Genomic DNA, 206191 nt, shown 5'->3' on the forward strand with positions numbered 1-206191 from the left:
TTTTGAAATAGTTTGAGGATAATGGGTATTAGTTCTTTTTTGAATGTTCGATAAAACTCCCCCGTGAAGCCATTTGGACCTGGGCTTTTGTTTGCTGGGAGAGTCTTGATTACATGTTCAATTTCCTTAGTTGTTATTGGTCTGTTCAAGTTTTCTATCTCTTCCCAGTCCAGGATTGGAAGACTGTGTTTCTAGAAATTGGTCCATTTCGCATAGATTGTCACATTTGTGTCCATATAATTGTTCATAGTATTTGTTAATGATACTTTGTATTTCTGTGGTGTCAGTTGTTAGTTCTCCTCTTTCATTTCTGAATTTGTGTATTTGGGTTCTCTCTCTTTGTTTCTTGGTGAGTCTAGCTAAGGGTCCATCAATTTTGTTCATCTTTTCAAAGAACCAGCTCTTTGTTTCATTGATCCTTTGAATTGTTTTTTTTTTTTTTTTGTTTTTTGTTTTTTGGTCTCTATGTCATTTATTTCAGCTCTGATATTTACTATTTTCTTCCTTCTACTTGCTCTGGGGTTATTTTGTTTGTTTGCTGTCTAGTTCTTTAAGTTGTGATTTTAGATAGTCTATTAGAAACTTTTCTTTTTTCTTGAGGTAGGCCTGTCAGAACTGCTTTTGCTGCATGCCATAGAGTTTGTGTTGTTGTGTGTTCATTTTCACTGGTTTCCAAGAAGTTTTTAACTTCTTCCTTGATCTCCTTGGTAACCCATTCATTGTTCAATAGCATGCTTATTTGGCCTCCATATGTTCAAATGTCTTTGCATGTTATTGTTGTAGTTGATTTCTAGTTTCATGCCATTGTGATCTGAGAAGATGGCTTGATATGATTTCAATCTTCTTGAACTTGTAGAGACTTAGTTTGTGTCCTAACTTGTGGTCTATCTTTGAGAATGACTCATGTGCACTTGAGAAGAATGTGAATTCTGTGGTTTGGGGGTGTAATTCTCTGTAGATATCTATTAAATCCATTTGGTCTAGTGCTTCATTTATAATCTCTGTTTCCTTGCTAATTTTTTGTCTAGAGAATATATCCAGTAATGTCAGCGGGGAGTTGAAGTCCCCTGCTATGATTGTATTGCTGTTGATTTCTCCTTTGAAGTCCTCCAGAAGATCTTTAATATATTTTGTTGCTCCTATATTGGGCACATATATGCTTACCAAGGTTATATCTTTCTGATGGATAGATCCGTTCAATATTATGTAGTGGCCTTTTTTGTCTCTAGTTATGGCCTTCATTTTGAAATCTATTTTATCAGATATGAGTATTGCTACCCCAGCTTTTTTTTTTTTTGCTTTCCGTTTTTTTGGAAGATTTTTTTTTATCCCTTCACTTTCAACCTATGTGAGTCTTTTGTTGTGAGGTGGGTCTCTTGTAAACTACATATATATGAGTCATGCTTTCTTATCCAATCAGCTACTCTGTGTCTTTTTATTGGAGCATTCAATCCATTTACATTTTAGGTGATTATTTATATGTACTTATTTATTGCTATTTTTGTTTAGTGTGGTTCTATTTTTCTTCCTATTCCTTCTACTAATAACAGTCCTTATAACATTTTTTGCAGTGCTGGTTTGGTGCTAATGTATTCCCTTAGCCTTATTTTTTTTTTGTCTGCAAAGCTCTTTATTTGACCTTTTTTTTTTTTTTTTTTTTAATCCTCACTCGAGGACACTTTTGCATTTATCTTCAGATAGAGCAAGAAGGAGAAAGGGAGGAAGAGAGAGAGAGAAACATCGATGTGAAAGAGACATTTCGAGTGGTTGCCACCCACACGACCCCAACTGGGGCCGGGGACAAACTGCAAACGAGGTACATGCCCTTAGCAGGAACTGAACTCGGGACTCTCCAGTCCGCAGGCCAACGGTCTAACCACTGAGCCAAACTGGCTAGGGTTGACCTTCTATTTTGAATGATCGCCTTGCTGGGTAGAGCAGTCTTGGATTCAGATCCTTGTTTTTCATGGCCTTGATTACTTACTTCATGCCATTCCCTCTGGCCTGTAGTGTTTCTGTTGAGTAGTCAGCTGATAGCCTTATGGGGGTTCCTTTGTAGCTAACCTTTTGCTTATCTCTTGCTGCCTTTAGGATCCTCTTTTTGTCTTTAATTTTTGGCATTTTAATTACTATGTGTCTTGGTGTGGGCCTCTTTGGGTTCTTGTTACTTGGGGCTCTCTGTGCTTCTTGAACTTGAATGCCTGCTTCCTTCACCAAATTAGGGAAGTTTTCTGTCACTATTTCTTCAAATATATTCTCTAACCCTTGCTCATGTTATTCTTCTTCAGGGAATCCTATGATGCGAATATTATTACGTTTTCAGTTGTTCCACAGTTCTCGTAAGCTGTCTTCCTGTTTTTTCCTTTTGGTTTTCTGATTGGTTGATTTTTTTTCTATCCTGTCTTCTGATTCACCGATCCAGTCCTCAGCTTCCTCTACTCTGCTGGTTAGTCCTTCCAGTGTGTTCTTTATTTCTGCTATGTTATTCTTCCTTTCTTCTTGGTGGTTTTTCATTTCCAATTGGTTGATTTTCAATGTTTCTACGTCTTTACTCATGGTGTTGATGTCCTTATTCATGCTGTTGAGCTTCCTCAAGATCATGGCTCTGGATTCTAGCTCTGTTAACTTGCTTAACTGCATTTCATGTATCTCATCTTCAGTAGAGGTCTCTTGTTCTTTTATTTGGGATTTGTTTCTTTGTTTAACCATTTTGGCTATTTCAGTGGATTTTGAGCCTGCCAAATTTTTCCTGTGGGTGTTGGTGTTCTGCTGTTTGTGGCTCCCTCTACTGGGTTTGGATGAGTATGGGAGGACCCACGTTAAACACCACTGTCAAGTCTTACTTTCCTGGGTAGAGTTGCAAGCCCAGGAATGGTTCAGTTATCCTCTAGCTTTTTGCCTGGAGGCTATTAGTCAGGGTTACTTGAAGAGCCTTGGCTTCTCAGTTGAATGAAAAACTCCCTCAGGTGTTCAGAGTAAGGAGATTTCCCAAGGGTGGGACAGATGCTGGTTGTTAATGAGCCTCGATTTGCATTTCAATGGCCCACCGGGTGGAGTTGAATCTCCATGGGAGGGATCGCCGCCTCTCCCCAGAGCCCTGGGAAGGAGTAAGATGACCACTGTCCTGCGCGGCCACAACTCAGCCAAAGCTCTGAGCGCCCTCCAAATCTCGAGTGTCCCCAAACTGTTCCAGTTCAGTCCACCCTCCCTGTGCCTGAGCCCATGGTGAGTGGCTGTGGCTACTTTAGTGCTTTGTCCTAGCCCTCTTGCTGTGGAGTGGGCTTGGGAGTTAAATCCTAAGGGCACTGCTCCCAGCTAAGACCCCTGCTGTCCATGGGCCTCCAGGCCCCCTCTCGCGCCTTCACAATCCTACCAGGATCAATTCAGTGTCACTGGTTATATGGTTTTTGCTAGCTGTTTTTTTGTTGCTTTTCCCCAACGATTTGTCTTTATTTTAGTTGTAATTCCAGTTTGGTCCTGGGAGGTGGTCTGTGTAGCTTCCATTCACTCCGCCGCCATTTTGGAATCTAACCTTTTGTTTTCTCACAAGATTGTTGTGAGGATTAAATGAGATACTACATGTAAAACCCTTTGAATACTTGGAAAGCTTAAACAAGCTGTGTGATGCTGAATATGTTAGTCTCTCTGGATCTTTCTTCCTTTATAAATATATACTCCTGAATATGGTAACCTTATTAACATGTGGTAAAGTGAGGTTGTGCTCAATAGCTATTTGCGGAAGGAACTTACGAGCTGCCCACCCACTGTTTGCCCCTACTTTCTGTCCTTTTGTATAAATAAATGTTGTAATTGTGAAATTAGTCTGTAGTCTGCATTTTTATACTGTTTGATAGTATACCCTTATATGATATATGTTAGTTCATATGTCAGTCATATTGTTGATGGTTGCTTTGGTAGTTTCCTTTTTTAATCCTCACCCGAGGATATTTTTCAATTTATCTTCAGACAGAGTGGAGGGAGAGAGAGAGAAACATTGATGCGAGAGGTACACATTGATTGGTTGCCTCCTGCACGAGCCCGTCCAGGGCCAGGGATGAACTGCAACCAAGGTACATGCCCTTGGCTGGAATCAAACCCACAACTCATTGGTCCACAGGCCAATGCTGTACCACTGAGCCAAACTGGCCAGGGCTACTTTGGTTGTTTTCAATTTGGGGGTTATTTCAGTGCTTCTGGAGCACTTTTGTATAAAAGTATTTGTGTGCAGGTAGGCACATTTTTCCAGGATATATACTTAATAATGGAATTGCTGGGTAATTTGATATGCCAATTTCAGCTTTTTAAAAATGTCAAATACTTTCTCAAACTAATTGTGTCAGTTTGCAATCTTCCCATCATCAATGTATAAATTACCTTGGTTCTTTATTCTTTGGTTGTATGTGAATATTTATAATTATTTCTATTTTATGAGGTGTAATGGCATCTCATTGTGGTCTCCTTAGGTTTTTTATTGTACACAAACATAAGTAGAAATAAGTACAAACATCTTGAGTGTATAGCTTTTGAGTTTTCACAATCTAGATCCCTGGTACTATCACCCAAATTAAGAAATAGAATATTATCAATGTCCTTTCTCATGCCCACTTCCAGTCACCTTCCCACATCCCTGCCCCCACCCCAGGGATAACCTGTTCTGACATCTAACATCATAATCTAGTTTTTGAACTTTATATATATGAAATCCTATAGTGTATGCTCTTTTGTGACTAGTGCCTTCCCCTTAATATTCTGTTTCAACGTCATCAGTGTGGCTGTATTTACTGGAAACTCATCTACATTTATGGCCTTGTCTATCTTCCATTGTTGGAAAATGCCACATCTCCATTCTGATGTTGGTGTGTGTGTGACTTCCATCCTTTGTTTATTACGAAGAGTGTTGCTGTGAACATTCCATTTAGTAATCTTATATGTGCGTTTCTGTTAGATATCCCTGGGTGGAATTGCTGGGCTATAGAGTGTGTATGTTTCATTTTAGAGATAGTGACAGAGTCTTTCCCAAAGTGGTTGCACCGATATATGCTTCCGTCAGCTTGTATGAGAGTTCCAGTTGTCACACATCCTCACCAACACTTGATATAATCAAGCCTTTTCATTTAAATCATTCTGGTAAATGTGTGGTGCTATCTAATTTGGTTAAATTGAAATTTCCTGATGACTAATGAGGTGGAGCACCTGCTCATATTGTTGTTTACTGGAAACAACAATATTCTTTGTAAAGTGTCTGCTTGAGTCAATGGAATAACATTGAGTAGTCTGACTTTCTTGTAGTCAAGATGGTATCTTTGGATAAACAGAAGCTCTTAATTTTAATATAGTCAAATTTATCCATTTTTTATGGTTACTGTATTGTATTTCCTTTTTGTTGTATCTTTAAAGATGTTATTCTTGCCCTGGCCGGTTTGGCTCAGCGGTTAGAGCATCGGCCTGAGGTCCTGAGAGACCCGGGTTCAGTTCCCGCTAAGGGCACGTACCTCAGTTGCAGTTTGTCCCCGGCCCTGGTCAGTTGTGCGGGTGGCAACCACTCGATGTGTCCCTTTCACGTCGATGTTTCTCTCTCTCTCTCTCTGTTCCTCTCTCTCCCTCCCACTCTACCTGAACAAAAAATGGAAAAATGTCCTCGGGTGAGGATAAAAAATAAATAAATAAATAAATAAAGATGTTATTCTTTGTACTTTTATCTTTTGTTTGTTTGTTTTCAGGTATTTGGATAGTCTATGGCCCCAGCACAATTTAATGAAAATATATTTTCCTCATAATTTGATGACATTTCTTTCATAAATGATATGATCATATATGCATATTTTTGCTGAGCTTTTCTGTTCCATTGGACTATTTTTCTGGTTCTGAAGGAAACCATGCTGTATTAAATATAGCTTTAATAATTTTCTATATTTAAGTGAGGTCTCCCACTTTATTTTTATATTTTGTTAAGTGCCTTGTCTTTGGGTATCTTGGTTTTCATACATATTTTAGAATCAGCTTGTGAAGGTTCATAAACAAACTCGCTGGGATTTTTATTGAGATTGTAGTTAATCTGGAGATCAATTTCAGGAACACTGCTATTTTTCCATTATGGAATCTTCCAGTCCATGAATAGGCTATATCTTTTTGTTTATTTAAGTCTTCTTCAGATTCGTTATAGTTTTCAATGTGGAGATCTTGCATTCTTTTGTTAAATTTGTTCATTTTAATTTAAAAAATTTTAAATTACAGCTGACATTCAATATTATATTAGTTTCAGGTGTACATCATAGTAGTTTGACATTTATATAATGTATGAAGTAACCTCTTGATAAGTCTAGCACCCCCCGGCAACGTACAAAGTTATCACAATATTACTGACGATATTCCCTGTGCTGTACTTTACATCCCCCAGTGTACTTTGTGATGGCCAATCTGTTTTGTCTCAATCCCTTTATTTTTTCACCCATCCCCGAGACCCCTCCCACCTGGCAACCATAAATTTGTTCACTGTGTTGCCCTGGCCGGTTTGGCTCAGCGGTTAGAGCATCGGCCTGCGGTCCAGAGAGACGTGGGTTTGGTACCCTCTAAGGGCGTGTATCTCGGTTGCAGTTTGTCCCCGGCCCTGGTTGATCATGTGGGTGGCGTCCACTCGATGTGTCCCTTTCACATCGATGTTTCTCTCTCTCTCTCTCTCTTCCTCTCTCTCCTTCCCACTCTATCTGATCAAAAAATGGAGAAATGTCCTCAGGTGAGGATAAAAAAAAAATTTGTTCACTGTGTCTATGAGTTTGTTTCTATTTTGTTTGTTTACTTGTTTTGTTTCTTAGATTCCTCATGTAAGTAAAATCATATGTTATTTGTTTTTGTCTTATTTCTCTTAGCATAATAATACTCTCTAGGTCCATTCATGTCACCAATGGCAGGATTTTTTTCCCCATTGGATATATGTACTGTATTTTCTTTATACATTCATCTATCAAATGGATACTTAGACTGCTTCCAAATTGTAGATAGTTCTGCAATGAGCATAGGGATGCAGATATCTTTTCAAACCAGTGTTTTAGATTTCTTAGAACCTCATACTGTTTCCATAGTGGTTGCAACAATTTGCAATCCCGCCATACCCTTGCCAACACCTTTTGTTTGTTAATGTATTGCTGACAGCCACTCTGACAGGCATGAGGTGATATCTTATTACAGTTTTGATCACATTGCTCTGATAATTAGTGATGTTCAACATATCTTTTGGCCACCTGTACACTCTCTCTAGAGAAATATCTATTCAGGTATTCTGCCCATTATGTTCAATTTATTCCTAAATATTTGATTTTTTTTTTTTTTTTATCCTCACCCAAGGACATTTTTCCATTTTCCATTTCAGGTAGAGTGGGAGGGAGAGAGAGGAACAGAGAGAGAGAGAGAAACGTCGACGTGAAAGGCTGCCACCCGCACAACTGACCAGGGCCGGGTGACATCGAGTGGCTGCCACCCGCACAACTGACCAGGGCCGGGGACAAACTGCAACCGAGGTACGCGCCCTTAGCGGGAACCGAACCCAGGTCTCTCAGGACCGCAGGCCGATGCTCTAACCGCTGAGCCAAACCGGCCAGGGCAAAATATTTGATTTTCTTATGCTAGCTTGCAAGTACAATTCCCGGTCAGGACACACACATAGGTTTTGGGTTTGATCACTGGTCAGAGTGCAACTGATTGATGTTCTCTCTCACATCTCTCTCTCTCTCTCTGTCTTCCTTCCCCTCTCTCTAAAATCAATAAGCACGTCTTCAGGTGAGGATTTTTTTTAAAAAACATATTCTTGGAGAGGATTAAAAAAAAAAAAAAAACAAGCCAGACCCAATAGAGTACGTGTTGAATACTTTGAAATGACTTTTGAAATTTTACTATTGAAAATTTCAGGCACAGGGACCTCCTGCCAAGACGTCTGAGTAGGTAATTGCGAAAACTCACATCTTCCCACAGCCGTGTCAAAATTACAACTAAACTATAAAACAACCATCATTCAGTCACAGCTGGAATGTAGCTGAACAGAAGTCGTGTAACTAAGGATATACAGAAGGAGCCACATCAAGACTGACAGGAACGGCGGAGATGCAGAACCAGTGGGTCCCACACCCATGTGGGTAGTAAAGAAATGGGTAAGATATCCCATCTGTAGAGGTCCCTCCAAGGAGAGAGGAGTCCCAACCCCACACCAGGACTCTCACCTCAGGGTTCCAGCACTGGCAAGGGAAGTTCCCATAACTCCTGGCTGTGAACACTAGCAAGGATTGGGTTGAGTGAGATGGAGGGCCCACACACACACTTACTTGTACTTAGTCTGAGCTCCAACGTTTGGGCAGCAGCTCAAAATATTACAGGGACATATGGGGAGGAACTACATTGTCTGGGTTTGGGACTGGCTGGAAGGGCAGCTTTCTCCCAGAGAGAAGTGCTGGCAGAGGCCATTTTTCTTTTTGCTGCAACGTCCCCCCACGGAGCTGGCAGAGGGGCGTCAAAAATGAGTCTCCATCAACCTGGCTATCACTGTTGGCCCCACCTTGTTGATTCCCTGAGACCCCACCCCACTCCACACTTGAGCCCATCTAAGTCACTTCCAGAGTTGTTTCCATGCTACATCCTATCATGGCTCATGCTGCAGACTTTACTAAATTCTCTCAAATGTTCCAACCCCTAAATAATTAGCATCTGTTCTCAGCTTGCCCCATATAGCTCATTACGTGGTCCCAGGCCCAGCACTAGGGGCAGCCAGCCTTAGTTCACAGCTTAGCCTTTTATGGGCACCTCCAAGCCCAACACAAGTAGCAGCCATCTGTAGATTGCTTTGTAGTTCATGTTGGTTGACTCTGGGCAGGGCACAGGTGTTGGCTGATCTTAGCCTGCACCTCCTGGGAGGCCCCAAAGCTAGCCCATCCAATGGAGAGCCTTAGTCCATACCAGAGTACCACCCAAATGTTTCCAGAAGCAACACATTCAAGGGGCAAGCAAGCCTATTGAGAACCAGCAGCCCACTGAAGCCAGTTCCGCTCTGTGGGGTTTGCCCTGCACAACAGCTCCTTTGCTGCAGTCACAGCAAGTCCTCACAACCAGTAGGCTTGGGGATGCATCCTTCCCAATTACATGACAATGGCAATCAAGGTTCAAGTGCAACAGGAGGGTGCACACAGCCACACACTGGGCACACCTGGAATCCTAGCCGGGGAAGTCAGGAAGACTGTGCTACTAGCCCACAGAGAAAACCTACTACATAAGGCCACTCTACCAAGACCGAGAGATATACCAGCTCTACCTACATAGAAATAAACATGAAAAGGCAGCCAAAATGAGATAAAGAAACATGTTCCAAATGAAAACAAAAAACAAACAAACAAACAAAAAACCCACAATACAGAACAAAACACCAGAAAAAGAACTAAACAAAATGGAGACAAGCAATATACCAGATGCAAAGTTTGAATCACTGTCAATAAGGATACTCAGTAAACTTAGGAAAAGAGTAGATGAACTTAGTGAGAACTTTACCACAAAGATACAAAACATAAAAATTGAGATAAATAAGAAAAAAATGTTTAAGTCAGAAATGAATACAATAACTGAAATGAAGAATACATTACGAGGAATCAACAGTAGAGTAGATGAAGCAGAGGATCAAATTAGCAATTTGGAAGATAAGGAAACAGAAAACACAATTAGGACAGTAAAAAGAAAACCCAAAAATGAAGATAGTTTTATGAGCTTTTGGTACAACATCAAGCATAACATTTGCATCATTGGGGTGCCCCCTCCCAAAAAAGAAGAAAGAGAGCAAGGAATTGTCAACCTATTTGGAAAAAAATAATGACGAAAAAATTTCCCTAACCTGGTGAAGAAAGTAGACATACAAGTCCAAGAAGCACAGAGACATCATAATTAAAATGCAAAATGTTTGCAAATTAAAACAACAATGAGGTATCACCTCACACCTGTCAGAATGGCCGCCATCAACAAATCATCAAACAACAAGTGTTGGCGAGGGTGTGGAGAAAAGGGGACTCTAGTACACTGCTGGTGGGACTGCAGACTGGTGCAGCCACTGTGGAAAACAATATGGTGTTACCTCAAAAAATTAAAAATTGAACTTCCATTTGACCCAGTGATCCCACTTCTAGGAATTTACCCTAAGAAGCCTGAAACACCAATCAGGAAGAATATATGTACCCCCATGTTCATAGCAGCACTATTTACAATAGCTAAGATCTGGAAACAGCCCAAGTGTCCATCAGTAGACGAATGGATAAAAAAGCAGTGGTACATACACACAATGGAGTACTATGCAGCTGTAAGAAAGAAAGACCTCTTATCCTTTGAGACGACATGGAGGGACCTGGAAAGTATTATCCTAAGTGAAATAAGCCAAGCAGAAAAAGACATATACCACATGATCTCACTTATATACAGAATATAATGAACATAACAGTCTGAGGAATACGGTAGACCCAGAAACATGGAAGTAGGGCCAGACTGACATCCCTCAGACGAGGGGGTGGGGGGGTGGGAAGAGATAAACCACATAACTTATATGCATGTATGCATGACCAATGGACATGGACAACTAAGCTGGGGATGGGGCGGGGGTAGGGTGGGGAGAAGGGTGTCAATGGGGTAAAAAAGGAAAAACATCTGTAACAAAAAAATAAATTAAAAAATTTAAAAATAATAAATAAAAAAATGCAAAATGTTAAATACAAGGAGGCAATGTTAAAGGCATCAAGAGAAAGACAGTTATATACAAGAGAGCTTTTGTAAGATTGTCAGTTGATTTCTGAACAGAAACATTTCAGACCATAAAGCACTGGTGTGCCCTGACCGGTTTGGCTCAGCGGTTAAAGCGTCAGCCTGTGGTCCGGAGAGACCCGGGTTTGGTTCTTGCTAAGGGCATGTACCTCGGTTGCAGTTTGTCCCCGGCCCTTGTTGGTCGTGCAGGTGGCAGCCACTCAATGTGTCCTTTCACGTCGATGTTTCTCTCTCTCTCTCCCTCCCAATCTATCTGTACAAAAAAATGGAAAAATGTCCTCAGGTGAGGATAAAAAAAAAAAAGCATTGGTGTGAAATATTCAGAGTGATGAAAAATAAGTCCTACAACCAAGACTATTCCACCCAGCAAGGCAATCATTTAAAATTGGAGGTAAAATAAAGAGCTTTCCAGAGAAGAAGAAGCTAAAGGAGTTCATTATTACCAAACCAGTATTACAAGAAATGTTAAACGGTCTTCATTAAGAAGAAAAAGAAGAAAGAAAGATAAATATAGTTATAAAGAATAAAATGATGCCTGGTCAGTGTGGCTCAGTGGACTGAACGTCATCCCATGGACTGAGGTCCTGATTTGATTCCTGGGTCAGGGCACATGCCCAGGTTGTGGGCACAATTCCCAGTAGGGGGCATGCAGGAGGCAGCCAATCGATGTAGTTCTCTCACCTTGATGTTTCTATCTCTCCCTTCCTCTCTCTAAAAAATCAATAAAAACATTTTTTTAAAAAGAAACTGAAGAACCTATACAAAAAAGAAAAAAAATGGCAATAAATTCATACCTATCAATAATAACTTTAGATGTAAATGGATTAAATGATTTAATCAAAAGACATAGGGTACCTGCATGAATAAGAAAACAAGACCTATGCATATGCTGTTTACAAGAGACCACCTCAACAAAAGATACAGACTGAGACTAAAGAGATGGAAGAAATTATATTATAAAAATGGGGAAAGAGCTGGTTAACAATACTAGTATCAGATGACATACATTTTTTAAAATATGTTTTTATTGATTTTAGAGGGAGAGAGAGATAGCTAGAAATATTGATGAGAGAGAAACATCAATCAGCTGCCTCCTGCATGTTCCCTGCAGGGGATTGAACCCACAACCCAGACATGTGCCCAGACTGGGAATTGAACCAGGACCTCTCAGTCCATGGGACAATGCTCAATCCAGTGAGCCACACCAGCTGGATGACAACGTACATTTTTTTTAAAAGACTATAATAAGAGATAAAGAAGAATATTACATAATGATAAAGGGATTAATCTCAGGAGCACCTAAATATATAAAGCAAATCTTTTTTTTTTAATCCTCTCTCGAGGACATTTTTCCTTTTTTGTTGTTGTTGTTGTTGTTCAGGTAGAGTGGGAGGGAGAGAGAGGAACAGAGAGAGAGAGAGAAACATTGATGTGAAAGGGACACACCGAGTGGCTGCCACCCGCACAACCAACCAGGGCCGGGGACAAACTGCAACCGAGGTACGGGCCCTTAGCGGGAACCGAACCCGGGTCTCTCAGGACCGCAGGCCGACGCTCTAACCGCTGAGCCAAACCGGCCAGGGCTCCATTTTTTGTTCAGATAGAGTGGGAGAGAGAAAAAGAGAAAACCATTGACGTGGAAAGGACACTTCGAGTGGCTGCCACCCACATGACCCCAACCCGGGCCAGGGGCAAACTGCAACCGAGGTGCGTGCCCTTAGCGGGAACTGAACCCAGGTCTCTCTGGACCGCAGACCGACGCTCTAATTGCTGAGCAAAACCGGCCAGGGCCAATTTGCATTCTTTTCAAGTGCACTTGACATATTTACCAAAATTGGTCATATTCTGGGAAAATAAAGACTGTACAGTTTTCAACAAGTAAATTATTTAGAGTATATTTACTCACAAAATGGAACAAAGCTAAAAGTCTAACAGCCACCAGAAAATACCCAACTGCCTGGATATTAAACACTGTGCTTTTAAAGTATTCATGCATATGGGTACTTTTTCTTATAGCCAAAGAAAAAGAATTAAAAAAAATCTATAGCTGCCCAGCTGGTGTGGCTCAGTAGTTGAGCATCGACCATGCACCAAAAGGTCGCTGGTTCGATTCCTGGTCAGGACACATGCCCAGGTTGTGGGCGCGATCCCCAGTGGAGGACATGAAGGAGGCGGCCAATTGATATTCTCTCTCATTGATGTTTCTATCTCTCTCTTCCTCTCCCTTCCTTTCTCTCTAAAATCAATAAAGAAGAAATATTTATAAAAATATATAGCCTTCTTATAGAAAAAAAAAAGGCTAAAAATTGAGTGTTTAAACTTTCAGCTCAAAATCTAGGAAAGGAAGAGTAAATCAAACCTAATAATAAAAATAAGAGAAAGACCAGTGAAACAGAAAGCAATGATACCATTGAGAAAACTCAACAAAATTGAAACTTGCTTCTTTACAAAGATTAATAACATTGATAAATCCCTAATAAAGCCAAGCAACAAGAGATCCTATAGACAATAAGAGGATAAAAAAAGGTGTGTCTATAGATCCTACAGATACCAACAAGAAAAGAGAATATTATGAGCAAACTTAATAAATGTGAAAATTTGGATGAAATGTACACATTTCTCAGTAAGTGCAACTTACCAAAGCTGTCGTAATAGCAACTGCTCCATTACATATTAGAGAAATCTGTCAGTAAAAATCCCCAAAAAGAAAACTAAAGCCCAGATGACTTCATTGATGACTTCCAAACATTTAAGGAAAAAATGGCACCAATCTTTTTTTTTCAATTCTCACCTGAGGATATTTTTCTGTTTATCTTCAGACAGAGTGGGGGGGGGGGGGGGTTGGAGAAAAGGAGAGAAATGCAGAGAGAGAGAAACATTGACATGAGAGAGACACATCGACTAGTTGCCTCCTGCACGAACCGCAACCAAGGTACGTGCCTATGGCTGGAATCGAACCCTTGACTCATTGGTCTGCTGGCTGACATTCTAATGCTGAGCCAAACCAGCCAGGGCAAAATGACACCAATTTTAAACAAACTATTTATATGGTCAACATAACCTTATATCAAAATCTGAGAAGAAAGAATGGGGAATCACAGCCCAATCTCTCTCATGAACAAAGCCGCAAAATCCTGAAGATAGTAGTAATATATAAAAAAATGATAATACATCATATCCAAGAGCAGTTTATTTGAAAAGCATAAAGAATATCTGACACTTGAAAAATCTGACAATGTAACTTATCTTATTAATTAAAAAAGAGAGAGAAAAAAATCACCTGATTCCCTTAACAGATGCAGAAAAATCATTTGACAAAATTCAACATCATGTTAAAAACTGAGGAAACCAGAAACTGAAGGGAATGCCACCATTAACTGGCCAAGGCATATCTTTTTATTATTGTTAATCCTCAACCAAGGATATTGTTCCATTGTTTTTTTGTTTGTTTGTTTTTTAGAGATAGTGGAAGGGAGGCAGGGAGGGGAAAGAGAGAGAGAGAGACATTGATGTGAGAGAGACACATAGACTGGTTGCCTCCCACACGACCCTGACTGGGTCCAGGAATCAAACCTGCAACTCAGATACATACCCTTGACCAGAATCAAACTCGAAACCCTTCTGTTCCTGGGCCAATGCTCTAACCACTGAGCAACTGGCCAGAACTGGATAAAGCATATTTCAAAATGCTGCTCCCAAAATAAAAATTAATGCTAAAATACTGAATGCATTCCCTGTAGGACTGTGAAAAAGAGAAGTCTCACCACTTCTATTCCACTCGTGGTGTGAGCCAGTGCAGTGGGGCAAGAAAAAGAAATAAAAGTCTAAGTACTGAAAAGAAGGAAATTAAACTCATTATTCACAGATTGTGTACCATTTTTACCTTTCATACTGTATTTTTGCTGTACCCTTTCTATGTGTAGAGACGTTCAGACACACCGCCACTCAGCACTGTGCAACCGTTGCCGACAGTGTTCAGCGCAGTGACGAGCTGTGCAGGAGCGCGGCCCAGGGGCAGCAGGCTGATACTACACCATCTTGTATAAGGGTCTTGAACATCTGCAGATTTGGGTGTTTGTAGGCGGTCCTGGAACCGATCCACCCTAAATACCAAGGGATGACTGTACAGCAGTATGTTTCTGGATTAGAAGACTGTATTAGTCGATGTAAATTATCTCATAAACTTTGTAGATTCAATGTAATACCACTGAAAAAACTTTTTCATGAAACTGGCAAGTTGCTTCTAATATTCTTGTAGAAGTGCAAAGGTCTTTGAACAGCCAAGGCACTCTCGAAGGACAACAAAGGTAAGGGATTCACACTGTCAGATAGCATCTATTACAAAGTTATTGTAACGCAGAGACATGGTTATTGGTATTCAAACAGATAAATTGTCCAAGAAATCGAAATAGAATACAGAAAAAGACACATATATACAGTCACCTGATATATGACAAAGGTATAACTTCTCTACAGTGGGGAAGGATAGCTTTCAATAGATGGTGTTGGGTCAGCTGGCTATCCACATGGGAAAAAAATCAAACTAAATATTTATTCCAGATAGGTGCAGACACAAATGTGTAAAATAAACTATTAACTCTTTCAGAAGAAAACATAATATATTTGTAATCTTGGAATGGGCATAGATTTTTTAAAATAGGGAACAAAAAGCACTAACTATAAATAAAAAATAATAAAATGGACTATATTAAGACCTAGTCATCAAAAGATACCAGTAAATTAACCCACAGACTGGATATATATGTTCATCAAATATATTCAATATATCTTTTTAATCTAAAATCACTAACAAAAAACACAATAGAAAAATGGACAAAAACATGGACACTTCACAAAAGACAATAACCAAGTGGCCAGTAGAAATAAGAAAATGTGCTCAAATATGTACACCCACCAAACGGCTAAAATGAAAACATGAAAGTAGTAGTGGATGTGAGAAGCTGGAACTCTCTATACTGATGGCAGGGGTAAAAACTGGTGCAACTATTTTGAAAACCCATTTAGCAGTATCCACTAATGTTTAACTTGACTCCTTAAGGTCCAATTTTACTTCTAGTATAAACCCAACAGAAATGCACATTTATGTGCACCAAAAGGCATCTACTGAAAAGTTCATAGTAGCAGCATTTGTAACAGCCCCGACTGGAAACGGGGACAGTGTGAGCCAGCGAAGTCACACAATAGAAATCTATAGAACAAAATAAATAGATGAACTATAGCTATAGCCCTGGCTGGTTTGGCTTAGTGGTTAGAGCATTGGCCCTTGGACAGAAGGGTCCTGGGTTCAATTCCCAGTCGAGGGCACGTACCTGGGTTGCAAGTTCGATCCCCAGCCCCTGTTGGGGCATGTGTGGGAGGCAAGCAACTGATGGGTCTCTCACATGGATGTTTCTCTCTCTCTTTCTCCCTGCCCCCTTCCACTCTCTAAAATTCAATGGAAAAAGGTATCCTCAGGTGAAGGTTAAAAAATTAAAATTAAAAATCCAACTGCCTGCCCAGCTGGTGTGGCTCAGTGATTGAGCATCGACCCATGCACCAAAAAGTCGCCAATTTGATTCCCAGTCAAGGCACACACCCCGGTTGTGGGCCGATCCCCAGTGGGGGGCATGCAGGAGGCGGCCAATAAATGTTCTCTCTCATCCATGTTTCTATCTCTCTCTCCCTTTCTCTTCTTCTCTCTGTAAAAATCAATAAAGAAAATTTTATTTTTAAATCAAACTGCCCTTTAAGCCAGCAAAGCCATTTCTGGGACTTTATCCTAAGAATCCTGACACACCAATCAGAAAGAATATATGCACCCCTATGTTCACAGCAGCACTATTTATATTTATATATTTTTTATTCCTCATCTGAGTATATTTTTCCATTTATCATTAGATAGAGTGGGAGGGAGGGAAGAGAGAGAGACAGAGAGAAACATCAATGTGATAGGACCACATCAACTGGTTGCCTCCCACATGACTCGACCAGGGCAGGGGATGAACTGCAACTGAGGTATGTGCCCTTGACTGGAATCGAACCTATGACTCATTGGTCTGTGGGCCAACGCTCTAACCGCTGAACCAAACTAGCCAGGGCGCAGCACTATTTATAACAGCTAAGATCTGGACACAGGCCAGTGCCCTTCAGTAGATGAGTGGATTGAAAAAAAAAGGAAAAGGAAAGCTGTGGTACATTTACACAATGGAATACTCTGCAGCTATAAAAAAAAAAAAAAGAAGAAGAAGAAGAAGGATCTCTTACCCTTTGCAACTGCATGAATGGACCCAGAGATCATTATGCTAAGTAAAATAAGCCAGTTAGAAAAAGACACGTATCATATGATCTCACTTATACATGGAATCTAATGAACAACATAAACTGACGAACAAAATAGGTCCAGAGACATGATACATGGACCAGATTGACAGGTCTCAGAGGCCAGGAGGGTTGGAGGGGCCGGAAGAGATTAACCAAAGAACTTACATGCATATGTGCATAGCCCATGGACACAGACTTCAGTGTGGTGAAGGCTTGGAGTGGGGCGCGGGCTTGGTGGAGGGTGGATGTGGGGGAAACAGGGGACATCTGTAATACTGTCACCAATAAATTTTTTAAAGAAAATTAAAAGATACTTTAAAAGAAATGAAAATGTGACATAATAACTCAAAATCTATGGAACACAGTGAAAGCAGTCCTAAGAAGAAAATTCATAGCATTACAGGCCTACCTCAAGAAACTGGAGAAATCTCAAATCAACTATGTAATCTCATACTTAAAGGAGCTAAAACAAGAACACCAAACAGAGTACAAAGAGAGAAGAAAGGAAATAATAAAGATAAGACCATAAACAAAATAGAATTAAAAAAAAAAAAACAACAGTACAGAAAAATCAATGAGACCAAGAGCTGGTCCTTTTAAAAGATAAAAAGGGTTGACAAACCTTTAACCAAACTCATCAAGAAAAAAAAAGAGAGGACCCAAATAAATAAAATCAAGACAAAAGAGAAGTAACAAATGACATTACAGATATACAAAAGATTTTAAGAAAATACTATAAAAAATGACAAAATAAACAATCTGTACAAAACGAGTAAATTCCAAGAAACACATAATCTTCCTATACTAAATCAGAAAGAATTTAAAAATATGAACACATGTATTACAACTAATGAAATTGAAGCAGCAATAAAAATAAAAATAAAAAACAAGCAAATAAAAGTACTGGACCAGATGGTTTCACAGGTAAATTTTACTAAATATAACAACAACAACAAAAATATTAATTCTTATTCTTCTCAAACTATTCCAAAATAGTCAAAAAGAGAAAAGGTTTTTCAAGCTCATTTTACAAGGCCAGCATTATCCTGATTCCAAAACCAGGTAAAGACTCTACAAAGAAAGAATATCATAGGCCAGTACCCTGATGAACATTGACTCAAAAATCCTCAACAAAATATTAGCAAGCCAAATCCTGCAATACGTTAAAAAGGTCATACACCACAAACAAGTGGGATTTATTCCTAGGGTACAAGATTGGTATGATATCTGCAAATGAATTAATGTGATACACCATGTAAACAAAATGAAAGATAAAAAGTATCATATCAGTAGATGCAGAAAAGGCTTTCAACAAAATCCAGCATGCTTTCAAAATAAAAATTCTCAGCCCTTGGCCCATGTGGCTCAGCAGTGGAGCGTTGGCCCACGGACCAATGAGTCACAGGCTCGATTCCAGCCAAGGGCAGGTATCTCAGTTGTGGTTCGTCCCCGGCCCTGGGAGGGATCATGCAGGAGGCAACCAGTCTATGTGTCCCTCTCATGTCACTGTTTCTCTCTCCCCCTTTCTCTCCCTCTATCTCCCTCACACTCTGTCTGAAGATAAATGGAAAAATATCCTCTGGTGAAGATTTAAAAAATAATAATAAAATAAAAACTCTCAGCAAAGTGGAAATAGAGAAAACATACGTCAACATAATAAAGGCCATATATGACAAACTCATGGCTAACACCATACTCAATGAGAAAAAACAAAACACATTTTCCTTAAGATCAGGAACAAGACAAGATGTCCACTTTCAGCACTTTTATTCAGCACAGTACTGGAAGTCCTAACCACAGCAAGGAGACAACACGCTTTCACTATTACTTTCTCTCTCAGGTTTTGATATGTAAATTTATTTATTGTCACTCAACTTTTTTTATTCCTCACTCGATATTTTTCCATTGATTTCTAGAGAGAGTAGGAGGGAAGGAGAGGATAAGGAAGGGAGGAAGGAAAGGAGAGAGAGAGAGAGAAACGTCAATGTGGGAGAGACACATCGATTGTTTGCCTCCCACACAACCCTGACTGGGGCCGGGGACAGAACCCACCACCCTTCAATCTTTAGACCAACAATCTAACCTTTGAGGCAAAGGGCTCAATCACCCAAAATGTGTGCTCTTAATTTGCTCATGATTACACAAAATAAGAGAGTAAAAAGTTCTAGGAGTACACCCTTCAACAAAAGCAAGCATTGCGTTGGAAAAAGTAAATGGAATAAATTATTTTTCTGTGGGAAAATAATTGTTAACTTACTGTGGGACCTGACTGAACACACAGCAACAAGAGGAGTACATGATGGAGAAAGAACACACTGAGTTTTTAATGAGCAATCAGCTGTTGCCATGGCTGTGGGTTAATCCCTCACACACCTGGAGCAACTGGCTGCTACCAAGGTAGCTGTGGAGACCTCATCTTCCGAAATTTCGTGATTGAATGTTTTGGAAGTGCCCTGGAAGACTGGGAGACAGAGGTTTGCCTTGGTTGGGCCTTGCTAAGCAGAAGATCTTCTTCCGGTAACAGCTATCAGAGAGTTTAAAAGGATAAAACTTTTTTTTTTCTTTGTCCATTTATGGAGCCAGTCATTTAAGTATCAGGCAACTAGCTGACTTCAGGGATAACACACAAGGGTACACAGAGGAATACACACTTTGAAAAAACTATGTGGAAAAATCAAATGAATGGCTTCAGCCCTCAAAAAGCAATTCAGCAGTACATGGGAAGTGGAATAACCATATTTTCAGAGTTAACACATATAATACACAGAATGTCTAGCTAGCAAGAAAAAATACTATAAAACATGCCAAGAAACAGTCATAGAAAAAATAATTTGACAGAAACTGTCCCTGAGGAAGCCTAGACATTGGAATTTCTACTAAAAAAAAATTAAATCAACTGTCTTAAATATGCTCAGTGAGCTAAATAAAACCATAGACAAAGAACTAAAGGAAGTCAGGTTAAGAGGTATGGACAAAATAAGAACATATTACAAAGATTTTAAAATAAACATAAAACTCCAGAAATTCTGGAGGTCAAAATTACAATAATGAAAGTAAAAAGAAATTAACAGGTGTCAACAGCAGCTTGAAACTAAGAGAAGCAAGGATCAGAAAATTTGAAGAGACAAGAAATTATCTAATCTAAGAAACAAAGAATGAAGAAAAATGAAGAGAGCCTAAGGGACTGTGGGACACAATAAACATCATAGTAATCCCAGAAGGAGAGAGAGCGAGAGAGAGAGAGAGAGAGAGAGAGAGAGAGAGAGAGAGATATTTGAAGGAAAGACCAAAAAGTTCTCAAATCAGATAAGAGGTATGAAGCTATACATCAGTGGTTCTCAACCTTCCTTATGCCACAACCCTTTAATACAGTTCCTCATGTTGTGGTGACCCCCAACCATAAAAATATTTTTGTTGCTACTTCATAACTATAATTTTGCTGCTCTTATGTTTTAGGCGACCCCTGTGAAAGGGTTGTTCGACCCCCAAAGGGGGGGTTGAGAACTGCTGCTATACATGAAAGGGTTAATAACGTTACAAAGGGTAAAGGCAAAAGCTTGCAAAAGGTGGAAATTGAAAAATGTGTTGTTTGCATGACCGTTGCTCAGCCTTCTGTTGAGTACAGATTATCCAATTATCCGGATTATCTGCAAGGCCAGGAACTACCCAGCAGATGCAGGACGAGATACCAGACCAGTCCATCTGCAAAGTGGAAAGTGGGCCGTGCAGAGTACGTCAGCAGGAACTACCAGAAGCTGGAAGTAGAGTATATAACCTACACCCCAACTGTTGTTCGAAGCTGACTCCTTTTTCGGGCTCAGCCCACCTGCCCCCAGACGCTTGCAATGAAGTTGCTTTGCTCTACATTGGCCTTGCATTGTGGATGTGATCTCCGGCCAGCTCAGACCTTTTAATACATCCAAGTAACTCAAGGAATTTCAGGCAGGATAAATTCAAGATCTATTGTGAGAGACATTATAGTCCAATTGTAAAAACCAAAAATCAAAGAAATTTGGAAGCAGCAAGAGAAAAAAAGACTTATCACATACAAGGGATTCAACAGTACTAACTTCTGTATTTTCATTAGAAACCATGGAGAAATCCCACTAAAGGCAGTGGGGTACCAGTTTTCAAATGATCTCTTAAAAATTCTGTAAAATATATAATAAATTATTTTAACTATTTAACTGTACAATACTGTGGAATTGAATACTTTCACAATGTTGTAAAACCACCACTGCTACCTATTTCCAGGACTTTTCTATTCCCCCAAACATAAATAAAACACCCCGATTTCTGCCTCACCCAGCACCTGCCACCTTCCTTCCTCTCTCCGAAATGTGACCGCTCTAAACGCCTCCTGTGAGTGGATTCCCAGCATCTGCTCTTTGGCAATGGGCACATTTCACCCAGCATAATGTCTTCAGTTTTCATTCATGGTGTAGTATGTGTCTGAACTTTTTCCTTCTAATGCTGAATAACGATCCTTTGTATATATAGACCACATCTGGTTTATCTGTGGATCTTTCAGTGAATATCTGGGTTGTTTCTGCCTGTTGGCTACTGTGAATGCTGCTGGTACAAACACAGACACACATACCTGTTCACACATCTGGCTCAAACCCCTTTGTGTCCGCGCAGACTGCACTGCTGGAGTGCCACACGGACAGCTTGGAACTGGCCCAGGGAGTGAAGTGAGCGTCCCTGTGGTGCGCCATGGCCCCCAGGGCCCCGGGGCTCTCCCCTTGAAATTCCAACACTGGACAACTGTAAGTCAACAAAGGGTTCCCTGCTCAAGGGCAAACACCCTGAGAGATCCTCACGTGGAAACATCCGAGGACGGGTGTACAGAAGCAAACGGAAGGGGAGGTCAGAGGACGCAGGCAGGCAGAGTCCAGGTACCGCACACGCCCTCTGCAGCCCTAGGAGCCGATGGGTCTGCACGACTTCAGGGGAACGAGAGGGCAGACACAACACAAAGGCCACGTCGTCCAGCAGCCACCATCACCAGGCAGGAGACAAGCCCCAGAAGCAGCCCCTGCCCTCACCGTCCCGGCAGAGGCCCTAGCAGACACAGCCCTGAGGACTGAGGGCAGAAACAGTTCTGCTTGAGCTGCCAAGACCCGGTGAGCGGCAGACACAGAGGGAGGCTGCTGAGGCCTGGCGCCTGCAGTTACTGGGAGGACAGACCACACACAGGGACCGGCCTCTCCCCGGCCACCCCGCCCCACCGTCCGTGACTCCCAGGGGGGCACCCGGGCGGCAGGAGCACAGTCTCCTGGCAGCTCTGTACCGGAGGCAGCGCTGCAATCTCGGAGCAGTGAACCCCGTCACCCACCACGCTTCCCAGGTGGGGCCCTGAGGGTCCGGGCATTTCCCAGGAGTAGGAGACACAGCCCGGAGAGTCCAAGAAGCCGGCCAGCGCCAAGACAGAAATGACAGGACAGCACTACCTACTGGAAACGCAGGGAGACCCCGCTGTCCAACCTCCTAACACTGAATGACGTCAGGTAAACGCGGCAGGAGAGGTCCCTGGTCTTTTCTCTCGAAGTCACAACCATCTGCACAGCGAAAGTTTAAGCCCGGATTCCCCGCTGCACACACAGGCCTGCTGAGCCCCGCGCTGCCGCAGCTGCAGGCGGCGGGGACGAGCGGGCCTGCAGGCCTGGAGCCCGGGAGCTGAGATGCTCGGTGAGCTCTCCTGCCGGAGGGGTACCACATGCTGCCACGGAACCCCGAGGGGCAGAGCGGAAGCACAGTGGCAGCCGTCTGGCAGCTGCCATTGCCAGGCAGAGAAGCCAAGCCAAGGAAGCCGGCTACTGCCCCCACCTTCCCGGAGCGGGCAGCGTCCCCGCGAGCAGGGGCAGTGAGTCCAAGGTTATGTTATTGGCACATTATCTGCAGATCTGAGAAAGAAGCGACACCAGCACACACACACACACACACACCCCCCCCAAGGCAGGACAGCTGCCCCAGGACACTGCAGAGCCAGAGCGGCAGCGCCTGGGGTCTGCCTCACTGTTCCTGGGCGGAAAAAGCCACAGAAGCTTCTGTGTCATGTCCTCGCCCAGCTGGGCTCTCCCCGCTCACCCTGCCCCAACCATGCAGCTGATCACTGGTAAGGAATGTGCTGGGATTTCCTGGTCCAGAAACCCATAGCCCCACGCATCCCGCCTTGGGGATGGTGCCCCGAGAACAAAGGCGACCTAGGCACAGAGAAGATGTCCGCCTCCCAGACAATAAAAGTAAAAGGTCTGAGCGGCGGGAGGTCACATCCACATGCAAGGCCAGTGTAGAGCAAAATGGCTTTACTGCATGTGCCTGGGTGCAGGTGGGCTGACTCCTCGAAGAGTTCAGCAGCGAAGTCCCTTTGTTCGCTGGGTTTTATAGTTACAAACTACAGAAGGTAAAAAAACTACATTAAAAGAAACAAAAAACAAAAACCACATTCTCTTGGCACCGCATAATTGGTTTCAGGGTTGACACTAGTGTCTCCGAGGTAAGGAGTCTGCTCCATCATTACTCTCCTTCTTTATGGTCCCTTCGAGTTTCCCTGAGGCCACCATTAACCCCTTATCTTTATGGTTCCTCTGGGTGTCAGTCCCAGGTTTTTTAGAAAACTGCTCGGGTGTTTACATGTAGGAATAGCTGGTCAGAATGGAGTTTAATTTTGTTAAAACATTATTAACCCTTTCAAAAAGGACTATTCTACCAAAAGCCAGAGCAGTAAATGGTTTATAAAGGCAACTTACAGAATAACAAATTAAATGACCAAGACACATTGAAGAGGCATGTTAGTATGTAAATTAAATTAGTTATCACTTTGAAATCAAAGAATTTAACAGGGTTAAAGATAATAGTCACTTTTAGGGAAAGGGGATAATTTTTGCACTGTTGGAAAGATGAACTGTTAGTCTTAGTCCAAAGAAATCAGACACTTCTATTAAGAAAAAGAAAACAGCCCTGGCCAGTTTGGCTCAGCGGTTAGAGCGTCGGCCTGTGGTCCGGAGAGACCCGGGTTCGGTTCCCGCTAAGGGCACGTGCTTTGGTTGCAGTTTGTCCCCGGCCCTGGTTGGTTGTGTGGGTGGCAGCCACTCGATGTGTCTCTTCACGTCGATGTTTCTCTCTCTCTCTCCCTTCCTCTCTTTCCCTCCCACTCTATCTGTACAAAAAATGGAAAAATATCCATTTTTTGATAAAAAAATGGTGAGGATAAAAAAAAGAAAAAAAAAAGAAAAAGAAAACACAGTTCAATCCATCAATCTCATATACAGAAGCATGTTACAGAAAATGTTTTAAAAACTCCAGTAGGTGATCATGCCTTCCTCAAACCCAACATACTTGATCATCAGACCATGTTCTCCAGTGACAAAAATGTGTATAAAAAGTGGCAAAGTGGTTGAAAAAAGGATGCCATATCCAAATCGTGGACTCTCTGTAGCTGATTGAAAGCTATTGCTGAGTGTAAAATACACGAACGTATGTATAGAATATAATCCCATTTCCAGTCAATGGAAGCACAGATTCCTGTGTGCACATATTCAAGTGTATGTGAGTAAAAAATATGATGTCGATTAGCATTGCTGATCTGTTGACAAACTACTGTGGCTAAAGTTTCTATGAGAGTGAAGAAAGTACAAAATTAAAGAAATAAAACATATAAAAGTCACACTGATATAAAGTTGTATGTGTGCCTGTTTAATGAGTGTGTTTAAATGTGTTTTTTAATTAAAAGAGAGGCAATTGTTTGGTCTATTTGTCCCCCTTGATTCTAAAGACATGGGCATGAAAATAAACCAATAAACAAAATGAAATATATTACTTGTGTAATTTGCTTCTATAGAGAGATGTTTTTTCCCCCCACTGTATTAAATTTAGTTTTCTCCCAGTATTATTTTATGGTATTTTAAGAAAATTCTTAGAAGGCGTATTCTTCTCAATTATTTATCTGGTGTCCAGTAGGGTGTCACTCGTGGACAAAGACATTTTGACGTACAACATATAATATACAATATACAATAATTGTAGGGCTTATCTGTAGTGCGAATAATTTATGATCAGTTCTCATTTATGTGAGACTTGTTCACTGTAAGATAATACATAATGTCACTCAGTATAAATACTGAAATTTGATTTCTGAATGAAGTTATTCCCACATGGAGTGCATATATTTTGTCTCCTTCTAGGAATTTTAAAAAATAACTTCCAGTAAAGAGTTTTCCAGTCACTGCTTTTATCAGTTTTTCTCTCCAAAATGAGATTCTGGTGCACACTAAGACTTGACCTATTATTTCTCTCATGTGTAAATCTGGTGTACAGGCCACACCAGCGGTACACAGAGGGCACATCAATGGGGGAAAGCTAGGGAACAATTTTGACTGAAGGCCTGTGTTAAGGGTTTTCTACCACACACAGAAAATTCACCTCTATCAATTAAGAGAAATAGTTTCATAAAACAGAATAAAAAGTCTATTAATCTTCTCTTGCCTTTTAAAATAAAGTAAAAAGCTTAGAAATGAAAACAATTCATAGTAAAAATGTTAACTGCAGAACATTTGAAGCAGTTGTACTGTGAATACAAGAGAACTATGATATGATTGGCATAAGAAGACATGGCTAACTCACAGCACGTTTCCTAGTAATGGCTATAACACTGCACATGCCTCCATCTATGCTGACCATCCTGTTCAACTCCTAGTTGAACTCCTAGCCCTCCTAGTCTGGCTGGTGTGGCTCAGTGGTTGAGCGTCGACACTGCACCAAGAGGTCCCAGGTTCGATATCTAGTCAGGACACATGCCCAGATTGTGGGCCACATCCTTAGTGGGGTGTGGGGGGGGCATGCAGGTGGCGGCCAATCGATGTTCTCTCTCATTAATGTTTCTATTTCTCTCTCCTCACTTCTTCTCTCTCTCAAATCAATAAAGGGAAAAAAATGAGGAAAAAAAAAAAAAGATTTAGCCTTCCTAGTCCATTTATAATCTCCCAATCTTCCATTACTCATTCCTTAAGCAACTCCTAAGTACCTTTTGAAATATATGGAAACACGCACACACACACAGTCTTCCCTTCTCAGAGATTAAAACTGTTGTAAAGTTTGGCTCAGTTGGCTGGAGCATCATCCATACACCAAAAGGTGGTGGGTTCAATTCCTGGGCAGGGCACATGCAGGAGGCAACCGACTGATATATTTTTTTTCTCTCTCTCTCCCTTCCTCTTTCTAAAATCGATTTTTTAAATAATCATTAAAAACATATCCTCATGTGAGGATCAAAAAGAAATACTAAAGGATGTTCTTTAGTCAGAAAAAAAAGTGATTCTAGAAGAAATTAGAAGACAAGAAGGCATAAAAAGGTAATGAAAAGGTAAATATGTGGATTAACATAAATGAATATTGATTCTGAAACAATGATTTGCCACATCGGCTACATGCAGAATTCAATACATAACATTTACACCATATAAGAAAAAGATAATACATGGAATTTGACATAGTACATTTTAAGGCAGAAAGCATCACCGGAGATTAAAAAGGGACTTTCATAATGATTAAGTCTCAAATTAACCAGGAAAAGTAAAACAATTCTAAATCTAAATGTTTGTAAAAACAAAGATTCAAAATATATAAAGCCAAAATTGGTAGATCTAAGAGACAAATTCATGATTATTCTGAAGGATTGTAAGACACTTCAGTATCTGATGAAGGAATAGAAATATTCTTCCAAATGTGCAGCTACATTGTATCTTTTAAGAAAACATGCTCAAATGCAAGACCATTGTTTCATAGTAACCTAGCATGTAACAACTATGTAAAGAAAGTATCAACAAAATTGGAAGGTAAGAATTCTAGGTCTTGACATCCATTTTCTTTCTTTTATTCTTGATTTTGAGAGAGGAAAGGAAAAAACATTGATGTTAGAACAGAACATTGATTGGCTGCCTCCTGCACGCCCCCTACTGAGTACTGAGCCTGCAACGCCGACAAGTGCCGTCGCAGTGCACTGGACGACACTCAACCAGCTAAGCCACACTGGCCGGGGCAGAACCCGTTTTCTTAAATTGTCTGTACTTTTGCCTTGACTTTGGTGTCATTAGGGAGCTCAGTCATTTAAAAATACCTTTGGTCAATACTAAGCATTTTTGTTAGGCATGAAAAACTCAACAGCCCTGATTTCATAAAGCTGCTTATCCAAAATGTGGAACAAGACGATGGCTGCTGCCTCCTTGCACACTTACTATTATCTGCAGGATCTTGACAATGTTGGAATCTGTCAAAAAACCAAGGAAAGTCATTACACATTGCTGACACACTTTCTACAAAGCTTCTTCTCAGATGTGTGACCCAAAATCAGCTGTGTGATCCAGACACTTACACCTCTGACCAGAGGACAGTTGGCTTTGGTTACTTCCTGCTCCCAGTTAAGCTGCAGCCTCTGGTTGTGGTACTGGGCACTCTACGTCCTCTCGGTCAAATTCCTGATACATGCTGAGTTGTGTCTTCTAGTTGAAAGCTTTCCTAGAGTCACTGCATTTATAGGGCTTTTTGGTATGGGTTTTCTGGTGTTTAATAAGATTCGATCTGATGGTGAAGGCCTTTTCACATTCAGCACATATGTATGGTTTCTCTCCTGTGTGAGTTCGCTGATGCTCATGGAGTTGTGACTTCTTAATGAAGGCTTTCCCACAGTCTCTGCACTCATAGGGTTTCTCTCCGGTATGAATTCTCCAGTGTCGATTTAAATGGGACTTTTGGGTGAAGGACTTCCCGCATTCAGTACAGACATAGGGTTTCTCTCCTGAATGAATCCTTTGATGCATGATGAGCGTTGACTTTCTTGCGAAGGCTTTCCCACAGTCACTGCACGTGTGCTGTCTTTCTCCAGTATGCGCCTGCTGGTGGACGTGGAGGCCTGACTTCCGGGAGAAGGCTTTCCCACAGTCACTGCATGCGTAGGCTTTCTCTCCAGCGTGAATCTTCTGGTGCGTAAAGAGGTTTGATCTGTCGGTGAAAGCCTTTCCGCATTTGGCACATCTGTCCGTGTGAATTTGTTGATGGACATGGAGTTGTGATTTCTTAGTAAAAGACTTTCCACAGTCAGGGCATTCATAAGGTTTCTCCCCGGTATGAATTCTCTCGTGTGTGATAAAATGTGACTTGTGGAAGAAGGCCTTCCCACAGTCAGGACACACACAGGGCCTCTCCCCTCCATGAATTCTCTGATGCACGCTCAGTGCTGACTTCTGAATGAAGGCTTTCCCGCAGTCACCGCACTCATGACGTCTCTCTCCAGTGTGGCACTTCTGATGCATTCTGAGTCGTGACTTCCAGGTGAATGATTTCCCGCAGCTGCTGCATGTATAGGGTCTCTCTCCAGTATGAATTTTCTGGTGTATAATGAGATTTGTCTTGTGGGTGAAGACCTTCCCACATTCTAAACAGATAAAGGGATTCTCTCCAGTGTGCGTTCGCTGATGTACAAGGAGTTGTGACTTCTTTATAAAAGACTTCCCACAATCACTGCATTTGTAAGGTTTCTCTCCAGTATGAATTCTCTCATGCATAATAAAATGTGACTTCCGGATAAAGGATTTCCCACATTCAGGACATACATATGATTTTTCTCCTGTATGAATTTTCTGATGCATATTTAGTGTTGATTTCCTTGTGAAGGCTTTCCCACATTCAATACATTCAAAGTGTTTCTCTCCAATATGATTTTTTTTATGTATACTGCGGTTTGAATTCTGAGAGATGCTTCTCCCATGTTCAGTGTATTTATGGGGTTTTTCTCCAGAATGAATTCCTTGGCATCTGACGACATCTGACTTCTGAATATAGGCTTTTCCATATTCAGTGCATTTATAGTCATTTCCCTCAGTAGGACTTTTCTCATGGTTTGACTTGAGGGAAATGTCCTTCCCATATCCAGTGCATATATAGGATTTCTCTCCTGTATAAACCTTCTGAGGTATAGCAAATTGAGAATTCTGAATAGAGACTGTCCCACATTTGCTGCATTCATTCTGTTTGTCTTCAGTATAAATATTACCATGTGCAAAGAGGTGTGACTTCTGGTTGACAATGTTTACACAGTCAGAAAATCCACGAAGGTTCTTCCCCGTATGAATTTCTTGATGTTGAATAAGATCTTGCTTACAACTCAGACATTTCTTACATTGATTACATTCACAAGCATTCATTTCTGTATAAGAATTTATATGAGTAAAATTATTTCCATATCCAATAATCTTATCAAGATTTTCTTTTACATTGTTTCTATTATAATTGCATAAGTTTATAATAGGCTTCACACTTTTCCAAGTGAGTTATAGTTACAGGGTCTTTTTCTTGAAGGAATGAAGTTTGGATTTACAATGTCCTTGTGTTCGCAGTCCTTCTCATCAGCCAGTGTCTCTTTGTTGATAAAGGCAATATGGCTCACACGTTGGTCCTGGTTTTCCTCACGACCCCCTGTCTGATCATTATCTCGCCACAATTCTAAAATGAAATATGGGTCATCTCTTGTGAAGAGATCAATTCTCTCAAACTTGATTGAAACTTTTTCTGACATTCCCTGTTGTACAGTTTTAAAACCAACATCCCGATCTGCAAAAGAACAAAAAATAAATAAAACACACAAAGAACAGTTAACAGAGCATAAAAGTAATAAAATAGTTGATTCTGAGTGAACACAGGAAATGAGAGTTGTATATAAATACAATACATAAATATACATAAAATACACATAAATATGCAGTGACCTGGTTATATGTAATATAATAATATATAGCAATAAAATGAGCACTTATATTACATTTACTGTATGATAAATAACAGTATTTGATGTACGAGGAGTCATTCTAAGTTATGTATTAACTCATTTAAACATCATCACAACCATTTGCTGTTGGCATTATTATTGTCCCTGTTTTATAGAGGAGTAAAATGAACCAAGAAGAGTGAAGTAATTTGCTCAAATCAGATGTTCAGTAATCGGGGAAGATGAGATTCAAAGTGGAGCATCAGCTGTAGGTACAGAGCAGAACTACACAGTAAGATGCCAGAAGAACAAAATGACAAACCTTGTGGCTAGAGAGGAGTATTTCTGAGTCTAGACTGTTATTATCTTGATCTGTATATCCTTACTAATCTTCCTGCTTTCTCTTTTCCCATTAATCACTGTTCCCTAAATACCAATGTATTTATGTATAGTAAAACTACTATCACCGCAGTCATCCTAAGCCATACAGTAAACAGATGTCTATGATTTAATTCTTTATCCCTGGGTGGGGTACAGAGATGTATGCATCTAACGGGAAGCATATAATAGCAGAAAGTCATCAGAAGCAGAGACTAAAAGCTGTCCATCAAATTCTGTTCCCTTCATTCAACAATACAGAGCTTGTAGCTGCCTTGAAACAGCAGGTCATTTGTCACTGAGTGAAGCCAAATAATTCAGTTCTCATCAATTAAATGAGATTAAAATTTACATTTGTTGTGACAAGACCAATATCTTAAGCAACTGGGTGTGTCTGCCACAACTTTTTTTCTACTGACTTATTCCAGACTGGTATCACCCAGTTCTATGCAGCTGGCAATGCCCTAGGCAGAGGTCAGAAAGACACAACCCCCAGGCTAAACCCAGGGGGCCTCTACCCAAAAGCCAAAATTAGATTTTATATATATATATATATATATATATATATATATATATATATATATTTTTTTTATCCTCACCCGAGGATATTTTTCCATTTTTTGTACAGATAGAGTGGGAGGGAGAGAGAGGAAGGGGGAGAGAGAGAGAAACATCGACGTGAAGGGACACATCGAGTGGCTGCCACCCGCACGACCAACCAGGGCCGGGGACAAACTGCAACCGAAGTACGTGCCCTTAGCGGGAACCGAACCCGGGTCTCTCCGGACCGCAGGCCGACGCTCTAACTGCTGAGCCAAACTGGCCAGGGCTAGATTTTATATTTTTGAATGGTTGAAAAAATCAAGAGAAAAATAATACTTCATGAAATAAAAATTATACAAAAATCAAATAAATTGTGTCTCTAAAGTTTTTATGAAACACAGTCACGCCCATTCATTGATGCATTTGTAGCTGCTTTGGGGCTATAACTGCAGAACTGAGTAGTTATGACAGCAAGCATATGTCTCACAAAACCAAAAGTACTCACTTCTGGGCCTGTCAGTCCCTAATCCAGGGACTGAGGAGACAGTAACTCTCAGGAAACTGTCCCGAGTGGCTCCCGGAAGCAGAGCAGGTGATCCGTGCTGGTGCTGGCCAGTGTCTTACTGACAGGAACGTGGCTTCACTCTAATACACCATCCTTGCCCAGAATAGGAATCACTAGTATTCCAAATTCTGTAATCAATTCTCAGTAAATATTTTTGTGAAAACTAGATTATACTATTATCTTATTCTACTGGAGTTCTTGAATATACTGTCTAACCTTATATTTATTTTATTCTGTTTCTAAGGCATATCCCTAACTCCCAATGTATTCTTGAACTGCTATATTACATTTTTAATCACATATATTAATGGCATCTAATACATTGAACACTGGATTTCTAAACATACATTTTGATCTTCTGTGCCCTCTTACTTTAGCTTAAAAACCTATTGCTATGTATGAGATTATTTCCATCACTACCAACAGTGTTCAATGTAAACAGTGGCTCCCGTGGTAAAAGTTTATTACATATAATTGCTCTGTCACAACTGATTCAATTACTCACCCAATAAAATACAGAGTAAAAATTAGGTCAATGACGTGCGTGCCATCTTTCCACCAGTCACATCTATTGAGTTACTGAATCCAAAGATGTGCTCTTTTCTTTTTCCCATTAAGCCTTCTACTTCCGATCCTCTGTTTCCTATTCAAAAATCTGTTGTTCATGGGTCATTCAGGGTTTTGTGCTCTAAAAACTAATCTGACATCTCAGCACAACTCCAAGGAGGCTCTTTTTTCTTTTACCTTTAAAGAAATAGTAAAAACCAGCTGTTCTAAGCGACTCATGTGTAATTGGGATAGATGGCCCCGGAACAGTGCCCAGTGCATAAAGCCTGAATTTGTGAACTAGTCGTGTTGCTACCTCCCTTTCCCAGTTACAGTTACTGGCCCTCTCAGCTGCTCCTAGCAGAAAAAGTCAAGTCCTTCTGAAAAGAGAGGAAAATAATGTCCTCTGCCCTATCACATAAATTCAAGAACTTAATTGTACTATCCCTGCACACTAAGGACTGTAGAATGGTGCCTCCAATCTGGAAAATAATGTGGTGATACTCAGTCGAAGTATTAGTATGTCCAGTAGAAAAGCAATCTAACTACTCTTGTCTAAAAAACTCTCATTCTCTATAAGAAAGTCATTCATGAAGACATGACGAAAACAGCTGGAAGCAGGACAAGTATGTGGTGGGTCTCCACACTATGGAATGCCACGCACCAGTCACAAGTAAAAACTACTTACTGCCAAGAAAAAAAGGAAATTGACTAGAATATATAGCACAGTGACCATTACTATAAAAAACATACCAGCCCTGGCCGGTTTGGCTCAGTGGTCAGAGCATCGGCCTGCAGTCCAGAGAGACCTGGGTTCGGTTCCCACTAAGGGCACGTACCTTGGTTACAGTTTGTCTCTGGCCTTGGTTGGTCGTGCAGGAGGCAGCCACTCGATGTGTCCCTTTCACGTCGATGTTTCGCTCTCTCTCTTCCTCTCTCTCCCTCCCACTCTGTCTGAACAAAAAAATGGAAAAATGTCCTCAGGTGAAGATTAAAAAAAAACATACCAACTGCAGATGGCGGATAGGTAAACACAGTCCTCAACACCTCCTACAACCACATAAAAGTTACAACTAAACTACAGAAAAAACATCCTTCAGAACCTCCTGACATTAAGCTGAATGGAAGTCCTACAACCACGAGATTAAAGAAGAACCACATGGAGACTGGTAGGAGGGACGGAGGCCGGGCTGGGCCCACACCCACATGTGGCAGATAAAAATCAGGAGGACACCTCGGCTGGGAAGGTCCTCCCTGAGGAGTGAGAGGTCCCTGTCCCACACCAGGCGCCCCGCTCAGGGTTCCAGGGCCAGTAAGAGAATCCCCATCACTTTATGCTGTAAAGACCAGTGGGAACTGAGGCTGAGGGAGGCTGAGGCTTCTAGAGGCCCAGGCAGCTCCTCTTTAAGGGCCCGCACAAGACTTACTCAGACTCACTCCTTCTGGGCTCTAGCATGGGGGAGGCAGCTTGAAAGGCACCAGAGATATACAGGAAGAACTGAGTTGTTTGGCATTGGGAGAGAGCTGGAGGGGCAGCTTTCTCCCAGACAGACGTGCTGTCAGAGGCTTTGTTACTTTGGTGAGTCCTTCCCTCACAGGGCCAGCAGAAAGGTGTTTATCTGGGACTCCAGCAACCTGGCTCACACTGGTTGCCCTGCCCTGGTGATTCCCTGAGGCCCTGCCCCACCCAACTTTCAGGCCCACCCAAGCTGTTTCCAGTGGTTTTACCATAGGATTGGCCTGTCTTGGATCCTGCTTCAGAATTTCCTAAATTCTCTCAAACAAACAGTATTTGGCCTCAGTGAGCCCCATACCTCTCACTACGTGGCACCAGGCCTGGCCAACTTGGCCTTGGCTAGGTACCTCCAAGGCTAGCACAAAAAGCAGCCATCTGTAGGTTGCTTTGTAGCTTAGGCCTGATGGCCCAGGAGAGAACACAGGCAGTGACTGACCTTGGCCTGTGCTACCCAGGAGGCCCCAGAGCTAGCACACCCAGTGGAAAGCTTCAGACAATCACCATCCAACTACATCCATAAGCGACATACCCAAGAGGTAGACTCAGTGGGTACCAGAGCTCTGTGGGTGGCCCCTGCACAGCTGATCCTCCAAGGTGATCAGAGGCCAGTGGTGAGTAGGCACAGCCAATCCTTGCAGCTGATCGGCCTGAATAAATCCCTCCCACTGACATGCCAACAGCATTCAAGACTCAATTATAACAGAAGAGTATTCAGTCCACACAGGGGTGCACCTTGAGTACCCAGCTGAGGTGATTAGGGGGGCTATGCCACTGGACCCTACAGGACACCTACTACAACAGACCACCCTATGAAGCTTAGAAGATATAGCAGCTCTATCTAATACAAAGAAACAAACAGGCAGGCAGCAAAAATGAGGAGACAAAGAAACATGTCCCAAATAAAAGAACAGAACAAAACTCCAGAAAAAGAACTAAACAAAATGGAGATAAGCAATCTAACAGATGCAGAATTCAAAACACTGGTTATAAGGATGCTAATGAGCATAAAAAAGGAACAGTCAGAAATGAAGGAGGCACTAACTGAAATAAAGAATAATTTACAGAGAATCCATAGTAGAGTAGATGAAGCAGAGAAGCAAACTAGTTATTTGGAACAGAAGGAAGCAAAAAACACTCAATCAGAACAGCAAAAAGAAAAAAGAATTAAAAAAAAAATGAGGACAACTACAAGCATGTCAACATTCACATCATGGGGATGCCAGAAAAAGACAAGAGAGAGCAAAAAATTGAAAACCTATTTGAAAAAATAATGACAGAAAACATCCCTAACTTGGTGAAGGAAACACACACTCAAGTCCAGGAAGTACAGAGTCCCAAATAAGATGAACCTAAAGAGGCCCACACTAACACACATCATAATTAAAATGCAAAAGTTTCGAGATAAAAGGAGAATCTTAAAAGCAGCAAGAGAAAAGCAGTGAGTTACCTACAAGGGAGCTCCCATAAGACTGTCAGCTGATTTCTTATCAGAAACTTTGCAGGCCAGAAAGGAGTGGCAAGAAATATTCAAAATGGTGAAAAGCAAAGACCTACAACCAAGATTACTCTGTCCTGCAAAGCTATCTTTTAGAATTGGATATATAAAGAGCTTCCCAGACTCCCCCCCCAAAAAAACTAGAGTTCATTACCATCAAACCAGGATTATATGCAGTTCTGAAGGGTCTTCTTGAAGGAGAACAACAACAAAAATATAAACAAAAAATAAATACATATCAACAATTGAATCAGCCCTGACTGGTATGGCTCAGCAGTTAGACGGTCAGCCCACAGATCAGAGTCCCAGGTTCAGTTCCTGCTAAGGGCACGTACCTCATTTGCCATGCATCCCCAGCCCTGGATGGGGTCGTGTGGTGGCAACCAGCTGATGTTTCTCTCTCGCATCGATGTTTCTCTCTCTCCCCCCCCCCCCCAACCGCTCTATCTGAAGATAAACACAAAAATGTCCTCGGGTGAAAACGAATGAATGAATGAAGAAAGAAAGAAAGAAATAAAGGAAGAAAGAAAGAAAGAAAGAAAGAAAGAAAGAAAGAAAGAAAGAAAGAAAGAGAGAGAGAGAGAGAGAGAAAGAAAGAAAGAAAGAAAGAAACAATTGAATCAACAACAAAAATGATTGTTGAAACACTCAGATACAGAGAACTTTGTGTTGGCTGCCACATGGAAGGTGGGTTGGGGATACGGTTAATAAAAAGGTGAAGGACCTTGGTCAGTTTTTCTCAGTGGTTAGAGCATCGGCCCTCAGATCAGAGAGTCCCAGGTTTGGTTCCCGCTAAGGGCACGTACCTGGGTTGCGGTTTGTCCCTGGCCCTGGTTGGGGTGGCAACCAGTTAATGTGTCTCTCTCACATCGATGTTTCTCACTCTCTCTTCCTTTCTCTTTCCCTCCTGCTCTATCTGAAAATAAATGAAAAAAAAAAAAAAAAGGTGAAGAGATTAAGAAGTACAATTGGGTTGTTAGACAAGATAAACCAAAGATTTTATATGCATATTTGCATAACCAACGGACACAGATAGTAGTGTGAGAAAGGCGGGGGGTGGGGGGGCAGGAGCAGGGAGGAGGGGGTCAATGGAGGAAGGAGGAACATGTAATACTTTCAATAATAAAGATAAATTTAAGAAATAAAAATAAATAAATCAAAAGGGAAAGAACAAGGAAACTTTTAGGGGGAGATGCTAGGAAAATATATCTTGGTTATGATAGTGACATCACAGGTTTATACCTTTATCAAAACATACAGAGTTGTATAATTGAACAAGTGCATTTGACAGTATGTGAATTACACTGTAATACAATCTATTTCAAATGTCTAAACTATACATAATTATTGAATGTCTGTGGTAGGCACTGTTCTAAATGCTTAATTCTGCAATTCTCATTAGAAAAATGAATAAAAGAGAGATAGAATAAAGCTTGGCAGTTAAGATAGGCAGGCCTGGGTTTGAATCTTGGCCCCACTGCTTATTAGCTGGTGGGCCCAAGCACACTGCTTAAGCTCTGACCCTCATTCTGCTCGTCTGCAAAAGCAGAGCACTGATACCAGTAGCTCCATCACAAGACTGTTGAGGGTTACATGAGACTCAAACAGTGCTGGGCAACGAGAAAGCACTCAATGAGTGATAGAAATGACCATATGAGAACACAGAGTGGGCAACTGAGGCCAGAATGAAAAAACTGGGATCAGTCCAAAGGTGAACTTAACAACAACAACAAAAAATGCAGCTAGATATAAACCCATCCCATTGAATTAGGAATATTGAGAAACAAAATATAGGCCTAGGAAAACTTAGATTACAGGGTATTTCTAGAGTTTACAAAGGGTAATAATAATCTACTTGTACTCAAGTGTCTGGACATGTGCAAACTGGATAACAAACATTTAGTATATGATATAGTCCAGGCACTATGCTGGAGTTAAGTTTGGAAGTGAAATCAACTGGCAAATCTCAAATATTTGATAGTCACACCTGCCAACTCTACCTCTAGGTATAAAGTACTCTGGTATTTGACCCAAAGGATAACAATATTTACCAGCAAAATCTCTATTACCTAGAATCTAGGGTTTACATTCCCCTTAAGAGACCAGAGTTCTTGACATTAAAAAGACACTGACAGGTGTCATTTGAGCCATGAGCACCAGAGATGTCTATGGGATCCAAATGTAAGCAAAATTCCAAAGAAAATTTGGGATAGAGTATCTCTTTATCCCATGTATACAGTAGGTTCATACATGAGGTACCTATTGAGATAAACCAGGGACTTATAGATGGGAAGGCATTAGGACACAGACCCTTTTGAGCCTTACATTAAAACCAGCAAAACCAGCTATAATGTATGGTCATCAAACAAAAATTCCACTCTACAGTGGATGGGCAAAAAGGCAGGGTTAACAATGCTGCCTGTTCCATACCATTTGTAAGCGAAAAGCCCAACCTTTGCATTACATTAAAAATACTGTAATTTTTGGCATCTAATCTCAAATTAATTGCCAATTATTTAGGGGGTATGTCTATAAATCTTCTCCTAATTGTCAGGGGCAGTGAGCCAACAAAATAATAAATTGAAATAGAGTTTGTCAAAGTTTCTGTACTTCCTTTGAAATTCAAGATTTATTTTGCAAATGGCAAAGAAAACATAGGTCAGGAATATGTGGTACTTTTTCCAAGAAAAGGATTCAGAGCTTAAGACAATTTTATTTTTCTTCCTTTATTAATTTTTAGAGGGAGAGGGAGAGAGAGATAGAAACATCAATGAGACAGAACATTGATTGGCTGCCTCCTGCATACCCCCCACTGGGGATGGGGCCCACAATCTGGGCATGTGCCCTGACCAGGAATTGAACCCGTGACCTCTTGGTGCAGGGTCAACGCTCAACCAGTGAGCCACACCAACTGGGCAGTTTAAGATAATTTTATAGTACAAATGGAAAAAATGGGACTTAGACAGCCCTAGAGATGCCATTACTTTACATTTTCTTATTTTATATACATATATTGAATTCTGTCTTTTACATTTAAAACAATGTATTGCTGCTTTTTATTTATTTATTTTTTTGGTTAATCCTCATCTGAGGATATTTTTCCATGATTTTTAGATAGAGTAGAAGGAAGGGAGAAAGGGAGAGAGAGAGAGACATTGATGTGAGAGAGACACATTGACTTGTTGCCTCTTGCACGACCCTGATCAGGGCCGGGGATGAACTGTAACCCAGGTATGTGCCCTTGACCAGAATTGAACCCGTGACTCTTTGGTCTGTGGGCCGATGCTCTACTGCTGAGCCAAACTGGCCAGAGCAGCAGTTTTATACACCAATAGTGAAATATCAGAAATAGAAATTAAGAAAATCTCAGCCCTGGCTGGTTTTGCTCAGTGGTTAGAATGTCAGTCCGCGGTCCAGAGAAACTTGGGTTCAGTTCCTGCTAAGGGCACGTACCTTGGTTGCAGTTTGTCCCCAGCCCTGGTTGGGGTTGTGTGTGTGGCAACTAGTCAACGTGTCTCTCTCACATCAATGTTTCTCTCTCTCTCTCTTCCTCCCTCTCTCCCTCTCGCTCTATCCGAAGATGAATGCAAAAATGTCCTCGGGTGAGGATAAAAAAAAAAGAAAATCCCATTTACTATTGCAACAACAAAAAGTAAGACACTGAAGAATAAATTTAATCAAGGAGTGAAAGACCTGTACTTGGAGAACTATATAATATTGAATAAAGAAAATGAGAAACATACAAATAAAGGGAATCATATACCATGTTCATGGATTGGAAGAAGTAACATCACTAAAATGTCCATACTACCGAAAGCAATCTATAGATGCAATGCAATTCCTATTAAAATGCCAATGGCATATTTCACAGATCTAGAAATATTCCAGAAATCTATATGGAACCACAAAAGATCCCAAATACCTTCAGGCATCTTGAAAAAGAACAAAGTTGACTGGCTGATTCAGCTCAGTGGTTGAGCGTTGACCCTGCACCAAGAGGTGGCTGGTGTGATTCCTGGTCAGGGCACATGCCCAGGTTGTGGGCCTAGTCCCAGTGGGGAGCATGCAGGAGATGGCCGATGTTTTTATCTCTCTCTCCCTCTCCCTTCCTCTCTCTCCAAAATCAATAAAAAATTTAAAAAAATTCAGTGGGGGAAAAAAGGAGAAACATCTGTAACAAAAATAAATTAATTAATTTTTTTTAAAAAAAATAAAAACTAAATAAAGATATATTCAGAAAAACAAAAACAAAAAAAACCACAAAAATTTTAAATCAACTTCTTTCAATTCATATAAAATATTTTTTTAAAATTGCTTACTGTGAGATGCAAAGAAAGAACCTCAGAAGATGTTGGGGGCCTTAAGAAGAGAGGATTAACTCCAAATCTATAGGTATTGTAGATGAAGTCTGATGGCAGGTATGTGACTGGGCTTCTTACCCTCAAGAGGCCTTTTCATGTTCAGTCAGACGATTCCTTATAAAAATTCCATCAGAGCAGATTTTGAAAGTACCTATGTGGCTAATTACTATTCTTGCTGGACCTGTACAAATAACTAGGTCAAGTTTATTGAAACTAGGCTTGTTTTGCAAATAAATTAGTCTTAATTTGGTTAGTTTTAGTTAAAATGGGAATAATTTTGGAAAGAAAAATTATTGCAAAAAAATTATAATATACCTTTATGAATATTAGATTCTAGTACTGTTCACTGTCTTTTGAGGATATTTTTTTCCTACCTGTAAACTGGATATGTTTCTGAATTTTTCTAGTTTCCTTAAATATTTGGCTGCAACCCTCCAAACTAACATTTTCATTTTCCCATCTCTGACTTGGGATTATTGAAAACTAATACTGCCCTTTTCCAAGGCCATGCAAGCTGAAGTTGAACAACTTTATGTAGACTTCAGAGACATGACCACAGTTCACCTAAGTCTGTTACAAGAAGATCACCAGAGACATCCGAACTGCAGACCAGGAGAATCGATCAGACTGTCATAGTCTGATTCCACTCCATCTGAAGATGATTTGAGGCAGACGTCTAGAAATCTTGACTGCCTGCCTTCAGAACTCAAAAACTAGAATTATATTCTGCTCCAAAATTAACCTTTGTTTTGGTTTTGTTTCCTAAGAGATGCCTCTTATTAAACATGATTACCTTTTTGACCCACCTACATGGCAGGGAAAACTTGTACTTACTACACATCTGTTCTTCTTATCATTCTGCAATGACCCTTTAGAGCCCCCAAGGCCCCTTACCTCCTCCTTAGCTCAGGATGTCTTATATCCTTTGATCCCCCTTTCTATTTCTGAACTTCTCCTGTATGTAGGGTCTTTGAACCTCTCATGTATCTGGGACAACCATACATATGTATATATTGAATCTGGTTATTTCTCTTGCTGAAAGATCTTGATGGAAGTAAAAAGAATAAAAATGCCAGAGAAAGAAGAAAAAGCTGGACCCTAGATCCAAGTACCAACATACAGTATAGTCTTTCCTTAAAAAAAAAACACAAGCAAAGGAGACACTAATGTGGAAAGAAGCCTTCAAGTGGGAATGGCAGTTAGACAGCCAAGGGACCAATATCAATTCTATTTATGTAGTTCCCACAGCTCAGAGCGGTACATGAATGTCTTATGACCGCTACAGAGTAACAGCCTCTGACGTGTGACTGCGGTTTGGTCACAGTGCCTCCCGTGCTCAGGGCCCAGTGCTCACCCAGGCAGCTCTGATTGGAGGTCTCACCATCTAATACACATTGCTTTCCTCCTTGCTCCAGGTTGTAAACGACTTCTGGTGGGGGAACTTGACACCCTAGTAACAGGAAATGACAGAAGACTTGGTATGAGGCCATACAATGATGTGTTCCATTTACACTTCAGAAAAATTCATGGAGAATAGAGGCATATTCAAAAGAGATTACCAAGAACATAGAGCCTAATATGACAAAACTATTACACACTTCAGGTGTCTGACAGATTTAGAAATCCCATACTTTAGAAATCCCACAGAGTTCAAAAACTCTACCAAAAAACAAAGGAAAATACACACACTTAGGTACAGCCTGTTCCCGCAGAGCTGTGCTTACCCACTGAGAGCAAGTTGAAGTAGTTTTCCAACATTACATCCCTGTACAGGCTTTTCTGAGCAAGGTCCAGGTGTTGCCACTCCTCCCTGCTAAATGCTACAGTCACATCCGTGAATGACACCGGTCCCTGTGGAAACACTCCTCTGCAATGTGAAAGGTCAGGACTGCAGGACTGGACAAAACAGTTAGGGACTTACTCATGTAATTCTTTAACATAATATAATACAGAAGGTTCCCAATAAACACCTGTATTTTACATTATTCTTTGTTTTTTCCCTTTATTGATTTTAGAGAGAGGGAGAGAGAAAGATAGGAACACTAATGAAAGAGAACATCGATTGGCCTCCTCCTGCATGCCTCCCAACTTGGGATTAGGCCCACAACCTGGGCATGTGCCCTGACTAGGAATCAAACTGGCAACCTCTTGGTGCTCAGCCACTGAGCCACACCGGCCGGGCTACATTATTCTTTTGAAGGAAATAATAAATCTTATTTGAAATGTTATGCCACTCTTTCTGTGATACTGATAATATTCTGGATTTTTGTTGCTGCTGTGGTTTTGTTTTGACCTATATGTTGGTTATAAAAGAATAAGCCGTGGCCCTGGCCAGTGTGGCCAGTTGGTTGAGTGTTGATACATGCACCAAGAGGTCCTGGTTTGATTCCTGATCAGGGAACATATCAGGGTTATAGGCTCAATCCCCAGCAGGGGAGCGTGCAGGAGGCAGCAAATGGATGTTTGTCACCAATGTTTCTGTTCCTCTCCCTTCTCTCTCTCTAAAATCAATTAAAAAAAAGAATAAACTGCCGGTTTGGATCAGTGGTTAGAGCGTTGGCCCATGGTCCGGAGAAAACTGGGTTTGGTTCCCGCTGGGGGCACGTGCCTCGGTTGCAGTTAGTCCCCAGCCTCAACTGGGGTTGTGGGAGGCAGCCACTCGATGTGTCCCTTTCACGTCAATGTTTCTCTCTCTCTCTTCTTCTCTCTCCCTCCCACTCTATCTGAACAAAAATGGAAAAATGTCCTCAAGTGAGGATAGGAAAAAAAAAAAAGAATAAGCTGCCCTGGCTGGTTTGGCTCAGCAGTTAGAGCATCATCTCATGTATATGTGGAATCTATTCAACAGCATAATTGAACAAACAAAATGGAAACCGAAGCATAGATATACGGAACAGACTGAAAGCTGTGAGAGGGAGTGGGGCTGGGGGTACAGGTGAAAAGAGATGAAAGGATTAATAAAAATATATATATTCATGACCTAGAAAAGCTGTGGGACATACATTCAATGGGACACTACTCATCCCTCAGAAAGAGGGAACACTGCCATTTGTTTTTTTTTTATTTTTATCCTCACCAGAGGACATTTTTCCATTTTTTGTTCAGGTAGAGTGGGAGGGAGAGAGAGGAACAGAGAGAGAGAGAGAAACATCGATGTGAAAGGAACAACATCGAGTGGCTGCCACCCGCACGACCAACCAGGGCCGGGGACAAAATGCAACCGAGGTACATGCCCTTAGCGGGAACCGAACCTGGGTCTCTCAGGACCGCAGGCCAACGCTCTAACCGCTGAGCCAAACCGGCAGGGTTGCTCTCGTTATCTTTTTAAACAGTCTTTTGGGACACGATGTTGCTTTATACCCATTGCGAAGGGTATTTTGTTCTTTAACATTCTCCTAATTACTGATGAACTTCATCGCCTGATGAGCCTATTGGACAATTGTATATTTGTATATGTGGGCCCATTCGAGTCTTTTACATATGTTTTGGATTGTCATTTACATTATTTCTGACTTAAAGCATGTTCTATTCTGGACACGAGTCCATTATCAACCGTGTGTGTGGAAAATAGTTTTCTCCAGTCTGCGATTTGCATTTTTACTTAACATTGTGCTTGATGAGCAAAAGCTTTTAAAAAATGTTTTTATTGATTTTCTAGAAAGAGAGGAAGGGAGAGATAGAAACATCAATGTGAGAGAGAAATATGGATCAGCTGCCTCCTGCACATCCCCTCCTGGGGATCAAGCCCACAACCTAGGCATGTGCCCTGACCAGGAATTGAACTGGGACCTCTCAGTCCCTGGAATGATGCTCAACCACCGAGCCACACCAGCCTGACTTGAGTTAATTTTTGTACATGGGAACAAACATATATCTAGTTTCATTCTTTTGCATGTGACTTTCCAATTTTCCCTGCATCATTTATTGAAGAGGCTTTCTTTTCTCCATCATGTTTTTGGCTCCTTTGTGGAAAACTTTTTCCCTGTAAACATGTAGGTTCATTTCTGGGTTCTCAATTCTGTGCGATTGGTCTGTGTGTCTTTTTGCCAATACCATGCTGTTTTCATTATCATTGCTTTGTAGTGTATTTTGAGGTCAAGGAGTGTGAAACCTCTGGCTTCGTTCTTATTTCTCAGCATTGCTTTGACTATTTGGGGTCTTTTGTGGTTCTATCCATACAAATCTGATTATTTTTGTTCTATTTCTTTAAAAAGTGTCATTGCATTAAATCTGCATATTGCTTTGGGTAATATGGACATTGTAACCATGGTGATTCTTTCAATCCATGAACATGGATTATCCATTTCTTGGTGTCTATTTTAATCTCTTTTATTAATGCTTTGTAGCTTGCAGTGTATAGGGTTTTCACATTCTTTGTTAAGTTTATTCCTAGGTATTTCATTCTTTTTATTGCAAATGCAAAAGGAATTCTTTTTCATTTCTTTTCTTGAAATTTCATTGTTTGTATATATAGGAATGAAATAGATTTTTTTTTTTTTTGTAGTTCCCTCTTATTTTTTTTTTTTTCAAATCTTTATTGTTGGATGTAAAATGTATTACAGATGTTCCACATTTTTCCCCCATTGACCCCCTCCTCCCCACTCCCGCCCCCCTCCCACCTTTTCCCACACTATTATCTGTGTCCATTGGTTATGCATATAAGTTCTTTGGTTTATTTCTTCCCACCCCCCAACCCCTTTCCCTTTGAGGTTTGTCAGTCTAGCAATGAATTTGTGCTTCTTAATCCCTTCACCTTTTTCACACATTCCCCCAACTCCTCTCCCAACTGGCAACCAACAAAATGTTCTCTGTATCTATGAGAATGTTTCTGTTCTACCTGTTCATTTTGTTTGTAGATTCCATTGTTGATAGATATGTATTCATTGCCATTTTGTTTGTTCAAACATTTTATCTTTTTCTTCAAAAAGACCCTTCATCATTTCATATAATAACGGTTTGGTTGTGATGAACTCCTTTAACTTTTTCTTGTCTGGGAAAGTTTTTATATGTCCATCGATTCTAAATGACAGCTTTGCAGGATAGAGTAATTTTGGTTGTAGGTTCTTGGTTTTCATCACTCTGAATATTTCTTGCCACTCCCTTCTGGCCTGCAAAGTTTCTTTTGAGAAATCAGCTGATAGCCTAATGGGAACTCCCTTGTAGGTAACTAGCTGCCTTTCTCTTGCTGCTTTTAAGATTCTCTCTTTGTCTTGAACCTTTTGCATTTTGATGATGATGTGTCTTGGTGTGGGCCTCTTGGGGTTCATCTTGTTTGGGACTCTCTGTGCTTCCTGGACTTGTATGTCTGTTTCCTTCACCAAGTTAGGAAAGTTTTCTGCCATTATTGTTTCAAACAGATTTTCAATTTCTTGTTCTCTCTCTTCTCGTTCCGGCACCCACAAGATGCGAATGTTGGCATGCTTGAAGTTGTCCCAGAGGCCCCTTACACTATCCTCATTTTTTTGGATTCTTTTCTCTTTTTGCTGTTCTGATTGGGCGTTTTTTGCTTCCTTATATTCCAAATCGATGGTTTGCTCCTTGGATTTACATACTCTATTATTGAAGCTGTGTAAATTATTCTTTATTTCAGTTAATGCCTCCTTCAATTCTAACTGTTTATCCATGATTTCTAACTGGTCCTTTTTTATGCTCTTGAGGCCCTCCCTAAGTTCACTGAGGTTCTCACTAAGTTCATTGAGCATCCTTATAAGCAGTATTTTGAACTCAGTATCTGTTAGGTTGCTTATCTCCCTTTCACTTAGTTCTTTTATTGGGGTTTTGTTCTGTTCTTTCATTTGGGACCTGTTTCTTTGTCTCCTCATTTTGGCTGCCTCCCTGTGTTTGTTTCTGTGTATTACTTAATGAGAGGTATGGGGCTCGCTGAGACCAGATGCTGCTCGTTTGAAAGAATTTAGGAAAAACCTGAAGCAGGATCTAAGACCGGCCAATCCTATGGTTAAGCAAGTGGCAACAGCTTGGGTGGGCTTGAAAGTTGTGTGGGGCGGGGCGGGGCCTCAGGGAGTCAGCAGGGCGGGGCTACCAGTGTGAGCCAGGTTGCTGGAGTCCCAGATATGGAGACTGTCTGCCGCCCCCGGGAAGGGCTCACCAAAGGAACAAAGGCCTCTGACAGCATGTTTGTCCCCGAGGAAGCCCCCTCTCCAGCGCTCGCTCCAGTGCCAAACAGCTCAGTTCTTCCCTGTATGTCTCTGGCGCCCCTCGAGCTGCCTCCCCTCCGAGCTTAGAGGGAGAGAGTCCGATAAGTCCGTGCGCGGGCCCTTTAGGGAGCTGCCTGGGGCTCCAGCCGCTTCAGCTTCCCTGAGCCTGATTCCGCTGGTTTTTCCAGCCTGAAGTTATGGGGATTCTCTTCCTGGCACTGGAACCCTGAACAGGGCACCTGGTGTGGGACGGGGACCCCTCAGTCCTCAGGAAGGACCTTCCCAGCCGCGGGAGCCTCCCGATTTTTATCCACCAGGCTTGGGTGTGGGACCAGCCCGTCTCGCCGCAGCGAGCCGCGGCCTGCAGCCGCCACCCCTCGCACCGCCGCTTGTCCTACCGGTCTGGATGTAGCTGCTTTTTTTTTCTTAGTTCCGTAGTTGTATGACTTCCATTCAGCTTGATTTCAGGCGGTTTTGAATGATGGTTGTTCTGTAGTTTAGTTGTAACTTTGATGTGGTTGTGGGAGGACGCAATACCGAGTTTACCTACGCCGCCATCGTGACCGGAAGTCGGGAACTGAAATCTTGAATTCTCTGTCATTTAAATCACATATCCCCATGTCTTTGTTTACTTTCTGGATACCTTTTATTCTCTTTCTGGATTGCCTTGCTACCTTGGTTGTTCATGATTATTTGATGGATTTCTCCTGTATAGGCATCTATATATGAGTGGAACTCTGTTAGTAGGTTGATAAGAAGTCTTTCTATTGTTTTCCAGTAGGTGGCCCTGAATCACAAGATTTTTTGCTGTCCCTGCAGTGTGGTGGAAAATGGCCTGTGTTGCCTGGGAAGGCGGATCTCCTCTGAGCTCTGATCCTCTTGGTCTAGAAAACAAATCCCCTAGGGTAATGTGGTGGCCACTGGGATTCCAAATCCGTGAAATCCCAGTGCTGTGGGCACAGCAGCTGCAATTGTGTTGGGGTGGGGTGAGCCGGGCAAATTTGGTTGCTTCCCTTGTTGCTCTGCTTTCCTAGTAATGGTGACGGGCAGATATCTGTGGCATCACCTCCACGTCTCCACCCTACTCTGGGATTAGTCGCTGAGTGTGCCTGTGGCACAGGGAAAAAGTGTTTCTGTAGTACCAGTTTTCTAGTTTCCAGATAACGTGCTCTGCAACCCAACACTCACTGCTACAGCTTCTTCTGGGGACCACTCCAGCTCTGGGCGGGTGAGGAGAGGTGGTCAGGGTCCACGGCTTCACTGGTCTCCAATGCTGATTGCCAGACAACTTTGGCCATACCACTGTACTTTGTCCCTGCCTAGGTCAACTGGGCTCAGCTGCAGCTCCTGTTGCCCTCATACAAGAATGCTCACTGAATCTTTTTGCTCCTCCTAGCTGAAGGGAGCACAGTGGCAATCTGATTCCTCCCCACTGCAGGGTGAGCCCTGAAGTGAGTGCCTGACTGTGAGATCTGGGTTGCGGGCTGAATTTTTGGGTATTCTGTTCCTTTCCCTTTCCCCATCCCCAGTCCACTTCCACTTGCCCACCTTCAGATGTTTCACCGTGCGATCTCTTAGATGTGTTTGTGCATTGAGCAGGGAATCTTTTGCTTAATTCAAGCTGTTCAAATTGTTGAAACTTCAAGGGGTGAGACCAAGATCTCTCAAGCCGCATTCCTCTGATGTGATCCCCAACTGTTTTTTTGTTTTGCCTCATATAGTCCACACATGTAGCTAAAGCAGCCAACAACCAGCAGGTGCAGGCAAAAACAAAAAACAACAAAAAACAACAAGCCACAACACCTCAAGAAAAAGCTCTAATCAAAAAGCCAGAAAAGGGAAGCCAATTGAGACAGAAAACTTTTTTATTCCAGCTAGATACTATAAAACAAAGGTAGCTGCAATCCAGACTCCTACCCCCTTAAGGTTGTAAGTACTCCAAATCACCCCAAGCCCTGCCCACTAGAATGGTGTCAAAGAAGGCTGGGGTAGGGAGCACAGGTCTCTTTCAGCTTCTTGGTTAAATTTATTCCTAAATAATTTTTTGTTTTTCATACTAATATACATGGGATGATTCTCTTCACTTTTTTCCAGCTGTCATTAGTGTATAGAAATGCTACTAAGTTTTGTATGTTAATTTTATATCCTGCAAACAACAATGAGGTATCCCCTCATACCTGTCGGAATGGCCGCCATCAATTAATCATCAAACAAGTGTTGGGAGGGTGTGGAGAAAAGGGGACTCTAGTACATTACTGGTGGGAATGCAGATTGGTGCAGCCACCATGGAAAACAATATGGTGTTACCTCAAAAAATTAAAAATTGAATTGCCATTTGACCCAGTGATCCCACTTCTAGGAATATACCCTAAGAAGCCTGAAACACCAATCAGAAAGAATATATGTTCCCCCATGTTCATAGCAGCACTATTTACAATAGCTAAGATCTGGAAACAGCCCAAATGTCCATCAGTAGACCAATGGATAAAAAAGCTGTGGTACATATACATAATGGAGTACTATGCAGCTGTAAGAAAGGTCTCTTATCCTTTGAGACAACATGGAATCGAACCAGCAACATTTTGAGGAATTCCCATGTTTTCCTAGTAGACTGACTTCATTATCATTAGTGTCCCTCCTTTGTTCCTAGCACATTTATTTCCTGAAGTCTATTACTACTATTGGGTATTCCTATAGCCATTTCTTTCTTTTTTCTCTATAAGAATAATGTTTGCATGGTATTTTCCCCAAGTTTCATTTCAATCTACTTAAAATGTTTTTATTGATTTTTTTAGAGAGAGTAAGGCAGAGATAGAAACATCAACGAGAGAGAGAAATATCTATCGACTACCTCCTGCATGCCCCCTATTGGGGATAGAGCCTAAAACCCTAAAACCCATCTCAGCCCATGGGATGACAGTCCACTGAGCCACACCAGCTGGTTCAATCTATTTTTACCCCTTTAATTACTGAAGTATAGGGAATTTGCAGTTGTTTTTTATCTTATACTTACAAAATATCACTGATTATATTTCCTATGCTGTACTTTACATTCCCATGACTCTTCTGTAACAACCAATTGATACTTCTTAATCTCTTCACCTTTTCTGCCCATCCCCCCAAATGGCAACCATCAAAGCATTCTGTTTCTGAATCTGTTTCTGTTTTATTTCTCAGATTCCACATTTAAGTGAAATCATATGACATTTGTCTTTCTCTGATTTATTTCACTTTGGCAAGATTTAACTGAAACTTATGGCCCGGCCCCTGTGGCTCAGTTGTCTATGTGTCGTCCCATCGAGGTCATCGGTTTGATTCCTGGTCAGGGCGCATGCCCGGGTTGCAGGCTCGATCCCAGTAAGGGGCATGCAGGAGGCAGCTGATCGATGTATTTCTCTCACATCGATGTTTCTATCACTCTCCCAATTCAGAAAAACATTTAAAAAAATGAACTGCAGTTTACCGTGTAACTGAGACCATAAAAAATGAAAACATAGATAAGGCAGACAAGAGGAGAACAGTACCATATTTTGGATCTTAATCCAGTACACATTTGTTGTTCAAATTGTTCTCTTTCTGGTTGACTATGGTCCCTTTGGCCATAACTAACTGAATTAATAAATGAATTGTGGTTAAAAATACATAAAATCTATCATCTTTACTATTTTTAAGGATACAGTTTAGGAGTGTTAACTATATTCATTTTTGTGCAAATGGCTTCTAGAACCTTTTCCTCTTGAAACAACCCGTTTCTTCCACCTGCAGTTCCCCAACTCTGGACACTCTGTTTTGGACTCCTTGCCTGAGGAGTCTTGATGAGCCTGACAGAGATTTTCTGAGAGCCGCGCTGCAGTCTCGGATTTCTCTAATCACTCTTCATTCCATCCTCTTAGCTTCTCACAGGTGCCAGACCTAAGTGGTAGCCTGAAGGTTCCCTCTACCTAGGCTTGCTCCTCAACCCCCATATTCTTCATGTGTTTTCCTCAATAAATCTTGCACATCTAATTTTTTCTTGTCATCAGCAACACATAGGATTTTGTGAAGAAGTAAAATGAGATGTTTAGTTCATTGTATTTTTAATTTATTAATTAAAAAAATCCTCACCCAAGAACATTTTTGCATTTATCTTCAGATAGAGTGGGAGGGAGAGGGGGGTAAGAGAGAGAAACATTGATGTGAGAGAGATACATCAACTGGTTGCCACCCACACCACCCCAACTGGGTCCAGGGACAAACTGCAACTGAGGTAGGTGCCCTTAGTGGGAAGTGAATCCGGGACTCTCTGGTCCGCAGGCATATGCTAGTTCATTGTATTTAGAAAAAAAAAATCTTTTTAAAAAAAGGGACTTGAGGTAGACATTTGTTGTTCCACTTACTGATGCATTCATTATTCATTGGTTCTTTTTTTTTAAATCCTCATCTGGTACTTTTCTATTTATCTTCAGATAGAGTGGGAGGGAGGGGGACAGAGAAAGGGAGAGAGTGACATGACCTGAGAGAATACATCGCCTGGCTGTCCAGGGCATGACCCCGCCCAGGGCCTGGTCGAACTGTACTGAGGTACCTACCCTTGACTGGAACTGAACCCGGACTCTTTGGTCTGTGGGCTGAGGCTCTAACTGCTGAGCCAAACCAGCCAGGGCCATTGGTTTATTATTTTTTTTAAGTAAGTTTTAAAAATTTTATTTTTAAAACATTAGTTCCCAAATTTATTATCACTTTGTTTCTTGGTAAAGTAGAATTAACAGCATCTACCCTGTAAATTTTTTTGCATATCCTAGGAGACCAGGACTGTAAAAGCAGTTTGAAAGGTGCTTAGTCGGCACACACCATCTCGGAGCCTAGGCACCCTTCTCCTTTGGGGTGCCCACCAGCCTTTGGGGTCTCCAGTAACGAGCGGTGTTGGGGGAACCTGGCAGGAAACCCACTGCTTCTCTTGGGGGTAGGTTCCTCAGGTTGGTAACAGAGACAAGAACGGATTTTAGCAAAAGAAAGAAAACCGCTAGTTGGCGGCACAGCACAAGGTAAAACATGAATCTTGAGGACCAAGTTGGGCTGAATTCTGCTTCTGCCAAAACCAAGGGGTGCGGTGAGCCCCGCTGCGCGCAGGGCGTGCAGACAGCACTCTTGTATTCAGGGGATACTCAGGAAAGTGTGTGCGACATTAGAGAAGGTGAACATGAATGTCGTGGCATGTGTGCCTTTCGCTCCCGGCAAGCTCACTCCGCGCTTAGAGACCCTGGAGGGACTGTGGCTCTCTCGGAGCTCGCCGTGCCCCCCATCATCCACCCCCCCACCCCACCGTGGAGCCCGCGGGGGTGGGCGTGCCTGTATGCGGCGTGCACCATGAGCCCTGGTCACCCCGACCTCCAGCATGAACGTGGACACTGGACCTGCCCCAGCAGCAAGGAGACCGAAGGCGACTCTGTGGCTCCCGCACGTCTGCTCCCGGGGGCGCCACCTACCTCGCACGCCCCCGTGCTGTCCTCCCTGAAGTCTGGCGCCCCGCAGGGAGGAAGGGCCAGAGCCCGCCCTCTGCGAGGGAGGCCCCTCACCTGCTGGCCTCGCTGGCTCCGCGTGCCGCCTGAGGTCCCCCATTGGTTGATCCCTGTGTGCGCCCTGATAGGGGATCAAACCTGCAACCTTGGCGATATAAGGACGACCCTCTAATTGAGCTAACTTAATATAGAAGTCACTATTTCCTTTTTGTGTTTTTGAAGATTATAAATGTCAAGTTTCAATAAATGATGGGAGAATGAATTACTTCTAGCACACTTATTATCTGAAAGAAAACTTGTTTATTTTTATGTTCTAATGGAACAAAATATTCCATCAAATTACCTAGGGAAATTCAGGTAGTTACCCATTTCTTCCAGTTTCAAATAAGTTTTAAGAGACCATAGAAGGATAAACATGACACCATTTTAGTCACTTGTACCTTCCATACTTAAAGCATTCAAGGACAGAAACACACTGCAGTGCTGAGGTGACACTGTGACTCCCCACGTGGGCCTCGTGCTTGAGGGTAACTGTGGATGCTGCTGCGCAGTCTCCAGGACTTGATGAATCAGTCCCACTTCACAGTTACCCCAAAGCAGCACATTCTACGTGCACCGCAAGGAGTATACCCACTACATGCATGTAAATGTGTGTGTGTGTGAGGAGACGCATGCTAGGGGAAGCTAGCTGCACTACACTGATACAGAAAGTTAGAAGCCCGCTGTTGTTGGAAATACAGAGACATACACAGTCTTCGTGTTCAACGTCTTCATGGGGATTTCTTCCGTAATTTCTAGAATGGAAAGAAGTTAAAAAAAATAAATGTTCTATCTATTCTGCATATTAAAAAAAATGCCAGCTGCCCTACTTCCGTAGCAATATATTTGGTCTCACTGCTGAGAGGTGTGACCTTTGTCCCAGCTCCTGGGAAACCCTGGAATTTCCTCTGTGAAAGGAGTGTTCTGTTCTTCATGGTAGGATCTTAATCACACTCGATAATTTATGCAAAGATGACTCAGGGTGGAAGCTGCCACACCATAAAGACCAACCCTACGATTCAAAGTGAAAGTAAGCTCAACGATGTGGCGCTAATGCCTATGTAATAAAGCCCCCATACAAACTCCAGGGCACCGAGGGTGGGTGAGCTTTTTGGGGTGGTAACACAATGACCACACTAACACGCACTGGGGCCAGGAGGAGGCAACACGGTCCATGACTCCCTGAGGCAGGACCCTCTCACAGGTGGCCCTACACATCCATTCCTTTGCCTAGTTCTAGCTTTAATCTTCCCCCTACAATAAATGTCCTGAATGCAAAAGCTTCTGTGAGCTCTGTGAGACCTGTCTGCAAATGATTCAGCTTGAGAGGGTTCTGGGAAACCCTCTGTACTGGCAGTGGTGCCGGAAGTGCCAGGGCCTGTGCGGACCCCTGAGCTTGTAGTCGGACCCCACCTTCCTGTGGGGGGGGGGGGGGGGTTTAAATCATGGTTTAAGTTATGAAGGACAGTGCCCTCAACCTAACTAACTGGGTATTGCCCAAATGTCCCACAGCCCCTCCCTCCATACCACAACACAGCTCTTTCCTATGTACACAGACAAGGCCTGGGAGCAAAACCAAGCTGGGAGCCCAGACCTGTGGTTTCTAAATGTTAACTTCCTGGAAGAGGAAGGACAGCTACTTCCAGGTCTGGGGGAGGTAGGAGTACATGGTAAACCTAGGACAGCTCACTATGCCAGAAACAAGAGTTCTTCCCAAACTGAAGGGCTCGGGTCAAAGAATACAGGAGTCGATATGGCCAAAGATACAGAAATTGAGTACCCGAAGTATAACACAAATGCAGCTGATTAACACTGAGCATATACAAGCTCAGAGAGAGTGACAAAGAAAATGACAAGTTCTTTGCCTACTTTGGAACACTGTGCTTCTAGCCGGATCTGAATCAAAGGACAGGATCAACTTTTTCTTAAAATGTCTCCTGTTCTAGCAGGAATCCTAAATGTAAAAATACTCTCCAAGCTGCCTCCTTAACAGGTAACCCCAGGAACTAGAAATAATATGTAAAATCTAGTGGAACAAGCAAGAAGGCATCAGTGAGTTTTCAAAACTGTAAGCATTAAGTGATCCTTCTAATTCACCAAAATATCAATATTCTATGAAAGACAATTTTCAGAGAAAAAAATACAGTGAAAATGAGGCCAAAGATACCAGACTCCCTCTTCCCTTGGCGGTGGGATTGAAGACAGCAGCCCATGTTCCAGTGTGGGACCCTGGCACCTATTTCTAGGAGAAACAGAGCGAAAATACTGTGTCTGTTCTAACCTCTCTGGGGGCTAGCTGAAGGGCTTATATAAGGCACTTGTCTCTGTTTTGCTTAATTTGGAACTCACTCAGGGGTTGGTCTTGCTCCTAGGCCTTGTTTGTATACATAGGAAATATCTGTGTTATGGACGGAGGGGGTGTGGGACATTTTGGGCAATACCCAGAGTTAGTTAGAGTGAGCACACTGTCCTTCATAACTTAAACCAAGATTTAAACCCCAGCTGTGTGGAACAAAAGATTATGAATGAAATATACATAGACTGCTTCAGGCCTAGGAAAAAAAGTAGGAGAGTTTCTTTGGACAACTGGGGCATTAACAATTGCCCATGTATCCTGGGTAATTTTAGAAAGCTATATGTATGGCCAGGTCACATGTATAGACAGAAATACCCGAGGAGACCCAAACTTTCAATTCTGAAAAAGGTAAATGGCTTTTCTGACCAAATCTGGCTGCGGTCCAGGCTCGGTGCAAACGGAAGGTAAAGGTGAGGTAGGGAGCTGTGCTGAATGAGCGCCCCAGCACGGGCCAATGCTCAGACTGAAGGAGGTGAGATTTTGGTTTCAAGCTTTTAAAAAGCTCCTGGAGGTCAAGAAAATGTGTCAAACAGTAGCCGGATACAATCTAAAGGAAGGAACAGGACTTCAGGGAGTACACACAATAAGGTATACAGTCTTACCAGAAAGAAAAAGTTTGGCAAAGTCATAAAACGAATGAACGATTATAGCTTTCAAAAATCAGAAACAGCAAACTCCAGGAAGGAGGAGAACCTAATTTCCAGAGGCACCACAGCATAGTATTCAAATGTCCAGTTTTCAACAAGAACATCACAAAGCATACAGAGAAACAGGAAGGTCATGGCCCATCCAGAGGAAACATCACCTGGACAGAATCTGCCCTCATGTAAGAAGCACATACTTGAACTTACACTCCAATGCGACTCATAAATGGCAACCATGAATCAAAGAAAAGGCCGATGGACACCACAGACAAAGAATTAAAGAAATCCAAGAAGACAACGTATCAACAAATTTGGAATATCAATAAAGAAAAATTATACAAAGAACCAAATAAAGATTCTGGAGCTGAAAAGTACAACTGAAATACATTCCCAAAGGGGCTGAATAGCATGTTTGAGAAGGCAGAAAAATCAGTGATCTTGAAATAGAACATCTGAAATTGTCCAGTCAAATGGACTAACACACACATTACGGGAGGTTCAGGAGAAGAAAAGGCAGAAAGAAGATTTGAAGAAATAATGACCAAATCGTGAAAGCAGCAAAAGCAACACGACAGGGACACTCAGTAAGATTAACAGTCAGTCTCTAACCAGAAAGCACAGCAGCCCAAAGGCAGTGGGATAGCACAGTTAAAGCACTAAGAGACTGTTAACACGGAGACCTCTATGTGGCAAAACTATTCTTCAAAATTAAGGAGCAATTAAAACATTCCCAAATGAAGAAAAGCTGAGTGAGTTCATTACTACTACTAAATGTGCTCCCAAATATGGTAAAGGGAGCCCTTCCTTCTCAGTAAACCTTTTAACACTTTTATTTATGTATTGAAAAAATCTTTTTTTCTTTACTGATATATTAGAGAGAGAGAGAAAGGGAGAGGAAGAGAGAGATGAAAACATCGATGAGAGAGAACATCGACTGGCTGCCTCCTGCATGCCCCCCACTGGGGATCAGGCCCACAACCTGGGCATGTGCCCTGACTGGAACTCGAACCTGTGACCTCTTAGTGCATGGGTCGACGCTCAACCACTGAGCCACACCGGCCGGGCTAACTTTTATTTTTTAAAACAGAGCCAAACTCACCCAGGGGAAGGAAAATACCCAAGTCTAGCCCCTTATAGACTGCCTTTGTGACCTAAAGAGAGAAAAAAAATTAAAAAGCTGAGAAACACCTGTGAAGGTCACAGCACAGAGACGCATGCTCATGAAGGACTGGCACTTGCCTGACCAGGTGGCTCAGCTGGAGTGCTGTTCTGTACACCACGATGTCGCGGGTTTGAATCCCTGTCAGGGTGTGTGCGGGAGGCAGGCCACAGGTGTCTCTCTCACATTCATGCCCCCCCCACCACAAAATTCAATGAAAAAGTCCTTGAGCCCTGGCCGATTTGGCTCAGTGGTTAGAGCGTCGGCCCATGGACCAATGAGTCAATTCCAGTCAAGGGCATGTACCTCGGTTGCGATTCATCCCTGGCCCTGGTTGGGGTCGTGCGGGAAGCAGCCACTCGATGTGTCCCTTTCATGTCAATGCTTCTCTCTCTCTCCCCCTCCCATTCTACCTGAACAAAAATGGAAAAATATCCTTGGGCAAGGATTAAAAAAGTCTAAAAAAAAAAAAAGAAAAAGTCCTTGGGTAAGAATTCAAAACAAAACAAAAACAAACAGAAAAACCAGACTTAATCATAAAACCATACAAGTCCTTCCACTTCCCCTCCCTCCATGTATCACCAGGACAACATATGAGCTCCAGTATGACAACAGGGGATTAAGGCTGAAACCAGCAAAGCTGCTATTCACCCAGTTCTGTTTCCCTACGACATCAGGTTGAGCTATCAACAAAACCCCCCAAGGCATTCTAAAGGTAGAAAAATAAACAAAAAACAAAAAATCAGTAGGAAGAGAAAAAGCAAGCACCACACCACACTCAGATATGGCAGAGACTTTGCAACGATTAGACTGGGAATTTAAAATAACCAGAATTACCGTGCTAGGACTCTAATGGAAAGAGTGAACAACATGCAAGATTAGATGGGCAATATAAGCAGAGAGACAGAGACAGGAACTAAGAAAGAATTAAAAGGCAATTTTAGAAATCAAAACAGTATAACAGAAATGAAGAATGCCTTATACCAAAAAATCTTTACCTAGGCATATCATCTTCAATCTGCAGAGCAATCAAACGTAAAAGGAAAGATGATGCTTGGCAGTTCCCCACCAGTGCCAGAAGACAACACAAACCCCAACTCAGTGCAGTCAAGCTCCGGCTGCAGGGTCGCATGAACTCGGGATGGAACAGAGAGAGGTTCCCAGTTGGGATGATAAGGATGGCTACAGCTACAACAAAAAACCCCACAAAACAAAACGAGAACAAACAAGATTCTGCTGGAAGCTGTTCAGGGAACTGATGGATGACCACCTGGCTAACAGAGAAGTTGCCAGAACAGCCCTGGAAGCTGCTGTCACAGAAGTGGAAGAAGTGGAGATGTAAAAGGGAGTGAGATGGAGAGAAGACATGTCCCTGAGGACACGAGCCCGTGCATTAGACCAGCCACTGTCCTGAACCTGTTTCCTGAATTACCAGGTGGATATGTTGACTGATAACCTAGCTCTTCATTCTTCTGCAACTCACAGAGAAAATGCACATAAGCTACTTTGTAAGCTGTGGAGGAAGAGGTATAACATCAGTTATGAGGTCTTTTCACGCTGTTCTTTGACAATACTGTGATCATTTTGATTTCTGGGGACGAGAACAATTTAGAATGAGGAAACAAGCTGATATTCCTAGAAGCATGTAGAGGGTGGGGCAAAGTAGGTTTACAGTTGTTTGTGTGGAAAATAATACAATAAATAATAATACAAGAAAATAAACTCTTTCATGTACTCATAACTGTAAACATAGCTTTGCCCCACCCTGTTTTTTAAATAACATACCAGTAGAATTTTTAGATTAGTTCTAGAGCAAGAAGCAATCAACCTTTTAAATACCATTTTTTTAAAACATTATGTTATAGCAAATTTCTGAAGAGCAAAACAAAGAGAGATATTCTCTCTCACATATCATTTGCAATTGTTCTGGTGTCAAATCTACCTTCAACAAAAGAAAAATAGCATAAACACTTCACATGTCCTACAGTCCCTCACCATCCATCTGCGCCTCATTCAGAAACAGCTTCAGCTTCCTGCTGCGAAGGCCGAACATCTTGGCTGCTTCATACAGAAGACCTTCGTAGGTGAGTCCATTCTGCCCAAATGGGTTTTCAAGCAGGAGAGTGCCCACTGTTCCCATTAAACACTCTACGGAAGAAGAGCAAACTGGATTAAATCCTGAGGCTCTTGCGATCCAGCTGCTACACCCTGAAATGGGTGGGGACTGCTGGAGGCTTGGAAAGTCATGGTGGGCGGGACAGCTGCAGTGTGCAGAAACAGACAGAAACATTGCACAGAGGAAAAGGGGAAGGAGAAAAAGAAAAGCAAACAGTATAAAAAGCCCTCCAGCTTGGAAAAGAGATAATCAGTAAACAGTCTAATGTAGAGCCTGGAGGCTTCAGTAACAAATGTATACAACGAGAACGCCAAAATAACAGGAAAAATATGAGTTTTGAAAACATTTTTCAAGAAGAAAAAAATAAGGCTAAATTAAAATGTTCTGGCATTTGAACAATTCAGGTTCATTTAGCTGTAACTTTTTTTTTTTATCCTCACTCGAGGACATTTTTCAATTTTTTTGTTCAGATACAGTGGGAGGGAGAGAGAGGAAGAGAGAAATGTCGATACGAAAGGGACACATTGAGTGATTGCCACCCACATGACCCAACCAGGGCTGGGGACAAACTGCAACCGAGGTACATACCCTTAGTGGGAACTGAACCCGGGTCTCTCGGGACCGCAGACCAATGCTCTAACCGCTGAGCAAAACCAGCTAGGGTTAGCAGTAACTTTTACCTAACCAGTTTATCTCATTTCCTTACTGTGTCCGATGGACGAGGGTGTTTCCACATAGATATACCGGAGGAAACCGGCCTGTGTGCTCCTAATTTGGGGTGGGAACCTGCCCATCAAAGGAACCCTCAACCACTGACACCCCACAGCCCACCTGCCCAGGGTGTTTACAGCTTGGGGAGGCACCAACCTTGTGGGTTTGCGTTCAGGAGCTGCAGGTTGACGTACTGACAGGGAAGAGGACTAGGACTGTCGATTGGACAGGGAGCTGACCCTGCAGTCACACACAGTGTTTTCCCACTAAGACTCAGTAGGTCGGTTTGGTTTTGTATTTCTAAAAATAACAAAAAATAGTAATAAAGTATCATTCTTCCAGAGGTAGATAGTTTGGAGCTGACATAATTCACTTTTTCTTATGTAACTATTAAACTACCATATATATGATATATATATATATCTTTACAGTGATACTTTCCACTTGTTTATGAAAGGACATTGCCTTTTCTATAAGACCATATGCAGTTAGTAGAAAACATTATTGGTGCAAAATAAATGGCATAATATTCACAACCTAAAATATATGCAAACTGTTTGTCTCCCTTTAGTTTTTCCCTGTATAGTTGACTCTTGAACAACATGGATATGAACTCTGTGGGTCAATTTATATGCAGATTTTTTTCAATAAATACAGATAGCTCTTTGTTATTTGCGGGTTTTGCATCCAAGGATTGAAAACAGTATTTTCGCATTCCCAACCACAGATGGAAAATACTGTCTTCCATCCACAGTTGTTCGAGTCCGAGAAGGTGAAGGTCTGACTATATGGTCAGTAATCACATTTGTGACAGTAAGGGTGGGATGGAGGTAGGGGACGCAGTGCCCATTAAACCCACACTGCTGAAGGATCAACTGTATATTATAGCACTCTTAAAATCTCCCTCTATAACAGAATCCCAAGCTTCTGTTATGAAAAGAGGTTTATATTTAAAAGTAATTATAGTCACAAGTTATTTTACTCATGAACTATGTGGAAAATAGCAAGACACACAGAACACATGTAGTATAATTTTATTTATATAAAATTTGCCTGGCCAGTGTGGTTCAGTGGATTGAGCGTCATCCCATGGATTGAGAGGGACAGTTCGATTCCAGTCAGGGCACATGCCTGGGTTGCGGGCTTGATCCCCAGTTGGGGGCATGCAGGAGGCAGCTGATTGATGTTTCTCTCTCACCCTCCCTTCCTCTCTCTAAAAAATCAATAAAAATATATTTAAAAATTGAACATTGCTTAGTGATGTAAACCTAGGTGAATGACTGGTAATGCTGTGACTAGGAATGGGGAATGGAAGTGGTAGGAATGAAACCAGGCTGGGTGAGACCCGCAAGGAACAGGGGACCTGTCCTACCTAGTGGTTCAACGCCCATTATCAGCTTGGGCCATGTGGTCTCTCTTGACCCACACCTGTAGCTTCCTGAGAGAAAGTATTTCAAGTCTGCTAAGTGGGGCCCACGCCCACTGACTCTGGTGGCCCCAAAGAACAGTGTGGATTGGGACCTGCTCGGTGAGCACATTCCATTCAGGGCAGCTGGCTGTTCACTCCACCACTCGGGTGAGATGGCCAGAGAAATGGATCGACACTCACCCACGGGCAGTGGTTAATGTCTGACTAACTGGGAATGACCAGGGACTTGGAAAGAACAGAACTAAAAGTGGTGACAAGGAAGTCTCGGCAAAGAATGGGCGGACTGTGAATGGAGGCCCTAGAGTCAGTGGACAGTGGTCACCGTTTCATTAAATCCAGCCAGCCTTTCCTGAGCCACTCCCATCCTTGCCCGGTGGACTGACCAACAAAGGGGGCCATCCTGGGTGGGTGGGGGATCTCACACGGGCCCAGCACACGACTTCCACCCCAAAGGTGAATTTTGCTAGTCAGTACAGTGTGTCCCCCTATGGACCACAGGCCATTATCCAACTCCTCACAGAACATCACTGCCAGGGGGAGGAGGGGCTACTGAAGGCACACTGGTTACTGGGCACCTCCCTCATGAGAAGGCTGCGCCGCGCTGTTCCTGGAACAGACGTTTCCTGGGGGCTAGTCTTTGTGGCCTGCAGTGTTTCTGGCAGACCCTTCCACGGGTACAGGGTGTCTTCCTCACCACTATGGCACCACACACGGCACTGTGTCTCACTGAAGAACTCATTTTTCAGCAAATGAGATATGACAAGGGTTGTGAGTGTATTTGGGGAACTCATTGGTCATACTATGTTCTCCACCATCACAAAGCAGCTAGTCGAGAACAATGGTGGAACGCCCTTTAACAGACTCAGTTCTAGGACCACGTGGGCAGCAGCGGCTGGCAGGGTGGGTACTGTCTCTGAAGATGCCCTTTGTGCTTTAAACCAGGACATGCAGAGTATGGCTCCCGGCTGGCTGCCTGTTTATGCATATAAAGTTTTTTTAATCCTCACCCGAGGACATTTTTCCATTTTTTATTCAGATAGAGCAGGAGGGAGAGAGGGGGAGGGAGAGAGGGGGAGGGAGAGAGAGAGAGAGAGAGAGAAACATCGACGTGAAAGAAACACATCGAGTGGCTGTCACCCACATGACCCAACCAGGGGCGGGGACAAACTGCAACCTAGGTACATGCCCTTAGCAGGAACCGAACCCGGGTCTCTCCAGACCATAGGCCTACACTCTAATCGCTGAGCCAAACTGGCCAGGGCTATGCATATAGAGTTTTAATAAAACACCGTCATCCCTTTTTTACATTAAAAAACACCAAATATATTCTTATAGCTGTTTTTGCTTATTTTATATATGTGTGTATATTATTTTTAATTAATTTTTAGAGAGAGAGGAAGGGAGAGGGAGAGACAAAAACATCAACCGACTGCCTCCTGCACGCCCCCTACTGGGCAGTTGGATCCCTGGGCATGTGCCGCGGCCAGGAACAGAACCGGTGCCCTCTTGGTGCACACTCAACCACTGAGCTACATGGGCTGGGCCTTATGGCTGCTTTTGAATCTCAATGGCAGTAATAGCTCCTAGTCTAAAATATTTACTATATTTGCTTTTATTTTTTTAAATGTTTTAATTTATTTGAGAGAGAGAGATGAAGGGAGTGGAGAGAAAGAGAGAAACACTGATATGAAAGAAACACTAATCAGCTGCCTTATGCATTCCCCCTGACCAGGAATCGAACTGGCAACCTTTTGGTGCATGGGACGACACCAGCCAGGGCACCACAGTCAGTTTCTGAAAAAGTTTGCTGACCCCTGTTCTAAATCAGAGACCCAAATATGGTGCATGATAGATTAAAAACTTTGACCACATGATCAGCTACAGAACTGAGACCAGTAATAGTTATGACTGCTTTCTTATTTTGGTAAGAATATATTTGTGTATATGTTAACCAATTCTTATTTCTCCCCTCTCCTACTTTCCTACGATACAGCATAAAGCATATGAACAGAAGTTAACTTTGTATGTTGGTAAAGTTAAAGGACATTAAAGGGGAATGTGATCCAAGCTGGAAGGAAAGTCAGTGTCACCCAGAGATGGACAAGGTGACTGTCCATGCAGTTTCGGGTAACAGGGTAGCATGTTTTCAGCTGTACAAGGGATAGTTGGATACATGGTTTCTAATTCCTGATTGTCATCTCTGGAAGTTAGATATGGGTCACAGAGCCTGAATCACAAGGGGGGACTCTGCTAACTTAGCTAAGTTCCCAGAACTCTGACTGGCCTGGTTTGGGTTAGGGCTGACCAGAGAAAGGCACGCAGAATTTGAAAGGCAATTAGTTACAGTTACTATGTTCAAAAGGTAAATGTGGGCTCAGCGCCACCCAGCTTTCATGGGCTGCCACTCACAAGGTCCAAGGGCACAGCAAGCAGCCCCCACTCCTGTGCTCTTCCAACTTCCAGGCCAGGGGCATCAGCTACTCTCTTCAAAGCGTCTTCTGCAGGCCCTGACTGTTAGGGTTAGATGTGGTAGACAGGCGACTTCTAGTCTGTCCTTGCTGACCCCTACTTCACATCTCACAGTGACTTCAGGTAGGAACCCAGTCCTTCTCCTGACTTACTAATCAGTTCCCATTGGTAGATCCTGGCCAGATTTTTGTCAGACCCTCCAACTAACAGCCCTCATCCAGACCTTTACTTTCTGGTTTTCTCTCACTTCACTTTTTTTTTTTAATCCTCACCCAAGGACACCTTTTTCCATTTTTATCTTCAGATAGAGAGAGTGGGGGGGAGGAAGAGAAAGAGAAACATCGACGTGAGAGAGGCACATTGATTGGTTACCTCCGGCATGTCCCTGACCAGGGATGGGGATCGAACCATGTCCTTGACCTGACTCCAACCCGCAACTCTGTTCTGTGGGCCAATGTTTCACGGCTGAGCCACACTGGCAGGGGCCCTCACTGCACTCTTGCTTCCCCTCTTCCGCCTGTGACTGATAGGGTAGCACACGGTTTCCCATGGGGTTCTTCCCATTTACAATCCAGCAGTGAACCAGAGTTCCTATTACACGATACCCTGGACAAAATTTAATGCTGTGAAATTTTTTTAGTTTTTGCCAATCTGATGTCAAGTAATAGTAACTCATTGTGTGTTTTTTTTTAAATCCTCACCCAAGGACATTTTTCAATTTTTTGTTCAGATAGAGTGGGAGGAAGAGAGAAGGATAGAGAGAAACATCGACGTGAAAGGGACGCATCGAGTGGTCACCACCCACATGACCAACCAGGGCCGGGGACAAACTGCAACCAAGGTATGTGCCCTTAGCGGGAACTGAACCTGGGTCTCTCTGGACTGCAGGCCGACGCTCTAACCGCTGAGCCAAACCGGGCAGGGCTCATTGTGGTTTTTACTACTGAGGTTCAGCAGGTATTGCTTCATTTATTGACCATTTAGATTTTCTCTTTTAGGCTATTTAAGTTTCTGAAAATAAGCATTCAGAGTCATAAAATGAATTAGTTTCCTACAACTGCTGCCAAGAATCATAAACAAGGGGACTTGAAACAACAGAAATTTACTGTATCAGTTTTGGAGGCCGGAAGTCTGAGGTCAAGTGTCATTAGGACCTGCTCCCTCTGACGCCTTCCCTCCCCATTCCTAGCTTCTGGAGGTCCTTAGCAATCTTTGGCATTTCCTGGTTTGCAGCTGCATGATTCCAATCTGTGCCTGTCCTCACATGCTGTCTGTGTCTTCAGTGTCTTCCTATAAGGTCAGCAGTCTTACATACTGTGATAGGGCCACCGCACCTCACCTAATTGAAGCTGCAACAATCCTATTTCCAAAGGTCAGTGGTACCATGGGCAAAGATGTCAACATGTCTTTTTTCTTTTTTTGGCGGGTTGTAAGAGATCTTACATTTTAACCCACGATACTGGGAGAGAATGTACTTACAATTTTCAAAAGTATTATTTAAAGAATAAATATTTATTTATTACTTATCGCAGGCACCATGTCTAAGAAAGTCAGAGCCCCCCGGGAAGTCTCTGAGGCTCAGGACCCACATGGGTAGCAGGTGAGAGAGCAGGACTGCAGCTTTCATCTCCCAGCACATGGTGTTCTGCCCACCACACCCACAGGCTGCACACTGCGACCAACAGCACATCAACACTTTACCGACCCACCTTGGGTCAAAAGCCCTGGATATTTTCCAACTTTCTACATACCTGTTTCACCATGGAAGAGAGTCAACTCTGTATTTTTCACACCAAAAATGCTAGTAATAGCACTCTTCAGCTTTAGAAGGTCCAACCTATTATCGCCCTTTGGATTTTCCAGAAGCAACACGCCACCTAAAAAGCCACAAACGTGAGTCAGCCTGAAGAAAGGTAGACTGGACGAAAAGGGACGGGGCAGGGTGTGCAGGCTTGTCTTTCTGGCCTCTCAGGAAGGGGGAGAGAGAACCACAGAGGTGAGAAACACTGATGGGTTGCCCTCTACATGCTACCCAACTGGGGATCGAACCTGAAATTGAGGCATGTGCTCTGACCGGGACTCTAAGCCACCCCTTTTGGTGTATGGGGGTGATGCTTCAAGCGACCAAGCCACCCAGAAAGGACTGCCAGTTGTTTTTGTGTGTATTTCTTAGTAAGCTTTTTTAGTGCTTACACTAGGTGGTACACAATACATATGCAACTAGCAACACATCATTTCCTTTTCCTTCATTTGAGAACTTCTTAATTTTCTCTTCATCCTCAAAGATAGTTTTGCTTGCTATAACATTCTGGGTAGATCGCACACACCTTTCAGCATTTGAGAAATGCTGTCCTTTTAGCTTCTGGCCTTCGTGGGCTCTGATGAAGATCCAGGCGTAGTCTTAGTGTTCCTCACTCTCAGGCAGGTGCTGCACATCTCTCTGCTTTCAAGACGTTTTCTTTACTTCACGTTGTCCTGAGTTAGACTCTGTGGTCTTGATGCAGATTCTCTGGGGTTTTCCTATATGCAGTTCCCTCAGCTTCTTAATTTGTAGCTTATGAGTTTTACCAAATTTAGAAAGTTTTTGTCCATATATCTTTGAATATATTTTTTTAGTCCTGTCCTTTTTTCTTTCTCCCAAAATTCAGGAAGAATATAAAACTTCTGCTATCCCACAGATCCTTGAGGTTCTGTTCTTTTTGTTAAAAATATTTTCAGCCTGACCAGGTGACTCAGTGGGTTGGAGCATTGTCCCTATATCAACAGGTTGTGGGTTCAATTCCTGGTCAGTGAACATACCTAGGCTGTGGGTTCAATACCTGGGTTAGGGTGCATATGGGAGAAAACCAATCGATGTTTCTCTCTCTCTCTCTTCCTCTTTCTAAAAAATGAATAAACATATCCTCTGGTGAGGATTAAAACAAACAAACAAACAACTTTCATTTTGGTGTTTATAATTTACTCTCCTTTGAAAGTCCATGGTGTAATACGTACTTAACAGTATTGGGATGAGCTAGAGGAAGTTCAGTGGCATTTTCTTAGATGTCATGTTGGGGAATTATAGAACAAGAATGCACACACATCTGTAGATGGAGAGAACTTCTTTCAATGCCTTTTAAGTATTTAAATTTATTTTATTATTATTATTAAGCGTCATCTGTGATACATGTTCTTTTTCTAATTTTAGACAGAGAGGAAGAAAAAAAACATTGATCAGCAGCCTCCTCCAACTGGGGATTGAGCCGGTAACCTGGGCATGAGCCCTGACCGGGAATCGAACTGGTAATTTTTTGGTGCAAGGGTTGATTATCAACCAACTAAGCAACACCAGCCAGGGCCTCAGGATATATTTTTTATTGATTCTAGAGAGAGAGGAAGGGTGAGGGAGAGAGAGAAACATTGATAAGTTGCCTCCCGCACAACCCTGACCAAGGATGGAGACCGAACCACAACCAAGGTACAAGTACGGAATTAAACCCGAGACTCTTTGGTCCACGGGCCGACACTCTAACACTGAGAATAACTGGCCAGGGCAGTTATTATATTTTTCAGTTTTAGAATTTTCATTTGATTCTTCATGCTTCTATTTCTTTGCTAAAACTTTCTATTTTTCATTTGTTTCTATTGTGTTGTAATTATTCTGGGAAGCATTTTTATTATAGTTGTTTTATACCGTTGAATAACTTTTAACATTTTTGTTATCTTGGTGTTCACACACATTGTCTTTTTTCATTTAGTTTAAGATCTTCCTGGTTCTTGGTGTGATGAGTAATTTTCAATTAAAACTTGGCCATGTTACATTTCATGAGACTCTGGCTCTTAAAACCTCTATTTTAGCTGACCTGTTTGATATCACAATGTCAGGGGAAAGACGGCAGTGTTTCATTTGTTGCTTGGTGACAGGGTAAGTCCAGGTTCCTTATCATTGACAGTCCTTGTCACTGCTGGGGTTGGGGGACGGTGAACAGGGAGTTCCCCTTTCTCTAGGTGACCAGTGATAAGCCTTCCTGGCTACAAAGAGTTGAACTGCCTTCTTCCTGCTCCCTTCATGGCTTCAGTGATACCTAGCGTAAGGGTGCTGCGTGCATGTGGCCTCATTACCACTGGGCAAAGGTGAGGGGAAGAGACACTTTATCACTAGTACCTGGTGGGGATGGAAGTCCAGGCTCTCTTCGTGACCTACACTGACAACATTGGGCAGAGGGGCTGGCTACCCACTAGATAGGATGAATGTCCCAGCTCACTACTTGGTCTTCTCTGACACTACCATGGTGGTGGGGGCTTCAAGGCCCTCAGCCTGGCAAAAGTAGGAGTCCAGGCTCTCCACGTGGCCTTTGTCAGTGTAAGAGGTAATGAGGTCAGAGATTTCTCTCTCTCTCTCTTTTTTTTTTTGCTGGAGGAGAACAGTTCCTGTCTGTTTTCTGATGTGCTAGGTTGCTATTCTCCTGGGCCTTCATCTAGCGAGCAGGATTTTGTTGGGGTGTTTGTGACCATGCTCACTGGCATTTCCAGATTGCTGGCTTCTTTAACTCCAAGTCTGGAATATATACAAGGCAAAAGAAAAACTCCTGGAACACAGTGCTGCTTTGTTATTGGTCCCAGGGTGCCTGGCTGGTGCCTTCATCCCCCCACCTAAGAGCCTGGGAACAGAAGCCCCCTTTTTTGTTTTCTTTTGTAATGCAAGTGCCAGCTGAAGCTCTGATCACCTAGGCATCCATTTCGAAGACAGCCACCTCCAATACATACACTGCCAGCACCTGACTAGAGAAAGACACAGGCTGAGCTCCTGTACTGAGGCTCCTTTGTTTTAGGGATCTTGGTTGATTATATTTTATTATTTTTTTATTCTCACCTGAGGACATTTTTTCAGTTTTGTTCAGATAGAGTGGGAGGGAGAGAGAGAGAGAAACATCAATGTGAAAGGGACACACTGAGTGGCTGCCTCCTGCACGACCCAACCAGGGCTGGGGACAAACTGCAACCGAGGTACATGCCCTTAGCGGGAACTGAACCTGGGTCTCTCAGGACCACAGGCAGATGCTCTAACTGCTGAGCCAAACCAGCCAGGGCAGGGATCTTGGTTGATTTTATTATTATTATTTTTTTTAATCCTCACCCGAGGACATTTTTTGTTCAGATAGAGCGGGAGGGAGAGAGAGGAAGAGAGAGAGAGAGAAACATCGATGTGAAGGGACACATCGAGTGGTTGCCACCCGCACGACCAACCAGGGCCGGGGACAAACTGCAACCGAGGAACGTGCCCTCAGCGGGAACCGAACCCGGGTCTCTCTGTACCGCAGGCCGACGCTCCAACCGCTGAGCCAAACCAGCCAGGGCTTGGTTGATTTTAATAACTGACATTTGAGCTACTTGTTGTATTTTCTTCCTATATATTATATTCCTGCTCTCATTTTATTTTTTGTTAATCCTCACTCAAGGCCATTTTTCTAGTGACTTTTAAAGAATGGAAGGGAGAGAGGGAGTGAAAGAGAAACATCAATGTTAGAAAGAGAAACATCAGCCCTGGCCGGTTTGGCTCAGCGGTTAGAGCGTCCGCCTGCGGTCCTGAGAGACCCGGGTTCGGTTCCCGCTAAGGGCATGTACCTTGGTTGCAGTTTGTCCCCGGCCCTGGTTAGGTCGTGCGGGTGGCAGCCACTCGATGTGTTCCTTTCACATCGATGTATCTCTCTCTCTCTCTGTTCCTCTCTCTCCCTCCCACTCCACCTGAACAAAAAATGGAAAAATGTCCTCGGGTGAGGATAAAAAAAAAAAAAAAGAGAAACATCGATGGGTTGCCTTCTGCATGACCCTGACTGGGGCCAGGAATTGGACTTGCAACCCAGGCACATGCCCTTGACTGGGAATTGAACCCACAACCCTTTGGTCTGAGGGCCCACACTAAGCACTGAGCCAAATTGGCCAGGGCCCTGCTGCTAAGTTTTAAGTTTGCTCAGATAGCCCTGTGGGGGCGGGCACCCCCTCCAGACCCGTCTGTGGTTCCACATGTGCAAGGTGGGGGTGGGCACCCCCTCCAGACCTGCTGTGGCTCCACATGTGCAATGTGACTTCCAGGTGTAAGAGACCAGTCTTTCTTTTTTTTTTTTTTTTTTTATCCTCACCCGAGGATATTTTTTCATTTTTTGTACAGATAGAGTGGGAGGGAGAGAGAGGAAGGGAGAGAGAGAGAGAAACATCGACGTGAAGGGACACATGGAGTGGCTGCCACCCGTACGACCAACCAGGGCCGGGGACAAACTGCAACCGAAGTACGTGCCCTTAGCGGCAACTGAACCCGGGTCTCTCCGGACCGCAGGCTGACGCTCTAACCGCTGAGCCAAACTGGCCAGGGCGAGCCCAATCTTTCTTGATGGTTATTGCCGAAGGGTGTCTTAATCATAATAGGAACCCAAAGAGCTAGTCTACCAACAACACTGGTTATTGACAGACTGAGACCAGTTGAAAACAGTCTTCCCATGTTGGTGTTTATATGACTCTGCAGGAGGAACAGTGGAAGTATGTCTATTCCACTGTCCTAGAGATATAAGTCTAATTACTTTTGTGGGTTCTTTTTGATGACAATTAAAAAGAAAATTATCCGACTTTACCAATTTTTTTATAACACCTTCAAGGATATTCATCGGTTTAAGTGAGAAAACAAACTACAAACCATGGGATTTGTTCCCTTACCTCGCTCACTGCCACTGGCACAGATGCTGAGACCGATGTAGGCACAGGCAGGGCCAGGCGCGGACGGTGCTCCGGTGAGTGTGATTTCCAGGTCAGATCCCTTCAGCTGAGCATACAGGACCGTGTGACTGAGCAGCTGCAGCATCTGACGCAGTGTCAGACAGCACAGCAACTGTTTCTCTAAGAACAACTTTCTACAGCTGAGAGCATGTTCAGTTCCATCAACGAGACAGCAAGGACCACATTCTCTCTTGCCCCACTGACAAGACAGTCATTTTCAGCCCCTGCTTGTCTCTCTTATTTGCCCCACGTAAAGTAGGAACAAGGTAACGAGCAAATGACTGAATAAATGAGTGACTGACACAGATTTTCTTCAACTTCTAGTCACGTCTTGGTTATCAGATTTCTATAGTTACATCTAAAGTGTACCAACAGGAAATGAAATTTTAGTTTTTATGTATAACCTGCTACCTTAAAAGTAAACTGCTTTTCAAGTCAGTTCACGTTAAAAATAATTCCCAGAATCCACGATAATGACTTTTCCAGTTTCAGATACAACTGGCCCGCACAGCGACGTGGCCCTGGCAATGCGAGGTGCTCCCTAGGCACCTGCCCAAGGGAGCTGCAATGAGAACAGGCTGCCTCCCCTCCTGCTCTAAACGTCACCTCTCTGACCCAGTGACATCTCCAGAGCAGTACTTCAGGACTAAGTACTGAACCAATCATTACTGACGAACAATTATCAAGATATGAGTACATAAACTTGACATAAAATATAAAACTAAATTTCTTAATAGTTAAAAGGAACTCAGAACTCACTTGCATTTTTTCTTGAATAAGGATTTTATCTGATGTAGGAACTGGATATGGTTTTAAGGGAGCTTTTATGGTGGCAAAGATGAAGTCCACGTGGCTCTCAATGACGGTGCGGAGGTAACTCCCTTCAGACTGCGCTGTGTAGTAAACCGTCACTCTGTCCGTCGGAACCAGGCCGCACTGAAAGCACACACAGAAAGGGAAGCACGCTATGAATCAAAGGAGGTGCTGCTCAACAAGGCAGATAGCCCCATGCGGGGTCACTGGAGGGTGCAGCCTCCTGCCCGATCCTCTGAACTGAGTGACACAGTGAGAACCTAACCACAAATCTCTGTCCTAGACAAGAGCCCTCAAGCAGCCTGTGTACCTGCTGGAAGCAGCCTCCTCAGATACCAAACTACAGACTTCAAACACCGGCCCTAGCTTCCCAGCTCCCGAATAAGGAAGAACTACCCCTTCTGTAAATTTTTGTAAATATCTTCTCTGAGCGAGAAGCCCTTTGATGCTCACTGGCTTGACTACACCTCTACCCTTTCTCAGAAACACCCACTGTCATCTCTGATGACCTTCTGCACCAGTCAGGAGAGCTATCAGTCCAGAAGATGATTTTGTGGAAGCAGAAAAAGGAGGACAAGGGGCACAGGTTGTCTGAAAGTCCCTAGTCAGAGAAACAAAACAGCCACATTCAGCTTCGGAGTGAACAGGCAGGGAGGGGAAGGAGCCTAATTTTCTTGCAGAGTACAATCTGAATGAAATAGACATTAGTGACTAATTTTCATTAATTGATTACCATGGTTTATATTACCTATCTCTCCCATCCTCTCCAACAAACAAAACAGAACAAAACAAACAAAAATTCAAATCAGTGTCTTGCTCTCAATACAACAAACCTTTTTGCGAAGTTTCTGGATTCGATTGATGACTTCCCGAGCCACTCCTTCATCCACCATCGACTGGTCAGGAGTGATATCCAAGAGAACCAAAGCCTGTAGGAATAAATGTAGTTCATCAGCTTCTTTATTGTTCAGATTCTTGTTTGTAACCAACAGTCCCTTCATCTGGAGAGAGTTGCGGTTTTCCCTTTCTCTGCTGTGGGGTGCTGCTCAAGGGAGAGCCTGAGACCATGTTTCTTAGTATCTCAACTGGATTTTTTTGTCTATTTAATAAATAGTATCAACACGTTTAATAAAAAGCCTAAAGAGCAGTTTTTCACAATGGATCCACCATAAACAAATGGATTAAAGGCAGCCATCTGTTATTTTCTTAAACCTTGACCCCTTTTTATCCTTTGGTTTATTACTCTGATTCAAGAAATAATTTCTACAATGGACCACAGCACTTTCTTAAGTACTGAGCTAGTTTAAATTGCCACCTCCTTTCCCGGCCAGTGTGGCTTAGTGGTTGAGCATCAACCTAAGAGGTCACCGGTTTGGTTCTTGATCAGGGCCCAAGCCCAGGTTGTGGGCACGATCCCCAGTGGGGGGCGGCCAATTGATGTTCTCTCTCATCGATGTTTCTTTCTCTCTCCCTCTCCCATCAATAAAGAAAAAAAAAAAAGCCACCTTCTTGTCAACTTTGTCTACTTTTCTCTCATCTGTTCTGAAGGCTGTGATGATGATGTACTAATAACATTAAGCACCACTTTCCTTAAAGGAATCTCCGAGAAGTTAAACTCTCAAGGTACAGCAGTCAGAACTGGAAATGCATGGTGAGTCCGGGCGGGGCCACCATGCACACAATGGCACTTCCTTCATGACAGACCACTTCTGCAGGCCCTCCCTTACACTGGCTGTAGCCAAGGACTGCTCCTCTGTGTTTACAACCCTCCCTGCACCCCTTCCTCCCCTCCGGCTCCTTACCAGTCTGCCTGCATGTCGTCTATGTCTAACGTAAGCCCCTGTGCACAGGCTGGAGGAGGTTGGCCTCAGACAAGGTACTCCCACCTCCCCCTGCACCTGGCAGTGAGGCAGAGGGAGTCCAGCAAGCCCTCACTCCCACAGGGGGATCATACAACCCATCTGCCCAGAGAAGTCCCATCTGGAGTAAAAAGAGATGCTGTGCTCCATCACAATAAAACACGCTGATCCCAGATCCAAACTGCCTATACACCCTCCTCAAGGAGCACTCCCTCACCATCCCACCTCTGTCCACACTTTGGGCAGGAGCTCTTCTCCATATCCATTTCTACCAGATCATTTATTAGGCAGAATAATAACTGGCTTCCTTTCCTGTCTCCACAACTGACTGAGTCCTTGCAAGGTGAGATAACATCTTGTTCATTTCAGTATGACCCAACAGCGAGGACAATCACTCACATGCACAGCCACAAAATGTCCATTTATGCACGGCTAAAGAAACACACATGTGAAGGGCATATAACAGAGGAGTTTAATAAGCCCATCTATTTTGCCGCGAGACAAGCTGTCAACACTGTTGGGAAAGGCGTAGGTAAGTAAATACTTTCTCCTCTATGATCTTATCTTCTGGTAAAAAAATACTCTAGGGGACAGAAACATACCTGAGCATCGGAGTGTGCTTCATACTGCGCGGTCCCAGCTGTTGCCTGATCAAAGGTGTACATGAGGCGAATGTCTTCTTCATGTAGTTCATGGCCTCCCACAACAATGGTCCCTATTAGAGAGCAACTGCCACTGTTACTCAATTAGACCCTCCTCCTACTCAGTGATATGAGTATACTGTGCTACTTTTGGATACAAAATTCACAGCATTGAGCTACAGAGGCTTCAAGATATCATGTCTATTGTTGTATATAAACTCCCAGGTCCAAACACACATACCAGGAGGCCATGAATCCCACCACAGAAACAGGCTTCATGAAATAATGAAGAATGCAGTCTGTAGAGTCAGATCAAACTTGGGCCACCACTCACTAATGGCAGGACCCCTGGTTCCATTATGTGCTAAGCAGGGTGCAGGCAGGTGGGTTAAGGGAGGTGAAGAGTATGGAATCTGAGTGTCACGCCTGTCCACCCAGGCAGAGTACTGAGAACAGCCAGAGATGGCCATTTCCACCTGCAGGAAGTCTGCTATGATTACGCACAACGATGTTCTGGTCTCTGAGCCCTGGGCTGCATTCTTACTTCCTGTCACTGTGCTCTGAAAACTACTTTGCTTTCTATCAGTGCTGATCAGTCTACTTAGAAATGACACTTTAAAAACAGCAGTCTTTTGGTTTGAAATAAGATATATTTCAGAAATTTTTGATATTTTGGCTATCTGGTGAAATGACTTAGATTTGTGACTTGAAGTTTGATCAAAGGTTATGTTAATTTGATAGAGCAGATTAAATTAATTATGATTCTTAGTTGCTAGCCTCTTAGGTCAGATCTCCGGATAAATTTTATCTAACAATTTGAGGAATCTTAAGGGCATTTCCCCCAATTTCCATAATCACTCATCTGAGTTGAGTCTTTAAATCTATCTTCATGTCACCTCTGTGCTTATAATCTTCAAATTTGGAGGGAGCCCTTAACTTGAATCGAATGCTCTGTGCCCTAGGACAGCTGCAGAATGTGAAGTAGCCATAAGAAGACCAAGTATGATTCTATCAGGGTAGAGCTGGTACCTTCTGAACACATGGACAGGAGAGGAGGAAGAGAGTGGACTCCCCTTCCCAAACCTCCTCATGATGTCCTACACATTTCCTTCTGAGCATTTACTAAACTACAGTTACTTCTGTAAATTCCCATGGCTGCCTGCACAATGAGGGTAAGGATAATGTCTGTCTTACTAAACTCTGTTACCAGTGTTGCCCAAACAGAACAGCTTAAAAAAATATTTTCTGAGCGAAAAAACCCAGCCTAGCCCAATTAAGAGACCGATGTATGGACTCTAGACTTTGTAGAGAAACTGTGGTAAGTTCTGACCTAGTTATCCTTCACATAAAGGTTCACACCTCAATGCTAAATCTCCTCTCTAAAAATACTTTAATCTATTTTTCAGAATATTTTCCAGTCTTCATTCTGATGCCTCCAAAAGGAACCACGTTTTCCTCCCCTAGCGACACCTGTTAATAGAGACACTGTCCACCAGCTGTCACGAGCCCCAGGGTTCTGCCTTCTCTTTCACAAGGGCAGATTTTTTGGACTCACATTAGAAATTTTAGAATTCAATGGCAACCTAAAGGCCACCCGTCGGATCCAGTAATTTCTATCTAGAAATTTAGTCCAAAGAAATAAATTCCATCAAATATTTACACGAAGATATTCAGTGAAATGTAATATAGTATTAAAAGAATAAAAATGACGTAGGGCACCAATAATAAAAGACTAGTTAAAACAATTATCAGGTACTCATATGAAGGCAAATTATGCAGTTCTTGAAATAGTATTTTATTTTATTTACTAAATAATTTTTCTGTATTGATTTTAGAGAGGAAAGGAGAGGGAGAGAGATAAAGACATCAATGAGAGAGAAACATTGATCAGCCACCTCCTGCAGGGCCCCCATCGGGAACTGGGCCCACAACTCAGGCATGTGCCCTGACTGGGAACTGAACTGGCAACTTCTTGGTGCATGGATTGACGCTCAGCCACTGAGCCACACCAGCAGGGCTTAAGTATTTTAATATGAATACACAGACATAGTTATAATATAAATTAAAAAAAACAAAACAAAAGAGGGAATAAGAAACAAAATGTAAAACTGAATGAATAACAAAATTTAAAATTATAGTGTGTGAGCAAAAAAAATGTCGGCTGATTGAATGGAAGCTACACTACCATTCTCCTAGTATCAAACTGAAATTACAACTACAATATCAAAAAATCAGCTGGAATTACCAACTGAAGGCAGGCTGGAGAGAACCCTTATAGCAAAGGATGTAAAGAGGAGCCCACATTGAGTCTGGTAGGAAGTGTGGAGGCACAAGATGGCTGGCCAGGTTCCCAAAGGTACCAACTGAAGTTTTGGAGGGAAATCTCAGCTGCCTCAGAAGGGTTTTCCCTGAGAAGTCTGGGGTCCAAACCCCAACCTGGCACTCCAGCCCAGAGTGGTGAAACCGGGAAAGGCACCCACAAAACACCCGGCTGTGAAAAGCACCGGAGGTTCTGTTCACAGTAAGAGACGGCTGGAAACACAGCACCCTCTTGAAGGGCCAGCACATTAAATTCACCTACAGCTGCCCTGGCCGGTATGGCTCAGCTGTAAGAGTGTCGCCTGTGGACCAAAGAGTCTCGGGTTCGATTCTGGCCAAGGGCACGTACCTTGGTTGTGGTTTGTCCGCAGCCCCAGTTGGGGTTGTGTGGGTGGCAACCAGTCGATATGTCTCTCTCACATCGATGTGTCTCTCTCACGTCGATGTTACTCTCTCTCTCTTCCTCCAGCTCTATCTGAAGATGAAAGTAAAAAATATCCTTGAGTTAGGATTACAAAAACATAAAAAATTCATCTACAGCCACTCACCTTGGGCTCCAGCAGAGAGAAGGCTGAGTGGACTAGAGTTGTGTGAGGAGAATATGGGATTCGGGATTCCGGGGAAGAGCCAGGAAGGCAGATACCAGGAGCCCTGTGCTGAGTCATTTTCCCAAGCTGCAGAAGTGATCTTTCACAGGCAGAAGGGCCCCATCAAAGCAGCTTTAGTCAGGGGTGGGGTGGGGGTGGGGGGCACACAATTGCCACACCTGTTGGAATTCCTTTCACCCCACCTGCTGGGTGAAGTTTACATCTAGGAGACAACTACAACCTGAGGCTAATTAAGTGACTGAGATTAACAGCCAGCCTATAGGCAGAGACAGATCTCTGAGAGCTTTTAATCTTTACCTGCCCTGGAAGAGTAAAACCAGACCTTGGTATTCAGCTTGGTTCTGTCCATACACATCCAACCCCAGCAGAGGGAACCACAAACTTCAGATGGTTGATAACCACAGGGAGACTTTGGCAGGATCCAAAACCTGATGAGGTGAAATGTGCCTCTCGTGATAAGCAATTACACAGCAGCCTACTCACTGTGTTGGGGGTTGAGTACTACAGTCAATCAACCAGAGGGTCGAGCTCACGTGTGAAAGGGCCAATAGCCATCACAACAGGAGGCCGTACACAAAGTACACAAGCGACATTATTAGCACATACAGGTCTGGTGATCAGGGACACTGTGCCACTGGGTCCCACAGGTTATCTATGACATGAGATCACCCTACCCAAACTGGGAGTTGTAGCAGATTTACCTAACACATAGAAACAAATCCGAACAGGCAACCAAAAATGGTGAAGCAAAGAAACAAGCCACAAATGAAAGAATAAGAGAATTCTCCAGAAGGAAGGACTAAATGAAATGGAGATAAAGCAAGCTATCAGATTTAGATTTCAGAGTACTGATTATAAGGATGCTCAACAGCAAAAGAAAAGACATAGAAACAATGAAAAATGCCCAACTGGAAATCAAGAATGACATAGCATAAATAAAGAACGGCAGATTATAGGAAGCTGAGGACTGCATCAGCAAATTAGAAGACAGGGTAGGAAAAAAAAATCACTCAATCAGAGAAGCAAAGAGAAAAACCAATGGGAAAAACAGGAGAGCAGTTTAAGAGAGCTGAGGGACAGTATGAAATGTAACAACATCCACATCATACCAGACGAAGAAAGTAAGGGTTAGAGAACCTGTTTGAAGAAACAGTGGCAGAAAACTTCTCTAAGTAAAGGAAAAAGACATACAAGTTCAGGAAGTCCCAAGCAAGAAGAACCCAAAGAGGCCCATACTGACATACATAATTAACATGCCAAAAGTTAAAGCCAAAGAGAGAATCTTAAAGGCAGCAAGAGAAAAGCAACAGGTTACTTACAAAGAAGTTCCCATTAGGCTGCCAGCTGGTTTATCAACAGAAACACTACAGGCCAGAAGGGAATGGCATGAAATATTCAAAGTAATGAAAACCAAGGTTCTGAAACCAAGACTACTCTATCCAGCAAGGCTATCATTAAAAACAAGGTAAAATAGAAAGCTTCCTAGACCAAAAAAAAGAGGCTAAAGGAATTTATTACCACCAAACCAGCATTGCAAGAAATGTTCAAGGGACTGCTACCAGAGGAAATATATAGAGAGAAACATAGGCATAATGAATAAAAATGGCAATAAGTACATATCAATAACAACCTTAAATGTAAGTGTATTAAATGCTCCAATCAAAAGAAACAGGGTAGCTGAATAAGAAAACATGACTTATGTATATACTGTCCACAGGAGACTGAGCTCAGAACAAAAGACTCACACAGGATGAAAGTGAAGAGATGGAAAAAAAATTTTCTATGCAAATGGCATAAAAAAAAGCTGGGGTAGCAATACTCGTATCTGATAAAACAGACTTCAAAATGAAGGCCATAAGAGAAAAAGGCCACTACATAATATTAAAGGGATTGATCCAACAAGAGGATATAACCCTGGTAAACATGTAAATACCCAATATAGGAGCACCAAAATATATTTTAAAACTTCTGGAGGACTTCAAGGGAGAGATCGACAGGAATACAATCATAGTATATAGGGGAATTTCTTATCCTACTCACAATCTAGATAGATCTTCTAAAGCAAAAATTAACAAGGAAACAGAGATCCTAAATGACACACTAGATCAGATGGATTTAATTCATATTTACTGAGCATTTCACCCCAAAACCACAGAATTCATTCTTTTCAAGTGCACACGGGACATTCTGAAAGAAAGATCACATGTTAGGACACAAAGTAAGTCCTCACAAGTTCAAGAAGATTGAAATCATATCAAGCATCTTCTCAGACCACAATGGCATGAAACTAGAACTCAATTACAATAAAAACACTCAACAACTTTCAAACACATGTAGGCTAAATAGCATGTTATTAAACAATGAACGGGTTACCAATGAGATCAAAGAAGAAATAAATAACTTTCTGGAAACTAATGAAAATGAACACACAACAATCCAAAATCTATGGGACACAGAGAAAGCAGTCCTGAGAGGGAACTTTATAGCACCACAGGCCTACCTCAAGAAACAAGAAAAATTTCTTAAAGAAAAAAACACAAAAGTTTTGTCCTGGCCGGTTTGGCTCAGCGGTTAGACCGTCAGCCTGCGGTCCAGAGAGACCCAGGTTCAGTTCCCGCTAAGGGCATGTACTTCGGGTTGCAGTTTGTCCCTGGCTCTGGTTGGGTTGTATGGGTGGCAAACACTTGATGTGTCTCTCTCACGTCGATGTTTCTCTCTCCCTCCCTCCCTCCCACTCTATCTGAACAAAAAATGGAAAAATGTCCTCGGGTGAGGATAAAAAAAAAAAAAAGTTTTTATTGATTTTTTAGAGATAGAACCATCGATGTGAGAGAAACATCGACTGTTGCCTTCTGCATTGTCAGGACTGAGCCCATAATCTGGGCATGTGCCCTGACTAGGAATCAAACCAGGACCTTTCAGTTCATGGGACGATGTTCAATCCACTGAGCCACACTGGCTGGGCAAGAAAAATTTCTAATAAGCAATCTAACCCTACAACTTAAATAATTAGAAAGAGAAGACAAAGAGAAACCCAGTGCAAGTTGAAGAAATAATAAAAATCAGTGGAAATAGCCCTGGCCAGCTTTGCTCAGTGATTAGAGCATCGACCTGTGGACCAAAGAGTCGTGGGTTCGATTCTGATCAAGGGCATGTACCTTGGTTGCAGTTCCATCCCAGTCCTGGTCGGGGTCATGAAGGAGGCAACCAATCGATGTGTTTCTCTCACACAGAGTCTCTCTCTGTCTCTCTCCCCCCCATGCCTCCCTCCCTCCCTCACACTCTTCTGTATGAAAATAAAAAGAAAAATATCCTCGGGCGAGGATTAAAAAGATAGTAATAATTAGTAATTAAAGATAGTAATAAATGACATAGACACAAAAATAAAAGAACGAGATGAAACTAAGAGTGGTTTTTTAAAAAGTAAACAAGATTGATGAACCTTTAGCCAGACTCAAGAAGAAACAGAGAACTCAAATAAATAAAATCAGAAATGAAAGAGGTGAAATAACCAATCAGAAAGCATATATGCACCCCTATGTTCATCGCAGCACTATTTACAATTGCTAAGATCTGGAAACAGTCTAAGTAGATGAGTGGATACAAAAGCTGTGGTACATTCACACAATGGACTACTATGCAGCTGTAAGAAAGAAAATATCTTTAACCCTTTGAGATGACATGGAGGGATCTGAAGAGTATTAAGCTAAGCGAAATAAGCCAGAGAAAGACAAGTATCATATGATTTCACTTATCTGTGGAATACAATTAAGAGAATAAGCTAATGAACAAACAGATCCAGAGACACAGAAAGGAGTAGGGCTGACTCATGAAACTCAGAGGGAAGGGGGGAGGGAGGAGGGAACAGATAAACCAAAGAACTAATATGCATATATGCATAACCAATGGACACAGAAAACAATGCAGTGAAGGCAGGGGGTGATGGGAGCAGGAGGAAGGTTTCCACGGGGGGAAAAAGGATGAACATCTGTAATACTTTCAACAATAAAGATTTAAAAAAAGATATAAGGAAAAGTACAACAAAATAAAATAATAGCATGTGATCTGTTTCACATTGCAATCTATATAACTAAGAGGAAATGAATCAGAATTTTAACATAGTACACAACAGAAAACAGGTGCTGAATCTACATTAAATGAATGGGTGATGAAAAAGGGGTCATTTTTATTGCCTTAAGTTTTTCTAAATTATCAGAACTATTCCTAATAAACTTTTTTATGAACATAAGAGATTTTATTTAAGAAAAGGTTATGGCAGTCAATGTCAAGCAGAAGCCTCATCAGATGAGACTCTCACACCACTCAGGCTGACACATACCACTCTTCTGGAACTGCTCCAGCTCCCCACTGCTCAGCTGCCTGATGGACACCATCACCGGCTTGTAGGCTCCCTTCAGCCGCTTCCCTAGGATCACGTGATCTGGTTCTGCCCTTAGGCGAATACCATACTTGTTTTTATCCGTAGAGAGTGTAACTTTTCGAACATTCAATTCCTATGGTTGGTAGACAAGATTAAAAAAAAACAATAAGGAAAATGAAAATTTATGTCCACACACAAAATTGCTCACAAGTGTTGATAGCAACAACACCCAACATCCTTCACAATACACAGAAAGTGGACAACCCAAATATCCATCAACTGTGAACACAGGTAAAAAATGTGATCTATCCATACAATGGACTCTCATTAAACAACATAGAGAAGTGAAGCGCTAATTCACGCTATAATGTGAGTCAAGTGGAAGACGTCAGCTATAAAGACCATGTGTTACGTGAATCTATTTGTATGAAATGTCCGAAATAGCAGGCCCTGAGACAGAAAACAGGTTTGTGATCGACAGGGATGGTGAGATCCTGAGGGGAAACATTACATGGATGTTAAAGGATACCGGATTCAAAAAAAATTTTTTTTATCCTCACCTGAGGACACTTTTCAATATTTTGCTCAGATAGAGTGGGAGGGAGAGAGAGAGAGAGAAACATCGACGTGAAAGGGACACAATGAGTGGTTGCCACCCATATGACCCAACCAGGGCTGGAAACAAACTGCAACCGAGGTACATGCCCCTAGCGGGAACTGAACCCGAGTCTCTCCAGACTGCAGACCGACGTTCTAATCGCTAAGCCAAACCAGCCAGGGCCAGATTTCTTTATGTGGTAATAAAAATGGTGTAAAATTAGGATGATTAGTTACACAACTCCAAAAACTAATAATATAAACCAATAAACTGAATAGTATGAAAAAACTTTTCTTGTACAGATCAGTCAAGACAGTTGAGCATAACTAAACAAGTGACTCTAGAAAAAGGTTACATCTCTCAGGGGTACCTTTGCTCAAGCAATTTCTGAGCATCACAAGAGTAAAGCCAGAAGAACCAGTTAACCATAACACTTCATGCCTCCATCAAGCTAGTCAAAAATCACTAATGCACTAGAACCTGATGACAGCACAGGAAAGATGACTGAAGGGAAGCGTAGGGGAGTGTCTAGTTTTCCCATCCCACTTAAACTGTGTATGTGATCTCATTATAGTGGCTAACATATTCTGTTTTAATATATTCTAATTTCATCCATATCTGCAAGCATTAATTATGAAATTTGTAACTTTACTTTCTTTTCTTTACTGATTTTGAGAGACCGAGGAAGGGAGAGAGAGAGAAACATCGAGATAGAACATTGATTGCCCACTTCCGACATGCCCTCCACTGAGGATCAGGATCACAACCTGGGCTTGTGCCCTGGCCGGTTTGGCTCAGCGGTTAGAGCGTCGGCCTGCAGTCCGGAGAGACCCGGGTTCAGTTCCCGCTAAGGGCACGTACTTCGGTTGCAGTTTGTCCCCGGCCCTGGTTGGTCGTGCGGGTGGCAGCCACTCGATGTGTCCCTTCACGTCGATGTTTCTCTCTCTCTCTCTCCCTTCCTCTCTCTCCCTCCCACTCTATCTGTACAAAAAATGGAAAAATATCCTCGGGTGAGGATAAAAAAAAAAAGCAACAACACAACCTGGGCTTGTGCCCTGACTGGAAATGGAACAGGCAACCTCCTGGTGCATGGGTCGATGCTCAACCACTGAGCCACACAAGCTGGGCTATAACTTTACTTTTTAATATTTATCTGGAATTCTCAAGCAATTCAAAAACAATATAGGTATGAGCATTTTCTGCAATAGTAAATTTAAACATCACTAGTAAAAATAATAAAAATTAAATTTAAAATATGATATATTTGTTTTTAGAACATCATGGAATAAAGCTTTTTTGTGGGATAACTGACACTAGGTTAAACTCTTGACCCCAAATCTTCACTTTTAGCAATCTATCCAGCGTCCATGCTCTGACACAGGAACAAAGATATACACAAATCCCATGTTTATAACAAGAAACCAAAATCTCCAACAAAAGGAGAGAAATTAAATAAATGATAATACAGCCAGAAAGTAAAAATTATGCAGCTGTATAAAGAATAAAATAGATCTTTGTTTTTAAATATGGTTTTATTGATTTTTTTAGAGAGACAAGGAGGAGATAGAAACATCAATCGGCTGCCTCCTGCACACCCCTTACTGAGAATTGAGCCTGCAACCTGGGCATGTGCCCAGACCGGGAATTGAACCGGGGCCTCTCAGTCCATGGGATGCTCAATCCGCTGAGCCTCACCAGCCGGGCGATCATTATGTTTTAACATGAGATGCCCTTTAATGTGTGCATAGGTGTGTAAAATGCTAGGAACAACCCTCGTAGGAGATAGCCTGGCAAATGCCCCTAGGAGGAGTGAGACTCCAGAGAATGAATGGGATGGGAAGGGACTCGCCTTGTATCTACACTAGTGCTTGAACTGTTTACAAGCAATGTGTTCATTTGTCACTTACATAATTTGAAGGAACAAAGTTCTTTTGTTAATGATCAGAAAGTACTTTAGGGACAAGAAGCGGATGAAGGTATGAATGATCCAACTAAGGTAAGGAAATTTGTTGACGTTGAAATCATTTTTAAAGAATCATTTTTATAGTATCATTGTAAAAATTCATGACGAGTCTAAACAGAAAGTAAAATTTCACAGAGAGCTGCCCTGGCCGGTTTGGCTCAGAGGATGGAATGTCAGCCCGTGGACTGAATGGTTGCTGGTTTGATTCCCGGTCAAGGGCATGAACCTGGGGTTGCAGGTTTGATCCTCGGCCCTGGTCAGGGTTGTGCGGGATGCAACTAGTCGATGTTTCTCTCACTCCCTTCCTCCCTTCCACTCTATCTAAAAATCAATGAAAAAATATCCTCGGGTGAGGATTAAAAAAAAAAAAATTCATGGTTAGTTAAATTTACGTATATAAAGATATGCAAAATAAAAAGGATAAATTATACACTCAAAGTATAGTTCATTGAAGAATTCTAATCAAAATAATCTTCTCAAGGAAGGAAGTCTGTTTGAACTCAGACACAAATCATTTGCCTTACCTCAATGATATATTTCTCCAAGGACCTGATGTCATTGAGAGCTTCTGGATCTTGGTGGATAACCACAATTTCTTTCAAAGGATACTAGGAGGAAAAGACAAGAAAGAGTCCACTAAGCAGGTAGTGCTCAAAACTGCAGAAAAATGGAATGCTAAATGTTAATGTCAAGTTTCAAGACTAGGCTCAACTAGTACAAAGTCTCATATTCTTATTACACAAATGAATAAAAACTAATGCCACTGCTGGAAGTTCTCTATACTAAGGAAATACTCAAACACATCATTATTTAGGTCTGGGCAATGTAAAATAAATAGATCTCAAACCTTTATTGGAATCGTTTTGCGGTCTCGAATCACTCGCCCAAGTTCAATCACAGATTGCATTCTAGAGACTGCATTCTCGGTTTTCTTGTCAATCAGTTCCTCTCTGAGTAGAAGAGGGAGGGATATAAAAGACATTAGATTAAAAAGGAAAAAGTCCCAAATGGTAGGCATGCCTAAGTAAAGCAGAGGGTCAGGTTAAAGACATGATGGTGTGACAAGGCTGCCTGGTGAGGCACCTGGGGAAGGACATCATGTACTGGCCTTGGGTACAGGGCAAGAAGCAGGAGGCAAGCCTGAGTCTCCTGTTTGGTACCCAGAAGCTCCCCAAGGTGACTCCAACAAAACTGCTCACACGTGCTGTAGGACTACAGGTGGTTCCACAGACTACCCCACCCCCACCCATGCGGTAACCTGAAGAGCAGGTCAGGGGAGAGGCAGGGCACGAAGGGGTATGGGCCCTGCACCACTGCATCTCCAGCAGCTTTCCTTCCCATGGCCCATGTGAGGCTTATGTGCATTTGATTCTTACCGAACGTGGGGCAGCATGAGGTAGTGGATGCTGAGCGTGTCCTTGTCCTGGACAGAAACAGGGTCGATCAGCATCTTAAGATTCTGGTACATCAATTCAGTAAGAAAAGGTGTATACGGAGCCTATACAGGGGCAAAGGACATCATGTCATTCATATGTAACCATCATTAACTATTCTCAGAGTAGAAAACGTGTACTTAACATTTTGGAGAAAGACACGAATATATGCACAGAAGTGGACCTACGTTACTAAATATGTCCTACAAAAGAGAAAGAACCTCTTTTAAACTTGTTGAGAGGAACTTCCTGTGAAGCACAGGAGGGTATATACAGCCAGGACCCAAAGCATCCTGGAGGATTCCTGTAATCAAAATAAGTGTCACTAGCCCTGGCCGGTTTGGCTCAGTGGTTAGAGTGTTGGCCTGCGGACCAATGAGTTGTGGGTTCAATTCTGGTCAGGGGCACGTGCCTCGGTTATGGTTCATCCCTGGCCCTGGTTGGGGTCATTCAGGATGCAGCCACTCAATGTATCCCTTTCACATCAATGTTTCTCTCTCTCTCTCTTCCTCTCTCTCCCTCCCACTCTATCTGAACAAAAGTGGAAAAACTGGCCCTGGCCGGTTTGGCTCAGCGGTTAGAGCGTCGGTCTGCGGTCCGGAGAGACCCGGGTTCGGTTCCCGCTAAGGGCACGTACCTCGGTTGCAGTTTGTCCCCGGCCCTGGTTGGGTCGTGCGGGTGGCAGCCACTCGATGTGTCCCTTTCACATCAATGTTTCCCTCTCTCTCTCTTCCTCTCTCTCCCTCCTACTCTATCTGTACAAAAGTGGAAAAACTGTACTTGGGTAAGAAAAGAAAAAGTCACTAGTCTCTCTCAATAATAAAGAAATATTAATGCAACCAAGAGCTGGTTCTATGAAAAGATTAATGAAGTTGACAAACCTCTGGCTATATTCAGTAAGGAAAAAACTCAAACAAAATGAGAAATGAAAGAGAAGTTACCACAGACAGCACAGATATACAAACATACTAAAATACTATAAAGAGTATAGGCAACCAATTTTAATAACCTGAAAGAAATGGATAAGTTTCTAGAAATTTATAATCTTCCTAGACTGTATCTCAAAAAACTGGAAAATCTAAATAGATTGGTCAACAGTGAGGAAATTGAAACAACCATCAAAAACCTATTTTTTTATCCTCACCCGAGTACATTTTTACATTTATCTTCAGATAGAGGGAGGGAGAGAGGAAAGAAGAGAGAGAGAGAGACAGAGAGAGAGAGAGAGAGAGAGGGAGAGAGAGAGAGAGAGAGAGACATCAATGTGAGAGAGACACATCCAGTGGTTGTCACCCACACGACCTCAACCGGACAGGGGACAAACTGCAACCGAGTTACGTGGTCCACAGGCTGATGCTCTAACTGCTGAGCCAATCTAGCTAGGGCTCAAAAAACTAAATGCTAAAGTCCAGGACCAGATAGCTTCATTAGTGAATTGTACCAAACAGTCAAAGATTTAATACCTATCTTTCTCAAAGTCTTAAAAAAAAATTAAAGAAGAGGAAATATCCCCAAACCCATAAAGCCAACATAACCCTGATACCAAAACTTGGTACAAATAACACACAAAAAAGAAAACTACAAACCAGTATCTCTGATGAATACAGATGCAAAAATACTAAACAAAATACTAGCAAAGAGAATACATTAAAACAAAAATACAACATGACCAAGTTGGATTCATTCCACAGGCACAAGGATGGTTCAATATATGCAAATCAATCAATGTAATACACCACATTAACAAAATAAAGAATAAAAATCATATGATCTAACAACAGATGCAGAAAAAGCATTTGATAAGATACAACATCCATTTATGATGAAAACAATAAAATGGGTAGAGGAGGAAAGTACCTCAACATAATAAAGGTCACATATGACAAACCCTCAGCCAACAGCATACTCAATGGTAAAAAACTGAAAGATTTTCCTCTAAGATCAGGAACAAGACAAAGATGCCCATTCTTATCATTCTTATTCAACATAGTACTGGAAATCCAACCCAAAGCAATCAAGCAAGAGAATGAAATAAAAGGCATCCAATTTGGTAAGGAAGAAGTATCACTTTTTGCAGACGACATAATTCTTTATATAGAAAATCCTATTAGACACTATTAAAAACAATAAACAAATACAGTAAAGTTGCAAGATATAACATCAATATACAAAAATCCAATGCACTGCATTCCTATCTACTAACAATAAAATTTCAAAAGCAAAACAAAACTAAAACAAAATTCCTTTGCAACTGTAACAAAAAGAACAGAATACCTAGAGATAATCTTAAAGGATGTAAAGGACATATATACTGAAAACTGTAAGATACTATTAAGAGTTTGAAAAAGATACAATAAAATGGAAAGGTATCCCATGTTGAAATGGAAGAATCACTATAGTTACAATGAACATACTACCCAAAAGAATGCAGAGATTTAATGCAATCCCCATCAAAAATTCCCAATAGCATTTAAAAAAAAAAAATTGAACACAAAATCATCATATTTGTATTGAACCACAAAAGACCCTGAATACTCAAAACAATCCTGAGAAAAAAAAACAAAACTGAAGGTAATCACACTCTGTGACTTCAAATTATACTACAAAGCAACAATAATTAAAACAGCATGGTACTGGCAGAAAAACAGGCACAAAGGACAATAAAACAGAACTGAGGGTTAAGCCCGTAAACAAACCCACATGTATTTGGGAAAATACTTTTTGACAAAGGAGCCAAAAACAAACAATGGATAAAAGAAAACCTCTTCAATAAATGGTACTGAGGATACTAGAAAGCCACATGCAAAAGAATGAAACTAGGGTCAAGATGGCGGTGCAGGTAAATGTGGTATCGTGTCCTCCCACAACCACATCAAAATTACAACTAAACTACAGAACAACCATCATTCAAAACCGCCTAAAATCAAGCTGAATGGAAGTCCTACAACTACAGAATTAAAGAATCAACCACATCGAGACTGGTAGGAGGGGCCGAGGTACGACAGACTGGTCCTAAACCCACGTGTGGTGGATAAAATTCAGGAGGATAACTCAATCCTCCCTGAGGACTAAGGGGTCCCCATCCCACACCAGGCGTCCTGCTCAGGGTTCCAGTGCCAGGAAGAGAAGTCCCCGTAACTTCTGGCTGGAAAAACCAGCAGGAACTGAGGCTCAGGGAGGCTGAGGTGGCCAGACCTCCAGGCAGTTCCTCTTAAAGGGTCCACGCATGGACTTTTTGGACTCACTCCCTCTAAGCTTGGAGGGAAGGCAGCTCAAGGGGCGCCAGAGACATACAGGGAAGAACTGAGCTGTTTGGCATTAGAGCGAGGGCTGGAGAGGGGGCTTTCTCCGGGACAAACGTGCTGTCAGAGGCCTTTGTTCCTTTGGTGAGCACTTCCCTGGGGCAGCAGACAGCCATCATATCTGGGACTCCAGCAACCTGGCTCACACTGTTGGTCCCACCCTGGTAATTCCGTGAGGCCCCGCCCCACCCAACTTTCAGGCCCACCCAAACTGTTGCCAGTTGCTTAACCATAGGATTGGCCTGTCTTGGATCCTGCTTCAGGTTTTCCTAAATTCTTTCAAACAAGCAGCATCTGGTCTCAGATAGCCCCATACCTCTTGTTAAGTAATACACAGAAACAGACAGAGGGAGACAAAATGAGGAGACAAAGAAACAGGTCCCAAATGAAAGAACAGAGCAAAACCTAAGGAAAAGAACTAAGCGAAATGAAGATAAGCAACCTAACAGATGCTGAGTTCAAAATACTGCTTCTAAAGATGCTCAATGAACTTAGTGAGAACCTCAGAGAACTTATTGAGGGCCTCAAGAGCATAAAAAAGGACCAGTAAGAAATGAAGGATGCACAGTCAAAAATGAAGAAGGCACTAATTGAAATAAAGAATAACTGACACAGATTCAATAGTAGAGTAGGTAAAGCTAAGAAGCAAACCATTGATTTGGAATATAAGGTAATAAAAAACACCCAATGAGAACAGCCAAAAGAAAAAAGAATCCCCCAAAATGAGAACAGTGTAAGGAGCCTGTGGGACAACTTCAAGCGTGCCAACATTCGCATCTTGGGGGCGCAAGAAGGAGAAGTGAGAGAACAAGAAATCGAAAACCTAATTGAAACAATAATGGCAGAAAACTTTCCTAACTTGGTGAAGGAAACAGACATACAAGTCCAGGAAGCACAGAGAGTCCCAAACAAGATGAACCCCAAGAGGCCCACAGAAAGACACATCATCCTCAAATTGCAAAAGGTTCAAGACGAAGAGAGAATCATTTTTTTTTTTTTTTTTAATCCTCACCTGAGGACATTTTTCCATTTTTTGTTCAGATAGAGTGGGAGGAAGAGGGAGAGAGAGAGAGAAACATCGACGTGAAAGAGACACATCGAGTGGCTGCCACCCGCACAACCAACCAGGGCCGGGGACAAACTGCAACCGAGGTACATGCCCTTAGCGGGAACCGAACCTGGGTCTCTCTGGACTGCAGGCCGACGCTATAACTGCTGAGCCAAACTGGCCAGGGCCGAAGAGGGAATCTTAAAAGCAGGAAGAAAAAGGCAGCTAGTTACCTACAAGGGAGTTCCCATAAGGCTGTCAGCTGATTTCTCAAAAGAAACTTTGCAGGCCAGAAGGGAGTGGCAAGAAATATTCAGAGTGATGAAAAGCAAGAACCTACAACCAAAATTACTCTATCCTGCAAAGCTGTCATTTAGAATCAATGGCCATATAAAGACTTTCCCAGACAAGAAAATGTAAAAGAAGTTCATTACCACCAAACCGTTATTATATGAAATGTTGAAGGGTCTTTTTGGAGAAAAAGACAGAAAATATGAACAAACAAAATGGCAATGAATACATATCTATCAACAACTGAATCTATAAACAAAATGAACAGGCAGAACAGAAACATTCTCATAGATACAGAGAACATTTTGTTGGTTGCCAGATGGGAGGGGGGCTGGGAAAATGGGTGAAAAAGGTGAAGGGATTAAGAAGTACAAATTCATTGCTAGACTGACAAACCTCAAAGGGAAGGGGGTAGGGGGATGGGAAGAAATAAATCAAAGAACTTACTTTCATAACCAATGGACACAGACAACAGTGTGGGAAAAGGCGGGAGGGAGGCGGGAGTGGGGAGGAGGGGGTCAATGGGGGAAAAATGTGGAACATCTGTAATACATTCAAAAATAAAGATAAAAAAAGACTTCATTGTAAAAAAAAGAAAGAATGAAACTAGACTACTGTGTGTCTTTATATATTAAAACACAGATACTAAACTTTATGAACCTTGGTCATGAATTTGACCCACAGCAAGGGAAGTAAATGCAAAAATAAATCAATGGGACTGTATCAAACAAAAAAGCTCCTGTACAGCAAAAGACACCACGAACAAAACAACAATGAAACCAACCGAGTGGGAGAAGATATTTGCAAACAGCTCTGACAAAGGGTTAGTATCCAAAATATATAAAGAACTCACACCGCACAACACTGAACAGATAATCTGATTAAAACATGGGCAGAAAACCTGGACACTTCTCACAATAAGACATACAAACAGCCAACAGACTGAGATACCACCTCACATCTGTTAGAATGCCTATTACCAACAAGACAGGTAATAATAACAAGGGTTGGAGAGGTTGTGGAAAAAAAAAATCCTCACTGTTGATGAGAATGTAAACTAGTACAGACAATATGGAAAACAGTATGAAACTTCCTCAAAAAAGAGTTACTATATGATCTGGGAGCCCTTTTCTTGGTATGTACCCAAAACATGTGAAAACATTTATTTGCAAAGATGTATGCATCCCTAGGTTCACTGCAGCATTATTCACGGTGGCCAAGACATGAAAACAACCAAAGTGTCCTTTGATAGATGATTGGATACACTACTCAGCCATAATATGAAATACTGTCATTTGCAACAACATGGATGGATCTTGAGAGTATCATGGAAGCAAAATAAAGTCAGACACAAAAAGCTAAGAATCACATGATTTCACTCATATGTGGGATACATAACTGAAAACAACAAATGAACAAACAAATAAAAACTCATAGACACAGATGGCAGTGTGGCTGTTACTAGAGGGAAAGGGGAGGGATGAGTGATGACGTTTTGAAGGCGTCAAAGACATGGTGACAGAAGATTTGAGTGGGTGGTGGGCACACACTACAATATAGAGATGATATATCAGAAACCTATTTAATTTTATTAACAAATGTCACACCAGTAAATTAAGGGGGAAAAAAAGAGTCATTAACCATGTGATAGCAAAGTCAATATAAAAAGGACTCAACTCCCTAAAACCCAGAAACCTCATCTGCAAACTGGGGGAACACACCTGGCTCCACAGATAAGGAGGACAGATGTGAGGAACCAGGCACAAGACCTGATGCGAGCAGGTCCCCACTGCGTGTGCTGAGGAAATACACAGAAGACGTACTTCATAACCCAGTAGCAGAAATAGGATACAGGAACTAAAGCAAGTAACAATTTTACTTATATACAATTTAATTAATATTTCAATTGGTAGAAACGTTTCAAGTAAAAGACTGTTGGTAATATGTTTAGTCAGATATTAGTTCAAGAGGTTCCCTCTTAAAACAATAGGAATCCACTTAAGATAAAGCATGAAGATAAAAGCATTAAGATAAAGAAGGAAACTGTGGCAATTCAATCTAGATATAAGAACCATGACCTCAAATATACCGTCAGTGGCGAAAAGAAAAAAAATCCACATTTTTTATAGTATTAACTTTCCCCCCTTTATTTTCCATCACCATTTATGCTCCTTGTACTCTCTTCCACTTCCACCCGCCTCTCCCTCCCGCAATCACCACGAAAATCCAGCTTTGAAACTAATATGTCTTAGTCCTTACTTGACACATATAAGCTAGTAAGATTTCTGAAAAGGAACTAGAGAGGTAAGTTGTTTTAAAAGCTGATTCTATTTCTGGTGGACCAAACACGGAACAGAGGGCACGGAAGCAGCAGAGCACTGCGAACGGGCCACAGGGCTGGAGGGTTAGAACGGGGCCAAGGATCTTACCATAAGTCTGCACAGAGAAAGCAGGACACTAAACAAGGTCTCCAGGGCTATAACACAATCCTCCATTCCGTTTTCACCCTGGTGAATAAAAAAGAAACACACACCGAACTGTCAAAATCTAGTAAGAAGTTTATTAAAAAGAGGCAATCCTGCCCTGGATAGTTTGGCTCAGCGGTTAGAGTGTCACCATGCAGACTGGAGAGTCCGGGTTCGGTTCCGGCTAAGGGCATGTACTTTGGTTGTGGTTTGTCCCCAGCCCCAGTTGTGGTTGTGTGGGTGGCAACCAGTCGATGTGTCTCTCACACATCAATGTTTCTCTCTCTCTCCTTTCTGCTCTATCTGAAGATAAATTCAAAAAATGTCCTCGAGTAAGGATTAAAAAAAAAAAAAAAAGAGGCAATCCTGCCCGGCTGGTGTGGCTCTGTGGACTGAGCAGTCCCGGCTCGATCCCTAGTGGAGTGTGTGCAGGAGGCAGCTGATTAATATTTCTCTCTCACATCGGTGTTTATATTTCTCTCCCTTCCTCTCTATCTAAAAAACAGTAAAAACACATACCATACGGGACACAATATACAGAGAGGACAGAGAGAGCAAGAAGTGACCACAACCACAGACGGTCTGGGATCAGGACAGAGAGCCCTCCCACCTCTGGGTCCATGCTGATGGAGAATGGCTCTGTGACTATGAGGTGAAGACGAATCAGTGAACCTGAAGTCTGAGGGTGGGATTCCCATGCTACAGACAGAAGTAGTTGCTAACACAAAAGTTTAAAGTAGTTTTATGTAATATTTCTTTCTTTTTTTTTTAAAAAGTATATACTATTTATCTAAAAATAATTATATTAAAAAACAACCATAATCATGTTACCCAGAAACAATTACTGTAAATATTTTAATGCATGTCCACGTAGATTTTGTGTATACACAGACACACATGTATACATGTGTATATTTTAACAAAATGAATTACTGTTCTGTTATGGACTTCTGTCATCAACACACTCGAAGGCAAGCGGACGGGGCGGGCATCCCTACTGTCCTGTGCGGTCACTGTCCCCACACAACTCAGTCTCGAGGTGGAGCCGTCCTTCACGCACTCTAAATTCCAGTGGGCTCCAGGGAGTTTTGTCCATAAATGACTGATCCTCCAGAGGCAGAAGTCCCTCTGGAGATCAGTTGTAGATGACATTTGAAAGTATTTGCACAGCTTTATTTTGGCTTTTGAGAGGCCTGTTCTGTTTAGACCTGCATGGCCCTAAGAATCCCTGCAATGTGACATGTCTATAACTGTGTTTTGGAAATACGCACCATGACATTTAGAACTTAGAGGTCCCTCCCTATCCATCAAATAGTGACAGAGTTCATATGAAAAAAAAAAGAAAAAAAATTGCCTCACAAAGTAAGAGCATTTGGCTATACTCATTTTCACACACCTATACCTTCTGCTCCCCGAAGAATAGCCTGGACTCACCTTTATTTATTTGATTTAAAGATTTTTTTTTTTCTTTTTTAATACTCATGTGAGAATACTTTTTTTCCTATTTATCATCAGGTAGAGTGGGAGGGAGGGAGGGAGAGAGAGAAACATTGACGTGAGAGGGACACATTGACTGGCTGCCTCCCGGGGCTGGGGATGAACCACAACCGAGGTATGTGCGCTTAACCGGAATTGAACCCGTGACTCATTGGTCCACAGGCCCACACTCTAACCACTGATCCAAACTGGCCAGGGCAAAAATTTTTTTTCTTTATTGATTTTAGAGAGAGAGGAAGGGAGAGGGAGAGAGAGATAGAAACATCGATGAGAGAACATCGGCTGGCCGCCTCCTGCATGCCCTCCAGTGGGGATTGGGCCCACAATCTAGCCATGTCCCCTGACTGGAAATCAAACTGGCGAACTCTTGGTGTGTGGGTCGACACTCAACCACTGAACCACAGCTGCCAGGCAGCCTGAACTCACCTTTAATCTTCGGCGGTTCATTCTGACATACCAATTGGTCAGAACATCGACAAACTTGACCAGGCGAGGCACCACAGTATAGAGCCTATAAGCTAAAAGAACAATCAATCAGGCAGCAAGAATAGACTAAGCATTTGGAGTGCTTGGGGAAAGGGGCGGATACAAGAAAAGAACATGTAGCCCTGTCATCCAAGGGCTGCCATGCTTGGTAAGGAGACAGAAAGAACCAAAGCGAAATGATCACAAGGGCTCATTCACCGAGGACATACTTATCAACTGACAAATGTTTTGGGGTACACACAAACCATCCTGTGAGCCAGTGTCAGTGAGAAGAGCGGACACCCCTGACGTGGCTAGAGGCGACGCTGCCCACCCGCAGGGCTCCGGCGGTGCAATGATGCAGCGCCACAGAAGCCTGCCTTCCTTGCACTGTGCTGCTCCACACCTCACCTATGACACACGCACGAAGAGCTCGGGTTACATGTCAGGGCATAGCATAGGTCACGTTTCTCAGCCAGAGCGATTCTGTCCCACAGAGACACTGGCAATGTCTGGAGACACTATTGTCACAGGAGGATGCTCCTGGCATCTGGCAAAGGGACAGCAGTGATGCTTGCTGCTTGATATCATACAACAGACACCCCAGCCCCGCTTCATGAGACCACTGAGAAACTTAGCAAGAGCTACGAATAAGACAGAATAGGCTTTCTAAAGGTCAAATTACAAGTATACCTCATTTAAGGTACTTTATTGTACTTCGCAGATTATCAGCACCCCTTCCTAACATCATTTCCTCCCTTTGTACATGTCACGTTTTGGTGAGTCTTGCATTATTTCAAATGTTTTCATTATTATACTAGTTATGGTGATTTGTGGTTAGTGCTGATTTTACTGTTGCAATTGTTCTGGGGTACCACTAACCGTTCTCACCAAACATCACAAACTTAATTGATAAATGTGTGTTCCGACTGTTCTACTGGCTGGCCATTCCCCATCACTTTCCCTCTCCTCAGGCCTCCCTACTCCCTAGGATACAACAACACTGGAATTGGGCCAATTAATACTTATAATGGCCTCTAAGTGGTCAGTGAAAGAAGACTCGCACAGTGACTTCTGGTGAAGATGCTGTGAGGACGGCTGAAATGACAACAAAGGACTTAGAGTATGACATAGACTTAGTTGAAGCAGCAGAGGATTTGAGACTGACGCCAACTCTGAGCGTTCCACTGTGGGCAGAATGCTACCACACAGCAGCAGATGCTGCAGAGAAACCATTCTTGAAAGGAAGAGTCAACCAATGCAGCAAACCTTGTTGCCACAGACATCCCAGCCTTCAGCAACCACCACTCGATCAGTCAGCGGCCATCGAGATGCAGGAAAGAGCCCTGGCTAGGTAGCTCAGTTGGCTAGAGTGTCGTCCCGATATGCCAAGGTTGTGGGTTTGATTCCCAGTCAGGGCATATACAAGAGTCAACCAATGAGTTCACCAGTAAGTGAACAACATAATCCTCTCTAAAATCAATACATAAAAATGAAAAAAAGGAAAAGAGCTGGACCTGGCTGGTTTGGCTCAGCAGTTACAGCGTCGGCCTGCGGTCCAGAGAGACCCGGGTTCAGTTCCTGCTAAGGGCACGTACCTCGGTTGCAGTTTGTCCCCGGCCCTGGTTGGTCATGTGGGTGGCAGCCACTTGATGTGTCCCTTTCACGTCGATGGTTCTCTCTCTCTCTTCCTCTCTCTCCCTCCCACTCTGTCTGAACAAAAAATGAAAAAATGTCCTCGGGTGAGGATTAAAAAAAAAAAAAAGAGCTGTAGGAAAGAACCTCCATCGGCAAAGACTACTGAAGGTTCAGATGATGGCTAACATTTTCTAGGAGTAAAGCATTTTTAATTAAGGTATGTACACTGTTTTAGACACAATGCTGTTGTACAATTACAGTATAAACACAACTTTTACATCCACTGGGAAAGCAAACAATTCACATGGCTCCCTTCATTACGATACTCTCTTTATCGGATATTTGCTTTATTGCCGTGGCCTAGAACCGAACCCACAGTATCTCAAGGCATGCCTGTAGTCAAGGAAAGAAAGCTAAAAGTAGGGGAAGGTGAGAAGAGCCTTGAAGAATTCAGCCTAGAAAGATTTGAAGGCTCCTCTGAGGAACTCAGAGGGCAAGCAGGAAAGTTAAGGGAGTCTAACCTATCTTATTTGAGGCACAGGTATATTTTAAGGACTTTTCCATTCACTTCCCCTTTAACTGATATTCTGTCACACAAACAACACAATTTATATTAATGAAGAGAGTTCAGTGACTAAGGCTGCTGGTCTAAGCTACAAGGGTGAGCAGCTGCCAACGGCAGAGCTGCTTTCTGCTGCGGTTCACAAAGACCAGGAAGAGGTGCTGGCAGCCCCACCACCAGGCCAGTCCTTGGCTGGCTGCACATTCCCAGACTTGTGATTTCTGTGATCAGAGGCCACTCTGCAAAGAAAGAGGCCTAAGTTATTCCTAGAATTCACTGCACTTTTCTTTCTTTCTTTCTTTTTTTTTATCCTCACCCGAGGACATTTTTCCATTTTTTGTTCAGATAGAGTGGAAGGGAGAGAGAGAGAAACATCGATATGAAAGGGACACATCGAGTGGCTGCCACCCACACAACCAACCAGGGCCGGGGACAAACTGCAACCGAGGTACGTGCCCTTAGCGGGAACTGGACCCGAGTCTCTCTGGACCACAGGCTGACGCTCTAACCGCTAAGGCAAACCGGCCAGGGCTTCATTGCACTTTTCATCTTCTAAGAAGCAGTTTCCTGTGTTCAGGTTTCAACTCTGCAAAGAGATGAAACCCACATGCCATGAACACACAACCAACAACAGCAGCAGCAGCCACTGCTGAATTCACGCATAAGAGCTGCAGGCACTTCGAGGACGCTACTTTACATTCTGCTGAGAGGGAGCTACAGGCCCGCAGAGAAGGAAACCAGCAGTCTAGGTCCAGGGTCCACCTTGTCAGCTCCACGAACCCACCTCTCACACCTGGCTCTCACCTCTCAGTGGATGTGCACAAGCTGCCTAACTTCTGGCTCCATCAGATTGGGCCCCAGTCAGGGTGTACACTCTCAGGGCACAGCTGCTGACACATGCAGGGGCCCCAAACACTAACCCCAGCACTGTCCCCACTCATTTATTTCACCCAGGAGGGAAAAGTGACCATGGCTGTGAGCACGTGCTCTGGGACCCTGGTGAGCTCCCAGCTCAGGTCTGCCCCCCACACTCATTTCCACCTTCACGTCTTGTCAATTTGTCCAACAGCTTGACAGTCATGGTCCTTATTATGTATGATTAAGGGGATGGATATAGTCCTTCAGGATGACCACTAAACGTGGAAATTCCTGAACTAACTGTCCTGTTGTGTGAAGTGTGGAGGCAACTACTCCAGGAGGAGCTACATACCAGCTGAGGAGCGGAGCCCCCTGCCTGCACCAAAGGGCGGTTTTGCCCTTTAGACCATGAGCACTGCCCCTGCAGAGCCGCACCTGGCAACCACAGGTGCTGAGGGAGGCCGGGCTACCTTGCTAGGTGCACAGAGGGAAGCCCACCTGCTGTATTAGTCTCAGGTATCCTAGTTAATACTTTCTGGAACTTTCCACCCTGACTTATGGTTGTTCTATCTACAGTCTTGAGAAAACCATCATAATCTATGTTCCAACCTCTGTAATAAAACCAAATTCATTGCTGTATGTAACAAAAATATGGGGAGATGTCTACTTCATTGCTTTTCTGTATGTCCTAAACTTCTCTAGATTGAATAAGGACTACTTATTTAATAAACTGACCTGAAAAGAAATAAGAAATGAACTATTTACAAGTATTACTCACTGAGTACCTACTATCTTCCAGCTACTTTTTGTACATGATCTCTAGTTGAGCCTTATAATAACCACGTTTTTTCACAGAAAGAAACTGAGGTTCACAGATTAGAAATAGGCGGTGGAGCCACCTAGCACTGAAGCCTGTGACTCCCTGGGCCCAGTGGTGCCTGTGGAGGGATGAGGCCCCTGGACATCCCCTGAGACAATTCCCTACACCTTGTACCAGCACCTTACTACAACTAACAAGCCTTAAAATAATTACATTTGAGTGTAAAAAAGAAATAATTGTTTATCTACAGTTTTGTATCTCTTAAAATTTCCTCTATTTTTAAAATAAAAAGTTAAATATCTAAAAGGGAATCATCAAGAGACAAGTCCTTAGTCCTGGGAAGATGGCCAAAGAGAGACATACCTGCCATTTCTGTCTCGAAGAATGCAATGAGTGACTGCATGAAGGACAGGACCCAGCGGTCTGTGATGTTGGCACTTTCTTTAACTGTGTTCTCATTGTAGAGGAATTCCGTTTCTTCCTCCTAGGAATCGACAATTATTATTATTTTTTAATACTCACCCGAGGACATTTTTTCATTTTTTGTTCAGATAGAGTGGGAGGGAGGGAGAGAGAGAAACATTGACGTGAAAGGGACACATCGAGTGGCTGCCACCTGCACAACCCAGCCAGGGCCGGGGACAAACTGCAACCGAGGTACGTGCCCTTAGCGGGAACCGAACCCGGGTCTCTCTGGACTGCAGGCCGACGCTCTACCTGCTGAGCCAAACCGGCCAGGGCGGAATCAACAATTATTAAAATATCCTGCAAGCTTGGGGGAAATTAATGTAAAGAAATGAGCTGTTTAAAGCACTTAAACTGAAAGTAAGAGCCAACACTCCCTTCCCTCCTGAATCCAGACCCGCTGACAATCCATATTTATAGTTCTCAGTTGCACTTTCAGGATAAGCTCTAAACTTGGGATATTAAGTCCTCAATTAGTGAATTGTATTTTTGAGTGAAGGAGTATTTAGGAAAAAAATATTCCTCTGCACACCAGAGGATAATTATGAATTGAGAAATAGCCCAATAAGTCTAGGGGTTTAGTTACTTTAAGTCTGAGGAAGGAAAGACAATAAAACTGGCAAGCATTGGATGATTGTCTATACATTGAAAATGCGCACTAGGAATAAATCTCTCAGCTTATATTATTCATTTTACCTAGAATGCTTTATTCTTCTCCTTCTTTTTCCTTTGTAAAATCCTGACTTCAATCCTGAAGTCCTACCTCACCTGTCCCTACTCACACAGCATCACCACCAGCGGCAGGGCAGTGGCCATGGTGATCCTTGCCCTGCCCAGATGAGGCTCCAGGCTAGCAGAGGCTGCAAAATGGATCTGAGAACTGCTGGCTCAAAGAAGTGGTAGGAACAAAAGCCAGAAACAGTAGGGCCTGGGGAAGGTAACTGCCTTTCTCAAATCACAGGGAAAGCCCCCAAGGAGGCCCATGAGCAGACCTAGACAAGCCATAAGCAGAAGGAAGCAAATGTCTGGATGGCTAGAGTGTAATGTTCAAAGACTAGCTTTCCAACCCATTTCTTAGGAAAGAATAATGGTCACCAGACAGGTGATCAGAGGCCTATTGATCACAGCCGTCAACACTAACTTACTAAGCAGTGCTACTTGTGAAGGGCTGGCGGTAGAGAGGAATGAGTCCTGATGCACACAAGCACATGCGCAATAAGCCGCTGGCCTGGGAGTGGTTGTGAGGGAGGGAGGCAGCTCCCAGAGAATGCTCATGGGCAGCAGGCAACCGCTCAGAAGGCACTTCCACATACATCATGATCTTTACTTTGAATCCTAACAACCCAGTGAGAATTTCTCTCACTTACAGCGTCTCAGCCCAAAGGCATCTGTTGAGGACCTTCTCTGACCACCTATCTCCAGCAGTCTTTACCAGACATTTACTCTCAGACAGAAGCTGATTCTTCACTGGCTCCACCATGCCCTACCCCCACTGGTTCCGTGAAGAGAAAGGAATTGGCTGACTCAGTGCATATCAGATGGAACTCTTTTCCAGGTGAGGATTCTGTCTGTATAGGTGAGCCTGACCAGATGGCATAGCTCTGGTCCCATGCTCCTGTCCAGCAAGGACCCCAGGTAACGTCATCTATGGCCTCCCAAGTGTCTCTGAGCCTCTACCCATAGGGCCTGCCCAAACCCAGCTCACACAGCTGGGAAGGCAGAGCTCAACGCACAGCACCGAGCCCACACCTTCTGCAGCCTTAGGACATTCTGGATGAAGAAGCGGTATGCGTTGTACCAAGGGAGCAGCACGTCCTTCAGGACATCGCGCACACCTTCCTCCTTGAAGCGGAGGTTTTCTGCTCTCACCACAGGGGAGTTAATCAGGTACAACCTGAAAGAGAAGAATTACACACAAAAGGAACATACACATTAACCAATTATCATGTGACATTTTGATAGGGCAACACCAAAATTAGCATTTCTTTTACAAAAGGGGATAATTACGAATACTCTTTTGTGGTCTATTTAGAACTGATAAAGCTCCTACTTTCACATGTATGAGACCCAGCACATTATAAAGGGAGATGTAACCTAAATGTGGCAGTGGACCAAGCGAGAGGCATGTCCTGTGCTGGTCTCAGTACAGGCCATTGGTGCTGGGTGTAGCAGAACCAAAAGGAAGCCGCCAGGCCCTCCTCCCAGGTAAATGCAGGCACCGGGGACTCACAAGGAGCAGCGGTGTGCTCTGCCAGCACAGAGGGACTGGGTGGCTTTGAATCTGATCACTCAATGACCTCTAGATTGGGAAATGTCATTATTATTTTAAAAACCTCCTTGGGGAGTTCGGGTCAATATCTTACAAATCTTAATTCCCTCTATAGCAGAGATATATTTTGTAAAAAGCTACTTATAAACCAATCTAAAGAACATGAGTAACAGAACGAGAGATGCTTACATAAAAATGGCAAACACACACAGGGCAGAGCATGGTTTATACCTGAGAGCATCAGCACCATATTTATGGATGACTGAAAGTGGATCTGGATAATTCTTTTTTCGTTTGCTCATTTTCTGGCCATCACTTGAAAAACAAAAGATGCCAATTAGATAAGTCAATGTCACAGCTCACATATGGTGACAGATATTTCCAATTGGAACATAAATGCAAACAGAGTACAAGCCAATGTTAAGGGCAGACAACAAAGCTATTTGTTAGTATGTATTAGCTTCTTTTTATTTGTTCATTTCATTATTTTTTTAATATATATTTTTATTGATTTTTTTTCTTTAGACAAAAAGAGAGAAACATCGACGTGAAAGAAACATCAATCTTCCTGCATATCCCCTACTTGGGATCGAGCCAGCAACCCAAGAGCTACAGGAAGTGTGATTCTATTTATGTATCAGCAGAGTGTGCCCTGCCTGGGAATCGAACCAGGACCTCTCAGTCCATGGGATGACCCTCAATCTACTAAGCCACAATAGCCGGGATGTAAGCTTCTTTTTAAATACTCTGTTGAGCCCTGGCCAGTTTGACTGAGTGGTTAGAGTAGCAGTCCTCAGACCGAAGGGTCGTCGGTTCAATTCTGGTCAAGGGCACATGCCCTTGGGTTGCAGGTTTGATCCCCAGCCACATCAATGTTTCTCTCTTTCTCCCTCCCACCCTATCTAAAAAAATCAGTGGAAAAACATCCTCAGGTGAGGATTAACAAAAAAATAAATAAAAAAAATAAATAAATACTGCATTGAGTCAGTGGAGAAGCTTCAGGAGAGATGAAGAAAGAAAGATAATACAGTGTAACTGTTAAAAGTACAGACTAGGCATCTATCCCAGAGAAACGAAAATCTACAGTGACATAAAATCTGTAACCAAATCCATAGCTTCATTCACTGCCAGTAACATGGAACAGCCCAGTGTCCTTCAGCAGGTGGAGAGTCACACTCTGGGTCCCCACACCACAGGACACTGCTCAGCAGAGAAGGAAAGAAGCACAGACACACAAGCACCGAGGAACCTCCAGGGAAGAACACTGAGCAAGAAAAGCCAATCCTCAAGAGTTACAGGTAGTGTGATTCTATTTACATAACATCCTTGAAATGACACTATTTCGTACCTGGGGAACAGATCAGTGGTCTGCTAGGGCTTGGGAAGGAGGATAAAGGTAGGAGGGTGTGGGCATGGTTATAAACGGGCAATAGAGGAACCCTGTGATGTTCAGAGGGTCCAGTACCCAGACTATTCTGGTGAATGCAGGAATCTACATGCGATAAAACCAGGGACTCCTAATAGAACCAGTGGATCATATCAATGTTCCGGTTGAGATTACATAGTTTGAAAAATGTGACCACTGGGGGAAAGAAACTGGGCCAACTCACAAGTTCTTCATAACTGCATGCAAATCTACAATTCAATAACATTTTCCATTTAAGATTTAAAAACGCACAGCCTGTACAGGCAGACTGCCTGGGTCCTTGAATTTACCACTTATTTACCTTGTGACCTTGGTCACATGACTCCGTGTTTCTGTACTCAACCCTCAAATGTCAAGTCAGGGTGAGAACCAGCTTGCACAGCTCTGAAGCTCAGTGTGATGTGTAATGTTCACAGCAGGCCCATGTCACCCTCTCATAGCACATAAATGTCGAATCAGGGTGAGAACCAGCTTGCACAGCTCTGAAGCTCAGTGTGATGTGTGATGTTCACAGCAGGCCCATGTCACCCTCTCATAGCACATAAATGTCGGATCAGGGTGAGAACCAGCTTGCACAGCTCTGAAGCTCAGTGTGATGTGGAATGTTCACAGCAGGCCCATGTCACCCTCTCATAGCACATGAAGCTGGGCATCTATGCAGACACTTCAGTTTCTTATTTTTATTTATATTTTACCTTTAATAACCTGAAGAAGTAGAAAGAAGAGTAACGCCTCCCATATAATACTAGAAATTTCTAGAACCTGTACTTTCCTCCTGATAAAAAGAAGACAACACAAATCTAAATTAAAGGACCAGTGTACAGATTAAATGAGAGCTACAAGCAAAAGCACTTCATAAAATTTTAAAATGACCAATGTTATTTTATCAGTAGACGTATTCCAGGAAGCCCCCCGCCCCTGCCTGTTCCATCAGGCTTAGCTCTCCACCTAGTCCTTCTCCCTGAGACCAGGAGAGTACGGAGACGGCACACAGAAGCAGCAGAGTGCACAGGACAGGGCTGGATGAAAAGGAGCAGCAAGAAGGATAAAAAGCCGAGAAGAAACAGCAGTAGCACAGCTGGGCGTTCCTGAGCTTCCTGTTCACAAGACGGGTGGGGAACAGAAACGTGCCATCACACAGGAGTGCACCTGCCTCGCAAGGACGAGCCCATTCGCGATCACGTTCCTGAAAGGCGGCTGTCCAAAGAGAGCTGTGGCCAGCACCAGTAGAGTGTAGAACCTAGAAAGAACATCGCAGACAGTTAAAAAACAAGAAACAGAAAGAAACAGCAGCACAGGAAAACTGTTTGCTTGTGCACTGAATCTGTGGTTTAGATCTGTCACACGACTGGACAACTACTTAAAGTAAAGGTTCTTAATTCTGGTGGCATGTTAACTCAGGTCAGGATTGCTGAGAAATTACACACAGGACACTCTGCAGTCCAATCACATTACAGCTCCCGATTAGAAAAGGAATTGCTTATTTAAAGCAAATAAAGGCCTGGAGCCAGATGCTGACCTCAGCTGAGAAGAGTACCATCGGCCCCCTCAGGAAGCCAGCCGGAGAGCCACAGGGAGAGCAGGTCAGAGATGGGTGGTCTCTCAGGACCTCCCAAAAATGCAAAATGAAAATCAAAAGATACAGTATATATGTCAGCATGCTGCCTTTAGTACAGGGTCATACAGGACAGTCTTGTGACAAAAAATACCACCCACTCTCCTTCATTCAAAAGTCAAGGAAGGTTACAGGAGCGCAGAAAATGTTTTTTGTTGCTTTTTCCTGTCAGATATCACGTTCTTCTTTGCTTGCTAGTTTACTCCCTGAAAGAAATGTACTCCATTCCTGTAAGCTGTCCTGATAGTGGGGCTCGAGTCACCGCCTACCTGACTTTGCACACCAAGACCATTACAGGACATGAACTATGAGTTTGGGGACTGGACACCATGACTAACATGAACACCTGACTAGACACCCTTCCACTAAGGTACGCAGGAGAACCCTGGCAACCAGGAGAGTCAGCCCACACCTGAGGAAAAGGGAGGGAGGCAGTGTGCAAACGGGAACCCATGTGAGAACTGCTCAGGTGCCAGATGTCAACACTCCTCAGAGAAACTCCCTAGAATAGGAGTTTGTGCCTGGTAGCCATTCCTACCGGTAAACGGACTGTAAGCAGAAAACAGCACATTTAATCAGTCTGTGGAGACTACTGCAATTTGTAATAGCAAAGAAAGACACCAACAGTCTTTAAACACTCCAGTAAAAACATTACTAATAAAAGTATAATTAGAACCTGGCCAACCAAGCTCACTCACAAAAAAAAGGTAACTGGCCTTGTTAAATTAAGAGGACAAGTGTACTGTACTGCTTAAGTAAGGCTCCAGATAAAACCAATGCCCAAACCCTCTCCCCTTGATTTTTTTAATATAGATTTTTTAGAATGTAAATTTTGTAAGGCTAGCCTAACACCTGAGCACACTTCCAAGTATCCCTCTCTGCATGTACAGTGCTCCACTCATTGCCTTGTGTGCAAATACTTCTCACACGTTTGAGTAAGTGACATGAAGTAAACAAGCCATGAGCACAAACTGTTTTTATCATTTAAATTTCCAGTGAAACAAATCTCTGTATTCCCAGATGTCAGTGAAGTAATGGAAAATCTGAGAGTACAGCCCTAGGCAGAGATCCCCGCTCAGAAGATACACGTGGTCTGCTGGGCACTGAGGAGCAGAGGCAGAAGCAGGACCTGCCCAGGGACACAGCCTTCCCAGCTCAGAGCTGACACGCTGTGCTCAGTGAAGCACCTGCTGGACGAGAGCACATCAAAACGGCGCATGACAAGGCACTTACCAGCCCCTGGTTTGGTCAATGCCTTCAGCAATGAAGTCTGCAGGAAATGCATCTTCAAACTCCTTCCTACTTTCAAATGGATAATGAACTTGAGCATAGGGCATGCTGCCACTCTCAAACCAGCAGTCAAACACATCAGAGACGCGGTGCAGCGATCCCTTCCCACAGCGTGAAGGGATGGTCAGGTGGTCAATGCTAATAAACAAAAAATCAGTCATTTGTGTTCATTTAAGCACAACAGAACTTGCTGCTACATTGCAGCAGGAGGCTCCTTATGGGCATCTATGTGCAGAAATCCCGGCAGTTGTCACAGGGTTTCAGAGAGCACCAGTGCTCAACCTGGAAGGTTACATGCCAGAGTCCCCTGACACTGACTCAACAACAGCAGCCACCCCGTCTCACTAAGACATGCGTCATCAAGAATAACGTAATTAAGCAAACCGGTGCTGGATTTCTATATGCAGCTCTATGATCTGCTACAGAGACATCCTAACAGGCTAAGACCTAGCCCAGTGCTCTGAATGACAGAACTGACATGAATCAAACCCTCAGACACTATACTAACCTCTCTCTGTGGAGATCTGAGATCTTTGCTCCCGACAGTTCTTCAAGCTCTGCCATTGATCCAATGCATACTACCTGTCAAAACAAAGTTAGAGAGCAGGAGTGCCTCAGAGGCAAAGATCACACAGTTAATTTTTTTAACGTTCACGTTTAGTCTTAGAAACCACTTTGATCTTCAGGAGGGTTATCACCAACGTGGCTTACCCTCATGAAAGATGACATGTCAGTGTAAGGAGGTAAGCAGGCTTCTCTTTCCTGCTACCTACCCTCATATCAGAGGGAGGTCCAACATACAGAAGATTTTAAACAGTCACAGCCATCATCTCAACAAGTATTTCTTGAGGGTTTATTATGTTCAAATCTCTGCCAAAAATAACCAGCAGAAGTGAAAGGCCTATTATTCCAAGTCAATTGTCTCCTCCTGGCAACTGAATTTGGTTGTTTAAGCTGGAATCTTCCCAAATCAAAGCTAGAAGTAAGTTACTGTGCTGATTCAAAATAGTCCCACTGTAAGATGTTAGAATTGTGGCCAGTTAAGGGGGCTGAGAGATGGGCCCAGCTGAGGCATTCACAACAGGAAGAATCATTTCACATTGCTGCACCGGCAGGAACTGCTGTGGCTTCTCACCCAGAGGTTGTCTGCTACCTAGTGAGCACTGATGATCTCTTTCTCTGCCCTTCCTGACCTGTCCTGAAAAGCCTTCTGATTCAGTTACAATGGAAATCCACTGAGGTCCCTGTGGTTCATGATTGTTCTAATGCTCTCAGTTTTCAGTGATGGCAGAGTCCCATCATGGGAATACATCGAAAGACCTACATAAATATTTACATGGACATACATTCATTTTGTAGGTTAAAGGTCTGCAATGCTTTGGAAAAGTTTTCTCAGCCTTCCCTTTAAATCGCTGTAAGTGGAATCTCACACGCTATGACTTAGTGCAGTGCATGGAGTCTGCTCTGTTCATTGGTGACTCACAAAAAAGACAGAAGAGCGACACAATGTACCATGTAGGGTTCTCTGAGAAAAATACAAATCGAATCAAAGTAAAAGTAAATTGAAAATAAACTTAAAATCTGAAAAACAGTCTTATTTATGTCATAGTTATAGGAAGAAATAATGAGAAAAAAAGAACAAAATAATGGGAAAAAAAAGAAAAAAGATAAGAAACTATATACTTTTTTTTGTTAATCCTCACCTGAGGATATTTTTCCATTGCTTTTTACAGGTAGAGTGGAAGGGAGAGAGGGAGAGGAAGAGAGACAGAAAGAGAAACATAGATGTGAGAGACTCATCGACTGGTTGCCTCCTGCACAACCCCGACCAGGGCCAGAGATCAAACCTGCAACCCAGGTATGTGACCTTGACCAGGACTCAAACCCGGGACCCTTCAGTCCATGGGTTGATGATGCTCCAACTGCAGAGCCAGCAGAAACCGTATTCTTTTACTCCATATTCTTCTGCAAATGGAACGAGCAAAGAGCCTCAACAAAAATCCACACACAAGAACCCCGCCAGCCTCACCTCCTCGAAGTCCTCGCTGACCCACAGGGGGATGGGGGTGCCCCAGTATCTGCTTCTGGAAATTGCCCAGTCACGTGCATCTTTCAGCCAATTTCCAAATCGTTTTTCCCGCACAAACTCTGGGACCCTGGGGAAACAGGTCAGACACCCAATCACTGAAGAGCATTACCGTTTACACCTGTGAATGACATCTGCACAGGCCCTTGGCGCAATGCTCTGTGGACCAAACACTCTGGAAATGTTGAGCGTACTCTGGGAGGAGGTTTTCTGCATGAGCAGCACCAGATGGCTCTTAGTGGCTCATCTGCTAGGAATCCATCCCGTGGAGATGTGCGTTAACAGAAACTGCACAGCATCCACGCTCCCCTATCCTGCTCCAACTAGAGGACTGCACATCCTCTAACAGTCGCCATGATGCTAGCGAGCCTGGCCCACTCCTGCTTAGTTTCAGGGTCACCCACACAATAGCGCTTTCACTGTGATTCAGTAGTGCAGGCTCCCGATCACCTAGAAAACAAGAGTCTGAACAGGAATACTGGCAGCCAGCAGGTAGCTGCCTCCACAGGCTCACGTCAGGCTCCAGCAAGTTCCTTAAACGCGGCTTCTCATCTCACTGCTTCGCTGGCACCATCCCTCCTCTGCTAACCTTCACCCAGCAGAGCTCGTATTGGCCACCCCTACCCTAAGTTTCTATTGCTTCTGACTGATAAATGGCTCCTTATCCTTTGAGGTTCAGCTCTGCAGAAAAACTTCCCAAGTCAAGACTGAGTTAGGGTGCCCTAGGCTCCTGAAAACCCTGTCCCCTAGTGCTGTACTATAACGCCGGTTTATAGGCCTGCACCTCCCACAAGGCCCCTGTACTTAATATTCCATACCCAGCACATCACACATTAGAACTAAAGAGCTTCCTAGGTATAAAAATAAAAAAATAACAGCTTTTACTTGAGAAATCAGGGTCATTTTGCTAGAAAAAATAGAAAGCTATAGCCACTTCCTTTTATTGCTGTGATGCTCCCTGTTTTTCCAAAGTCAAATGCAGTTTTTAAGTTCTTATAGGAAGTAAAAATATAGTGATTACCCTCCGAACTTTGGTGAAAAACATTCTTCTGCAGTCTTATTTCATGTTTTTAACAGGCTGCACTAACACCTCTTTGCAATCAGGTATTAGCTAAGAGCTTCTGCCCAAGCAAGGCCTATCCCCGAATCCAGCCTGAACAGACATCATCAGGTCGAGGAACTCAACAAGTGTCAAAAGCAGCTTAGCCGACCTTGAACACCACGTGTCTGAATGGCAGGAGTCAACCTGTATGCACATTTCTTCAAGTGACAGCTCAGTGCAAACCCGGGTTGTTCAAGGGTCAACTCCAAGGCTGGGAACCCATAGAGAGTTGACTGTAGTTATACATGAATTCTTCACTGTGCAGATGTTGACACCCCTAACCCCTGTGTTTTTCAAGGGTCAACTGTAATTATAAAAGGCTTTTGTAGGTATATCCAAAAAAATAAATGTTTGCCCTGAAAATGACTATTATTTAAGGCTAACGAACTCTGAGAATACAGCCGGATAGTTTTCAGTCATTCCATTCTGTAAATTGAACACTAGTTTCTCATTTCCATTGGGCTTAAAAAAATAAAAATAGCCTAGCTGGTGTGGCTCAGTGGTTGAGTGCTGACCCATGCACGAAGAGGTCACGGGTTTGATTCCTGGTCAGGGTATATGCCTAGGTGTGGGCCAAACCTCCAGTGGGGGGCATGCAGGAGGTGGCCAACCGATGTTCTCTCTCACCAATGTTTCTCTCTCTCTCTCTCCCTCTCACTCCTCTCTCTCTAAAATCAATAAAGAAAATATTAAAAAATAAATAAAAAGACTACACTATATGCCTTATAATATGTTACTTTGTTACATCTTATTTAAATTGTTTTGTGTTCCTAAAAGTAAATAAAAATAGGCATTATTGCAATATATAATAAGGCGTGGGGGGTGGAAGCAGGGAGAGGTCAATGGGGGGAAAAGGGAGGACATCTGTTATACTTTCAACAATAAAGATAAAAAATAAAAGACGGTTATTACAATCATTACAGTCTGGGGAAAGCACAAACCATACTCAGTAACCACACGACAACGGGCACTATGAAGACACACATCCCGCTGCTCACCAGTAGCACAGGTCGTTGTTCCTCAGCAGCTGGTCTACCATGTGCTCGACGCGCACAAACCAGCTGGGCACCGCTTTGTAAATGAGGGGAGTGTCCGACCTGGGGAGACAGAAATGGAGGCGTGATTGGCAGACTGCGGTGCGCGGACACACGGGGTAACAACCTTTAGTGTTGTAGTGGCATCACTGCCACCCACTTGGACTTCTGCTGATATTCTTGTCTACTGCAAATTGATGTCTATGTCCTCAGTGCTGGCCATTGCCCTCCACAATGCTCAACCAGCGTGTGTATCCTCAGCACTGGTCATCGCCCTCCACAACACTGAGAAAGGCAAAAGCTAGTAAAAGAACACAAGGAAAAATATAGTTCTGCTGGTGTGTGACAGCTGTCTAAAACAGATATCACATCCAGCAAAAATGAGATGTGGGAACAGGACGTGAGGCCACTGAAGATCCCTTTCACCCACACCTTTATAGTCCTGTATGAAAACTTGTGTCCCATATATCTCAATCAGTTCCATTAGAAAATTTTAGAGATCTCTCATCCTAAAGAAATGCAGCCCAACACAAAACATATTTGTCTGTGAGATGATAGAAAATAGGCATCTATAGTATATGCATGCATGTGTACATACATATATATATACACATATGTGTTTTGCCCTGGTCCCTGGCACAGAGTTCCTGAAACTTTTGCAATTTCCTGGATGGCAGGAGTGTATTTGTTCTAATGAGATGGCTCTATATGGGCTCCTGGATGGGGACTGGTCACCAGAAAGATAATGTCATGGCAGCTTGGAATTTTCAGCCTTATCTCTATCGTCCTGAGAAGGGAGAAGGGCTGAAAATAGAGCTAATGATGGATCATGCCTTTGTGATAAAGCTTAAAATCCCAAAAGTATGAGGTTTAAGGAGTTTCCAGGTTGGTGAACACATCCACGCACCGGGAGGTGATGCACTCCACCTCTATGGGCACAAGCTCCTGTGCACAGGACCCCCTGAGACCTCTCCCTATGTATGTCTTCATCTATATCCTTGAATAAAAGTAAGCACTTTCTAGAGTTCTGTGAGCCCGTCTGGTAAATGAATCGAATCCATGGCACCCTGATCTATAGCCGGTCAGCCGGTCTGCCTGTCAGGAGACAGCCTGGTCAGTGATGGCATCTGAAGTGCAGGTGTGCGGCAGTCTTGTGGTACTAACTGTGGGACCTGCTGCTACCTCTCGGTAGACAGTGTCAGAATTAAATTAAACTGTAGGACAACCAGTTGGTGTCACAGAATTGCTTGGTGTGGGGAGAAAACCTCCACTATATTGGGGACTCAAAGGTGTCAGAAGGAAGTGTTTTATGTAAGTTGTAAAGATTACAGGACAGAGAAACACAGTGGGAAGAACTGGGTTTTCTCTTTGCAGTCCATGTCTACAGTTCTCACACAACTCCCAAGAAAAGAAGTGACTGTACACATGCAGAAAACTCCTTGGGAACAAGAAGACAATGTCCAGACTCTCACCCTGGAGAACACAAAGGAGTGGAAACCACTAGCTGATGGAACAAGCACAGACGTTAAGTGAATGCACAGACCTGCGGCTCTGGTAAGACCTGCCCTCACCTCCAGCAGAAGGGGTAACTGTGAGTGAATGTGCTGGCAACAAGCAGGCGGCCTCGCTCCTTCAGGGTCCTGATGATGTTTTTGTCAGCATCCTGTTGAAAAAGTTGAAATCTAGCTATTGAAATATTCTCCAGTACTAGGTAACACAATGTAATTGAGTATATTATGACTAAAATTTAGTATTTGGATATCTTTACCATGAATAAAAGGCACAAATGACAAATGTATTACAAAAACATTGGATCTAACTCCACACACTGTAAAGTACGTTCCATATCACTGAGTTCCTGTAGTTTCCAATCAGCAATGATCACCACAGGGTCACAGCATTGCTTCGTGAGTCACCAGTCATAGCCCCGTTTTTCTAATTCCTATGCTTGCAACAATAGCATGCTTCCTCTGAAGATACTAGAGCCCCGGAATACAGCTGCTAATACATCTACCTTTTCTGATTTTACGTGCTAAAACAAAATAAAACAAAACAGAAACAACCTCCTAGAAAAAAAAATCCCAGATGTGGAAGCTATCTGATAAAAACTGATTGATGAAAAAAGTACAATGAAATGAACACCTTTCCGTCTTACAGTTACAGACCTTCACATACTGTCCCACGAAATCTGTCACTTCCGCTGTGAAACAGCCTGAGGCATCCACAGGGCACACAGGGACAGAATCTTTCTGAATGATGTTGAAGTCCATACAGACCCGATAGTCATCCTGGGGGAAACCAGAAGAGGGGAGGGGGAAAAGAATAAAACAGTTTAAGTGTGTGTGGGGCAAGAGAGCTGTATATGAAGAGGTAGATTTATAGGAAAAATTTTCAGTATTCTGATATATAAATGTAATCCACTGTAATTATCCTCTCAACTGAAGCTTAATTCAAAGACCACGTGAAGAATAATAGAGCCTTACAGTTGGACAAGGGATTGGATCATCTAGCCCGTCCAGCCAGTCATTATTTCACAGACCTCTATATATAACAGTGTCTATCCAAGTGAGAAGAAAGATGACACATGAGGGTATTAAAACAAAATCAAATCTGACTCACAACACCAACATTATGCACATACATACACCCCCAAAGCAGAAGCACATACAATTATAAGGCATGACCTATTTAGTACTGCATGATGCCTGATGTACTCATGGATTTGCAACCTGTCAAGGGGCACCTGAGAGACCACAACACCGAACACAGCTTACCTAGATCACCCACAATGCCTCAGGAACACATCTGACTGGTGTCAGAGCAAACTCTTACATAACGCTAGGTCAGACCATGCTCTGAACATTGTCCCACTCAGCTCATTCAATCTTCACCACTGTGAAGGGGGCTGACTGTGCACTAGGTTTTATCCATATGCTCCACCCTGACCAACCAGCCCAGTAATTAGATTGTTGGCCTGCGGACCAAAGGGTCTTGGGTTCAAACCTTGTCAAGGGTATATACATGGGTTGCAGGTTCGATCCCTAGTCCTGGTTGAGTGGGAGGCAATCGATATGTCTCTCTCACATCAACATTTCTTTTTTTTTTTTTTGGCTGTAAAAATTCAAGTTTTATTTACTTATTTGTTACATTTTAAGAACTAATATTATGAACTTAACAAGCAATAACATTTTTCTACCTCTTAACTGAACAAAAATACACACAATATGGCATTTTCATTAGGCAAGACTTGCTGCTTGACATTTCACATGAGAAGGCCATGTTACCCTTCCTTGAACAAAATGACTAGTTTACTAAGGAAACCATCTTTAAAAGAAGTGTTCAATAAGCATATTGTATTTAAATAAATCCTCCAGGAGGAGAATTCATTGCCTTTACCGAGGAGAAGGCTCTGTAAAATTATTGTTAAATTTATCTGTGCAGCTCACCACGTCCTTCTTGGAAACATCACTATTTCCACATCACAGTTCCCAAAAGGCCTTTCAAGTCTCAAAATTCTGTCTCTCCTTTGGCTTGCTTCTCTCGTGACTGTACCCAGGCTTTACTGATGGTCCGCTTCATATCGTCATCCCCATCTTCATAAATCTTCTTCAGAACGTTCATCGGGCCCTCACTGGGGTCTGTTTCAGTGTCATAGGAGGGCTTTTCTTTCTCTTTGCACTCTTTCTCCACCTGAGTCAGGTAGTCCCACCGTGTGTTTTCTGCTTTCTTTCTACATAAGATAATCACTGTATCTGTCTTGACTTTTTTTGAACTGCCTTCCACAGAGATGGGTTTCAAAAGATTGTTCACAATCATGGAGTGATTCTTCCCATTTAGATTCTTTACCAGAAGATCAAATGACCTCTCTGTGAAATGCACCTGCACATTTTCTGTGGGGACCTAATGAACTCCAGTTAAGGTGATATAGATCTTCACAAACTTATCTGACTGATCCCATCCGTAATTACTGATTTTCACTGTGTAGCACGTCGTAATGGGAGAAACCACGGCAGCTGGCTTTTCGTTGTCAAGAGGTTCTGCTTTCCTTGGTGATTTCTGCTGCATCTTGTCCTTCATTTCTGTCTCAATCTTGGATTTTTCAGCGGTAAGAGCGTCCCGTATCCTCTTTCTAGTGGCTTTTCCTAGCAGCGCTCTCACCTCTTCCAGATCTTTCTGTAACTCCTCCACCGCCGAAGCCATGGTTGGGCTGGGCAGGCGAGGCACGAGCTGCAGCCCGAGTGGGGTAAGACCAGGAAGCGCCGCAGCGGAGCGAGTCGCAGCACCCGCAGCCTCAGTGCACCAGCGACCCTGCGCGACACAGCCCGCCCACCGCACGCGGCGCCTCTGGAACCCACATCAACATTTCTCTCTCTATATCCGTCCCACTCTATTTAAAATCAAAGGAAAAATATTATCCTCGGGTAAAGATTAACAAAAAAATGAAAATTAACCATTGTTCCCCTACCAAAAATCAGCACGGTCCCCGCCTGAGGAAGCTGTGGCACAAAGAAATGACTCGGCTGCAAAGTGGCACGGCTCACATTAAAAAACAAACAGCCTGGCTCCAGAGTCCAGAGTCCATATTGCCGTGTTATATTGCCCAAATCTAAAAGGGACAGTCTTAGGCTAAACAGGGAACCAACTCTGGTCTGACTCCAAGACAGGATGAAAAGCCAGTATGTTCCCACCTGGGTCTGTGTGTGACTCTCACCATGCTGAAGGGCTGCCTGGTGTGATGCAACACCTGGGTACCTGCCCATGGAGAAAGATCTCAAATGCACCTATACAACAGACAGGACAAGCCCTGAAGCCCAGCAATCTGAATGATTTAGTGGAGCATGCATAGCCCCACCTACTTTGACTAGCTAAGAGAGGTATTCCTGAATGAAGCCAGGACAGGTCACAGTCATGCAGATGTATGACTCTTCAGATATCACAAAGCATATCACCTGGCAAAATGCCATGGGAGAGGGCTATCAGAAAATCCTACCGAATGGGGTTTAAGTGTGCAGGTGAAAGCTCTGATCTTCAATAGCATTAACCTGCCTGGCATTCAGGACAGATACGAGCAGTGCTATACTAAATAACAAATAGTCACATTTTAAAGAAAAACCTAGCTTAGTCAGTGTGGCTACGCGGATTGAGCGTCATCCCATGCACCAGGAGGTCACTGCTTTGATTTGTCGCCAGGGCACATGCCCAGGTTGCAGGCTTGATCCCTCAGTAAGGGGCATGCAGGAGGCAGTTGATGAATTTCTCTCTCATCAATGTTTCTCTCTCTCTCTCTCACCCCCACTCACTTCCCCTCTCTCTGAAATAAACAACAAGAACAACAACACAGCATGCCTTTTAGAGAGACCAAACAACAATAACAACACAGCATGTCTTTCAGAGAGACCAAACATCCTTAGCCTACCATTTTGAAATATCAGCACAGAGTGGAAAAAAAAAATTGCCAAGTGCATGTTTTATAAGCTTGAAAAGAGGCTGACCCCATGGCGTAAACAAGAGTGGTGAACACACAAACACATGCATACATGCAAACACCTACACACAAGACAACTCAGTGCCCAGAAGTGTTCATTCCCCATGACATCTGTAATATTTATACTACTCACAGCACCAAAGTAAGGAGCTTGATGTACAACCCCAGTGCCTTCTTCCTCCCGCACATAGTTGTCGACAAGTACTGTGAAAGCACCATTCTCCTTACACTGGAAAAAAAATGTTAGCAGGATTAAAAGATAAAACAATACCATATTACAATATTAACTTGATAACAATTTTTGGAGCCTGAAACATTTGTAACATGCAAAATTATTTTCAGCAACAGAAATGGCAGTAATTCAGATTGGAAAGAAACATGCTATTTCTATACATTATACACAAATAATTCATCACATGTAAGTGAAATAATTATCTGAAGATTTGCAGTGAAAATGTCCAACTTTCTTAGTACAAAACTGGGCCTTTTCATTAGTTCTGGAGTGATCCCTTCCCCCTAAGCATAATTTCAGAAAATATACTCCTTGTATTATTCTGTTCCTGGCACACAGTTAACCCTTGAACAATCCAGGGCTAGGGACACCAGTCCCCACCTAGTGGAAATCTGAGTGTAACTTTGGACTCTACAGTTGGCTATTCCCATCCTTGAATTCAACCAAAACCACAAACTGAAAAACTTTATTTTCTATCTGCAGTTGGGAATGGAAAAACTGTTTTTTATCCATGATTGATAAATACAATCCAAGCCTAAGTGAACTGGCACCTTGGTCAAGGGGGTCAACTCTAGTTTCAATCACTGCATACACTTTGTTTCTTTCTCCATACAGTCCTGCTCAAGTTACTCAGTAGCGAAAGGCAAACCTTGAAGGAACTAGGATGGGGGAGGCCAAGAGCTAAAAGTTCTGTTTACAGACATTCTACTCTCAGAGGGGAAATGTTTCCAATTTGATTTCCTTTGTAACAACAAAGTTAGGTTAGTACATACAAAGTTACAGAACTACTTTTTCTACCTTCATCCCTTAATATTTATATTCACATACCCATGTTTTAGCCCAACTTAAATCCCTTTGCTTTCTTACCTCTCTGCCTTTGTAAAAAGTACTCTCAGAAAGAATTTTCACAATTAAACCTATGATCCTGTGAATAAGGTATTAGTATTTTCATGTTTTAAAAATATTCTGAATAGGCAGAGAGATCAATGGAACAGAATAGAGAACCCAGAAATGAACCCAAGACAATATGCTCAATTAATATTTGACAAAGGTGGCAAGAGCATACAGTGGAGTAAAAAACAGCCTCTTTAATAAATGATGTTGGGAAAATTGGAAAGCTACATGCAAATAAATGAAACTGGACCATCAACTTACACCCTACACAAGAATAAACTCAAAATAGATAAAAGACTTAAATGTGACTCATGAATCCATAAAAATCCTAGAAGAAAATGTAGGCAACAAAATTCCAGACATCATACGCAGCAGAATTTTCACTGACACATCACCTAAGGCAACAGAGACAAAGGAGAAAATGAACACATGGGACTACATCAAACTAAAAAGCTTCTGCACAGCAAAAGAAACCACCACCAACATGGAGGGACCTGGAAAGTATTATCCTAAGTGAAATAAGCCAAGCAGAAAAAGACAAATACCACATGATCTCACTTATATATGGAATATAATGAACATAACAGTCTGAGGAATACAATAGACCCAGAAACATGGAAGTAGGGCATAGACTGACATCCCTCAGAAGAGGGGGTGGGGGTGGGGTGGAAGAGATAACCACTCTATGTGAGAGCATCATTGCCAATGATACATCAGATAAGGGGTTAATTTCCAATATATATAGAGAGCTCACACAGCTCAACAAAAGGAAGACAAAGAACCCAATTAAAAAATGGGCAGAGGAACTAAATAGACACCTCTCCAAACAGGACATACAAATGGCTAAGAGACATATGAAGAAATGCTCATCATCACTAATCATCAGAGAGATGCAAATTAAAACAACAATGAGGTATCACCTCACACCTGTCAGAAGGCCGCCATCAACAAATCATCAAACAAAGGTTGGCGAGGTTGTGGAGAAAAGGGGACTCTAGTGCACTGCTGGTGGGAATGCAGACTGGTGCAGCCACTATGGAAAACAATATGGTGTTACCTCAAAAATTAAAAATTGAACTTCCATTTGACCCAGTGATCCCACTTCTAGGAATATACCCTAAGAAGCCTGAAGCACCAATCAGGAAGAATATATGTACCCCCATGTTCATAGCAGCACTATTTACAATAGCTAAGATCTGGAAACAGCCCAAATGTCCATCAGCAGACAAATGGATAAAAAGCTGTGCTACATATACACAATGGAGTACTATGCAGCTGTAAGAAAGAAAGATCTCTTATCCTCTGAGATGACATGGAAGGACCTGAAGAGTATTATCCTAAGCGAAACAAGCCAAGCAGAGAAAGACAAATATCACGTGATCTAACTTATTTGTGGAATATAATGAACACAACAGTCTGAGAATGGGGTAGTCCCAAAGACGACGTGGAAGTGTGGTACAGATTGACAATCCCCAGAGGAGCGGGTGGGGGGGGGAACCACAGAACTTATATGCATGTATACATGAACAATGGACATGGACAACAAAGCTGGGAACAGGGTGGGGAGTGAGGTATCAGTGGGGGAAAAAGGAAACACATCTGTAATAAAAATTAATTAATTATAAAAATAAATAAATAAATAAAAAATAAATGAAAATATTCTGGCTGCATTTGCATTTCACAGGTGAACCCAGAACAAAGATGCAATGGTTTGCCTAAATCACATAACTAGCAATGATGAAGCCAGGACCTGAAACAAGGTCTTCTGGTTCCAAATATAGTAATCATTTTCAACTACATCACAGTTCTTTAACTGTTTGGCACTTGCATAAAACTAAATATGAGCCCTGGCCGGTTTTGCTCAGTGGTTAGAACGTCAGCCTGCGGTCCAGAGAGACCTGGGTTTGGTTCCGGCTAAAGGCACGTACCTTGGTTGCAGTTTGACCCCGGCCCTGGTTGGGTCATGCGGGTGGCAGCCACTTGATGTGTCCCTTTCACGTCGATGTTTCTCTCTCTCTCTCTTCCTCCCACTCTACCTGAACAAAATATGGAAAAATGTCCTCGGGTGAGGATTAAAACAAAAAATAACAAAAAAAACCCAAAAAAACTGAACATGAAAAATAACTGCAGATTTTTAATTGCTGTAACCCAAATCACCTGGACCTGTTTTTCGTGTAGTATGACTGGTACTGGAGGTGTGTCTTCAATGACTTAATTTAAACATAAAGACAGAATGAATATGTGTGTCCTCAATCAGGTGTAGGAGTAGGGAAAACAAAGGTATCTTGTTCATATCTGTGTACCAAGAAACCCCACACTGCGTTCCTCTCTCGAGGTCCACTCTGGAACCCCCCCGAGGCCGCAGCTGCGGCTGCCCAGAAGTCGTCACAGAACACAGCAGTGCGGCCCCACATCCTCTCATAGCTCCCATGTAATAGTTCAGAACATGTACTTTAGTTATACATCAGATGACTTTGTTCTAAGTGGAAGAATTTGTAGCATCTGTCTAAAATTCACAGAAGGTCCCAGAGATTTCAGGAAGCTAGCAGAATGGATAGGTCTTACTCATCTTAATTCCATGCACTTGGTGTATATCCTCCTGACTTAACCCCAAGGTCCCTATCTAGCGCCTGTGCGCGCATTCTCTGGGGGTGAGCCTTCCTCGGGTTCTCAACAGAGTCTGTAATTGAGAGAGTTTTCAGACAAACAAATACAATATAAAACAAAGTATGTTAAGATACACAAGGGAAGGCAGTAATGACATTATTCAGAGGGAGCGCCAAAGAGGCATTCCAGAAAACGCTTATTTTGAGAAGATATCTAAGTCCAGCTTCGAGAAGTGGGTTGAACTTAAGCAGACATACATTACAGAAAGGTGAAGAATTTTTTTTTCATCCTCACCCAAGGACATTTTTTTTTGATATTTTCTTCAGATAGTGTGGAAGGGAGAGAGAGAGAGAGAGAGAGAGAGAAACATCGATGTGAAAGGGACACATCGAGTGGTTGCCACCCACATGACCCAACCAGGGCTGGGGACAAACTGCAACTGCGGTACATGACCTTAGCGGAACCCGAATCCGGGTCTCTCTGGACTGCAGGCCGACGCTCTAACTGCTGAGCCAAACGGGCCAGGGCTGAAGGATTTTTTAAACAGAAGGAAAATGTAATGAAAACAAAGGCAGGAAGGGTGAAAAAGAAAGGGTAGTTTGACTGAAGCAAAAGACAAGTTTACAACAGAAGGTGTGTCAAGGGTGTGACGAGGAAGCAGGTCAGCTCCATGTCAAGTGGAGAACACGCTGCGAGAAACGTCTGGCAAATGGAACAACTATGGCTGCAAACCAGGCAAAAGCGTGGAAATACGCTTCGGCAGCAACATGTAATGAGGAAAAGGGCCACTAGTTAGGAGACTAGAAACGTGGGGAACACTCCAAGACCATGAAATTGAAGAGACAGATGTGAGCAAGGCTGTGACAGAGTCCAAATGGCAGAGGGCATCTGTAGCAACCAAATTCCATTCCTGCGCGGAACCAGGACAGACAGGTAAGCTATGTTTATCTTGGGACAGGATGTAAGGTTTTGCCAGCTAACACTATGCTCAGCTGAATATATTTCTTACATAATATATAAAGCCAGGTCTGAGGGTCTTGCTCATCATTTTACTCTAAGACCGATAAATAAGGACCAATACCTGCTGACCTTGTTCTTTTGTTGGTGGTTGGGTTTTCAACTATAACTGCAAATTATTGTCAGAAAATAAAAACTACATAAAATAGCTTTATGATTCCTAAGAAAACTGTTACTAAATGTATGAGAAAGCTACTTTACTAAATGTATGTGGTGCCCAGATTTAAAGCACCCACCTGGTTAGTTTCCTAGCAATGAACTCTGTTTACTTCTTTTTTTATTTTTATTTTTATCCTCACCCGAGGACATTTTTCCATTTTTTGTTTAGGTAGTGTGGGAGGGAGAGAGAGGGAGAGAAAAACAACGTGAAAGGGACACATCGAGTGGCTGCCACCTGCACGACCAGCCAGGGCTGGGACAAACTGCAACCGAGGTACATGCCCTTAGCAGGAACCGAACCCAGGTCTTTCTAGACCGCAGGCCAATGCTCTAACCTCTGAGCCAGGGCTCTGTTTACTTTTATACACACTTTTATTCTGAGCACTATCCTAAATTTGTAGCAAAACCCAAAACAATCCCTCATATTCCTGGGTAATATGTAGACTATAAATAATACACATATATATCTTACCAAATCTAAGAGATTTCTTATGTAATTTGAGAAAAGTACTTAAAAATTATTAGAAGGCAGTACAAACATAATTTGACTTTGTCAACACTGAAGTGGACTGACTCAGCACACGCATGCACACGACGCAGCAGTCAGACCATGGAGTACCATGCAGTCCCCATCACGTCGCACCAGGCACAACGCTGCACATGGATTGTGGAGAACCACTGTGGTGGAGCTCCCTAAGCTCACCTTCACAAAATAGTCAAACAGGGGCCTGTATTTCTTGCCTTTGAGATAGGCACCTGGAAATCTAGAAAAAAGGAGGAATGCAGACTCACAATTAGATTCACATTATCCAAGAAATCAGGCTGCAGCCACACCAAGTCACCGCGTGTTCCTCAGTCACTGATGCTGGCAGTGACTGAAACATACTAGTACTCACAAGAGTACTTAGTACTTAGCATTTAACGTAGAATTAGAACTTAAAACTAAACTTGAATAAAGTTACCCAAAACTAAACACATATACACATCAATCAATGATTTGTGTATTTACCTTTCAAGGATCTCATAGTCACTCTCCAACTTATAGAGGGCTGGTAATCTGGCTTCCATTAAAATGAGTGATTTTCCTCTGACAACATCTATAAGAGCAACAGAAAAAATGGACTTTGTTCAGTGACGGGCAGACTTCAGTTTACTTTAAAGACCATGAGCACAGCTTTCCCTCCCTGCATCCAGTGTGAACACTGCATTCAAACACACACTGCAAAGAACGCGGGGACGCATGGCTTTCTAGATACTAACAAGACAAAAACATTACAAGCTGGTAGCCTTTGCTGGTGTGGCTCAGTGGTTAGAGTGTTGGCCTGCAGACCAGAAAGACCCGAGTTCAGTTCCCACTAAGGGCACGTACCTCAGTTGCAGTTTGTCCCTGGCCCCGGTTGGGGCCGTGGGTGGCAGCCAGTCAATGTGTCACTTTCACTCTTCCTCCCTCTCTCCCTCCTGCTCTATCTGAAGATGAAAGCAAAAATGTCCTCAGGTGAGGATTAAAAAAAAACAAAACCTGGTAGGCAATTCATCAACTGTAGTTAACTGCACCTCTATCCATGTCAAATAAATTAATCTATGTTTTCTCCTACCAAAGTTCATGCATGTGACTGATTCAAAGTCATAACACTAACAAATCAAGAAGCTCACAAATAAAAGTCCCCCCTAATCTCATCTACTTTCAGGCATTACCATTTGAGTGCCCACTCCTCCAAGTACTTTTCTGTATACAGTATTGTACCTATTGTGTGAAAGCATGTATGTATTTTTAATTCTTACCTGAGGATATGTTAATTGATTTTACAGAGAGAGGAAAGGGGAGGGGAGGGAGACATCTATGTGAGAGAGAAACATCAATAGGTTGCCTCCGGTATGCACCCTGAACCAGGGATTGAACCTGCAACCTTTTAGTGTACAGGACAACACTCCAACCAACTGAGCAACCCAGCCAGGGTGAAACAGGTAATTTTTATGAAATAGTTTTGGGATATAACTCACCATAGTTTTAAAATTTGTTTTCACACACACAAAAATAAATAAATAAAATAAAGTAAAATAAAATTTGTTTTCACACAACACATTGTGAACAGCTATTCATCTATTAGCATATATATCTTTCTTATTCTTTTAGATAGCTCTATAGTACCCCATTTTAATGGTGCAAATTATTATTATTTTTTGCATTTATCTTCAGATAGAGCAGGAGGGAGAGAGGGAAGAAGAGAGAGAGAAACATCGATGTGAGAGAGACATATCGAGTGGCTGCCACCCACATGATCCCAACCAGGGCCGGGGACAAACCACAACTGAGATACACACCCTTAGCAGGAACCGAACCTGAGTCTCACTGGACCATGGGCTGATGCTCCGACCACTGAGCCAAACTGGCCAGGGTGGTACAAATTATTTTTAGCAAATCAGGTAATACTAAAGACATGTAAGTTGTTTTCAAATCATCACGACTATGAACACTGAGATAACAGTATCCTTGTTTGTATCTTTGTACCCTGATTGGAAATGGCGGATAATACACTAGAAATAGAAAAGCTGAACAATTATATAAACATTTAAAATTTAATAGATAAGAACAAATTTCCTTACAAAAACTTAGGCTCACTTAAACTCCCACCTGTAAAGTATGACATACCCAAGAATTTACCAGAGTGTACAACATACATACAATATAGCTCACTTCAGGAAAAAAGAGGATGGATGAAATCATTGTGAAGGTCCTGCAAATGACTGAAAAACTGCTACAAATAACTGTGACACTCACAGCTCTGCACTCACAAGAACTTCACTGTAAGTAGGCTCTGCATTCTCTGAACAACACTCAGGACACAAGGTCTGGCCAGTGCAAGAGGCCTGAGGGTGGAGTGACATGACCGACTTCACCAGATGCCCCGAGGACGCCAGGCTCACCACGGCAGGGCCGTCTCACGGTGGCGCAGGGAGCCAGGCTGTGTGCACAATGGCTCTCTCCTGGCAGGTGTCATAAGAAAGTGGCTCTTGCCCTGGTCGTTTTGGCTCAGTGGTTGGAGCGTTGGCCTGCGGATCAGAGAGTCCTGGGTTCGGTTCCCCCTAGGGGCATGTACCAAAAAAAAAAAAAAAGAAAAGAAAAAAAGAAAGCGTCTCTTGGTCCTATCTACTCCCAAGGCACAGTGAACTAATAATAAAAAAATGCCTGTATTCTGCTTCCCCATCTCTCCCATTCCTTTATCAGAATTTGTCTTTTGCCAGCAAAAGCTATTGTGGATCAAGCTGATTGTCATGGAAGGCGGATTACTTTTTCTCTGGCTGTGAGTTTTCTTTTCTTTCCCTGGCTTCTCCCTGCCATCCTTAGAATCTCCTACATGACAACAGCCTTGTAGCCCACAGAAGTTCCATGGGAAAGAAGCTGTGCTCAGGACCCTTCCAGACATCACCCTGTGAACTTCTTTATCTGGCTGTTTATGTATAGCCCTTACAATATCCTTTTATAACAAGCTGCTAATCTAGTAAGTACAATGTTTCTGAGTTCTGTGAGCTGCTTCTGCAAATTAATCGAAACTGAGGGGGAGGTCCTGGGTCAGTCAGAACATAGGTGACAACCTGGACATGCAAGTGGAGTCTGAAGTGGGGTTGGTGGTGGAGACAGTCTTGTAGGATTGAGCCCTTATACTGTGGGATCTGATGGTAACTCTAGACAGCTAGTATCTAAATTGGGTAAACTGCCTGGTGGTGTTTAAAAAAGACTCACCAGAGCCCTTGTCCTCAGCTGGTAGGAGTGTCATCCCTTATACCAAAAGGCTGTGGCTTAGATCCCCAGTTGGGGTGCATATGGGAGGCACCTCTCTCTCTCTCTCTCTTACACACACACACACACATACACACACACACACACACACACTCTTTCTTTCTCTCTGCCTTCCTTTCTCTAAACATAACCTCAGTGAGGATTAAACAAACAAACAAAACCACACATGTCAGAGATTCCTAGCAATGATGAGATGCCACCTTTCTGAATCTCTGGTACTTCATCTATGATAGGGGCATGGTGTGTAGAAGTATACTAAAATCAGAAAATTATAAAGGAATTCTTACTTTTTCTATTTGTGTACTATTTTACTTTTTGGTGTGTTACATTTTCAATCTGTTAAAGAGAAAACCACAGAACCAAAATGGCCTTACTCATCCTAAAACTCCATGATACCGAACCTAGTTTTATTATTAGACCTAAATGCTATTTCAACCTCTCCCAGAAACATAATCTTAAGCAAAAAAGCTGGAATTTTCTGGTCAACACCAATGAGATAATCTGTGGCATACCTTCTCACCATGATGGGGGAAGGGCACTTAACAGGAATAGGACCTTGGTTGTTTAAGGACTATCTACCTAATTATAGATAAGAGGTTTCTTAGACACCCTGGGAAACTGGAGGAGGTGCTATAAGAAGACCAACAGGGCTGTAGAAAGACAAGATGCCTCGGAGCCCGGGTGGTCCATTACTCAGAAAAGAAAACACATTTTGAGAAAGGACAAAGGACAGGACACACTTTGGCTTGGATGCTTGCCTGGACCCTGACCCTCTGTCAGAGTTTGCTTTAGGAATGTTGACCATTCTCTGGTCCCAAGAACAGGCTGCGCTGTTTTAACATCACAGAAGATGAACTACCTTGTTACCTGATTTCAAGCCCCTGGAAGGAGACACGGGACTACCGACCCTGCAGCCCTCCCCCTGCCCCTGCCCCCCTTGCACACAGCCTTCCTACTTATCCCGATGTAACTAGATGACTAGTAGGGAAGGCAGAACAGAATTTACATCATGACCTGCTACTCTCGCCATGCGGCCGGCATTATTGGAATAAACACTCATATACAATTCAACCCCATTTCTGCTTAATTTGGCTCAAGAAGTGAAAGGCGGCCTCAGACCTGGTCCCGTTGTGTCAACCATACCCCCCAAAGTAAAAAGGAGGCAATCTGAATTAAAAAAAAAACCTTTGGCACTAGCATCCCCTTAAGTAAAAAACAAACAAATTAAAAATAAACACACACACACACACAAAACAGATGACGGAGCCTAAAAAATAATCCTTTTTCTTTCCCTAATTGCTCCTCTTGCCCCACCCTTCTTCCTATAAAAAACCTTTCGTTTTTTACTGCCCCTAGCAGCATCTTTGCAGGTACTAGATGGGATGCTGCTCACTTAATCAAGCCAACTAGACCTTCAAATTTATTCGAATGAATTTTGTTAATAGATTAGAAATCAAAACAAAACAATAAAACTCTGTTAGAGGCTATTGTTCTGATTAAGTCTAACTCTTTTTCACAAACTTATATTTTTAATCCAAAAAGAAGTGTAATGTTCATTTTTTCCCAAAATGTTAAAAATGACCATATCCCTATTAATCATAAGTAACCAGGCTCATACTTACCTTTAATCTTCACGTACTGCATATCTGGATTAACACAGAGGGCAAGGTTACTAGGGAGAGTCCAGGGAGTAGTTGTCCAAGCAACCAAAGATATATTTTCATTTTCCTCCAAAGGAAAAGTAACAAATACTGATGGATCTTGAACATCCTGAAATAAAATGAGACAGTATTGTTTCATAAAATCCATAACATAGAAGAAAAAGGAAATAATCATAAAGAATAAAAGAAACAGATTTTTAGAATACACTGAGGTTTTAAAAAAACATTTGCCATATTCATACAAATAAAATACAAAGCAAGAACTTCCAAATATATATATTTTAATATACTTTAAAAGTTTTAACAATTACACACTGCATAATGACACTTTGGTCAATGGAATGAAGATATGATGGTGATCCCTTAAGATTACAATGGAGCTGAAAAATCCCTACAGGCTAGGCTAGTGATGCCCTAGCTTTCCTAAGGTCAAAATGCAATGCATTACACACAAGTACTTAGTAGCATTGTATTACAACTGCTTACAGTATTCAGAACAGTCACATGCTGTACAGTTTTACAGCCTAGGAGCTATAGAGAAACAAAATTTATCATCTCAAAATATGTCTATTTTGCATAAGGATTATTTTAGGTCAATTAAGTTTAAGAAACAGCATATATGGGAGAAGCTCTGAAAATCAAGTAAAAATCAAGAAGCTCTGAAAACCAAGTAAACATCTTTGTAAAAGACATTTACGTTTGCAAGGGAAATCACTTGTAAAGGTGTCTTCACTACATATGCCAGGAAGAGGAAGACCTTTATCTCTACACATTCTTTTCAGTGCAGAAGACAAGTGTTTAAATCTCACAGCAACCTTACTTTTGTTTACAGTGATTTTTCTGGTAACCTCACATAAGGGACTCCCACCACCTTCAACATCTTTTCTCTTTAGCTGAAGGTGGTGGCACCTTCAATTTTGGCAAGTTACTCAGTTTCCCTGGGTTACTCAGTCTCTCCCATGTATATAGGAGGTATTCATGCTATTTATCTTTTCTGTTTTTCTTTTGTTAATCTGTCTTTTATTACAGGGCTATTTTCCCCTCATTGAGTACCTAACCGCATGATCCCCAAGTAATAGACCCACTAGCCCTATCTCTGTTACCCTGAGTTCCTCCTGCAGGCTATCTTCAGAAGGTTCTAGAGAAAGACAAGGCAACCTCAGGGAGAGGCAGAGTAGCTGACAGGTGAAGGCAGGTATCAAGTCTTGGACCTTTTACAGATCTGAGACCAACTCTAAGCTAGAAAAAGCCGACTCATTTACAGATCAGTTCCTCCCATGTAAACTCGGGTACAGCAGACACAAACAGGGAACAGCGTGGAAGCTACGGATAGGTAACCCAAGGCTGGTACATACGTCTCACAGCAACCTGTAACCCCACGCAAGTGGACTCAGAACCAACACAACCAGCGGTGGGCTTCAGATCACACCAGAGCTCAACTCACTAGCCACACAAACAGTACACCGAAAGGAGGAATCCCAAGAGGCATCAGATGCTGTTGGGTACAACCTTGCCTTGGGGGCAGAGTCTCATACAAGGTGACTGAGGTTTAGACTTACAGTCACCCAGCCCGAAGGGTTAATTCCACCCATGAAAGGGTTAACAGCATTCACCTTCAACTAAAACAGGGGATGAACATAACCCATAGGAAACATTCCTGGAACACGGAGCTCAGGTGATCTGGAGGACTGTGTCACTGAGTCAAAGAAGACATCTTGAGACTGCACCTGCACAGCAGTTTGCATACCACGGTCTGGGTTGAGACTCACAACCAGCCGGCCCAAAGTCGATCCAACTCATGAATGGGCCAACAGCAATCAAGACCCAATTAGAATAGGGGGGCACGCCCACAAGACCCACACAAGGGACATTCCTAGAGCATCCAGCTCTGAAGATCAAGGATATTGAGCTCCAGGGGGTCCCACAGGACACTTATTACAGAAAGCAAACCCACTAGGGCTAGGAATCATAGCAGTTCTATCTAATATGTAGAAACAAACACAGAGAGACAGCCAAAATGGGGAGACAAAGAAATAGGTACAAAATGAAGGAACGGGAGGAATCTTTAGAAAAACATCTAAACAAAATGAAGCCAAACAATTTATTAGCTACAGAGTTCAAATTAATGGTTATAAAGATGCTCAGGAGACTTAGTGAAAACTACAACAGCATGAAAAAGACACAGAAGGCATGAAAAACAACCAGTTAGAAAAAAATATATCTGACACCAAGAATACACTGGAAGCCCTGGCAGATTAGGCTGAGTGGTTAGAATGCTGGTCTGCAGAATGAAGTGTTGCAAGTTTGATTCTGGTCAAGAGCATGTACCTGGATTACAGGCTTGATCCCTGGCCCTATTTGGGGTCATGCAGGAGGCAAAAAAATCGATGTGTCTCTCTCACATTGATGTCTCTCTTTCTCTCTCCCTCCCTCCCTCCCTTCATCTCACTCTCTCTAGGAAAAATAATACTGACAATAATATCACCTGTAGGTGAGAATTAACAAAAAGAAATAACAACACACTGAAAGAGCCCAGCTGGTGAGGCTCAATGGTTGAGCATAGACCCATGCACTAAGAGGTTCGATTCCCGGTCAGGACACCTGCCCAGGTTGTAGGCCCGATCCTTAGAGGAGGGAATGCAGGAGGCAGTCTACCAATGTTCTCTCTTATCAATGTTTGTCTCTCCCTCTCCCTCTAAAATCAATAAAAAACAGTAAAATGGATAAAGTAGAGGATCAAATCAGCAATTTGAAAATAACAAAAGAAAAAAATAGTGATAAAGAATGAGGACAGGCCCAGGCTCAGGGGTTAGAGTGTCTGCCCACAGACCAGAGAGTCCTGGGTTCAGTTCCTGTTAAGGGCACGTACCTCGATTACAGTTTGTACCTGGCCCCAGTTGGGGTCGTGTGGGTGGCAACCAGTCAATGTGTCTCTCTCACATCAATGTTTCTTGCTCTCTTCCTCCCTGTCTCCCTCCCACTCTATCTGAAGATAAATGCAACCATGTCCTCAGGTGAGGATTTAAAAAAAAAAAAAAAAGCCCTGGCCCGTTTGGCTCAGCGGTTAGAGCATTGGCCTGTGGTCCCCAGAGACCCTCGTTTGGTTCCTGCTGGGGCGCGTACCTCAGTTGCAGTTTGCCCCCGGCCCTGGTTGGGTTGTGCGGGTGGCAGCTACTCGATGTGTCCCTTTCGTGTCGATGTTTCTCTCTCTCTCTCTTCCTCTCCTTCCCTCCCACTCTATCTGAACAAAAAATGGAAAAGTGTCCTTGGGTGAGGATAAAAAAAAAAAAAAAAAGAATGAGAATAGTTTAAGAGAATGTTGGGATGACATAATACGTAACAACGTCCTCATCATAGGAGTAACAGAATAAGATAAATATAAGCAAGAGACAGTGAACCTGTTTGAAGAAATAAAGACAGAAAAATTCCCTAACACGGTGAAGAAAAAATTCACGCAAGTTCAGGAACTACAGAGTTCCCATTAAGATGAACCCAAAGAGACCCATAGGAAGGCACAGCATAATTAAAATGGAACAAGTTAAAGACAAAGAAAAAAATCATAAAGGAAGAAAGACAGAGACAGTTATCTACAAGGGAGTTCCCATAAGGTTGTCAGCCAATTTCTCAGCAGAAACACTACAGGCAAGAAGGGAAGAGCATAAAGTATTCAAAGTAATGAAAAGCAAGGACATACAACCATTAAATTATCCTGCAAGGCTATCATATAAATTTGAAGATGAAATAAAGAGCTTCCCAGACACACAAACAGGTTAAATGGGTTCATTACCATCAAACCAGCATTGCAAAAAATGTTAAATGGACTTCTTTAAGAAGAAAGAGAAAGATAGCTATAAAGAAAGAAATGACAATAAGTAGCTACCTAGAATAACCTTAAATGTTAATGGATTCAATGCTCAAATAAAAAGACAAAGGGTGGCTAAATGGATAAGAAAACACGGTCTATATATGTGCCGTCTATATGATTCCCACCTCAGAATAAGATTCACACAGGTTGAAAGTGAAGGAATGCAACAAAATATTCTATTCAAAAGAAATGAATATACAAAGAAAATCTTGAATAGCCTCCAGGCAAAAGCTAGAGGATAACTGAACTTTTCCTCGGCTTGCAAATCTACACAGGAAGTAACACTTGACAGTGGTGTTTAACATGTGTCCTCCCACACTCATCCAAACCCAGTACAGGGAGCCACAACCAGCAGAACACCAACGTGCACAGGGAAAATTTTGGCAGGCTCCAAAACCCACTGAGACAGGCAAAATGGTGAAATCAAGAAACAAATCCCAAATGAAAAAACAAGAAAATTCGACAGAAGAGATAAATGAAATGGTATTAAGCAAGATATCAAAGTAATATCAGAGTAATATAAGTACAGGTCAGAGTAATAATCATAAGGAAGCTCAACAGTGTAAGATATAGAAACACTGAAAACCAACCAACCGGAAATGAAGAATGACATAGCAGAAATAAACATTGGAAAGAATAACCAGCAGAGTACAGGAAGCCAAGGATCTGATCAGTGAATTAAAAGACAGGGTAGAAAAAACCACCAAATCAGAGAACCGAAAAGAAAAAACAATTAAGAAACAGGGAGACAGCCCTGGCCGGTTTGGCTCAGTGGTTAGAGCGTTGGTCATGAACCAGAGAGTCTGGGTTTGGTTCTGGCTAAGGGCACGTACCTCGGTTGCAGTTTGTCCCTGCCCTGGTTGGGGTCGTGTGGGTGGCAACCAGTCCATGTATCTCTCTCACATTGATGTTTCTCTCTCTTTCTCTCTTCCTCCCTCCCACTCCATCGGAAGATAAATGTAAAAATGTCCTCTGGTGAGGATAAAAAAACAAAAAACCACAAAAAAACATGAAGACAGCTTAAGAGAACTGTGGGACAACATGAGGTAACAACATCTGCATCACAGGAGTTCCGGAAGAAGAAAATGAGCAAGGGTTAGAGAATATATCTGAAGAAATAATGACAGAAAAGTTCCCTAACTTGGTGAAGGAAAAAGGCATCTAAGTCCAAGATGCACAGAGAGTCCGACGTAAAAAGAACCTAAACAGGCTCATGCCAAGACACACCATAATTAAAATGCCAAAAAATTAAAGACAAAGAGAGAATCCTAAAGGCAGCAAGAGATAAGCAACCAGTTACCCACAAAGGAACCCCCATAAGGTTATCAGCTGATTTCTCAACAGAAACATAACGGCCCAGAGGGAGTGGCATGAAGTAATCAAGGTCATGAAATACAATGATCTGAATCAAAGACTACTCAAGGCTATCATTCAAAATAGAAGGTGAAATAAAGAGCTTCCCAGACAAAAAAATTGCCAAGGCAATAGATTAGCACCAAACCAGCACTGCAAGAAATGTCAAAAGGACTGCTGTAATAAGCAGAAGAAATAGGAAGAGAAACACAACCATAATAAAGAAATAAATGGCAATAAATAAGTACATCTCAATAATCACCTTAAACATAAATCGATTAAACACTCCAATCAAAGGATACAGAGTAGCTGATTGGATAAGATTGCATGACTCATATATATGTTATTTACGAGAGACCCACCTCATAATAAGACTCACACAGGTTGAAAGTGAAAGGATGGAAAGAAGTTTTCTAAGCAAATGGAAAGGAATAAACAGCTGGGGTAGCAATACTCATATCCATAAATACAGACTTCAACGTGAAGGCCATATCTAGAGACAAAGAAGGTTGAAAGGATCTATACACACACACCCAACATAGGAGCACCAAAATACATTAAAAAAACTTCTGGCCCTGGCCAGTCTGGCTCAGCAGATAGAGCGTTGGTCTGCGGTCCAGAGAGACCCGGGTTCGATTCCTGCTAAGGGCATGTACCGTAGTTGCGGTTTGTCCCTGCCTCTGGTTAGGTCGTGCGGGAGGCAGCCACGTGATATGTCCCTTTCATGTCGATGTTTCTCTCTCCCAATCTATCTGAACAAAAAATGAAAAAATGTCCTCGGGTGAGGATAAAAAAAAAAAAAATTTCTGGAGGATTTCAAAGGAGAAATTGACAGTAATACAATCATAGCAGGGGACTTCAACACCTCGCTGACAACACTGGATAGATCCTCTAGACAAAAAATTAACAAGAAAACAGAGACTCTAAATGATGCACTAGATCAAATGGATTTAATAGATATCTACAGAGAATTACACCCAAAGACCGCAGAATTTACATTCTTCTCAAGTGCACGTGGACATTCCCAAAGATAGACTACATGTTAGGACACAAATTAAGTCTGTATAAGTTTAAGAAGGTTGAAATCATATCAAGTATCTTCTCAGATCAATGGCATGAAACTAGAAATCAATTACAGCAAAAACATCCAAACATATGGGGGCTAAATAGCATGTTATTAAACAATGAATGGGTTACCAAGAAGATCAAGGAAGAAATTAAAAACTTCCTGGAAACCAATAAAAATGAACACACAACAACACAAAATCTATGGGATGCAGTGAAAGCAGTCCTGAGAGGAAAGTTCATAGCACTACAGGCCTACCTTAAAGAACAAGAAAAAAATTTTTAAATTTCTCATCCAAGGATATTTTTCTACTTATTATCAGATAGAGTGGGAGGAAAGGAGGGAGAGAGAGATAGAGAGAAACATCAATGTGATAAGAGCCACATCAACTGGTTGCCAACCGCATGACCCCACCAAGGCCCAGGACGGACTGCAACTGAGGTACGTGCCCTCGACTGGAATCAAACCCGCGACTCACTGGTCCGTGGGCTGATGCTCTAACTGCTGAGCCAAACTGGCTAGGGCAGAAACAAGAAAAATTTCTAATTGACTTTCTAATGCTACAACTTAAAAAACTAGAAAGTGAACAGAAAGAAAAACCCAGAGCAAGTAGAAGGAAAGAAACAGTAAAGGTCAGAGCAGAAATAATTGACATAGAAACTAAAAACAAAAACAAAAACAAAAAAGAATTCAAAAGATCAATGAAGCAAAGAACTGGTTCTTTGAAAAGATAAATAAGATTGAATGGACCCTTAGCCAGACTCACCAAGAAGCAAAAAGAGAGGACCCAAATAAACAAAATCAGACATGACAGAGAAAAATTACAACTGACACCACAAGAATACAAAGGATCATTAAAAAAATAGTATGAACAATTATATACTAACAAATTAGACAATCTAGGCAAAATGGACAAATTTCTAGAAACACAGTCTCTTAAAACTGAACCAGGAAGAGACAGAAAACTTGAACGGACCAATTACAACTAAGAAAATTGAAGATGTAATCAAGAAACTCCGAGCAAACAAAAGCCCAGAACTGGACAGCTACACAGGGGAATTTTACTGAATATTCAAAGAAGATCTAACACCCATTCTTTTCAAACTATTCAAAAAAAATCCAAGAAGAAGGAAGACTTCCAAACTCACCTTAAGAGGCAAGCATAATTCTAATTCTAAAAACAGATAAAGACACTACAAAGAAAGAAAACTACAGGCCATAGACAACAACAAAAAATCGTGGCGGATTTTAAGAAAGAGATTGACAGCAATACAGTCATAGTAGGGGATTTTAACACCCCATGGTTATCACTGGGTAGATCTTCAAGGAAAGAGCCACCTTAAACAAAAATAAATCAACAAGGAAAGAGCCACCTTAAACGACACACTGGATCAGATGGATTTAACTGAAATTTACAGGACATCTCACTTCAAAACTGCAGACTATACATGCTTCTTGAGAACACATGGAACATTCTCAAAGACAGACCACATGTTAGGACACAAAGCAAGTCTGTACAAGTTCAAGATGATTGAAATCATATCAAACATCTTCTCGGATCACAATGGAATGAAACTAGAAATCAACCTATATAAAAAAACCTCAAGCCCTAGCCTGTTTGGCTCAGCAGTTACAGCAATGCCTGTGGTCCAGAGAGACCCGGGTTTGGTTCCCGCTAAGGGCACATACCTCGGTTGCAGTTTGTCCCCAGCCCAGGTTTGGTCGTGTGGGTGGCAACCCCTCGACGTGTCCCTTTCACGGCGATGTTTCTCTCTCTCTCTTCTCTCTCTCAATGCCACCCCACACTCTATCTGAACAAAAAATGGAAAAATGTCCTCGAGTGAAGATAATAAAAAACGTTCAAACACATGAAGGCTAAATAGCATGTTATTAAACAATGAGTGGGTTATCAATGAGATCAAAGAAAAAATAATAAAATTCCTGGAAACAAATGAAAATGAACAAACAACAACCTACAATCTGAGGAACATAGCGAAAGCAGTCCTAAGAAGGAAGTTCATAGCACTACTACCTCAGGAAACAAGAAAAACCTAAATGAATAGGAAAAATAAAAAAGCCCAAAGTAAGTAGAAGGAAAGAAATAAAGATCTGAGCAGAAATAAAAACAGGGAGACTAAAAAAACAAAACAATAACAAACAAAAACAAAGCCCCAATACAAAAGATAAATGAAACATTAAAAAAAAACAAAACAAAACAAAAAACAAGATTGAGGAACTGCTAGCAGGACTAGGAAAAAAAACAAAAATAGAGGACCCAAATAAATAAAATTACAAATGAAAGCATAATAAGTGACACCACAGAAATGCAAAAGGAGTGTCAAGAAGTACTATGAACAACTACCTGTCAACAAACTGGACAACCTGCATGAAACGGTCAAATTCCTAGAAAGACACAATCTTCCAGAACCTAAACCACAAGAATCACAGAATCTGAATAAACCCAAAAAACTAATAAAATTGAAGCCAAAAAAAGAAAAAAGAAAAAAAGCAACAACAAAAAACCCCAGCAAACAAAATTCCTGGCCCACATAGCACCGCAGGCAAATTTTACTGAACATTCAAAGAACACTTATCCTCCTCAAACTAGTATTCCAAAAAAATTCAATAGGAACGAAGACTTCTAAGCTCTTTTTGGTGGGCAGCATTATCCTAAAAGTAAAACCAGATAAAGATGCTAATGAATAAAATATAGAAACAGAGGTATGGATACATGGAACAGACAGACAGAAGTCAGAGGGGTGAGGGATGGGGGTAGTGGATTAAAGAAAGTAAAGAAATTAGCCAAAGTACATGCATAACCCATAAACACAGACAATAGTGAGGTGATGGCCAGAGGGAAGGGTGTTGGTGGTGGAGGCTGGTGGAGGGGGACAAAGGAGGTAAAATAGGAAAAAAATAAATAAAAGAAAAAGGAAAAGAAATAGAATGCAAGGCCTGAAAAATAAAAACTTAAAGCTACATTTGTCAAGATGAAGAATCTTTTTAGAAAGTATTAAATATAAAAGACATGCCCTGGCTGGTTTAGCTCAGTGGTTAAAGCAGTGGCCCACGGACTGGAGAGTCCCAGGTATGGTTCCTGCTAGGGGCGCAGCCTTGGTTGCAGTTTGTCCATGGCCCTGGTTGGGTTGTGTGGGTGGCGACACTGTGTGGGTGTCTCTCTCACATCGATGTTTTTCTCTCTCCCTCCCCCGCTTCCTCCCGCTCTGTCTGAAGATAAACGCAAAAGAAAGAAAAAGTCCTCGGGCGAGAATTAAAAAAAAAAAATAAATAGACAACATGCAGAATAAGTATAGTGGGTAAAATTAAAAAATGCAGAACAATGCTGATACTATTTATGGGTATTTATGTACACAGTAAAAGTATAAAAACATGCATGGGAATGGAACACTGAATTCACCACAGTAGTTTCCCATCAGAATATAAGGAAGGAAATGGAAGAGAAAGTGCTGTAAATAATGTGGTATATTCACCCACACAGAAATTATTTAATTTTTTTTTAGTCTTCACCCGGGGGCATTTTTCCAGTTTTGTTCAGACAGAGTGGGAGGGAGAGAGAGAAAGGGAAACATCAACGTGAAAGGGACACATCGAGTGGCTGCCTCCCGCATGACCCAACCAGGGCCAGGGACAAACTGCAACTGAGGTACCTGCCCTTAGTGGGAACTGAACCTGGACCTCTATGGACTGCAGGCCGACGCTCCAATGGCTAAGCCAAACCAGCCAGGGCACCACACAAAAATTAGAACAAAAGTTCCATAACTACATAAAACATGGATCACTGTCAGAAACAATGTTGAGGGAGAAAAGCTACATACAAAAATTTACATAGTGGATCTTTCTATTTCCTAAAAGTGCAAAAAGAGGCAAAACTAATCAATTGTTATCTGTATTTTTTTTACCTATTTTTATAAAAAGGATGCATTTATTGCAAATTATCAGATGGTACACTTAAGATTTATACATTTAATTCTTTGTGCATTTTAACCACCTCCCCTTGACAAAATCCCCAAAACCATAAACAAATACTGACCTCTATTAATGACATACACAAAGAAGGAAAAGCACAAATATAAAAATGAAGTACCAATTTTTATAAAACACACAGAACAGAGTAAATGTTAAGTTAGATGATGGACATGCAATCAAAACACTCATATTGTGGGAAACTACAGAAGATTAAACCTGTCTCTTAACCAGTAATTTGCATGGAAAAAAATAGAGAGAAGCCCTGGCTGGTTTTGCTCAGTGGTTAGAGCGTCGGCCCGCAGTCCAGAGAGACCTAGGTTCGGTTCCCGCTAAGGGCATATACCTCGGTTGCAGTTTGTCCCCAGCGCTGGCTGGGTCGTGCGGGTGGCAACCACTCGATGTCTCCCTTTCATGTCGATGTTTCTCTCTCTCTCTCTCTCTCTCCCTCCCGCTCTATCTGAACCCCTCCCCCCCAAAAGGAAAAGTGTCCCCAGGTTAGAATAAAAAAAAAAAGAGAGAGAGAGAGAGAAGGAGACCTGCAGATTAATACAATCAAAAAAAGTTATTACCATGTATAAACCTTCCTTAGAACCTGAATTTTTAAGAAATCAATAAAGTGTAACAGAGGACAAAAAGCATGATACTTATGAGAGAAGAGAAATGTGAATACTGATGATATCCAGAAAATAAAGAATTATGAAACATTTAATATTAAGGGTGAGTGGTGATGACTTTTATAGGAAGAATAATAGTACTATGAAAACGTTAAGAGATAGTGCTTAGTAAGTAATTCCCTACATTTGTATAGGTTCAAAATATTTTATTAAGAAAATACAATATAGCCCTGGCCGGTTTGGCTCAGCGGTTAGAGCGTTGGCCTGCGGTCTGGAGAGACCCGGGTTCGGTTCCCGCTAAGGGCATGTGCCTCGGTTGCAGTTTGTCCCCGGCCCTGGTTGGGTCGTGTGGGTGGCAACCACTCGATGTGTTCCTTTCACATCGATGTTTCTCTCTCTCTCTCTCCCTCCCACTCTATCTGAACAAAATATCGAAAAAAAATGTCCTCGGGTGAGGATAAAAAAAAAAAAGAAAATACAATATAATATGAACACTACCATAAAAGCCTATTTAGGAGACAACAGAAATTAGCATGACCACCTCAGATGAATTTGCAAGGATCAAATTGAATATATAAAAAACATTCTATAAGATGAAAAGTGGTTTTGGAAAGTAAGTTTTAATATTTCCAAATCTGAGCTATAAAATAAGAAACCCTCCCCCCCACCAATCAGTATCCTTTTAAAAAAAGAGGGTTAGATAAGTTTTCAGAAATGAAAACACTTCTTAAATATACACACATGAGAACAGACATAGTTTCAAGGACTTACTGCCTTTTACTACCTGTCTAGGTAAGGTAAAGTATACTTTATAAATGTCCCACGTGTCTGAACTCTTTTAGCATACCAACAACAGGATATTCCATTCATCAGACAAAAGATCATAATACTGTGTAACAATTCCTAATCAGATATTTCCCAAATACCATTATCAAATAGATAAACCATGAGATCGCAGATGAGGGATAAAAATCATCCAACCAAGAACGCTTGTGAAATGGTGACTGGAGGAAAACAGAGCAGAGCTGAATTTGTAAACCAAAGAGAAGCACAATATGATCAGAACAAGCAAAACCTAGCACACTAAGACACACCATTCACAGATCTCACGGGGGGACAAGAAGTCGGTTTTTAATTTTAACAGAGGCTTGGTTCAGTGACTGACAACATTATCAGCACTCAGTAAGACATGATCAAACTGTCCAGACTGCTAGGCTGACACTCTACACTTGGACTAGTTACCTTGACCACCAGGACCATTTAACTTCCATGTGCAAAACGTAATGCCCAATGATGTCTCACATACCTTGTAATTCTGGTGGGATTCAAAGTTGGAAAGTGGAGTGTTGCATGTGGTAGAAAAGGGCATGACTTTCACACCTCTATAAACAAGGCCTTTATCGTAGAGTTGTTTGAAAACCCACCTAGCAAACAAAAAGACAAAGATTTAGAACTATAGCCCAGCCAGTGTGGCTCAGTGAATTGAACATCATCCCATGAACTGAGAGGTTCGATTCCCAGTCAGGGCACATGCCCTGGTTGCAGGCTTGATCTTTAGTGGGAGGCATGCAGGAGGCAGCCAATCTCTCTCCCCCTAAAAACCACAAATTCAATAAAAACATATTTAAAAAATAAACAAATAACTATATAATCAAAATTTTGTTTCCCCAAATGAAAACATTCATGCTGAATTCTGTTCATAGTCTGTGTCAACCAAACAAAGGAGCATAAACAGCACCTTCTTTCTAGATGTTCAATACAAACCCTGGTTTTCAGATGCTCCAATCACAACTGCTGCTGCTCGGTGAACAGAAAGCCCTCTGCCCAGTCACTGGCATGTCAGATGATCTGATCAGTTTCTATCCTTGGGGACATGGGTCTGGAGATGCATCCACAGGGGCACTTCAGAGTCAGAGGGTCTCAGAACTGCCCCAAGGTGTCTTGCTCCTCAAAGGCAACAAGTGTCAAGTGTGTGTTAGAGATCCTAACAGAAATGTGAGCAGGTAGCTAGGAAAGCATATGAACAAGCACCTACAATGCAGTGTACTGAAAATGCATCCTAAAGAATAATGCTTTGAAAACTACTTGAACAACCATCATTCAAAACCGCCTGAAATGGAAGTCCTACAACTACAGAATTAAAGCAGCAGCCACATCGAGACTGGTGGGAGGGACGGAGGTGGGAGGGACGGAGGCGCGAGGGCCGGTGGCGAGGCGGACTGGTCCCACACCCACGTGGTGCGGATAAAAATCAGGAGGATACCTCAGCTGGGAAGGTCCTCTTTGAGGACTGAGGGATCCCCATCCCACACCAGGTACCGGGCTCAGGGTTCCAGTGCCAGGAAGAGAAGTCCCCATAACTTCTGGCTGGAAAAACCAGCAGGAACTGAGGGTCAGGGAAGCTGAAGCGGCTGGAGCCCCAGGCAGCTCCTTAAAGGGCCCGCGCACAAACTTATTGGACTCTCTACCTCTAAGCTTGGAGGGGAGGCAGCTCGAGGGGCACCAGAGACTACAGGGAAGAACTGAGCTGTTTGGCACTGGAGCAAGGGCTGCAGAGGGGCTTTCTCCGGGACAAACGTGCTGTCAGAGGCCTTTGGTGAGCCCTTCCCTGGGGCGGCAGACAGCCCCCGTATCTGGGACTCCAGCAACCTGGCTCACAGTGGTAGCCCTGCCCTGGTGACCCCCTGAGGCCCTGCCCCACCCAACTTTCAGGTCCACCGAAGCTGTTGCCACTCGCTTAACCATAAGATTGGCCTGTCTTGGATCCTGCTTCAGGTTTTTCCTAAATTCTTTCAAACGAGCAGCATCTGGTCTCAGCTAGCCTCATACCATTCGTTAAGTAATACACAGAAACAAACACAGGGAGGCAGCCAAAATGAGGAGACAAAGAAACAGGTCCCAAATGAAAGAACAGAACAAAACCCCAATAAAAGAACTAAGCGAAATGGAGATAAGCAACCTAACAGATGCTGAGTTCAAAATACTGCTTATACGGATGCTCAATGAACTTAGTGAAGGCCTTAAGAGCATGAAAAAGGACAAGTCAGAAATTATGGATGCAGAGTCAGAATTAAAGGAGGCATTAACTGAAATAAAGAATAATTTACACAGATTCAATAGTAGAGTACGTAAATCCAAGAAGCAAACCATCGATTTGGAATATAAGGAAGCAAAAAACGCCCAATCAGAACAGCAAAAGGAAAAAAGAATCCAAAAAAAATGAGGATAGTGTAAGGAGCCTCTGGGACAACTTCAAGCGTGCCAACATTTGCATCTTGGGGGTGCCAGAAGGAGAAGAGCGAGAACAAGAAACTGAAAACCTGTTTGAAACAATAATGGCAGAAAACTTCCCTAACTTGGTGAAGGAAACAGACATACAAGTCTAGGAAGCACAGAGAATCCCAAACAAGATGAATCCCAAGAGGCCCACACCAAGACACATCATCATCGAAATGCAAAAGGTTCAAGACAAAGAGAGAATCTTAAAAGCAGCAAGAGAAAGGCAGCTAGTTACCTACAAGGGAGTTCCCATAAGGCTGACAGCTGATTTCTCAAAAGAAACTTTGCAGGCCAGAAGGGAGTGGCAAGAAATACTGAGTGATGAAAAGCAAGAACCTACAACCAAGATTACTCTAGCCTGCAAAGCTGTCATTTAGAATCGATGGCCATATAAAGACTTTCCCAGACAAGAAAAAGTTAAAGAAGTTCGTCACCACCAAACCGTTATTATATGAAATGTTGAATGGTCTTTTGAAGAAAAAAAAAGATATATGAACAAACAAAATGGTAATGAATATGTATCTATCAACAGTGGAATCTACAAACAAAATAAACAGGCAGAACAGAAACATTCTCATAGATACAGAGAACATTTTGTTGGTTGCCAGATGGGAGGGGGTTTGGGGGAATGGGTGAAAAAGGTGAAGAGATTAAGTACAAATTCATTACTAGACTGACAAACCTCAAAGGGAAAGGGGGTGGAGGGGTGGGAAGAAATAAACCAAAGAACTTATATGCATAACCAATGGACACAGACAATAGTGTGAGAAAAGGCGGGAGGGGGGCGGGAGTGGGGAGGAGGGGGTCAATGGGGGAAAAATGTGGAACATCTATAATACATTTTACATTCAACAATAAAGATTAAAAAAAAAAAAAAGAATAATGCTGTGATTCACCTGTAATTACATATAATTTACCTGCGTTAAGTACAGAGAGCATTTTACAACCCTTATATTGATGCCTGTTTGTCCTTCAATAATGTGTAATGACTTCCAGACTGTAATAGTTCAAGCTAAATCTCCTATCAAGACTAGCATTGTAACAGTTTTCTTGTAGTAAGTAAAATCTATTTTTTTTTTTAAATTTATTTCTTATCCTCACACGAGGACATTTTTCCATTTTTTGTTTAGGTAGAGTGGGAGGGAGAGAGGAGGAAGAGAGAGAGAGAGAGAAACATCAACGTGAAAGGGACACATCGAGTGGCTGCCACCCGCACGACCAACCAGGACCGGGGACAAACTGCAACCAAGGTACATGCCCTTAACGAAAACCGAACCCACGTCTCTCTGGACTGCAGGCCGACGCTCTAACCGCTGAGCCAAACTGGACAGGGCGTAAAATCCATTTTGAAATGGTTATGGAATACTAACGTCACTATACTTTTCTCTTGGTACAAAATTCAAGCACACAATCTCTTTGAAAACAACCTTTAAAAAACAAACTTCTGAAACTAGTTTCCCTAAATTTTATACCATTCAATTTGGCAAAAAAAACTTTACTCAGTAAGTCTAGTATCCTCTTTGTACCACACATACTTATTATAATATTACTGAATATATTCCCTATGCTGTACTTTACATACCTGTGACTACTTTGTAACTACCAATTTGTACTTTTTTTTCAATACTCACCCAAGGATATATATATATATTTTTATGCTAAAACATTTTATTTTTATTATTAACTTATTTTTGTTCCAGATGTTTCTCCTTTTTCCCCCATTGACACCCTCCTCCCCAGCCCCAGCTTTGTTGTCCATGTCCATCGGTTGAGTACATGCATATAAGGTCTGTGGTTTCTCTCCCCTGTCCCCCACACCCTTCTTCTGAGAAGGGGTAGGTGTGCGATAATGCTCTAACCACTGCTCACACCCGCCAGGACCAGTATGTACTTCTTAATCCCTTCATTCTTTTTACCCAGTCTCTTAACTCCCCTCCCATCTAGCAACCACCAATTTGTTGTTTATGAATTGTCACAAATGGTAAGATCTCGTTTTTTTTAAATGGCTGAGGAGTAATACATTGTACATAAGCATCACATCTTCTTTACCCACTCGTCTACTGATGGATACTTAGGCTGCTTCCGTATCTTTGCTGTAGTAAATAATGCTGCATATATCTTCTTGGTGTTTCGAATTTCTTCATAAAAATACCCAGAAGGGGAATTGCTGGGTAATAAGATACTTCTACTTGTAATTTTTTTTTTGAGGAACCTCCATACTGTTCTCCATTATGGCTATACCAATTTATAATCCCACCAACAGTGTATAAGAGTTCCATTTCTCCACATCCTCACCCGAAGTCCTTAGTTCACTCTAGGGTTCACTCTTTCTGAACGTTCTATGATTTGGGGGTAAATGTGTAATGACATGTATGTAGTAAGACATCCGTGTGTGCTGTTGTACACTATTGCCCCAGAAGATTGAGCAGCAAGCTGTAATGACATGTATCTGTCATTCTTGTACCATACAGGGATTTGTTTTTGAATTCAGTTAATTTTGGATTCTAGATAGGAAATAAGATATCCATGTATTTTATCATATACAGTGGTCCCAATTTGATTTTTTGATGACATCAATTAGTATGATATGATAAAATACATGGATATCTTATTCCCTATCTAGAATCCAAAATTAACTGAATTCAAAAACAAATCCCTGTATAGTACAAGGATGATATATACACGTCATTACACTACCCCAAACCACAGACTGTTAAAAAAAACTTAACTCTACAGTAAACAATGACATTGGGTGATTATAATGTGTCAATAAAGGTTCAACTGTAACAAATGTACCACCTGGTCGGGGACGTTAATAATGGGGGAGGCTATGCATGTGAGGGCACAGGTCATATAGAAATGTCTGTACATTCTTCTCAGTTTTGCTGTGCACCTAAAAATGCTCTAAAAAAATAAAGTTTTTCAGGGGAAGGGTGACGAGGAGGGAAAAAGAAGTAACTTCTGTAACAAAAATAAATTAATAAAAATTGAAAAAAAAGTTTTGTCTTTAAAAACCAAAACAAACCCAACATTAATCCACTAATACAGGGGTGGCAAAAGTAGGCTTACAGTTGTGAGTATGCAAAAGTTTATTCTTATATTATTTATTAATTATTGCATTTTCTTCTCTTTTTAAAAATTTATTTAATTGAGAGAGAGAGAGAAAGAGAGAAAGAGAAATATCAATCTGTTACTCTACCCATTCATGCATTCATTGGTTAATTCATGTATGTGCTCTAACCTGGGATTGGACCCACCACATTGGCACATCAGGATGATGCTCTGACCAACTGAACAAGCTGCTGAGGGCTAATTATTGTATTTTCCATATGAAAACCGTAAACCTACTTTTGCCCAACCTGTATAATAGAATATTCATTATATTTACAATTTCAAATAAACCTACCAGACAGATTCCATGAATTCTGGATAGAGAGTTTTGTAGTCATTGTCAAAATCAATCCATCGGCCAAGTCTGGTTACAGTAGACTTAAAAATATAAATATTAGTTATTAGAGAATGATATTTGTTATTGTTCATCAATGTGTTTTACTTTATCACCACATGCAATGATTTTGGGAAAACAGAACAATTAGTAATTCAAGTAAACCTATACTGCAATCAACACACTATGTAAGATTAAGAACCAGGTTTTTTCTGGCATTCATCCTGTATGCAAATGTAATTTACAAGTATTAATATGTCTTTAAAGTCTACCAAAACTATCATTTGGCAAACACCACAGGTATAACTGTTGCTGGCAAGAATCATCAGAGGAAACTAAAACTACTGAGTTAAAGTGTGAGAAACAGGATATTTGCAAAGAATCTCCCCACAGAATAATTACTAATTATAAAAGAAAAACTCCAACTTGACAATGCAGAAACCTGAAAGAGATCACCTTAGTAACCAACGTTAACATAACCAATAAGACATAACAGTATCATAGACCTCTTATATGACAGATTAAGAGTATGATGTCACTTCTGAGACATTCTTTCCAAAAATGCAAAACCTAAACTGAATCATGAAGAAACGTTAGACAGTGGTTTGTACTCTTTAAAAGTGACAAAGGCAAGCCCTGGCCCGGTAGCTAGGTTGGTTAGAGTGTCATAGGATATGCCAAGGTTACAGGTTCGATCCCTGGTCAGGGTACATACAAGAATCAACAAATGAGTGCATAAATAAGTGGAACCAGAAAATATCAAATGTTTTTCCTCCCTCTCTCCCTAAAATCAACAAATTTAAAACATTTTTTATTTTTATCTATTTATTTTTATCCTCACCTGAGGACTTTTTCTTTTTCTTTTTGCATTTATATTCAGATAGAGCGGGAGAGAGAGAGGGAGGAAGAGAGAGAGAAAAACATCGATGCGAGCGAGACCCATCAAGTGGTTGCCACCCACACAACTCCAACCGGGGCTGGAATCAAGCCTCAATCGAGGTACATGCCCTTAGCGGAAACTGAACCCGGGACTCTCTGGTTCGCGAGCCAATACTCTAACCGCTGAGCCAAACTGGCCAGGGCATTTAAAACATCTTTTAAAAAGATTTTTAAAAAAGTGACAAGGTCATAAACAACAAAGAAAGAAAAGGTTGAGGTCATGTTCCAGATTACAGGAGACTAAACACAGTATGCACTTCTAAACTGGATCTTGGATCAGAAATAAAAATTAGTGGAACTGGTTAAATCTGAATAAGGTTTAATATATTATATCAATGTTAATTCCTTTTTGGTAATTATACTATGGTTATTGAAGGTGTTACCTGGTAAATGAGTGAAAGATAAGGGAATTCTTCATACTACTTTTGCAGTTTTTAGTAAATCTGAATTATTTCACAACAAAAAATTTAAAACTAAGAAAAAAAAGACCCACATGCATATTATAAGCATCAGGATTTTTCCCTACTGGCGACCAAACAAGGAAAGTTAGATTAAAGTTAGATTAAAGAAAATTAGGAGAAAATTTAGAAGCTTCGATTTTCCAGATCAATGAAATAAAACTTTCTTCACCGACGAGAGCAGTCACTCAGTGTTCAGAGCAGGGATGAGCAAGATGAGCAGTTTCATGGGAGAACTAGACAAGCTGGGTGTAAATAACAGGAGCAAGAGACCAATTCGGGAAATAAAGAGGTGAGAAGCTAGGGAAAGGTTATGGGAATGAAGATAAATGGCGAAATAAGAGATACTAAGAAGACATGACAGTCTGACATTTGATTTGGTCATGAGGACTGATGTTTGAAGTTGAGACCACTGGCAGAAAAGGGGCTTCTGAAGAACAGCAAGTATAAGAAGTCAAAGGGGTAAGATGAAGACGACAAAAACAATAAAACCCAGACATGCTTTTCAGCTGTACAGATGCACTGAAAGGCCCAGGAAGAGACAGGGAGTTGAGGACCTCTGTTCCTGAGCCCCGAGGAACCAGAGGGGCAGGAGACTGACAGCATGTGGCAGTGCCTGTAAGGCACCGTTGTGGGAGCACCACTGTGAGAGGATGGGCAGGATGGGAGTCAAACTCATGTAATGAGTCCAAATTAGAACTGATTTTAACAACTTTCAAGTTAACCGATTTGCTTGGACAGCCTGATTTCTGCCATACCCTGTGGGCAGGTAAAAGATTAAATATGGAAAACTAATCAAGCACATAGAAATAAGAGAGGCTTTGGTTTAAGCTACAGTCTAAGTATTAGGGTTGGAGTTAGAAGCTAAATACTCCTTTAAACAGAATGGTTGACCCTCTTACGTCACAGCCTCATATGGACAGCCATACTTTTGGGAGCATCATAAAAAGCACCAAAGACCATAATCCATTTCAACTCATACCTTCCACTCAGCAGAATATCTCATCACAATGGCTCGGCACTGACTGTTATACTCCATGATCCCCATTTTGGCTACATCCTCCGGTCCTCTGATTCCCAGTACCTTATCAATTTCATATTCCTAAAAGTTTACAATAACATTGTTAACAACCCTGTCCTATGAAACAAATGCAATTCAGCAACTCTAGAAAATAAAACATATTTAAAAAAATTAGTTCTCAGAAAATCCAGAGAAAATGAACTATACATAGTATCGTAGAAATGAGGTAGAAGAAAAAGTCTGACCACAGTAAAAATTCCTCATACTTATACATACTATATGACTAAATCTAATGCTTGCTAAAAATAAAAACATAAGGCTGGTGCCTCAAACATACCACAGGTAAGCCATGACAATCCCATCCAAATCTTCGGTCGACGTGAAAACCACTCTGGTGAGCATATCTTGTAACTATATCTTTAATTGTCCCTGCAAGTATATGTCCATAGTGAGGCAGTCCAGTTGCAAAAGGAGGCCCATCATAGAAAGTAAATCTAATAGACACAATAAAAATATGTTGTTACTTTAAAGCAGCAAAAATTTAGGACATTTTCCTATAAATAGCAACTGTCACAATGGACTCTTCAGGAAGAAAAGCAGTGAGACCAGGAACTTCAGAAAACTGAGAGATTTACTGAAGGTCCTCCCTTCAAAAAAGCTCGTTATGGGGGTAGCTGGTGAGGCCTCCATTGGGCCACACATTTGTCACTGATCAGTGCACAACATAATCGAAGCTATTCATCCTGAGGCTGAACGATGAAGTTATTCATCAGTAAATGAAGGAAGAAGGAATATGAAATTGATAAGGTACTGGGAATCAGAGGACCAGAGGACGTAGCCAAAATGGGGATCGTGGAGTATAACAATCAGTGCCATGCAACAAATGCCTATCTCATAGCTTTTGAGCACATCAGACACGATTAAAAAAAAAGTGGTCTCGAGGTGAATGGAGACTGCAGGCAGGAAGTACCCCAACAGAAGGCACTAATTGGTGATAATGAAAAAAGTGGAAAGGAAGAGGGTGATATGTAAACTCTGTTCAATAGTGTTCCAAATTTAAATGGCTTTTAACATCTGAATTTTATTAGACCATTCAAGTCAATCTATTCAGAACTCTTAAGCTGAATCTAACCTATTAACTCATCCATTCGATATATATCTACAACTGAGAGTACCCACAATAGAGCCAGAGTTGACAAAGGTGAATAAAGCTCCTGCCTTAAGGGGACACAGTCTAAGAAAGGGCTAGTCTTAAGGACTCTACCTTTACCAAGAAATTTACATACTTTGGCCTATGTTTTGACTGTTTTAAGCATTCTTGAAAACAATTAAATTTGGACCAGAACTGCAAGATCTTCTCTTCTTCAGCAGGAAAATCGATGTTTTCTGGAACTTGTTGAACCATTTTGTTGCTGCAAAAGAAATCAAGTTTATTCTTCTCAAAAGAGAGGTCTAGAAATAACAGATCACCATACATCAAAATGAGTATACATATTACTGGAATCATGTATGTACAGCCTATTTTCTCAGGCTTCTTTTATTAAGGATTATGTGTTGCCCAGCCAGTGTGGCTCACTGGTTGAGCATCGACCCATGCACCAAGAGGTCACCGGTTTGATTCCTAGTCAGGGCACATGCCCAGGTTGTGGGCCAAATCCCCAGTTGTGGGGGGGAGGCTTGCAGGAGGCCGCCGATAGATATTCTCTCTCATCGATGTTTCTATCTCTTTCTCCCTCTCCCGTCTTCTCTCTAAAATCAAAAAAAAAAAAAAAAAAGAATTGTGTTCAAGGTTCACCCATGTTATATGTATTCATATATCATTATTATTTTTTATTGTTAATCCTCACATGAGGTTATTCTTCCATTGATTTATTTTAAGATGGAGTGGGGGGGGGGGGAGAGAGAGTATGAGAGGGAAAAGCATGACCCCAACCGGAACCTGCGATCAAACCTGCAACCCAGGCACGCACCCTTGACAGAATTGAACCCAAGACCCTTGGGTCCACGGGCTGACACTCTTAACCACTGAGCCAAACCAGCCAGAGCATCATTATCTTTTATACTGAATAATATTTCATTGTCTAAATATGCCACGTTTTATTTATCCATTCATTAGTTCATGGACATTAGGACTGTTTCCACATTTTAGCTATTATGAACAATGCTATGAGGATGTATGTACGTACTCGTTTTTGTGTGGACATGTTTTCAATTCTCTTGGGTATATATCTAGAAGTAGAATTGCCAGGTTATATTGTAACTGTTTAACTTTTTAAGAAATTGCCCAAATATTTTCCATAGCTGTTGCATCATTTTATACTCTTCCAGCAGTGACTGAGGATTCCAGTTTCTCTAAGTCCTCACTCCTTATTACTATTATTGGGTGATAGGAAATCCCAGTGGGTAGGAAATGGTAATTTATTATGGTTTTAATTTGCATTTCCTTAATTAGTGATATTGAGAATGTGCTTAGGGGGCATTTTTTATATTTTCTTAAAGAGAGTTGTTTATTAACCCTTTGCCCAATGTACAATTAGGTTGTCTTTTTATTTTTGAGTTAAGAGTTCTTTACATGTTCCAGACACAAGCTTGTTCTCTGTTACATAATTTGCAAAAATTTCTCTCATTCTTTGGGCTTTCTTTATATTTTCTTCACATTATTATCTGAAGCACATATACTTTTAATTCTGCTGAAGTCCAGTTTAGATATTTTTTTGTTTTGTTTAGTTACTTGAGCTTTCTTAAGTCCATTTCTCCTCAAAACCTATTTATTTATCATTCTAATTAGGTTGGTGACCAGATTTCCAAGCCAACATCAGATTAGAAGGGGACAGGATAGTTGATAATCATAAAACCACAGAGAACTTGGAAAGAAAACCTTAAGAATTCTGTAACTATTAAAGTCTGGGGCAACCAACTTTAGAAATTCTGAAAACATCAAAGCCTAATCACAGTAACTGACCCACGTCAGCACAGCAAAAAGTTTGTGCTCCAGTTGTGGGGCTCAGTGGTTGAGTGTAGTCCCATGGACTGAGAGGTTCTGGTTCAATTCCCGGTCAGGGCACATGCATGGGTTTTGGCTGGATCCCCAGTACGGGGAGTGCAGGAGGCAGCCCAGTGATTTTTTAAAAAAACCCTCACCCCAGGATATTTTTCCATTTATCTTCAGATAGAGTGGGAGGAAGAGAAAGAGAGTGCCACATCATGTGAGAGACACTTTGCCTCCTGCTGCAAACCCAGATGGGGGTGTGTGTGTGTGTGTGTAAAACAAAGTACCACCCTTGACCAGCATCCAACTCAGGACTCTTTGGTCTGGGACAGGTGCCCACCGCCCCCTCCGTTTTAGCCAGACCCATGCTCCAGGAAGTCGCTGCTTCGATTACCAGTAGGGCACATGCCCAGATTGTGGGCCCCATCCCCAGTGGGGGACATGCAGGAGGCCGCCAATCGATGTTTCTCTTTCTCCCCCTTCTCACTTCCTCTCTCTGTAAAATCAATAAAGAAAAAAAGATAAGAAAACAAGGTGTTTGCATAGTGACTGGTTAGGGGTCTTAGTGGTTCAGTGAGTACCCACAAAACCGAAGGACTGCCCCAGAGGAAGACTAGTGATTTTCGGACACGAACACGTTCACTCTAACACCAGAGAGGTCCTGGGAGCTGCGAGCACCCTCGGCGGCCCAGCTTTGCACATGGGTCTACCTGCGTGTCCACAACACCCCGGGGAAACGCGCGCACGTCCAAGTGGAAGCCTCAACACTGTGCGACTGCTCCCACCACATTCAGGAATGTGTAGCTGAACTTTTTTTATTTTTTTGAGATGAGATTTAAGCTTTCTGTGACGACGGCCGGCAACTTCCACCAACTCTAGCGAGACACTCCTGAAAGGTGAAGAATCACTGCGCTACGCCAAACGCGAAGACCCCACTCCTACTCTTCTCTTCCAGGACCCACCTCACGTCCCACGAAGGAGGCCAGGGCGAGGACGGGGGGCGAACCGGCCCCCACCCGGCCCCGACTCCTCACGCCTGCCGGGACCCCCAAACACCGGGCCTACCAGTCCCGGTCTCCCCGTCTTTGCCACCCCGCCCAGCGTCCGCGCTTCTGCAGCCAGCGGACCACACCGAACGTCGCAGCCGCCCCAGGTGGCAGCCTGCGGCCGGGAGCCAGGACCTGTGCCCGCTCCGTTCTTCAGCGTCTCTCACCCGCCCCAGCTCCTCCGTGGAAACACACGTGCACGCGACCGCCCACCGCCCCAGGGAAGCATTAAGGATGAGCCGTACCCCGAGAGCCTACCTGAGCTGAGCGCAGTCAGCGAGTTTGGAGAGCGCACGCAGCCTGGGGCGTCCGCCGCTGATGCAAGGCCGGCGCGGAACGGCCAATCAGCGCGCTCCGCCGGGCAACCAGCAACAAAACGAGTGCCGATTCGCTGCTCGGGCTCTGGCCACGCCCACCGGGCCCCCGTGGTGCGTGCCGGGAAGTCGGCGGGGCTGTCCAAGCCGCTCAGTTGGCAGCAATGGAGGAAACGGCTGGGTTGGGCTCAGGCTCTGCATCGGACCTGGTTTGTCGCACAGGTGCCATGTGTCAGTGTCCACCCCCCTGTCCGCTGGACAAATGGAACCCACTGACAGTGGCTTCCGTGAGCGTGCTGCGGGGATGAGAGCAGCAAGCCCCCAGGCCGCTTTCCCAGGTGATGTTACAGGAGAGCAGCTTTGGCTCCCGCGTTGTGGTTTTCATTGGGTAAGCAGACCCTCCCCAGATCGGCCGGGAATTGGCAAAAGTGCAAAGGTCTGCACCACTAGGCCTGCTGGGACTGACTTTGGAGGTGGCTCCCCCAAAGCAGTGCTTTTGGCCTTGGCCAGTGCGATTCAGCGGCCAGAGCGTCAGAGGGCATACCCAGGGACTGTGGGTTCCATTTCCGGTCAAAAGCAGGTGGGGGCCCTGGACCGTTTGGCTCAGCTGTTGGAGCGTTGCCCTGCGGACCAGAGAATCCCAGGTTCGGTTCCCCTAGGACCAAAAAAAAAAAAAGGTAGCGGATTGCAGGTTTGATCTTTCCCGGCGGAGGCGGGTGTAGGAGGCAACCAACCAATACCTGTCTCTCTCTCACGGTGATGTTTCACTCTCCCCCCCCTTTCCACTCTCTAAAAATCTATGGAAAAAAATACTCTCTAGTGAGGATTAATAAAAAAGCAAAGGAAAAAAAAGGCAGCATTTCTCAGTTGGTTAGAACGTCATCCCATTGCCAACATTACTGGTTCCATTCCTAGGCAGGATACATACAAGAATCAACCAATGAAAGGAACAACAAATGGACGTTTCTCTCTCTCTCTCTCAATCAACAATAAAAAAACAAAAACAAACAAACAAACTATAAAGCTGCATTTTGACAAGCACTTAGATAATTCTGATGCACACTCAATTCCTGACTTGCCTATCGGAAGAGACTCTTCTGTTCCTCAGAAAAACGCAGAGGCCATGATACTGCATGGAAGCTGAAGCACAGGTCAGTGGTGTTCCAGGGAAGCCTCCCATTCTGTGACCGTCAGTGCCACCTCCAGAGTTCTGGATTTTATTGCAGAAATGAAACGGCCATATGGAGATATAAAAAGGAAAGAAATGTCTGGTGACCAGCCTTAAAAATGTTTCCCCTTATGAATACAAAGTAGTTTGCTTATTTGTATCTATTATCTCTGCTGCATGTCTGCTTGGCACCTCTACATCTACTGCCTAAAAACGAGAACCTGGAGCCATGCAAAGGAGAGTAGACCTCAGGCTTTGGCACCAGAGACTATAAAGAAAATTTTAGAGGTCTTGACAAATTGGAAGTAATTCTGCATGTAACAACCGCATCTTGTACCCATTAACAGGGACAAAAACATTGGGCTGAGAACATGTAGAAAACACTTCTTTAGTAAGTTTAACCTTTTGACACTCTGTGTAGCATTCATTAAACAGTAACTTTAATGTCCAGAACACCCTACTGAGTGTCAGGGATTAGAGTAAGGTGGGTTTCAGGTCCTTCCTCAAAGGGGTAACTCTCAACTCAACTCACTTAACATACACAGTTAGTAGTGTGTCTTCAGCTTATTAACTAGAAGTACTTGGGATGTGTTTTAAGTCTTGCTTTCCTCAAGTTGCTACCTCATCCAGTTCATTTTTATTATCTGTCCAGACAACCCAGATCAGAAAAGGGCAGAGGGCTCTTAAGAGACTAGGGAAAAAGGGTGAGGAGGACAGGTCTGCTTATTTAAAAATTAGAGTGAGAAATACTTTATGGTACTGTTAGGAAATAAGGGAAGGCTAAATATAGAAAAAGTTGAGCAAGTGAAAAGATTCTAGGAAAAAGTTAAATGTGGTCAAAATATACTACTTTGAGTTAAATCCGCATTAAAAGGTTTTTTTTTATTAAAAAAAAACAAAACTTCATTTTAGAAAGAGGGAGAGGGAGAGAGAGAGAAACATCAGTCAGCTGCCTTCTGCATGCACCCCAACCAGGGCTTGGGCCCACAACCAGGGCATGTGCCCTGACCAGGATTTAAACTGATGACTTTCAGTGCACTAGATGACTTTCAACCAACAGAGCCATGCTGGCTAGGGCTAAATCCTGATTTTTCAGAGTAGGAAGTCAATAGATAATGTCTAAAACTGATAAACCAAGAAATCATAGTAGAAACATGTTAGGTAGAAATAAAATATGGAGATTAACTTGGTGGAAACATTAAATTGTTGGAAGCAGGAAGTGGGGATAGGCAATGTTACTTGGTATCACTTTTGCTTTGGAGAAACGTAGGGTGTGAGATTTAAACATGGTCACAAACTGGAACTCCTGCCACTGAGAGGTGAGGGTCTATGTCCCCTCCCACTGAGTCTAGGTGCGTTATTGTGGAAATGACTCTGAGCCAATTTCTGAGCTAGGTACGCCTTAAGAGGCTTCCAGCATTTGCTTCCTGATCCTAAAACTTAGTTGCCATGCTGTGAGGAGACCCATGGACAGGCACAGAGTTGAGTGGGCCATCTTAGAAATGGGTTCACTAGTTCCTGCACAGCCACAACAGTGACACTATATGGAGAACAGACAAGCAATCCCCAATGAGTCCTGACCAAATTTGGTATTTGTAAGCAAAATAAATGATTATTGAGGAAATGACTTGCTATGCAGCTGTAGATAAGAACCTATCAATGTAATATACATCAACAGAAAGTGGAACAGAAAGTGGGTTATGTATCCTTTTGCATTCAGCCTCTTAAAAAACACGAAATGGGAGTAAGGTATATTTGGTACAATCATAAATGAGTTCTTTCAAGTAGCCTATACTTCACGCAAAAACTAACTTGGAAAACAAGTGCTCTGACATGTATTTTAAAGGGCTCCACATAAAACTTGCATCAGAAGATGCCCATTAGTTACTGAGGATACAGGGCAAAGATTATATACAAAAAGTTTTGTTTTTTTTTGAGGGACTATCTTGTGCTTCATTGAAAAAAAAAGTTCAGGTTAATTTTTTTGGAAGTACTCAGGGAGAAATAGGGGAAATGCACAGAAAAACAGCAACAGCAATCAGAATGATATCCATTAACCAGATTTTGAATATTCCTTCACTCTGAATTCTTGTCAGCTAAATTATTTTCTACTTCATCCAATTTTGATGGGTGAGCCATGTTCACAATCAGTATCGAAACTAATGACACTTTTTATTTTGGTTTCACTCTCCTCTTGGCATCTTTATGTTTTTTCCGACAATCCTAGAAAAAGATAAAATAAAATGTAAATTATTTTCAAGAGTTCAGTAACTATGAAGTAAAATTTAGGGTTATTCAGTGTCCGGGTTGTGGAAACCATTGTGGAAGTGCTCACCTGAAATGAACAGGGAATATTTAAATTTTTGGTGGTGTGTTTACAATGGAAACTCTAACTCAGTCTTTCAGAAGTCTCATGATTTGTTGTTACTTAATGAGCATGGCTGAAACTCAGACCAGTCACTCGATTCAGCCAGTCTTCAGTCTCTTCACCTGTACCATGTGTGTGTTGGATTGAACAACCACAAAGTTCCCTCCAACATTATAATTGAGTGTTTAAATCATGTTCTCAGTTGTCATCCTTTCTGTCCAAAATTTCATACCTTATTCCCGTATCCTTAAACAAGACATACATTAACACAAAGAATACATCATATCTATTTATACAGACAACATGAAGATACAGTTACTCACCATACGCAGGTTGTTTGTTCTGTTCTCCCAGAAATTCCTACTAATATTACCTCCTGCTCCTTTCCAGAATAAGTCAGAACCTACCCCGGGAAGATAAAAAAGATGAGGCAAAAAATTAATACCAAAAACAATTAATGTTCTAGTGCTGGCGTTAGCGAGGTCTTTAATTCAAGTTAAGACCCCCACACCCCTCAATTTATATCAGTTATATTTTATTTGGTTGTTTTTAAGTCATTTTTTAATTTTTCAATTACAGTTGACATACATTATATTAGTTTCAGGTGTATATCCCAGTGACTAGACATTATGTAACTTAGTAAGTGATTATCCTGATACATCTCGTACTCATTTGACACCATAGTTATTGGAATATTATTGACTATATTCCCTATGCTGTACTTTATATCCCAGTGACTATTCTGTAACAACCAATCTGTACTTCTTAATCCCTTCACCTTTTTTACCCATTGCCCAAATCCCCGTCCCATCTGGCATCATCACAATGTTCTCTGTATCTATCAGTGTGTTTCTGTTCTGCTTGGTTGTTTTATTTTGCTTTTATAGATTCAATTAATTGTTGATAGGTATGTATTGACATTTTTTACTTTTCTTCTTTTTAAAGAAGTCCCTTTAACATTTCATGTAATACTGGTTTGGTGGTGATGAACTTTAGCTTTTTCCTTGTCTGGAATGCTCTTTTTCTGTCCTTCAATTCCAAATGATAGTTTTGCTGGGTAATATTAGCTGTAGGTCCTTTTCTTATTTTTTAACTGTTGAAGAGTATTATAGGTACCCCCCCATTATCCACCTCAACCCGGCTCCTGCCCCACCCCAGACCTTCACCATACTCTTATCCGTGTCCATGGGTTACATATACATGACACAAATTCCCTCGTTAATCTCTTCCTATCTACCTCCTTCCCTCTGAGATCCTTGTCTGTTCCATGTGTCCATGTCTCTGGACCTATTTTGTTCGTCAGTTTATTTTGTTCATTAGATTCCACATATAAATGAGATCATATGATGTTTGTCTATCTTTGACTGGCTTATTTCACTTAACATAATATTCTCCAGGTCCATCTCAAAAGGTAAGAAATCCTTTTTTTTTTTTTTTACAGATACATAGTATTCCATTGTGTAAACGTACCACAGCTATTTTATCCACTCATCTACTGATGGGCACTTGGGATGTTTCCAGTTCTTAGCTATTGTAAATAGCGCTGCTATGAACATATGGGTGCATGTATTCTTTCTGATTGGTGTTGTGGGATTCTTAGGATATATTCCCAATAGTGAGATCACTGGGTCAAATGGCAGTTCCACTTTTAATTTTCTGAGGAAACTCCATACTGTTTCTCAGAAGGGCTGCACCAGTCTGTATTCCCATCAACAGTGTACTCGAGTCCGCTTTTCTCCACATCCCTGCCAGGATTTGTTGTTTGTTGATGGTAGCCATTCTAGCAGGTGTGAGGTGATACCTCATTGTAATTTTCATTGGCATCTCTCTGAGCATTTTTTCTTATGTCTCTTGGCCATCCATATGTCCTCTTTGGAGATATGTCTATTCAGGTCCTTTGCCCATTATTTAATTGCATTTCCTTTGGTTGAGCTGTTTGAGTTCTATACATATTTTGGAAATTAACCCCTTATTAGATGTATTATTAACAGACATGTTCTCCCATACAGGGGGGTTGCCTTTGCATTTTGAGGATGGTTTTTTGTTGCTGTGCAGAAGCTCGTTCGTAGTCCCATTTATTTTATCCTTTGTTTCATTTGCTCTAGGAGATATTCCAGCAAATAATTCTGCTATGTGAAATGTCTGAGATTTTACTGCCTGTTTTCTTCTAGGATATTTATGATTTTTGCATCTCAAATTTAAATCTTTTATCCATTTTGAGTTTATTTGTGTTTATAGTGTAAGTTGGTGGTCTAGTTTAATTTTTTTGCATGTACCTGTCCAATTTTCCCAATACCATTTACCTAACAGACTATTTTTAATCTATTGTATGCTGTTGCATTCTTTGTTAAATATTGAGCATAATGTCTTGGGTCGATTTCTGGACTTTGTTAAAAAATCCTTACCCCAGGATATTTTTCTGTTTATCTTCAGATAGAGTGGGAAGGAGGAAGAGAGAGGGAGAGAGAAATATCTATGTGAGAGGTTGCCTCCTGCATGACCCTGACCAGGGCCAGGGACAAACCACAACTGAGGTATGTGCCCTTAGCCAGAATTGAACCTGCGACTCATTGGTTGTGGGCCAATGCTCTATCCACTGAGCCAAACCAGCCAGGGCAGGTTAGGGAAGTTTTTTATCATTATTTTTCAAATAGGTTTTCAATTTCTTGTGCGTTCTCTTTTCCTTTTGGCATCTCCAAGAAGCAAATGTTGGTATGCTTGAAGTTGTCCCAGAGGCTCTATACTATCCTCATTAAAAAAAAAAACTTTTTCTTTTTGCTGTTCTGATTGGGTGGTTTTTTGCTTCCTTATACTCCAAATTGCTGTTTTGTTTCTTGGCTCCATCTATCTACTGTTATTTCCCTGTAAATTATTCTTCACTTCAGTCACTATACCCTTCATCTCTGACTGGTTCCTTTTTATGGTTGCTATGTCCTTTTACATGCAGGTGAGGTTTAAGTTCATCTCCTCTTCCCCTAAGTTCCTTGAGCATCCTTATAAGCAGTGTTTTGAACTCTGCATCTGATAAATTGCTCATCTCCATTTTTTCAGTTCTTTTCTGGAGTTTTATGCTGTTCTTTCATTTGGAACATGTTTCTTTGTCTCATTTTGCCAGCCCTGTGTTTGTTCCTATGTTTAGGTAGAGCTGCTATGTCTCCTGGCCTTGTTAGAGTGACCTAATGTAGTGTCCTGTAGGGTCCAGCAGTACATTATCCCCATTCACTAATGGGCACTCCAGGCATGCTCCCCATGTGGGCTGTGTATATTTTCCTGTTATAGCTGAGCCTTGATTACTGTTGGCAGGTCAATGGGAGGGATGTATTCCCGGCCAATCAGCTGCATGGAATGACTGTAACCATTGTGGGGGATAAACTGTGCAGGAGCCCACCCCATGGAGCAAGACTTACTTCAGCAGGGCCATTGAGTCAACCCCTGGAGTATGTTGCTTATGGAGTTGGTGAAGCAGTGTTCGATGTGGTCTGAAGGTGTCCACTGGGTGTGCTGGCTCTGGGGCCTCCCAGAAGGTGCAGGGCAAGGTTAGCTGCGGCCTGTGTCCTGCCTGGGGCCACTTGGCATGAACTACAAATCAATATTTGTTCTTGGCTTAGAGGTGCCCAGGTGTTGCGAAGCTGCAAATCAAGGCCGGCTGCTGCTAGTGCCAGGCCTGGGGCTACTTCATTAGAGGTCCATGGCATGCTGAGGCCAGATGCTGCTTGAGAGATGTGAGGAAAGTTGGAAGCATGATCCAAATAAACCATTGGTATGAAAAAGCCACTGGAAGTAGTTTGGGTAGGCCTGCAAGTTGTGTTGGGTGGGATTTCAGGGAATAGTGGGGCAGGCAAACAGTGACAGGCAGCTTGATGGAGATTCAGATACAGCACTAGCCTTTGGGGGGCAGGGAGGGTTCAGGAAAGAAACAATGACCTCTGTCAACACTTCTTTCTGGGAGAAAGCTGCCCCTCCAGCTCTTGCCCTGATGCCAGACAGTTCAGTTCCTCCCCATATGTCCCCGTGCCTTTCATTCTGTTGCCCCAGAAGAGAAGCTCAGAGGGAATATGATTAAGTCTGTGTGTGAGTCCTTTAAGAGAAACTGACTGGGATTCTAGCAACCCTCCATCGCCCTCAGCCTCAATCCTTGCTGGCTTTTACAGCCTGTAGTTATGGGGACTTCTCTTCCCAGCACTGGAACCCTGGGCTGAAGAGTCTGTTGTCTCAGGGGGGACCTCCTCAACTGAGATATTCCTCTCAATTTTTATCCACCATGAGTGGGTGTGGGAGCAGCCCATCCTGTGTCTGCACCTCTCTCACTAGCCATGATGTAGCTTTTTTGTATCCTTAGTGGTAGGACTTCTATTCAGCTAAATTTCAGGTGGCTTTGAATGATGCCTATTCTATAGTTCTGTTGTATTTCTAATGTGGTTGTGAGAGGCTGCGAGGACTACAATTATCTATGTAGCCGTCTGGACCTGAATGAATAGGTATGATCTGGGGCTCCCCTCAGGGCAGAGACTATAACCCCAGAGGTGCTCTGAACCTCTGGGCACAGACTTCCTTCTGCACCTGGAAGGAGTTATTCTACTTTTTAAAAAATGTTTTTATTGATTTTTTTAGAGAGAGGTAGGGAGAGAGAAACATTGAAGTGAGAAACATCGATCGGCTGCCTCGTGCATGCCCCCTACTGGGGACTGAGCCTGCAACCCAGGCATGTGCCCTGACCAGTAATCGAACTGGGACCTTTCAGTCAATGGTACGATGCTCAATCCACTCAGCCACACTGGCTGGGCTATTTTTTTTTTTTTTTTTTTTTATCCTCACCCGAGGACATTTTTCCATTTTTTTTGTTCAGGTAGAGAGGGAGGGAGAGAGAGAGGAACAGAGAGAGAGAGAGAGAGAGAAATATCGACGTGAAAGGGACACATCGAGTGGCTGCCACCCGCACAACCGACCAGGGCCGGGGACAAACTGCAACCGAGGTACGCGCCCTTAGCGGGAACCGAACCCGGGTCTCTCAGGACCGCAGGCCGACGCTCTAACCACTGAGCCAAACCGGCCAGGGCTGGGCTATTCTATTTTTTTAAATATTTTGGTATTTTTACAAAATGAAAATTTTGAATTATAGGGATTTTATTGTTTATATACCATTTATTATTAGTAACTATTATTTTTTTAATCCTCACCCGAGGATATTTTTTCCTTGATTTTAGAGTGGGAGGGAGAGAGAGAGGGAACGAGGGAACATTGATGCACTACCTGACTGGAGCCGGGGATTAAACCCACAACTGAGGTACTTACCCTTGACCAGGAATCAAACTGGCGACTCTTTCACTCTAAGCACTGAGCCAAACTGGCCAGGGCTATTATGGTTTATGTTTGTGCTAGGCTTTAAGAAATGAGGAGTCACCAACATCCTCAGGGTTTTCACATGAACTTTTAGGGTGCTAAAAACTTAGGAGTGTTCTGTCTACCACCTATACAAGTCCCAGATAAAAAACAAACTCTTGTTGACAATTACTGAGGGAGGGAGGTGGTAAAGGGGAGCTCGCAGCCCTCCAGAGCTTTAAGTCCACATGCTTCAGTCCAACAGAGGGTGCTAACCCACACGACACTGCAAAGGGTCAGGATTTATGCCAAACAGTTCTTACTTGGATACATGTTATTTTATCAGAATGTGCAGTGGTGAGAGGTGTATTATTACCAGTTCTATACTATTTCACAAAAAAATGAACTTACCAAGAAGTCTTTCATCATTCTTGGAGAAAAAGAAAAATCTAGTGGTCTCTTTCTCAGGTAATGATACTTCTCTGGAGGGAGGGAAGGGGGGGGAGACGAAGGGTGAGAGAGAGAAAGAGAGAGAGAGAGAGATTAATCTCTATATTTAAGAAGAAATATTTACATTGAAAATATAAATGAACTATTCCTTAACTATATTTGCTTTGTGTTTTATTTATTTTGCTGTGTTAAAGTAACCTCATGCTCTTTCTATTCAACATTCTCTCTTTCACCAGAAGCTTTGGTAATGAAGACTTGTTCAAGTCCAAGCTCTATCTTCCCCACACTGGCTGCTCAAACTTTCACCCTACCTTTGCCAAACTGTTTACCAATGTTTCCCACAGAGTGGCAGCCAGCCAGGGGCAGCATCCTTTTTCCAGACCAGGGACTTCAGTGTCAGGCTCTCTTCCCTGTGCACATCATATCTCCCACCTAGTGCTATTCAAGTATCAAGAATCTTTTAGAATATTCTGATGCATGTCTAACTTGGTTTCACAAATTACGAAGTCTACCTGTACAAAAACAATTTGCTTACCCAGGGCTGGGATTTCTATCATCTGTTTGTTCCATAACATCTTCTTCTTCTGAACTGCTGTCTTGGAAATGAGGGGCTCCCTGCCAGGCAGTCTTACCAGGTTTCACCGTCTCAACTCTATAGGTCCCTGTATCTTCATGACAATAGAAGATGACAGGATTATAACTAACAACCAAGTATTTCTGAACATACTCACTTGATTACTTTCACCATGTTAGCAAAAATCTCTACATTTACAAAATCTTAGTCAGTAATTTAAAATACTATACAATATTATAAAAAGATATGAAAACTAAGTTTATAACTGGGCAACATAGTTGGGAAAAAAAACCACAACAGAATAAGTGTGGCACCTGAGCTAGCATGAGAAGCCTTAAATAGAACCCGATATAGTGAAACCAGGTTTCCCTCCTGCTCATTCATTCATAAATGAACAAAGGTACATGTTTACATTTTCAACTTCCAAAATCTCGTTCTAGAACTGCTGAAAAAGCTACTGATATAAGATGTGGAGAGTCACCTCAGGACCCCAAAACTTCCCCAGTCCTTAAAGCACGTCTCCCAGGTCGCTGAGGTGTCAATCCAATTTCTCACACTTGGCTCTCAAAATTAGAATGAGATACGCAGGACACATGTGCTATTATGTCTTATCTAGAACGAAATTTGAAAAAATATTACATTGTTCCTCCTGCTAGAGGAACACCACTGAACAGCTAAGCACGTGGAGGCCATTTTAGCTGCGACTGCTGACGTAGAATACACTAATCAGGAGTGCACGTGTTCTGCACCTGCTTTTCATAATGCAGTGCAGAAAAGCTGCACATCTGTTCTGAACGCTAGGTGAAGAGGAGCCCCTAAGGAACATGTGTTTTTAACTTTTGTACCATGTTGGCCTTCAGAGGAAAACCTCCTGAAGTGGAATGCAAATACTGGTATTGGTATTTTTCTCTAGGTTCTGGCAAATCTTCAAGGATAAAGTTGGAAACAACTGGCATAGGAATGAGACAGCACACTTGCATAAAGCCAAGGTTACCTGTTTCTTCCTTTCCCCTACCCTACAGTACTGGCTTTCCATATGTCACGGCTTCTCCAAATGCATTTAAGATATGAAGCTATTTAAATGTATGACCATTTTTCTCTACTCCACAGAAGGTAAGCTGCACGTTATTCTCTAGCTTCCCTTCATACGATAGAAGTTTGCTCCCTTAAAGCAGAAACGATGATCTGCTGTGTGGTTATGTGACACTGAACCACATATTGTTTTAGGTGCAAGAAAGAGTCCTTTCTTCAACTAATGTTAAATCATTACATTTAATGTAGACTCAGTTAATTAAGTTTAAAATGCCTAGAATGAACTAGTAAAAAAAAAAAAAGTACCTTCTTTTATATCTTTAGTGTCTGAATCAAAAAAGGAAAACGTGAACCCGCTGGGCTGCTCAGCACCCATCACTGGAGCTGCAGAGTCAAGGGCTTCCTTGGCTTTCTCTTCATCACAGTCCACATTCCAGGGCACATCTTTCTTTTCAGTGGTATCTTTTGTAGTTTGGAATATTTCTTTTAAATCCATAGCGATGTTATAATACATTTCTTTAGACACCATGGGTAGCTTCTCAGATTCCTCTTTTTTCTTCTTTCGCTTTGCTTTACTACATTGACATAGACATATGTACCACAATTAAATAGTCCATTTTTGGACAATTTCCAAAAATCAAAAAAGTAAAATAACATGGATAACTTTAATTCCACTCTTTGAAACCAGCAGGATCCACATATATAAAACTCTACTCATAAAAGCAGAACCTTGACCAATAAACTTTTCAAACACAAAAATATCTCTAACAGCTCCAAGCATTTAAAATGATTCATGTTCTATCTCTTATCCCCTGATCTACAATTCAGAAATTACACATAAGATATTTGCTTGAGTAAGAAAACTCACTTACACAATGCACCTCAGTTTCCATATGTGCAAAATGAACATGTTAAATCAAGTGACTCTAAGACTTTTCCTAGTTCTACAATTCTGTTAGTTTTACAAAACTGGCATAAAATAATTTAGTTATAATTCTGTTTCAGAAATGAATTATAAATATGTTAAGTCGTATTTGTTTTGGGAATGAAATTTGTGTATTATCATAAACCTGCTCTATATTTAGGAATATGCTTTTCTCTTCAATCTTAAATAAAAAGTTGCACGGCAGTTTCCATTATTAAGTTTTTAGCTAATAAAAGATTAAAATCCTTTTTCCTATTAGAGCTGACTCCGCATATGAGGAGTAATGTCAGGCCAAAATTCTAACTGTATTACTAAAATAGTAAGGGAACAAGATGTCCTAAATGACTGTCTTATTGGTGAAGACTATCTTACAGTGAGAGATTTTTAATATTTCCAACCTAGCTAGAATTTAAATCAGCTATGCCTCCTATGAAAGCAAACTATAAAGAAATGTCATCCTTTAGATCAGTGGTTCTCAACCTTCCTAATGCTGTGACCCTTTAATACACTTCCTCATGTTGTGGTGACCCCCAACCATAAAATTATTTTCATTGCCACTTCATAACTATAATTTTGCTACTGTTATGTCTTAGGCGACCCCTGTGAAAGGGTCGTTTGACCCCCAAAGGGGTTGCGACCCATAGGTTGAGAACTGCTGCTTTAGATAGTTCCAAGTGATTATCACTGAGCTATGATGTAGTGGTTTTAAAGTGTTCCAAAGATATTTTTAAAAAATATTTTTTCTTTATTGATTATTAGAGGAAAGGAAGGGAGAGGGGGAGAGAAATAGAAAGATTAATGAGAGAGAACATCAATTGGCCGCCTCCTACATGCACCCCACTGGGGATCGGGCCCACAACCTGGGCATGTGCCCTGACTGGAAATCGAACCAGTTATCTCCTAGTATGTGGGGTCGACACTCAACCACTAAGCCACACAGGCCGGGCCCAAAGATTTTTTTTTCTTTTTTCCTCACCCGAGGACATTTTCCCATTTTTTGTAAAAATAGAGTGGGAGGGGGAGAGAGAGAGAGAAACATCGACATGAAAGGGACACATCGAGTGGCTGCCACCCGCACAACCAACCAGGGCCGGGGACAAACTGCAACCAAGGTACATGCCCTTAGCAGGAACCGAACCCGGGTCTCTCCGGACCGCAGGCTGATGCTCTAACTGCTGAGCCAAACCGGCCAGGGCCCAAAGATTTTTTTGATACACCTTTCTCTAAGTGGTTGGATGAATTCCCCCATTCCTTGACCTTTTTAACCAATAGAATAAGGCAGATGTGATAGTGTGTGACTACTAACACTAGGGTCATAGAATGTATTTTGGTTTTCTCCTTGCTCTTTCTCTTTTCTGGATCAGTGGATTTGGGGAAAGCAGCTACCATTTTGTGAGGGAACTCAAATAGCCAAGGGGAGAGCCCAGATGCCAGGAACTTAGGCTTCCTGCCAATGGCCATGTGCCTGCTCCATCTTGCACACAGATCTCAAGCCTTCAGATACTACAGCCCCAGCAACAACTTGACTGCAACCTCCTGAGCCAGAAGGATCTGGTGAAGCACTCCCAAATTCATGACCCAGAGAAACTGAAACCTAATAAATGTTTGAGATTTCAAACTGTTGGGTTTTGGGGCAATTTTTAGATAGCAGTACATAATTGATACAGATTTGGGGGACCTAAAAGTGGAGTGCTGCTGTAATATGAACCTAAAATGAAGGAGTGGTTTCAGAGCCTAAGCAATGGGCAAAAATTGGTAGGTTAGTAAAGGTGTTAGCAAAATCCTGCAGAGGCCTCAGAAGACTGTTAGTGGAAACTGCCTGGCCAGTGGAGAGGCTGTAGTAAGGGTGTGCAGGGAAGTGAGGTGAATGCTGTTGAGAAAGTGGAGGAAAGGGGATCCTCGCTATGTAGGGACAGAGAGTTTAGCAACACTCTCACCATTATTAATGTGGGAAGTACAAAATGCACCTAATGAACAAGGTGTTCTAGATAAGGAGATGTCTAGGAAGGTGATGAAGGCATTTTCTGGTTTCTTCTTGATGCTTAACACAAAATGTGAGCAGAGATAGTGACACTAAAGGAGAAAAAAAATTTATAAGGAGCCAGGATCTCATGGTTTGGAAGACTCCTAATCTCCAGGAGACAAATGACACGAAATTTAATAAATAGCTTCTAAGCAAAGATCAAATCTAAGACTTTCAGAAAAACATAATATAAAGCAGATGTTGGCAAACTATGGCACACAGGCTAAATCCAGGTTGCTGCCTATTTATGTATGTACAAGTTAAGAATATTTTTTATAGTTTAAAATGGTTAGGAAAAAAAGTAAAAGATGAGTTTGTGACATTCACCAATTATATGTAACACAAACGTCAGTGTCCTACTCATAGTTTTACTGAAACACAGGCTCCCTCATTTGCTACAAAGGCAGAGTGGAGTCACTGCAGCAGACCGTCTGACCCTAAGCAGAAATCTCTGTATTCTCCATTCTACATATAAAACAAATTCTTTTGTTAAAACAGTACACATTGCTCAGAAACTCCAATTGTTCAAACAGTAAGGCTTGTACGGAGTTTAAAGATGATGTCTCTCAGCAGAAGACCCCAATAAAAAAGGCTGATCTCAAAATGATATCTGGTGTGGCCTTTTGTCTAACGGAATGAGCCCAAGAATATTCACAGGAGACTCACATATTTTAAGAGACTTATATTAACAGAAATACCCCCAGCTTGAACTGGTAAGTATAAACAAGAGGCTTTTAGACTCCCATATTTCTATAATCACAATGCGGGCTGAGACAATTACTCAGCTGCAAACACAAGCTACCATTCATGAAAAAAAAAGATAACCCAGCCCTGGCTAGTTTGGCTCAGCATTTAGAGCGTCGGCCTGAGGAACAAAGAGTTGGAGGTTCGATTTCCGGTCAAGGGCACATATGAAAACCAACCAATGAACACATAAATATGTGGAACATCAATCGATGGCTCTTTTCCTCTCTCTGTAAAATCAGTAACTATACTTAAAAAAAAAAAAAGATGATTCAGAAGGCAGAGTCAAGAACTATGGAGAATTATTCTAATAAAAGATCTTGCAACATTTGCCTGTCTAGGTTTCACAGCTCCTATGGACCAGTGACTCGGAGCCTCCTGTTTTCTCTGTTGAGTAGTAGTACTGGTTACATTAGACTGGTTAGTCTGTGTTTGTCCTAACACCACATGTTCACAGGTCTTCTAATCAAAAAGGCTGCACTCAAGGTGTTGTACTCGAAGAACAATAGATAAGCCTCACCTGCACTTAGATCTTATTTGGATGACAACATCCTGGGTTTTGAACTAATAATGTAAAGAGCTGACACTTCTGGGGAGTCTAGGGAGGGGGTAAAAATATTCTGCATATAGTAGGAATGTAAACAATTTGTGGCCAAAGGGTGGATTTTTGTGGTTTAAAATATGTCCACAAATTCCTCAACACTTCTCCCTTCAAGAGGTGTCAGTTCAACTCCCCATGAAAGTATCAGCTGACTTAGTGACTTGGTTCAAGAAAGCTAAGTAAGGCTGATGTGTCAGTGTGTGCCTCCTAAAACTAGGTCCTAAGATACACTATGGCTTCCTCCTTCTGTCCTGGGTCACTTGCTTGGGAAGCCAGCTGTCATGTTACGAGGGCACATAAACTGTCTAGTAGAGAGGCCAACAGTGCAGGAATTGGCCAACAACCATGGGAGCGAGCCATCTTGGAAGCAGACCATACAGGTTCTGAAGTCAGAATTTCAGAGACTGAGGCCTTAGGCAACATTCTGACTGCAATATACACACACAGAGAAGAGGCACCCAGCCCTGGCCGGCTTGGCTCAGAGGTTAGAGCGTCGGCCTGCGGTCCTGAGAGACCCGGGTTCGGTTCCCGCTAAGGGCAAGTACCTCGGTTGCAGTGTGTCCCCGGCCCTGGTTGGTCGTGCGGGTGGCAGCCACTCGATGTGTCCCTTCACATCGATGTTTCTCTCTCTCTCTGTTCCTCTCTCTCCCTCCCACTCTACCTGAACAAAAAAAAAAAAGAAGAGGCACCCATGGGATGGAGGCAAAGACCTAAATAACAGAGCCACAAGCCAAGGAATACCATGAATTGCTGGCAGTCCCCTGGAGCTGAGACAGAGAGAGATGTGAAATGGATTTTTATCCTGAATCTCCAGAAGGAATGCAGGCCATCCAATAATCTTGATTTTAGACTCCTAGCCTTCAGAACTGTGAGAAATCAATTTCTGTGGTTTTAACTACCAAGTTTATGGTAATCTGTTACAGCAGCTAGGAGAAACTAATATAAGCAGGAGGCACCGTACCAGAGTTGGTGCACATAATATTCTTTCCTCACATGAGATCCCTTTGTTGGGTAAGGCTCTCTCTACCACATTCATAACTCCACTAGAACATTTTCCTCCCCAGTCTTAAATTAAACACAGTGGAAACCAATGGATGGGATATCCACTACTATCTATTTTTTTTATTGTCTGAAGTGGGATTAATACATATGATCCTGCTACTAAAAGAAAGAAGGAGCTTTATTTACCTTTTTTTTTGGTTTATCATCTCTCTTTTTTTCGTAAGTGGCATGGTCATGCCTTGTTGGATCATAGTGTATGATGTCCCTATGTAAAAAAAGGAGTGGTAAGTTGGAAGAGATAAATCAGAACATTAATGGATAAAGTGAATAGCAAATTATAATTCAACACCAAAGCCATTCCAATTTTTGAGCAAGACAAAGCTACACAATATCAAAGACAAAAAATATCATTTAGAAATATTTTAAATGATCTAGTTTTGAATTTCCCTGGATCTTTTTGTTAAAATTTCTATTGAAAATTATTTTAAACATACTAAAACATAAAGAAATAAAACGGTATACTATTGGGATGTGCATAAACTATTTCAGTGGGGAAAGCCGGGGGAAGTGAGTCAAGGTACAGAAAAGAAAGCTTGGCCACATGTTGGTGATGCAGAACAGAGGTTTCATTACATTAGCTTCTCTAAATTACATGTTTAAAAATTTCCATAATAGTTACATTTGTTAACATTTAGACTGCTGCCCAATTATTTCAATAATGCAAGCAATGCTGCTATGATATCTAAGGGCAGAAATACATAAGTAAGCTAAGATTAGTGCCTCGAAATTGAATCACTGGGTCAATGGTAGGTATATTTTTAAACTTGCCTTAGCAAGTTCAAAATGGCCCAGTTTTAAATGGAGTTCAAGGAGGCATTTATGGCAAAGAAAAAGAATGTGTAATGGGACAGGATATAAGCCATACTTAAATTTTTTAGCAGCTACGGATCCTTTGCTTGTAGAATTGCTTAGGTTGGTGTGCAAAATACTCTGCACGATGTTCAGGGCTTTCAGCTTCTCTGCAGCAAGCTCTTCGTTCTCAGTCGTTTTCTTTTCGTCTACCTCTTAGAAGGAAAAGGATAATTAGTACTCTCTTGGCAAATATAACTGGAGAAGTCTCAATCATCAAACACTCATCAGTCACCTGCACACACTGAGACTGGAAGAAAAGTGAAACCTCATTCTGTTGACCTCCCTGTCCCCAAGACTCTCAACAACACAATGCTTACATGTTGATTGGGCAGCAAACACAAAGTCTCGTTTTTATGTGTAATTATAAAAACTGAGTCTGGATTTAATGGTTTTCATTGGCACATGTAACAGTTTTTACGGTAAAGACTGACAAATGTATAGAGAAAGATATTAATTACAAAACTAAAAGTATTCCAGACTGAGTTTATTAACATTCTAAAAATGTAATCTAAATTACATAAAATTTTAAAAGTAAAAGATGGCAATGTACTGACTGATAATATATTAGCAGACTGTTGCTTCACTCTTTGCTGCAGTAATAAATATTGCAGGAAGAGAGCCAGAGGCCTACATACAGGGCATCATGGAGGGCTGTAAGCCGTTATCCTCCACTACTAGCAAGAGACAAATATCAGGGGAGAAAGTTTAACAGCTACTTTGGATTACAGATAGAAGCACAAAAGAAGTCTAAGCCTTAAAGATGCTTTCCACTTTTCACAGAATACAAATCAGGGGTGGGGAATCTTTTTTTCTGCAAAGGGACATTTGGATATTTATAACATCATTTGTGGGCCATAAAAAATTATCAACTTAGCCCTGGCCAGTTTGGCTCAGCAGTTAGACCATCGGCCTGCGGTCCAGAGAGACCTGGGTTCGGTTCCTGCTAGGGGCACGTACCTCAGTTGCAGTTTGTCCCCAGCCCTGGTTGGGTCGTGCGGGTGGCAGCCACTCGATGTGTCCCTTTCACATCGATGTTTCTCTCTCTGTCTCTCCCTCCTACCCTATCTGAACAAAAAATGGAAAAAAATGTCCTCAGGTGAGGATAAAAAAAAAATTAATCAACTTAAAACTTAGCCTGCTCTATTTGGTCAGGCTAATTTGGTGAAGTGCATGATGTTAACTGGTATTGATTTCGAGGGCCTTATATAGCCTGTGGGCCAGACATTCCCCATCCTTGATATAAACCAAGATACACAAACTAAAACAAACACACAAAAAAAACTGATTTGAAAAATGTCTCTATAGAGATGTCCCAAAAGTTTCTAAGGGTTCAAAGGAGATATAGATTATGTTCCACTGAATGAAAAAAATGCTTTATAAACTAGGTGGAGTGTAAGGAAGACAGACAAAGTGATAGGCATGGCAGGTATAGGAAAACAAAATGAATACGTATATTTTAAAAAGTACAAAAGAGTTTCATGCTGCATTAGGTTGAACCACATGAAATTAGCAATATTCAACAATTTTTTACTTTGAAAATGGCAATTTCAATTTTTTTTTTCAGTCCTCACCCGAGGACATTTTTTTTTTGCATTTTTTGATACTTTGTTCAGATAGAGTGGGAGGGAGAGAGAGAGAGAGAGAGAAACATCGACGTGAAAGGGACACATCGAGTGGTTGCCACCCCCACGACCCAACCAGGGCTGGGGACAAACTGCAACCGAGGTACATGCCCTTAGCGGGAAATGAACCCGGGTCTCTCTGGACCGCAGGCCAACGCTCCAACTGCTGAGCCAAACTGGCCAGGGAGGCAATTTCAATTTTAACCTAGTAACGACCACTAGGTAGCACACAAAAGGGCTTAAGGTGTTTGTAGGCTGGCAGTGCTGCTTACCTGCAAAACGGTCTTTGCAGTTCACAGAAAGTGAGCCTCAAAAGTGGGGAAGAAAACACAAGGACAGAGGCTCTGTGTCTGAGTCAGAATGGAAGAGCCAGCAGCAGAAACAAGGGTTTGGAGCAGCCAAGAGACTCAAGTTGGGACATGAATGTTAACATGGCCCAGGAGTACCTGTGAGAAACATCCACTGGGCACCGAGAAAGGGATAAATGGGGCTCAGCAGAGCAGTCAGACTCAAAGGTGACCTAAATGTGGAAATCACTCGAGAGAGAAGGCTAAAGCAACGGGAACTTGCAGAACCTTGGGAAGAGCCTACACCTGGAGGCAAAGGGGAAAGTAGAAACCAAGAGAAGAACAAAGTCATGGTATGATGGAAAGCAAAGGGAAGAGAGCACTTCAAGAAGGGGACAGACGTGTGGGCTGACAGTGCGAAGCTGGAGAAGATGCCCTGCACTTGGTGCATGCGGAACACGTAGCTTCTGAGGTAACACACAGCAGCTTCTAGTCTGTCTGTAAAGCGACAGCCCAAGTGGCAGGAGTTAAGGAAGTAACCTCTCTCTATATGAGGCTTCTAAATGTAGGCTATTTCCAAGGTTCTGTCCATTCCCATTTTCAACATGGGATTTTGAGTGAGATGCTCGGAAATATAAGTAGGTATGGGCCCTGGAGAATTCAATCTTTGAACTCTGGTTTCTGGAAATGCATAATACACATAACAATCAGCTCAAAGAAATGACATAATCAAACCAATTTCTTTCAAGTTTAGAACTAAAAAACAGAAGGGAGTTGGAACTCAAAAACTGGCAGGGTGCCCGGGCCGGTTTGGCTCAGTGGTTAAAGCATCAGCCTGCAGACCAGAGTCCCGAGTTCGATTCCCACTAAGGGCATGTACCTTGGTTGCAGTTTGTCCCCAAAACCGGTTGGGGTTGTATGGGTGGCGACCAGTCGATGTGTCTCTCTCATGTCAATGTTTCTCTCTCTCATCCCCCCTCTCCCTCCCGCTCTATCTGAAGATAAATGCAAAAAATGCCCTCGGGTGAAAATTAAGAAATAAAGAAATAAATAAATTGGCAGGGTTGAAGGAATGGCTTTTTGGGCCTACGAGGCCTTTCTCTGTTGAACAGGAAAGGATCTAGAAGACGGGGGAAGGATGAAGTCTGTGAGAAAGAGGGTGGTGGGATGTATGAGGGGGATTAAGGTGCAGGTGAGATGAACTCAGGAAGGAAACAGAGGTGTAAGAAAGATGTTCTGACACTGTAGAAGCAGAGAGCTCACTGGAGGACAAGCGTAGGTCTTCTAGAGAAAGTTTAGAACCACTGCTATGATAAAACCTAATGGAAGCAAAAAACAGTAAATTTGGATGCTTTAGACAGCATCATTACTGTTAGAACCAAATAAGGATGAATTCAAGTAGAATGGCAATCAACAGTATATTACTTTTTAAAAAATCTGCACCCAGCCCTGGCTGGTGTGGCTTAGCAATTAGAGTGTTGGCCCGAGGACCAATGAGTTGTGGGTTCGATTCTGGTCAAGGGCATGTACCTTGGTTGTGATTTGGGCCCTGGCCCTGGTTGGGGTCATACAGGAGGCAACAGGTTGATGTGTCTCTCTCACATCGACATTTCTCTCTCTCTTCCTCATCCTCCCTCCCAATCTATCTGAAGATAAATGGAAAAATATCCTAGGGTGAGGATAAAATAAATGAGTAAGTAAAAACCTGCACATACACAGCAGGGAAGATGAATACTCTCTTTCAGAAAGTCAACTGTGACTTAAGTGTCTTTCATGGCTTCATGTGGACCTCCGATTCTACTGCCAGAGGGACCTCACCTATTCTCTGTCAGAGATGGGACAGAGGAAGACGGTGCCTCTCGTAGGCACTATCTATTCCTCTCTTTTCTGGTAGCTTTAAGCAATTTAAATTTTCTAAATAAGTTAACATGTACAAGTGAACTCACGGAGTACTGAGTAAGCTAAACACTGGATTACAAGCTTCATAATCCAAGGTTTTGGGATGTAGAGTTTCTCCATGTGTTAAGCAAGAGCTAGACTAGATGACTTCTCTCAGACTGTCCCGACTCTGACATCAGGACTGTTTGGAGAATGAGGCCTTTACCTTCCTGTTCTTCTTCACTGTCACTTTCCAGAAATCGGGAATCCATGCGAAATCTGTCATCAGTGCCAAAGTGAGACTGCAAATCCATGAGCTGCAAAGACAACACATACATACAACTGACAGCCATAGTCCCAAGAAATAGCCTCTCAAGAAGACCCCCCAAATGCCCTCCCGCATCCTGAAATTCCAGTTAACATTTGCATAACTTCAACCACCCATGAGCCAGTCGAACAGTCGTGGAGTATTTACTTCCAAAACAAACAGTTAAACACTGGAGTGTGGGACAGTCTTCCAGCATCTGCCTAGACTTACAGACTATGCCAAAAATAAGGACAAGCTGCAAGCATGATCATTTTCAGTCTTTACTAACCTTCTTTCCAGCCCTACCCTCAAATTGAGGTTTAATTCTGAACCGACTGCTGTTGTCTTCGGCATCAGACTCCTCATCGCTGCTGTCAAAGAGCTTCCCAGATGTTCGACTCAAGAACTCCTGTTACACAGAGAAGACAGAAATGTTTACTAAAAACTGAGGCAGTGTTTTCTTCATCATGGAATCTGCCCCCTCCACTTTAAGGACCAACAACCCAGATGCCTTTCCCAGGAAAGAGTGGATGGTGGTTAGAATGAAAACTCCCGACTCAGTGACCTCTACTCGGCCTTTCAGGCCACACAGAGGCTCCCAGTGCAGTCAAGTGAGAGCACGGGGAAAGGAGGACAGCTGTTCTGGATGTGAGAGCAACTCCGACGGATTTCACTAGTATCGACGTCACTGTGTAGATGATGAGGTTTGTGTGGGAGAAAATCTCCAAGGTCCCTGCAGTCTGTGTGGGGTGGACTGGGAGCCCTAGCATCCTGTGGCCCCGGAAGAGTTGAGCCTGCAGCTGTGTGCAGGTCCTGGTAGGCAAATGGGTCTGCAGAGACAGAAGTGCCCACACAGACACCCCGAACTCTTACTTTTACTGGTTTCTCTGCCAGGTGGCTTTGCTCCCAAGTGGACGTCTCCTTTGTCTCACTTTCACTGTCAGAACCAAAGATGATGTGCATCCGCTTGTCCTCTGGAGGACCATCCTAGAGTGGTCATCAAAGGCATCACATCTTAAGACAGCCCCTCATCTCCATTCCCTGCCATGCTTACTTCCCATCAAGTGAATGCAATCGTCCACTTATTTTCCCAAGATAGACACTTCTCTTTATATATCCTGTTGATCACCAAGTCCCATGAATTGGACCTTCCTGGTATCTTTTTTTTTTTTTTAATCCTCACCTGAGGACATTTTTTTCATTTTTTGTTCAGATCAAGTGGGAGGGAGAGAGAGAGAGAAACATTGACGTGAAAGGGACACATAGAGTGGTTGCCACCCACACGACCCAACCAGGGCCAGGGAAAAACTGCAACCGAGGTTTGTGCCCTTAGCAGGAACCGAACCTGGGTCTCTTTGGACCACAGGCCGACACTCTAACAATGAGCCAAACCGGCCAGGGCGGCATCTTCTTTTTTAAATTACATTTTTATTGATTTTTAGAGAGAGTAAGAAAAAAAGAGAAAGAGATAGAAACTTTGATGTGAGAGAGAACCATTGTTGGCTGCCTTCTGCATACTCCCACTGGGGATCAAGCCACCAACATGAGCATGTGCCCTCACCAGTAATGGAACCGGTGACCTCTTGGTACATGGGGCAACACTCAACTACCGAGCCACACTGGCTAAGCCCTTGGTATCTTTTAAATGTATTCTTACTGACCTGGCCGATTTGCTCAGCAGTTAGAGCGTCGGCCTGCGGTCCGGAGAGACCAGGGTTCGCTTCCCGCTGGGGGCGCGTACCTGTTGCAGTTTGTCCCCGGCCCTGGTTGGGTCGTGCGGGTGGCGACCACTCGATGTGTCCCTTTCACGTTGATGTTTCTCTTTCTCTCTCCCAATCTATCTGAACAAAATATGGAAAAGTATGCTCGGGTGAGGATTAAAAAAAAAAAAAAGTATTCTTACTGCCTGGCTGGTGTGGCTCAGTGGTTGAATGTCGACCCATGCACCAAGACGTTGCTGGTTCGATTCCCGATCAAGGCACATGTTGTGGGCTCAATCCCCAGTGGGGGGCATGCAGGAAGCGGCCAATTGATGTTCTCTCTCATCGATGTTTCTATCTCTCTCTTCCTCCCTTCCTCTCTAAAATCAATAAAAGAAAAATTAAAAATAAAAAAAACCAATAAAGCCCTGGCCTGTTTGGCTCAGCGGTTAGAGCGTCCGCCTGTGGTCCGGAGAGACCCGGGTTCGGTTCCCGCTAAGGGCATGTACCTCGGTTGCAGTTTGTCCCCGGCCCTGGTTGGTCGTGCGGGTGGCAGCCACTCGATGTGTCCCTTTCACATCGATGTTTCCCTCTCTCTCTCTTCCTCTCTCTCCCTCCCACTCTGTCTGTACAAAAAATGGAAAAATGTCCTCGGGTGAGGATAAAAAAAAAAAACAAACAAAAAAAACCCAATAAAAAGCCCTGGCCGGTTTGGCTCAGCAGTTAGAGTGTCAGCCTGCGGTCCAGAGAGACCCGGGTTCGGTTCCTGCTAAGGGCACGTACCTTGGTTGCAGTTTGTCCCTGGCCCTGGTTGGTCATGCAAGTAGCAGCCACTCGATATGTCCCTTTCATATCGATATTTCTCTCTTTCTCTCCCCCTCCTACTTTATCTGAACAAAAATTGGAAAAATGTGCTTGGGTGAGGAAAAAAAAACCCAAAACAATAAAAACATAAATAAGTGAATAAATGAATGGATGAATGAATGTATTCTCACTGCTACTGCCTTGGTTCTGGCTCATGACCTCCCAAAGGCTGACCCTGGTTCTAGATTTCCCTCATCTGATATTGTTCATCGTGGCCTGAACGATCTTTCCCAAACTGAGTTTGGCAAACTTTTCTCTAAAGAGCCAGAGAAAAAGTTCAGTTTTGCAGCCTTGGTCCTGTATTCTTTTTCAAAAAACGCTTTAAAAATGTAAAAACCATTTTTCTCTTGGAGCTGTACCTGCACAGACTGTGTGCTGCAGTTTGCCAACTCCTGTTTTAATATATATAATACAATGAATACCTTTGCTTAATGTTCTTCCCTATTTCCACAGCCTTACAATCAAGTCCAACCTCTGCAGCCTCTTCACAACCCCTTCTCTTTCTCGTCTTCTTTCTTTCCACCTCATACTTTATACATTTCAGTCACACACATTTCCCTATTGTATGAATTGCTTCATGAAATGCCTTTCCTCTCCCTCCCCACCTTTTACCTCTGCCCAGTTTATACTGATCTTCTCACTGGACTCCATTCAGGCTGAGGAAACCCTCTTCTCTCATCCTCCTAAGCAACTGGTGCCTCCCAGGCACATGGGCATACTTCTCTCTTGACCTGTGGAACTCAACTGCCACCTTCTGCACACCACACTATGAGCCAAGAGCTACCTGAGGCAGGGTCATGATTCTTGTCCTCATTCCATTAATCTAGTCCTTACAGTGAAGGCCTAGAACTTCATAGGACCCAACAGCCGTTGTGATTTATATGTAAATTTGGACACATAACTATACCAGTTGTAGTTTTTAAAGAAAACCATGAAAAAGGAAAATAGATTAAAAACAAATTAAAAATGGTTTTCATAAAGTTGAATCTCATTCCACTGGGATATACTAAAAACATGCATGGTGATAAAAGCTTCTAACTTAAGGACAAAAAAACATGAAACCAGTGGGCGCTAAGATACTGACCTCTCATGGGGCACACCTACCTTCACAGGAAGAAAAAGCATGCAATTTTAGAGTTCTTGTTAAACCACAGTCTGAAAACATACTCACCAAATTTGCCAGGGCACTGTGAACCAGTTTCTTCTGTACTTCCTTTGCTCTCTGCCTGGCCTCTAAGGCTGACACACGCTTCTGATTATCTTCGGCACGCTTATCCCTGACACTGACATCTGATGACCTACCAAGAGACTGTGGGAAGTCAGTTCTGCTCCCCTGTGGCTTTGTCCCGGGGGAGACCTCTGGTGATTTCTCCGGGACCATGTGGCTGGTTAGATCCGGCCTCTTCTCAGAGCCTTCTCTTGTCTTTGTGGTAAAGACTTTCCTGGGGGTCTGTGCACTAAGACTTACAGATTTCTTATCTTTTACAGTCAACAGACTAGAAACAGAATTTCTACTTCCGTTTTCTGAACTGCTAGGGGGCACCACTTTATGATTCTGGGTCTTAAAAGTAAACTGTCCCTGTTGAAGCTGAATATGGTTTGGGTCATCGGTTTTCTTTGCACATTGGTAAGTAGTCAGTTTGCTTGATGAGCCATTTGCATCTGGGAAGCCCTTCTCCACTGACATGCTAGTGGGCTCCTCAGGTTTCAAGGAGTTCTGGTTTTTATTAATATTGCTATAGGCAACATTCTCTTTCAAGGGTTTTCCCACTGATTCCTTTCCATAGAGGCAGCCTACTCCCCTGAATGCCCGGAATTTTAGCTTTAAGTTGTTTTCCTCTGGTTTCTGTTCTCTAGGGGAGTTCTCTTCTTCTAAAAGGGAAGCCAGGATCTCTTCAGGACAAATACACTGTCGACCTCTGTGGCTCTTGGAGGCTCTGTCACACGTGGAGGTGGTCTCCCAGCCAGCACTCTCAGCATCTTCTTCTGGAGCCTTCAGGTTACTGCTAGCCAACCGTCCCAGATCAGCCAGAGTAAGAGACACACGAAGGCAGTTTTTCATCATGGCGTTGTACTCATCTTCCTCAGACTCAGCTGATTCTGCATCTTCATTGCTACTGGAGTTGGAGAGAGATTTGTTACTAAGACGCTCAGCTCCATCACTGATGGCTAGCTCCACACTGTTTTTATTCTTCTGTACCTTAACACAATGATCAGAAGGCTCATAGTTTCTTCTGTTTTTCAAAGACGTTTTCTTGTATGTGGACTCCTCCACTTGTGAGAGTTCTGTGCTCTTCTTCACCTTACTGACGTTTTCTTTCATTGCAGTATCATCAGCATCTCCTGAATCATCGATGCAATCATTTCCCACATCATTTTCACTGTCAAGGCACGATTTTATGCCTAAACCTGTTAAACAAAGTTTGTGAACATCTGCTTTGGAATCATCCCTTACAACTTCAAAGGGATCAGAGTTAGATTCACTGATTGAGGACCATGGAGTCCTCTCTAAGTTTTCCTGTCTTGCAATCATTAGCCTTAATTCATCCTCAGAATTGTTAGCATCATCAGATAGCCTTAATTCATCATCAGAATTGTTAGACATGCTATTTTTGTTCCCAGTATTTTCAAAGCCAGAAGCCTGAAAAGGCACACCTTTAAGTCTCTGACCATCAGAACTGGGTGCACAGGGGGATGTAAGAGCAATGGGGTCACCACAGACTTCTTGCAAGGTCTGTTGCTGTGTTAACTGTGGATTCTCCGTTATTACCCTCCTAGGTCCTGGTCTCATAGCCAGAGCCATAGTGGGACTCTCATCCTTCTGCACTTTTACGATCTTCTTGGGAGGGCTGAAAAAGTCAGAAAATTTTCCTTGGCGTTTCTTACTCTCAGAATCATTCCCTCCTTCCAAGTCCCAAGTGAGATTGGATATAGAAATGACATTTGTGAAATCCTCCCCTATTTTTTTTAAGTTGTGGCAGTATTTTGATGGATCATACTTTATAATGTTTCCAAAGGTCAAGGAACAAAAGAAAGACACTAGGTTTTTAGGAAAACCCATTGATCTGATTAAGCAAAAGAAACACTGTTAAATCTTTTTTTTTTTTTACCTTTATTTTTACTGTTGAGGGTATTACTGATGTCCCTCATTTCCCCCTCCTCTGGCCCCTCCTCCCAGCTCCCGCCCACCCCAGGCCTTCACTGCACAATACTGTTTAATCTTACCCTCTGTTTCCTATCCCACAAAATGAGGATTTCACTAGGTGACCTTAGATTCTCTGGAATTAAGCATTCTATCCAGAGTGATAAAAAAGCACCATCACCATTAATCGGCAGAATATATACTTGTATGTAGCCATCAGAGCAAACTAATTCAGATTATATTCTAGATGCAGAGGCCCAAAGATTGTTTTCTATAAATCTGAGCAGTCTTGCCCTGGCTGGTTTGGCTCAGCGGTTGGAGCGTCGACCTGTGGACCAGAGAGTTCCGGGTTCGGTTTCCGCTAGGGGCACGTACAAAAATAAATAATAAATAGATAAATAAATAAGATAAATCTGAGCAGTCCATCCACTGAGCTAATGCTGTAGAGCAGAGTATAGAGGGGCACCCAAAGGGCACAGCTAGACACCACAGTCCTTGGGTCTCAAATTCTCTTGGCATTCCTGCCTTCTCAATACTGGCCTGTCCCAGCTCTGATTCTCCTAGCTTAATAACCTCCATTTAACATCTACTCCCTCTCTGCAGGGCGATTTGTAGGTCTTTATTAATAGCTAATAATTACTGCCAGGGCATGTTTCATTGCTAACATTATTGAGAAAGAATCTACTTAATGTCAATGTACTGTGATGACAGCTGGCATTTGCTGATTTCCTGAAACATAAGAACAGGCAATAATAAGTTGCTTCAAATGATCACCCCTGAAAAGTCTCTTTGTTCATTTAGTAACTACTGAATACATGCCAGATATATGAGGTCCATGGTCTCTCAGCTTCACACTTCCCTTCAATATCCTCCTCTTTGCTGATAGAGGCTGTCATTCGTGGGAAGCCGAGTAAAGCGGAAGAAAGGAGTCACTATTTCTCCGACTTCAGTGCTACCAGTAAGGAGAGTTCCAGAGGCCTCAGCAGCACAGTAGCCATAAGGACAGGCCTTTCTGCTTCTCTAATCCCAGCGTGGTAGTGGTTTGCTGCAGTTAGGAACCTCTGGGAAACTGATTTCAGCCTCTAGCCTCTCCAGCGCTTTTTAAACACATTGGATGTACTCTATCTCCTGTTTGGAACACTTGGACCTGCTTCTGCTTCCCTGACTGACTCACACTGTGAGAGCTGAAGATACACAAGTTACACCCTCTGCCCAGAAGTTCGTAACACTAGGAATTCAGTCTTAACGGCCTGACCTCATTTCCTCAAAGGAACAGGCATCTGAATTAGCTCATTCTGGGTCCCACTGTTTCTCTACCCACCATTATCATGCTTGTCTACATATTTCAATCTACTATTTTCCTCATTCCTAAACTCCTTCCTATCACTTTTCAAGCAATGTGAAGCCTACCCTACCCCTTGAAGAGCTTCTTTAACAAGGGCCCTATGTGCCCCTGCCCTACTGTTGGCCTTTCAGCAATGGCTTTGAGTCCATGTCAAGTGAGAGGAAGGGCATATACGTTATAAGTGAAAAAGTTTCTTTGACAATCATTACATGTATCACTTACTTATATAAAACCTCCCTGCGTTCTCTAATTAGTCTCTTAATTGTTCCATTCACGTAGTTGGTAAGATCTACCTTGCCGAGGTGGGAACATAAAAGTGTTAAATAAATATCTAAAGATTTCCTGACAGTGGCAGTGAAATCCTAAAGGTAGGAAGTAAACTTCTACAATTAGCCCAAACTGTGCTAAATAATAATAATTACTCTGAAAACCCAATTGCAAAGGATATTTTATGTTTATGTTGATTCTTTAGATGAAGAACAGGTAAGACTCTTCCAAATTTACTCACAACCCAATTCTAAAAAAAAAAAAAAAAAAAAAAATGCATTCACTGTATATGGCATAAATGAAAAAGATTAAGCATATTTCACAAACATATCTTAAAAAAAAATCTTCACTAAGAATATGTTTATTGATTTTAGAGAGAGGAGAAGGAGGGAGGGGGAGAAAGAGAAAGAAACATCAACTGGTTGCCTCCTATACATGCCCCAACTGGAGACCAATCCTGCATCCTAAGTATGTGTCCTGACTGGGAATCGAACAATCTTTTCATGTATGGGATGATGTTCCAACCAACTCAGCCACATGGCCAGGGTGAAAAATCTAACCTAAAAAAAATTTAAACTCACAGTTAGCCATGATTATTGTTGGGTTTAGTTTTCTGATAATGAAACATGAGTTCTCCAAAAAAAGTATGAAAAATGAAAAAAAGAAAGAAAAATGAAAGAAAAAAATTGGGGCAGCTAACGATCCCACAGAAACCATGTAGGATGCTACACAAAGACACCTGTTCTTGGTGACACCAGCAGCACTGCACTGTGAGGACCTCCCCTTGAAGTCACAACTTGGACAGCCATTATTAAAAACAGGACTCCCTGCTCAACAACCAAACGCCCCTGAGGGATCCATGCAATGAGACACCTAAAGGTGGGCATACCAGTGAACAGAAAAAGAAGGAAGAGAAGTGGAGGACAGACAGGAGTGGCAGATCCAGTCTGGTGCTCACTGCAGACACTACAAACAGGACAGCAGCAGTGAAGGGTCAGGGTGACACCACTGCCAGACAGAATGGAGGGGTAGAGGCAGCAACGGGCCTGGATGGCTGGCACACTGATCCAGGCTCATGGTCAGAGAAGGGTGTAGAGGACTACAGTGTTCCACAAGCTGCCAACACCAGAAAAAAAAAGCAGCCATCATGGGAATCCCCCTTCCCAATCCTCCAGTGGCCCACCCAGCATTAAAACCCTCACTTGGGCCCCGGCTGGTTTGGCTCAGCAGTTAAGAGCGTCAGCTCAGGGACTGAAGAGTTGTGGGTTCAATTACAGGTCAAAGGCATGTACCTGGGTTGTGGGTTCAATCCCTAGCCCCAGTCAGGGACTTGCGGGAGGCAACCAATCAATGTATCTCTCTCACAGCAATGTCTCTCTCTCTTTCCCTCCCCTCCTTCCACTCTATCTAAAAATTAGTGAAGCCCGGCCAGTGTGGCTCAGTGGTTGAGCGTTGACCCATGCACCAGGAGGTCGCTGGTTCGATTCCTGGTCAGGGCACATGCCCAGGTTGTGGGCCCAATCCCCAGTGTGGGGCATGCAGGATGTGGCCAATCGATGTTCTTTCTCATTGATGTTTCCCGTCCTCTCCCTCTCCCTTCCTCTCTAAAATCAATAAAGAAAAAAAATAAAAATAAATAAATAATAAATTATAAATAAAAATCAGTGGAAAAATATCCTCGGGTGAGGATTAACCAAAAATAAATAAATAAATAAAACCCTCCCTTCCCAGTTCATGAAAAGGCAAAAGCAGCATTCAAAACCTAAATGGTCAGTACACATTACAACTTAACCTACTAAAAAGAACAGAGCCTCAGATGTATGAAGCCACTTCTCACCTACCCCTCACCTGCCCATCATGGCAGAGCCTGGTAGAGGCAGCTGAGACATCCGAGACAGCAGTATGGCTGGCAGCTTCTGAATACAGGAGAGTGGTGCTTGGAGGCATGGACCAACAGACCCACAGCCTCCGATACACCACCACGGGAGTGGTTCCCTAAAGCTGAGGAGACTGGGTCTTAAAAAGGATGACTACCTCCTTGCAGGATATGGGGCAATTCCCACAACTGAGTAGACACCAATCCACAGAGATCAAGGAAGTCTCAGTAGCACATATAATTCTGGTCAAGGGCACGCACCCCGGTTGCGCCAGTTAGATCCCCAGCCAAGGTCGGGGTCGTGTCTCTCACATCGATGTTTCTCTCCCTCCTCCGCCCCCAACTCTATGTAAGAAAACCAATGGAAACATACCCTCTGGTGAGGATTAAAAAAGAAAAAGGTTGAAAATCGCTGTTTTAAACAGTGAAGAGTCAAACACTTAACAAAAAAGAGAGATTAAATTCCCACAAATGTCTAGACAGAGAAAAAAATTTATCAAGCACAATAAATAACAAAACTAACAAAGGACAAAGCAGTTCAGAAAGAAAACAAAAAAGATCCAGAAAATAAACTTAAAGACATGAAAGACTGATTAAAACGACAGCGAATTCAAGATCAGTCATAGAAAAACTCAACGAGATATAAGCAAATTTAAAAAACAATTCAACAAGCTCAGGAATGAAATCAATGAACAAAATGAGTACTTTACCAAACAAACCAAAACTTTAAACAGGAACCAATGAGAAATTCTGGATTCGAAGAACTCAATAAAAGAGATGAATAATGAACTAGCAAACACAGGACAGAGAGCCAGCCAGACGGAGGAACTCATCCATGATACTGGGGACAGAAATCTAGAAGTGACTCAGGTGGGAGAAGAGAGAACGGAGTAAAGCGTTAAAGAACCCCACTGGAGAGAGCAGTGTGAGAATGACGGGTGGGCAGTACAGTGGGAGAAGGGAGCAGGGCTTATTCAAACACAAACTGACAACTTTTCACACCTATGGAAAGAGCTAGACATTTGATCTAAGCCCTTCCTTATTTCACTGTCTCCGGCTTTCATAAAGGGACTCTCAAGAAAAAAAAAATCACCAAATATTAACGGCACCACAAACGACTAGGAAGAGTCAATGTAATCCTGAGAAAAAAGAACAAAGCTGGAGGTATCATATTAACCTCAAATTCTACTGTGAAGCTGCAATAATCAAAACAATATGGTATTGGCAAAAAACCAGACGCACAGGCCAATGGAACAGAATTCAGAACGCAGAAATTAACCCACATGTATATGGGCAAATAACTTTTGACAAAAAAGCCAAAAACATACAATGGAGAAAAGAAAGCCTCTTCAATAAATGATGCTGGCACCCTGGCCAGTTTGTTCAGTGGTTAGCGCATCGGCCTGCAGACCAAACAGTCGCAGGTTCTATTCCAGTCAAGGGCAGGTTCTATTCCAGTCAAGGGCAAATAACTCGGTTGCAGTTCATTCCTGGCCCTGGTTGGGGTCGAGCAGGAGGCAACCAGTCAATGTGTCTCTCTCACTTCTTCCTTCCCACTCTATCTGAGGATAAATGGAAAAGTGTCCCTGGGTGAGTATTAAAAATAAACACAGTGCTGGGAAAATTGGAAAGTAACATGGAAACAAATGAAACTACATCATTGTCTGTCCCCATGTACAAAAATTAACTAAAAGTAAAGACCTAAATATAAGACCTGAAATAATAAATTATAGAAAAAACAAAACAACAACAGAAAAAAACACAGGAACTAAACAAATGAATCTTGGTCTCAGAATTTGACCCAAAGGCAAGGGAAGTAAAAGCAAAAATGAATGAGTAGGATTATACCAAACTAAAATATTCTGCACAGCAGAGAAACCATCAACAAAACAAAAGGCAACCAATGGAATAAGAGGAAATATTTGCAAACAATATCTCTGATAAGGGGCACATATTGAAAATATAAATGAATTTATGCAACTCAACAAAAAACCAACAACAATCCAATTAAAAAATCGGCAGAGGAACTAAACAGGCACTTTTCCCAAGACATATAAATGGCCAACAGATTAATAAAAAGATGCTCAACTTCACTAGCTATTAGGGAAATGCAAATCAAAGCTACGAGGTACAACACCACACCTGTTAGAATGGCTATTATCAACAACATAAGTAATAAGTGTTGGAGAGGTTGTGGAGAAAAAAGGAACCCACATTCTCCCACACTGCTGGTGGGAATGTAAACAGGTAGAGCCACTATGGAAAACAGTATGGAGGGTCCTCAAAACATTGGATATAGAGCCCTGGCCAGTTTTGCTCAGTGGTTAGAGCATCGGCCTGCAGTCCAGAGAGACCTGGGTTCAGTTCCCGCTAAGGGCAAATACCTCGGTTGCAGTTTGTCCCCGGCCCTGGTTGGTTGTGTGGGTGGCAACCACTCGATGTGTTCCTTTCACGTCAATGTTTCTCCCTCTCTCTTCCTCTCTCTCCCTCCCAATCTGAACAAAAAAATAGAAAAATGTTCTTGAGTGAGGATAAAACAAACAAATAAACAAACAAAACCACATTAGATATAGAACTACCTTATGACCCTACAATCCCTCTTCTGAATATCTACCTGAAAAATTTGAAAACGTGTTCAGAAAGATGTATGCATCCCTATGTTCATTGCATCATTATTCACAGTAGCTGAGATGTGGAAACAACCTAATTATCTTTTGATGGATGACTGGATAAAGATGTGGTACAGTCCAGCCAGTGTGGCTCACTAGTTGAGCGTTGACCCATGTACCAAGAGGTTACCAGTTCTATTCCCAGTCAGGGCGCAAGCCCAGATTGTGGGCCCAATCCTCAGTGGGGGGGCATGCAGGAGGCGGCCAATCGATGTTCTCATCGATGTTTCTATCTCTCTCCCTCTCCCTACTTCTCTCTCTAAAAATTAATAAAAAGGAGAAAAAAAGATGTGGTACATACATTCAATGGAATACTGTTCAGCCATAAGAAAGAATGAAATATTGCCATTTGGGACAACATAGATATATCTTGAGACTATTATGTTAAGTGAAATAATTGAGATGCTAAAACTCAAGAATTGTATATTTCACTCAGATATACGACATAAAAGTAAAGCAACAACAACAACAAAAACCTCATAGACACAGACAACAGTATAAACGTTATCAGACAGGAAGAAGGGTGGGGAGGATGAAGAGGGCAAAGGGAGCCTAGACTTTGGGTGGTGAGCACACAATGCCATATACAGATGATGGAGACCTGCCTCCCCTTGTTTGACTTCTGTCTCTGTAAATTGGAGGAGAAATGTGCTTACCCAAGGGCTGTAAAAGCACTGTGAAAACCATAAAGCATTATGTTAAAAAGCAACGGCTTTAGACATGATACCAAGCCAGGTGTTCCCAGGATTAGGTTCCTGGGCTAGTCAGACTACGAGAAGAGACTCACCTTGTGCCCTGGTACTTCTGTCCCTGGCACAGCTTTCATATGGAAATCCACCATTCCTATCTTTTCTAATGAGTTGGTGTTGCCTATTGTTGATTTTTCTTTCTTTGCTTTTGCTTCTTCTCTCTCTTGGGCCAATCTGAATCAAAGAGAAAATCTAAATAAACCAACGACACTTCTGTTTTATTTTTATTTGTTTATTTTAAAAACTAATATAATGCTGTTTAACTTTATAGTGATAATTTAGGGTCTCCCAATTTTCCTTTTCAACTTATGCACTTTTGGCATTTTATCCCTCCTCAATTTCTTCCCTTTTCTTCATGAGGAAGAGGTGTCTTTCAGAGCCTAGTCTGCCAAGTCTTGATTATTTCTATCCTCATAATGAAGAGAATGCTGATTTCAAGTCCCCTCTTATTTAGGCGTGAACAACCGCACTGACCAATCCTCACTGGGCTCTCTGTCTCTGGTCTGTTCCATCCTGGAGAACAACTGTCAGCTTTTTGCTCCTGAGCCCACCCACGGGCACTTCAAGGTAGTGGCACTGTGTCCTCACCCTGCTCCACTGGGGACCAGGTCCTGTCCACAGTAGGCACCGAAGTGCTGCTGAATAAAAGTCTCTTCACTAGCCTGTCACAGATGTTCCCAGCTGAAGAACAAAATCAAATTCTCACTTGTCTCAGCAGACCACTCCCTCAAAATATGCCTCCTGCTTGCCACTTGGCTTAGACCTATTTTTCCTTGATCTAGAACAATCTTATCAATAACACTGGTCGATCCATCTGTATACTCCTAAAATATTTCCCCTTCTTAAAGTTCCCAGACTTACACAATCTTTCCTCTCTGAAAATACTTTCAGGATCTTAATTATCTTCATCTTTGTATGACACTATCATTAACAGTCAAAAGTCACATGAGCAATTGGGCAGTGTCTATTAACATTTTAAATGTATATACAGCTCCATGACACAGCAACTCTTCTGGCTGACACAAACCGCAAAGGATGCCTTACATTATGCACGAGCCATCCTCAAGGGTCATCTATTACTATGAAAAGGTGGAAACAGTCTAAATGTCCACAAGTGAGGGATGGCCAACTACACACTGTGGTTCAGCTATTTTCCAAAATAGTACTAAACAGTCGTTACAAAAAAGAGGGAAGATCTATATCACCATAAAAGAGTGTTAAAAAAGATAACATAGGCACCCAGCCGGCGTTGCTCACTGATTGAGCATCGACCCATGCACCAAGAGGTCACCAGTTCGATTCCCAGTCAGGGCACATACCCAGGTTGTGGGCCCAACCCCCAGTGGGAGGCATGCAGGAGGCAGCCAATGTATGTTCTCTCTCTCTCCGAAATCAATAAAGAAAAAAAAATTTAAATTAAAAAAAGATAACACGGTCATATATTTTCATAGCTTAAAAAATATATATGTAAATACACCGGTTGAGTTGGAGGTTCTGAGGAGTAACAGTTGAGATGTCTGAATTTGCTAATGTAATAAATATATTACTCAATAGTTTCAAATCAATTAAGTGAATATAGGAAAACATTTACAAAATAGAAAATACTATTTAAATTCACATAGAATAAATCTTACCTGTGCAGAAAACTTTCTTTTGCTAATTGAATTTGTAGTGTTCCACCTTTCCATTTGGTTTTATTTAAAACAGACATCCCTATAAAGAATTATTACCCAGTTACATCGCAGTACAAAAATACATTTCAGAATGAGCTTTTTCTAATTATTTAATACCAAGGAGAGCAGACTTGTTAATCATGAAGAGATACAGAGAAAACGGAATAGAGAATTTGAGGCCTGGAGTGAAAAGGCCTAGATCCTCGTCTCACCATGACCACACACCAGTGGAGCCCTTATATTCCCTACCTCCCAGTGTGACTGCAAGATATGAATGGGACAAATGTGTAAACTATAAAGCAAAATTTGTTTGGCATTTGTTTATAAGGTAATGTCAGAAGCCTCTGGTGAACGACTAATATTTATTTAACATTTTATTATTTCCCACACTAAAACTAGAAAATGTTAATGCAATTTTCCTAAGGGAAATCAGAGGACACTCTGGAATTCTGTAGCACTTCACTTTTATGTATCACCTCATACTAGTTATTACTGTAACTTCCAAACAAATTAACTGCAAGTGACTAAACTGTGTTTGAACTGCTATGCCCTAGTGGTTGATTTTTCTCAGTAATTGCTATCAGGTCGTAAATAATAACCACTAACAGATAGAAGATTGTATTGGTAGGTACTATTTTAAATATGAAGGTACTATTTAACTAATCTTCACAGTAATATTATGAAGCAAGCAATATGTTATATGTCGGGTAACCAAATTGGAGCTTAGAAGTTTAAATAAATTGCAACAGGTCACAATTCAGAGCTGTTGTGTTCTTAACCACAACTTATTGGTTATATCTACTTCTTCATAGAACAGAATAAATAAAAGTTTTGTTTTGTTTTGTTTTTCAAATGAAATGCAAGGACTGTGGCCTCTTTCTTTATTAGCAGTACCTCTTGACTTTTCAGCTTCTGAATAAGTAGAATACATGACTGCACCAGTGGCAGTATGGATTATCCCCCCTTGCTTCTTCAATGAGACCACAGTATGCCCTCAGCTTTACTCAATTTCTTGATAGAGATTTTGTAATTTCAAAAATATGGTCTTATAAGGGCATACACTAAAGCCAGATTTAATGACAAGAAAATAACCTCCCTAAGAAATTAACACTGGAGAAAGGGGGTTGGAGTTGGGGGGGGAGTAATGGCATAGTTTCCAGAGGAATATGTGTAACAAGCAATTTCTATGAAATTTTGTTTCTTTCCAAAATACTTTGGAATACCACTGTTAAGCAAACCCATTAGCAATGTGCTACCACACGTCTGCTGACGCTAAATGGTATGAAACTAAACCTGTGGAGTTACAGGACACTGGAATTCTCTTGATCATGGTTGTCCCTCTGGATAACTTCAAAAATGGCTGTTAAAGTTCAGATCTAGAGAAAAGTTTTTCCAAGTTATGCAGAGGCATAAAATGGCAAATCATATAGAAAATATCTTACATTTTTTCAGGTCTGTTTCTGCTATTCTGACGTTGATATATGCAAAGACTTTCTGTGGGTTTCCTAAAAAACAGAAAAATAAATGCATTTAAACTCTTATCCAAGGAACAATGTATAAATGATTCAGTTTCTAAATTTAAAAAAAAAAAGGAGCTCTTAGAAACTAACTCTTTCAAACAAACACCTTGTTTATTTTTCACTGGATACAAAGACTGCATTTTTTTAAGTATGATTACCAAAATACTCCAACAAAAATGAATAAGGGATTCCAAAATGGTAGCAGAGTGAATGGAAGCTACACAGATCATCTCCCAGGACCAAACTGGAATTACAACTAAAACAGACAAATCGTCGGAAAAAAGCAACAGAAAAGCAGCTTGCAAAGACCGTATAACCAGAGAAACTGACTTGATACTGGTAGGATTGCGAAGGAGCAAGAGGAGGGCTAAGAGCCCATGGACAGCAGAGGTCTTAGCTGTGAGTAGCGCCCTTGGGTTAAACTCCCAAGTGGCTCCACAGCACAGAGCTAGGACAGACGCTTAAATAGCCACAGCCACTCACCTTGGGCTCCGGGAGAGGGAGGGTGGATTGGACTGGAACTGTGTGGGGACACTCGGGATTTGGAGGGCACTCAGAGCTTTTGCTGAGTTGCAGCCACGCAGGACAGTGGCCATCTTACTCTTTCCCAGGGGTCTGTGGAGAGGTGGCTGCCCCTCCCTCGGAGATTCAACCCCACCCAGTGGTCCATTGAAATGCAAATTGAGGCACATTAACAACCAGCATCTGACCCACACTTGAGAAATCCCCTTAATGCTGAGCACCTGAGAGAGTTTCTCATTCAACTGAGGACCCAAGGCTCTTCAAGTAACCTCTACTGATAGCCTCCAGGCAAAAAGCTATAGGATAATTGAACCATTCCTGGGCTAGCAACTCTAACCAGGAAAGTAAGACTTGACAATAGTGTTTAGGTCTCCCACACTCCTCAAAACCCAGGAGAGGGAGCCACAAACAGCAGAACACCAACACCCACAGGGAAAATTTGGGAGGTTCCAAAGCCCACTGTGATAGCCAAAATGGTGAAACAAAGAAACAAATGCCAAATGAAAGAACAAGAGACCTCTACAGAAGATGAGATAAATGAGGAGCAGTTAAGCACGTTAACAGAGCTAGAATTCAGAGCCATGATCTTGAGGAAGCTCAACAGCATGAGTATAGACATCAACACCATGAGTGAAGACGTAGAAATGTTGAAAATAAACCAACTGGAAATTAAAAACCACCAAGAAGAAATGAAGAATGACATATCAAAAATAAAGAACACATTGGAAGGTCTAAACAGCAGAGTAGAAGAAGCAGAGAACCAGATAAGTGAATTAGAAGACAGGATAAAAAAAAAAATCAACCAATCAGAAAACCAAAAGGAAAAAACAATTAAAAAACAGGAAGATAGCTTAAGAGAACTGTGGGACAACTGGAAACGTAATAATATCCACATCGTAGGAGTCCCCGAAGAAGAAGAAAATGAGCAAGGGTTAGAGAATGTATTTGAAGAAATAGTGACAGGAAACTTCCCTAATTTGGTGAAGGAAGAAGGCATTCAAGTTCAAGAAGCACAGAGAGCCCCAAATAAGAAGAACCCAACAGGCCCACACCAAGACACATAGTAATTAAAATGACAAATATTAAAGACAAAGAGAGAATCCTAAAGGCAGCAAGAGATAAGTAATAGGTTACCTACAAAGAAACCACCATAAGGCTCTCAGCTGACTTCTTAACAGAAACACTACAGGCCAGAAGAGAATGGCACGAAGTAATCAAGGTCATGAAAAACAAGGATCTGAATCCAAGACTACTCTACCCAGCAAAGCTATCATTCAAAATAGAAGGTCAAATAAAGAGCTTCCCAGACAAAAAAAGGCTAAGGGAATACATTAGCCCCAACCAGCACTGCAAGAAATGTTAAAAAAACTGCTGTAATTAGAATAGAAAGAAAAATAGAATCGCACTAAACAAAAAAGGAAATAAATAGGTACATATCAATTATCACCTTAAATGTAAATGAATTGAATGCTCTGATCAAAAGACATGGAGTAGCTGATGGATAAGAAAGCATGCCTCATATATATGTTGTTTACAAGAGACCCACCTCATAACAAAAGACTCACATAGGTTGAAAGAGAAGGGATGGAAAAAAATCTTCCAAGCAAACAGAAAGCAAAAAGAAAAAGCTGGGATAGCAATACTCATATCGGATAAAATGGATTTCAAAATGAAGGCCATAACTAGAGACAAAGAAGGCCACTACATAATATTGAAATGATCTATCCAATAGGAAGATATAACCTTGATAGACATATATGCACCCAATAGGAACACCAAAATATATTAAAAATCTTCTGGAGGACTTCAAAAGAGAAATCAATAGCAATACAATCATAGCAGGGGACTTCAACACCCTGCTGACATCACTGGATAGACCCTCCAGACAAAAAATTAGCAAAGAAACAGAGATTCTAAATGAAGCACTAGACCAATAAGATTTAATAGATATCTACAGAGAATCTACCTCAAAACTACAGAATTCACATTCTTCTCAAGTGCACATGGGACATTCTTAAAGATAGACCACATGTTAGGACACAAACTAAGTCTCTACAAGTTCAAGAAGACTGAAATCATATCAAGCATCTTCTCAGATCACAATGGCATGAAACTAGAAATCAATTGTAACAATAACATGCAAAGACATTTGAACACATGGAGGCTAAATAGCATGTTATTAAACAATGAATGGGTTACCAGGGAGACCAAGGAAGAAATTAAAAACTTCCTGGAAACCAATGAAAATGAACACAAACAACATAAAATCTATGGGATGCATCGAAAGAAGTTCTGAGAGGGAAGTTCATAGCACTACAGGCCTACCTCAAGAAACAAGAAATATTTCTAATGACTAACCTCACAACTTAAAGAACTAGAAAGCAAACAAAAAGAAAACCTCAGAGCAAGTAGAAAGAAGGAAATAGTAAAGATCAGAGTAGAAATAAATGACAGAGAGACCAAAACAACAATTCAAAGGATCAATGAAACAAAGAGTTGGTTTTTCGAAAGATAAACAAGACTGATGGACCCTTAGCTAGACTCACCAAGAAACAAAGAGAGAAAACCCAAATACACAAAATCAGAAATGAAAGAGGAGAAGTAACAACTGACACTACAGAAATACAAAAGATCATTAACAAGTACTATGAACCATTATATGGCAACAGATACGGCAATCTAAGGAAAATGGACAAATTTCTAGAAACACACAGTCTCCAAAAACTGGACCCGGTAGAGATAGAAAACTTGAATAGACCAATAACAATTAACGAAATTGAAGAGGTAATCAAGACTCTCCCCGCAAACAAAAGCCCAGGCCCAGATGGCTTCACGGGGGAGTTTTACCGAACATTCAAAAAAGAACTAACACCCATTCTCCGCAAACTCTTTCAAAAAATTCAAGAAGGAAGACTTCCAAACTCGTTCTATGAAGCCAGCATAATTCTAATTCCAAAACCAGAAAAAGACACTACAAAGAAAGAAAACTACAGGCCAATATCCCTGATGAACATAGACGCCAAAATCCTGAACAAAATACTAGCAAATCGCATCCAGCAATACATCAAAAAAATTTATTCACCATGACCAAGTGGGATTCATCCCAGGGATGCAAGGCTGGTATAATATTCGCAAATAAATAAATGTGATACACCACATAAATAAAATGAATAAATACCAGATGATCACATCAATAGATGCTGAAAAAGCATTTGACAAAATCCAGCATCCATTTCTGATAAAAAACCCTCAGCAATGTGGGAATAAAGGGATCATATCTTGACATAATAAGGGTCACATATGAAAGACCTACAGCCAACATCATACTCAATGAGCAGAAACTAAAAGCATTTCCCTTAAGAACAGGAACAAGACAGGGATGCCCACTTTTACCACTCTTATTTAACATTGTACTGGAAGTCTTAGCCACAGCAATCAGACAGGAAGAAAAAAATAAAAGGGATCCAAATTGGAAAGGAGGAAGTGAAACTGTCATTATTTGCAGATGACATGATATTATACATGGAAAACCCTAAAGACTCCATCAAAAATCTACTAGACTTAATAAATGAATTTGGCAAAGTAGCAGGATATATAATTAACATCAAGAAATCGACAACATTCTTGTACACCAATGATGAACTCACAGAAAGAGAAACTGAAAAAAGCAATCCCATTTACCATCGCGGCAAAAAAATTAAGATACTTAGGAATAAACTTAACCAAAGAAGTAAAGGACCTATTTGCAGAAAACTACAGGACATTGAAAAAAGAATAGAGTAAGATATAAAAAAGTGGAACCACATACCTTGTTCATGGATTGGAAAAATTAACATCATTAAAATGTCCATACCCAAAGCAATCTATAGATTCAATGCAATTCCCATCAAAATACCAATGACATATTTCACAGAACTAGAATAAATACTTCAAAAGTTCATATGGAACCTAGAATAGACACAGCTATCTTGAAAAAGAAGGACAAAGTACGTGGGATCACATTACCAGATATCATGTTATACTGCAAAGCTAATGTAATCAAAACAGCCTGGTACTGGCACAAGAACAGGCATATAGACCAGTGGAGCATAACAGAGAACCCAGATATGGTCCCAAGACATTATGCTCAATTAATATTTGACAAAGGAGGCAAGAGCATACAATGGAGTAAAGACAGCCTCTTTAATAAATGGTATTGGAAAACTGGACAGCTACATGCAAGAAAATGAAACTTGACCATCAACTTACACCATACACAAAAATAAACTCCAAATGGATAAGAGACTTAAATGTGACCCGTGAATCCATAAATATTTTAGAAGAAAATGTAGGCAACAAAATTTTGGACATCTTACTCAGCAGAATTTTCAATGATACATCACCTAAAGCAACAGAAACACGTGGAGAAAGGAGAAAATGAACACGTGGGACTACATCAAACTAAAAAGCTTCTGCACAACCATCAAAATGGAAAGGCAACCCACTATATGGGAGAGCATCACTGCCAGTGATACATCAGATAAGGGGTTAATTTCCAATATATAGAGTACACATACAACTCAACACAAGGAAGACAAAGAACCCAATTAAAAAATGGGCAGAGGAGCTGAATAGACATGTCTCCGAAGAGAACATACAAATGGCCAAGAGACATATGAAGAAATGCTCCACATCACTAATCACCAGAGAGATGCAAATTAAAACAATGAGGTATTTATCACCTCATACCTGTCTGAACGGCTGCAATCAACAAATCATCAAACAAAGGTTGGCAAGGGTGTAGAGAAAAGGGGACTCTAGTACACTGCTGGTGGGAATGCAGACTGGTGCAGCAACTATGGAAAACATATGGTGTTACCTCAAAAAATTAAAAATCGAATTGCCTATGACCCAGTAATCCCACTTCTAGGAATATACCCTAAGAAGCCTGATACACCAATCAGAAAGAATATATGTACCCCCATGTTCATAATGTTCATAGCAGCACTATTTACAAGAGCTAAGATTTGGAAACAGCCCAAGTGTCCATCAGTAGACGAATGGATAAAAAAGCAGTGGTACATATGCACAATGGAGTACTATGCAGCTGTAAGAAAGAAAGATCTCTTATCCTTTGAGATGACATGGAGGGACCTGGAAAGTATTATCCTAAGCGAAACAAGCCAAGCAAAAAAATACAAATACCACATGATCTCACTTATTTGTGGACTATAATGAATATAATAGTCTGAGGAACTGGGTAGACCCAGAGATGTGGAAGTAGGGTACAGACTGACAACCCTCAGAAGGGGGGTGGTAGGGGAGAGAAGAGAGAAACACAGAACTGATATGCATGTATGCATAACCAATGGACATGGACAACAAAGCCAGGGATGGGGTGGGTGGGATGGGGAGGAGGGTGTCAATGGGGTAAAAAAGGAGAAACATCTATCACAAAAAACAAACAAACAAACAAAAAAAACATTATTAAAAAAATGAAGAAAAAAATGTCAAGTGGTCCGTTGATTACATGTTGTTATATTATATTGTTAAACTTATGGTTACATGTTAGTGACATTCTGTTTAATAGGATACTGAATGAATATTAGAATGTCAGCTCTGGACATGAAAAGTTACACATTTCAGAAATTGGATGTTGTAGAATTTGGAATATTTTTTATCTCAGGAATGTAATTCTGAGCAAGTTTCCGTCATGTTATACGTCCAGGGCTAACGTTCAGCTTCACGCTTCCTTTATTTTGTGATAAATGACTTGAGTTACATCTTCCTTTAAGTACTCATGGAGGACTATAATTTACCTTGGTCATCTTTCCGAGTGATGATCTCCACATCAGAGACTTCTCCAAATCTGCTGAACTGGGTTTGTAGGTCCACCTCAGAAATGTTCTGGCCAAGGCCACCCACAAAAAGGCGCTTTGTTTCTCTGTTGCCTTTCATAAGCCTGGGCATACACTCAAAGTGTTCTGGTGGGAGAAATAGTTTTTCATGTACAGAGAAAAGCTCTTTCAATTAGTTCTTTTCAATCCTAAAAACTAAACAAAAAAAACCCCAACTCACTTTGAACCTTGGATGCCAAATAGGTTACCTGGAGATTCTGGTCAAATCCTACGTCCACTTTCTCCATGAACCCACTCTGGAACAGTACTACACACAGACACAGGTACAGGGAGATGCCTTCCCTCAGATGAGTGTAACCTCACACTCTACTCATCCTCATTTACTTATCCACCTTGCTAGGTGTTTCCCTTTAATTCATTTACACACCCCTTCGCTCACTTTAAGAAATGAGATGTGAGAGGTCAGCATACTGAAGGATAACAGAGCCAGAGCTCAATCCTGGCATCTCTCGGTCACATGAGAAGGATGCAGTTACTACTCTGTCACAAGACGGTGACTGCAAAGTGCTGTTCAGGCAGAGAGCAACCGATGGCATAGCGACACAAACTCGCTTGGTTTCCTACCCCCAGCGTTGTACGCATCTTCTGCGTGCATCTCATGTTTTCAGATGAGCAGGAGAGATGGCCTCAATTTCCCAATGCCGTTCGGAGAACTGGTGAGGCCAGAATCAGAAACCAGATCTAATTTCAGAACCTGCAGTGCACAACTCTTCTGGGCAGGCTGTTGGAACAGAAGGGGCGCAGGGACACTCCCGGAGGTACTGCGATCCGAGGCCCTGCATGAGATCTCGAATCCCGTTTGGCACCTACAGGCGCTCTGCGGCCACACCCTACCTTTCCCAAGGGGCTGACACATTCTTCCCACTCTAGACCCCCAAACGACGTCAGAAACCAAACGTCTGGCTCGTGTTCTGGGCGTGAGGCACGGCCTACATCTTCCTGGTGGAACCCCCTGCCCCCAGCTCCTCAGCCCAGCCTTCTTGCCCCTGAAGACCCAAAGACGAAAAGGAACAGTGGAGGCCAAATAGCTCGGTCACTTTCCACGGCCCAAACCCACTCCTTACCCTCAGTCTTCCACACCCAGGGCCGGGGAGTATTGGGGGGGGGGGGGGGGGGGGCGGACGACTCAGTTCTAGTCACGTGTCCCGCTAAGCGGAGTCTCTATTCCTTCCTACCGGTTTTCCAACCCAGCCTCCTAAGGTTCCGTTAGCGCCTTCAGTTCCCTAGCGCTCTTTACTTCGTTACCCGTCGTCTGGGATCACGCGATGCCTCCGTCACTCTTCCCTAAACGTCCTCAAAAGATTCAAAGAGTAATTCCACGATTCTTACGTGAGAGGGTTTTCGCCATGTGTCTATCCACGCCGGGACTAGGTCGGCGGAAGTGAGGAAGCGAAAGCAAAATATTGAGACGCTCCCCTTCCCACGGTCCCGGAAGCGACTCTTCAGTGCGCACACATCCGGGCTGCTCCAACCTCCGCGAGCGCAGGTTGGACGGCCCTAGCCTTGGGCTTCGATTGGAGCAAACCAACTCTCCCCAAGCGTAGGGGCCGCTGGGAAGGGCCGCGGCGACGTTCGCAGGACGGCAATGAGCCCGAGATCCTTTGCGAGCTCGGCCTGAGCGCAAGGACGTCGCGCGTGCTCTCCTCCCCACCCCCAGCCGAGCGCCTCGGATGGTCCGCGCCAGGAGCGCGCGAGGTTTGAAGCGCCCGCGAGCTGCGCGCTAGTCAGAAGGTCTTCTGTTGGCGCTGAGCTATGGCCGCTGAGCAGGCCGAGGTCCGCGGCCTGGAAGCCGAGATCGCGGCCCTGAAGAGGGCGTTCGAGGAGTTGCCGGCGCGCGGGCAGGACGCCGCCGGAGTCCAGTACGTGGCCCTCCTCAGGTCCTGCGGGGCGGGCGGAAGTCTCCCCTCCCAGGCGTCCCGGACCTCTCCTCAGACATCGCGGGAACACATGACGTGGGGGGGAACGCGAACGGCCCCGGAACGACGGGGTGCGGAACGCTTGTCCGCGGCCCGCTGTGAGGGCGGGGACCCGGAGCCGCTGTCGCCGGTGGGCGGTGTCGACGGCTGCGTTAGGGCTGCCCCGCGGCGTCCGGCGGTTACGTACCAGGTGCCGGCGGGCCAGGCAGACGTGCGCCTCTCTGTTAGTGCCTAGGACAGGTCTCTAAGCAGATGCTACGTTAATGTGCAAAAACAGGTGTATTTGTACACACACCCATGCAGGAAAGCAGCCTTCTGTCAAATGGGGAAGGTTAAGATTCCTAAGTAGCTGATTTGGGGACCTACTGCAATGGGAAGACTTGCTTTGTTGCCTTCAGATATGTCTCTTTCCCTGACACTTGAGCAGGCTTTTTAATTATATTATTTTTAAATTAGTTTGTTCTTTATTGGTTTTATTTTATTTTTTTATTGATTGATTTTTAGAGAGAGAGGAAGGGAGAGAGAAACATCGATGAGAGAGAACATGGATGGGCCGCCTCCTGCATGCCCCCCACTGGGGATCGGTCCGCAACCTGGGCGTGTGTCTTGGTCGAGAATTGAACCCACGACCTCTTGGTGGATGGGTTGAGGCTCAGCCACTGAGCCACACGGGCCGAGCTTGAGCAGGCTTTTTAAATGCATCTTCCTCCTGGGCCTGCTTTTATAATCCCTTATGCTATACAAGCTGGTGTTCCAGACAGCCTGTTTGTCGAGCTACTTTCCCACCAAGATCAGTTTCCTTGTTGGCAGAAGCCACAGTCTTCAGGTCTAGCAAGAGGTTGGTTAACTTGTTTTCCAACCCAGAACAGACCCCAGAGCTTGTATTCCGGTTCCCCAGTTACCCATGTCAGCCCTCTTCATCACATCGGCACCACTGATGTGCAGCTCATAAGATGCCACGTGATTAGTAGCAGCAACTCTTCAGAGAGGAGGTTGTGGCCCTCGGATGCCATCTCAGTGTTAGTGGAAACCAGGCATGAACAGTGCTGGCAGGTGCTATTTTTAACCCTGTCTGGGAGTAGTTAAGTTGCTAGCTCAAGGTCTTGGAGGAGAACCGAAGTGTCACACCTGCATTGCACCTCAAGAGTCGAACTTGAAAGCTGGGCACTTTGCGTCGCTGAAGAAGGGGAGAAAGGGTCTATAAGGTGTGGAACAGTTATGTACCTGTTGGCTCAAATGTGCAAGCTGCTCCAAAGCAGAAACCATTATCAGTCAAGACTAATTTGACACAGGTGTGGAGAGAGTAAGGTTTTTTTTTTTTTCCCCTGAGCTGACTGGACAAGAAAAAGAGGAAGTGGGAGTTCTGAAGAATTTTGCAGGCTTGTTGGATGGGATCATGAAGGTAGAGGAAGCTGTGACTGGTAGAGGGGAGAGGGAAGCAGGCAAACAGGGAACAAATACCTCCACATGTGCAGGTGCTTCTCCAGGGGTGCCCCACAGATTGGAAACGAGCATGACTTGGGAGATAGGTAGAAATACAGATTTTTGGCCTTACCCCGACCTGCTAAGTCAAAATCTTCAATAAAACAAGACCCCCACACTATTTTATCACACTTGAAAGTTTGAGAAGTGCCTTATCATACTGTGGGGGAAAATTATTTTACTACTGCCCATTAGATGGTATTTTTAGCCAAGGATAATAGAGAGACTATTGGTGTAATCTGGGCCTCCTCAATTGTAGGATTGGGGGTTTGACAGATGAACAAAATGTAACCTTGAGGTATGCATTCTCACAGCCTGGCCAGCCAAGGACCAGAGTATGCGTGAGAATAGAAAACGTATGCATGATGGATTGAAACACCACCCAAGAGAGAGTATCAATGGATTTATCGCTAAAGGAGTGAATGTGTTACGTATCTTGGCTGAAAACAGCAAAGAGGTCGGGGGAGGGAGGGACAGACAGCTGGAAAAGGAAGAATGTTGGGTTTGGCTGAAAGGTCAGCAGAGATGCTATCTCAAGGACTTAATTACCTAAACCACCCTGTAACCTAGGGAACTGCTAAGAGAATAAATTGGGCTGCATCCAGAATTCCCAGAGCATTTGCTTCCTTGCGATGCTCCCCCTCCTTCCAAGGCTTGTCTGCTGGTAGTTCATTGTGTTGCCAGGACCCCTGGCAGGCTGAGAGTTGGCACTCAATGATCTAGTTGGAAAGTGGGAAAGTAGAAGAGTCCAGGGTGTTTGGATTTAATCTGAAGTTTCTTTTCATTATGGTGGAGAAGAATGATTGGGACCTGTTTACCAAGGGTTTTTTTTGTTTTTTGCTTTTTAATTAATTGTGGTGAAATACCATAAATTTTACCTTCTTAACTATTTTTAAGTGTACAGATTAGTAATGTTCCATACATTCATAATGTTGTGCAGTTATCACCACTATCCATTTCTGTAATTTTTAATCTTGTAAAACAAACTCTATACCCATTAAACAATAATTTCCCGTTGCCCACTTCCCTTAGCCTCTGAAACCACCGTTCTCCTTTCTCTGCATTTTACTTGTCTAGGTAACGTATAAATACCATCATACATATTTCTCTTTGTGTGACTGGCTTATTACACTTAACTTAATATTCTCAAGGGTCATTCGTATTAGTATATTGCAGAATTTCTTTCCTTTTTCCAGCTGAATAATAATCCATTATATGTCTATACATTTGGCGTATTCATTCATTTATCAAAGGATGCTCTTGTGTTGTAGCTATTATGAGTAATGCTTGTGTGAATATGGGTGTACAAATATCTCTGAGAGCCTGCTTTTAATTCTTCTGGTTATACACCAAGAAGTAGAATTGTTGGATCATATGATAATTCTATTTTTAACTTTTTGAGGAACCCCATCCCCACCCCATACTGTTCTCCACAGTGATGTACCTTTTACATTCCCATCAGTAGTCCACAAAGGTTACAGATTCTCCACATCCTCCCCAACACTTGTTTTTTTTTTTGCAATTTTTATTTATTTTTGTTACAGATATTTCTTCTTTTTCCCCCATAGACACCCTCCTCCCGATCCTGCCCCCTTCCCAAGCATTGTGGTCTATGTCCATTGGTTACACATATATGCGTATAAGTGCTTTGGTTTATGTCATTCTTTTTCCCCACCCCCCTCCTCTGAGGTTTGTCAGTGTGAACTGCACTTCTTTCTATGTCTCTGGGTCTATTTTGTTCATCAGCTTATTTTGTTCATGATGTTCCACAGGTAAGTGAGATCATATGGTACTTGTCTTTCTCAGATTGGCTTATTTCACTTAGCATAATACTCTTCAGGTCCCTCCATGTCATCTCAAACGATAGATCTTTCTTTCTTACAGCTGCATAGTGTTTCATTGTGTAAATGTACCACAGCTTTTTTATCCACCCATCTATTGATGGACACTTGAGCTGTTTCCAGATCTTAGCAATTGCAAATAGTGATGCTATGAACATAAGGGTACATACATTCTTTCTGATTGGTGTTTCAAGCTTCTTAGGCTATAGTCTTAGAAGTGGGACCACTGGGTCAAATGGCAGATCAATTTTTAATTTTTGAGGAAACATCACATTGTTTTCCATAGTGGCTGCCCCTGTCTGCATTCCTACCAGCAGTGTATTAGAGTCTCTTTTTCTACACACCCTTGCCAGCATTTGTTGTTTGATGATTTGTTGATGGCAACCATTCCGGCAGGTATGAAGTAATACCTCATAGTCGTTTTAATTTGCATCTCTCTGATGATTAATGACATAGAGCATTTTTTCATGTCTCTTGGCCATTTGTATGTCCTTTTTGGAGAGGTGTCTAGGTCCTTTGCCCATCTTTTAATTGGGTTCTTTGTCTTCCTTTTGTTGAGTTGTACGAGTACTCTATATATTTTGGAAATTAACCCCTTATCTGATGTATCATTGGCAATTACGCTCTCCCATACAGTGGGTTCCTTTCCATTTTGATGGTTGTTTCTTTTGCTGTGCAGAGCTTTTTAGTTTGATGTAGTCCCATGTGTTTATTTTTTCTGTTGTTTCTCTTGCCTTAGGCTTTGTATCAGTGAAAATTCTGCTGCATGTCATGTCTGCAATTTTGTTGCCTACATTTTCTTCTAGGATTTTTATGGATTCACAAGTCACATTTAAGTCTTTTATCCATTTTGAGTTTATTCTTGTGTATAGTCTAAGTTGGTGTGTTCTACCCGGGCCTCCCAGCATGAGCTACAAAGTGATCTGCTGATGGCTGCTTCTTGTGCTGGGTTTGGAGGTGCCCAGGAGAAGCCAAGTTGTGAACCAAAGCTGGCTGCTTCTAGTGCCAGGCCTGGGGCCACTTAAGGAGAGGTATGGGGCTTGCTGAGACCAGATGCTGCTTGTTTGAGATAATTTAGGAAAATCTGAAGCAGGATCCAAGACAGGCCAATCCTATGGTAAAACCACTGGAAACAGCTTGGGTGGGCCCGAAGGTTGGCTGGGGCAGGGCCTCTGGGAATCACCAGGGCAGGGCAAACAGTATGAGCCAGGTTGCTGAAGTCCCAGATATGGCGACTCTCTGCCGCCCCAGGGAAGAGCTCACCAAAGGGACAATGGCCTCCCACAGCAAGTCTGTCCAGGAGAAAGCTGCCCCTCCAGTTCCTGACCCAATGCCTAACAATTCAGTTCTTCCTCATTTGTCTCTGGTGCCTTTCAAGCTGCCTCCGCCACGCTGGGCTCTGGAAGGTACGAGTCCGAATAAGTTCATGTACAGGACTTTTTTTTTTTTAATCCTCACCCGAGGACATTTTTTCCATTTTTTGTACAGACAGAGTGGGAGGGAGAGAGAGGAAGAGAGAGAGAGGGAAACATCGATGTGAAAGGGACACATCGAGTGGCTGCCACCCGCACGACCAACCAGGGCCAGGGACAAACTGCAACCAAGGTACATGCCCTTAGCGGGAACCGAACCCGGGTCTCTCCGGACCGCAGGCAGATGCTCTAACCGCTGAGCCAAACTGGCCAGGGCATATACAGGACTTTTAAGAGGAGCTGCCTAGGGCTTCAGCAGCCTCAGCCTCAGTTCCTGCTGATTTTACAGCCAGAAGTGATGGGGATTCTCTTCCTGGCACTGGAACCCTGAGCTGGGTACCTAGTGTGGGACAGGGACCCCTCACTCCTTAGAGAGGACCTTCGCAGCTGAGGTGTCCCTCCTGATTTTTATCTCCCACACTTGGGTGTGGGACCAGCCTGTCCTTGCCTCCACCTTCCTATCAGTCTGGATGTGGCGGCTCCTTTAATTTCGTAGTTGTAGGACTTCCATTTAGCTCGATGTCAGATGGTTCTGAATGATGGTTAGTTTAGTGGTAATTTTGATGTGACTGTGGAAAGAGGTGATACTGGGTTTACCTACCCGCCATCCTGACCGGAAGTTCCTGTTTATGCCTTCTTTAATATTAAGTCTTTAGGTGATAATATTAAGTCTGTAGTTTTCGTGTATGAGTCTTTTACCTTCTTGGGTAAATTCGCAAGTACTAACTTCTTTTCAGTGCTATTGTAAATGGAATTGTTTTTGTAATTTTTTTTTTTCAAATTGTTCATTGTTGGTGTGTACAGATACATCTGATTTTTGTGTGGCGACTTTGTATTCTGCTACTTTGCTGAATTTATCCGTTCTAACAGTTTTTTGTTGTTGTTTAGGTGTGTGTGAAATTGTTAAGGTTTTCTACATACAAGATCATGTCAATAACATAATTTTACTTCTTATTCTGATACTTTTTTTGTTTTTGTTTAATTGCTTTGGCTTGGAGTTATAATACTATGTTGAATAAACATGGCGAGAGTGCGCATCCTTGTCTTGTTCCTGCTCTTAGAAGAAAAGTTTCACTATTGAGTATAATATTAATTGTGGACTTTTCATATATAGCCTTTTTTATGTTGAATTATGTTTCCTCTCTACCCAGTGGTTTGAGACTTTCCATTATAAATGGATGGTGAGTTTTATTAAATACTTTTTCTGCATCTATTAAGGTCATTATATGCATTTTATCCTTCATTTTGTTAACGTGGTGTACAGTTTTGATTTGCACATGTTTATCTACCTTTGCGTTTGACTAAATCACACTCAATTATAGTGTATGATCCTTTTAACATATTGTTGGTATTGGTTTTTGCTAATACTTTGTTGAGAATTTTTGCATCTATGTTCATCAGGGATATTGGTCTATAGTTTTCATTTCTTGTAGTGCCCATGTCTGGATTTGTGTCCCTTCCTTTTTTGTTTTTGGAAGTTTGAGAAGGATTGGTATTAATTCTCCCTCAAATGTTTGGTGAATTCATCATTGAAACCATGTGATGCTGGAATTTTGTTTGTAGGTAGGTTTTTGTTTAGTGTTTCAGTGTCATTACTAGTATTTAGTCTGTTCAGATTTTTTATTTCTTCTTGATTCAGTCTTAGTGGTTATATCTAGACATTTTTCCATTTCTTCTAGGTTGCCCAACTTTTAGGCATATAATTTTTCATAGTAAAACTACTTTTTGCATTTCTTTGGTAACATCTTCTCTTTAAGTTCTGATTTCATTTGTTTGAGTCCTCCCTTTTTTTCTTGGTTAGTCTAGCTAAAATTTAGTTTGTTTTGTTTATCTTTTCAAATAGCCAGTTCTCAGTTTATTGATTTTTTGTTGTTGTCTTTTTAATGTGTGTTTCATTTTTCCTCTCTTTGATCTTTTTTTAACTTTATTGTAAATGTATTACAGATATCCACCCTTTTTTCTCCCATTGACCCCCTCCTTCTTGCCCCTGCCCCCCACCTGCCTTCCTCACACTATTGTCTTTGTCTATTGGTTATGCATATATGTGTGTAAGTTCTTTGATTTATCTCTTTTCACCCCTCCCTCCTTCCTTTGAGGTTCCTCAATCTAACAACCAATTTGTACTTCTTAATTCCTTCACCTTTTATGCCAGTTCCCCCAACCCCCCCTTCCATTTGGCAACCAACAAAAACTTCTCTGTATCTATAGGTCTGTTTCTGTTCTGCTCGTTCATTTTGTTTGCAGATTAAATTGTTGATAGATATGTATTTATTGCCATTTTATTGTTCATATTTTTAATTTTTTTCTTCTTTAAGAAAACCCATCAACATTTCATATAATACTGGTTTGGTGATGATGAGCTTCTTTAGCTTTTTCTTGTCTGGAAACTCTTGATATGTCCGATTCTAAATGATAGCTTTGCAGGATAGAGTAATCTTGGTTGTAGGTCATTGCTTTTCATCACTTTAAATATTTCTTGCCACTCCTTTGTGGCCTGCAAAGTTTCTTTTGAGAAATCGGCTGATAGTCTTATGGGAGCTCCCTTGTAGGTAACTAACTGCTTTTCTCTTGCTGCTTTTAAGAGTCTCTCTTTGTCTTGAACCTTTTGCATTTTGATGATGATGTGTCTTGGTGAATTCATCTTCTTTGGGAATCTGTTTCCTTTACCAAGTTAGGGAAGTTTTCTGTCATTATTGTTTCAAGCGGGTTTTTAATTTCTTGCTTTCTCTCTTTTCTTTGTGGCACCCCCATGATGTGAATGTTGGCACGCTTGAAGTTGTCCCAGAGGCTTCTTACACTATCCTCATTTTTTTGGATTCTTTTTTCTTTTTGCTGTTCTGATTGGGTGTTTGTGCTTCCTTATATTTCAAATTGATAGTTTGCTTCTTAGCTTTACCTACTCTACTATTGAATTCTTGTAAATTATTCTTTATTTCAGTTAGTGCATCCTCTATTTCTGAATGGCCATTTTTATGCTCCTGAGGTCCTCACTAAGTTCCCTGAGCATCTTTGTAAACAGTGTTCGGAAAGACACTTTCCAGCATTTGTTAGATTGCTTATCTCCATTTCATTTAGTTCTTTTCCTCGCCCAATCTGATGTTTGTTATTTCCTTCCTCCTACTAACTTTGGGCTTCATTTATTCTTCTTTTTCTAGTTCTTTGAGGTGTAAATTTAGGGTTTTTATTTGCGATATCTTGTAGTTATTAAGGTAGGCAATTATCGCAATGACTAAATCTGCTTCTCTTGCAGTCCATAAGTTTGGTATATAGTAAATTTTCATTTGTCTCAAGGTATTGTTTGATTTCTCTTTTGATATCTTCTTTGATCCACTGGTGGTTCAGTAACAAGTTATTTAATCTTTATATATTTGTGAATTTTTCAGTTTTCTTGTGATTTATATCTAGTTACATACTGTTTTGGTTGGAATGTGCTTGATATGATTTTAATCTTAAATTTACCAAGACTTGCTTTGTGGCCTAATACATATTTGCTTTATGTATTACTAGGTGCTCTTATGTTGAGTGTATAAATATTTCGAACTATTGTATCTTCTTCTTGGGTTGACCCCTTTATCATTATGTAATGACCATCTTTTTTTTGTTTTGTTTTGTTTTGGTACATGCCCCTAGCGGGAACTGAACCCTGGACTCTCTGGACTCTGGTTCACAGGCCAACGCTCCAACCGCTGAGCCAAAACGGCCAGGGCGTGTAATGACCATCTTTGTCCTGTTACAATCTTTGTCTTAAAGTCCATTTGCGTGGAATATCTTTGTCCAGCCCGTCACTTTCCGTATGTGTGAATCCTTATGTCTTAAGTGAGTCTCTTGTAAGCAGCATATACATGGATCTTGTTTTTTTTTTCCCCATTCAACCAATTTTGATTGGAAAATAAGTTGATTTATATTTAAAGTAATTATTGATAGGTATATACTTATTGCCAGTTTGTTGTTTTCTGGTGGTTTTGTAATTCCTTGTTCCTTTCTTGCTCTCCCCTTTTGTGATTTCATGATTTTCTGTGGTAGTATGTTTTGGTTCCTTTCTCCTCTTTTGTATGTCTGCTATAGGTTTTTGCTCTGTGATTATCATGGGGGTTACATAAGACATCTTATATTTATAATAGTCTATTTTAATCTGATGACAACTTATGTTTGAATGCATTGTGAAGCTTCACATTTTTATACCCCCTACCTCACATTTTATATTTTAGATGTCACAATTTATATCTTATTTTGTGCATCTCATAACAACTTGTATCAGATAGATTCTTCCAGTGCATTTGTTGTCTGGATGGAGAGAGAGATTCCTAGTGCTAGGAAAGTCCACCATCTTCCCAGAATGCTAGCTCATTGACTTTTCATTTCAAGTCTCAGGTAGACTTGCTTTATTTTAATTTGTTTAAATACATTTTTATTGAATTTAGAGAGAGAGACATAGATGTGAAAGAGAAACATTGATTGGCTGCCTTCTGCACACCCGCTGCTGGGGATCGAGCCTACAACCAGGCATGTGCCTTGATGGGGACTTGAACCAGTGACCTTCTGGCTCATAGGACCAAGTTCAACCAACGGAGCCACACTGGTCAGCACTCATGTAGATTTGTTTTAAAAGGGACACATTCCTTGTGGACCTCTACTCTTGACCAAAATAAATTATGCTAATCAGACAAATTTACAAATAATAAAACTTGAAAACCAATAAAATTCATAACCCCAAATCCTTCCAACTAATGTGATTAACTGAAATGGACCAGTGATATTTCATTCAAAGTAAATAACTGTTATGAATGAGAATATGCAGCTTGTCTTTTTTTGTGGTAAAATATACATAACATAAAATTTACCATTTTAACCTTTTCAAAGTGTATAGTTCAAAGTGTATAAACACTTTCACATTGTCATGCAACTATCACCACTGTCCTCCAGAACATTTTCATTGGCTCAAAGTGAAACTCTGTAACCTTTAGACAGTAACTCCCCACTCTCCCCTTTCCCAATCACAGGTTCTTTGTTTGAGTTCTGCATATCTATCCTTTAATGTGATGACTTAGTTTTCCTATCTCTTTGCTCTATTACAAATACCTTGACATTGTCATTCATAGTTTGCTGTGACATTACTTGGTATTCATTTTGCAGGAACTCATCATTTATATGTGAAGATTGCCTCTCATATTTTTCATTAGCTTTCTACAACATTTAAAAAATTACCAAAGACTTTTTATAAGTTTTTTATCTTTCTCCATTGTAAACAATACAGACTTGGAGGACCCAAGATGTAAAATGGCAAGTAGGATAATCAGGCCCCATAATCCAAGGAAGGTGTTTCTCAGATGACAGAAGTCAGCACTGTAGAATGTGGCAGAGTATGAGGGCAATATAGGATGGCAAAGAGTAAGGTACCACTCAGTGCAAATATTCGCTGAAATTTTCTGTATTTCCCAGGAAAATAGAGATACATGTTCTCAAGGAAGAATATCTGTTGCAATATGAAGAAAATTACACTATTTCTTATTCTTTGGGGATTTTAATCACCTGTATTCTCAGATTTCCTGAGAATCTCTTTCTTAATATAAAATACTCTCTGATACTTGTTTTAGAAGTTAAAGCTCGCTAATTTTTATTTTTTATTTTTTATTTTTTTTTTTATGAATTTTTATTTATTTTTTTGTTACAGATATTTTACCTTTTTACCCCATTGGCACCCCCCACCCCACCCCCCTCCACCCTGTCCCCGGCTTAGTTGTCCATGTCCATTGGTCATGCATACATGCATATAAGTTCTGTGGTTTATCTCTTCCCACCCCCCCACCCCCCATCCCCTCTTCTGAGGGATGTCAGTCTGTGCCCTACTTCCATGTGTCTGGGTCTACTGTATTCCTCAGACTGTTATGTTCATTATATTCCGTATATAAGTGAGATCATGTGGTATTTGTCTTTTTCTGCTTGGCTTCTTTCACTTAGGATAATACTTTCCAGGTCCCTCCATGTCGTCTCAAAGCATAAGAGATCTTTCTTTCTTACCGCTGCATAGTACTCCATTGTGTATATGTACCACAGCTTTTTGATCCATTCGTCTACTGGTGGACACTTGGGCTGTTTCCAGATCTTAGCTATTGTAAATAGTGCTGCTATGAACATGGGGGTACATATATTCTTCCTGATTGGTGTTTCAGGCTTCTTAGGGTATATTCCCAGCAGTGGGATCACTGGGTCAAATGGAAGTTCAATTTTTAATTTTTTGAGGTAGCACCATATTGTTTTCCATAGCGGCTGCACCAGTCTGCATTCCCACCAGCAGTGTATTAGAGTTCCCTTTTCTCCACACCCTCGCCAACACTTGTTGTTTGATGATTTGTGATGGCGGCCATTCTGACAGGTGTGAGGTGATACCTCATTGTTGTTTTAATTTGCATCTCTCGGATGATTAGTGATGTTGAGCATTTCCTCATATGTCTCTTGGCCATTTGTATGTCCTGTTTGGAGAGGTGTCTATTCAGCTCCTCTGCCCATTTTTTAATTGGGTTCTTTGTCTTCCTTTTGTGGAGTTGTGTGAGCTCTCTGTATATATTGGAAATTAACCCCTTATCTGATACATCATTGGCAATGATGTTCTCCCATACAGTGGGTTGCCTTTCCATTTGATGATCGTTTCTTTTGCTGTGCAGAAGCTTTTTAGTTTGATGTAGTCCCATGTGTTCATTTTCTCCTTTATTTCTGTTGCCTTAGGTGATGTATCAGTGAAAATTCTGCTCCGTATGATGTCCGAAATTTTGTTGCCTACATTTTCTTCTAGAATTTTATGGATTCACGGGTCACATTTAAGTCTTTATCCATTTTGAGTTTATTTTTGTGTATGGTGTAAGTTGATGGTCGAGTTTCATTTTTTTGCATGTAGCTGTCCAATTTTCCCAACACCATTTATTAAAGAGGCTGTCTTTACTCCACTGTATGCTCTTGCCACCTTTGTCAAATATTAATTGAGCGTATTGCCTTGGGTCCATTTCTGGGTTTCAGTTCTGTTCCACTGGTCTATATGCCTGTTCTTGTGCCAGTACCAGGCTGTTTTGGTTACAGTCGCTTTGTAGTATAACCTGATATCTGGTAATGTGATCCCTCCAACTTTGTTCTTCTTTTTCAAGATTGCTGTGGCTATTCGGGGTCTTTTTTGGTTCCATATGAACTTTTGAAGTATTTGTTCTAGTTCTATGAAATATGTCGTTGGTATTTTGATGGGGATTGCATTGAATCTATAGATTGCTTTGGGTAGTATGGACATTTTAATTATGTTAATTCTTCCAATCCATGAACAGGGTATGTTCTTCCACTTTTTTATATCTTCCTCTATTTCTTTTTTTCAATGACTGTAGTTTTCTGCAAATAGGTCCTTTACTTCTTTGGTTAAGTTTATTCCTAGGTATCGTAATTTTTTTTGGAGCGATGGTAATGGGATTGTTTTTTCAGTTTCTCTTTCTGTGAGCTCATCATTGATGTACAAGATGCCGTCGATTCTTGCGTTAATTGTGTATCCTGCTACTTTGCCAAATTCATTTATTAAGTCTAATAGATTTTGATGGAGTCTTTAGGGTTTTCTATGTACAATATCATGTCATCTGCAAATAATGACAGTTTCACTTCCTCCTTTCCAATTTGGATCCCTTTTATTTTTTCTTCATGTCTGATTGCTGTGGCTAAGACTGTCCAGTACAATGTTTAAAACAAGAGTGGCGAAAGTGGACATCCCTGTCTTGTTCCTCGTCTTAATGGAAATGTTTTTAGTTTCTGTCCATGTGAGTATGATGTTGGCTGTAGGTCTTCATATATGGCCTTTATTATGTCGAGATATGATCCCATCTATTCCTACATTGCTGAGCGTTTTTATCAGAAATGGATGCTGGATTTTGTCGAATGCTTTTTCAGCATCTATTGATATGATCATGTGGTTTTATTCTTCATTTTGTTTATGTGGTGTATCACGTTTATTGATTTGCGAATATTGTACCAGCCTTGCATCCCTGGAATGATCCCACTTGGTCATGGTGAATAATTTTTTTGATGTATTTCTGGATCCGATTTGCTAGTATTTTGTTCAGGATTTTGGCATCTATGTTCATCAGGGATATTGGCCTGTAGTTTTCTTTCCTTTCGTAGTGTCTTTTTCTGGTTTTTGGAATTAGAATTATGCTGGCTCATAGAACGTGTTGGAAGTCTTCCTTCTTCTGAATTTTTTGAAATAGTTTGAGGAGATGGGTGTTAGTTCTTTTTGAATGTTCGGTAAACTCCCCCGTGAAACCATCTGGGCCTGGGCTTTTGTTTGCTGGGAGAGTCTTGATTACCTCTTCATTTCCTTAGTTGTTAGTGGTCTGTTCAAGTTTTCTATCTCTTCCG

At 42.1% G+C, this 206191-nt stretch overlaps 3 protein-coding genes and 1 pseudogene across 7 annotated transcripts; all 4 read right to left on the reverse strand.

The window, feature by feature from the left end:
* Window positions 1-27515: 27515 nt before the first annotated feature.
* ZNF484 (zinc finger protein 484) lies at window positions 27516-45974 on the reverse strand. Its single transcript, XM_036281552.1, is given in 5 exon segments — window positions 27516-29410; window positions 29413-29703; window positions 40616-40711; window positions 40986-41149; window positions 45967-45974. Coding segments are annotated over 5 exon segments (2454 nt in total).
* A 5254-nt stretch (window positions 45975-51228) lies between these two features.
* IARS1 (isoleucyl-tRNA synthetase 1) lies at window positions 51229-144750 on the reverse strand. 4 transcript variants are annotated; one of them, XM_036281563.1, is made up of 33 exons: window positions 144600-144712; window positions 143651-143742; window positions 143275-143394; window positions 140857-140939; window positions 135478-135595; window positions 123248-123395; window positions 118836-118923; window positions 118530-118590; window positions 113051-113146; window positions 109598-109720; window positions 109004-109095; window positions 107397-107495; window positions 105240-105366; window positions 103719-103792; window positions 103154-103348; window positions 101459-101545; window positions 99111-99194; window positions 98360-98504; window positions 96509-96629; window positions 92229-92320; window positions 90270-90347; window positions 83143-83264; window positions 82614-82716; window positions 82291-82374; window positions 79164-79338; window positions 71859-71971; window positions 70231-70326; window positions 69344-69520; window positions 68525-68630; window positions 63589-63714; window positions 58096-58239; window positions 57108-57260; window positions 51231-51708 (listed from the first exon to the last, which is right to left on the reverse strand). In XM_036281563.1, the coding sequence occupies exons 3-33, from the start codon at window positions 143338-143340 to the stop codon at window positions 51626-51628; spliced, it is 3459 nt and encodes a 1152-aa protein (XP_036137456.1). In that variant the 5' UTR covers window positions 143341-143394; window positions 143651-143742; window positions 144600-144712; the 3' UTR covers window positions 51231-51625. The 4 variants fall into 4 exon arrangements, with proteins under 4 accessions (XP_036137457.1, XP_036137458.1, XP_036137456.1 ...); XM_036281562.1 differs by having other exon boundaries at window positions 51237-51708; window positions 143651-143807; window positions 144600-144750; XM_036281564.1 differs by lacking the exons at window positions 143275-143394; window positions 143651-143742; window positions 144600-144712 and adding an exon at window positions 135936-136118 and having other exon boundaries at window positions 51229-51708; window positions 140857-140934.
* Window positions 110881-111656, reverse strand: LOC118643466 (annotated as a pseudogene).
* A 5093-nt stretch (window positions 144751-149843) lies between the features above and the next one.
* NOL8 (nucleolar protein 8) lies at window positions 149844-192192 on the reverse strand. 2 transcript variants are annotated; one of them, XM_036281567.1, is made up of 17 exons: window positions 191663-192192; window positions 191000-191164; window positions 184602-184664; window positions 183121-183199; window positions 181525-181660; window positions 176374-176442; window positions 172610-174445; window positions 169748-169861; window positions 169164-169283; window positions 168794-168884; window positions 164794-164932; window positions 164058-164133; window positions 158880-159150; window positions 157503-157635; window positions 156929-156999; window positions 151522-151601; window positions 149844-151053 (listed from the first exon to the last, which is right to left on the reverse strand). In XM_036281567.1, exons 1-17 carry the CDS (start codon window positions 191691-191693, stop codon window positions 151003-151005), a joined length of 3525 nt encoding a protein of 1174 aa, XP_036137460.1. In that variant the 5' UTR covers window positions 191694-192192; the 3' UTR covers window positions 149844-151002. The 2 variants fall into 2 exon arrangements, with proteins under 2 accessions (XP_036137460.1, XP_036137459.1); XM_036281566.1 differs by lacking the exons at window positions 149844-151053; window positions 151522-151601; window positions 156929-156999; window positions 157503-157635; window positions 158880-159150 and having other exon boundaries at window positions 164019-164133; window positions 192163-192174.
* Window positions 192193-206191: the final 13999 nt, after the last annotated feature.

The sequence above is a fragment of the Molossus molossus genome, unplaced genomic scaffold (assembly GCF_014108415.1).
Source record: "Molossus molossus isolate mMolMol1 unplaced genomic scaffold, mMolMol1.p scaffold_m16_p_39, whole genome shotgun sequence".
NCBI lineage: Eukaryota > Metazoa > Chordata > Mammalia > Chiroptera > Molossidae > Molossus > Molossus molossus.

Bases quoted from the DNA above. Each gene is read 5' to 3' on its own strand.
- IARS1 (XM_036281562.1), bottom strand. From the start codon at position 144,718: ATGGTTCAACAAGTTCCAGAAAACATCGATTTTCCTGCTGAAGAAGAG. The intron at 83,265-90,269 runs GTAAGATCCTTG...GCCCCTGTATAG, and splicing joins TTTCTCTGTGCAGACTTATG to GCTCCGTATACACCTTTTCT. The intron at 79,339-82,290 runs GTAAGGCAAATG...TACCAACCATAG, and splicing joins TGGAGAAATATATCATTGAG to GAATTGAATGTTCGAAAAGT.
- NOL8 (XM_036281567.1), bottom strand. From the start codon at position 191,693: ATGCACGCAGAAGATGCGTACAACGCTGGGG. The intron at 181,661-183,120 runs GTAAGATTTATT...TCTTTGATTCAG, and splicing joins AAAGAAAGTTTTCTGCACAG to ATTGGCCCAAGAGAGAGAAG. The intron at 174,446-176,373 runs ATATCCTTTGCA...ACCTTTGGAAAC, and splicing joins AGAATCAACATAAACATAAA to ATTATAAAGTATGATCCATC.